Genomic DNA, 288,358 nt, shown 5'->3' on the forward strand with positions numbered 1-288,358 from the left:
TAGTAGTAATATGATGGCACTAGTCCAATATAGCGGCCAACCAAACCCGTTTGACAACCTGTTTGATCGGTTTCGTGCGTGTGCGCATGAGCGTTCAGGTGTGCTGGGGGTATGCGAGTTCATGTGTGGAAACACACAGGGCTCAGAGAGGTAATATGAGTTCATGTGTTTTTAACTGGGTTTTAATTTAATCAAACCATGGGTTTTTAATTCAACTACTTTTATTGCTTTGGCGTGTCTCAACATTTAGTTATGCAGACATATGTGTTCTTAAAAGCAATTCTTTGTTTTAGCGTGGAGTGGTGGAAGCCGTTTTGGTTCACAGTGTGCATTAACATGCAGGAATGCTTCTTATTTACATCTAGTCAAAAGTGTTGGTAATAGTGTTTTAATCACACTCATTTTGTGATTCTGACAATGTCTCAGCTTGCAGTGATGGAAGCATTTTATTTTAAAAACGGCACAAAATGGCAATTTCTTCTGAATGGGCAATTTCAGCCTGTTCACAAGCGTTCCGTTTAATCAAACCACTAGTTTTAGTTTAACTAGTTTTTTTACGCATCTACTGGGGTTTCTTTCACGGGTTGATGCGATCATTTTATTTAAAAATCGGGATTTCGGGATGTTGAACTAGATGGAGACAGAGCCAGCTAGTTGTTTTTAGTGGCCGGTATTGGCTCTTTTTGTAATTCTACAAGAAGGTAAAAGCCCCGCAGATGTACCAGTCGAGCAGGGTCTCGCCTATTTTCTGAAGTAGCCAGCAACAGCGGACCCTTAGGCCTATCTTGGCCAGTTACACCGGAGCTCAGCAACAGCCTGCCCCACCCTCATTGTTTTAAACTTGCACAGCAAGGTGCCCTGCAGGTGTATCGCCCCCCATCGACATCTCATCTATTGTTTTTGGAAGCACCCGGTCCTATATGAAGCGTGCACCAATGCTAAGTGCATGAAGTATACCTTTACACCTATAGCTGAAAAGAGTCTGCATCCATAATTTGTGGATCAATTGATTTGTTTTATAATGTGGCACTTTTTTTCCCCCCACAAACTGCAGATGATGAAATCCTCTTTATTTGAGAAAGTGTCCCTAAGGTATTGCTGCTCACTGAGTTCCCTAGCTACTTCTTTACTATGTCAGTAAACTTTTTGAACAAGGCAGGTATCACAGATTTAAAGGCACATCTTAATTGAAGCAAAGGCAAAAAATTGGAATGAATTTTATGTGGCTGTTCATATTAAATCCATCAAAGAGTGAAAATCCAAAAAGCTGCTGCAATCCTTTGTATTAATGATCTCTTTCTGTGTGTGTGTGTGTGTGTGTGTGTGTGTGTGTGTGTGTGTGTGTGTGTGTGTGTGTGTGTGTGTGTGTGAGAGAGAGAGCGTGCGTGCTCGCAGAACGAAAGTCAAGGCAGGGTGGGTTTTTTTTATGCATTTCCAATCAGCTTTTTTGTTTTGTTTTGTTTTATTTACAAGAAGTGTACACTGTTCCAAAAAAATAGTAGTGTCAAAGTATCTTACTGTATATTTTACAGTTTTGTACTGTCTTTCTAGAATATCTTCAATTTACATAAGTAGACTGTGATTTTACATGTCAAAGGTAAAATAACATAACATCACTGTAAATATAGTAAAACACAATTTACTTGTTTTTTAAACATATTTTTTGTACATATGCATATTTAGATTGTAAAAATACATTCAGAAATGTATCATAATTTCACAAATATTTGTCTGTTATGTGAGAGAATGATCTGTTAAATTCAAATGTAATACTATGGAAAAATATATAAAATGATTGAAAATTAATGAGAATAATCAATAATTAAAGGAGTATTTGAATTATAATTTTGCTGAAAATTTCATGTCATCTAGGTCTGATTCAATAATTCAGAGGTAACAAGTGAAAATATCATTGATAGGAATAAAAACTAAAAAAAATTGCACGGCCACGCTGTGCTAATTATATATTTCAAAAAATAAATGTAGAGGTAGGAATTGCAATTAATATAAATCTCAAAGTATTCACAACATTCCTGAACAGAAATAGGCCTCTGCACCTGGGGTGAGGGTGTGGCCATGAAAACAATGTGACATTGTTTTCATGGCCACTCCCTCTGCATATTTCTTAAGAAATGAAGCGTCTTTACTGGGATATTTATTGTCAAACTATGCGATTTTCCAAATGTGTGTGGAATAAAATGTTGTGACCAAGAATCATTCAGGATTAACAACACAAACTGTTTTGATAGCAGAAACAGTCTGTCTTATAGTTCCCATACTTTACCGCTAGTTTTACAAACACATTCTTCTTCATGTCTGTTTACATGGTTTTTGTGAAACTGATTTTCAATAGTACAACCAATGTCTAACTTTTCTTTGCTCCCCAGTATGAATGCAAGAATTTTGCAGGCTTTATTGAAACAATTTAACACTCAATGCCATAAACAGAGTTGATCCATGTCTCTATGGACACTGTTTCATACATCAACAGCTCTGAAAATCACTTTTAAAGTAATGTAGAACATGATCTCTCTCACTCTGTGTCTCTAAACCCAGCAAACTGACAATCACCTCTAAACAAGGGGTTAGTTTATTGGTTTTTTGTTTGTTTAGTTTTGTTTTTCTATCAGGCGCAACCACCAAACTAAGTTTGTAGTCTCACCTACTAATATAATAATAATAATAGATTTTATTATAGCACAATATTCAGTTACTACTTTGACTTTCTTACTTTGAGCACATTTCTGAGCCCATACATTATCAGACTTTTACTTGAGTATTTCTGACGTTAGCAGCTATACTTCTACTTAAGTAAAAAATGCCTGCACTATCAATATATAAAGATGTCTGTAATTCTTGAACAGTTCATGCAAAAATGATAAATTAAACCTGCACCACAGCTAACGCTTTTTAATAACCAATAACAGGTGTATTTCTTAGATCTAGTGATACAGTCAAAACACTCTGCTTGTATAATGCCATATTCTCTCCCAGCGTACCCTTGTCTCACTACAGGGTGATTCCAAAAGCACAACTCAATAAACAGAGACTCTAAAACCAGAACAGAAAGATAATGTTGGAAGATCAAAGATTAAGGTTTGTGTTTTTATAGCACGAAGTAAACTGTCCCCCATAGTCTTCTAGGGCTTGTTGTGCGTACCTTAGAGGTCAGATTATACATTAGTCATACTTCCAAAACCATTTTGAATTCCATTTATAACTGACATGTCAAGCTGTTATCAGACATCTTATGCTCACCAGGAGCATGTATCCCCAACTTCAAAACCTTAAGGGGTCAAATTCACAAACCCAACATGGGCTCATTCAACACAGAGGCCAGAAGTGAATGTCGGCCTTTACTGACACACTGTAAATACAGGGAGTGCAGAGTTATTAGGCAAATGAGTATTTTGTCCACATCATCCTCTTCATGCATGTTGTCTTACTCTAAGCTGTATAGGCTCAAAAGCCCACTACCAATTAAGCATATTAGATGATGTGCATCTCTGTAATGAGAAGGGGTGTGGTCTAATGACATCAACACCCTATATCAGGTGTGCATAATTATTAGGCAACTTCCTTTCCGCTGGCAAAATGGGTCAAAAGAAGGACTTGACAGGCTCAGAAAAGTCAAAAATAGTGAGATATCTTGCAGAGGGATGCAGCAGTCTCAAAATTGCAAAGCTTCTGAAGCGTGATCATCGAACAATCAAGCGTTTCATTCAAAATAGTCAACAGGGTCGCAAGAAGCGTGTGGAAAAACCAAGGCGCAAAATAACTGCCCATGAACTGAGAAAAGTCAAGCGTGCAGCTGTCAAGATGCCACGACCACCACTGAACAAGACACACAAGCTGAAACGTCAAGACTGGGCCAAGAAATATCTCAAGACTGATTTTTCTAAGGTTTTATGGACTGATGAAATGAGAGTGAGTCTTGATGGGCCAGATGGATGGGCCCGTGGCTGGATTGGTAAAGGGCAGAGAGCTCCAGTCCGACTCAGACGCCAGCAAGGTGGAGGTGGAGTACTGGTTTGGGCTGGTATCATCAAAGATGAGCTTGTGGGGCCTTTTCGGGTTGAGGATGGAGTCAAGCTCAACTCCCAGTCCTACTGCCAGTTTCTGGAAGACACCTTCTTCAAGCAGTGGTACAGGAAGAAGTCTGCATCCTTCAAGAAAAACATGATTTCCATGCAGGACAATGCTCCATCACACGCGTCCAAGTACTCCACAGCGTGGCTGGCAAGAAAGCGTATAAAAGAAGAAAAACTAATGACATGGCCTCCTTGTTCACCTGATCTGAACCCCATTGAGAACCTGTGGTCCATCATCAAATGTGAGATTTACAAGGAGGGAAAACAGTACACCTCTCTGAACAGTGTCTGGGAGGCTGTGGTTGCTGCTGCACGCAATGTTGATGGTGAACAGATCAAAACACTGACAGAATCCATGGATGGCAGGCTTTTGAGTGTCCTTGCAAAGAAAGGTGGCTATATTGGTCGCTGATTTGTTTTTGTTTTGTTTTTGAATGTCAGAAATGTATATTTGTGAATGTGGAGATGTTATATTGGTCTCACTGGTAAAAATAAATAATTGAAATGGGTATATATTTGTTTTTTGTTAAGTTGCCTAATAATTATGCACAGTAATAGTCACCTGCACACACAGATATCCCCCTAAAATAGCTAAAACTAAAAACAAACTAAAAACTACTTCCAAAAACATTCAGCTTTGATATTAATGAGTTTTTTGGGTTCATTGAGAACATGGTTGTTGTTCAATAATAAAATTATTCCTCAAAAATACAACTTGCCTAATAATTCTGCACTCCCTGTAAGTTCAATACAGGGCAACGCGGCTAACAGCCTTGGAAACGCTTTACATAAAATTCAACTTTTTAGAAAACCCTTTACAAGAATAAATGTGATGATCTGTTTTAGCTGAATCAAATGTATTTGTTTGTTTACTTGAAATAAAACTTATTTTGGAAACCCTGTACATTAAGTAAAAAGTATTGTGTTGTAAGTTCTGGCTTTAATATTTCCAGCTGATAAGGAGACATATTGCATTTCAAACGCTTAATACAAAAGACTTTTAAACGTCCACTTTGTCTGTAATGACAGTATCAAGCTACAAAGCATTGTTTTTACTAAAATTCAACATTTTCAGATGAAAATTTTACTGCTTTTAAAAAAAAATTATTTTACTGTAACAACCCCCCGAATGCCGTTTTAGGATGATGTTCTTGGAGATTCCAATTATATAGATATATGCTTTTGGAGTGAGGGTGTCTAATACACAAGTTGTCACGCCATCGTGCGGACTTTGACGTCGTCCATTTTGATGTTGTGGGCAATCAGCAGACGTTGAATGGAAGGAATGAAACGAGGGGTGAGGAGACTCTCTTGCACGAACTGACATCGGTAAGGAAAGTCTTTGACGCCATCGCCGAGGCATACCACAATCTGGTGGGGTTGGACGAGGTGAAAATCGGGCAGCTACGGTTGGTCACAGAGTGTTACAAAGGAGGCTGCTAATGTTTTCTCTGAAACACTGATTCTTTCCAAAAAACAAAAAACGTATTGTACCGTATCTTTCAAACAGCTACCCTGCTTATTTTTTCAAACATGCATCCAGATTTTTCTTTTTTAAAACATGTAACCTGCATTTTACCACGTTTTTAAAAGCATGTATCCTTTTTCAAACATGTATCCTGATATGGCCACCCTTCCAAGGCCCTGAGAAATTACCCAAATCACTATGGGTTAAAGATGAGGACTTACCCTATGAACCCACGTAAATGGTGTTGAATTGTGAAGTTACAATTCTTTTCTGTAAAAAAGAAAAAAGCATTTTTATTTTGTATATAAATAAATGTTGATGTTGTGCGACGGGATTGTGTGCTTCAATTTTACTTATAATGTGCCAAATCGCTACAACATCAACATTTATTTTAAAAAACAAAAACAAAACAAAAAACATTTTGTGTTAAAAAAACAAAACAAAACTAGCTGGCTCTGTCTCCATCTAGTTCAACATCCCGAAATCCCGATTTTTAAATAAAATGATCGCATCAACCCGTGAAAGAAACCCCAGTAGATGCGTAAAAAAACTAGTTAAACTAAAACTAGTGGTATGATTAAACGAAACGCTTGTGAAAAGGCTGAAATTGCCCATTCAGAAGAAATTGACATTTTGTGCCGTTTTTAAAATAAAATGCTTCCATCACTGCAAGCTGAGACCGGTCAAACAGGTTGTCAAACGGGTTTGGTTGGCCGCCATATTGGAATAGTGCCATCGTATTACTACTGCTGCTGTAGTCAGTAGACAAGTATGGATAGTAGGAAAGAACTAGAAAAAAAAAAAGAAAACTGAAAAGAAAAAATAAAGACGCTATTCCAGTGGGAGAGATTATCAACTGACTAAAGAGAAAATCTCTTTAGTCAGTTTCCTCCTCATTATAGCTTTATGAACTTTTATGTGTCTCATCTAATTTAAACTGTATTAAGGCTAAAAATCTAAAAGACCAAAATGCATTTTGACAGCGACAGACAGAATGTCATCAAACTGATGCTGCTGTGTCATTAATCACATGATGTTATTGTTATTCTACAGGCATAAGTGTCTGTAGTAGGTAGTTTATGATCATTTCAAGTGCATAATTATGCTTAACAAAATAGCAACCAAGGAGAACAATAACATGAAAAGTATGTTGAAAAAGATGACAAACATATGGGGATGATTAAAAAAATGTTTGCAATATGAGAAGCTGACTCCAAGTTTCCCTGGTTCTTGTGTGGTCCATAACCTTAGCCCTCTTTCGTCCACCTATTCACCTTTTCACACTCATCAAACCTACCCAGGTACTATACACAACGACAATTCATTTATGAGGGTTTTTTTTAAAGCTTTTGTTTTGGAGGAAGGAAGGTTCAGGGTTTAAGTAGTCATCATCATGGGCTCATCCGATTAGAATGAGAATAAGCAGTCAATCATTAGGGATGGGTATTGATAAGATTTTCACGATTCTGATTCCATTTTCGATTCTGTTTAACGATTCGATTCTTTATCGATTCTTTTTTTTTTTAAAAGGAGAACACTAAGTTTGATTAGCTTAGAACTTTGTTTTATATCTTCTCTTTGAACAAGATAGAAATTTAGGAGTAACATGGCCTTACAAACCCAACAGTGAGATCTTAAGAGATCCAGAGCCTACGGCTCTTCAATGGGGTGTCACAGGGTCCCCAGGAAAAAAAAAATTGTAAATGTAAAATAATAAAATAAATATTCTTCTGTAACAATAACAAAGTGTAACATAAATTATTCAGCAGCAATTACACAAGAAGATCCAGTAATGTCCCTGCCTACAATTAAACACATTCACTTACCAAAAATCGGGGGCATCTGCTGTGGCAAATGGGTTCAAGCCTTTTACCACAAACTTAGTCACTGCTCGTGACATTCGTCTATCCTGGCCTGAAAGGAGACGCTACCGGTAGACTGCAGCGAGAACTGCCAGCATCTGAGCCAGCCAGACTCTGTCTGTCTCTCTCATCATGGTCACCTAAATGCACAGTAATGTCAGGTTTTGTAATAAGGCAGATGGCGCTAACATAATATGCACTGTTGTTGGTTATTTACCTGCCGCATTAACGGGAGAGGACGTGCAAACGTTACCGCTGCTGCTGGGTTGAGATTCATGAGTCCGGAGCAGAATTAAAAACACGACATTCATTTAAGGTCATCGTGTGTTTTTTGCATATCCGTAGTGTTTCCTCCCTTAAATGAAATATCTACTTTGCAAGTTGCCCTGTTGTCATCCGTTCTCGTAAAGTATAACCAAACTTTTGAGCGTTTGAGCCGCTTAGGTACCATGTTTCCTGCCAGGTAAATGACGCTCCTCAACGTGGTGACGTCATTCGGGGCGACTGGAATCGATAAGGGAATCGTTTGCAAAAATGGCAAACAATTCCAAGGAATTGAAACAGTGGGAACCGGTTCTCAACAAGAACCGGGTTTCGATACCCATCCCTATCAATCATTTACAGGTTTTGTCGTTTTATTGAATAATGGGTAAATGAAGGAAAGACACACATGGACTGCTATCTCTAAAAAGGACATAAAGTATGATTTAAGTAACTCGAAATGATACATGAACTCAGGAGACTCAAAGAGATACTCACCTCAGCTGCCACCTCATGTGGGAGTGAGGAAAGAGTGAGGGGTAGGTGAGTGCAGTCCTTATATAACGAGTGACAGGTGAGTGCAATTAAGGCCAAGCACCACACCCAATCAAAGGTGAGGAAAAGAAACAAGGTGCATCTGGTGGTGAAGTGAATATGCTGAAAGGTGAGCCTTTACAACAGCCGCCCCCATATTTCTACTGAGAAATATGTTCAAAGGATTAGAGATGCTCTTTTTCACAAAGCGGGGACAGAGGAATCAGACATGCTACAGGTCTAATATAGGTTCAGGGGGTCGACCTAGAGGTCGACAATGCAGGCCAGACAGTTCAGGGGGCCGACCATGTAGCCAGCGGTGGCAGCAAAGCAGGTCTAAATGCCAACCGCGTGGGATGCAGCATCAGGCCCAGAACTGCAGACCTTCAGGCAGTTTTGCAGGTGCTGGGGGCAATGTACGGGGATTGGCAGAGGCAGGACCAGGTGATGCAGGAGCAGGCAGCGCCCTGACCACTGGCGGAATGGCAGCCACAGGCGGTGGAACTGGTGATATTGGCACTGCCGGTGACGACGTAGGTGCTGCTGATGGTAGAGTATGAGGTGGCTGAATGAATTCAGAGTCATCAGCGGACACAAGGATGTGCTGGAACGGTTCTCCTGAACCTGAACTGGAAGATGTGAACAAACATTGGGCATGCGTGGAACTGCTCTGGTGTTGGAAGTCTGTGATTGGACCTTGGAGTGTCCATCCTAAGCGGGTTTTGACTGCTGCAGGAGATCCAAATGGTCCATGTCTAACTGTTGCAATAGGCGTAATAAGGTGGGTATGATCAGAGCAGTAGTGGAACTGTTTTGTTAATAAAGGGTAATGGAATACCTTGGAGATGCTTGTATCTCCGTTGGAGAGATGATACGGGGTAGGTGTGGTCTGAAAGTGTTAAGTGACTTGTAGCGAAGGCATTATTGTGTAAGTTTTCTCTGGATGTGCGATGGGAGAAATCTGGAAACTTAAAGAAGAACCTTGAATAGTTTCAAGTTCTTGATGGACAGTTCTGAGTGATAATTTCTAGTCAGTTCTAGGTCTGATTCCTCTCACATAGGATCTGTAAATGTCTTTCCATGCAGGTGGCACATGCTTTCCTCAGATCACACTTCGCAGCCTGATGAGTTCTAGCACAACGCCAACACTGTTTGTTTCTCTTTATCCAGTTTATTTTCTCCTCCTTTGTCTTGTTAATGAACTCAGGGCACTTGCTAATGTGGTGTTCAGGTGAGCAGCAATATGCACATCTTGCCTTAGTCATTATGATGGGTTGTGCTGCGTGTTGTTGAAATCTCCCAATTCTTTGAATCTTTGGGCTGAAGGAGGGACAATACTCGGTGTATAAATGCTCAATCAACAATCATTTATTTCCATACAATTCAACAGTCAGAGCATTACAACGTCCGGACGGGAGAGATGCTACCAGAGGGTCAGGCACATGTCTCAAAATGGTGACGGGTTGCTCAGCTTTTTATAGTCTCTAGTGGCCCCCAGCTAGTCGTAAAAGCCAAAACATCACATTTTTTCTCTGTTACAGCGCCTAAGTTATGACCTCGGCAGTTGTTTCTCTGCTTTCTGTAAGGTGGGGGTGTGGAATGTGGTCTATCTATCTCCCCTGTCTTTAGACACAGAGTCTCCTGCTTACAACCTTCTCTTCATGATTCAACAATTAAGCATGTCAAGAAAACAGTGTAACACATTCCCAGCAGATCAAGGATACAGAGTGATGCACATTTATCTAATGAACTAATATGTGAATATGTTCTGTTAACTCAAAAGTATAATGAGAACTAAACTACATACAGCTCACACACTCTATATTAAAGGGTATAATGTGATCTACAGCAGTATTCTAATTCAACTACTTTGATTACATATATAAGGTAACATATAATAACAGAATAATCTAATAATTCCCCCTTTTGATCTCTGAAAGAGATCACTTACAACATGCACTCCAGGGTCGCAAGGTCCAAGTTTTCTTGATCCTGAGGCCCTCTGTCCCCCTTTAACGGGTGGACCATATGTGGGATGACCTCTGTGTTCACGCAGTTCAGATGCAAGCAAAGTTAGATTTACAACCATAACAGCAGTTACAGATGACTCTCCCATCACTCCCCAATTCTCCCACAGCTTTATTTTGGTGCTCCAGTTTTCCACTCCCATTTTAATGCCCCCTTATACCTTTCAAATGTACTTAGACTAGAACCTCTGTCTAAGGAGCTTTTAACCTTTATTTTTATTGCTGCAGCTACCAGTGTCTTCCAGTTGGGTGATTCTCAGCTTCTTTCTTCGACCTCCGGGGTTAGACCACCCTTTAGTCATTGCACAGTTCTGGGGATTATTCTGCCCCGATTTCAAACAAAGATCTGTGTATTTTGGGGTCACCGGCGTGTCCCCCTTTTTGCCAAGAGCCTCTTGAACCTCGTTGGTCTGGTGTTCCTGGTTTTCGCCAACCCCTTCATGGTTATTGCTGTGTTTGTGGGATCCATCTTCTCCAGGAGCCCAAACGTCATGACACTTGACCCCAGTTGCTGTCTCGGCAGTCCCTACATCTGTCTCTGCTGTGAAGGGTCCTCACATCTCCGGGTCCCCGTCTGATGTCTGTTCCTTTCTCTGCAAGAGACAGAAAACCAAAACACCTCTCTCCCTAGCCTTGATAATCTAATATTGTTATCCATTGTTCTTCTAATGATTCAAATTTGGTTTAAAATATTATGTTCAGGACTTATTCTAATCATAATCTATGTGTGTGTAAAAGAAATCAAAAATTAGTGAACCCTTTCTAAGTCTAACACATTATAAGCTTAAGTTAACTACATAGCTAATTTATTAAACACAAAAATAAACTCATAGAAATTTTCATATCACCATTGTTTGATGTTCAAACTCAACTTCCACTTCCCCCTTTTTTGACACACTCCCATGTGTCGATTCACCGGAGCTAGACACTTAAAAGAGAAGGTTGGTGACATCATATCTCAGAAAGTATCAGAAATTCTTCTCTCGAGTACCGTTGCTCCAGCCTTGTCATCCCTGAGGATCTTCGATCCCGAAAATGTCCCTTCTCCTCATGTAATAAAGTCTGTCATCCTTCCATGCCCTGGTAACTGGTCCATCCAGAGCTGTAACATTTTGAAATGTACATACAACAAGCCAAACCACACCTTGGTCACACCAACCCTCTTCCGCCCCGAAGATGTCCAATGCCATCCTAGTATGGACTGTCAAAAGTGGCTTTAAAGCTGACTATCCTGACAATCCATTTTATAACGTTTCCTGGTCAGATTTGCCAATCTCTGCACCAGGGTTTTAAACTTTTCGCCATTTCCATTAGTTGTTATTTTTATTTAGTTTCGACTCCAGATTTTCAATTTTTACCAGTTGTAATTAGTTTTTACCAATTCTTTGCTAGTTTAGTGTAGTTTTTATTTTCTGAAAATCCTTAGTTTCAATTTAGTTTATTTGTGTTTTGCAAAAATTAAGTGTAACAAAATCCCAGTTCCATCATATCAGTCATGCTCTTCTGGTTATCCTTGGGTGTTGAGACTAATAACTATTAACTCTTGCCGCACCGAGTGGTCCTAATTTTGGTTCAAGTGAATTGATAACCTTTTGAAGGCGATTGTTTCACACCTTTATTTAGATGTCCCAGTCCTGTTGTCTCGGGATACATCACGCTGCCTTATCTGGGGTTAGCTGTTTTCTGGGGATGCGGGTTGAGTGGGTGAGCTCTTCAAGGAGGGGGAGTGTGCTCCCCCTGATGAGGTCTTCTAGGTAAGCTAGGTTAACCTTCTTGTGTGGGCTTTTCAAGTGCACTTTAAGGTTAGTGGGACTTTTAGTTTTATAAATGTCCCTCATGACCCCCTGATGACCCAGTATTTCATTTTTGCACACTGTAGTACACATTTTAGTTTTTGCTTGTAGCTCGCATACTCTACTTGCCACTCCTCTAATTCCTGATGTTTCTTAGAGAGGGCAACAGTACCTTTAAAATTATATCACATGTGTGGGGGTGTGGCCTTGCCAATTGTTTTGCCCACCTTTTCAAAATGGCTGGCGTGCCCACAAGCACATTTCATGGAAAAAGAAAGGTAAGCTTGATATTTACATTTAAAATGTTTTGTTAAACTCAGATTTTTATTTTATTCTTTTTGCAAGTACCCCTCCTCGGTGGCGAGAAACTGTTGGTGTGGTCAAGTGGGTGCTCTAGAAACAAACGCTCAGGACAGAACAGTTATCAGTCATGTACTTCCTACAAATTTTGCATATGTTTTATTTCATATTGATCCTCTGAGTGTAATGGTACATTTTAATTTGAATTTATCCAAACTAAACACAATATTTTCTTTATTTACTTTGCTCTTGTTCTTTTTCAGTACCACATCCTATCAAATGTCCCTGTCGATTATATTCTACATTTAATAACTTACTATTTCAAGTGAGAACCTAAATCACGTGGACCAATGTTTATTATTGCATATCTCTATTCTGAATGTGGCAAGCCATTCATAGGTATTGTTAAATTTTGGCGATTTTCCTCTATAAAATTTAATTGACTTTTTTACAGTGGCCTGCTGTGGTTAATAGTAACATATTCCAGTCATGAGTGATATCAATAGTTATCTCCACTGTAGCATTTGGCATTCCCAATAATATAACATGATACCTTAATCAAAACACAGCTAATATAGCACAGTTTTCTTAATGCAAACATCAGTAACTCAAAATCAGCAACCACAGTGTTAAGTCTGCAGTTCATACTTATGTGAAGCTAGAGTCTCCTCCTCCAGTCTCTCTTATCCTCCTGCTCCTGAAAAAACAAAACAAAACAAAGCGAAGCATCCACCCTTCTCTTGTCGGCTGGGTGAATTGTTTATTGGCATTTACTAATCCTAAAGTGGGTGCAGTCATTGTCTCAGTATCAAGTCAGTCAAAGCTTTTAGTCGTCAGTCCATCACAGTCCATTCACATGCATACCTCCACACACATTCATACCAGATGTTGCTGATAATGGAGTCTCACGCGCAACCTATTCGAGCATCCATCACCAGCAAGATGACGTCATCATTTTAAAGGAAAACAATTCCTTGTTGTTTTTTGGGCCGGATTGACTCGGTGCAATCCTTTTAGACTCAGAACTTCTCAGTGTTCCCTATAAGTGAATTTCTCCCAAGCCAATTACAATCATGGAGAAGCACACTTTGCAACTGTTTTTGTAAGAATATTTCATAGCGCTTTAAATTTCAATCTTTCAGGCCTGGTTTAAAGAGCTGATTGTTAAATCATAAACTCACAAAATATCAACATATCACCACCGGTGGATCACACCTCTCAGATTTTCTTATCTCAGTGCACTGTAACAAAACGAAAACAGACATAACCAACAAAACACTAATAACAATAACATAAACTAGGGCCCGTTGCAGACATGTCCAAGCATAAAACTATCCTCTCTCGCTTACGAGAAAGAACACAAGCCAAAGCTCACTGATAAAATCAAGCTAGCGCTAAACAAAACCAAACAATCAACCCGAAATTCACAGGAAAATTTTGCTTCCTGCCGGGACAATATTGTGTGGGAATGAGAACCTCAGGTGCCGTAACACCTTTTGTTCCTCCTTGAATTAAAACTCAATCACAGAAAATGCCGTACTCCAACCTAAACTTACACTATTAATTCATCATTTTCACTCTGTGCCACTGTTCCTCATCAGGGCTGTGTGAAGCACAGCAAAGAATTCAGTCAAGGCCTTGAGCCATAAACAGACATCACGCACAGACATTGTTTTCATAACCAAACTTTTTTAGACCTTATTCCTAAAATCTACATAAATGCCCTCTGGCTGACATATAACACATTCTAAGTATTTAATGGTAATCAATGGCTCCTCATAAAAATTATGCATTGGGATGTTTGTGTGCAGCATTTTGCATATCAGCATAAGCAAAGCATTCTTCATTGCATCAGCGTGTGTGTGTGTGTGTGTATGTGGATCACTTCTCAGTGAATCAGCATTCCAATGTGTGTGTGTGTGTATGTGTGTGTGTGTCATTTCTCACTCACTCAACGAGTGCACGTGTTCATGTGTGTATTTCACTTCATTCTGAATCTGTGTGTTTGGAGACGTGTGTGTGTGTGTGTGTGTGTGTGTGTGTGTGTGTGTGTGTGTGTGTGTGTGTGTGTGTGTGTGTGTGTTTGTGTGTGTTTCTCTTCATTCTGAGTCAGTGCATGTAGATGTGTGTGTTTGTGTGGGTGTTTGTGTGGGTGTTTGTGTTCATCACTTTCCTGTTCTGGTGTTCTGGGTAAACCACGGCCTGAAGCATGCCCTGGGGTCCTGCCCCCCTCCTTTTCAGTTCGTTTGCGACCATTGCTGCTGCTGCTGCTCAAAATTCAGTCCGTCCTGGTTCTGACCCCAATTGGGGCAGTCCTTTCTCCAGTGTCGATGTTCACCGCAGGTGAAACCTGCATCTTCTTCTGTGTTTTTGTCCATTCTGAGGTGCCTTCTGACCTCAGTTACTCCTCTTGTCTCGGTCACGCCCTTTTTCGCCACCCGATCATCCGTGTTGGTCCATCACTGTCCTGCACAGTGTAAATGCAGAGTTATCAAGGTCAGCATTCTTTCGCTCGGCCTTACTTTTCATTCGGGCTTGGCGGGCGTCTCGTCACAGCTCTGTCAGCTGACGCAGTCTGGGAATTTTCCCCCGTGTAGTGAAACGGGCCTTAGGTTTAGTGCTCTCCGTCTCGGCTGCATGAGATCACATTCCTGCAGGTCTGTTGACATTCTCAGGTCGTTGTTGTGGGTCCAGCTGTTGCAGCATTTGGTCAGTGTCACGTATGGGGGAGAGCAGGAGTCCAGTCAGCCTCGGCTTTCAGGGCCGGCAAAGCAGCCTGTAATTAAATATGTATAGAAAAAACAAAAACAAAACAAAACAAAAACAAACAAAAAACAAAAACAAATGAACAGGAAAATGATGTTGTGTTGGCTGTGTTATTCCGAGGGGAGACAATGGGGCCAGGCCCTGTGTCAGCCTTCTCTCCCCCTTTTTTTTTTTTTTTTTTGTCTCCCGATATAATCAACTCCTAACCCACCAAGTTGACAGGACAACACCGGTATATGTTAAAATTCTTAAGATCATGTTTAAAAGCCCAAAAAAGGAACTTTCTTTCATTCAGTAATCACTTTTATTAATCAATCAACAGAAAACATGTCACAATTTGAATCTTTTTACCACTAAATTTGTTGCGTCTTGCCTGGTTGGTTAGACCAGTGTTCCTTTTTTTTTTTTTTTAGTTAAATTGTTGTCCTGCAACCCAGAGGGTTTCTTTGTCAGTAATGTATAGACTTCATCATTTAAGTATGTTAATTTTTCTTTAACCTTGCTGGAAAATCTTCACGTGTTCATGAGTGTAAGCTGTTTCTTCATTGCGTGTATGTGCATTTGTATAAAAGCAGGTTAATTTTATCTTTTCTCAAACTAGGCGTTACCTTAAAAGGAGCCTTTCTCTCAGATTTCTCTGCTTGTGTGTTTTTGTTTCACCTTTTTGTTGTGATGCTCCGGACGCCTTCCCAACCTCCACAAGTCCGTTGGCCCCAATTTTATGTGTTAAAACTTCTCTTAATTTCTCCTCTAATTCTCTCCTCGCTGCTGTCTTTTTCACAGCTGCTGATTCGTGCTGGGTGTGGTTCCCATTACCTATAATTTTGCTTCGGCCGCTGTGCTTGTGGGGGCAGTTGGTCCAGGTCCGCAGCTTCCTGTATTAACACACTAAGAGATTTATTTAATTTCATTTTCATCACATGTTAAACAGATAAGCAGGCAACCCGCCTACCTTGACAGCATAAACTGTACGCCAGTCTCCCAACACATTCCTCTCTGTACTCCTCCATAATTCTCCACTGCACACCTCTTACTATCTCTCCTTTTTATTTTTATTACACCACAGAGTAATACACCCAATTATGCCCGTCTATCTCTATGTGGCTCCAAATTCCCTCTTTATTTTAATTTCACACTCGTCAGGGGACAGGCACACAACAATTTCAACCACTGAAACAAGGAATTCAACCTTTTTATATTTCTTTACTAATCTAGACTCAACCTTTGTTCGCAAAATGTGTCTTGTTCTAGTCCGGAATAAATGTGAACCCGTGATTACACGGCCGTTCCAGTGTTATTTCCGTAGCTATGCGGGGGCCCTCACCTCCCCAAGTCACCACCTCGGCACCCGGACGCCGCCGGTCCTGGCCGCGCGTCCACGAACAGGAGGGTCGCCACTCCATAGGCAAAATGTTCCACAGGTACACTAGGCATCAACCTTTGATCCTAAAATGTGTCTTTGCTCTAGTGTCCTCCTAATCAAACACATCAACCGTCACTGTCACTGTGTTCAGACTTCACACACAGAAACACACTCAGCGCGCGCCTCACACACAGCCAGAGCGCGCCTCACACACAGCCAGAGCGCGCCTTACACACACAGCGCGTTACACCATCAGTGAGACACACAGAGAGCGTTCCTCATCAGTGGAAGATTACACAGAAACTTCTGAGCTCAACTGTTAGATCTTCTTAAAGCACACTGCACCATAGACCAAAATACCCCTTTCTCTGCGCTTATGACCGCCACAACGGGGCAAAGTCGCATCATAAAAGTGATGCTTGCATCCCCGAAGTTATACCTGACATCATAAACCAGGTGTTGCTATGTACTTAAAATTTTACTTTGTATTATGACCGCAGCCCTTAAAACTCGACTGACGCCACAAACCACCGTCAAAACCTCTATCCAATGTACTAAAACTAGCACCAACCACTACTGCACTTCACGGCCGCACCACCGGAACACGCCGTATCATAAACCAAACCTACGGACGTGTTTCGCTCTCGCGTTGCCAGCGTTCAACTGCACCGTGAAGCCAGCATCTGCTTTTCCTTAAATCAACTTCTATTTCATAGCCGGCAAAAGCCAGGACGTCACTGACACCATAAACAAAATAAACAAACCTCGACTTCAGTGTACTGGACTAATAGCCGCGTCTTCAGAATAAATTCTAATGTATTATTGCTACAGAAGCCAGTATTAGACAAAATTAAATGTGGAAGTTAAAGTGGCTGCAACTAGTCCAACGTAGTATGTTATTAGTATCTCGGTAGAAGCAGTTTACTGCAACTAGTCCAACGTAGTATGTTATTAGTATCTCGGTAGAAGCAGTTTATTTAACACACTGGAATTCAGCCTCAACTTATGTTGTTAGTATCTTGCGCCAAAAACCAGACACCGACAAATTTACTGTGAAAATACATGTGACTCAGTGAACAGATTAATTTGGAAAGCCCAATATGCACATTTGGTATTTATAATACAACAGGCTGTGCTTACCTTTTTATTTTTGGACCGGTCCTCTGTTCACCTCGCCTCACGATCTCACCAAAGGTCAAATCTGCACCTCCTCAGCACACCAAAGATCCGGGTCACGGCACCAAGTTGTTGAAATCTCCCAATTCTTTGAATCTTTGGGCTGAAGGAGGGACAATACTCGGTGTATAAATGCTCAATCAACAATCATTTATTTCCATACAATTCAACAGTCAGAGCATTACAACGTCCGGACGGGAGAGATGCTACCAGAGGGTCAGGCACATGTCTCAAAATGGTGACGGGTTGCTCAGCTTTTTATAGTCTCTAGTGGCCCCCAGCTAGTCGTAAAAGCCAAAACATCACATTTTTTCTCTGTTACAGCGCCTAAGTTATGACCTCGGCAGTTGTTTCTCTGCTTTCTGTAAGGTGGGGGTGTGGAATGTGGTCTATCTATCTCCCCTGTCTTTAGACACAGAGTCTCCTGCTTACAACCTTCTCTTCATGATTCAACAATTAAGCATGTCAAGAAAACAGTGTAACACATTCCCAGCAGATCAAGGATACAGAGTGATGCACATTTATCTAATGAACTAATATGTGAATATGTTCTGTTAACTCAAAAGTATAATGAGAACTAAACTACATACAGCTCACACACTCTATATTAAAGGGTATAATGTGATCTACAGCAGTATTCTAATTCAACTACTTTGATTACATATATAAGGTAACATATAATAACAGAATAATCTAATAGTGTACAGGATCGGATGCATTTGAACCATGTAACATTGTTGTGAGTGGAGAGGTGTACTTATGGGCAGGTCGTGGCTGGTTAAAGGATGAAACAGGACTGTCCTTTCTTGGTTGACACTTGCATTCCATTTGCAACCAGGATGAGAACAAAGGTAAGTCATACATCATATCTCCTTGTTCCCTGTAAATGTGCCGTTTGAGGCGACTGGAATGCTCTGCGGGCAACTTTTCAAGTAGGCGATCGACATGGGAGCCACAATTTAGTTCTGTCTGTCCATGATCACCCATAGTGCTAAGTAAACCAACTAAAGCTTGCACACGAAGAGCAAAGTTATCCAGAGTCCGACCATCACCTGCTCTGATAGGAGGAAGCTCCAGTATATTCCGTAGCTCTTTCAATGCTAGCTGTCTTGGTTGCCCATAACGCTCATCAAGAGCTTTGATGGCTTGAGTGTATGGGTCAGGAGCATAGGAAAAGGAAATAGCTAACCGTTTAGCTTGGTCTACTTTCAGATGATCGAGAAGGACATGATATTTAAAGTGCTCCGTCTCATGAGGGCCAAGCAGGTTAGTAAGGGCCATTCGTAACAGCCTATACTGGATTTCATCTTCTCTGGTAAGGTCTGGGAAAGACGGACCCTCAAGCTTATACACATGTGTTCTAGTGCTAACAGGGTGACTAGAACTAGCAGTAATGGGTACCGAAGGTTTTTGTGCATGCAAACCATCAGATGTAGCTGGTTGCTGCTTTACAGGAGGGTGCTGCCTTGGTTCTGGAATTCAAACAAGAGGTTGAGCGGGGTCTTCATCTAGATGAACAGCAGGTTGAACACAGGAAATCTGGTGCGGACCTTGCAGTGGTGTGACCAGTAAATTAAAAGGAGTCTCATCTGGTGTAGGAAAAACTGGTCTAGGCAAACCACTTGAAGGAACTGCAGCATCTAATATTGTTGAATTAGGGACAGGAGGGCTAGCAGCCAGAACTGCACCAGAGTGACGGCTAACCTGTGGGGGCTGAGAGTGTGATTGACATGTTGCTGGATCAATCACTGGGAACTGCTCATGTTGCTGATGTGTTTGGGGAATGGCTTATAAACCGCATACAGAGGATTTGCTTTCATCAGATGAGACAGTGTGAATTGAAGATCTGGAGGAACTGCGAGAATGGGGAGGAGATAACTGAATCATGATTTGCCTAATCTCCCTCATTGTCATCAGGAGTTCCCTCATCACCTCATCTTGATTGGTGGGTAAAGGAGCAGGGGATGTCTCTGGTAGACTTCCTGACTCCCCGTCAGGATCCTGTAGCCCATGTGTGTCTGTGTCACTATGCTGGCATTCTGTTTGACTCTCTGTATCACATCTAGCACTTCTACTTCCAGGATACTGAACGTCATACTGCTGCAGGTGGGCAGGAGGTCGCCTTTCACGACCGGAACGTCTCAAATCTACATGACGCTAACGCTACTCCGGCTCGGAGGACCATGTTTTGGAGGAAGGAAGGTTCAGGGTTTAAGTAGTCATCATCATGGGCTCATCCGATTAGAATGAGAATAAGCAGTCAATCATTTACAGGTTTTGTCGTTTTATTGAATAATGGGTAAAGGAAGGAAAGACACACACGGACTGCTATCTCTAAAAAGGACAAAGTATGATTTAAGTAACTCGAAACAATACATGAACCTCAGCTGCCGCCCCATGTGGGAGTGAGAAAAGAGTGAGGGGTAGGTGAGTGCAGTCCTTCTATAACGAGTGACAGGTGAGTGCAATTAAGGCCAAGCACCACACCCAATCAAAGGCGAGGAAAAAAAACAAGGTGCATCTGGTGAAGTGAATATGCTGAAAGGTGAGCCTTTACAACAGCTTTGTTTAATTTGTTTTTTTAATTTGTGTTCATACAGGTTTTGATCCGGGCTGCACCTTCAAAGTTGAACTGAGATCACAGCATGCTTTCTTTGTTCGATTACAAAAGTTATGTTGTGTAAGAGCTGCACCTAGAGCTTATTATAGCTTCAGTATACCCACTTTTTTTTTTTTTTTTTTTTTACATCTGTGTTTAGGTACACAGTCAATATTTACTTACTGGATATCACACACACTGATCAATCAAGAGAAGCATGCTGTACAAATTTGATTGATCATGAGCCAGCTTTACAAAATAAAACTGAGGATTAAAAAGGCAATATCTACTGCAGAATAAATTGATCGCCTTTTTGTTTTTTTTAAAGAAAAATGATAAACTGAACACAAACAAAACCTTTCTATCGGGTTTTTTTAATTATTAGAAAAATTTCCTAAGATATTGTCCTCACCTTAGAATAAGAGAACTTGCATCACCTGAGCCTTTTTTAGCAGGAGATAAGATTACAATATGAAATAAATTATTACAGCAGACATTTTCATGTTCAGAAAATAGTTCATGTCTTAACTGAAGACTTTTCTAATGTCGGTTGCTTCATCTTTATATTGACTAAACAACTAAAGCTTCATCCACAAAGGAAACGATTCCCAGTGAGTCGAAATCAGTGACATTCGGTAGTGATTACAGACGGAAATATTATTTACAACACAAAGTGAGCAGAGGCAAGGCAACTTTCCTCAGATCAGCAATTTAGTCGCCTACAAATGAGAGAGCAGGATACCAGTGATTGACTTATGGTAAGGTAGTAAATACATTAGAGCTTTACCTAGTCAAATAGAGCCTGCTAGCAATCATTTATCACCTTAACAGCTCTCCCTTTGTCAATATCTTTTAACACAACGACAATGTCTAAAAGAATTTCCAAAAGGAACTTGGAAATTTTCCATATCTACATCACTGCACAGTAACACTGTCAGGATGATTTATTTTTAGATGCTGATGGAACTCAAAGTATATGGTGATGTTTTACAACAATATATTTTATAGTTTATCAGCTCCTTCCCAAAATTTAAGTATCTTAATCATTTATTGAAATATTGATCAAATAAGTGAAAACTGTGGTGACATCTTTCACTATCATTAGTTTCTCATATTTCATTTAAGGTGTAAAAAAAGGCAGGGACAATGTCATGAACATATACACTGTAAACCCGAATCAGTTGACTGAACTTAAAACATTTGTGGAAACTGATTATCTCAAAAGTTTTAAGTACACAAACTCATCTTTTATAAGTATGGGGTACTCAAAATTTGTATTTATTGTTAACTTAAAAATTTTAAATTATATTTTTATTTTATTAATTGAGCTTTACTTAAAAACTATATACTTTAATTTTAATATTTTTGTGTTTTTTGTAGTTTACTATTTTGATCGAACACAATGCAATTATATTACAAACTAAACTCAAATTATATGATTATTAATTAAAAGATATTTATTTTTAAATGTTTGAGTGTAGACTAGTAAAAAAAATTAGAGAAATTCATTTACTTTACATTTTGTTTATTTAACATTTTTTATGGAAATGTAAAAACATCACTTAGTATTTTTATATAACCAATAACATGGACATTGGCACCATAAAGTGAGCATTATAAATTCAATGTAGAACATGTATCTTTTTATAAAATCACAAAGGACAACATCAGTCCTAATTGCATCTTACTCAAAATACATAAATTCAAAATAAAAAGTCAAATACTAATCACTTTTGTTTGAAAAAGAAATGAAAAACAATTTTATAAAATGGGTACAAATAAAGATGATCATCTTCCAAATAACCAAAGCAAAATTAGGTAAACTGATGGATTTAAATCCACCTAAAGTCTGTAGTAAACTTAAAGTGCTTAAAACAAAGTGCTCAGTAACAGAGTGCATGTCCTAACAAACATTGCCTTATATTCCTTCTAGAACTACTCTTTCAGCAACAAATCATTTTTAAGAGCATGTAGGCAGGGTTTCAGAGGTTTGCCGTCATCAAGCCCCATGAAGAATTTTTGGACAAAGGTAAATGTGTGAACGAGCTTCCTGGGGTAGTCCAAATGCAGAGCATAGATCAAGCCAAACAATAAGGCAAATGCATCTGCAAATCTGGGAATATCACGCATCACCAAGTCGCCTTCCACCACAACGGCCATGCTTGAGGAAGTAAAATGGACAGAACTGGTCTGGGAAGCGCCGTCGGTAACCACTGTGAGAAGGGCAACTGGAGTGTCAATGAGGGTCGACTCATCCAATGTGTCCGCCTGGAATAGACAGTATCAATAAGTAAGGTTGGTTTGAGAGAATGTGACAAGCAAGACCTGTAATCTAGCAAAAAATTCAGCAGTGTAGTGGGTTACTTTGTAACGGATTAGGGTACTCTACTTTTTTTGAAAAATGTACATTAACGCATTAGCTTCTTGCATTACATAATTAGTATGTTTGTTTTTTTTCTAAAAAAAAAAAAAAAAAAAAAAGAAGTCATTTTTTATTTTATGACTTTATCTCAAAAAGAAACTAAATCTTGACTTCAGCCTTGTTTTTGGGGCCACCTGCAGCGTAGCCGAAGTGCTGTGATACGCCTGTGCCCTGCTCCTGACCCTGTGTGTGTGTATGAGGGTTTTCTAAAGAGAGGGTATTTTGCTTGTACAATTTGGTAGCTGCTAGTATTAAATTCCATCCATCCATCTTCATCCGCTTTATCCGAGGCCGGGTCGTGGGGGCAGCAGCCTAAGCAAAGAGGCCCAGACCTCCCTCTCCCCAGCCACCTCCTCCAGCTTATCCGGGGGAATACCAAGGCGTTCCCAGGCCAGCCGAGAGATATAATCTCTCCAGCGTGTCCTGGGTCTGCCCCGGGGCCTCCTCCCGGTGGGACATGCCTGGAACACCTCACCCAGGAGGCGCCCAGGGGGCATACTTAACAGATGCCCGAACCACCTCAGCTGGCTCCTTTCGATGTGGAGCAGCAGCTGCTCTACTCTGAGCCCCTCCCGGATGGCCGAACTTCTCACCCTATCTCTAAGGGAGAGGCCAGCCACCCTTCGGAGGAAGCTCATTTCTGCCGCTTGTATCCGCGATCTCGTTCTTTCGGTCACTACCCACAGCTCGTGGCCATAGGTGAGGGTAGGGACGTAGATCGACCGGTAAATTGAGAGCTTCGCTTTTACACTCAGCTCCCTCTTCACCACGACGGACCGGTGCAGCGTCCGCATTACTGCAGCTGCAGCCCCAATCCGTCTGTCGATCTCCGGCTCCCTTCTCCCATCACTCGCGAACAAGACCCCGAGATACTTGAACTCCTCCACTTGGGGCAGGAACTCATCCCCGACCCGGAGTGGGCACTCCACCCTAAAGGGTGGGTATTAAATTGGATTTAAAAAAATCCATGGTGTTTTATCTCACTGGCAGAATTTAAGTGATGCAAAAATACACTTACATTACATGTCTTGAAGAATTCTGGGTCCTCCTCCCGCAGGTATACAGGAAGGGCACGAAGCACTGCAGTGCGTTTCACGCTGATATCAGGCGCCTCCTAAAAAGGGAAAAGAAAAGTTCATTGAACACAAAGTTTTCAGGTGTCATTCTTTGGGGAGAATACATGTTTATGAAACTGCATGGCATGTGACTCTACATAATTTTGGAGACATTTCTTTTAAGACACAACCTTTCTGTCTCTTATGACAAAGAGTCTGTATCTTACTCATTTGACAAAAATCCTACACAGTATTTTAAAGTAACATACCAGATCAGAGCTGTAATCTGTATAAAACACAAATGTTCAAAGCAAGGAAAAATTGAGTTTTTATCGGTGAAACTTTTAATTTGTGTTAATTTTATCATTATCAATATTCACCTGAAGATCATAATGATTCAGGATGGTTCGCAGAGCCTCTGATATCTTGCCAGTCCGTGCAGCCTTCTGTCTGTATAGAGCCATAAGTCGTGGTGTGTGTCTGTCAGGTTCCGCAGGTTGATGTTTGTGACTCGGTGGAACTCCGCACAAATCTAAAATAAAACAGGACAAAAACATCCAACATGAAGCCAAATTACTGACCAAATTTACATCTTATCATTAAAGAGGAATTGCCCAACTTCTGTCTAACCTTGTTTTATAGATGTCCTATGAAGTTTTTTTTTCTTTTTTTTTTTTTTAATTGGACCCGAACCACAAGCACAAGTGTATCACAAAGCTGACATATATTTTTGTTTGTTATCTATTATTTATTTATGTGTTATTTATTTATTATCTGAATCTGAAGAGATCTGCTGAACTTGCATTGTTTCATGTTAAACTGAAGAAGAAAAAAAAAATCAAAGCACAGATACCTGAGAGTCAAATCGCAGAGCAGGCCATTTCTCTAAGAAGTTCTTTACCATTGGGTTGTCTTGAACTATTTCATGGCGACGAAGTGCAAAGGTAGTCTGCATCAGTTTTTCAATCATTACTTTGTTGGGCTCAGTCTTCTCAACCTCATTTTTTATCTGGACTCTCATATCCTCCAAACTGACCTGATCTTCTCCTCTTGGAAAGTTTGGGAGGTAGTTCACCTCAGCTCTTCTGGCTCTTTTTATGTTTGAGTGGGGATGCTCTCCTTCAGGGTTGTTAACACTCCTCCTGCCAGCGTTGACAGACACCTCCACACATCCAGATCTGGCTAGCTTGGTGCGATAATTTCCCATCTTGAATTTTAAACTGGTCTTCCAACCATAACTTCCATTCCTACTTCCAGGCTCTTTAAGACATGGATGAGTGGTAACAAGAGCTTCTGCTGCCAAACCGACATCTCCATCACTCGGATAGGCTTTGAAGGTGTGCATCGCTGAAGCCATGGTCTCCAAGATGTTGTGCTTTTGGGCTCGAGTCAACTTCAGATGTTTTCCAGACATCTCAAAGGCTCTATTTCCCTCCTCAAGGAGATGTTCAACTTCGTAAGAAAAGGTAGGTACTGGGAAAGTGTCAGGCCAACACTTCAGACGCTGAGCTAAAGGCACATGAGGAAGGATGTCTGTATCAGAACTTGCACAAGAACTGACATCACTTTCAGATCTCACTACTTTTAGTGTGCCCTTCTCCGGCAACTCTTGAATATCCAGTAGGCAGGTAAGTTGCCCATCAAAGTCGGGGTCTTCGTATTGTAAGGTAAACTCAAAGTCCAGCCTTGGGTTGAGCTTCTCACGGAGTATGGTGATTAGTTCTTCCACCGACTCAGGCCGCTTAGTTAGAGAAACCTTCACAACAACATCTGTGGTGAGGTGAACTCTCAGCAGGAACTTTTGGGATACTGCCATCATCCTATGAATAAAACAAGGAATGGAGATGATTTTTAAAAAACGAATCATCTCATATATAAAAACACTGTACATCATACCATTAACCTTATTATGGTCAGTGATAATTATATACTCAGCCATCATTACAGCTTTCAAAAATTTCAAAAGTACACTGTACATTTCATGACAAAATAAACACTTAGCATGGCAAAAAAAACTTACAATTACTGCTGTTTACTTTGAGTGCAGTCTTGAATTCTATGGCCGATCATCCAACAGTCCAAAATATAGGTAAGAATTTCAGATGTTACAAAGTCACAGGCCATCATTCCATTTAGTCATGGTAAACAGTAACCCTCTTTTAGTTTTAAGTTTTTACCATATAATCAACATTGTCTCACCATGTATAAATTCTGTTAAGTTGAAAAAAAAAAAAAAAGAAGCACAGAATACATATGAATTTACACTGCAGTCATTTTAAAAAACCAAGCCAAACTGCGGGATAAATCTTTGCAAAGACACATTGTTATGCAATAGTACATACTAAATCAGTGAGATACTCGTAATATTACACAGAACTTCTACTTACAAACTACTTCTTTTACAGCCTGCTGCTTAATGGTATTTTCTTTATTTTACCTCACACACAGCTTCTGCATTGTGAAACTGCAATGATAATGAAAGGTATCTTGTGCTTTTCATCTGAAGTTTATATATCCAATTAGAACTTGGTAATTAAGTTTGGATTTACTTTGATTTCATAAACAAGTAAAAAACAAAACAAAACAAAACACTAGTACATTTTTTACATTTATCTGACAAAACAGTCTATTACCCATGTATATCACAAAAATGAATATATGTACAACATATGCAAATTACATAATGCAAATACACTTTCAGTGTAGAAGTATAAAACGTTTTGGTGTCAAAAGTAGTTTTCCTTCCACATAGTATGCAGAAAGGGGCAAGTTGTCATTAAACTCAGACATAGAGTGGATAGCTATACAACTTGGGTAGAGTCCATATGACCTTACATGTTCAATGTAGTTTGACTTGTGATCTTTGCAAAGAAATGCAACATCATTGTTAACAAGGAGAATTTTTTCGATCTTGCTAAACTGTGGCAGTCCCCCATCCTCCCCCACAGACAAAAACATTCCAGGACTGTAAGTTGTACCATCAACAATGAACTTTGATGTGCTGTAAATTATTCTGCTGTCGGTTTTATTCTTTATGTATTCTTGTGCAACTTCAGGAAGATCTGAAACCGTGACAGAAGTGACATGTGACGACTGCTGATGTGGCTGAAAAAATGTTGGTGCACTGAGGTGGTAGGCCACCATGTGTTGGTGCCGTGTTGCTAATGTTTGCAACACATTCTTAAAGTTTTGTGTGTCATGTATTACCCGCTTGAAAAACCGATGCTTACCCTCAAACCTCATTGTCCATAAATGGACAAGTGGTCCAAAAGCACGTATAAGAGCTGGGTAGTGCTCTACATAATGATGTTTTGGAAGCAGTCTGAATTCAGGAAAAATGTCCTGCAGCACTTTTCTATGTTCATCTATCTTTGACTGCAAATACTGTATGGTCTCTTCATCAAATCTTGGGCACAGCATTAGCTCAACAACCTCTTTCAAATCCATTAACACTGTCCAAGAAGCATCTTCCTCAGGAACTACATTACCAATCATGAATGGCAGTAGTCTCAGCAGTGTGCTATTCTCATGGCCATTGCCACCAATGGTTCTCTTTGTAGAGAAGTTCTTTGGGATGGGCTTTGGTTTGTCAATTTTGTCTGAATGCTGGTAAGGAAAAGACAAGATTTTCCTATTCAAATGCTCAAGAGTAAAATATTTCCGCCGAATCATCTCCTGAATACACATGGCCAACTCCACAGGTACAATGCCTTCAAAAAGGTCATGCAGGACATCAGGCGGGAAGCCTGTAGTTGTATGAAAATACTGCAAACTTTCAGTCAGGATGCATTTCCGTTGCACACCTTCCTGACTATGACCATCCCCATGTAGGACTTCCTGCATATTATGATCATAACTGGCTTTTGTTCTGAGGCTAAACTTGCCATCTCCAACATCATGAGACTGAATTAGGTCTCGTGTTGCATTGCAGAACCTGCAAATAAATCCTGTTCTGAAAGACTGGCTAAACCCAGCCAATGAGTGGGCTGCCAGATTGTCAGATACAACGCACAAGACAGTCCCTTGAACAGATTTACCAAGGCACTCAATAAATACACCATCTTGCTCAAGAGTTTTTAGATCTTGTAGCAAAGGACCAAATGCTCTTTGATAGCCACACCTTTGGAGATCAGGTACCTTACATAGTGCTGCTAGCTGAATGACATGTAGACCTGAACGGTATTTACTTGGCAAATCAGCAAACACCCAGTATACTGCACACAGTTTGTGTATTTTCCTTGAAGTGCCCAATGGATTAGCAATTTCAAGGTCATCAATGTACAGTATCAGTGGCAGTGAAAGCTCTGATGAAGATAGTAACTCGTTTTCTTGGAAATACGACCCATCTTTATGGCTTGTGTAAAGACCCTGATGTGAGATATTTGTTTCCATAATTCTGTTCAGAATGTCTGTATGTTGGAACATTTTTTGGATCATCTCAAGTATAGGGACATGAATTGCTGTACAACCAGGCTCTAAGAAATACTGAACAGGCATTACCACAGGGTAGTTTTTTTCTATAAACCTTTTTCTACGTTTATTTGAACAAAGGTCCTCCCCTTTTGCTGTGGCACAAGCAAAAATATTTGCATCATTTACAGCATTAAGCAAATCATTAAGGATAGTATCGGAAGGAGTAATCTGATGCCTTTGTAAAACATCGTGCAGAGTTACTTTAATGAGGGGCTTTGACAAAGAAAATATTTGTGTCAGAGTATCAACTATTTCCTGAGAAGCCATTTCAGAAACATGAAGGATACTTTCCATCTTCAGGAACAGTGAAGACAAATTCTTGTGTAGCTGGGCTCTTAATTGCCTGGTATCACAAACACTGTCCACTTCAGGAAAAGCCAATGCTTCCAAATGCTCCTCATTAACATCCTCAAGGGCAAGCTCACCAGTGCTTTCCACTGGGCTGCTGTTTTCTGTTGACACAAGGTCATCGCAAATGTCCAGACTACCTGTGTGTGCTTTACTTTTGTGTGTATTAAAGGATGAATACACATTTGTGAGGTAACTACAGTTTTTATAAGGGCAAGCAACATTCTCATGGTTTTTTAGGTGTTTTCGTAAATGACTGAATAATGCAGTCTCTGAGAAAGGCTGCTTTAATTTGCACAAGGGACATGTAAAAAACACAAGAGCTTCTTGTGCACCTTGACTTGCACCAGTTTTCGATGGCTCATTGTGAATCCGTGACAAATGGATTTTCAATGCATTAAATGATTTGAATGTACAAATGCAAGACTCATAGAGACAAGGCAAGGGACTAACCTTAGAATAAATGCTGTGGTTCAAATGGTAATGCTTAAATAACTGTGCCCGGGTGTCTGAGGTGACTGCACACAATTTGCACTTCCAATCCATTGGCTTATTTGAAAAACTTCAGTGAACATCAGTATTACAGTTCTTAAAGGAAAAAACAGATTACACAATTTCAAAGTAATTACAATTAATGCTCAAACTTTCAATCACTGCATGGTGACTGTAAAAGGCCAAACGTTGTCCAACATTCTCAATCTAAAGATAAATGTAGAAAAAAAATGAGCTCAGTTTTTAATTTCAACTACTTGTAACTAGAGGGCACATCCTTAGTGTTTCCCCTTTCAAGAACAATTTTAAAGTGCAAATCACACCTGCTTAGATGATCTATTACTTTACCATGCAAATAATTCTATTTCTATATTTATATAATTGCCAGTTTCTTGACAAACATTCAAGGAGATCTACCGTTTTTTGCAACGTGAGCCTTATGGAATGCAAAATGTTTGTTTACTCACTCACACAACTTAGGTGCCATTTTGAGTCCTTTGAGAGATATTTAGATCAATTCCTGACCAGCCTATATCCATATAATGAAAGTTGTTGGGGCACTAGACACTGCAGCTTTTACATAAAGCATAACCTGCCACAAAACGCCATTATTTTCCCACTGTTTTGTTATGAATTCCAAGCACTTGGTAGCATCTTGGTTGTGCTTTGTTGTCATCATCCGGGGACTTTTACAAATGTTTAGTCACACTAGTTGGAGCTCAACTAGATAGTGTTGAAACCAACACATAATGACTGCACGCCATTGTAGTTGTAGTGAAAGCAAAACTTTCAGTCCGTGCTCTACGACGGCAGTTGGGTAGACAGAACTTGCTACTCCAAATGTCAACACGGTTTGCGTGTTTCTGGTTTACAAAATTTCCTATAATTTCGTACACAACCATTGCAGAACACAGTGAATGTTCAGCCAAGACTAAAATGACCATGGTGTCCAGATATGACATCACAGCTTTGGACATCTTTTTAGCCAGGAGTTAACTGTAAAGGTCAGCTTTAAACATACCCGAATCTTAATTATATACGCTCACAAACACCACCTACTGCCAACAGGGCATAACATACAACTCCCTTCAGTTACATCACACATCCAGATTATGAAACTTTCAGTCAAAATTTGGGTTTCTAAACATTTTTAATTTTGAAATACCCCAATCAACGTATCTAGACGTTTTTTGGGGGACATTTTATATGCATTTCAGCAACTACTGAAATCTGCACTTTAAGGTACTTAATGAATGGTTTCTTTTAAAAATTAAAAATGATTGAGTATTTTCACATCACATGAAAATATAAAATTTTAATACAAATTTGGCCCTACAAAAAAATGGAAACTCAGTAATCAATATAATGGAGACTCTCTAAACATGAGCGAATATCACAGTAAAATTGTTGATTGGGATTTACACATTCGATGTATCCTCAGTAATTTTGTACAATTATACAAAATTATTTTATAAGAACTCAACAACTGAAGAAACAACTTACTTATGTGACTAAATATGAAGTGTTATAACTTACCACAAAAGTTGAACTGTGCCACCGACCCTTGGTAGATCTGCACATGATAAAAAGATGCATTATAAATAATAACACAGCTATTAATAATTATACTGGCGGGGTACATTAAAGATGTTAATGTCACAAAATAAAATAGACTGGTTGAAAAAAGTACAAGGTAATGGTAATGGGGGGAGCCATGAAAATATATCTTTTCAACATGATTCAGTGTGACAAAGCAGGGGCATGATTTAAAAAAAAAAACAAAAAAAAACAAAACAGGTCTTTTAACCTACAAATGTTTTAATGGCCATGAAGAAAGGACTCTTCAATAGATCTTTCAACTCACCTGTGTTTACTGTCTCCACCTGAAATTACTTGCAGTCCGAAGTTTTTTTCTTCGGTCTTCAGCCTTGGAATAAAAAAAATAAAAATACTGAAAACCTTATCAGCACACTAAATATACAACACCTTGCTATATTTCAATCTGGGTATTACTTTTAATTGTTTAAGATAGAAGTTGCCACTGCTAGCTAAGTCACTTTTGAATGATGCTAATGAGAAGAAGAAAAAAAACTCGGCCGAACAATGAGGCTGCTGTTGTAAAAACCCCAACGTTCTTGCGTTGGCAGCGGGTCGTTAAAATATCACTAAGACACTTTCTTTATGTGCAATTCTTATTAAAACTGTGTTTTAATCGGTTAAAACTGTAAAACTGACGATATCATCGGTTTGAAAAAGAGCGCGAACAACAGCGAACAACAATTCCCTACCTGGGTCTGTGCTGTTTAACACAACAGCGCATTCAAAAACAAGTTAATGCCTGCAACATATTAATATACTTGCTTTTTTACGGAAAAAATAACCATAACGAAGGTTCCGTTTTACTTACAAGTTTCTCCAAATGTGCTCTCCGGTCGCTCGAGAAGGGCAGCCATATTGAACAGAATTTTCTGTCAATGTCGTTCAGGTTAGAGAGAAAACGTCATGACGTACAAATGCGGAGCTCGAAAAAAAAAATTTACTCAAAAATCATAATTAAAAAAGCAGTATTTACTCTTAACTTCTAAGCCATGTACAATTATAACTGTTTGAATCGTTAAGAGAACAGAAAAGTTTTAAGTTGTTTCAACTTTGTGACGCATTTCAATTGTTGTATCCACAAACTATATAAGTCAGGTGGACTGTTGGGGTTTACAGTGTACTTATACGCTAATATACTAAAATGTGCCCATCTCTGTGGCCAATTCTCCTCATATTCCTTAAAAATTCTGATTCGTCTTGATTGCAGAACACTAAACCAGCTCTTGAGCCTCTTGAGGATGCTCAAGGGTGCATGGAAATCTACTAAAAGAAAGAATTTTTGTTTTTGTGAAACGTGTTTTGGAAGTTTGGGTTATCGGGCCCCTTGTTATTGGAAATTCAGTCACTGTACAACCACAAGTTTTGTTCATGGCACAGTTTTTACAGTTCAACAGTAGAAACGGTGTAATTCTTTGTGTAATTCTTTTCAGCACAACCTCAAATGTCTACTAACTGGGCTGTTCAGCCCTAAACAACAGAACTAGTTCATAGGTAACAACAAGACATGTTACCCCAGGGCAATGAACTCTGCTAAGGCCGCCCTCTCTCACTGATTCTGTTTAAAACTTTTCATAAAAAGAATTTCTAGGTGCAGCCAAAGGGTGTGACTTTTGTTGATCTCTAGATCAGGACTGTCAGGACTGTTTGGGTTTTCTTTGACAGCTACGTTCTGTTGTTCCAGGCGGCAGCGTTACGGTTGCCATGGTTACAGGGCGACGCTCTCTCTCTCTCTCTGAGACTGTGTTTCCTGGGTGAGAGAGCGCCTTTTCGTTGTTGTTGTGCTAAGCTAACAGGCAGAATGCTACAAGCATATCTCTAAAGAATGTAGCATCATGGGCAGTGTAGTCCGTGTTGCAGGGAGAATGGACTGCCATACACGTTATGGGTCTGTGAGCGCGAGGAGCGAGAAAAAGGGGAGTGGAAAGGTACGAGTTGTCATCGAGGAAAAACGGGAGCTGGAAGCATGTAAATATAATAATAACCACTGCAGCCAAGAAGAGTGCCTGACGAGCCCAGTTGTAAGCTATTAGGACTCGACTGTACACAGTGTTCGTGTTTTCCTCCAAAAACTAAGTTCCGTTGGAGCAGCCTTTCAACGCCTCTCTCTGTCTCTCACAAGAAAAGTTGACCCACACAACAAAGTAAAGCTATTTTTCGGCTACAAGCCGACAGGGACCCCGCCGTATTAGTCAGAGGTCCCTTTACTACAGTTCGGAGTCGCGGACCTTCAGTAATAGTAATAAATCACACAGCAATAGTACATTCACGTAGTTGTAAAAAGCATGATAATATATTAAGTAATCCAAAGTATTCAGAATACGTTACTGTCATTGAGTAACGTAACGGAATACGTTACAGAATACATTTTGGGGCATGCATTCTGTATTCTGTAATGGAATACATTTTAAAAGTAACCTTCCCAACACTGGTTGTGACAGAGCCCCTTAATATCAGTGACATTACAAACATTACAAACTACTGCATTACATGTTAACTGATGTTGTTATTGTTGTGTGTGCCTTCAATCAAGAGTTCAGAAAAGCTTATTGAATGGTTACAAGGTAAACAAAGGTCCTATAAGTGAGGCAAAATATCGTTTTCGTTGTTTTGTCTTTTCATCAGTTTGTAATGATCTTAAGAGCCTAATTATCCTCAGGAAACGAAGAAGAAAAACAAAAAGAGTAATAATGACCAAAAAAAGGACAATTAGCAAGAAGAAATGAAAAGGTGCCAAAAGCAGTATATTTACAGCTGTAAAGAGGGGTGATAAGAAAACTACATACAAGGTGAGAAGTTGACTCAAGTTTTGCTGGGATCCACAACTTTGGCTATACCTTTTATGGACCACGTATCATCACTCCTGAGAAACACAAATAGAGTACTATTAATTCAACTGTGAAGTAGTAGGAAAGGGACTCCATTAATGTGTCTGAGCTGAGATCACAGGGACCAGAAGTTATATTACAAAGTTATGAATGTTGATTTGCAACATTTTTGCTTCACTTGTTCCCTATTAAGATGTAATAGTTATGACACATTGTAGTTATGTGGGTCTTGTTTTCGTGAACTTAGATTCCAGTAAAAATGTCAGAAATCTTTCCTTTGTTCAGGTCTGTTTCCTTTTGGGTGTTTTGCATACCACATGTTGCCACACCAGATCTTGTGGATTCACAATCACTATTCTATACTGTGTAACAATTTTAAAAAAAAGAAAAAACTAAAAAAAGAACAATTAGGAATCATTCAATTACATGAAACACCTGTTGATATTCCGAAAGTACTTGTATGTGTTTTATAACATATTTAAATAAATAACATCAAACTTTTAAGATTGCAGTTTGGTGTATTTCCCTTTGACGCTATTAAAGTTTTCTTGCCTAAACTGTTCACCGATGTCATATGGTGGTCTGATGCTGGTAGGCACCGAGTGTATGAGCTCCTACATAGCAGCTGACGTGCCCAAATTATGAAAACACTAACTATGACAAGCAATAAAATATTTAATTTATCCAGATCCCATGTGTTTCTGCTTCTTAATCATTATCTGGTTTGATTAGATTCATATAAATATCTTGAAAAACACGAGGATGACTGGCTGTTGACTGGCTCTAGATAAGGCTCTACTATGCCCATTTTCTGATTGGGTGAGCAGCCTACAGACTGTGTACAAAGTCTCCCACTGCTAACTCTTCACATGATCAGAAGATAAAGTCAGTGGATCAGGTGAGTAATCACAAAGTACGAGCATTGCGAAAAAAATACGCACACACACACACGGTGTGATATTTATAATATTGTGATTCTAACACCTTTAACATAACAGTAAATGCCAGCATGTTTTGGTTATGCATTGGTGTTATTGCTGGTAGAGAACTTGCACTGTCAGTCAATGACAACCTTTCAGTTTGCTCCACATTATAGTTTTGAATTGTTATTTCTCACAGTCCTACATGCATAACAACATGAAACAAATACATTCCTTATCTAACAAGCATACATTTTTCTTCTATGAACCAGAGACATTCAGTGAAAACCTACATTTTAATTGATTATTTTAAATTTGCAAACTTTGGAACAAATGAGTGTTCTAAATATTAGTGACTATAAGTTTGTCTAACACTTCTGTCATCTTCCACATTAAATACCATCTAACCTTGTTGGCTTTTCACCTCCAAATAATCAGATAGTATTCGTCAGGCTTTTGTTTTTGCATTTTTTGCTTTTTCTTAGTTTGTTGTTTTTTTTTGGTCTTTGTCGGCCTAGAGACCGGTCAGTGAACCCCTAGCAACCAATTACAACGATCAGTTATAAAAATGTTCAGCAGAAGAATGAAAAGAGATGAAACAATTGAATAATGGATGTAACTTTAATTTATACAGAAGCTTTATAGTTTTTTAATTACCAAAAGTAGCTTGTTTCACTGATTATTGTAAGTAAATAAACATTGTTCTGTTAATCAAATAATATCTTAAATGAATACCTTAACATGCTGATATAGTACCAAATGAATATTTTAGATGTAACTTATCATTTAAGTGAAAAATGTACTAAAATTGTGACAAAATTCTCTGGCCCTAAAGAATTCAAAGGATTAAAAGGCCACAGAGTAATACAGGTAAACTGAGTAGTTTATATAAAATATTCAGGAAGGAAAACTCTAATGAACATCTGTATTAGAACTCAGTTACACAATTCACAGTTATGATCTGTGTAGGTCATCTTGGAAGTGTTGATTCCTTCTTCATTCAGCAGCTTTTTAGCATAAGCCACAATTACGCAGGGCAAGGTGGGCGACCGTGAGAAAATCCAGGCGTAGTTGAAATGGAATCTCTTAAAGATGTCTGTGCAGGAGTACACTACAGAATAGGTGGTGTAGTCAGTCGACACAACCCAGTATGGAGAGTAGGGAAGAACTGGAAACCAAAAAAAAAAAAAAAAAAAAAAAAAAAATCAAAGATACTCAGACAAAAATGAACAAAACAATACAATTTTCCATTTAAAGTTGACAGGCTGTAAAGAGAGATTTCTTCAATATATATTGTACATTTCTATGTAGCCATATTTGCTCCTCTCTTTGGGCAACAGACTATAATACTTTGATTACATGACAACATTTTCAGAAAGATTTCATGTCAAATTTTTACTTATATAAGTGGCAGTATAATCTACATGATGATGATTTGGGCATTCATTAGGCTACAGTAAGAATAGTGATCACGTGTTTGGTGTCACGGTTTTTTAACGTAAATACTACTGTTAGCATGCTAACATACGAGCAGTGTTAGATTATTTATTCAACACCTTGTCCTAAAAAGTGCAAAAGTAAGCTTGTTATAGCCTAAACCAAGCAACAATTTCCAAAAGAAAAATTAAGCCAATACAGACATGCCATACAACTTTTAAGAGCCTGATCATCCTTATGAGAATAAAAGGCAAGCGAAAAAAAGAAAAGCAAAAACAGATAAAGAAAAACACTGTTATAAAAGAAGTTGATAAGATGGGTACTTACAAGATGTGAACTGGACTCCAAGCTTGGCTGGTTCTTTTGGTTCCATGACTTTGGCTGTCCCCTCTACAACCCACCTACCGCCATTCCTGAGACATACAAACATGTGCACAACATTATATATTAAAAGACTAATTATTTCCCAGAATTTTAAGTCTACCACACAGACAACACAGTGGTACGAGTCTCCTGATCTAATCTGCCACACCGGCAGACAGACAGAATAAGTTAAAGATAAATTTTGCCCTGCTGAATCAGCATATGGCCCAATCCTTCATCACTTACCGTACTTTTAACACCTGAGAGGTCAGTACTCGCACAGTCCCATCTTCCCTCATAGAATAGTTTGCCCGGATGCACTCTCCTATTGCAAAGTAAGCAGGCAGCTTCTCAATCTCGTACCACTCTCCCAGGTACTGTAAACAAAGACAAGCCATTAGTTCAAACTCTTTATATACCGAGTATACATAGACAGTAAACCAAAAATATTATGCTATTTGTGCTCACCGGTTCAAGGATGAAGTCAGATTGCACCTTTGGAGTAGGGCAGGGACCCCAGTGAAAAGTCTGAGCCGAGATCACAGGGACCAGCAGGAGGAGAAAGTAGACAGGAGACATGCTTCCTTCAGGAGATCGGGGAAGATTACTAGACGTTATGCTGCACTGGTGTGCCTAAAGCTCATCGTTTGTGTCCACTTTGTTATTAACAAGGTGGGGCTCATGTGCACGTCAGTACTGATTAGGCAACCCTTGTGGCACACCAATGAAACAAAAAAAAAAAAAAAAAAAAAAAAAAAAAAAAAAGGTCACTCAACAAGTTTTCAGACAAAACACAACATCCTCGATTCTGACATGAAATAAGGGGAATCACTTTTTTTTTTTTTTTTTAAGAGAAATGACAAACCCTTGTTGCTTGTGTATAGTGTAAGGGTTACAAAACACCCCACATTATTCTCAGACTTATTTTATGATGCGAGTTGCTGAATAATGTTTTTATGCCTGTAGTCGTTTAAGTAATGACTTGAAGGTAATGTGCAATGTTAGGAATCTCTTCATCTCTCTGTGTGGGCTTTCAATCTTTGCAGAAAAATCACACAATGCTACACCTGTTCTTCTGGTTTCACACGAAACCTTTCAAGGTTCTCCTTATGTTCAGCATTATGTAAATAACAAAGCTCAAAATATTTAAATCGGAATTTCAGGTTAGAAGGAAAGAAAAACTGAATTGGTAGCTGCTCTACTAAGCCTACCTCCCACTCTCAACACACCATTCTCAAGTTTAGGATTAAGCCTATAGAGCTCACTACTCTTCTTCACCTTTTCACCCCTCTGCAACCTACTGATCTCATCTGAATATCTCCTCCTTTGACAAAAACAAAGAACTGCATTCTCTGCCTTGTTAAGTTCTTTTACCGAGAGAAATCCTTTAGCAGCATGGTCCTTGACAGTTTGCAACTCTCTTTTAAGATTTTCCTCAAGATTTTCTTTAGTCACGCTAGACGCAAAGCTCTCTTTCAGCCGTTTCCTCTTTTTACTAAGTTCCTGCAGCAAATCTTTGAATCTAAGAATCCATGCAACCATCTTTTTCAGACGAGTCCACGAAGAAAAATAATTAACTTCATCGCACCATCTTTGTATTCATTTGCATCAACAGCATTAACTAAAACGGCCATTTTAATCTCTGGATCATTTGAAGAGATCTTTCCAAAAATCAAGGTTCACTGGCCAATTAATTTCTGGTTGAGCAAGAAACTTTGGCCCTGACAACCAGGAATCATCCATTTTTACCTGATTGCACCTAAAAGGTAAACCAATGGTGTAATGACCATCAACCAACTTAACAGAATCCATCACTGACTTCATAAACTGCTGATCTTCTCTAGACAAAGCAAACTGCTCATCCTGAATACATTCTGGAAAATCAGCCTTCATTTGACGTTCCCACAGCTCATCCAATCTTGCCACGGAAATCCTATTGACACTCACATCAAAAATGTCCGTCTTACAATCCTCTCTGAGAGGACCATTCACCGTCCAACCCAGCATAGTTTTTACTGCACAGGGACCTCCATCCTGACTTCTAACAACATCCCATGGCTCTAAAGCCTTGGGCACATTAGTCCCGATCAACAGGTCTACCCCGGAATTTATCTCCAGTATCTTAATATGGCGCAAATGTGGCCATCTATCGAGATCTTCCTGTCGGGGAATATTACATTGATGAACAGGCATGCTTTTCTGAGTAAATAAGTCAGGCAAGTCACAGTAGTGATCTAAATCCAAACCAGCTACTTCCAAATCTGAAACAACATAACTACTGACCATTTTCTCCTGACCCATTGTCCGCAAAAGAATGCCAGTTTTCCTTCCTGAAAGATTCAGCCTATTCATGAGCCCTTCAGTACAAAATGAAGCTGAGCTCCCAGGATCTAGGAAAGCATAGGTTATCAGTGACTGATTACCTTTCTTGGCCTTCACTCTAACTGGTATTATGGACAGAGCACTATTTTGCTCACCGGCCCCAGTAACACCACTGCTTTGCACAGCACATGAAGGACCTTCATCTGGTGGTTCTCACCCTCCTATAGTTTGCACTGAAACACTTTCCCTCTGCTTGGAGTGGATATGTAAGAGTGTGGGGTGTTTCTGTTTACAGACTTTACACAAGAGACGTTTCCTACAGTCCTTGCTTCTGTGCCCAATGCGCAGACAACCAAAACACACACCATTCTCTTTCAAAAAAGATAATCTTTCACAGTGCAACTTTCTTTCAAATGAAGGACACAAATCCAACATATGCCCTGCTCCACAAAACAAGCAAACCTTGGTCACAACTGAACCACTCTCTCGCCTCAATACTGGCTCAATCTTCCACCTTGGCCACAGTAGTAGCAAAACTACTCCGCTTAGCCTTAGGGTAAAACTGAGACTTACCATTCCTAGCCTCTTTTCTGATGGCTGTCAGAGGATCCTGTATATCTCCAAACAATGGGTCACTTGTGATCTTAACTTGCCTTTCAACAAACTCAACATCGCAAAAAACCACTTTACGTTGAAACCTCTCCTGCAGATCGCAGACAACATTCCTCCACTTATCCCTGAGCTTATAAGGTAACTTTTTGTATACCTGCTTGCATATTAGCAGAGACATCCAACTCATGCAAGGACTCAACGTCTCCCATTGCATTACAACATTGCCTTAATAAAAACCCATATTCCTGCAAAGCCTTCACATCATCAGATTTTATAGGTGGCCATTTACTGACCCTTTCAATGTAGGCAGCAGCAATTTTCAGCGAATTGCCAAAGTTCTCCTGGAGCAAAGATTTAGCTTTAGCATATCCATACTCAGCAGGGATATACTGACAGCTTCTGACCATTTCTCTTGGATGGCCTCTAGTATATTGCTCGAGAACATATAAACAATCCTTAGCACTGTGAGCTTGACTCTCCACCATGTGCTCAAAAGCTCTCATAAATGTTTGATATTGCAAAGGAGCACCATCAAATAACTGAATGTCACGCCTTGGTAGCAAAAACAGAGACTGCTGCTCAGCCAATAAACTTGTAATTTCATTTTGTTTCTTCAAAACTGACTAGATGATCATGACCCCCACCAACTTGCATTGTATGTGTAAGAGGTTTTGATTGTGCGTGAGACTGCGACATCATCTGAGTAGTTGAAACTGCACCTGGAAATACTTGATATAACTTCGCCTCTGACTGTTCCAACAAAACGACCTTAGGCTGAGAAATATTCTTAACCTTGGGCCTCACATCCAATACATGTGCTTGATGATCACTTTCATCAACACCCTGATATGGTCGCTCTGGTAACACAGTATTGAACGTCGGAGCATTAGGATTTAAAATGCCTAAACGCCCCTGCTCTCGTTCTAAATACGAATTCATTCCATCAGATTTACCATTAACAGCACTTGAGACTCGGGACATTTCAGAAGCTTTTAAAACATTCACCTTTGCTGCTGAGGCTGCTATTTCAGTTTCTAAGTCAAGCAGCTCCTTTCTTTTCTTAAGCTGTATTTGTTCTTCCAAAGCATGCTTTTCTTTCAACAACCTCTGTCGAACAAGAAGGGCAGCCATGTCAGCTTCTGCCATTATGAGTGCTGACAAGGCAGATGAAACCATTGAGCCACTGAGTGATGATTTACTTTTCCTACAACTTCTGCTTGCAACATTAGAGATGCTATCACTTTGATTAACATCATCTATCGCAGCACCTTTACCAACATTCCCGGCGTGCCTAGAAACACCAGAACCATTTCCAGCAGGTAATACATCAGAAGACTCAACACCAGGTGGATTTAAATGTGGCAAATCAAGCTCAGACACCTGATTTCTACTCTGCAGGTTTCCCTTTGCATCATGAAGCCATTTCTTTATCTCTTCCATAAACTCAGTATTATGTGCTCGCACACTTCTAAACCAAGCAGTTTGTTTTTCTTGCTCTTATTGAGGAAGCAAAGGAAGCAAGGTTTCATGCAGACGAGTTGCCTCATTAAGCAACACAGACAAATTCTCTGAGCCTGAACAGTGGAAACATTATCTTCAGATTGCTTTAATTCTTTAATAACCTTTATGACCTTTTTAATTTTATTAATCTTAGTGGGATGTTCTGTTTGAAGTCTTTCAATCTGATTCTCCAAAGCCTTAGCAGTCGGTTTCGGCTATCTTTTTTTCCATCCACATCACCACATTGTATTAATTGGTGTGTCTCCATTTTTTTCACAACATTACAAAATCCAAACGCTGAACTGCACCTATGCCACACAGCCTCATTCCAACACATCAACTTGATGACATTCCCTTCAATAAACCTTGGACACACACAACAGGAGAAATATCCCCCTCTGCCTATTAAACCTAACTCACTCAACCTAGTCTTCCGTACATACTAGCGGTGGGTATTTATGTACCTCCATACCGTCAGCTGTGAGGAAGACAAACTGTCTTAAACACAAACTGCGGCGGTACTCCCAAGCCAATGGCTTCAGCTGCCTGATGCACAATAACTAGAAAGCAAATCAGTACAACGCCTTGTGCAGCTGTACTGCTAAAACCTAACAGGGGAATATGACTCCTGACAGAAATCTATTTTGTGTAGCCAAAGGCTTAATCTAAAAGCTGCGTGGACAAAGGCAACAGCAAACTATCATCAAACTTTCTGCCCAAACTACACTTTTCCCTTCAGATTTTGACAATGGTAACTGTACATCTATGTCGACTCTTAACAGCTGCTTTTGCCAACCTATCTGCGCTTTCATTACCCAAGATACCCACATGAGCCGGAGTCCACATTATTACTACATGTTTATCTTGGTCAGACAGTCTATGATGAGCAAAAAGAATGTCATACAGAATTTGCTGATGGGTAGTTGTGTAACCCTGTTCAATACTTAATAATGTGGAAAATGAATCACTGCATATCAGTACTTTTGAGACCCTGCTGTCCTCCACCCATTCTAGAGCCAGCAGTATGGCAAACAATTCAACTGCATATACACCCAGACGGGGTGATGTTCTTTTCGCAATCTTGATATTCAACACCGGAATTACCACTGCTACACCAGTTGCTTCTGTCTTAGGATCTTTTGACCCATCTGTATACACCTGTAAAAAGTCACTGTATTTGCTGTCCAATCTGTTATAGAATTTTTGACAAATATCTGTGGTCACTTTCCGCTTTCCAGTGTCCGTTAAAGAGCTGTCCACGACAAGACACTTCAGTGTCCATATGGGACGTAAAGGCCACAACACTGTCTGATTAAAGACTTTGTCAGACACTTTAAAAGTTCTTGCACCATCATCTCCAACCCACCCAAAACTATTTTTAAAAACCTTCCCTCTTTCCCAACAAGCCCCTAACGCTTTAACAGGATGGGTTTCGGCATGACCTTTCAAATTTATCCAATAATTAACCAACAGCTGTTGCCTTCTAATACACAGCGGCATTTCTCCTGATTCCACTTGTAGAGCACATATTGGCGTTGTTTTAACTGCCCCTAAGCAGAGTCTCAGTGCTCGAGCTTGAATTACATCCAGCTTCTTCAAGGAAGTCTTAGCCGCTGATCCATATACCACACACCCATAATCCAATCTTGATCGAATCAACGCGAGATAAATACTCTTAAGTGCAGCAAAATTAGCACCCCATGACAGTCCCGCTAAACACCTCAAAATATTAAGAACCTTTTTACTATTCCCCACAACGTGCTCTACGTGATGTTTCCAAGTCAATCTCTTGTCAAAAACCACACCCAAAAACCAAAACAATCCACCCTTTCTAACTCTTTCCCATACAAGTACAACAATTCATTACCCCCAATTCTCTTATTTGTGAAAAACATTACTTTAGTTTTCTCAACAGAAAATTTAAAACCCCAGTCTACACCCCACTTTTCCACTTTACCTATCCCCTCTTGAAGTTTCCAGACGAGATGGTCAACATTCTTCCCCCTCACTACATCAAAGACAGCAACCACCACCTCTTTATTAACTTGCGCTTTCCTGATATCATCTTCCAGACATAAGACAGGATCTACTGTCCATACCTTATTAAAGAATATTAGCAATATATTTAATGCTGCATCACTTAGATTTAGGTTTCTTCCTGTTAAAAGGGAGTTTTTCCTTCCCACTGTCACCAAAGTGCTTGCTCATAGGGGGTCATATGATTGTTGGGTTTTTCTCTGTATCTATGAAGCGCCTTGAGGCGACTTTTGTTGTGATTTGGCGCTATATAAATAAAATTGAATTGAATTAGATGTTTCAGCATAACATAAGATAACCTTTATTAGTCCCACACGTGGGAAATTTGTTTTGTCACAGCAGGAAGTGGACACTTGATCTCATTCTTCCCTGGAGCACTGTTCCTAGTTCTGCCCAAAGCTCTTTTCAGTTCCCCAATAGAGAAGGGACAACCCATTACATCCGCAGTACTGTCCTTCCTCCCTAAAGCGTCAAGATATCTTTCTTTAGTTCTCTCACGTCCTCGTTTACTTTCCTCTGATAAATTTCTCCCACTATGTACATCAACAAAAGTACTTGCCAACAAATCAGCTTTTTCCCCATCAGTAACAGCTACTCGACTATTCTTTTCAAGAATTGATAACTCCAGCCTCTTCTGTCACCCCCCATTTTCCTGATCATCCCCCACACTTCCCCCAATTGAGTATTACTACCAAGCGTACTACAGAAGCCTCTCCAGTAAGTTCTCTTAGTTCTTCTTATTGTACTTCTGACTCTTGCTTGTGCTCTTTTGTAATCAATTAAGTGTTGAAAATTATGAGACCGTTTGACCAACTTAAAGGCTCCATTTCGTTCTCCAACTACTAACTGATATTCATCATTCCACCATGAGACGTCTCTCCTTCTAGCTTTCCCTGTTGTCTTTGGAATAGCCTCCCCAGCAGCACTTAAAATACATTGACTGATTTTACGAGTCATAATTTCGACACTCAAATGACTTTGAACTTGTAAAAGCTTCCTCTCACAAACCCTACTAAACTTCCCCCAATTCACCTTCCCAAACACCCACTTCCCCCCCCCCTAACATTTCAGGTACCTGTATGAGACCAAACCTTATCTTACTCACAACCAGATAATGATCACTACCAAACGACTTATTGTTTACTCGCCATTCACATAATGGCGCCAAAGAACTAGAAGCAAAAGTCAAGTCTAAAACAGATTCCTTACCAGAGCTAACATCAATTCGTGTCTTCCTCCCATCATTCAAACAGACAAGATTTTTACTGTCCAGAAATTCCTCTAACACTCCCCCATTGTAGTCAGTTTTGTCACTCCCCCATAACAAATGGTGTGCATTAAAATCCCCACACCATATAATATTTCCTTTCATGTCCAATTCCTCCAGCTTATTTAACGCTAACTTTTTACAAGGATTATAAAAATTTACAACCATAATCACCTTCCCTCCCATCCAAACCTGTATCACTACATACTCCAAAACCCCTTCCCGGTCTCCTATCTTGTACGGAATACCTTCCTTAATCAACGTAAGACACCCACCACCAGACCCTTCTTCCCTATCACATCTAACAGCAACAAACCAATACACTCTAAAATCCAAAAAAGGCTTCAAGTATGTTTCCTGAATACAAATTAGGTCAAGTTTTTCCGCCTGTGCGTAAATAAACTGCTTAAAATCTTGACCATTTGACAAGAAACTCCTGGCATTCCACTGTAAGAGTAATATGGTTATAAGAACTAACCACCACATTATCCCTCTTGACTTGCCTGACTAAGTAGTTCACCTCTTATATCCTCCCACCTGATATTCTTCATGTCTAAACTATGACATGCCGCCTGTAAGAGCCAAAGTCAATGTTTATGTTTTTCCTTTTTGTTTTGGTGGCACAGGTGTATAGCTTTACCTGCGTCTCAGGTGATGTATGTGGGTGTGGTCACAGTCTATTTACCTGATGTCGGTGTTTGCAGCAGGTGTGTTGGGTGAGTGGTTTGTGGGCAAACTTTTCTGTTGACCGTCATTTTTTGGCACACCAGTTAATCCATGCGCTATTTGTAAATTGATTGAAAGCGCAAATGTTTGTTTGTGTTTTGTTCTTAAAATAAATGCGCAAAGTACAAGTACGACTCATTATGGATTATTGGAGGCGCGTCACAGGGACACAACCAACTCAGCCGGCTTTATTTACGGCTTTATTTACGGATGAAAGTTGCAACACCGCCTTCACAATAATCTGGATCCTCTGTCTTGGACTTCACATCTGAAGTTGCATTTATTACCCCCGCAATAAATGTCACCATCTTCTTCCTCTCTTCTTCTATTTTCCTTTCAACCATTGCCATAACCTTCACCATTACGTGTTTCTCCTCCATCCCGTGTTTCCCAATGCCTCTGCATATGACACTCTCTGCAGTACCCTGGTTTTTTTGAATGACTGTCTGCTGCCTCAACACTTCACATCCCCAAAAAGCAACACTGTGCTCCTCTCCACAAGTACAGCATTTAGGTTTTACTCCCACACCACACTTCCCACATTCATGATCACCAGAACATCAAGCACATCTCCTCTTCCCTCTACACACTTTGGAAACATGTCCAAATTCTTGGCAATTGAAACACCTCATTGGTTTAGGCACAAACTCCCGCACACTGAACCTTATTAATCCAAAGAAGACCTCTTTTGGCACCTCTTTCGTGTCAAATTCCACCACCACAGTTTCTGTTTCTACTTTCTCAGGACCGCTCGTCATTCTCCTTGCTCCTTTAACTTCCCCATTTCTCAGTGTTAAATTCTCCATCAGTTCTTTCATATTTACATTCAACGGCACACCCACAATAACTCCTTTATTTCCACTAGTGCTCCTTTCCCCTACTCTTGCAGTATTCTTCACTTTGGCTTTGCACACCCCCACAAGTTTCCTAGATCTTTCCACCTGCACTTCCATGTTACAACCCACCAGTAAATTGCCATCCCTGAGTATCTTAGCATACTTGATTTCCCCAACTTGTGCCTTAAGTGCTCTTGTCAGCTTAAGTGGATCTATTTTCTTCACACCCTCTGCCTCAAACCTGACAATGACATTCATACTCTGAGTCGTTCCTTCTTCATTACCTTCACTGTCAGTCCCTTCCTTACTACCCTCAGTTCTCTTTTTCCTCTTCCTTTCACCAGCTCTGCGCCTCTTCCCCCCCTTTCCCACTTTTTCCCACTCATTCTCATCACCCTGGACAATCTCTTCCTCTTCACTACCATCCATACTATTCCACTCACTCCTCCCGCTCTCCATCGGTGCCAACCCTGGTCTATGAGAAGAAGTCTGCAGGAGACCGTTACCAGACCTGTACAGGCCTTCGGCCGACTCTCCTACTTACCTCACTCACACACCAAACCACCAAAAGACGAATCACAAAACACGCCAGTTAACTTAGTGGACAGATGCGTCCTTGATCCCCACGGACTTCCTCCTTCACTCTGCAAACCGACCGACCTCCTTCCTAGCTAGCCGCCTCGTTTATGTGGTCTCCCCACACCCGTGCACCAATACAGTGAGTCCATTTAAACCAACCCACTTAGTCAGAAAGGAACAACTCATATGGCTCCTACACAGTTTATGAAAGACTCCACACAGCTGGGGGGCACAGGTCTTGAGGACGAGGGGACTCACTCCGTCTGGTCCAGCAGACTTGCCTGAGTTGAGTCTCCTCATTTGCATCTCAACCTGGTATTGAGTGAAGGTGATGGGTGGGGGAGGGGTGTCAGGAATCTCACAGGAGGCAACAGCGCCATGTGAAGAGAGAGGCTGGCACAGCAGTGTGGCTCTGGATTCCAGGCTGACTACAGGTGAGGTTAGGGTTGCCAACCGTCCCTTAAAAAACGGAATCGTCCTGTATTTCAAAACAAAAGTACACGTCCCGTATTGAGCTAATAAAGGACGCACTTTGTCCCGTAATACAGTGAGAATCAAAAGTAGTCTATAACTTTTAATGGAATTAACGCTTTGTTTGAAAACATAATTCCCAGCCCCTCTCCTGCTTTGTGACCAATGAGCTGACAGCACACTTATGACAATTCGAGTATGACAATTCAGATTACCGCTCATCTCATTGGTCGAGGAAAGGTCGCTTGCGGAGAAAATACCGGAAGACAACAGATGACCACAACAAGAAGCATGGCCAACAGGGAAACAAACGCCGACACTGCGGTGCAAGTCTCGGACGACAGTACACCTAAAGCTGGACATACACTGTGCGATTTTTTTAGTCGCGCAATACAGCTCCTGCTCAAACTGCACGATTTACTCGCAGGGGTTAGAAGTTGGTAGGTCATGATGCAGGTCTCACACTATACCGCCCGATGCTCTGATGCGACCTGAGAGCTCACCCTGTGCGTCCATAAAATTAAGGTTATAACAGAAAATCTGTCGCTCGCTCTCTCTGTCTGTCTTTCACTCACACAAACACACCACCACCATCAACTTTGCTAAACTGCTAATGAAAAACATTGATCATGCAGCTGTGATTGAGCAGCAGTGTAAATCCAACTATTTTCACGGTTGTTGTGGTCGTGATAATTTTGTGATGCCACATCGAAAAGGCTCGGATGAGCTTTCCAAAGTTCTACAAGTTGTGCCTCCATCGCTTGTGTCCAGATCACACGCTGCACAGCCGTGCTGCTCCATCTTTTTCACCGACGTTTACGTGTTTGCGCGTGAGCAGTGTGAGCGGCTGTGGTGGTGTAATACCTCAACTGAAGCCAATTGTACTAAATGTGCACTGTTACAAGAATGTTTTTCTTTCTATTATTTTAAGTTAAGCAGGACAGAGTTCTTTTAAAGAAAGATTTACTTATATTCTCAAAAGTTAAGCATGACAGGCTTCTGTTTAAGAAAGACCCGTTTTATTGTGTTAATGTTGTCATTTTGAGCTAAAAATAAATGGCTAAATGATCACTTGTTTGATATGTGTTCATATCACAAAGAATAGAATATGCATCTACTTAAATCAACTTCAAGTCAAATGGTTAAAAAATAATAATTTCACACACAAAAAAAAAGAGCTAGAAAATTCACCACACTGGGAAGGGTGAAGACAACTGGGTTGCCCGGCCCTGGCCACGAGGTGTCCCTTATTTATTTTTCAGGGAGTTGGCAACCCTAGGTGAGGTTGTGGGGGTGGGAGCAAACACTGTGGTGTCGAATCTATTGAAAAACAGATTCAACTCGTTAGCTCTTTTCTCACCTCCCTCAGCTCCCCTGCTGTTGGTTGGCCTGAATCCAGTGATGGTCTTCATGGTGACCATGGTGGTGGTCTTCCTCACCTCCTGTCACAGCTGGGCAGCAGTCGTGTGGTGAATTGAGAAAAGGATCCAAAATGCAGGCACTGGCTGGGGTGCGAGTGAGTGTTTATTCACAGAGGTGATACGGTGACAAAAACAGGAAGAGCAGAGCTGAGAGCAAACAAACCTAAACTGGGGAAAACTAAAGAACTAAACTTGAACCAAACACGCACAGGAGGAGGAACAAAATGCACAAAGAAAGATGGCGGAGAGACGCAGAATGAACACCGGGTTACACAGAGTAATGCAGACGGACATGGCGTTAAACAGACGACACAACAGAGAGCACAGGAAAACACAGGGCTTAAATACACGGGGAGTAATCAGGGAATGGGCCACAGGAGGGAGACACAGCTGGGAGCAATAAGGCTAACGAGACAGGGGAGAGGTAAAACTGAACACACTGACATGAGACATGAACTTTCAGAATAAAACAGGAAACTAACAGACACAGAGAACCAGACAGGACACTGAACTTGACAGGCAGACTCATGAGCAGACACAATAACACCATGGGCAGACAGAGAGAACACAGGCAGGCATGGACAAAAACACTAACACATAGCAAACCTAAACAAAAGACAAAACAGAATAACCGAGAACAAAGAATAATATAAAGAAACACAAAACACCGAGTCCTCAGACTCAGGACCATGACACCTCCTCTTTATTGGCCCCTCTGAAAGCCCTCTTGTTGTTGTTGAGGGGGGCTTTGATGTCCTTAGTCACCCACGGCTTGTTATTTGGGTAACAATGAACAGTCTGAGCTGGAACAATGGAGTCGGTGCAGAAAGTTATGTAGTCTGTAATACACTCAGTAAGCCCACTGATGTCCTCAGCGTGAGGCTCACAGAGTGTTTCCCAGTTGGTCACCTCGAAACAGCCCTGTAGTTCCGCTAAGGCCTCCTCTGACCATCTCCTAACGCTCCTCGTGGTCACAGGTTCCCTCCTCACAATTGGCACATAGCAGGGGTGAGATGAATCAGGTTATGATCTGACCTACCAAGTGGGGGGAGGGAGGAGGAGCTGAGAACCAGGGGAGAATTTTTTCTCCCCTGGTTGGACAGTCCACATATTGTCTGAATGTTGGTAGTGTATTGTCCAGTGATACATGGTTGAAGTCGCCCGAGATTACAATAAAGGCACTCGGATATCTAATAGAGGTCTGAGCTGAGTGAGTGAGCTCTTTGGTCAAACCTTTCATAAACAGTCTATGGAAAAATACAAGAGAGAATTCACATTACATCACTAACTGTGATGCACGGATCACATGCCAGCATTTTTTTGCAGGAATGTCTCATGACAATGACGTAAGCGAGTGTGATGTTCGTGACAACAGCTGTGTGCAGATCAACAATGGATCATATATCAAGTGCAAGAGACAGTATGAGCGTGCAGCGTTTAAAGCGTGGAAGTACTGACCTTACTTTGAGTTTGATTCCATAAAAAGTGACAAAAATATTAGCATCCGTTGTGCGTGGAAAGAAAACTTCCTTTTACAGCGAAAAAAAAACCCCTAAACAAGCACCGAGTGCGCAACGACGTAATGTGAAATTCACAGAGAAACTCGCGGATTCTTCCACTGACCGCTGCGGCACACCTGCACCAGGGCAAACCTCCGCCTACCCCACTCCTGCTTTCCAGGTGAAAATAGAGCAACAGGACCGCTAGTCTTTGATTTTATTTATTTTCTGCTGTGTTTTACTTGCATCTATTTGAAAGACTGAGTGTAAACACACAAAATATTTTATTTTATGAGCTGGAATGTGCAGAAAATAGGTTTAAATGTTAAACAAATTTCTTCCAGTCAGAGAATGTTGCATATAATTACATTACATTAACACTAGCATCCCCAGGCTTCTACCTTTCTACCTATAAAACCCGAGAGCAGTCAAATGGTGGAAGTGGCTTCTACCTTTCTACCTATAAAACCCGAGAGCAGTCAAATGCTGGAGTCATTCATATGTATATTAGGTCGTTACCTAGGAATTCTGGAGGGAGGGGAGTGGGGGTGAGTGATTGAGGGGGGGGGGGGGGGGAGCTGCTAAAAGCTGTGAACTTCCTTTTGTGTTTCATCTTGATGCATTCTCAATCATCCAGGGAAATAAATCTCCAAAAGTCACCAACTTGGAGTGTTTCAGTTTGAAAGAAAATTCATCGCCCTGAAGAATCGTCTCCTCTCCAAGGAAAGAAAATTCATCGCCCTGAAGAATCGTCTCCTCTCCAAGGAAAGAAAATTCATCGCCCTGAAGAATCGTCTCCTCTCCAAGGAAAGAAAATGCAGAGAAGACTCACCACTCAGCAAGCCTTGGAAATGATCCTGACGGAGGTCGACCCTTGTGACTCGGATGGAGAAGACCTAGCAGTTCAGCCGGATTCGGACTCAGAGCTGTCTGATCAGTCTTCCGGTTAGTTTCATTTCATGTTATTTCCTTTTTCATTTCAAACAAGTAAGTGGATGTAGTTAGTAAGTAAGATATTTCAGACATTATTCTGATACAGAGGAGGAGATACTGGAATTATAATTAGTATCTATGCATGCATTTGTGATTTTCCCATTTTCCCATTTTGCTCACAATTTGAATTTGTTCACACTGCAGATGAGGAGACTGCTTCTCCACCGAAAAAGAGACCTTGTTTGGGGACTGAGACAGCGAAAGATGGCACAGTGTGGCGTGAAGAACATGTGGGGACCTGTCTCCCTTTCACCCCAATAGAAGCGTACGCTGCAGATGGAGAGCCAACGGCTAAGGCCAGGAGAAGTATCTCGACTCGCCTTCAGAGCTTCCTGTGCTTCGTCACTCTTGACATGCTTCGTAGCATTCAAGAATGGACTATTCAACATGCACGGGAAACGGAGGATGTTCATTGGTTCATGGACCTCCCTGAACTAATGGCATTTATTGCAATTGTGATCTTGCGGGGGGTTTGCAGGCTTCCATCGGTAAATGACTGCTGGTCAGCAAACCTGGGAAACCCACAGATAATTGGAACTATGGCACGAAACCGCTTCCAAAACATCATGCAACACCTACGCTTTGATGACAAGTCCACCCGCTGTGATCGAGCAAAGACTGACAAGTTCGCTGCAATTTCCAGTGTGTGGGGATCATTTGTCACCAACTGCATCACGTGCTACAACCCTGGTCTGCATATCACCATTGATGAACAGCTTTTCCCATCAAAGACTCGTTGCTGTTTCCTGCAGTATATTGCAAGTAAGCCGGACAAGTTTGGGATCAAGTTTTGGGTGGCTTGCGACCTAAAATCCAAGTACATTTGCAATGTCTTCCCATATCTTGGCAAGGACCCCAGTCGTCCCACCGGGGAGAGACTTTCTGAAAATGTAGTAATGAGGCTGATGGAACCATTCCTAGACAAGGGCAGAAATGTTACCACGGACAATTTTTTCACATCGCTTTCACTTGCGCAAAAACTTCTTGGACGGAAAACCACCATCCTCGGCACAGTCAACAAGATTCGCAGGGAAATTCCTCAATCCACTAGACAGACAGATCGCAATGAATTCACCACTCAGGTATGTTGCAGGTCTTTTGTGGTTCTATGTTTATGTGTTTCATTGTGTGTAAAAGGGCTATGAAAATAACAATTTATCTTATTTCTTAGGTGTTTTCAACCTCTGCTGCCACGCTGATGGCGTATGCGGCCAAACGGAAGAAGACAGTCTATATTCTTAGCAGCATGCACAGCGTGGTTCAGACTGATAACACCACCAAAAGAAAGCCAAACACTGTCACCCTTTACAACAAAACAAAGTGTGGCGTGGATGTGATGGACCAGATGGTTCGGGAGTACACTGTCCGCAAAGGAACACGGCGCTGGCCAGTCGCCGTGTTTTATAACATGATTGACATGGCAGCACTGAATGCACATGTGCTGTATCAAGCATGCACCGGGACGAAGGAAAGACGGGTGGACTTCCTGGTGGCGCTTGCAACAGAGTTGGCTCACTCTCATGTAGCTGCGAAGAAGGCAAGAAAAGATCAGTTGCTTCGGGCAGAACCCTCCACACCGAGCCCTGGAAAAAGGGCCACGTGTCAGGTCAAACACAGATGCAAAAAAAATCAGGCCACTGTGCGATGTGTTCACTGCTACAGGTACACATGTGGTAAATGCAGACGACAGATACCGTGGCAGTGCCAGGATTGTGAGTGATTGCTGACAATGTTGAATTATTTGTAAATATGTGTACAAATGGTTGGTTTTTTGTACTGTTTTTATCAATAAATGTCAGCAACAAAGGACATACACCCATGTGTGTTGATTTCTCCCCAAGATGGCAAACTGAAACACTCCAAGTTGGTGACTTTTGGAGATTTATTTCCCTGGATGATTGAGAATGCATCAAGATGAAACACAAAAGGAAGTTCACAGCTTTTAGCAGCTCCCCCCCCCCTCAATCACTCAAACCCCCACTCCCCTCCCTCCAGAATTCCTAGGTAACGACCTAATATACATATGAATGACTCCAGCATTTGACTGACTGCTCTCCGGCTTTTAAAGGTAGAAACGCAAAATGATGACTCCGCGGGGGTCTAAGGTAGAAAACCAAAATGACTGCTCTCCGGGGGTCTAAGTTACATTTACATTAATGCATAAAGTTAAAAGATTAAACCAATAAAACAAGTTTTAAAAAGAGACTTTTCCACTTGATTACATTTTGTATGATGGATTATGTAGAAAAAGTAGAATTGGGCGGAAAGATCTATCGCTTTATCACCTATTCAGGATGTAAATCGTGTTTTTAAAAAGTAACTAAGTAATTAATTACTTTTGAAAATAAGTAATCAGTAAAGTAACGGGATTACTTTTTGGGGGAAGTAATAAGTAATTAGCTACTGATTACTTTTTTCAAGTAACTTGACCAACACTGCCCATGAGTCACTGAGTCATGTGAAAACTTCATCTTGCGATTCAGTCACTTGTATCTTTGGCAGTGATGCCTTGAGTAATTATTTTCCATTTGATTTTATCAGTTGCTTGTGCAGAGTTTGAGCCCACTCAAATCATCATCCCTCCATCGCCAGTTTGCTTTGCAGTTTGTATAGGGTGTTTGTGCTGATATCTTGTATTTGGTTTTCTCCAAATGTGGAGCTGTGTGTTTGTTTTGGGTTTCTTCTTAGGTTTTGTTTGTTTGTTTGTTTTTTCAATTTTATTTAAGCGTATGTGTGTGTATTATTGTATCTGTTCATGTAAGAAAAACTAACAAATATGTGAGGGGAACAGATTGTATTGTCATTGTAAACTAATGTACACTTGTCTATTAATTAATAGACCTCTCTGCATTGAATCATATCTGTTATTAACCTGTCTTTTATCCTGTCTTCCTTCTCTCACCCCAACCGGTCGCAGCAGATGGCCGCCCCTCCCTGAGCCTGGTTCTGCCGGAGGTTTCTTCCTGTTAAAAGGGAGTTTTTCCTTCCCACTGTCGCCAAAGTGCTTGCTCATAGGGGGTCATATGATTGTTGGGTTTTTCTCTGTATCTATGAAGCGCCTTGAGGCAACTTTTGTTGTGATTTGGCGCTATATAAATAAAATTGAATTGAAATTGAATTGAACTTGTCTCTCAATAAAAATATTAAAAAAAATAAATAAAAAATGTGGACCTGTGGGTTTAGGACCAAACATCTTCATTACGGTCTTGTGTGTCCAAACGACATTGTTCAGGAGTCTTGAGCTTTGTTCAGATCCAACTTTGCAAGCCTAAGCCATGCTGCCATGTTGTTTTTAAAGAGAAGAGGCTTTCTCCTAGCACCCATTCCCAAAAAGTCCTATTAGTTCAGTATCTTTTTTTTCCTGTCATGAACATTAACATTTAACATATGAGGGCTGTGTGCAGGCAAGATAGGGCCCAAAGTGCCGACTCTCAGAGACTTTATTGCTGAATACCATAACTAAACTGAAAACTAAACAGACAGGCTGGCCGACAAAACACACAGCACAGCGGGTAAAGACTGAGAACTAAAATACACAGGATGGAAAACGAGGAGATAGGAAACAGGTGGAAACACAGCTGGGACTACCGGTAATCAGACAAAAAACGAGATGAGGAAAACCAAAACTAGACACACTGCAGATAGGGCAGAGCATTCAAAATAAAACAGACGTGTGGAACACAGGAAGGGGCACAGAAACAGGACAGGAAACCAAAAACTCAAAACACAACCATCCTAAGAAAACAAAAGTACAAGACTCAAAACACCAGGTCACCGACCCAGGACCGTAACGCTAAATGAGGCCTGTAGAATTTGACGAGTAGCTCTTGGGTTTTTTGCAGTTTCTCTGAGCAATGCACAGTCTGGCTTTGGAGTGAATTTGCTGCAATGTCAACTCCTGAGAAGACCCTGTAAGAGTACAGAAAGTCACAGTAGGAGTACACTTAGTTTCTCACCTTCTTTGTCACTGCACAGTGTTGATGTTGTCACCCACTCATCAGTGAATTCTGATTAATTTCATCAGTATTTAAAGTTGCACATAGAATCATTTATTGCATCACTGTGAGACAGGACTGCATGTTCAATAGATTATTTCCAGTTCAAATGGGAAAAAAAAACAGCTCTAATTTAAGTAGAACAGATCCACAGTTTCTTTTTCCCTCCATCACCAAGAACAGCTTGATTTGCTCATTGTTGTAAATAATAAAAGATGCACTATAGATAGAATATAAAAAGGATGTTGCTATTTTCGTTGACTAATTACTATGCAAACCAATCACTTTTTTACAGATTTAGTATTTAATTCTTTGCAAGAATATGTACTATATAAATGTTTTAATTATCAAATGAATTTTATCTCAAAATATTACTTTAATCCATTCACTTTGTAATCAAATGACAAAATTAAAATGATGAAAACAATGATGAAATAAAAAGAAACAACAATGTAACAGATGTACTATGATTTCATGGCTGGTAGGATAAATAATTAGTTCTACAAACAGAAAAACCCTTTAATGAATGAACCTCTCTGTCAGTTCCTAAATATTTCCACAGCTCTGATATGTGGGCGTCATCTTGGAAATATCGATTCCTTTATCAGTCAGCAACTGCTTGGCGTAATGCACCGTCTCTGGAGGCAGGGAGGGTGACCGTGCGAGAATCCAGGCGTAGTAAACGTGGAATATGCGCAGAATGTCTGTGCAGGAGTACACAATGGTGTAGTTGGTGTAGTTTGTCTCCAGCACCCAGTATGGGCCATAGGGTGTAACTGGTAACAGAAAGCACAGCCACAGAAAGATAAAATACAGACAATAGCAAACTTTTATATGGGTGAGTTTGCAAATGATTTAGATTTGTAAAGCAGAATTGATGCAACATGATATACATTACTCCAAATACAAAGCCATAAAAAGTAAAATGACAAAGCCACTATATATGAGGTCTAATGATCCATACAGCTGCAGTGAGATCTTGGTCCACATTGCCCCTTTGCTGCATTTAGATGTCAAACAGAGCATACAGTGACACCTTTGGTCATCTCAGGATCATGTCTCCAATTTGAATTTGTTATCCTGCTGACTTGTTGACTAATGATCTCCAGCTTGCACTAAAGTGGTGTGTGTCCTAGTGTGAAGTGTTATGGATGACACTTAGCACCTTGGCTACAAATTGCAGATCTGCGCTATCATCCGATCCAAAAGGTGACTGAGTTTCTTAGTTTTTTGTTTTTGTTTTTTTTTTTAAACATGAATTTGCCAGCTAAACCTGAAGTTGTGAAATGGTATACCACTACATTTGATTACTCCTTCCATCTTTAATATTCAGTTTTTGGCGTGACATTGCCATCTCTTGGTTGCTGGCATTCTCAAAGCCCTAAATAAGGGGCACCAAATTGTTTCTGAGAGGTCACTGGCACTGAAACTACTTCCAGCTGTTCCCTTATTCACAAAGGGCTCCCACAGCAGCTGGTTCCACATGTCTCATTTGGCAGGTTTTTACACCAGTTGTTCATCCTGACACACCCCCAAACCCTCCTAGAATTAAACCACAAATCTTTTGCTTGCAAGGTGAATATTTAAGCTACTACACTAAAGAACCACAATCTATCTCTACCAACGCTACAGAGAATGATTTTATGGTCATTTTTAATGCGGTCCAATAAAAATGCCATAAGTTATGTACTTTTTTTGCCCTTTAATGATGATAGAGTACTTTATGATTTAAATGGGATGATAACAAAATACTTACAATATGAGAAGGAAACTCCAAGCTTAGCTGGTTCTTGTCGGTCTGGAACCACAGCTGTCCCTTCTAAAAACTCCCTTTTACCACCCCTGAGACACACAGATACTGTATGAGTTTATCAAGCAAATTACTTGTTACCACAATCAATTACAGCAAATTAGACAAAATCTCTTTCCTTTGTGCAAACTTCTGTTCAGCACGAGCAAGCACCCTGTGTCATTACAGCAAACGCCACATGAGGTGTGCCGCCACCGAGCCTTCAGTCAACAGTTCAGGGTCAAGATGTTAATCGTGTCACTCAGGTTTGTTTTCATTCTCCTCGTACAATACATAAGAAGAAAGGTGCCTAATGTACACGTTAAATCCACACCCTGAACTGCACCTTGCAGGGGAGAAAAAAATACCCGTCATTGTTGCCAATATTGAGGTTTGTTTGGTGAAAGGTTTTTTTGTCTTTGTTTGTTTTTTCAGTGATGTACATATTGATACAGCAAATACACAGGTGCAATAATAAAACATCGATTCACTGATCCACACCACCAGGATATACAGCAATGACATCGGAATGTCGTTCGGGCTGGAGAAGTGTAGTGGCTGGACTGGTCGTCCGTGCAAAAACATAATGAAAATCAATTGCTATGTTATCACCTGTTACAATTAAAGTGGTGTTTTCCTTTAGCAAACCACAAGTTGCTTACTACTTACAAAACCTGAGAGTTCAAGACTCGGATGGTCCCATCTTTCCTTATGGAATAATTCGCTTCAATGCACTGTCCTCTGGCAAAAGAAGCAGGCAGCTTCTCAATCTCATACCACTTATCCAGGTACTGTAAATAAAGATGAACAATCATTTCTGTACAGCTCTTTGCTTACTTTGTATGTATGTATACAGAATACTGTTTGTGCTCACCAGCTGAAGGCTGAAGTTAGACTGCACCTTCGGAGTAGGGCAGGCACCAAAGCGAAAAGTCTGAGCCGAGATTGTGGGGACCAGCAGGAGGAGAAGGTAGACAGCAGACATGGTTCCTTTAGGATATGATAAGGTATGTTACACAAGAGTTGCACCTACAGCTCATCCATTTTGTCCACTGGCAGTTTAATACAGCAGGCTGTACAGTGCAGTATTTGCAGGAAATACCGAAATCCATTTTTTAAATGGTAAATTAATTTATTAAGGGGAAAAAATGTTCAGATCTATCTGGCTCTATGTTAAAAAGTAATTTTCTCCCTGTTTTCTTGTTATTTAGAACCACTCACATACTCTCACTGAGTATGCCAATTGCTGTACTACTGGCCTGCTGTTGAATCAGTTAATGTTCATTAAAGTATATCTGGAAAGCACTCTCTGGGCCCCACTCTCTGATCGGAGTCCTTGTCCTCAGGGAGTTATCACACCAGCATCCCAGAGATAACTCTCTAACACTAACCTAAGAACGGATTGTGTCACCCTTGGCAGCAAGAACTGCATATCAAGTGTTTGTGATAACTGGCAATGAGTCTCTCATACACTTTGGAAGGATTTTGGCCCACTCTTCTTTGCAGAATTTTTTATATTCAGCCACGCTGGAGAGTTTTGAGCGCAAACAGCCCTGTTTAGGGTCATGCCAAAGCATCTCAGTCAGATTTTAAGTAGCCCATTCCAAAACCTTCATTTATTTATTTCTTTATATTTTTGAGCCATTCAGAGGTGGACTTGCTGGTTTGTTTCAGATCATTGTCTTAAGTATAACCCAAGTGTTTTTGAGCGTCAGGGCACAAACTGATGGTCAGACATTATCCTTCGGGATTTTCTGCTAGAGAGCAGAATTGGGTTAGAATGTTAGTATGATCTTCTTTTTATAAAAAGCTTTGTTAGTTTTAGATCTGACATAACAAGGCACAAGACTTCCAAAAAGTTCATTTTTTTGTCTTGTCAGTGGACAGAATATTTTCCTAAAAGTTTTGGGAATCATGATGGGTTTTTTTGGGGGGGTAAATGTGTTCTTTTTTGTTCAGCAGTAATTTTTGCCTTGGAAGTCTCTCATGGATGCTATTTTTGTCCAGACTTTTTTTTTGTAACTGTATCAGCAACATTGACCTTATCTGAGGCAAGTGAGGCCTGGAGTTCTTTAGATGTTGTCCTGGGTTCTTTTGTGAGCTCCTGGGTGAGTCAGTGATCTTGGACTAATTTAACCTGGGAAGATTCACCAGTGTTCCAAGTTTTCCTCATTTGTGGATAATGGTCTCAATGTAGCATTGTAACCCTTTGCAGACTGATGATGGCATGTCAATGACTTTGTTTCTCATCTTCCGTTGAGTTGCTCTAGATCGAGCCATGACGTGTTGCTTTTCGAGATCTTTTAACTGATTCTATTCAAGTAATTTCTTGATTCAACTGCTCTGGCAGTAATCATGTCTGGATAATGCATTTTGTATTTAATCAAGTTATCTTTAGTTAATAATAAACTTTACTTTCTGTGAAACATTTAAGTGTGACAAATGTGCAAAGTTAAGAAATCAGAAAGGGGCCAGATACTTTTTTCACAGCACTGTATGTTCACAAGAGTACTGATTGAATAACACTGCAAACAGCCGGGCCCCAGGTTTATAAGATATAAAGCAACAGACGAAGAGATATATGTGAACACTTGACCAAAACTATTGACCCTAGATTATAAAACCTTTGTGTACACAGCTAGCTAACAGGTGGTACAATCTACATCTATTATTGAAAACTCTCATGATGTAAACAGCTGCACTAGCTGACATGTTTTAAAGCATATTCTTATGATAATTATTCTTATTGGTAATTGGTTTTGGCTTAAATGGCTGACATCTACTACCAATAATTTTATCCTACAAAGGGAGCTTATGCAGGTGAGCACAGTGTCTTGTGATTTACGGGATGAATCAGTTTGAAAATTCTGAACCCATGTTGTCGAAATCACTGTGATTTTACTTTCCACAATAATTAGCTAACACGACATAACACACTTTTCAGCTTTCATTTATTTTGAAACTGTGTTGTTGTTGTTTTTTAGATCTGGAATGTAAAAATGTTTGTCTGTTTAAATGTGCTGTGGGCTGTAAATTACACCATCATGAAGATCACCACAAAAGGGTTCAGCAATTTTTCACAGTGTATGATTGAGGTTTATTTATTTATTTATTTATTTAACAGAATTTAGTGGGCTACATATTGAACTTCTCAATATTCCCCTGAGCTGACTTCTTCCCAATGTGGAGGAGTGGCAGCTTCACTCCACTCAATCTAGGCCAAAGAGCCTAATAATCTCTCAAGTGTAATGAAAATTTCAACCACATGGAGGCAGTATTCTACTAGTATGTGTGCTTGATTTTTACAAGAACTGGGTTTGCTTAAATAAAGCAGGAATGTGTCATGTAAGAGTCAGGGTTGAATGTTACCCTGACTTAATGTGGTTTAAAAACAGAAAGTAGTATTAGTGAGAGTCCAGCCAATGTCAGGTTCAGGGTATTGTTTTAACACAAAACAGCATGGCTGTTTTTAGTAGTTTAAAAGCTTTCAAAGTTAAGTAAATGTTTTAAACATGATTGTTTTGTAAAAAGAATTTAACTTTCAATGGTAGACACCATGTATACACAATACTTGCTTTTTTGTAATTGTTTGCATTGTTTTACTTTATTTTACTTGAGAAAATCTCTGCTGCTCGGTGTTTTAGTTTCGGACAGCAAACAGGTTGTTTGTCGCACCTGTTACACCTGTTCTTCTGGTGTCACGTAACAAATTCCTGTGGGACTCAGGTGCTGGTTCTTCTCAGTGCTATGTAACAAGAATGCAAATATTTGAAATATATCCAAAGACGGGATTCCATAATATTATTAAAGAAAAATCACAATAAACTCTCATCTAAGACAACGGACGGTTAAACCAACGAGAAGAAAAGAAGATCAAACCGTAGAAAATAATCTTTTGTTTTGTTATCTAAAAATTGAATAAATAAAACAAAACAAAACCAAAAAAAAAACCTTGCCAAATAAACGCATGCCATCTTCCACTTTCAGATAGGTGCTCTTTTCGTTTCGTTTATTAAAGTAAATAACTCTGTCTTACCTGAGCGGTGCACAGGCGTCAGGTCAGGTGGAGGCTTGCATAAAGTGAATGTCTCCAGCTCTACGGAAAAACACGGGCTCGCCTTTACGTTACGTCACGCGAAGCAGAGCTTTATGTGCGCTTTATGTGGAAGGACCGTGACAATTGTGCATCTTGGTTCATGGTTATTGCAGCTTTTGATGATTTGGTGCAATGACAGGGCAAGGCTCAGTCTTTTGCGAAACATACAATCAATAATAATAAAGCAAAATATGCTAATCGCCTTGCTGTGTCAGTGTAGTAAAGGATCCATTCAGACCCCACAGGGTTGATGTTGTCAGCTCTGATTCGCTTCTTCCTCATAATGGAGTTTACTTTTATGTATTTTGAATTGTTCAACACGCTTATGTATGCTGATTACGGAAGTGTGAGGCTGATTGGTATGTCACCCAGAAACAGGAAGTATAGAGTTGCCATGGATACCATGAGTACTGCCGTACTGTGATGGGAAACGACATTTAATAAGCCATTATTTATTTATTTATTTATAACACATATCAAGAAATGAGCGAGATTTGTGTCATTTGTATCTGCGTCCTAAACTCCAGCCTTCTAATTCTAGGTTTAAAAAAAGAAGAAAGGAAAAAAAAACAATCGCGAGGCATTAGAGTAAATATAGTGAATGAAAATGTCCTTCATAATGAAAACAAACTCCATCTCACTCTAGTAAAAAATTAGTAAAATAAAAAAAGAAATTCTTCAGGAGCAGTTTAATCCTCTAAACCAGTTTTCATGCTGTATTTGTTAATATAACTTTATTCTGATTTTAACCACAACTAGCAAAGTAAGACAGGGTAACGACACCCATTCAAACCTTTACTCTGATCAGCTCTGATCATTACAAAAGCAGAGAGCTAAGTAGTATCTGTCATATTCTGGGTTATGTTAGTGCCTACATTGAGCCGTGGGGTATTGTGGATTTACGCCATATGATATGCTTTTGCGGCAGGGCTGTCTAGTAGTTTATTCCTAGCTGTCGTACCCGTTGTTGTGTTGTTCTAAGTGATGGATGCTGAGCTGCTGATAAGGAAAGCTACCGAGTGGTCATTCTACAGTATCCTTTGCGTTTTCATTTATTCATTTAGCTCTTCTGGTGTTTTACTTGTTGAAATTCATGCTCCGCGAACAGCTTCACTTTCCAAATTAGTTCTTCCCAACTAATAATGGAAGAGAAAACAAAAGATGGGCCAGAAAAGAAAGTAGTTCTTTTCAGAAGAAAAAATAGAAAAATCAAAAAAATTAAAATTCATCAGATCCTTTTGGTTTACTGTGCAACTTATCCTACAATTTCATTCTGTTTTATTCTGTAGGATTAGGTCATATAAAAGAGTTGAGAATAAAAATATAAAAATATACATTCCTATTTTTAAAAGATACAATCTTTAATATGATAATTCATGTTGCTAATTATTTAACTAAATTTCAGCATACGTCTCAGGTTTTCTGCATTTTTAAGAAAAGTTACTGTAGTTAATGAAAGCAATCTGTCAGCATGGCTCTTTGACATTTAATATTTTGAATCAATTTATAAAACTACAGGAAAAAGTTGGTGGAAAAACAGGAACTTTTCTCTTTACTAAATTACTTTTGTTTAGTATGAGTGGCCAATGATGAGGTCTTCATCAGTAGGAAAAGTTGTAAAACCCTCCTTCCCGTTTTCCAAAGCCTTTCTTTCTGTGGGCTGCTTCTGGACCCCGAGCCTCTGGTTTGCCACCCTAATTATGACTTTTGTTATAAAACAGGAAAATCTACAAACTTTGGCTGTAAATTACAAGAGCAGTAAGTTTTTTGTGTCAGTTATTTGTAATTTGTTTATTTCTGCAACTATTTATGCTTCATATTGTTTGCAGCACATGACCTGATCTCAGATTTCTATTTAAACTTCTTGGAATGAGGCAGAATTTTATATCTTGAAGGCATCAAAATTAAGAAACATTTGTCTACGATCCCTGTCAGTTTCACCCCATCTGTTTAAAGCAGGAAAGTAAGCCAAGAGATCATTGTATATTCCTGAGCTTTGAAGCTGGTGTTGCATTACAACAGCTGTCATGATTGTTGTGATTTAAATCAGGCTGTTGTAATATTTCAACGTGATGCAAGCATACAAATCTGAAGAGCAACACAATGCTTTGATAAAAACATATGCGATTTATTGTAATAAATATATTTGTTTGGACAAAAAAAAAATCTGGTCTATTATTCTTCCCAGATGTTTTCTGAGAATAACAACAATGACGCCAAAGAGACGAGGGTCTAAATAAAGGTTATTTATTTCCAGTGTTTGTTGAGGGGAGGACGTGGTGTTGCGCCCATGTTTTTCTGTAAACACGGGCGAGATGTTCACTCTTCAGCAAACATTGTCTCATGCAGTTTCAAACATATTTTTTATTTTTTTTTCTCCCAGCTTTTTAAAGCACCCGTTCAATTTTTACTGCAAAACCCGGGGGGGGGGGGGGTGGAAAACTGAAATAAAACTATAATGAAACATTACCGCGATAAAAATCCGATGTTGCTCCGATGCTGCTGTGAGTTTAACTAAAAACAGGATAAAATCTGGAATGCCTGTGAGGTTAAAAGAAAAAAAACAACCCTCCTTGTGTTTCCAACCATCCATAAAAACAGTTTAAAAACAAAACAAATAAAAGAGGCACTTTTTTTTTCGTATGTAAAAACTCACTTTTTGGACTATACCTTCACAAAACTACTGTACCAAGCATTACATACTGTAGTATCAGCTTTTATTACTGTTTTCTCAGTCTTTTATTTCATAAAACTATAATAATCCCCCAGTTCCTCAAGCTAATATCTGGCTGTTGTGAGTGTGCTGTGAAAATACAAAATAAAACGACAAGAAACATAAAAAGAAAAAAATTAACTTCCCACAGCACTCAGCTCAGAAAGCAGCCCTCAGTTACTTCCACGTACTTCAAGTACAGCCGAGAAAAACACAGACATGCCGTTTTGAAAAAGACATTATTGTCACAAGCAACTCATGTTAGTCCAAAAAGTGTAATACATTCTTCATACCGCTCCAAAGAGGAAGAACTGAGTCATGATTCCTTATTAAAAAAAACTCTTGCACCTGCTTTCCTCAGTAATACTCGAGTTGACCCTTATATTTGTCATCGTGTCCTATTAAAGTCAGATTCTTGCACTCGTTGGGTTCGATCTTACAGGAGAAAAGTCTGTGTTAGACATCTCTTCAGTCGAATTCCAGTAACAATCATAATAAGTATGTACAGTAGATACATAAAGTATACTTTGTAGAAAAAATATTGTGCAGTAACCTCAGCTAAAATACCCACATTCATACACGTACACATTCATCCCGGTTTTGTTTTTTGTTTTCCATTTCACAGATACTGGTAGAACCGTGAGCGGACAACTTGCGCTCCAGAGAGTTTGTGTGGGTGAGCGTCGTCCCCTAAGGAGCCTTTGTTTTTGCTTTGCAGCCCTCTGCCGTTAATGTGCTCCCCGGCTGGAGGCTGAGCCCCAGGGGAATCCGAAGGCGGTGGAGGTGGAGGTCTTTCGGGAGGTCTTTCTTCATGCACTTCTGCGTGATCATCCTCAGGCACCGCTTTGGGCGCAACCTCGACGCTTGGCTCGGAGCCTCTGCTTTGCTCCCTCGCAATCCAGTCTCGAATGGATAAGTCCTGAGAGGAGCATCTAGGCCTCAGGGGGTCTAGAGCTGAGAGTTCAGCCGCCTGGTCCACCCCACCCTGCTCCCGCCAGTCGTTGATGATTGCCAGCTCTGCGAAGTCTCTCTGCCCGCCCATGGTGTGCCTCCGTCGGATGTTCTTTTTCTTACTGCGACCGTCGGGAGATCGGTTCTTCTGAGTAAACATGTCATCAGCGGACGTTCGTAGCCTAAACTTGAGCCTCTCTGTGATCTTAAGGTGCCAGGCTGGTTCGGATCGCTCTGACTCACTGCGCGAAGAAGAGCTGAGGCTGCTCGTGGATCGGCCCTTTTTCATCACCTCCAGGACTCGAGACAACCGGCTGGAAGACTCCGCCCTGCCCTCGCTTCGCTCCCCGCTGCCAGCAGCCCCTTCGACTGATGATTCACTGTCTGTTTTCTGTTTCAGGGACCACCTTCTTGAGAGGGTATCGCACTCGATCATGCGGTGTGTTGGGAAGAGCCGCCGTGCTTCCAGTTTTGGTGAGGTGCCCCCTTCGATAGCACTGCCCCCTTTGGCCTCTGCCTTTTCTTGACTTTGCGCTGGGCAGGGTGTGGACTGGCTGCTGCCGCCGCCTGGAGCAAAAACTGGAAAGTCGCTCTCGCTGTCTGTCTCCATCGGTCGTCCCTCGCTGATGAGCTCACTGCGCTCATCATCTGCCTCCTCGCCACCCTGCAGCTCTGGACTCAGCACGCTTGATTCCGCTCCAGTCAGGAACGTGATAGAGGAGGTGGTGGAGTAGTCAGAGGTGATAGAGCTCACCTCTGCGCCAGCGGACGCCCCCGCACCTGCTCCCAGAGCGGCTCCTGCTGGCAGGTCAGGGGACACTCCCGCAATCCACTTTTTCGGTCTGGATCGTGGCACTGATGCTCCAGAGCTCATGGTCCCAAGGTCTGAGGTGTTTTCATCAAGCTGGGACGGAGGGTCTGACAATGAGGATTTTCCCTGAGGAGCTGTTTGGTAGCTGATGTTGGGAGAGTTGGAAATCTTTGGGGAAGGTAAAGGTGAAGGCGAGGAGCGTCTGGGGGTAATCTTCTCCCTCAGGAATAAAGAGTTTCGGTGCTCTCTCTTAGCTTTAGGTGTGAGCTCCACTGTCCTCCCGTTCTCCTTCCTCTCTTCTGTCCGTGCTTGCTGCTTCGTGCTGGGTTTGGTGTTAGGGCTGGGACGAGTTTCGCCCTGTGCCTCGGTCTGCTGGTTTGGCTTCTGGCCAAGGATTTCCTTCTTGAGGAATACAGAATCCAGATCATCGTCTGAGCTGCTAGGCTGCGGCTTCTCCCTTGACTTCTTTCTTTTGCGGCTGGCTACAGCAAAGATGGAGGAGACCAGGAGGTCTCTGCTGCACTGATCCTTCCCTGAGGAACCCTGCACAGAGGAGAGGGGAACAGAAAGAGAGAGCACAAGAAGAACAAAATGAGCACTGCTGAATCTAAGAAACACAAAAGACGACACAGAAACTTTTAACCCCAACCCCTTTCCTCAAGTCTGTACTCCACCTGTTCCCATGAAGCACCAGACAAACAAGTAGACAGAAAGAGGGACATTAGCAGCATCATAAACAGGGAGCACAGTACTGATTCATGCTGGCTTTAAAGCAGAAGCAGAAGCAGCAGCACAGCATGAACTGAAGCGCGGCTGAAGCTGAAGAGAACAGCAGTGCAATGATGGAAAGCATCTGCCTTTTTTTCCCTCCTACATCCTAACAAGCTGTTGAACACTCCCAAGTTCCTCAGCCACAAGTTTTTAATCCAGGGTGTCCCCGAGAAGGACTTCATGAAAGACTTGATGCACAGCAGCCTTTATAGCTCCAACTCACTGACCATCTAACCATGGAAATTGTTTCGTTTTCACTGTGGATGCGAGGGTCAAATAATGTGTGGTCACAGCACTGAGAATACACAATGGGCCTCAATCACTTGTATGTCCAGACAAATATTCTGAATTACCATCAGATTCATAGTGAACTTTTTTGTTATTCACCAGGACAAAGATTTTCCCAGAAACTACTGAGAAATCAATGAAGTTGCTGTAAAACGGAACACTTGCAAAATGCAAAAAAGGAAGACTTTGGTGAATGAAAGCCGGAAGCGGCACACCTCCTCCTCGGGTAAACTGAGAGAGCTGGGCTGCAATAACAGATGTGGAGCCCTTTGAACCACAACTAGAAGAAAATGAAAGAAGCAGGTGGAGGACAGGGACCACGTGATCTTTTAATTTTTGTGAATGAGGCCCAGTGTGTAGCAACAGATGAGTGAAAACTGTTCACAGTGAGGTCTGTGGGTGTTTTGAAGTACAAAATCCCTGCACCCTGTGACAGCAATCGTGCATGTTTTCAAACGCCAAACAAATTTTGTGGTCAGTCATTTGTTTAAGTTTTGTGTTTACAATCTTTCTTTCTGATCCTCTGGTATTTAACACCGAATTATCTTTTTAACGTTCCTTATTTTTTGACAGGCTGTCTTTGAGCCATAAAACAAAGTCCAGCATCACATCTGTCTCTTAATGAGAACATTGCAGATGTTGCTGTTTAACTTCTTATATGTATTCTAGTAGTGTTGTGAGTACCACAAATTAGTCTTTTTCACTGTTCAGGAATAAGGCAGAAAATCAGAACAAGTAAACAAGATGCTGCTATAAATTAAATTAGGTGAAAATGCCTTCAGCAGTAAGTTTATATCATCTGTTCTCTTCCTACCTCCTCTCATCTCACACCATCAGACACTGGAGACACACACTCACCTTTGATTTAGCCGAGTCACTAGTTGGGGAATCTGTAGGTAAAAGAGAAAAAGAGAGACACGTTAGATGATTTAACAACACAGGTGAGCACACAGAGGGGGTTAAACGTGTGGAAATGAGTGTGACAGGAAACAAAGGAGGAGAAAGAACCATGTTGATGAGAAGAAGCATGATGAAAAACACGAGACCGATGAGAGGTGAGAGCAAACACAAGCGGACAACAGGCCATGCTGCACACGGGGACAGATGAGCTCAGCGTTACACTCAGGTCCACGTCTGTATGTGTGACATGTGACATGACATGTGACATGACATTGTTTCCTAATTAAGTGTAGACCAGAGGGTGTCAGAAAACCCACAGAAGATGCTGACGGCTATTTCCATCAAAGCTCATCTTGGTGATTCTGAGTGCAACTTTTGCAACGAACAGCAGCGGGGCAGATGACGTGCCATGCAACACGAGGATGGTGATCGATTTGTTATCCAGGAATGAAACCGTGGTCCTGTGGTAGCATTTTCTGATAGAAAAAAAAATTGGTAGTGGCCACACATGAGGATTTCTCCTGATACTTTCAACAATTTCTTGGGCTGCACTGTAAGAATTATGAACAAATGCTTCTGTTGTAATTGTCACTGCAAGTGTCAACCTCTCACGTGTCTTAATCTCTGTGGTTTGTGCTACTTTTCAGATCATCCAACTAGGTTTTAAAAAGTTTCTTTAGGTTAAGAAACACTTGAGTTTACTATCATTTTCAAAGCCATGAAGAGGTGAAACTGTCCAAAAAGCATGTAATTTGTTACTGTAGATGACCCAGTTCATATCATTCACATGCTAGAATATCAGCTAACTAACTAGAAACCCTATAAAACTGGTACAAACAAAGTAGAAATCGAACGTGGATGAAATCATTTTTTAAAAGGACGAAAACTCGAAGGAAAAAGACAGACTTTTTCTGCATCAAGTAAGCAATACACACTAGGAAGAGGCCACCTCCAAAATAAAACTCCAAAATAAAAAATCCTTTCTGAGCATTAATGTTGATTGCCTCCTGATGACACAGTAACTGCTAGCTAGCTACAACCCATAGACTGTATATAAAAAATGCAAGAGCCACCAAAAAGGCTTCTATTACCTGTACTTTTAAAATAGCAAGCACAGACTGAAATTGCTTCTTTAAAAAGTCAGTGTTCAGCTGATGTTCATACAGTAAATTATGATTTCATGTAGCGTAAAATGGACAATAGAGTCTGGCTTCATTTTGACTGACTGGTCACTATTTTATGAATGGGCAGTATTTTCAGTTCCTCAGTGAGATCCAAACCTCTCGTCATGTCAAGTTTAAGGTGAAAGTCTAAATTCCCAGTTCATGTTTTACACAGAACCTTAAAAGTCAACAGAAGCGGTTGCTTCCATCTTTTACATACAGTCTATGATAAAACCACAGTATATAGAGATTTTGGAGACACGTCGTCATAGCTTCTTTTTTCTGACTAAGATTCGTTTGCCAGAAAGGAAATAAACACATAATAAACAAAGTTGCAAATAATTTGAATGATCTGAATATTCTTTTTCTGATTTTCCAGATATTGCAATAATGTTGTCATGAAGCTTTTTAGCACAAATATTTGTACAGTGACAATCTAATGATGTGACAGCCCTTTTCCTAGCCATGTTTTTTTGTAACTGTCAACCTTATTTTAAAAAAAGCCTAAAATTAAACTTCAGTATTAAAATAACAAATATGGTTTAAGCTTCTAACTGGAGATCAATGTCACCGATCCATTTCTGTCAAAACAGGTTAATACCAAATTTGCCAATGAAGCAGTGTGAGATGATATGAGGTCTCAGACACATTGACACAGTGATGACAAAAAACATCTATGGAAGAAACCAAATAAAGAAAAAAAGAAATGAAGGTGACGGGGGGGTCACAGAGGGGCTAGCTATATGAGAAGAGAGGACACTACATGAGAATGAGTGTGTCAGCAAGGAAAACCTATAATCAGTCCTCACCTGCTCTGCAATCTGTCACTCATAGCATCCCTTAGCTAAAATTTGTGTTTGTGTGACATAGCCAAGCCCCCCTATACACCCCTTACAATACAGATGGAGGCACAATATGCAGGTGCACACTGACCAGTGACGTAGAAACCGTACCATGCTATCTCTCCTGTTGGCAAGCTTGCGAGACAGTGAGGAGAGACAGCGGAGAGCCTTTCAGACAGTAGCACCGGCCTGTGTTAGGTATACTCTGATAGAAAACCGGACACCGTACAGTACCGTGTTGCCGCTTCGCTTCCCCTTTTCATCAAGCTTTCTTTGATTAACTTTTTTGTTTGTTTGTTTGTTTTGTTTTCTTCTCTCTCTTTGGCATTTCTTAATAGAGCTGCGGGTTCCTGCAGACTAGGCAGCTACACTGCGGGCAACAATCCTCCTTCTTCCTACAGTTCCAGCTGTCCATCACAGACATTATAGAGTCCATCAGTGACATCATGGTGTGATAGACTCCTCCCACTTGGCCTGTGTCAAGATCAGTATGTGTGAATGCTGGGAAAGCCGTTAGGACACCCGACAGAGCCTCACTAGAGACAGAGGAATCAGAGGTCGCCTTTTACTGTAAAAACATCTAGTTCTGACGTGCCAAAGAACATGCCGTATTAGTGCAACAGTAGGCAGGAAAAAGAGGGGGAAATGGGGGTACCAAAAAGGGCAGAAGGTTGTTTAAAAAGAACTGCTTAAAAGGCTAGCATATACCGAAAAGGAGGAATAGATTTTAAAGCAAATGAAGGAGGGAGGCAATTTTTTGCATCCTTTTGGGGATGCAAATAAATTGCCCACTGAATCCCACACAGGGATTTGGACCGGCCTGTTCTCATATCGGGGCTGTCAGATAATGCAGTTTTGTCAAAGCTGCTGGCGTGTCTCAGCAGAAGGTGTCCTTTCGCAGTAGCGTGCATAACACGCCGGGTTATAGAATCAACGAATGGATCTTTAAAGAGGTGTAAACTTAACCAAGGAATAAATATTAAGACAATCCATGATTTTTCCCTGTGCACAAAACTTGGAATAAATTGGAATAAAGATGTTTTTTTACCAGGTGAGCTACGTGGGGTTTCATTTACAGAAGTTAAGTTCTTGAAATGGTCAGAATTAAGATGAAAATTCAGACTTTTGTTATGTAATATGTGGCCCCCAAAAGCCCAGTTTGAGGTAATAAAAAGTCTTCTAAGCTCAAAACAGGATGCGAACCACAGTGGCATCAACCACAATAATCGTGCTGTTAAGCTTGTAATTTCTGACACTGCCACCCTTACCGATGTCCTAATTCCTAACACCTAATAAGTTTACAGAACTGCAAAAGCAGGGCCAAAAGACACCTGACAAAAGGGCATTATGTAACGTCCCAGAATGAGAATTCATTGTTTGGACTCAGTGTTAGCCATTCTTCCTAATGGCAACAGCCAAAGGAGCAAAAGGGGAAGCTTGGCCTGGGGAAGAAGCAGCATCATCAACATTTGTTTCTAATCTTAAACACAACCGGTCCCTCCCAGCTTTGACCACAGTGCTCAGCGGTGAAAGGGTAGAGAAAGGTTAACCCACCACAGAGTTGGCCTGCCAAAATGCAGCGTGTTACCTGATACTTCACCCTGCGATGTGCCCGTACGGCCGATGTTGGTGAGCAGGTGATCGATGTTGGGGAGGGGCTGAGACTCCACTGCACTCTCCTCCTGGGACACAGTCTGAAAGGAGGAAGGAGAAGTTAATGATTTGATTTGGGTATCTTTCATCATAAAAGGTAAAACAGTTTTTTGCTGGTTTGTTAATTTTCTTCATTCAACGTCCAATCAAAAAGCAGGTCAACTTCATAGCAATGTTCAGTGAATGCAGCTCGGTGTTGGGCACCTCATTCTTCCATTAACTTTGCTGTTGTAACTGTGAACTATCCTTTGAAAGAACACATACTTAACTTCTTGGGTGCTGCATAAGTTAGTTGAAACCAATTTTCAAACATGTACTCTGAACAACATCAGGAGTCTAAAGCTGTCCTTTCTCACATGTAGCACACAGCACATGGGAAATACTCAGAAACACCACAAGGGACAGTGGTGTTGCTACTAGAGTGTTTTAGTTGGGGTAGGAAGCATTGCTGCAGTTGTACTGTTACTTCTTTCACACTGATGAGGTTCCACATTTCAACCAATAGGAGAACGAAGCATTACAAAGATGAAAGTGTTTCTTTTAGGAAAATCATGGTGGGCAGATTCTGCAGGATGCAACTGAAAATCACATCCAGTAGCCACAGAATGGCACCAGCAATTTGTTGGTGGTGGAAGAAAAAAAAAAACACTAAAATTTTGTCCTACCACTTTTTGCTTTTCTATTTGATTTAGCAGCACCCACAAACCCTCCTTTCCCTTGCAGTCTGCCTCTTTTCTTCGCCTTTGGAAAACCTCTAAGCAATAAATACCGTGGCTGAGCCACGTCCATCTGGTTTTATGTTACTTCCCTCCTTCCTAACAGAGCTGGGTAGTAACACCAATCATGTTTTTGAACCGCAATGTTTTTGTTTTCACTGAGTAAAAACTGATCAATGCTTTCGAACTGATTCAGTGTTTTTTCTCTTTGCCATCTACATTTTTTTTGCCAACTCCCTTCACCAAAACTGCCTTTTTTGTTTTAGTATTTAGAGAAGAAAACAATGTTATTGTAGTAACGTCTGTACCCACCACTGGCTCTCCATTTCCATCTTCAGTGAAGAACCAATCGTACTGCAAGACACGAAATAAACGTGAGAAAATAAAAATTTGTGTGCATGTTTGAATCAGTGACCCAACACTGAAACTCACATTTTGAATGAGGGTCTCCACTATCTTGTACTGGTCGGGCATGTGCGTCACCATATGGGTCATGTTGTCCTCGGTGGTGCGCACCAGAGTTGGGCCGAACACGATGGCCAGGTTCCTCGGTTCCATCTGACATTTTTTTTTAAAAAAGTTGTTTTTTTCTTTTTTTTGTTTGTCTCCAAACTGAGTAACTCAGAACAGAGGGGTCTACATAATTGTATAATAAGACTATAAATTACACTACAGACAAGAACAAAAATATGTAAACAACAAAAGCAACAATGACAACAACAACAAATACCTTATTTTTCTCAGAGTTGTCAGCCACAGTTTTCAGGTGAGCTGAGAGGAACTTGAGGGTCTCGTAATGATGAGCCGGTAACTCGTGAAGCTGTAAGGAAAAGAGAAATTACACAAAACACAAATTGAATGTCTGACATCTTAGTTTCTTGCATTTTGTGTAATTTTAATGAGGTTAAATGTTACAAAACGACTTCTACTCACCAGTCTCTTCAGCACTTTGAGTCTCTCCACTGGGTCCTCTATCCTGTTGGCCTCTATAAAATCTGAGTACCTCTCTGCAGGACGAAAAAAGAAGAAGTAAAAATACTTTTACAGATGACAGTTCTCCTTTTTAACCACTAGATGGCAAGAAGAATCAACTTACCATTGGTGAACAGGGGCTCGGGGAGTTTCCGAAAGAAGGACTTGAGTAAACTACTGATCACATTGAGGTCCCTCCATTTCTGTACAAAAACACAATTAATTTAGCAAAAGGCTCATTTGGGAAAACAAGTATGATGGTTTTCTACAGCTTCCACTGCTGCTGCATAATGTTTGTGATCCAGAAATACAAGCTTACCCAGCTTCTGCAATAAATAGATATTACATTTTAAAGATTTACCCATCACTGGCCAGAGTACAAAGATGTAGAAAAGAGACCTGTCAGTCTGCAGCTTTTAAAAATACTTCAGGCCATTAGGGAAACGCACTTCAAGGAGAGTTTAATTAAAGCAGCAGCAGATCAATGAAAGGACACTCACATCGTCTTGGATGTCGATATCATTCATGCCCTTGTTATTGAGCTCCTCCTGCATGTTGGAGATCGCAGCATTGTTTCCAGGAACTCTGTAAATGCCCGTGTACTCCAGCCCCCTCTCTTCCACCAGCTTACAGCAAACCTCCACAATCAGAGGCACAAACTGGAACACAGAGGAATGAGGACCGTGTTTTAAAAGGCCCATTCCAGAGCAGAACATTGGGTTTGTGCACTGAATAAAACCAGCCCGAACCTTGTTGGTCTGTGCAGGAGGACAGTCGTCCAGTCTCACTCCAAACGTGACTCCAGGAGATGGCTTCTTCTCAAAAGGTTTCCTCATCAGTCCTGGGATGCCCTTTCGCCATGTCCCTTTATCCTTGGGAGGGCTGGTGTCATCTGCACACACAGGACAACACACAGGATACTGTGAATAGTAGCTTCTAATTACAACATGTCTGAGAAAGATAAGTTAAGGATATGTAGTAAAATCCAATAACTCCTTTTATATGATTGATGTTTAGCTACTGTGTGTAAATCCTGAGCACTTCTGCTTTTATTCTTATCTGGATCCAAATGCTGTCAAATACAGGATTTATTAAGCACAGAATGGATTCGACTGTCAGGATTATTGTGATGCTCCAGATATGAATACAGAACTATACTGACTGTTTTCTTGCAGTCTTCTTGCCACTCTAATACGTTTTGTACTGCTAAGCTGAGCAGTTTCTGGCACAAGGTGCAACAATCTTCAAGTTTATTACCTTTAACAGGCACGAATCAAGCTCTACGGGTGTTGTACTTGAGGCACAGCTCATTGAACGTGTACTTACTTGCATTAAAGTAACATTAACTGTAAAACAATGAGTTATTACTTCCAGAAGTGATACCCTCCATCGTCATCATCAAAACACCTTCAACGCACTGTGCAGTTTGCTCTGTGAGCATTTATGATTCATTTCCTTTAACCATTTGTACCCCTTTAAAAACAGCCTGTAAGAGTTTAACTACAGAGCATTGTATTAACCATATAGTCACGCTGCCTGATCTAAATATGTAAAGGCTGCATAAAGCAGAGGCACCATGTACTCAAAATGAAAACCAGTGATCAAACTGCCAGCCTTCTGATTTGTAGATGACCTGCTCTGCCTCCTGAGCCACAGCCACCCCAGTAAATGTTTATATACTACTTTTACATAACAAATGAAGGAAGCATTAGTAATTAATTTTATTATTTATCAGATATAAAATGTTCTTCCTTTTCATACCTTTGTGCATGTTCTTCCTCTCCTGCTCAGCTTTGGGTGAGTGTGGGCTTGTTGCTTTGGTCTCTCCTTTCCCTCCCAGCAGCGTCTGCCTTAGCGACTGGCGTGAAGTTCTGGGAGACGGCTCCGTCTTGCTGCCAGTCGGGCTGCATGAGACATGGACACGAAACTTTCAGAGCTTTCCCATGAGCTATGAGACACCTCCCTTCCCCGCTCACCTGCTTTCATGTCACCCTTACCTCATCAAGGTGTTGTACTCTTTGATCTTCCTGCTGATGAGGTCGTGGCTAGTAAAGTCGGCATTCTAAAAAAAGGGAAGACGGAAAAAACGACAGGGCGTGATATGAGACGTGATAACAAATGTTTACGGGAATCTGGTGCAATTGTGCCCTTCAGCCCGGCCTTACAGACTATGACAGATCGTTATATAACCTGCAGCTCTCAGGTGTCACAGGGAGGACTGTTAGAACAAAACATTTGGCTGGTTAGGTCCTCAAAAGAGTTTATATTTCAAATACGGGAAGATGCACCTACTTTGTTCTTCATTTCATCTCCAAAATGTCACAAAACATTCCAAAAAGTTTCATCCAACCAAAACTCAAAGAGATTCAGTTTATTCAGTTTTAGTCACATAAATGTTACCCAGAAGTCCAGAAAAAGAAATGAACACAACGAGTCCTGCTGACAGAACTCTGCAGATGAACACACAAATTCAGCTATTTTATTGTCCCTGTGCAACTGAAATGTAACTGTGTCATCCTTAACTGGCGCATTTATTTTGAAATCCCGCATATTTAAAACAAATAATTAGAACTAGAATAAGCACCATAATAAACACCATGGAGTCACAAGCTAGCGTACTCCTAGTCCTGATCCCAAGCTCGGATAAATGGGAGGATTGCGTCACGAAGAGCAACCAGAATAAAATCTGTGCCAAATCAAATATGCGGCTCTATCCACTGAGGCGACCCCCTGGGAAATAAGGGAGCAGCCGACAGTACCAAGAATCACATGAATGTTTACAATCGAAAGAACGCGGAAAGAGCACAATTGAGGAAACAAGTAAATACAAATTTGAAGAAAAACTAACTGGTGTGGGGAGTTTTGATGAAACGCCATGCAGAAATTCTGCATTTATGTAGCAAAGATCGTCGCTGCCTCAGTGGCTTTTAGAAAGCCCCTAATTATTAGAAAATATCAATAACTGAGCGGAAAATTAGAGCAGCACTGTATGTGAGAGAAGAGGGTGGCTTATGGATCGCTAATTTGATATTTTCCATTAATATTTTAATTCGATAACTTGAGTAAAAATATTCCAACAGCTCATCTGTTTAAGAAGAAAGTTGTAAATCTTTGTTTAGATTAGAGCTGTACAACACATGTTCTCGCTGAATCTGGAAGCTGTTTTCTGTGCTAAACATTATGAATTTTGTCCGTCTTTTACAGGAATCAAATTCCCGTTTATCTGCTTTTTAAACCCCAGTGTACTCGCATATGTCAGCCTGTAACCCATGCACTGTACTTCATAAAGTTTCAACAAATAAACAGATGCTAATCACACAGCTATGGGTTGAGGAAAATGTCTAAACTTGCCTTGCAAGAAGGTTACATGCTTTAAAAGCTTTGCTCAATCAAAGGAGATGAAAGCTAATGCGCATGAAAGCCCCCGAGGACACTCTTAGTGAGAACTACTGAGCTGCAAGCTGCCAAATATATCAGTAAAAATCGTAAAATTAAAAATGCCAAACCGCTTATTCAACCCGTGACGAACATGATAATATTGGTATCTGTTTTTATGACTTTATCACATCTGAAAACAAAATTTTTCAAATTCTTTCAGTGTTTTTTTTTTTCTCCCGAGGAGACGAGCAGAGTCACAGCACTTGGACTCAAACAACTTAACTTTAACTTAATTTGCCTGCTTATGAAAGTTTGGGTCTTGTGACTGCTTTTTGTATAATGACTGTCCCAACAGTTTGAACCCAAGACTCGCACCTCGTCATCCAGGTTGCTGTTCTCCTGTATGACTCTGATCCAGGCCAGCATGTCTTCCCGGTCCTCAGCCTGGAACAGGTACTCGCAGTCCGACGTGGTCAGCCTCAGGACGTTCTTCCGCTTCGTGTCGCTGTAGGAGATGTCAATCAGGCAGGACTTGATGCTGATCGGCAGCGGCTCATCCACTGCTTGGCAGTTGGCGTGTGCTTGGCCCTCCTTTTTGTCTTTGTATAGGCAGAGGTAGTTTCCTCTCAACACGGCGTACATCTGTTTCCACGGCCGCATGCCGCCTCCGACACGCTACATAAAACACGTCATGAAGAAGAGAATAGTTTACAAAGCAAAACAGCAGGAATTCAACCAATCTTAAAAGCACTACTATTGCTTTATAATCACGGTGTTGTGGACAATATGAGACAAGAAAATCTAAACTGCTCAAGCAAGTAAAACAAACAGCAGAGGAAATATAGATAAGATATCATCAAGAAGGAGCTGTTATGGTTAATAACCCAAATTTCGAGCAGGTCAATGGATATAAAAGTGTGTGAGGCATGATTTCTGTGGCACTGTGTGGGTTTTAAACAGAGACGGTGCACACCTTGGCCTTTTCTGTATGAAGCTGCTTAAAATGCAGCAATCCCTCCTTGGTGGCGTCACAGAAGACGTCTGATGAGGAATCTCTCCTTGACCCTGAATCATCCGATGACCTGTCCACAGCCTGAAACGGAGACGAAACCAATGCAAACGCATGAAAGCCCGAAAGGTTTTCAAGTGCAAGACGAGGCGAAAGTGCACCAGTGATATACAGTAAATTAAAAACTCCTTTTAAATGAATCATTTACAAAAGCAGCATGACGCAACTCCCACGGCTCTCCCAGTTTCCACAATATATTCACATTACGGTGAGAGACGTTTATAATGTGGGTGTGAAACAAAGGTTGCATAAATATCTGAGCAGGAAACGCTGATAAAACAAAGAGCCGACAGTGAGCTCATAAAAAAAAAAACTTACCTTCATAAGACTTTTCAGACCAGGTATCAAGGACCGCCTAGACAGAAATGGAAAAAAATGTGAGGGCAGCAGAAAGTATGAGATGTGTGTGAGAATAAGCGTTTAAAACTACATCAAATAATAAAACCTGCTTCAGTGGGATTGGTTCAAACAAAATGTGCTCGTTCTCTTTGGTTTTGGAGTAAAACAGAACCAAAACAACCTCTGACTTTACTGCTTAGGAAAGACAACACCCTCTCTTTCTTGAGAGTGTAAAAGCAAAATTGATCAGTCACAGGAGTAAGGTACCCATAAATCCATCCACTGCCAATAAGCTTTCCAGAAATGTGACCTAACAAGTGATCAGTAAATTGTTAAAACTCTGCACACAGCTGATGGACCCGCATCGGAGTTAAACCCAGAGGTATGTTTCGCTTTTTGTGCAGCGCCATGTTTTTACTACTAAACTGTAAATAATCTACTAAAACCTGCCTTTGTTTGTCCTGTTTTTTTTAAATACAAGACTGATAGTGGCTGTTTTCACAAGTTTTTACATGCACTGTTGTGAGAGCATCTTACCCTTTGCCTTCTTCCCGGTAGTTATCGAGGCCTTCATCGTACGACTTGGAGCGCTCAGTTTTAGAACCAGAATCTGACTCAATAATTGTGAGACGGAGAGAATCTATTAAAAGAGGGTCACATAATTATTTGAAACTGTCCCTTTCTGCGCCAAATTCAGCAGCTGACTAACCCTTTGATATGGAAAACACACCTTGGTCATGTGACAGCTGGCGGCGAATGAGAGGGGACGGAGAAGGGGGGCTGGCTGGGATGGTGGTGATGATGGGAGTTCCAGATATCACGGCTGAGGCGGGGATGTGCGCACTCTCCAGGTCGATGCTCGGACTGGACGGTTCATCTGAGGACAGAAAAGAGGAAACTGAGTTCAGCAAGGCAAGAAAATCATAAAACACTCCCCTGAACATGAAGTATAATAGTCTGAATATATCCGCTAAAAGCTTAAACATACTTAAAAAAGGATCACATGAACACTCAGGCTGGTTTTAAAACATTTCTTAAACAAACTGTAGTAAAATTACAACATGTTAACTAGGTTTTTACCCAAATATTCAACTTTTCATATATTTGACTATTTCACTGGGTGGATCCCTCGGGTTGGTTGCTTGGCTACAGAGTGTCTAACATAAGGACCAGGCTGGCTTTGGAAAACGTAAAATGCGAGCATAAATGTTGGACTTTTAATTGCATTTCTAAGTTTCACAGCTTTTTCTACTAATAAAGATCTCCCCCATTTAAATTCATGCTACACCAAAATAATTAAGTTACAGATTTCTGTAGTTTTACACATTTAATTCTTAAAATGTAAGCTCAAAGAGTGCTGCTGACAGGAGGCTTTTATACAGGTAGCACAACACCTGATCCAGAACTGTAATTAGGATTGGCTTTAAACAACGTGAAAAACTGTGTGCATGTAACCAAAGTAAATGTGCAAACGTATCGTAGCAGTCGTAACCAGATTCCTACTAGCGCCCTGTGCATGGGGCTTGTATTGTAGGCAGCCTGGTAGCTCACCTGGTAGAGCAGATGGTCAGAACCTGCATGCAAAACGGTCACTGGCCAGTTTTGCATAGAGTCAAACTTGCAAAGAAGTCATTAGTAATTCTAGTTTTTCACTGAAGTCCATCTCTTATAAATTATGCAAAGATTCAGTGAAAGTTGTATTTAAATTAGGAACTTCATCATAGATTTTCACTAAGTTTATAATAAGATTTTAAAAGATTTTTTAAAATCACTATTATATTAGGGTAAGAAGTAAAGAAGAACATTTGTGAAACTAATATGAATAAAAGTCAATAATTTATACAGCATAAGAAAAAACATCAAAGACAAAAATCATCATGAAGTTAATAAACTACTGTGACTCAATCAGGCTTGTCACAAATGGCAGGCACATCTATGAGTACAGACACAGGCCACTTATTGTTATGAAGCAGCCTGAGCCCGAGGCTCAGAGAAGACAGACATGGTGATGATTCAGGAAGACCTGACAACAAATCAATGATTACATTAAGTCCTCAAAAGTTCACAATTCAGTTTCAAACTGTTCAACTCAAAAACATGAGGCTCTTCCAGTGTATGACAGAGGTTGCACAACCACAGGAAAGTGAATACCATTAATGGTACACGGCCATAAAGTGTACAGATAAGCTGACGCTGTCACTTAAAGGGAAGAGAGCTGTGACAAACCAACAATTCCAACCATGGCATAATCATGATCCAAATATGTATTTTCCTAACACAGTTAATCTGCTGGAGATGCTAATCATACCACATCTTTGAAATGTATTCAACTTAACTCAATAGGAGCCATAATACTGCAAATTAGAGCAACATTAACCAAGGTCTACGTCATGTCTGCTGTCTCAACTTGAATAAACATTGCAGCAAACCGCAATAAAAAGCAGCGATAAGACGTACGGAGAGAAGACTACATGATGCAGACAGAGACTCAGTCAGTCAGTCAGCTGATAAGCACTTCAGTCCAGATAAGCTGCTACAACCCCTTTCCTTTAAATACACAGATGCAGTACAGTCAGCTTGCATTATATCATCACAGGCGAGACTGTGTCATAATGAGTGATATGCAATATCTGCAAAGCGGCAAACCCTAAAAACAAATTAGGAGACCGGTACAGCGAACAAGTAGTTGCAGAAATGAATCTTATCAGCGAATATGGTGATGAAGAAAGTAGGGCGAGACCACACCGCGGATATTGTTACTGAAAGCTCTCTTTATAATAGTGCAGAGCACAAGTAAATGGTTCAACCAGAGACTTCAAACTTGTCAGGTCATTGTGGCACACCTGAAGGAAAGAATACCTTTTTCAAATTCTTACAAATTCATCTCCAGAAACGTAACTGTCGCTGTTATTTAACTTGAAAAGTGCCCTGACTACAAAAGACAAATAGCTAAAAAGAACAACAGCGAAAAGATCTAAAAGACACAATTTCCTTGCAAACTGTTTACTTTCAGTGGTGCCATTTAACGTGAAACATGTGCTCATTGTAGGGTACAGATTCCTGCTCTCTTTCCTCAAACCGCAAAGACATCTCCCATGACACTGCAAACCTCATTTCTGCAAGCAAGCCAGATGCCCATTTGCTTTAATCACTTGTTTATATACCTCTAACTCTGTTTCTGGGAAGATGGTGGCAGCCAGCGAGTTTTAACACGTACAATTACAATTTATTTATTTCACTTTCATACATCAAGACTGATTTGGCTTTAAGCAGGAGAACATGCACCTATCCACATCTAGACAACATGTTTGGTGTCTTTTTGTTTCTGGTCAATATAGTAAATACAAGTGTACGTCGTTTCTGTGGGTACAATAAAGTTCTCATAAAACATCTCTACAGATATGACTTTCATATGGTTTTATTTGTGTTCCGTGTGGAAAATAACAGCATAAACTCATTAACCTTCCAGATCTGTTCCAATATATTTACCAAAATCGTTAGAATATAGGCACACTACATAAAAGCAAATGGTGACTCCAATTCAGTCAGAACCACTGTAGTGAAAAAGCCTGTTACTGTATTTCAGTCTGCAGTAATTCATATTATGCTTCAATCACAACTGAAGTACAAATAAGCCTCTACTGCCTTGTGACTAGGAAAAATCGGTGGTTGCCTGGTAACTGCATCGAATTTTTCTGCTGTCACACACCGATGGCAAGCGATTGGGTCACCACTAATGACTGCAAAGCAATTGGACAGGTTGCCTGATGGGAGGCAACCTGTCTCCAAATAATTGCAGCACAGCTTGGACCGACTGCAATCACTCATAGACAGACTGTCACAGGCTTACTAATAGCTAATTTATTGATGCAGACAGATTGCCAACACAGCAATCAATTTACAGCAAAATACATTTCTGTTTAATGTAAATTTCTCTGCATGCACACAATTTTGGATTTTCACCAATTTCTCACAGCTAATCACTAATTATCACAAATAGATTGCACGTTAATGCCAACTTGACCCCAAATTGACTGACAGCTGACTGACTCCACCTTATTGCCGTTTAATTGCCATTGTTGATGCACCAAAGTTGCTTGGAAGACAACAGCTGACTTCCAAGCAACTAGCTCAAAGTCAACAAGATGCCATGTTCATTGCACATGCTGTGGTCTCCAAACATTAGGCAGTATTGCTCTTTTCTGGGGGGGTCCCTACCTTCCCGTGGTAGGTAGCACTGTTGTTATCAAGTAACAGGACTGCAAACTGAGCTCAACTTTTTGACTTGTCAGCAATAAAGCTAGTATTTTAAATGAGGCTCATTTCTTCCTCTGAATCTTGGAAATATGTTGTAGTTCTGATTTTCAAAATAAATGCTTGGACTTCAAAGTACAGAATTCACAAACACAAAGTGGATCTAACAAGTAAATACACTGGAGTCTGGGACAAGTCTGCTGTTGCTTGGAGTAATTTAAAGTGAGAGGAAATGGGATAAATAAACAAACTACCCTCCAACTTTCATAGCAAGATAGAATGAATTTACACACTGCCATCAGTTTCTGTAGATTTAAACAGAGGGGATCCAACTAACCTAGATCTTGTCCAAAGTTATTACATGTGGATTTTTTATGTTTTGGCACTCATCCATGAGGGACTCTGGGAAAATCAATGCAAGAAGAAAGAGTCCAGCATGCAGGCTCCAGATGCTTCACATCAAGTAAATAACACGTAAATAGTAAATTAATGAGCTTCAAAGTTACTTGTTGGTTGATTTTGTTATCTTTGGGTAAAAACCACGCTAAACCTCTTTCCATCCTCTATTCTCAGCTAAACTAACTCCATGCTGTTGCTTAATATACAGCAGACTGCCATGAGAGTATAAGCAATATCACACTGCCGTCTCATAACATGATAAAAAAACAACCCCAGATTGTTCTGATTTAAGGCACATTACTGCTATAGCACCAAGATCTCCATCTAATCTTGATCGAAATGCTGTGAACGAGACCATGAGATGTGAGGGCTGCCTCTGTGAAGTGCTGCTGGAAGAGGATGTGATTAATCCCTGCAGGTTCTAGGACACCAGACAGACACAAGAGCTGCTCTCATTGGATGGTAATGAGTCATCAATGAAGACACAACTGAGGATGCAAGGTCGAGTTCAAGCTTGTCAGCCTCTAGAGTTGTACGAGATTTGGAAAGACAGAAGATGCTTCAAACATTACTCAATAATGTCATTCTATAAACACCTCAACGTGTAAATGCAGCTCTCAGCTTCAGTTCATGAGGAAAAACAGAAAAAAAAGAATCATCAGAAACATGAGCAGACGTGACATATCGCATGTTTTTCTAGTAGTGTATGTTACATTCTGTTCCCTGCAAAAGAAATACATGAAATAAAATAAACTTTTGGCAGGCAGATAATGTACAGCAGTTGTTCCACTTATTGTTTGGAAGCTTACAATGAAATGTAATTGAAGCAGATTGCTGCAGGAATGCTCTCATTTCTCCGCTATGTCATAGTCCATTAGGACGATACGCTTAGGTTTCTTTCTCTGTGCAACACTGGTGGAAATATGAGATGTTTCAGGGAGTGTGTGTGCGTTTATTGACTTGGAAAGCAGCTCTGTGAGTGCGTACGTGTGCATAGTGTGCACCCTGTGTACTTTTTCTGTGCTGCCCTTTCGGATGCCGAAGGATTGTCTGAATATGTCATGCTTACTGGCAGTACCGTGTCACGTTGTCCCAAGTTCAAAATGCTGAACACAAACATTGCTTAACAGCAGCAAAACTTTTTAAAAATTTAAATTTCTACACTGAACAGTGTCCTTTAAAAGGCAGTTTACCACCAAAACACAGGTTAACTGGATTCATTCTTATTCACACTGAGCAAACCTTGCAGGGAATTCCCCCACCTGATTATGCAATAGTATAGCCATGATGACATTTAGACACAATGTATTTCATTGTAGCAGCAAAAGTGGGGCAACAACGGACAAGCTTAAAGTTGATTTTTAATGCATTTTTCTGATGAAATGCTACAGAAACAGGAAGTTCAGACTAATTTTTTATTATAATTATTTGGCTTCCATGGTTTTTGGTTATGGTGATTTTTATTTCCTTTAAACAGGAAGATACTGAAGGCGTGTCTGCATTTTTGTCCTCAGGCAACCAACAGTGGAGAATATCACTCTCACCACCTTAAACTGTGGATTTTGAGATGGGAGTGTCATGTGGAAGGAAAATATGTTTCTCACTTTTCATTTGATATCACTTTAAACTTGGGTTTCTAACTGCTAAATATGGAAATTACATGTGAATTAATTATGAATTAATTACTCTTTTTTTAACATTTAATAAATTACAAACATAACCAAAACATGCATGAGAAGGTATCACTGGGTATTATAGATTTTTAAAAAGATTTTATAAAAACCCAAGGAACCCCTGAAATATAGCTATGAGCAAACCAGAGTGTGAACTCAACAGCCCATTACTGCATGATCATTTCACCTACAGAGAATTAAATATGTCATATGTCTTCATCTATTGATCTATAAGAGTGTGTTAAACTACTGATTGTATTTTTACTGTGAAGTTCTGCCTGTCCTGCAAGATTAATGCCCATTGTCATGCATGGCTAACAGTAGCATTCAACTTTTCGATACAAAGCCTTTTATCTAGACTCAGTATTTACACATATATTATTTCAACACTGAAGCATGTCAGTATTTATTTTATGTAAAACCTCTTTTTATTTAAAAATGAACTTGATCATTTATGACAATTAATTTTAGTCACTTAAGTCAAAAGAAGACAGTTCTTCGCATCCCCAGTTATTTATATTTGGTGGCATGGCTCTAGTCTTTCACCTTTCCATCTTTCCTTGATGCATTCATATGTTGAAAACCTAAGACGGGAGAGTAGCAGCAAGGTCCTCGTATAAAAAGGAGCAGGCATCAATGACCACAGACATTATTTAAGTTAGACACAGCATAAATTGAAGAGGTGGGCAGCAAAGCGGCTTGCAGATGAACAGCAGCGGTAAAGCAGCTTATATAGCTTATATAGCTCACCCTATGTAAAATCAGCCAAATCATTAGCTGATGTGAACTCACACTAAGATCATTTGATCTGTCTATACTAATACTATGCTAAACTCTATGCGTAGTGCCAACAGGTGCCAACAACCATCCTCAAATTAACTGCAGTCTGAATTTTCTGCTTCCAAGTTCTGAATGGGGAAATACAGTTTTACCTAATAAGTAGACATGAAAGCAAGATTGTGCCTGATGATTTGATGGCAGCTTTCTGATAGTTGAAGCTTAAAATGAATTCCAGCAGTACTTTAACAAAACAGACTGTTCTTGTGTCAAATTTGTTGCTATAGAAAGAACATATAAAGATAAGGAGGTCTTACCTATGAAGGGGATTGAATCCAGAGAGTCATCCAAGTTGTTGGATCCGGACTTTTGCCGTGTGTCTCCCAGCCTTCTCAGATGCATCTCCCTGTAGCTGTCACTAGACGTCCAGCACATCGCTGCATCTGCAGAGCCTGCTTTCACTAAGTGTGGTGACTTATGAGTCACTCCTCTCTGGTTGTCGTTAACAGCTATTACATAGGACGGAGGGCGAACATGAGCAGTTCCAGAGTTTTTGTCCCTTCTGAGGACCACAACGGTAGCATCAGGTCCTTCAACACCTTCTGCAAGACTGCCGTTAGTCCATACAAGAGAATTAGTGGAACTAGAGGTTTCTTTGACCTTTGGCTTTTGGGTGACAGCTCCATTACTGGTAGAAGCACTGCCAGCACTTTGTAGTTGTCTCTGCGTGGGCAGTTTAGACGAAGGACCAGAGCAAGAGGAGGATCTGGCTGCTAGCCCCGCCTCTGACCTGCTCTCTATTTTCAGACTGTCAGCCCTGGACCTGAGCTGCAGGTGCAGAGGGGAGGAGTAGCCCATATGGTTGCCCATGATGTTAGCTCTTTGGTCTTTTAGAGGGTCCATGGGTTTAGTGGAAGGTATAGCAGGTGAGGCGTCTGAAATGGCATTTTTGACAGGCAGACGTGACGGCCTCATTATGATGCCATCTGTCCTCGATGGTAGTGCAGAATCTGTTGTACCTTTAGTAAACACAGGAGCTGCTAGAGGCGAGTTGGAAAATCCCTGTCCTTCTTCCTCTTGTCCAGTGAGACTCCTGTTTAGATGAGGTAAAGCCCTCAACTCAGATCCCTGCCTGCTAGCCCTGGCTTCCTCTCCCTGACCCAGCTGAAGCCTGTCCTCCACTCCCAACCTGTCTCCAGAGAGACGCCCACCTAGCTCTCCGGGATGCTGACCCAGGTAATCACAAGACCGAGCACGAGGTTTGGTGACTCCTGTTGGGGTTGAGAAAGGCAGAGCATCCTGTGAAGCGCTACGAGGCCAGTTCCTAGTTGTTATCGTCCTCTCTGCCCCGCCTCCTAGCCTCTCCTGGGAGGCGCTGCGTAAAGGAGCTGTCACTGCAGCACCTTGACTACCTGTATCCACCCCACGGTCACTGGATGCACTCCTGCGTCTAACCTGGGATTCCAGTGCCCCTCTCTGACTGGCAACGGGAGGAGATGTTGTTCGTTGCTGGGTGTAGACAGAACTAGAACTGGAAGCTGCACGCAAGGTGTCCAAGCGTTCCTGGATGGTGCGGCAGCCATAACTGTGCAGTCTTTTGGCATCAATATAGTCCTTATAGGTGGTGTAGTTTTTCCAGTCAATGTTCTGGTGAGGGGAGGTGGAGGGAGCTGTGGGAGAGGGTGAGTAGTGGTTGGCGCTGGGTGAGATGGCAGTGGAGAACGTGTCCTGCGAGGCCCGTCCAGGTGGAGATAAGGTGTCAGGATAGATTCCAGGTCTAGAAGTTGAGGAAGGGGGGTAGACTGGCATTTCTGTGGTGCGTGAGGAGGGGTACTGTAACTGAGCGCTCCCAGGGACTGAGGGAATAAGGGGTCTTGGTCGGGCCGAGCCAGAATCTGTTGTAGGACCATACCGGTTTTCCTCAGTCCTGTGGCTGGGTCCAGCCCGGGCCACCCGAGACCCCCTCTCGATCTGATCAGGGGGCACTGTCCTCACATTGTCATTACAGACACACACCACTGTCTGAGACTTTGACGTCTGCTGGGGAGGAGAAGGAGGAACAGGAATTTCCACCCGATAGCTCTTCTCTGTGGCGCCCCCTCGCCTCCCTGGTCCTTGAACTGGCCCTCTGGGAGTCTCAGTGACAGTGACAGGCTCTGATGACTGAGCCATGCCTGCAGCCTTGACTTCTATCCGTGGGTAACATATGGGAGGGGGCTCAGGGATATTCTGGGCATTTCCGCTGTATGCCTCATTTCCTTTGAGGTATGCATCCTGGGAATACGCCTGCAAGAGATTATAAGAAATTATATCACTTTGGTTGCAGAGAGGTTTAAGAGCTAAACCAATCCCATCACATCCACAGAGATCAACCTAACCAGAGAACAGATATTTTAAACTCTCTTAAAGGACAAGCATGGAGTGGGAAGTGCTGTAGAGTTGACACAACAACACTTGACACAAATATAACTGGTGCAGACGCATTTCCAAAAATATCCAAGAATACAAAGAGTGGGATATCCATTTTTGCCCTGTCATCTCATTTCTCAAGCAGTATTGCTAAAGATGCATTTACAACCACATCTCATATTACACCTCCACTGCCATTTCAGCCACAATAGCATGTTCCTATAGAAATACTACATCTGCAGTACAAAAACATTGTAGCTCAAGTTACAAAACTGGAGAAGGGCTCGTAATCCACAAGTGTCATTTATTGACAGGAGTCTTTGTATGAGCTGACAAGATTATCAGAAAGTCAAACACTGCTGCATACCCACAGCAAACTGGACGTGACAGATGGGACAACTGGATTGATCCCGTCTATACCACTAAATGAATAGCACGCCATTTCTTCAAATCAAACACAGCTCTGCTCAAAGTTTCTCAATTCTTTTTCTAGGAGACGGCAAACAAATGTTGCAGCCTAAACTCCTCTGTAAAAAAAGAAACAAGTGGGAAAAGGAGGCTGCCAGAGAGGGCAATAAGTAGAGAAAGAAAGCTGGAAAATCCAGAATAAACCCTCAGAGTCTGAGTGAGGATTAATCTGGCAGGGGCTTACCCACCTTTGGTACCGAAGAGTGTGCCCTGAGGCATGAGGAGAGGGTGAACGGGGGTCTCCTCTGTCTGCCGTTGGCAGCTAACGTTACTTCTGTCAGCATGGCTTCACAATTCTACAGTCACTGAAGCCACCGAGGTACTTTCCGTGATAAAAAGTTAAAGAAAAACACTTTGTTTTGCCACAGATGGCGTCAGGAAAAAACTCCTGGCTGCATACTGAACAGACTGTATTTCCACATCCTTTCAGCACAGACGTTCTTGAGAAAATGAAAGGGAGAGAGTTGTGGCGTTGGACTTTAATCGATTGCACTCTACCTGAGGTGTCAGATTACAGCTGCATTAACAGTAACAGCACTACCTCAGCTGCCGGGTGCCTCCCTCTGAAACTACGTTCAATCCAAGAGAAGTCAATTTCCTCACCGTGGAAAGCACAGAGGGAAATTTAGAAGGTCTGTTGACAGACGATTTCAGGGCATTTGTTTATCCTTTAAACACATCTTTCCCGTCTTTCCCTTAACCTACTTATTAGGGTAAGAGAAAAACACCCTGCTCTACCTGTCCTACCACTGCAAACACAATCTCAAGACAAGGGGAGATCTTTCATAAGAGGTGAAGGAAAGTGGAAGATGAGAAGATTAGTATGATTTCCCTTCTTACCAAAGCAGTGATATCCCTGGAAAACTGCAGTCCACAGGTTAGATAAATGGAAGCAGAGAGAGAAAAAAGGAAATAAAGAGAGTAAACAGGTAAGAATAAAGAGATAAAGAGGTACCAACGATAGACTTCGGCAAAAGCTAAAAATACATCTCGCTGTAGGAAGGCTGAACAGAGGCATCACGGTCAGTCAAAGTGGAAAAATAAGAATTGAAAAGAGCGCAGCTGCCCATTTGGTGTTCGTCTTAGACCTGAATACCTTCCTGAGCCTCGTTGTTTGTCCCCATTATTTCGTCCCCTCACCTTCCTCCGCCTCCACCACACAGCACAGTCGCTGTCAGAACACACTGGCAAATATATTCTGCTGGCTTTTTCTCCTTCTACATACTCTGCATTTCTTCCCTTTGCTCTGTCACTCTCACCTGCTCACTGTGGTAACGCCCCTCCCTTGCCCTTCCTCGCCGGCTCCTGGAGCATTTCGTCGCCCTTGTGTGTTACACTCTCTCCACACTTGCCTCTTTCCTCGTCTTCCCTCTGATCTGTCAGATGCTGCACTGTCAGATTTTTTTTTTTTTTTTTTTTTTGCTCTTTTGGGTGAGCACCCTTACTTGCCTGATCTGCACCAGCTTCCGCCTTGTAAACAGAGCACTGAGGGGAGTCAGCTGACTGCAGCTGCACTCCCTCCGGTTAGGACTCAGTATCTCCCAAAACATATTTACTGGTACTTGTGTTGCCGCTTCAAGCTCCTTTTATCTTATGGAAACAATATTAGATCGAGTCTTCTCAATCTTGTCAATATGAGCTCCACATGAATACCAGAAATTTCATATATTTCCGTTTTATGGGATAGAATCTAATGCACAAGATCAAATATTAAATATGGAATGAGAACTATGAGCTTGTTTATTCACATTTCACTTTTATGTGGGGGCTCATTCTAGATTTTAAATAGGTCAGATTGTTGTGAACTGTACATTAAAATGGTGAAATTAACTCTGATTGTTGTTTTCCTCCATGAGGAGAAACAGCTAATTGCTTCCTTTGAATCCCTTGTGAGCTCTGATTCATTCCAAAAGGCCAAAAGCAACTTTCTGTGGCTTTTTGGTGAGCTGAGGCCAAACTAACAAGCTATGTGAGGAATTTAGCAACACGGTGGGATCTGACTCAGCTCTCTGCTTCAACGGTGATTTTCCCAAGCAGAGGTGAGAAACGTGTGGCGACTGGTTTGACACGGCTTTGCAATGTTATCGTCTGAGGTGCTCTGGACCCTGACTGATGCCGTATGCTGGTTGTTTGCGTCACTGAGCTCCTCAGGCTGATCGGTATAAACTCGCGGAGCTGCGGCACGAAACCCGGCTAGGCGGCGTTCCTATTTGCTGGTTTTACTCCTGGCTTTTTGAAAACTAGCCCACCCACATGGGACAATCAATACAAGCTTTAAGTATAAGAACAACCCTTAAGAAACATTGCATAGAGTGGGTGGTTAAACATTGACTCAACACTGGAATGATTACTAGAGTTCCTCCACAGTGGATTAATCATGTGACTACAAACTGCAGCCTGTAAATCCCTGCTAGTCTTGACTAGCTAGCCATAATCAGACGTTAACGACACATTTTTCTCATCATAAGATGTTTTCTCCTGATGCTCAAATTGATGTAAATATTTGTTTTATTTAAAAACGTAAATAAAATAATAAATTATGGTGTAATTGTCATTAATACTGTACTGTGGCGCCATATGACATCTGAGGTCATCATACTTGGTAAACCCTAACACAACCCTAACCCTTTCATTTGGAGAAAGGTAAAACAGACTCTTTTAGATAAAAATGTGAATAGTTTTTGACGTGTGCCAGTCAGAATGATTATTTTAGTTGTTTATTGATTGCAAAGACTAGCAGAATATTTTAATGAAAACAAAACTTGTGTATTCTGTTTGCCTGGGTTATGCATGATTTGCATCTATGCTGAATCCATGTAGAGGCCACCAAGTAACCTATGCAAGTGGCCAGTGCTGTTGCCAGCATTGTGCCACCAACACACTAGTTGGTTCTGGAGTTTCTCTATTTGAATGGATCCATTGTATTCCAGTCAAGGTGAAAAATGAAGATAAACCGATGATGGTACTGAACAGGCCAATCACAGTCTTTACAGGCTGCACTGATGCAGCGCAGTTAGTTTCTAAGAGTCACGGCGTCGGGTTTCAGAAGGGTTTGTGGTCACAGCGTACCTCCGGCATAGATTTAACTCAGAAGCTTAGATCCCACTTTAGAGTCACAGACCTCAGAGGGTTAGGCAAAACAGCATAATTTGCAGCCAGTAACACAAGTTGTCTGCTTTGGAGTCTGGACACCAAACTGACAATTTAAAGCAACTGTTTGGCTACATGGCAAGCATCTGTGGAGCTGCTGCAAGAAAAATCTGACAAGTAAAGTTTTCTCTGGCTCCAGCTGCACAGTGGAGAGCCACAGAAAATGAATCTAAAAGCAAACTTCAAAAATGATCTTGTCTGTAGCCAGCATTTTGAAAGGGATGATGAATGTGACTATTGTTGGATAAAAAAATTCCTTACTGAGTCATATTTGTTCATTGAGCCGGGAAACCAGGTGCAACCAAGGTAATGCTTTTGTATATTGCTACACAGGTTAGCTGACTATACGTTACTGTATATACCCGACTGTTTGACACAATCACAAGCAAAACAGTGACAGCGAACAAAGTAAAATACTGTAAAGTATCTCATTGAGTCTGGTTTGTTTGACACATCCAGAGCATTTTTCTTCAGCAGAACAAAGGTGATTATTTAATGTAATTTCAAAAGATTAACAGGTTAAGTTTTAGTATGCCTGCACACATACTGCACGATGGATGGAATGAAGAGACAGACATTTTAATGTCAACATAAGTGAAAATTAATTATAGCCATTCATAACCTAATCCTAGAGTCTTAAAAGCTGCTCTCCAGTTTTACAACTGGGGATTATCTCTTTAGATGTTTGTGCACTTGTGGTATTTACAGATAAACAAATGCTTACCAGCTGCAAAATGTCCTCATCCTTTGGCATCACACAGAGTTCCAGCAAGGCATCACTGATGGATGATAAACATAAGAGAGAGAGAAAGACAGAGAGAGAAACAGTTATAACATAGACCTCAAGGACGTGTGAACATTTCTCGTAAGAAATGGCCAGGTGACATATTAAAGGAAAAAAAAAACTTGACTCTTAACCACTGCAGTGACAGGGTTGGGTGTCTTTGTTATGCCATTGGGGGCATTTCAATGGCAAACTTTGGATTGTAATGTGATTGGTATCTTCTAGAATGAGAACCTGGGCCAGGCCACACCAGCAGGACATACATTAAAGGGCTGAATGACTAAAGTTTCAAAGCAAATGTTAAATGAGATCTCAACCCAACTGAACATCTCTGGGAGATGTTGGACTCATCAGATTAAGGTCTCGCCATGTCTGCATTAGAGATGGACCGATCCGATATTACGTATCGGTATCGGTCCGATACTGACCTAAATTACTGGATCGGATATCGGAGAAAAATAAAAAATTTAATCCGATCCATTAAATATCATGAAAGCACCTCACAAAACTTGCAACACGCCGTAACTCACCTCAGAACGTTAGCATGTCGGAGCAGTATGCATCAGGTGATAGAGCGGCTGTGGCATGCGGGACCTGTTGGTGGTCTGGATAGCATGTGGAGCTTCGCTAGCAACCCGGCATTTCATCTCCGACAAAGTTATCCCCGAGAGAAGTAAAGCAAGTGTGTAAGTCCATCTCTGAATGTTTGTAAAGCATTCCTGCGTTAAGCTTAACAAACGATATATGGAGCGACTGCTTCTTCTGGCTGCTACTTCAATCATGAAACTGCTTAACGATCAGCTGATCGGCTTTTCTGTCGCGAGTCCGTGTCTCTGGTTTGTTTTTGGCCCACTTTGCACCAGAAAGAGGAAACCATCGGCTGAACAACAGCAGCACGTTTAAGCTTGATAAGCTGTTGTTAGAATTTATTTATTATTACTTTCTACTCGAGGATCTTTTTCTAGTAGCTGACGGCTGGTAACTGTGCAGGGGCGGATCTAGCAAAGTTTAGCCAGGGGGGCCGATAGGGCATGAACAGGGAAAAGGGGGCACAAAGACATACTTTTCTTTCTTATTCTCATTTAAAATGTCTAGCTTTTAATAAATAATTATCCGAATCTTACACCCAAAGTTTTAATTTGATGTAAAATGAATAGAAGTCCATTACTGTATATAGTGACTATTAAGTCTAATATACCCTAGTAAGCTATAGTACTTTTTCCTTTGGGAAGGTACCATCTGTGCAGTCTGCAATTTTGTTGAAGAAAGATGTTGAATCTATTTAATATTTCTTGAAAAATAATTGATTTCTGTGCATTTTTTTTCACACTGCATCAAATTAAGGTTGATTACGTCAATTAAGCATCATGAGGTGGAGTGTGAGGGGTGGTTCCCTATTTTTTATTTATTTATTTTTGTTGTTGCTGGGAGTTGGAACCCTATTAGTTAGGTTGCTTAATATTTATGCTAAGTACTCTTTAAAATACCAGAATAGGGAGGATGGTGTAGGTTTAAGTTTATTAGATTGATCAGTATTGCTGAACTATGAAATATTTTTTTTTTGCATACAGGTATAACAGAATAGCTTTAGTGTAGTTGTTGTTTTAAACTTGAGTATGAACTTATACAAAATGCAGCAAGATATTTAAAAAAAAAAACAGTTTTGTTGATTAAAAAACATTATATCGGATTCATATCGGTATTGGCAGATATCCAAATTTATGATATCGGTATCGGTATCGGACATAAAAAAGTGGTATCGTGCCATCTCTAGTCTGCATGTGCTGATGCGTGGATGACTCAGGTCTGCTGTAGCTGTGCACAGTCACCAGAAGGAAGAGTCAAAAATATGAGGGCTACTCTTATTTGTGTTGTTATTTCTGAAGCAGGGATGTTAAACTCATTTCACTTTATGAGCCAAATACACCCCACTTTGATCTTAAGTTTATGTTAATTCAAATAAAATGTCTGGATTGGAGTCTTTTCTGGGCCACGGGCCTTATGTTTCACATTCCCGTTCTTCTTTTTTCTGGTTCACCTCCCGAGCTTGTTTGTACAACATTGTCCTTTTTTGTTTTTTCAAAGCACCACACTGAAAGTCCCTTTGACTAACAGAAAGTGTGCGTAAACGTCAAAGCATCTGCCGGGAAGCACTCATGGGCTTAGCTGGAAAGTGTCTCAAAGTGTGTGAGGCTGTTAAGCTGGGCACTGGGATTGGTCTATTAAGAATGACGTGAAACCGAATGTTAAAAACAACATGTGCTGCTATTTAGATTGTTTTTTCCACATTTCTTCCTCTCCCTGGTGAAGCCTGCTATCATTCTCTTTCCTGTTCCATTTCAAACATTCACCATTCTTGGGAGGACTGCATGCAAGTGTTTCTCCAAAGCATCTGCATATTACAGTCTTTCTCTCTCTAAGTGCAACCAAAAAGTCATGCAAGCAAACACAAATGCAGGGCCTCATATTCTGCATGAGGCAGCACTCTCCAAAATCATAACGGTGTTGCCACAGAGTAACAGAAACTGGCATTTTCCCAACTGTAGTTTGTTTACTTTGGTCTGAATCAGCTGATAAATTTGTAAAACTCTAGATGTTTCCCATTTTTTGGTTTCTTTTAATAACACTAACAATAAAAACTACGTGAGAATGTTGAGTCCGCTTATTGGCCACATGTGTCGGAGATGGGAGAAACAAAAATCAATCAATATGGAAGCGTACCTTGTTGCTTGTCTAAGCGAGCTCTTTAAATTTATGGCCAGTTGCCAAGGTTATCATACTCAGCATACTCGGGGCGATTACCTGGAGGACTACGTAACCCTGCGCTGACGGATGCTCCACGCCAGTCCGTTAATCACCTCTCTGTGGTAACTAGACTCCCGCGAAAGCGTTGCGCTAATGTTTTATTGGAACTGCGTTAAACCTGCCTTCTTGTGTTTAAGATTTCGATCCGGCATCCAGTGTCTGCCACCTGCCTGTCCTCCTGCTCGATTGGATCACCCGGTGCTTCATCTGGCCTCGTCACTAACTCCACGAATTCCCTTTTCACGGACCTTCCCACTTCCCTCCCGAGCCCCACGGTCCCACTCCGAGTGTAAGCCCGCTACTCTAACCTTGTCTTGTTGTGCTCCCCAGCTTCCCGGCTCACTAGTAATCTTCTCCCCTTTCTGTTGCAGCCTCCCACGGTCCCGATTCCGGCTTCCCCGTGTCATTTGTTTCCCCGGGTTTTTTAGTTCCTTATTTGCTCCTCTGGTTTTCCCGGGCCGCCTTTTGTTATTTACAGTAAAGTGTCCTTTCCTGCTAACACTTGAGTCTGCTTCTGGATCCTTTTGTGCACACGCACCTCGGTGCATGACGACAGGAAACATTTCACTTAGACTAGGTGGGCCAGACTGGGGTCAGATCACGTTTTCATCATAAATGGAGATCATGAAAAAGACTGTTTTTTGGTCCACAACACAGTGCCCCAATCAAAGTGCACCAAAGAGGATAAAAGAGTCAGACTTTGATTTATGCTAGTATTCTTTTGTCACGTCTCTGTACATCTTTTCACAGCTAAATGTAACACGTGGATGTGAAAGCATGTGGGCTTTCTCTGAGAAGGAAACTCTCTGCTAAAAAGGAACATGTTTCCCAACATCTCTAACTCCTTTCCCATCAATAAGCCACAAACATTTATGAAAGGATTAGATCTTGTGAGTCATTCAGGCTTTTTGTTTTCCCTCAAAATGAATCATTAACTGAAACGTGCAATCTTACCTGTTCTGGATCAAGGCTATGACTTGAGAGTATGTCTTCCCAATGATGCTCTCTCCATTCACCTTCACTATCCGATCCCCTGGGCAGAAAAGAAAAAGAATAGATGAAAGAGCAGCACGTGTTTGTGCTCTGAAAAATGATCTGAAATCACAGTCAACGTGATTATTGACTGAAGAAACCACGATGGAGTGACTCCTTCCAGCACAAACACACATTTGTGTTCAGATCAAAGGAGAATCGTAATACCAGCGCATGTTTATGTATGTAAAAACCCCATGTTAGGACCTATCTCCAAGTTTTCTGAAGATGGCCATCATACAGGAAGAGAGGGGAGGTGAGTTTAGGAGTGAAACTAAATAATTGTGGGAAAATACCACTTGCTTGTCCCAGGAGGAGAGCGAACAGATAAAGGCAGGCAGCTTTAGACGGCTTGTCTGGACCGCTTTACATTTCCTGTAAAACAACGTGCTAACCTGGCAGTAATTCTGGCAGCAGTAAGCCATCACCTAAATTCCAGGGAAACTGTAAAGAGCAGGAGCTGATCCATGCTTTCACCAAAAAGGGGATATTTTTATGTTCGCTGATTAAAATTAGAACTGATTCCTGTTTTGATAAGACAAGAAAAAAAGTGGGAGATGTACAAAGACAAATTTAAGGAGAGGTCAGAATAACAGCGTGCATATTACACTTTGCTCAACCCCCCACGAAGGAGCCATCTGTTATTTTGTAACCTCATATCTGTTTTGCCTGGCAGTTTACAAGGAAGTGAGTTACCTACAGTACAGACGTGAAGAAATCTTGGCATAGAAAAGCACTTTGAGGTCAGATATGAGACAGGCAGAGTTAATCAGATCTGCCGGTTATTACACTGTGTGTGTGTTAATGTGACTGTGTGTGTGTGTGTGTGTGTTTTTGTGTGTACCTGTACAGAGTCCAGCTCCGTGGGCGGGACCTCCCTCCTTCACTTGCTTGACGAAAATCGTGTCCATTGGCTCCAGACGATTCCTCTGTCTCCCTGGCAACCAGAGAGTGAGAGAGAGAGTGAGCACACATGCAGAATGGCGATTGGTCACACAGTTAGGAAAAGCAGCAGCAGTGGAGTCATAACTAGGCCAAATTGCATTGGGAGAATTTAACAGCTTCAATATTCTGCTGATGATGCTGATTATTGCATATTTCCCCTTTGAAGCCCTGAAATGATGTAAATGCACACAGTTTGTAGCAAAAACACGAAGTCCAAGGAAAGTATAGAAAAAGGAGAGTCTATAAATTTTAGACTGTTGATAGATGATGACTTGCAGAGTTTTTTTTCCTGTCTCAAAGAGTTATTTTTTGAAGGTGATTGTGTACATGAGTATGACTGCTACACATACACTTTATGGATAAATATACTGGGCCACCTGTACTGGGAGCTGCTAAGCTTGGGAAACTGATACTACAAAGGTTCTGGCAAACCGTTTTTGTGCTGATGTCAATGCCAGAGGAGGTTTGGAGCGCTACAGTTCAATTTATTTAGCAGCTTTTACACACTTTTAACACTCTGCGATTCCCGCTCTGCAACTTTATGCGGTCTGCCACTTCATGGCTGAGTTGCTGTGGTTCCTAAACACTTCCCCTTTGCAATAATACCACTTACAGTTGATGAATGAAAAGCTAGCGCAGAATACATTTCAAGAACTGACTTGTTGCAATGGTGGCATCCTGTTACAGCGCCACGCTCAAATTCAATGAGCTCTTTGGAGAAACCCATTCTTTCATGAATGTTTGTAAAGGCAGACTACATGACTGGGTGCTCGCTGCTATGGGACTGAAAATTCAAAAGTTTAAGATGTATACCCCAATATGTTCATATTGAGTATAGTTAGGGCAAAGGATAGTCTGTGCATTCTCCTGTTATTTGTGAGAATACCTACTTAGTAAAGATAACTTTACTCAGGAAAAACAGCTTACAAAAATAGAAAAAGAATCCAATGAATAAAGTTGGAAGGTTCAGTAGTGATAAAAATCACTTCCATCAGAACTAAATATTTGGAAAAATTTTCAGCCATTTTCATTTTTCCTCTTGTCCAAAGGAAACACCTGGGTTTTCAGTCAGTTTAAAGCAGCAGAGATTTATTTTGCTCTTTCTTTACTTTAAAAGTCGAAATGCAACAAAATAAGTGCTGTTAATATATAATCAAGTTGCCTGCTGTCACCAGATGTTGTATTTTGGGTGTTTTTCACTATCTTACTAAACATGCTGCAGCTAACAGTTAGTCAGCTGTTTGGTGAATGAGAAAAACCTTTCATTGTCATATGCACTGTCACAGAGGGTTTCAATTGTCCTTAAAGTCCAAGGTCAGATCTTTTGTTGTTTTTCTTATCAGTAATTCAAAAAACAAAAGGAAATGCATTGAATTAAATTAAAACAATGACAAACATATTACAAGCTAGGATTAAATAGCTAAAATGTTTGATATCTGCTCAGAAAATAGCCAAACAGGTTAATTTTATTACATTAGCTAACACTGAATGACGCCTTATTTTCAGTTCTGATCAGTGTTGCATTTTCAAACTTAACACACCGACTTCTTTAGCAGAGCTACACAGAAAAATATATTATTTCACATCTCAAAATGTCATCATCATAACATCCAAACACTGTGCATCAGTTCACATCCTTTCACTGGCTAAGGACAGCGAGGGGAGGTCACAGGATGCTGACATGGCTGCACGCGAACAAGCCACAAAGGAGGTCACTTTCATATGGCAGAGGGAAAGCTACCACAGCATGCCATGTGACGTACAGTGAGGCAGGCTAGTGGAGAAAACGTAGCTGATTAAGGATCAATACTATCATATTTCAAACATATTCAGACAGCATCTATCTAAAGGTATAGCCAGCAGTTATCCTTGTGTGTAATGAAGATAATAACTGTCTTTAACTGAGCCCATTAAGCCACAATCTCAGTTAACATCGGCTGCCTTTGAGAGCCCACGGGCTTTGCGGAAGTGCAACATCAGAGCATCCCCACTGTTCTTCCCTCAGGGAACACTGACGACCGTGCCCTGCTTTGAGTTCACACATGCATTTACTAGCCAGAGGTTACTCTGACAGTCGGTGTGTTTTAGAGCTCTGAACAGCTGGACCGGAGCAGATGTTGCTAAAGAAAAACTTCAAAGATGAGGAAACATTCACTGAGTTTACACATGTTGGTCTGGGATCCAACTTGTAACACTGTGTCCCTTTTTTCCTAAAATCATGACTACATCCAGACTGCATGCATTTAATGTCGAATTCCTCCTGGGAGGAACCACAGAAATGTTTCCAGAAGAGCCCGTTGTAATGCAAGTGTGTCACCTTAGTCGTCCTCTTTCCCTGCAAGCCAGCATGTTCAATGTTTATACCACTGCCTCCCTCCTGTGGCTGAATGTGTTACTGCAGGAAATTAACATCCATTATACTGGAGGTTTATAATATTTACTAAAAGGAACAGCATCTGCTGATAAATGTTGTCCCTTGTATGTTCTGATTTATTTAATCCTCACAATGACAATACCATTATCTCAACCATGTTAGTTCAGGAAGCTATAATGTCACAGATTTCATATGCAAGCTTTAGGTATACAAAAGTCAGTTTATTACTCTGATGTCAACATTAAATGCACTTCAGAGTTTGACTGAGAGCAGCTGCACGGTTGTTTCTGATCCAGCAGAAGGCAGCAGAGGCTGTAAAATGACTCATCACCCAGGTATAGCGTAAAACTGTTAAGAGCAGCTTTTCACTCTTCATGCTGATATGATGTCATTGAATTACCCGGTGACTAAACAGTTACCAAAACCTTTGCATGCTGACATTGTGGCTCTTCAGCACTCCAAAACAAGCGATGAAAGCTGCACTGATGCATTAGGGCGTGATGTTACAGGCACATTTAAGGACGTGACTGACCCATGCCGTAGCTACAGATGTCAACAAATACTCTCCCCTCCCTCCCCCCTCTCAGTGTGTGTACTAAGCAGGTTCCCCCTCTGCTATTAGCCAACCTCAGCAGGCTCCAGCTCTGCAGCAGAAATTGGATTGTGGAAGTTTCCATGCGCTGCAGCTGGATGAACGGGATTAAATATGGAAAGCTTTGGATAGATTTAATGCTCCCAACTGTCTTAAAGCAGAAACTATTATGTGGATTAATGAAATACATCAGTCCGCCTCAAAATGATTTCAGCTCATCTGAAACACAGATGGACAGCTGAATAACCGCAGTGATTTTTGGCGGGAAAATCTTTCACAAATAACACTTATGAACCAGCTTGCGTCACCCTTTTACGTCACAGTAAAAAGGCATATGACTAAAGCAAACTGTGGCAAAGAAAGCATGTGCAACCTGTAAGGTGCCAGCATAGGTATATACACTATAATGTCAAAGGTACTGAGCCACCTACACTCTACCACCTACCCATGATCTGTTCTACTATGGACACCCATGCCAAGAAGCTCCTGGCGTTCAGTTTTGTGCTGCCGGTAATGTCAGAGGAGTTACTGAGTCAGCAGAGCATTGGCAGTTTTTACACACTAGGCCTTTGCACTTGGTGACCTCGCTCTTTAACTTTACCTGGCCTGGCACTTCATAGCTGAGTTGCTGTGGTTTCTTAATACTTCCAGATTGCAATAATACCACTAACAGCTGATTGTGAAATATCTAAGAGGGAAAAACACACACTAACATACTTGATGCAACATTACCCACTGGTTCACAAAGGTTTGTAAAGGCAGACTGCTTTCATTTTATGCACCAAATGGACTGAAAACATTTAATATGTGTGGCCCAGTACATATAGAGTATATAAACCACAGACTGTATATAAAAGATGGGATTAGAAGCCATATCATCACCTATTAATTTCTATAATCCTAGATATAATCCTACATAGGTGGTTGGATTAAACTATAATTGAGTGAGATATCAAATCAGTCTGAATCCTAAAGCAGCCACGCTTTAAGATACTATATAACTGAAATGGTTGACCTGCTAAAAAGAAAAATACTACTTATAGACAAAAGATCTATAACAGGCAATAAACATGTTTATTTTATCTTTAAAAATGAGAATTTTACAGTTGACTCCGTGGTGGAGCCAGCCTCAAGCAGCCATTAGACGAAATGCCTTTAAAAATGACTTCAGGTATTCTGTTTATCCATGTAAAGGCAAGGGAAAACATCGAATGGGATGAGCTCATTTGCTTGAAAAAAGGTCCTTAAATGACTAATCCATTACTAACATATTATTATTTTGACTTGTTTAGAGAAGCAATTCTTTCAGATGTACTTTTGGTTCCACAAATGTAAAACTGAAACGCAATGTTGACACATCTTAATCCATTCAAACCCGAGACAGCTTCTTATCAAGGCCTTTTGGCACTGTTCAAATAGTCTCCAAATACCAAATACCATGCATTTTTGTTCATTTCCTCCATAACTGAAACAAAGTCAGAGAGAAGAGGAAACCAGACATACGTGCATAGACATGCGTTCAGTCTGTTTTTTCTGTTGTTTTCAGTTTGAATCAGTTTTATCAGGTAATTCACTTGACTTTTTGAACCTAGATTTAAATGCTTAATGGATGCTGCAAATTAGCTCCAGCTAGATGCTTTGTATTCATTACGTCTGTATTACGGCTTGCACATATGCAGCAGTATTTATCTGTATTTCTTCCTTTGTATTTATGTTCCAATCTAGAATTTTACAGTCAAAGGCTTCAGCACTACTTCCTGACTTCAACAAGCTTGTGTCTGGCTCAGGTCCCTGGCTGCACAGCTGGGCCTGGTTGCGTGGGCCAGCTCCCCGCCCCCCCGTTGTTTTGGGTTAGATAATGTTATTCTACAGAGGGCTGGGCCCGCTGCCCACTCCCTGGATTAACCCTGGCGTAATGCCTCTCTGTCCATCTCGCTGTTCTCTACCACTTGTGTCACTCGTGCATTTGTAAGCATTTCAAATACTAATAAGAAGGTCTGTGCTGGAGTTTAGATGGTTATCTATGACAGGTCCGCTCCATTGGGGAAATATCAAAATGGGAGGTGCCTGACCCTGACACAAGGCAGTCCCCCCATAGTGCAGGAAGGTCAAAGCACAAGTACACTGCACATAAATCCATAAACTCTAACTTCCTCGAAAAGCAGAGCTTGTTTTAAGGCCAAACATGCGCTCAAAGAAACTGAATTGCTTCAAGGCAGAAGATCATGAAAATAAATACTGTAATTCTGCCCTTCCTTCTTCAGTTTCCATAAAGAAACAACGTACACAGTTCACACAAGCCAGTCCAAAGACAACTCTACTGTGAAAGCCTAAACTCTGCTGAAACACCTGTGTACCCGAGCCCCGACCTCTCTGAAACACTGAACAAACCCACATCCTTACAAACTGCATCAACAATGATGCGGCGACTTGTAGCTGCCGACATCAGACGGGCCAGTCTTATTTCACTAAACACTGGTTTTTGTTAACAGCCACACAGCTTTCTGACAGTAACATAAACACACGCTGGAGCAGGGCATGTCAATACATCTTGAAACCCCTGTCATCACCATTCGAGTTAACTCAGGAGTGAGTCAGCTGTGTTTGTGGCACCTCTACACAGGCCAGAGTGTTGCTGTATTTTTGAGGCCAGTGGTGAAAACTGTTAAGGTTTCGAATGTTGACTGAAGTTGTGGCTTGTCAGGAGCAAACAAGCTGTGATTGGTCAGCTTCTAATTCCAGTTACACAGAGTTAGAGTTGTTGTCATCAATGATGATGTCTCAAGATCAATTTCTACTTCTGCCTTTAATCCATGTAAATGCAAGTGTCTGACGCTGTTGCAAGTATTTATACTTGTATCCATACGCCTGAACTTTTATGCAATTTTGCCAAGACACTAGTTGGCGAAGGGAGTTTCTCTCTGTAAATCTAAAACGGAAAGTTTTCACATAAATATTAATCAAAACCTAAAATGTAGACATCTCAAAAGGGACCTACTGTATTTACTATATAAAAGTAATAACATTCTCTTCTGTTCATTTCACTGGAAATCTAATTTGTAATAAAGAAACTGCACCTCTTCAACATATGAATAATGAAGACTGACCACATGCTATTGGTTGAGCAAGAAAAACAGCATTTATGCGCCCTGAAGTACCATGTTTTCATCAAACAGATTCTAAAATACCTCAAATACAAATTCCTGGTAAATTTGGCCACCACATACAATGCTACTATTATTCACAATCCAAGTAATGATATCATCAACACAATATGTAGTAAGAAATGTAACCTAATATGTATGTGTAACACCCAGCAGGGCTGGATTCCTGCAGTTCCGGGATCATTAGAATATAAGTTACTTCCAGGACTCCAGCATTCCTAACCTGGGACACACGCCGAGGTAGAAACACATGCCTAACAGTACTGTGTGCATATGTCCACTCATCACATCAGATTTACACACAAACATGTCTGGTGTTTTTTCTCACCAGGGCAGGAAGGTGGTGGAGTACTTTCCATCACTTTTTTTCTAAGAATCACACATACCACAATCCACTGAGGGGAAAGCGGATATGTATTGACATTACACTGACATGCACAGCAAAAAGAAAAAAATCAGTATTTTGTTTTCTTTCTGTGAAACAAGCCAAACTATCCACCAGGGGAGTTCAAGTTCAAGTGAGGGAACAAGTGACAAACATCTGGAGGCACATGGGGTAATTTTAGTCTAAAATGTTGTCTCGGGTCTCTTGGAAAATGAGCTAAACCTGTCCCCTTAACACTGATTTTCCACTTGCAACTCAACAACAGTAACCAGGCCTGTCGAGCTTCTAATTACTTCACACATGTTGAAGCTGCATTCATGGGTCTGTACTGTGAATTATTGCTTTCGTTGCCTTTTCGTAACCAAAATACCAAATCAAATATCGAAGGAGTGGCAAAGCCCAAGAAATGTGCTATTCGCGTTGGCTGTTAATTGTTCTTTTTACATGAACGTGCAATTTTGTAGGTGGATTACGGTGTAATCTATGCTTGAGTCATTCAGTTTAATAATACTTTTTGTCCATTTAGGTGTAGTTAATTTTATCTTACCATCACAGCTTTATAATAACTGAAGCTGTTTTGAAATTCATCCACTTAGAATGAATTTCAAAACAGCTTCAGCTTTGAAATTCCTGCTCAGTGTCGTGCTCCTTTCAAACACATGCCAAGCAAACTGATCACACCGTGCACATTTTGTACAAAGGGCAGGTGTTACTCATGGAGCACCGTGACATCAAAACTACTGATTTACTTGTCATGTGGGTTGAAATGTGACATTTTCATATACTTTATTACCTCTTGAGGTGAGTTTGGCTGTAGTTACCAGTGTGAAATAGTTAGTAGTTTGTAAAATTCAGCTTTTAAAGTATCTTATTTAATTCTGTTTGTGAGGCAACCAATGTACTGATGTTTTTAAGGGGGTTTGTTTTGTTTTTGTATTTCCCTTTTCTGTGGATTTTTTTTTTCATTTGACTCAGAGCCATCTGGTCAGATGATTTTGCCTGGGTTGTTTAATGTTTGCATCACTTTTTACGCACAACGATGTAAGTAATGGGGGGATTTATATTTTTGCATTAAATCTAATCTTTCCTACATCACAACTTATGCCATAACCTATTGTGAATGTAGCATAATCTCATGTCACTTCAGCCTACAACAACTGTGATTGGCCAGTCTAGTTGCACTGGTGCATTTCCGGCTAGCTCTCCTTCTGCTGCCACTTTTCAAGCTGACTGAAAGAGAGAAGATCAACCTGATGAGCCAAACCTCATTGGCAACTTAAGTTGCAATGGCAAAGTTGCAGAGGAATGCTCGACATACCGCGCGCAAAGCTAAGGGTCTCCCACAAGCAAGGACCTTAGCCACGTGCGTACGCAATGTAGCAGGCTTTACATAGCTTCACCCAGAAGTCCTAAATAGGCTTAAGCAGCCATCAAGTGCATATTTAAGAGTTGTTTTTACAAAATACTGACTTTAGAACCAGTCAAACAAGAACATTTATAACTTCCCTCACTCACTATATCTGCAACCGACAATTGTTGTTTCAGGAAAAGTGATGTTTGCCAGGTAGAAGTGATTAGCCTGTAGACCAATTGCTCTGTGTGTTCTCTGTTGCAACAGAAAGCTAGACAGTCACAGCAAAGATCTATTTACAGTAGTATGTTGAATCGTTGCAGAGCTGACATAATGCAGTAAGTGATGTTCGTTGTTTGCATTTATAATTGAGCACTGGTGGGTCTGCATTGCTCTATCATCACAAGTGAAACCAGGCTGTTTATATTGGACCTGGACCTGATAAATCAGTTGGGGGAGTTGGCGTTGGGGGTGGGGTGATACTTCAGTACATGTATTTTCACAGCTAAGAAAACAACCAAACAGCATAAGTCCACACAGGCAGACTAATGGTTATTGCATTAGCACTGTGAACTAGCTAGATACAATTACAAAGCTTTGCATTTCAGTTTACAGAGGCTCTCCATGGGAGTCTTCAATAACATATTATGATGGATAAAAAATAAATTTGTGGCTGGCCAACAAACAACATTTTTAAGAATAAAGACTTACATTTAAATTTGTATTAAAAAAATAGAAACATTTCTGAAAGGTAAAAACAAATTCTTGAGACAAAAAGGCAAATTACAAGAAAATCTTGTTTTTAGAACCTTTTTTCCTATTAGATTTCCCAGCTTTTATACTCAAAATATCTAATATGTTCAACCATCGATCCAATCTCTTCTGGTTATCCAGTTCAGGGTTGTGAGGGGCTGGAGCCCTACCCTGGTGCAAGAGGTGAGGTACACCCTGGACAGCTCACCAGCCTGTCACAGGGCTAACACACACAGACAGGCAACCATTCATGTTCGACAATTAAGAATCATCCTGATAATTAATGTCACATTTTCAGTTTGAGTGGGTGTATGAGCTAAATAATACCGATAATATGTTAGATTTACCATTACTCATACATGCCTGTGGAGTCGGTGCAGAAAAACACTGATTGAGAGCTCAATGGGGTGAAAGAAGGACATGACAGGAAAACTATTTGTAAGAAACTAGAGTTGCAGAGGAAAGAAGTCACTATGGGAATTGAGAAAACAGAGAAAGAAAGGGAAAGACAGAGGGGGAGAAAGGGAAAGAGCAATCAAAAGAAAGGCAGTATGAGAAGCAAAAAGGGGGAGAAAAGATTAAACTTTGGATGTAGCTTTGTTAAAAAAGGTGGGGCATCAAAAAGCCCACTGGAGAATACAGGGGAATTCTGTTTGCTTGTGCTGCATTACATTCCCTCTGCAGAATTTATGGGAACAATCTGAAATTTGACTTTTAAAATAAAGCTGCAGAGAAAATAAAGCTGCAGAGAAAAGAGTTTCACATTGAATGAAAAACAAATATTTGAACAGATGGAGAAATTTTTGTGTTGCTTCTCTCGCTGCGTAGTTTCATAAGCATTGCACACTACGCCTCATTCAGATTTCACCCTTCAACAGCTCGCTAAAACACACAACTGAAGAGAAAAGACATACAGGAAAGGGAGAGACAGGCAGAAGAGGGAGGGAAGAAGAGAGGAAGTGAGATAGAGAGGACGATTTGGGATAACAGCCGCTTGGTATGTACACAACCGCTGTGAAGGGAAATAAACACATCCACATTTGAGACAGGCACAGTAAGGAATATCCATGTTGTTTTTATGTCTCTGTACGTCAGGGTTTACGTATCTCTAAATCTACATCAGCGTATGTTTCTGCTTTCTAGAAGTTTGAAGTGTTTCCAGCGGCAACACCCAGCTAGTCGACATGCGGTCAGCTCCCCCCCTCCCTCCTCCACTAAACACCAATAGACTCATCACACGCCCTGGCCCGGAATCAAGCAAATAAACTCCAGTGCAGCGCGATGGGGAGGCCGCAGTGAACCTCGCAGACCTGACTCGAGCTGAATGCAACTTTTTTTCATTCTATCTTTTTTTTTTTTTTCTCGAAACATTAAAACAACCAAGCACATGGGACGGATTATCTGTCTGGGTTTCACATGGTTTTTCGATGATGCTATGAGTGTTTTTGAGCGTATGTCGTTTGCTATGATAGTGATCAGTGGTTGTCACATAGCAACATCCACAATTTGAACACATCAGTGAGTAATAATTCCAAAGCCGAATGTTTAGAAGCATGTTTTTCCATAAAAAGTGACAAAAACATTAGTGTCCATTGTGCGTGGGAAGAAAACTTCTTTTTACAGGGAAAAAAAACCCCTAAACAAGCACCGAGTGCGCTACCACGTAATGGGAAATTCACAGAGAAACTCGCGGATTCTTCAACTGACCGCAGCACACCTGCACCAGGGTAAACCTCCGCCTACCCCAGTCCTGCTTTACAGGTGAAAATAGAGCAAAAGGACCGCTGAGTCTTTGACTTTATTTATTTTCTGCTGTGTTTTACTTGCATCTATTTGAAAGACTGAATGTAAACACAAAAAATATTTTATTTTATGTGCTGGAATGTGCAGAAAATAGGTTTAAATGTTAAACTAATTTATTCAAGTCAGAGAATGTTGCATATAATTACATTTTTGCTTGATGCATAAAGTTAAAAGATTAAAACTGATAAAACAAGTTTTTAAAAAAAGATACTTTTCCATTTGATTACATTTTGTATGATGGATTGTGCAGAAAAAGTAGAATTGGGCTGAAAGATCTATCGCTTTATCACCTATTCAGGTTGTAAATCGTGTTTTTAAAAAGTAACTAAGTAACTAAGTAATTAATTACTTTTGAAAATAAGTAATCAGTAAAGTAACAGGATTACTTTTTTGGGGAAGTAATCAGTAATTAGTTACTTGACCAACACTGCACCTAAGCTTTTCACAGAGGGAGAGATAGGGACCAACGAATTATTGATAGTGAGAGAGAAATCGTTAATTCTGGATAGCAATCGTTTAGTGCCGACCAGGAGAAGTTCTGATTTATTGCTGTTGAGTTTAAGGAAGTTGGAGGAGAACCAGGAATTGAGTTCAGCTAAGCAGAGGGTGAGGGAGGGTGGAGGAAGAGTAGAATCGGGTTTGGTAGAGAGGTAAAGCTGGGTGTCATCGGCATAGCAGTGGAACTGAATGTTATATTTACAAAAAATGTGTCCGAGTGGAAGAAGGTAAATCATGAAAAGGAGGGGCCCGAGGACAGATCCCTGGGGCACCCCAGTAGATAAAGGAGAAGGCTGAGAAGTGAAGGGTTTTAATTGAATGAACTGAGTGCGGTCAGACAGGTATGATTTAAACCAGGCTAATGGAGTATGAGAGAGACCAAGAGAAGCTAATCTGCTAAGAAGAATGGGATGAGATATGGTGTCAAAGGCTGCACTCAAGGAGAATAAGGATGGAGAGGAGACCAGAATCAGCTGCCATAAGAAGATCGTTTGTTATTTTTATAAGAGCAGTTTTAATCCCACAAGCCTACAGACTGGTTGGTGACAACCTGGTCGCTAGGGAAAAATGTATAATCTGGATGCTTCCTGGACCCTGTTGAAAACATTGCTGTGAGTGCTGCGAGAAATGATCAAGTGTGCCATGGAAGAGTATCTGGTTCCACCTGATTCGTATTCTAAGCGATTGGCGAGAGTAACGGGCAAAACAATTATATTGCCTTCCACTAGAGGGCAGTACAACTACCTGCTCTAATTAAATGGGTTGTCAACTGCCAGTAACACAGAAGAAGAGGAAGAAGAAATTACATAATAGTCATGCTTTTATGAGATGACACAGCGCATAATAGCAACAGATAAATATTTGAAATGAAAAAGTAGTCAATCTGGCCTGGGCCCTGGAGAAAATTCCCACCCAGATGAAGGCCCTAGCATGAGTAGTGGTCAGAAAAAAGCTCAAAAAGGTACCGCTGTCTGGTGCGTGGGTAAAATTATCAATATGCTTTTTGTGACATTTTTGTTTGGTAATTTTTCTAATGTGAAATATGTGCCGTGGCTCCAAAAGGTTGGGAACCACTGCATTAACCAGTTTCTAGGCCTATGTGACTGGGACGTAAAAGGACATTTAGTTGCAGATGGAGTACATCTGTGGGACAAGAGACTAACTGGGGGCTAACTGTTCATTATAAAACTCAATTGGAGATGGTTTACCAGACCAGTTCTTTACAAAGACTGAGAAATGCAAGAAATCAAATTTATCAGTACAGTATTTAGCGTCATAGCAAAGTCTGTGGCATTTTAAATATTTTTTTATCCAAACAGTAATATTCAATTGTAGACTAATAAGACCTTACATTTTGAGACTCCACAGACATCCTGATGGGGAGACTGTTATTAGCAAAAAAACTAGACTAGTGTAGACGTTCAACATTACAGCTTATTACGAAACTAACTAAAGTTAGAATTTAACATAATTTTTAAAGCCTAGTTTTTGCTAAATGACTTTTTTTTTCCACCCACGTGTAAAATTTAAACAAGCTTCTGATACAAACAGTCCCAACAACTCTGCATTTGAGAGGAAGTCGTTACAATAAATTTGAGTCCTGTTGTCCACACCAGTATAGTGTTCAGCGTCTTGCCTCAACATAGAGTATCTGGTGACACACATAACCAACCCTATAATTAACTGCCGGTCTCCTCCACCATTTGAACACAGTCAGCTTTTATCATTCAAATATCTAGCTCCATGTCGAGAAGCAATTTCTCAGTCAGCTTAAAAGCGTTTTACCTTTGCTTCTTTCATCTTATTCAGCTTCTTACTGGCTCTAAAACAGGACCATCAAAGGCTGCTCTGTCTGTCACGATAGCGAGAAGTGTTTAAACACGTCAACAAGAAATCAAATCCACAAACAAACACAAGCATGCGGCAGCTTCAAAAAACACTTTCAGATTGGTGCATTACAATGATTGCTGTTCATCAAATCAATGTCAGACCTCGGATAGAAACACATAATAGGCAATTTCTACTACTATTCCTACAACTGGTAATAATAGTAATAATAATAATAATAATAAGAAATTGCCTTTAAGTATGTAACTACAGTCTAAGAACCCACAACATCAATATTTTATAAGTCATTATGTGCTTATTGTAGAGGCCTCACAGGGAGGTCCCTGATGTCCCTGATATCATACATCTAGGACCCTTCAGCATCATCAACACTGCCCTCTGAGACACAAAAAGGAATTTAGTATGAGGAGCTAAGAGGCTTCCTGCTCAGCAGGAGAGAGGCTCTCAAGACCAGAATCATTATTCTTCATCTAGTGAGTTTTAACAGGAATTGCTCTAATGCACTTGAGCTAAATTCACACAAAGAAATTAAAGTTCATAAACTATAATACTGCCATGCAAAGAATGTGCAGACACTTACTCCCTAAGGGGTTTCCTTTTGCCAAAGCGAAGACCCCACGTGCGTGTTAAATACTTGGAGGCCTGCTTTAAATGAGGATGGATAAGCATGTAGTGGTTAAACTGGGTAGGGAGGGGGTAGCATGAGGAATGTGACACCACGAGCAAAGAGAGATGATGAAGGTCGCTTGCAGGAATCTCACAATTTCCCACTGAGAGGCATTTAAGAGTCATATTTATAAAAAGCCTAACCCTGGATTTTTCACTTTCTCTTTCCGCTCATGCCTTAATGGTTTACTGAAACACGTCTGGCAAGGCTTTAGGGTCACTGCAAGCTAAACAAACATCTAATTGTGGTTATCTTCTCAAATTTCCATGTTTACTTCAGTTTAAAAATACACAACTTTGTTTTTAAAAGGAAATCTTAGATGAGTAAATACAGAAGACTAAATAAACTGATATCTTAGAAAAACACAGATATGTGCAGCAATAAAAATGCTTTGGATTATTTCTTTAAGAGTGCGCTGTAGCTGTCCTGTCTGTGTGTAACAATAGGAGTCCATGTAAACAAGCATTGTGTTTCTATATACAGACAAGGCCTGCTTAGGAAGGCTTTTGATGAAGAGCAGCAGAGCGACCCTCCTGCATTCATGCTGGGCTGCAGACGTGAGCAGCATACTGAGGGACTGGAATGACAAGCCGGATGCTCCAAGGAATGCTGAGGCCTTGCCAAGCCAACGGCACATGCAGCTCTGACTGCCCCTCTAAAGAGTGAGGGCTTGAAATGCAAAAGTGCAGCACAAAGCCACCCTACTGCCACACAGCGTGCAGGAAAGACACCTTCGCCTTTAACGTGTTGTTTTTCTAAATGTTTTACAACCACTCCTGGGTGAAAACTGTGCTTTTATAAGGCACTCAATGAGATTCAACTCCTAGTGTTAATGTGATGCTCTAACAAAGACTTGAAAATGCATTAATTCTATCCACGCAAAGCAAGAACACATTAGAGTAATGGACTGTCAATCCTAATTAGATAATCATTCAAGGGGGCTTGTGATGGAGAGCTGCAAGGAAATGGTTTGTGTGCATCTCCCTCATGCAACACCTGAGGTCCAGCTCACAGTGCACATCTAATGCATGCAGAATTTGATAATATACTCTCTGACTTACCTCTGCTGCCATTTTCTTCATCCTGGTAGAGGAAAGAAAAAAGAGAAAATAAGCATCAGCATTTTCCTCTGTTGATTATTTCTTAATATTCTTTTATATTGGCATATATCTCCACTGCATTTCATTCGGAGAAGCCAAGAAAGACTCTGTAAACACAAATGCAGATCATTTCTCATGTCAATCATCAATACCCATCCTATGCTAAATATTAGCCTATATCTAATATGCTAATATGCTTTCGTGAGAATTCAGCTTATAAATACAGTTTTGTGTAATGAAGCACAGAGCTGAATACCACCATACGATGGTGCCTTTTTGTTTTTGTTCTGTGATGCTAAAATGGAAATGTGTACACAGACATCATGTGGGTTGTGGGGAACGCAAGTGTAGCATCAAACTGTGGTTGTTGGACTTATAGCAGGTGCTCGGAAAACTTCAACGTATCACCACACCCCATGTTTACTCACAAACGTTTCCAAAAATGAAAGTAACAAAAATGAACTACTTGTGAAGCACAAAAACGCTGGCAAATCTTACTATGATAGACTCAAGAGCTGAGAAACCAAAGTAAGCGTGCAGGTACGTCTTACGCTGTGTGCACGGTCGAAGCATTTCCTTTTCTGAAGTTTTAGGTGAGGGACTACAGTGATTGCCAATGAAAGTGAAGATTACAACAACAATCTCTTAAACAGTTTAGACTAAAGGAAACACATTTCATAGCCATGCTTGTGTTTTTCCACTTATTTAACACATAAAACTGTTATTTCCTTCAGAGCCCACACACTTCTGCTTTAATCCACCTCCGCTCTGTGACACACATGTTCTGCATGTACCCTCTAAGTCACCCTGCTCTCCCAAGGCTTTGCTTAAGACGGCCTGACCCTCTTCAAACTAACTCCAATATCCTCACATTGCGATTAGTCAAGAACTCGAATCCAAGACTCTAAAAGTAATTACAATGAGAAGAAGTGATGGATGTACAGGCATGAGCTCCTTTTTAACTGTCCTCTTGTCGGCTAAGGTTATGTAATAGAAGAGCTCGTTATGGTCAAATGTAATGTTTCATTCTGAATGCTTTTTCACTGAGCTAAAAGGAAGAGAAATCTTGCGAAACAGCTTGTAATTCTTTACACCAACATAACTAAAAGAACAGAGAGAAAAGTGCTAATTGCCAAGTGTGGGAGACGACATTAGTGCCTCGAGTTTTCTTTCTAATGGCAGCTCCATATTGAAAATGTTACAGCAAGATCACAGAAAAAACAAGTAGACCCAGACTGGACTTGAAAGTGCCCGAAACAACACTGTGATACCCAAGAAGACCTCTGGGAGAATCTGTCTATCTCTCTGGTTTCATAAAAGTCTGAAAATCCTAACTGTCGTGCCACAGTTTCTCTTTCAACATGCAGAACCGAAGCCAAAAGCTATAAACAGAACATGCTATGCTGACTTTGTAGGAAATCCTTCTGTGCAAAAACAAGAGGTTGTCAAAATAGACTTCAGAGGAAAGTAAACGCAACTTATCCAGAATTATCACTTACAAAAACTAATAAGAGGCATGCTATGATAAGCTTTGAGTGAACTGACTCAAAACATCGGCACATTTTCCCATTAAAGGAGACCTATGTGTGCAGCCAGAGCCCTTTACCCCATGTTAGTCTGTGCCCATTCAGAGCCGGAAGCACTGCAACGACTGGATTAATACCAAAGGGCAGATTGGTCCTGATGTTATCTAGAGGATGGCTGGCAGAGTTCCTAGGTGGGATCAAAGAAGTGAGGCATGGCTAAAACCCCTGCTGTTGAACATAACTAACACTACACAGGAATATTAACATTAGAGTTTAACTAAAACACAGTGAGGTTGGTGTCTGTGATGGCGGAGCTTCCAGTTTTCCATAACGCTCTTACAAAAGCAGATGCCGAACTGCAAACTAATTCCAAGCAGCTCTTTGACTTTTGTCCACACTTTAAAAGTGGCAAAAGTTTGTATGAAAGATATGTGCTTTATTTTTAGCATGCCATTTCTGGACACTGTTTTTCACATTTTTATTTTAGACACTGTCGTTACATTTATAAATCCAATAAATCTTTTCCTCTTAACACAGTTGGAACACTTTTATGGCTTGGATAAAGAAAATAATCAACAACTTTCAGGAGAATAACAAAAATGTTACATTTTTATTAATTTGATTATTTTTTAAAAAAGAACAAGATTAGCCCTCTGAGGTTTAAGTCATCGTATTTGGCACCTCTAACTTTAACCCTTAATCTATATTTTGGAGAAGGCCAGAGCAGACGTTTTGGAGGGAAAATATGACATTTTTTATCTGTGCCAGTTAAAAAAAGACTTGGGAGAATCTTTTAATATGACCTGAGTTGGGCTTCATGGAGTTTTTAATAGTATCCAGGTCCTGTGGCTGCAAAACAAGCTTAAATCATCACCTCTCCACCTCTGTGCTTGACAGTTGGTATGGGGCATTTGTGTTAATATGTTGTCGTTGGTTTTCCCCAAACGCGGAGCTCTGTCTCCACATTGTTCAAGAGGTCTTGTGGTCTCCTCAGAAGCAAATTTGCAAACCTAAGCTGTGCCATGTTCTCTTTAGAGAGAAGAGGTTTTCTTCTGGCCACTTCCAAACAATCCATACTTGTTCAGTGTGCTGTCCAAAGTGAGCCCTACAGAGTCTGACATGCAGCTTTAGGGTTTTTTGTAGTTTCTCTGAGCATTGGGGTGAATATGTCGGGACGTCCAATCTTGGGAAAATTTGCTAACTGTATTAAATGTTGAATTTCTATCCTACATCTGTAGGTTTCTCTCTATAGAATGATGGACTTCAAATTGTATGGAAATGGCCTCATAAGCCTTCCCAGGTTGGTGAGCAGCAAAGGTTTATTCTTTAAAATTAGTTTTTAAGATGTCTTTCTCTCTCAGCACTGTGTTTACACACCTGAATACTCCTGGCAGCTACTTATTGCACCTTCCACATAAAACTGCATTTTGGCTTGGCAGGGTGTGATACATCCTGTAGTGTTGTTCTTCTGATGTTGTAATACCATAAATTTAAGATTAGCTGGGAATCGCATATTTTTTTCTTATCTACTAATATGTAAAACTTTTGAATTTAAAGAGAATGTGCTATCATTTGCATATATGACTGTGTTAAAACAAACCCAGCTGCTTTTTCTTGGCAGTTAAAAGAACTGGGATTATGTATTTTTCTAGTCTCACGCAAATTTGATGATCACTAATCAGTGTGGCTACCATAAAGCTATTTAACGTAAAAGAAAGATAAAAAAAGACTAATAAAAGGATGAAAACACTGAAGTTGAAGTTCCTCCAAGTATAAAACTTTAAAAATGTCTTTAATATCAATATTGTCCAATAAAATGTGGATGCAGTATAACAGAAGCTAAAACAAAGTCTAAAAGATCTCCTGAATGTTTATATATGAAACCAAGTTTAACATGCCTCAAAAATACCAAAGGCCTGATATCAGATCCCCAAGTTTGATCAACCAATAACCTTTTATGGAGGCATCTTTATTTTAAATTAAGTGAGATCCTTCTTCGGTTGGTTGTATTGGGAGTTTTTTTTTTAATATATTAATGTCACCAGAGAGGTCAGAGATATTCATTGACCTTTAGTGAGTTGTGGACGGCAGACTCAGGCGGGTAGACGATAAAGTGTCGCAGTGTGAAGCCGAAGCCCTGGGATGTCCGGCGCAGGCGAAGCGTCTTGGGCCCCGGCCAGGAAAAAGGCTCGTCGTCCACTCCGGGAGAAGCGGCGGCTGACGCCTCGCTCTGATCCCGCCCATCCTTCTGCTTGGCCTGAAAAGAGGAAAAACAAACAGGAACTTGAGTGTTTATCTTCAGAACAGAAAGTGCAGGTGGAAGCCGGACATAAATACTAGAAAGGAGGTCTTTAAAACATTAGCTTGACGTTTTACAAACTAATTTTCTAGTGTTAGGTTAATGATATGGTTTCACTTTCTTCTTAAAATAGGAATTTGCTCGGTAGCTGACGTCAGCACCACTGGTTTCGCTTTTTTCCGAGGTCGTTAATGAGCTGTTTACTTATTCCAGCCAATCACTACAAAGGTGGCTTAAAGGAAGAGGAACTAAAACAGCTTATTTCAAACAGTTAATGAGCTGAGGGGATGCACCACTAATAGAAAACTAGACTAGTAGAGTGCAAAAATAAAAACAGGCACGAATTAGGATAATAGGTTCCCGTTAAATGTCTAAGATTGTAAGTATAGCTTGACTGAGAATTTGTTTTTAACATGAAAACTAAACAAAAAAAATTGCATAATTGATCATAACCTCACCCCTAAAAATGAGTGGAAATCCCTGCTGCAGATGTTGTTCTGCATTATCAGATATGAAATCTGCTATTTCAGAGTCAGAACAAACTAAGAGCCACATAAAAGAGCACTCACTCCGCTAACAACACCCCTGATAATTGTGTAAAGCAAAGTGGTTTTTGGTCAAACAAAGAGAAGTGTGTTTTTACTTTTAAAAAAAACTGCCCATGGCTATGCACAGATCTTATTCATCAACTTGATGTAAAAACACGAGAAATCCCTTGTTGGCGATTCTTCACAGGTATCACAGAGGAGCAGGTTGTTCCAGCTGAATAACACCGGGTCATTTTGTGGTTTCAGAAACAGGAAGATAGAGTCAACAAGAGGGTTCACTGTTAGTTCAGTGTGTTTTCATGTTAAGTAATACTTCATAAATAACTGCCACCTGAAAAAAGAGCTGTTGAATATCTTTCTTTGTTCCTCTCATCACAAACACTTTGGAAGATTAACACCATCGCAGTGGATGATTAACATTCAGTAAATCTGTAATATAACATCTGTGGGAAGTCAAACAGCTACATATTTTTATGATTACTTCCACCAAAGCACCTGAAGCTCGTAAGGGGATTATTTTGGTTTTGTTTTATGGACTTTTCTAAACTTTGACTTCCCTGACATTTTGCACTCCAGCTCAAAATGTCTCAAATATAAAATTATCAATACGATCTGCCAAAATGGTGAGAAATTCATTAAACTCTGTGAAAGCTGTTGATTAAGACCTCATTTCGGGCACATGTTTTTGTTTAAAACAGTTGAAATTCTGACTAAAAACAGTAAAAAGATTTTGTTCTTGGGTTGTGGTTAATGTCAGAGATCACAGTATCTGTCAAAATAATCAGGACTGTCATTTAAGCCTTTTTCTGCTTCCTCAACCTCCACACAGCCATACAGTACATATGGCTTCAGTTATTGCACATTCGGGGCTTTGCAGGGCTATTTGACATACTTGCGTGATGACAGACTTATCTTCTACATACCAACTGTGACTAGCACAAGATAAAAAAAACCCCCAAAACAACCTTTTTAAATGCTGGCAGCTCTCATGTTGCGTAACATTACAGTTATGCCTACGTAACACAACACATGTGGCACATGAGCTGCAAAACTCTCACTTTAATCGTTGTATAAGGGGGGGAAAAAAGAAAGTGTAGCCGAGATGATAACACAGTGCGTCACTGACTGCACACCATGCTCATTTTCTGAAGATGAAAATTAAAACTGTATGTGCAGAAAGGCTGTGTGGTTGTTCATATCTGGGCTTATAGATCTAGGGTTGCATGTTGATGAAATGTGATCGGTTTGTGAGCCAATACATTTTTCAAGAGCATTATGTGGAAAAAAAGGAGATATGCATGTATATAGATGAACATAACATACAGCAAAGTCCTAAAAACTATTAAACATTATTAGCTTTAATAGTGCATTATTAGTTAGTATCATTGTTATTATTAGTTAATTACTCAATAATTAGTAATCTGTTGCGATTCCTTAACCATTCCTAAACTTTTGGACTATTAAGTGAAACTAAGTTTTTGGAGCACTGAGAATATTACTGGGTAAATTTGAGTAGTATTTACTTGTTTTCCAATTTCGACTCAATTGAAACCAAAGTAGCGACTAAGTATATCACACGGTGTTTGGCTGAATCGATACTGTGTTCATAATGAATAGCCACATTACAGGAAGGAAATAAGGCTTAATTATCTTACTGCCATCTGTTCATGCTGCAACATTGCTGGAACTTCTAATGTTATTTCTAATCTACAAGAGAAGTCTATCTGATATAAAATCATTTCGTCTGATGCAAGAGTTTTTGTAAGAATTCTTGGATGCACAGCTGTAGAAAAACTTTATTTACATGCCCACATAGCAAAATAACCATTGAGGACTGAAGAAGATTTGGTGGCAGAAAGTACCACAACATACTGGAGGGGTGAAGTAATTTATTTCTCATCTAATACGAGCCGCAGACTGGATTTAGGTGTTAGACTGATTGAAGACTGCCTCCATCAAAAAAAAAAAACAAAGGAGATGGAGGTCCATCATTCTCCTCATCCTTCCACTGAAAGAGATGCAGACACCCGGAGTGGGTGCAACTCTGTTGCTCTGTCTTCTCATGATGAGACAGGACACAGGGAAAGAGCTGAACACCATGAGCGATCAGCCTTTCATCTTTCAAATTTTCCCACAATACCATTAATAAAGTACTGATGGAGGAGGAAATAGCCGCACTTTTGAGTAAAAGAGTACAAATGAGCTTCTCTTCCAATGCTTGGTGTGTTAAAATCAACTACGAAGCATTAAATCACAAGTAATGATCTTTTGCTTAGTCCAAAGTAAATTTTCAAACTATTTTTGTAACCTTTACAACAGTACTAACATTGCACCTTGTTCAAGCAATAGGAAATATTTTATCGTCTCAATCACAGCGACTCAGTATGACGGCATAAGCGATCTTTCCTGGTGCTGTCTGAGCAGCGAGACTCCTGTCACATCCATCACCAAAGTAACGATGGAGCTGAACCACTGCACCACAGGGCGTGCGTTAGCGGTTACTGCTAACACTACCATAGTCGTTCCAGGATGCGGGAGCCTGCCAAGAGTTTCAGCCTCAACCCAGATCTCTCCACAGGCTCTTCTCCTACCAAAATACGGCTTAGGTATGGATCCAAAACAAAGACATTGTTTCTCTGGTTCCTCTTTCCTCTCTCCTGCCTGTCTGCCTGGGAGCAGCACATGTAGAAACCTCCAGAGAGTGGGATGGGTGTGGGCCTAATGGTATGACTGGTGAAATCACCACCAATATCCAGTGGTGTGGAGCTGGATGTAAGCCACAGTCCATAATGTAACCAGAGGAGAAGAGGGAAAAGAGCTGACGCAGTGCAACTCAGCTGTTTGTTTTGATTTCGTGTTTAAAATTTAAATTCGCATTATGCAATAGTTGAGCTATTAGGCTTAAATGCCTATGGCAAAGCTTTATTTTTCTTACTACTGAATTATAGAAAAAAGAGAAGCAGGATAGAAGGGAAACTATTACTGTCTAGATATTTGAAATGTATAATGCTATAAATCTTTTCTAAACAAGCTCACAATTACCTGATAAATACTAATCAATTATGCATGCAATCTGTTCATCAAAACACTCACCATTATGTGCACGCTGAGGGCTTGCTGCAGGCTCTGGTACCATATGGCAACACAGACATCAAAGTACATTTCCAAACCTGTTCCCGCTTCTTTATGTATATGCAGTTTGACCAAATCTAAATGGCATTACTTGTGGACTCAGTTTTCTTTCCTTTTCTTAAAAAAAGTGTGTGAGTCACACTCTGCAGCTTTCATACTGTCTTCGTTTTCTTTCCAAACTTCTCTCCCCACAGGCTCTAACATTAGTAATCCTTATTCACTCTATCATAGGAAAATATGCCTTTAATTCCCTAATTTGGCAGCGCAACGGTTGACTTCATTTCACTAAGGTTTAGCCCACTCCACAGAAAATAAAGAATGGCTGCTGTCATGGTTATATTTAAGAAAATAATCGTGAAAATATGAGGTGCAGATGGAACCAAAAACAATATTGTCCCCTGACAATGTCATTCTGAATCTACCCTAGGGACCAATAACAATAAACGAAACCTAACCCAAACACACAGAGACACACTCACATTACCAGAGATATCGGTCAGTGAAACAGGACTACCCTGCTGTTGGGGAGCAGGATGACGCACACAAAATTCCTCAGACAGTACAACAAAGTGTAGCTGCCCCTAACCTCTCCTCCCCGCTCAGATGCTTCCTATGTAAACCTATATGCCTCTGCCAGATATGCCTTAAACACATTTTTTAGGGAGTTTGGTTATCCCCCAGCGCCTCAAAACTCGAGCACAGCTCCACTCTTCACAATCTCAAATTGCCAAGATGCTCTCCAGGATGCTCTCATGCACATGTACACCCACTCCTTACCCGAGATCGGACGCAGTTCTTCCTGGAGGCTTCTCGAAGCCGAGCCCAGGACACGTTGCGGTTGGGACTGGTGAGCCCCAGTTCCACTTCGCCCCAGTAGGCTCTGGCCAAAAGCTGGAACCAAAGACAGTATGGCTCTGACAAGCAGCCATCCACACCCGCTAGTCGAGCCCAAGGGCATCCTCCGGAAGATGGGGAAGGAGAGAGAGAACAACAACCCTGGGATTTCACATCCACATCCCGTAGATCAGGGTGATCCTTCAGGTGAGCTGGCTTACAGCCTGGAGGGAGCCCGTTCCTCTGGGCCAGCATGGCATAGCCAAGACCGAATAGATGAAAACTGCCTTCAAAAAATGCCCCTGTTTGTGTGTCTTTTCTTCTGGATATTCTACTTCAAGTTTCTGGCAAAGCTCATTTTGCTCTCTTCCTCGGTCTGTTCTGGTCTCAGTCTGGGGAAACAAGGCTGTTCCTATAAGCGTCCAAGAGATACATGATGTTTCCAGTCAGCCGAGAGGAGAGCACAGCGGCTGAGCGCACTGCAGAGAGCCCAGGCCGACTAACTGACGCACCCACCCACTTACCACACAAAACTCTCCTTGAAGTATGCACACACACACAGACACACACACACTTTCAGGCAGCCTGAAGTGAATTCTCCTCCTTTCCAGTCCCCTTCATCTCTCTCTCTCTCACTCTTCTCTCCCACAGCAAACCCCCTTAAAACTTTTAGTTGTGCGCTTGCCAACTCGCGCATGCACCAACACGTGCCGAGGGCAATCAATAAATCATAAGAACAAATAAAAGGAGAAAACAAAAGGCGCACACAAGTCAAAGGAAAGAAAAAATGTTCTCAAATTTAAAGTTTCTGAAAGTTTTTCAAGTTATCTGACAGGAAAAATGAACAACTTCATCTTTGGAAGGAGGCAAGTGGGCCTAAGGCAGATAAGGAAATATATATAGTCCAGAGAAATCTATAACCCACAAAAATGTACTAATAATAATCCACCCACCTTTACATGCCTGCAGCTCATCTGGCAACTACAAAGAGCTGATGCCTGGGTGGCACACACGGTGGTCGGAGAGAATACCAGAAGTTGCACAAACACACGGTGACTGCTGCATATTTCCCCTTTATTTATTTGCTTATTTAACAGAAACCATACAGTTAAGCAGAGCTACAAAGCGAACGTTAATCTGCAGCATGTCCCTGTTAGGCTTCTGGCCACATTTTGCCTACAATCTGGCTGAGTTAGCAGCTGTTGTCCAAAGCCAAAAGACAGATGCCGGAATAAAGTTAATAGAGTTTAAGATTTTCAGGGATTGTTCATACACAGCCAAGACTAAGAAAAAAACCTGTCTGAACCACAGTGTTTACTGCAGTCTTAAGCCTAAGCCTTAGGCTCAGTGTTTACTAGTACAAGTGCTGACCATCTTTAATAAGAGCATCCACTGTTACAACAGGAAATAATAGGAGGTGATGTGTGAAAGTATAACAGGTGTCTTTAGAAAACCTTTTTAATGTGGTGTTTCTGTTGCTACTATTCCATGAATAAAGAAACAGAACCTGAGGAAACAGAGTGAGCAAGTGTCATTTCTAAAATTCCCTTTTATCTGACTTCTCCGACTGCTGAAATAATCAGATGAACTTTAGAATTAATTTATATACTGAACAAAAAGCATGGATCTCTTTCCCATCTGTTATTATATAGCTTTCAACTCATTCCAGGAAATGGGCAGCAAGAGGTTTGTGGGATTCTTAGATCACTTTACAGCGTTAGCATTGTAGCTGCTTCCTCCTGAAAAGTGTGGGGAAAGACAGCAGGGGAATTAGATGCACTCAGATTAGACTGGAATTCAACCAGGGACTGTCGGGTAGTCTCGTAATCCATTATTACTTCACGTGACGTCTTGGAAGTAGCAAGTCATTGAGAACATCTGTGAGGCACCTTTAGCACAATAAATAAAGGCGTGCAGACAAAACAAATCCCACAAAAACACAATTTGAGGTCTTACATGTCACAGAAGGTTATCTACCTTCACCTGTGACGTCTTCTGCATGCACACTCTGGTATTTTAAACTCTGTCTGCAGACACGAGGGGACACAACTGGTACAAGAACCACTAACTGCATTTGAGCTTTTCAACATTAGTTGCGTTCCATAAAACCCCCAAATAACCTTGAGCATGACAGCGATACCCCGCCTCTTTGCCCAGAACAATTTGTTCTCAATTAGACCCTCAAACTCTGCAACCCTACAGCCAACGCCTTCATACGTCCCCAAGGGAACACCTCTCAAATCCTTCCACCTCTCAAGCTCCACAGAGGCTCAGCAACTGCCTTTTATTTTAGGAGCAGTGAGATGTCTGGGATGACCTCAGCTCTCATACCTTTTAGTAAATCTCTCCGGAAGAGAGCACGGCCCAAACATCAACTTAATATTTAATCACATTTTTCATCCAAGCACTCTCTGGAGCATTTGTGCCGCTTTAACAGCAACTTCAGGATTCCGATGTTCAATGGGTGCGCTTTACACAAAGTGGTGCCATCTTTAATAGCCCGGCGTGTCTCCAGAGTGAGGCATTATGACTGGACAAATTAGCAGTTCACTTCTAGCAACAGCTAATGCATATCAGTGAACAGCCGGCGTGGTGTGTAAAGTCGTTTAGAATGAGAGAGAAAATGTAAATACAGGCCTATTTTGATTCTGAGGAATATTTGCCATCCGAGACAGCAGCGACCATGAAAACAACATCAGGAACCCAGTCGTGGAATGTTCCTTCTCCGCGTTTGGTTATGAGCATCTTGTTACCACATTCACTCGGCTCGATATAGCATGTGGTATGCTGTATGGAAAAGACGGCAGAAATAGAAGTCGCCAAACACAGGCAGCTGAGACACTTGACTTGAGGAAGCCAAAACAAGGATTAAGTCTCACAAGAATGGTTATGTACAAGATGCATACAGTGTGTTACACACATGGGGGGTAAGTCATGAGGTACCGCTTGTGTCTCAAGGCAAACAAGACTTCTTACCTCTATTAATGCATTTAAGGATGTTATAGGGTTTCAAACCACATCATATGTATCGGAATTCCTGTAAATCTAAAACACATGATAAGAAAAATGAATTTGTGTTGGCTGGGAATTACGCTTGGTGCCAAGCAAACAGAAAGAACCAGACACGCCACACAGAAATATTATGCCGTTACCCCGGCAATATACCTGACCACAACAATGCCATCCACTGGAAACGGGTGTTCTCAGTGTGATTTCATGGTTTGTGTGTGTCCGTGATCAAGAGGAACAGCAACTAGTGCTGATTTGAGGCTTGACGCTGGCTGTCCGTCTCATTTCTCCTGATGTCTTTTAATGTTACCACACACAGAAGGTGATGATTTGCCACAAACTGGACCTAAAGGGGTCATGTGTTACAGCCGTGCATGATTCACAGTTAAAAGAATAATTCTTATCTCTCCTTTACTAGGCTTTGGTGCAGCCCCTGCATTCCTCCACTGAAATAATCCATTTTAGCTGTCTAAATAACTACATAATTGTTCTCTTTGTGTGTTTTTGTGCAGTTATGGTAACAGATTCTCTTTTCCAGCCTCAGGAAGTTACTTTATTTTTTTCAACTTTTGCAGAGTTTAGCAGTTGAGTTGAAATCGGTGAATGTGAGTGTAAAAAGTAGGATGTCATGTTTAAGGATATTATTAAGTATACATGGCAACTTTCATACATCTTAATAATTACAACAGTGTCCTTTTACATGCTTTCTTTCCCATCCTGTTCATTTTGATCAGCACTTGCTTTGCTTTTTTTTGTTTTCTTTTTGTTTTGGATGTTAGTTTGTTTTTTGCAAACAATTTCTACATGGATGGTCCAAAAATTAATTAATTGATTAATTGTCTTGGTGCTGGTTTAGCTCATTGCGTGGAGTAGGCAACCACATGCCATACGACTGAGAGTGGCCAGCCCAGGTTCGAATCAGACCTACGGCCCTTTACCGCATCTCTGCCCTCACCTTTCTATCCTTTCTAAACTGTGTCTATCAAATAAAGCTGAAATAAAATCAACTTCATCTTTCTAGCACTTTTTTGCGTCTTGAGCTATGAAAACTGTTTGTTTATCATTTCCTTTGACTTTCTTTGATGTTAAAAATCATCATTTTCTTCACATTGGACTTAAAAGGGATCTGATATGCAAATTTCTAGCTAAATGTTTTTATTGAACTCAGTTCAAGTAGCTTTACATGATTTATAGTTACAGTTATAAATACTTACCGTGAACCTCAGTGCAAGCTGTTTTAGTTCCTCTCCCTTTTATCAAACTTTTGTTTGACTGTCTCCCACTTGCAAACAAAACGTCTTAACGGTAGGTGGGTGGGGTTTCTAAGGTCACGCCCAGAGCTGTGTGACTGACTCGACCACAGAGAATATCTGCCTTTATTGTCTTCATGCAGAGCCAAGAGTATAATAAACGGCCTCCTCAAAATGAGTGTTTACTGTCTCACAGGGATTATTTGCACATACACCTAACTCAGCATTTGAAATTTTGGTTATCTTCAATATGAGCGTGCAGCATTATAATCAAATATTTGACAGAAAATAAGGAAGACCATAATAGGTACAACTTTTTATATGGATATAAAAGTTTGACACAGGAGTAGTAAAAACTTTAAAAAGTACTGAGTTGTGGATTTGGCTTTGGGTTTTTTTTTATTATTATTAGGGGAAATTGGATTGTAGGCTGAAATATTCACAGCTTCTGGGATAATTCAGGGCATATTAGTGAATTACCATAATTGCTGCAAGGACTGTGTCTACAGAGACATTTCATGGCAACATTCATCGGGCGGCCAACCAAAGAAAAAATCTATTCAGAAAAAAAAAACTAATTCAGTGTTTTCCATGTTTGTGTAGTTGTAACTTAACTGTATAAAATACACTAAGCTCAAACCTTTGCAGTCTAATACTACAACAAAAAAAAAACCATTAATGCTACAAGGCCTTAAAGACTCAAGTCTTTCTCAGGCTTTTGTGTAGCACACAGCCTATGTTTTTGTTAGTTTATAAAGAAAGTGAAATAAAATAAATGTCATTAACTTTAAATAAAAAACACTAAATAAACTTCATAAAATGTCATGAAATCTGAAAAACTGTCAACCTTATCGTGTCTTTCAGACAGCCAAAAAACCAAAAGTATTCAGTTTATTAAACAGAGAAGAGCTGCAACAGGTTAATGGGGCGCTGCCCATGTTCAAACACATAATAAAACAGCTCTTTAACACCAACCACGAAAATACTTTGAAGAAATTTATGAGACAACACAAATGTGTAAATTGTCCAATGCTGTCAACCCAAGAAAAGCAGTACCAACAACTCGAGCCTGGACCAGCTGAGAGAAACAACCTGAGGCCAGTCACGGATGGTTGTGAAATTCTATCAGTGGGTGTGGAGGGTGGCACTGTGAAAAACTGACCATCAGACAGAGGGTTTACTGATTGTTGCTGGTCACTGCCCTTGTTGTTGCCTAAACCCAACACACTGCAGTTTGGACTTGCAGAGTTGTTGCCCATTCATGAACTCCATGCATCCATCCATTACACAGAAAAAAAGACTAGTTCTGGTCATATTTTTAACCAGTCTGGTGTTGTTGCTTAATCTAAAACCCGTTCTGAAACAAAACAAAAGGCTAGTCCTAAAATTGGTACCATGAAACTAATGAGTAAGTATATTTTGTCCATTTTGGTTATCCACCCATGAAAACTGCTATGACTTCTATAGAGTTTGAAATGTTTGGTTCAAAGATCTTTCCACAGTCATATCCTCTAAAAATAAATAAATAAATAATAACTCTGCATTGTTGTGGCACACTTGTGACATGTTAGTGTCAGAGTTCACTCTGGATTGTATTTTGACAGATTTTGACAGCTGTAGTCGTCTATAGCTTTGCATGTTTGCAGAGTACCATCTAATCTAATCATCTAATGCCATCTTGGGCTGGTTCTCAAAAAGCACCAAAACTGGATCTAGTGCTGGTGTTGTGTTGCTGAGAAGACTGGCACAAGATGTTACGACTAAAGCAAGAGCTTTGCTGTTATTTTGACAACTGTGAGCGGCGTTAAGCCCAGTCTCTGCTACATAATGCTCAGCTCTACACATTCCTGAAATGCTGCGGTGTTCTAAAAGGACAAAAACTGGCTCACCATTGGCAGTGGCACCATACTGGTGAAAATTAGGTACTGGAGTCTCCCCTGCTGATAATTCTACAAATGGCCTTGTGGTGTCACACAACATCACTTGTAAGGCCAAAGACAACTTAAAGACTGCAGCTGTGGTGAAATAAAGGCATAGATGAAGAAACAACCAAGCGTTTTAGGGACTAGTGTGGGATTTTTAAAGACCACTTATGAGTCTTTAAGATGAAATCACATTAGTGACATGCTTATACACTAGACCAGACCAGATCAAGTCCAGTTTGGATTTCTGGATTTGGATAGCCTAAAACAAGCTGGAGCTCGTCCTGTTCTTTTACTTGTAAAGGAATAAGCTAGCTCTTACAACAGAAATATCCTCAAAATCTAACAGCCAAAGTTGTGTTTCGTCAGTTGTTAAACTCATATCAGATGTTTATATTTCTAAGGGACACAACACAATGGAAACGAATTGCTGCTTCATTTTAATCCACTCAAATCTTGGAGTCTCGGATTTATTAGATGATTATCTGCAGCTCTTATTTGTATAACAAAGGAGAAAAGGCCTGTGGTCTGTGCGCAGCTGACAGGATCTCTGGATGGGGATTAAAGACACAAGGCACCGACCAGGCTCCAAAAACTACAATAAGTAATTTTGAAGTCTCCAATTAGTGTGTGTATGTGTGCGTGTTACCCATTATGTATCTGTGGCTGTGAATGTGTGTGTTTTTGTGTCTGTGTGTGGTGCAGAGAGCCAGAAAAAAAGAGAAAGTCTTGCAGGAGGATTAGGCTCGATTCAGGGGTAGCTTTTCAAGACTCCTGGCAGGTGTAAGATCTAATCTGGACATGCTGCATCTGGGATCCGCGCGGTATGGCTTACTGTAACAAAGGACTGGCTAATGAGGGACAGGGGACAGACTGCACCCACACTGTTGCACACCCATAAAGCCCTTCTTCATAATGCTCTCAGAGGGGTACAGAAGGGGTATGAACCCTGCAAGTTACTACTGTGGGGAAGTAACAGGCTGCTGAGCTGATCAGGCAGATATCCAAGCAGACTGAGCTTGTTTTAAGCTCAGTTAAGTACCCAAATCTGAGTGTATGAGGCCATGATTGTTTATAAGGGGTTATAATATAATTTTAGTGCACTCTATCTGCCAGGGAGGACAGAGTTTGGGTGTACATGCACAACCAGCCTCTTTCTCCTGGAGGGAAGGGATAGTAAATAAAGACAAAGCAAGAAAGTCAGGGAAGCTGTTGCAGTTAGAAATAGTATAAACAGTGTCTTTAAAGCAGTAAAAATCAGAAATACTTTAGTGAGTTAAATAAGAACATACAATAGGAGAAGCTTGCACAAAAACATAAATAAGCGTCTTTTTATTGCTTAAGTTTGTGTTCACATACATCAATAGATGCATCTTGTTAATCTTTGTTTCCTTGTTTGCCATGGTAACGCCTCACTTCTACCTACTTCCTATCAAAAAACATTACGTGTGAATTTGAGCTTACTGACATGATAAATACCTGGCAATTCATGTCCATGACTGCTAAAAAGCTGATACATTTGCAATCGATTTTCAAAAGTCAAAAGCCTCAAGCTAAAAAATCCTCTACCAACACAACAGCGGACTTTTCTCCTGCATGCTTTGGTCATGAGGAGGATGTTAGCACAAGCTTTCTTTCTTTTCATGTTAAAAAGCATCCAACTCAAACATAAGCCATGATGCAACATCTCAAAATCTACCAGTCCAAGTCCCTGTGAGTCATGCCCACGACATATTTATGAACCAGTGCATTGCTTCTCTTCCACTGGCAAAAACAATTATCAAAATCCACAGTTTGCTATGGAGACCATCTGTGTGGAGCAGAGAAGAAATTGCATGACAGCCTCAAACTTCCAGGAAAGAAAAAAAAAAACCAGGGGATTTCCTTCAGGTCGGCTGCAGTGAGAAGTATGTGTTGGACACTCACGGAAAAACTAACAGTTGAAGACAAAAGCCTGGGTCCAGGAGGAGGAGGAGGAGGGTGGCAGGGGTGTGGGTGGGGGGGTTTGCATAAGCTTGGTGTATTAGCAAGCTCCCCTGTGAAGGAGCCCTGCCTGATCTGGACAATTGTCCCCAGGCACCTTCAGACAAATGCTTCTGCCAATCAAGCATTCAGTAGTCTGCACATTCACTCCTCAGCAGCTGCTCTCACACAGAAAGAAAAGCAGCAAATATGTTTCTGATGACAGCCCGACCCACACCTCTCGAATGAAAAAGAAAAATCGCTGCCGATGTTTAATTATTACATCTCTCCTTCTCACTCAGGCAGTTTCCCTCAGGGAGAAACCATATGGTTCAGAAGAGGTGAGATGACAAAGAGGCCCAGATCATCTCGGAGCGTTAATGAAGACACAGCAATGCTCCTGTCGGACTGACAGAGATGTGCGATAAACCTTTGTTTGAAGTCCACCTCACTGGGTCAACATGCATCATCTTACCCGCCGCCGCTACTATGCAAACAAAGCAGGTCTGACATGGCCCTGCTTAACTCTCAGACATCTCAGACTTATGTCCCTATTTTTGGCTCTTCTGAATTCCATGTTTGTAAATGATTATGTAACCTCAAGCGTGTAAGACACAATCAAGCTATATACTTTTTATTTTTTAGGAAAATCAGGGCAATCAGGATATGTGTTTCAGTCATGTCACTTGGTTGCATTAAAAGCTATAAAGCAATAAAGACAAGCAGATGGGTAGACCACTGGGTGTTTTCCACTGGGTTTGTGGAGCTCACCAGTTAAAGGGACTGGAACGAGAAGGTTGACTGGTTATAACTTAATAATTTATCAGACAGGCACACAGTAATCACTACAAGCTTCACACAAAATGCAGAAGGACACACATATCTACCAATTAGACACAGCTGAAACAGACAATGTGTGCCTCAAGCTCTCTTCTGAGCCTCTTAGCTCCAGCTGAAAGTCATACACAACACCGCAATAATAAGATCCCAGAAAGTAACAATCTACAGATTCTGACAACCCTGTTTTTGTGTTGCATTATCATAAAGATTTTAAGGCTGACTACCTGCAAAGAATAAAAGAGTGGGTTTCTCAACTCTTGACACTATACTATTGCTTTTTTCAGTCTAGGACTATCCAGATTTACAGAATACGAGTTGAGCACCAAGGTGATGATCTTAACGAGTTGGGATAATAACAAAAAAGCGTTAAAATGATCAGACAGATCAGCTGTTTCAAGCAACATGGGACCCGTTGGCTAGCCTCTGTGGACACTGGTCAATTTTTCAAGACTTCCTGTGTAGCCAAAAACTATTAATGGGCTAATAAAGAGCTAAACCATCATAAGTTTTCATTTGTGCAAAGAAAATCTACTCAAATCCAAGTGTTGAACAGAACTCATACTACTTGAGGACTTCAGACAGAAAGCAAAAAGCTTCCAGTTGCAGATGAATGTGCAGAATTTGTTTGCAGTGATAAATAATCATGCAGAGTCGCTAAACATTCGCAAGTTGCAGCTGTTCAAATTGCTTGCAAAAAATCCATAACATGCAGCTGACATTTGCTTCTAAAGAACTAAAAAGTGAATTGTGAGAAGACTGGATGTTTATTCACAGTCAACCCAGTTTGTCCTGTTATTCCTTAACAACGACCGTTCTGTCACTGATTTTGGGACAGATGGTCCTCAAACCACGTGATTCTCAAAATTCCTTAAAATAAATAAATAAATACCTACACAAAATTATTGGTGACTTTAAACTCTCTTCCAATGTCACCTGGGATTTCTACTAACCCCCCGTGACCCACTGGAGGGCAAAGAGGATATAGATTATGGATGGATAATGCAGAATAATGCACCACTTCACACATATCTGCTTTGTTCCATTTCCAGTACAACTGCAACCAGTACTGATGAACCTGACATGAAGAAATCTCATTGAAGCAATATATTTTTAACCATGTAGCATGGCAATGGTGTGAATGACTCTACAGCAGTAGCAGATGCTACCAGGGATTAACTGTGGGAGCAGTTTGATGTGACTGGGTCAGATTTAACACATCATACACAGGATTTGTGATTAAATGTGGTTCTATAGGGTCTGTTTAGGCTTCAGAAACCAAAAAAACCCGATGAAAATGAAACAGGATTCACTGTACATAAGATACCACTATTCATCCAGAATGCCATAAACCACCCACATGTGGAAACTGAGCGCAGACATCATCAATCAGTCACTGGCACGTGCGGACAAACACCTGAGTCAGAAATGTGGGAATATGGTACATAGGCTAAGCTGTCCACCCTGAATGTAAACTCTGGCTTTGGAGCTGTCTGAAAGGCTCCTTTGAGAAGTTGTATTACTCCTATTTGCCACCGTGCGCTTCATAAAGAGAGCATATAGCAACGGTGTAAGCTGATCTTGGAATTCCAATAGCTGAGGTTTGAGGCTACACTGCTGGAGGGAGGATAGGAGTGGAGGGTCCACTCATTCCAGACGCATGCCTGATGGATGCATAATGATGGTGTAATGGGTGACAACACATGGAGAACAGCGCCCAGCCAGGCAGACACACTTGGCTCAGCATAAAGAAACTTCATTTAATAAAATGTTGATTCATTAAAGCAAAGATAATGTAGTGCAGGCTGTCACTGTGGTTTAACTGGTGCAGCAGGAGTTCAAGCGGCGTATAATGACACATAAACCATGTAGGATTAACAGGGGCTGATGACGGCCTGTGAGAATGGGAGCAGAATGTCCGACTTAGCACCTTTTTAAAACTACTTTAATAATTAAATGAGGGATTATTGGGATTTCAAAACCCTGTTTCACATGTGTGTTTGTCATTACTATAGGAAATGAAATAATGACTATCAACCTATAGTCACTGGCTACTTTATTAGGTATAACAATTCAAATGTTAACTGTCAAATGGCATTGGTTTGTTGGTGTCAGACAGGCTGGTCTGAGTATTTCAGAAACTGCTGAACTACCTGGATTTTCCCACAAAATCATCATTTTCACAATGGTGTGAAAAAAGAGCACCTTTGGGATATGGTGGACCAGGAGATTGGCATCATGAATGTGGAGCTGACAAATCTTCAGCAACTGTTTGAAGCTATCATATGTACAAACCAAAATCTCTCAGGAATCCTTCCAGCACCATGTTGAACTTATACAAAGAAGAACTGAGGCAATTCAAGAGGCAAACGAGGATCCAAGCTGGAATTAGAAAGGTATGCCTAACAAAGTGTGAATGTATTTAGCTAATATTATCAATTTTATGGCACAATGAAGAGCTGAAATACTTCAGAATGGATGCACATTGAAGATTTGTTTTGTTATCGTGGCAGAATTTGAGAGATTAAGCAATGTAAAAAAAATAATGTGCAGCACTAACCAACCAAATTACCATTTTAATCACTATTCATATGAGCCCAGAATTGATTGGAACTGATTGGTGCATACCTAATTCAGACCATCCTTACTAAGTAACATCAAGTAACATCAAATCCTCACATCCAAAGACACTAGAGCCAGAGAATATTTTACTTTTTTATTTGTTAAAATCACTACAACAAATACTGGTAACTGAAAAGTTGCCAAATAGTTTTTCTTGTTGATTGGCTAATTGATAAATTTGATATTCTTTTCAGCTCTAATCACATGCTTTACATTTAATCTACAACTCATCTGTTATTTAATTTAGAGCAAATCATATCATGTGATGCCATCAAAACAACACTTAACTGCTACAGGAAGACGATTAGTGAATGATTGGAGAAGACAACCATTAATAAAAAGACAAGGCAGAATGAAGCGCGCGATCACCTGTCACTGCACCAGTCAGTAAATACCCAGCCTGTCATATCTTGCATCCAGCCCCGGCTATTCTAGTCGACTGGTGAAATATTCAAAGCTGCCATTCAAAATTCATAAGCTACTGGAGAGATGCTATCAAGCTCTAAAAATACCCTTTACTACATAACAGAATATGAAATATTCATCTTGATATGAACACTTTCAGCTTGTCTGGCAATGTCTCATGTTTACTTCTGTCACGTGCAGCACATTGCTGAAAGCAGCAGTAAATATTCTCTTGATTGCAATTATTACTGCTGAGAGTCATCTACTTTAGAGAGGACTGACACACAGCTCTGCAGAACAGGAGTGAGCCTGCTTTCAGGATTGTATCACTACTTTTCAGGCTTTTGGCTTCCTAATATGAATTTTTCATGTTTTCTTTGAAATGTAACCAACTATGACATGTTTAACATGTAGTTACAAATACAATTTCAATTCACTTGCTAAAGGAGGATCGTCAAAGTGGCCTGCTAAAGGTTTGATCCAGCCCACTGGATGGGTTTGTAAAATGTGAAAATTAGTCATTAATTCCAATTTTATAAAATAAAATGCCTCACTGTTCCTGCTGCGAGGACTGTATAGCCCGAGGCTCCATTGCAGGAAGTCTGCAGGTTCAGATGGGTGCAAAATGACTCTCAGGTAGCAGCAACCAGTAGAGCAATGAAGAGCCAAAACTGTCAGCCAACTGACAGCAGAAACCATTGGTGATTGGAGACTAAGACAGCTTTCCATAGGTTCACCTACATGGCGCTAGACAGACCACATTGACTAAAGGTTGAATTTCCATAATTTTGGCTTCAGCTGAGACGGTGAGTTCGGGCTGTTAGGGTGGGGTGAAAGCATACCTCTGTAAAGTAAAGGTGTGTGCTTGAATTATAACACCAGGCAAAATGAGAACTTTATAACAGAAATTAGTTCATTTTATCTCAATTATCGTGTTTTCATAATCACTGGAAACCAAAATCACACTTGAGATTTAAATAATATTAATACCCAGCCCTGATGCCCTGTAATTTTAGTAATTTAACATTGAATTCATTACATAATAATGAAAATAACAGCTGAGGGCCTTCTTTTCACTAATAGATGAGTCCTGGTAACAAAACATTTATGGGTATTTGGCTAATGCTAACGCCAACATATAAAAGATAATCTGTAATGCATTTCTGCATTTAGTGGACTGTAACAGATCTGGTATGTGACAGATCTGGTACTGGTTATGACAAGAGGCACTCTGCACTCGAGCCAACACTGATGAGGGCTGTGGGACACGCCCTTTAAAACACACACACACAGTGCTGGTCTGACCAAGAGCTGTAAATTACACCACTATTAAGACCCAGGAAGCGAGGGACTGTGTGATGGAGAATAGTGAGACAGAATATGAGAGAAACAGAGAGGAAGAGTTAAAGAAAATGAGCACTCTGAGTGTGGAAGCCCAGAGTGTGTGAGAAAGGAATGATGGTCCTTGGAAAACACCATGGTGCTTTCCCTGCATACACATGGCCTGACTTGGAGAACATACAGTACTGCAGATCTCCCCTCCTCCTTCATCCACTTCCTTTCATCCCTCATTTTTCTGCCAACGGGCGTGTCCTCTAAACTCCCCCTCTTCTCCCGACGCCCTTTGCTGCACTTCATCAGACCGCCGAGTTTAGCCGCAGAAGCTTCATCAGTTTAAACGTTGACATGCATGCCCAGCAAGTCACTCAGTGACATCATGTTGCATTCAATCAAAATGACCGCTCTGCAAAACCACAGTTGTTGCATAGTAACAGTCCGACACAGCACATGAGCCTGTGCCATTATGAAGATGTGATGTAATATGTAAAAATAAAACAAAAAAACAAACAAACAGGATCTCTGGGACAGAATTAAACTGTCTAATTTCAGCTTTATGAGAAAACATATATGTATTAATAGCTGATTGGGTTCGGGTATTACTTCTCAGCTCGCTGGGTGGCATATGATCCGGGTCTGATTTATGATGGATCAACATTAAAGCAACAAATATTCCAGATTCAATTATATAATCAAATATTAAAACAAATTCAGTATTTGATGGTGAAAATGAATAATCGACTGTGGGAAAAAGCAGCAGCACCAGCAGCTTTTTGTCTCCTTAATGGCACAAGACGTAAAGCTGCATCAGGACCAGAAACATTGTTAGACAAAGCGCTGCTGGGGTTAATTGATCACTTTGTATTTGCATTACCACATATGTTGTTGCAAATTAGGAACAGCCACATGGCAATGGTTTATGTTTGATGTGTTGGTCACAGGTTGTGTGAACCCAAAGAGCATTGCATGCCAGCAGTTGTGAAGTCTATGAATTTGACAGGCTGGATAAACTGCCTCCTGCTAGGAGGGAGAAAGCAGGAGAGAACAGACTGAATTAACCTAGTGTCATTTGGAAATATAAATGGAGTGATATGAGCTGAACAACTGGAAGTGAATGAGCAGCATTAAGTCATAACATCTGTCTGGTTCTTTTGTTTTTTACTGCACTCTTTTAGGCCAGTCTGTCAGATAAGTGGAAGGAAGTGGGCGGATGGATGAATGGATGTAGTAGTTTTGTATCTCCTAGGGATTTATGCCAGTGTTTTGAAAGATCAAATGTGATTTTGTCTGATTTTGCCATGACTTTAATCACAGGTGGAAGTCAGGACTTACTTCTCGCTGTGTCGTTCCAGAAAAGATCGGAATGAGGATGTGACGGAAGCGGCAGTGAAAAACAGAGGGAACAGTTCAGAAACTGGATGTTCCAAGTTAGTGTCTTCGGAAGAAAAAGGAGGGCCAGGAGACATCAGTGAGATAAGGCCATGAATTCAGGGTGAAATAAGGGATTGCAGATAAACTAAGAGCCCCAAGAGATGATGGACTCAACTGAAAAATGGTCTGGACCGTGCATAGCTGTTGCTAACGTCAGCCAGCACTGCCGCTCAGGGTGGAGTTCATGAGGGTTCGTGTGACCTGCTGCAGAAAGAGAGACAGACATTGGATTTGTACGGGGCGGGGCAGGTGTGGCCGAACAGTAATGTCCTGTATTAGCTGTGGAGACAAGAATGTTGTCTTTCAGCTGAGCGCTGACGTCACCTGGAGGAGAACAGTTCCCTGACTGATGCTGTTTGATGTCCGTCTGGGTTTTAACAAGCGCATTTGAATTATTGACCAACATCTAGCATCCGTTCGAGTCTAAAGGCTGCCTCGTTTCATTCAAAGAAGGACCATCACACAAATACTGAATCAAAGCATTCTTTTAATGCAGAGTATTTACACAAACAGCATCCATGTATTCAGCTGACATCACAGGCTCTCTGCAGCTACACAGGTCCCTGCTTTTCTTAGACCTGTTCCATTCTGCTCTCTGTGAGTCTATCCAACAAAACCCAGTTATGTAATAAGGACCTAAGCCAGCTGAGCTGAAGAAAAGACTATTTAGCTTTCCACCTCCCTCCCTACAGCACGGAGCAGCTCAAGCCATTATTCACTGGAATGTTTTCCTCCCATGTTTGTCCAGAAGGACAAAAGCTCTGAAGCCACACAGTCGACAAATCAGCACCACGTATGTTTGTGTGACTGTACTTTTTAAATCTGGAGTAAATGAGACCACTCTGACTGATGAGTAACCTTTTACAGGAACCACTTAAACAATAGCTTTTCTTAGACATGTTTAAACACTTTTAATCTGTAATGCCTTGCGCATCAAACATGTCCAGAGTCTATAATAATGAGTTATGTGGGCAAATCCCCCAAGAACTTGGAAGGGTTTTTTTGTTAGTTTGTTCTTTATATCAAAATTAATATCATAGTTTCAACAAAAATTGGGTTATTTTAATGTCAAGGATGTAGAGGATCAGAATAGGAATGACACTAGGAAACAATAAGAGATCTTTCTAATAAACTCAGAAAACATGCCAGTACTTGGTTTTCTGAAGCACTGCAGGTACTGTAAGCAGTGTACATACGTAGGATACAATTCTTCCGGAACCGATAAAGGCAGCAGACACCTACAAGTGTTAAGTCTTACCTGCTGAAGAAGAAGAAACAGAAGATTGCCAGCAAAATGGAAAGTTGGTGACTAGTGCAGTAAAAATTTGGTGTGGAAGTACTTTACATCCTTCTCCATGTTACCATTTTGCTTAAGAACAACTAGCATTGGCTCACAGACAGTAGAAAACACGGAGGTGGCTACTTTGATGTCATCTATTTCTTACTGAAGTCCCATTTTGAAGCCTTAAGATAAGAACTTCTGTAATCCCCATCACCATTTTAATTCAAATTTACCTAAAATGAGTGAGTGGGCTTATCATGAAAGTGTTTACGGAGGTAAAGACAGAAAGTCGTTTTCCCGCAGACTTCTAAAGGACCCGGAACAATTTTTGCAACCACAGCTATCGCCATCTGGTGGCCTCCATGTGAAATGCAGGTTAAAGACACTTTTTTTTTTCTGACCCAGATGAAAATGTTTTATACTATTCGTGCACAAGATAAAATGTTTGCAAATAAAAGGTTATGCTCATGCAACGACCTTTTTAATAACATTATGTAGACTACTTGGCAACCATCCTACGATTTCAGTCAATGTTAACATTTCAAATAAACTGTCTAATGCCACTATGTTGGGGATTTAAAATTTAAGCATATGTGATACTAATTTTGTTTTGGTAGCAAAATGAATATCAAGCATGATGCAATTCTAATTTTACTTTTAATGGCGTCAACGCTTTAGCGCGGTTGGCTCGTTGCAGCCCCACGCACGGGGCGATCCACGTTAACTCGCTAACAGAGATTTGCCACGTTAATGCAGTTATGGCGTTAACATAATTTTAATGAGATTAACGCTGACAGCACTACTTTTAATTGAATTTGGAATTATTTAAACTTATTCAACTGAACTGAATAAGTCAGTTTTTGGTACATTATCTCATTTCTACGTGCACTTTGATACAAGGCTTATCTTCTAACCGTGACTCCTTCTCTGCTAAAATAATGAATGTAGCCGTTTATGAAATAAAGGAACAACGCTGCACATTTTCTATAACAATTTGGACAAATCACACTTATCAAACAACTCAAGGTCCTGAAGAAGCTTTGTAAAATCCCTTCAACATGGCCATGTAGAGGAGCCTGGATCACAAAAGGTTTCAGGATGTTCTCTTAGCAAATTGTGGTTTGTAGCCTGTTAAGCTTGTTGCAGTTTTCTTTTGGCATAAAATGAGATGTCAGTTTTATACTCACTTTACTAAACTTTAGAGGAAAACATCCGGCTGCTCTGACAGTTGTGCTCCGAGTCCTCATCTGTTGGCTCATACTCAGATTATCTAAAGGATCTGAAGTGTGACTGCTAACTGAGGAAGAAAGTGTGGATCGACAGTAATTGTTAACATATGTGCCAGCTGCCATGCACAGTCGTAGAACTTTAAATTGAAATTTTCTGTCTCACTGTCACAAATTTCCTTACTCCCCACTTGGGGCTGTCCACACGACCTAAGCATTAATATACAATCTAAACATGAATTAAAATAAATCACTGCTTGTTACTCTGCTGCATTTTTTAGCTTTCAACTAAAGCTTATAATAGCGAACACTGCTGCCTAGTTATTTTAAAACTGGCATTTTGGTTAATTTATTTGTGAGCATCATTATTTCAGCTGCGTTCTTCTTGTGTCAACATTCTTAGCATTTACAACCAGTTCAGGGAGAGTCTCCTTTGTGCTTATTAACGATCTCCCCTCAAAGAAAATTCGGTTTGCAGCAACCATAAAATATTCAACCAAACATAGCATGCATAAATAATGTTTACAAATATATACAAATGAGCAAAAACCATTCCTGGAAAAAAGGACTAGCAGGCTAGCAGAATTAGTGGAAGGAAAACAAAACTCAAGAATATAAAAGAGGGGCCCAACAATACAAACAATTGCATGTCCACATGAATAAAAGGTGTCAAAAACTGTGACTCAGCAGCATCTATTGTTTATACTGGGATAAGGCACATGTGTGAGCTTATGTGCTACTGTAAAAGGGAAAGAGAAAGGGCTGTTGGTGCTACTGCATGTCCAGATTGAAGGCCAGATGGCTTCACAAGCAAACCACTCTGACTGCCACTTGCTTGTGCCACCACCATGGGAGGAGGGAGAGGGTTTGTGTGTATGTGTGTGTATGGGTGTGTTTGTATGTACAAGAAGAAGTCAGTGATGGTGGTTAAGTGATTAAGTATTAAATCTGTTTCTAATCTGCTGGCGGGTGATTTCTACAGGAGACAGAGAGGACTTTTGTGCAGCTTTCACACATATTAAAACTAAAGAGAAAACAGTGCCGAAAACACTGACATACACAAACACACTGAGCTTTCACTGGCATGTAAAATGGTGTAAGGTTTCAAGGTTAAGGCTAAAGGTCAAGGGTTATAGGAGAGCAGCACACAAGACACTTAGTCTTAGTGGAGACGCCAAGAGACAAAGGCACCGAGTCAAGCGAGGTGGGAAGGCTTCAGACAGTCTTTGTTTATTTCACAAACCTACAGTGTTTTGATACTTAAACAACAATTTAAACAGGTCATTGTTGTGGTAGTCTCCTGTCTGGAGGTTATTTTTTACATTAATGCAAATGCAAAAAAAGCTTACTGGAAGCTTAATCCATCTAAACTGACATGAGAAAAAAAATCTAAGGTTAATCTTTGGAGGAAAAAAAAGAGGGAAAAGCAGAGAAAGTAGTTCAAAACGTAGCAATGGTACCCTTAACCTGTTTATAGTAGGAAACTGCCACGTAGTGATACTAAGAGGGCTGTGGATTGCTGTAAAAGCAAAAAGCTACAATTAAATAGCTCTCAAGGAAGAAGTGCAAAGACAAAAAAAAGGCAAAGCAGCAGGGGTTCAGCTAAATCCAGACCTCATTAATTTAGCACCTTGGACATCTAAATTGGCATGGACCAATCAAGCAGGTAAGAGTGAGACAAGACTGGCAGCAATACAGCCACAGATAACTTTAAGTAACAGTATTAGCCGTCAAAGAATACCTAACATCTACTCTGTACGCACAACAACTCCTAATCCATTTAGGAGAGCCAAGATCAGCTGCTAAACAGAGTAAACCTCGCCCAGTCAATCCCATTGACAGGAATGTTCCACCAATCACATCAGGAATAGTGGCAGGAGACACTTTATAGCCCTGCGTTGCTGCCTCAGGACTTTACTGCAATAAACTGGAAGCAAAAGCTGAAGCAGCCATTCTCCAATCAAGGGGCCAGAGAGTGAACAAGTACTGCATTACTTTATGACACAAGGTTAGATGTTCTTTTGCACCATCATAATTATTATGTTTAAATAAGGTAAGAAAACAATTATGTTCATGGTTGGAAGTGGGATGTTTTGGGGGTTTTTTAACATTCTGCATTTCTGCGTAAATGGACTTCCCTGTTTGCATCTGCCCTAATTATACAATAGCCACACGGCTTTGTCACTTGCCGGGAAAATACCACTTTTAACTCCCAAAGCCTCGTTTGCAGACAATAGCTAATGATCAAAACATCACCTTTACTCAAGCTTAAAATAAAATGTTGAATGACTGCTTTAATCACACATGGACGATTCACGCATATTTGTATAGTGACCCGACTACATAAAAAGGTCTATTTTAGGCCAGGAAAATAAAAACATTGCATGCTCTGTCCCTCAAAAAACATAACAAAGACTAATCCTAATCCCTCAGACATTTTTTAAACCACTGAAGGCGTGTGAAAATTGGGAAATATCAGTGACAAAGTTGGTAAGTTGGCAAAAATTACATAAAGTGAAGGGTAACAATCACTGCTACTGAGCTCAGTGTCACACCACATTTTGTAAATTGAACCCACATTCTCTGTATGAGGTTATGAACTGCTCTGCTTGGGGTGAGCTTTGAGGAACAACCTGTGTGTGTGACCATCCCAGACGTTTCCTGTAGCGCGGATGTGTTGTGACCTTCAGCCAGAGTGCACGTCTTCAGCCCGATAGGCCTGCACGAGTATCAGCCCAACAGGCCTGAGCTGAGAATGAGACAACAACAGTCCCCGTAATGTGACACCTCAACATCAAGGGAGAGAGGAAATGGGAGATTAGTACTACAGTATCCAGGTAACAGTCATAAACAGTGCCAAAGCACAACTGAACTCAGAGCGAATCAAAGCCCTGGACCGCATAATGATACGCAGACAAAGACCAGCTTTTGTGGTAGTTAACCAACTGAATGGATAAAATTACTCACTGTGTTTGCGTGCTTGCTGTATGTCGTTATGGCTCGTCTGCTAGGCGGAAAGTGAATATTACACCTGCCAGTAGAATCGTTCATTCAGCCACTTTTTGGCTACTGATCTGCACTTTGCTTCACAAAATTTCCTTAGCCAACTTCTTCCTTTGATATTCATTCAATTGAAGACTCAAGATTCTTTATTTGTCACGTGCATGGTTATACAGGTATAACACGCAGTGAAATGTGACCTGATACGCTCCTCGACTGTGCAAAGAAAAAAAGAGACAGACAGACAGAACTTTATTTGATATTGAGCAAAAGAAGGACGCGAAGCATCCACAAGACCACATTTCTACACGGATTCCTGGACTAAAGAGACTCAAGCCACATTCTGCACATACTCTGTCTTCAAAATCAAGATATTCTGCACTCATTGAACTCAGCAACTACATTTCAATGTACACCTACATCATTGCTGAGGCTATAAAAGCAAATCCTGTGATGATGTTCTCCAAAGGCACACAGTGCTCCTTTCAAAACACTCGGAACATGCAGTCTGATGATGGAAAATGTTTGCTTTTAAACCGCTGGAAAAGTGTGAGCCTTAGAAATACATGAGCTGAAGACCGTAGGGCCAGTGTAGTGCGTGCTGTCCAACACAGGTCTCTGAGGAGGGTGACGCAATACAGGACGGGAGGGGATGTTGAGGAGAGAGGAGAGGGGGCTGAAGTATGTTGACTATTACGAGCTGAAACCCCCCCCCTCCTCCTGCTTCTCCACCACGTCCGCGGCAGTCCCACCCAACGCTGAGGCCCATCTGGAGTGCCTCGTGACCTGGCTGATTAAAAGCAGTTGGGGCCTTCAGTGAGATACGGCCAGTGGAATGTGGAGACTGTAGAAAAGGCCCAGAGTAAGTGTGTCTAAGAGGTGTGTAAATTCATAAAAATGTGTATGGGATATTCAATGTGCTCTCTGTGTGTCTATGCATCCATTAGAGCATTTGAATCCTCTATGCTGTTGCATGCTGGGGGAGCAGGCTGAGGGTCGCAGATGCCAACAGACTTAATAAACTGATCCGTAAGGCCAGCAATGTTGTGGGGATGGAGCTGGACTCCCTCAAGGTGGTGTCGGAGAGGCGGATGCTGTCCAAGATAAAGACAATGTTGGATAACACCTCCCACCCACTCCATGACATGTTGGTCAGTCACAGGAGCTCGTTCAGTGAGAGACTGAGATTACCGAAAAGCACCACTGAACGACACAGGAAATCATTCCTGCCTGTGGCCATCTCCCTGAACAACGCATCCACTTAACACACTGTTTGCTGCTACAACTACACATGTTTCTTTTCCAAATATTTATTTATAAGTGACTTATGTATGTATGTATGTATATATATGTATATATTGTACTATTCTTAGTTAGCGTATTGTCTGTCTTGTCTTAATGTTGGTTTAAAATGGAGCACTGTAACAAAAAATAATTTCCCCCAGGGATCAATAAAGTATTCTGATTCTGATTCTGATTCTGAATCACACATCTGTGAGCAGCCTTGCGTCCATTAGTGCCAGTCAACAGCAATCAATCAAATCTGAGACGAAGGGGCCCTGAGCTCAGCTGATGGATGGATGCCCCTCTGGGACTGATTGGCTGGCTGAATGGGAGCATCTCTGCACCAGAATCACAGCTCTGTGCCTTACTGTTCCTTGACCCTGTTAGCCTACACATAATGGCTCCTGCACATCCAGTGTTTAGGATTATGCCCATTGACCTCCATCAACAGCAACTAAAAGTCTCCTTCCACATAGACTGAAGTGTTTTTCCTGCCTCTGCCTTCACTTTTTCTACCTAACCATCTGCTCCTCATCCACCCCAGACCTGCCAACCTGGCTTTCTACACCCTTCAAGCCACGAGCATTTACTAGCAGCACCCGTTGAGCAGCATCACCCTAGTCGAAATGGAAACCAGGCCGAGAGTCTCATGGCAGCCGCTAGAGCATGATATAAGAGCCCACGGTTGAGCTTTACTGCTCTCGTCCCAATAGGGGCTCCTCCATGCGGTTAATGTCAAGCTTAACATGTGTTTTACGGCTTAATTGAATAATGAAGCGATGAGAGAGGAGGAAAAACCACACGACCGAGATCTGCACCAAAAGGCTGCCAGAGGAGGATTGTGCGGTGAGAGACGAATACTTTGGTTTAAAAGCGGTGTTTTCATAACCGCTGTGGCTGTACGACTTGTCAGCGACACTTTCATTATCTCACTAAAAGTGAATCCTGCACAGAGCACCAAACCTGACCACCCCACAGCCCTCTGTCACAGGCCATCCATCAAAGTGATCACAAAAGCAACTGTTTTAAGTCTGCCATTATGATATTTAATTGAATCCATGCTTTCTAATTTAGTTTGCCTAATATAAGTCAATTCAAGCCAGGTTTTTCGCTAATGGGTTTTTTTTACCGTCCATCTGGCTGCCTGTTTTCTTCCCGTAACTGTTTGGATTTTTTTCCATCCTATCTGTACACAGTGTCTCCACACAATTATCAGTGAATAATGAAACAATGAAGCTGCAGGTGTTTCTTTACTTTTCTGGAAACTGGAAAACAGAAAAACAAAGCATGTTTCACTCTAATGAAAACATTCCTCATCAGTGTTTCACATAGATTAAAATTTCATTTATGGTAGCAGGCTGAAGCCCAGTCATGCATTTTTAAATTAAATATTAAATACTGAATAAAGCATATATCATAACAACATAAAACAGAGCTATTCTTCCTGTTAAAAGGGAGTTTTTCCTTCCCACTGTTGCCAAAGCGCTTTATCATAGGGGGTCATCATAGGGGGTTTTCTCTCTTTTCTTTATATTATTGTACGGTCTTTACCTTCCAATATAAAGCACCTAGAGGAAACTGGTATTGTGATTTCATGCTATATAAATAAAATTGGAAAATGTTTAATTAATCAGCTGACTCTGTGGTAAAAAATAATAATACTACTAATAATAATAAACCATTAAAAAATAATGGTTTGGGCAAGTTGGAGTTATTTTCCCTGTTTGTTGTGATCAGTGTTGTGGTCATTACATTAAATAATGTATTATGCACATTACACAGAACGATTTTCTTAAAAGTAATGCAAAAGTTATGTTACTTTCATGTTTCTCCATAAAATGACACAAAAAGCATCGTCTCACAATTACCATTTAACAATATAAACATCTAGGCTACAGTTCCACAAATCAACATAAATCCCTATGCTAATGAGGACATGCATATGATCTTTGTCCTGGTACTTTGGTAAGAACCCAAAGACAACAGCAAAAAGCAAAAATGAAAACCAGCACAGAGAGACTTTAAAGCAATCGCCACAATGATTCGACTTTAGAAACATGAATAGGTGGAAATGGAGGCTGCAGCCTGATTGTTCATCAGTTTGTTACCTGTTGAAGTTCAGGGTCTGGCTGCTGAGTGAGAAGCAAAAGCATGCCAGCGTAAACAAGAGGGGTCTGCTTAATGTATAACATAAACAACAAAAAAGGAAAAGAAAAATGTGATGTGAAATGCAAAATCCTATTTGATTTTTGCATGCTATGGTTAAAGAGACTCCAGAGCAAACTGAGGATCGCTCTCACCAGCTGCACTCCATGACACTGGAGTAGGAGTTCATGCAACCAGGATCAAGATACTCTAAGAAAATGACTGTTACTACCAACATCAAGGAACCCAGTAAAACAGCAACCAGGTCAGGCTGCTAGCAGGTGCTACCTGGTTAACATTTAGGAGCAACTGAAATGTGGGTCACTCTTTTGGACCAAATGGAAAATTTATTTAAAATGCTAAAATTTACCCATCTATCCATTTTCTACCACTTACCTGGTCCAGGTTACAGGGGGGAGCAGTCTAAGCAGAAAAGCCCAGGTCTCCCTCTCCATGGCCGCCTCCACCTCCTCAGAGGAGACATAGAGGCATTCCCAAGCCAACAGAGACATAAAATGCCTCACTCAGGTCCAGGGTTTTCCAGGACGCATCCTAATCAGATGCCTGAACCACCTAAACTGGCTCATGTTGATGTCGAGGAGTAGCAGCTGTATTCTGAGTCTCTTCAACCTAACTCTGAGGGAGACTTACACTGTGCTTAAAAGAAAGCTTATTTCTGCATCTTCTACCCACAAACTCATCCTTCTAGTGACTACCAGAGCTCGTAGCCACAGGTGAGGATAGCAACGCAGATTAACCAGTAAATTAACAGTTTGCCTTTTGCACTCAGCTCTCTCCCCACCCCAACAAAAAGGCACACAACTTACACTGCACCAATCCACTTGTCAGTTTCCCTTCACTTCTGAACAAGACACTGAGATGCTTACATTTTTTTCAATTCAATTCAATTTCGATTCAATTTTATTTATATAGGGCCAAATCACAACAAAGTGACTTGCAAAATCTATTTAGGCAGCCATTAATATACCTCAAAAGCCTGGCTAAGTAAACTGTATGGGTGGGAAAACCCTACCTCGTATACAATGTACAGTATTCATGTACATATAATAGTCTTTCAACCTGTCATGAAAGACAAGACAACAGTGATGACAATGAGAATACACAGTAACCTGACAGGACAGGAAGTGCTGACTAAGTTGCAGCCTTGTCAGTTTTTACCTCAGCTGACCCTGAACAAATAATAAAACATGTCGCAGCAGCATCTAGTTTGATTTACAGGCTGCAGACACATATCTGGAGTTCCTGGGTTTCCGTGCATTTCAACAAATCACTCTGTCAAGGAACCTGCACCGACTGCAGCCAAACACTGCTGCTGCACGTTTACAGTCTGCACGTAAATCCCTAAAATTGAACAATTTCAATGAGAAATAATGTCACACAACAGCGGAATTAAATCACTATTAGGTCAAACACATGCAGGATCATCTGCAGCAACAAAACAACACACAGAGAAGCCATTTGGCAGATGGATCAGGGACTGTGAAGGAGCAGAAGTAAACGCAGCAGGTCTCCGGGCCATGATGGCCACACCCGGGCCCAGCTGGAAATGATAAAGCCTCGTGCTCCTCATCTCTTTCACTCCATCTCTGGTCCTGTATTGTTGCCCCTTCTCGCTGCTCCTGACAGCAACTTTAGATCTCAGTCTCTAATTTTGTGTCTCTTTCCCTTTGCACTTCCATTCCTTTTGTCTGCTCGCATCGGATGGTTTTCCAATCATCTGTGGGCCCCATATTACAGAGCGGGAGTGTCCACTGCATTCTCCATCACCACAGTAAACACATAGTCAACCAGTGAGCCACCCTCTCTGGCATGCACAGGCCTCTTTTAAAAAAAAAAAGAAAAGAAAAGAAAACACAGAGCGAGAAACAGATGGATGTCGTTTGCGCGATGAAGACAAACAATGGCAGTGAAATAGATTTCAGACTGCCAAAAAATAGCAAATTTAGCCCCATCTTCCTCTTGTGACCTCCCCTATGACACTGTCAAATTGGTTTTGGTTGCAATTCATCACTGCTGATTAATAAATCAGGGATCAGCCAATCTCTGTCATGCTATCAAAGGACCATAGGTGTGGAAGTGCTCTGAATGCTAATGCAGTATCATCTCATCAGCATGAGAACAAAGCTGTGCTCACAGGCTGAGTGATAGGGGACAGAGGGCATCATTATCACTGTAAAGCCTGCACTGTTTGTGCTGCCTGCCAATCACGTGCTCTGGCTTTGGACCGGCAGCCAATTACCGCTTCGTTTACTGCGATGCCTCAGGGTTGTGTGAGGAAAACACAAAAATATGCTGGGCTCACCATTTTATGGAAGAGGAGAGAAGGAGGACGTGGTTGGGGTTTTGATGCTTTAAATTACATACTGAGAGGGGAAAAAATCATCTCAACTTATTCATTTATCCATCTCAGCTAAATCAGCCACTGAGGAACAAGGGTTTCATGGAGAGGGTGACCGACACACACCAGTGATCTATAGCTTCTCTGTCAGATGGATTATCACTCCTCCTCTGCCCGTCTTGTATGACGTAACTGCTCTTAGTGGGCTGCCTGAGTTTAAATATACAGTGTGCATTTACAGAAAACAAACCCACACAAATAAAAATCAGTATAATCAGCATTTCTTCTCCATCATATGGGTGATATTAATAACATCACCTCAACAGATCCTGAGGGGCGGTCAAAAAGGCCAGTGTGCAGTGTGTAAACAAAACAACACCTTCTCACAATCACACGATCGCACATACATGCATGCTCACACAGCTCCACCCACTGGCGACGCTCCTCCCAGCCCTGTCTGCATTGCACCAGAGAGAGCTGCATCTTGTCCAAGCAGGTTTTTCACCCAAGCCAAGGAGTCTTAGTAGCATCCAGACACGTCCTATTCGCATCCTGCACTCTGCCTCTAGGAGACTGTTGCTCTTGATTAAACTCAAAAGAAGAAAGGGGTCTACGCTTTCAAGGATGAGGCGTTTGCTGGTTTTGCTGATTTTTTTCAGCTCCACAGAGACCCGTAGAAACAGCATCCCTGTTTGTTTTTACGGCAGCACTAAGTACATATGTCGGCAGGATTATGCGTCTGTGTGGTTGCGTGCGGAGGGGGAGTGAGTGAGGGGGTTATTGTGGCAGTAAGGGGTGAATCAGCATTCTGTTCACGCCGCTTTTCACTACAGCTGCTGAGGACTCAAAACCAAATTTGCGGCAGTTTGATGCAGCAGGAGTAACACCAAAGGATGCAAATGTTTCCTTTCTAGGTATCAGACGTGACCTAATTTTGTGCGAGAACAAAAAAAGTATAAGTCGATTCATGATATTCTGTTACTTTAGGAATGATTTGATGTTGCTAGGCTGTTTAGCTGTGTTTTGTGCTCAAATGAGCACAATTGTGTGCCTCCAGCGAGCACTGCTTGTAACAAAACCCTGTTAAAATGCTTCTACTGTCATCTCCAAGGTTCATGCACCCATAGATAAACTATCTTCACACACAGGGTTTTGTTACAAGCAGTGCCCTTTGCATGTAAACATTAACCAAGTGGCTCCATAGTATAGTGGTTTACACATTTGCCTAACAAGCAAAAGATCCTCGCTTCAGTTCTGGGAGGAGACACGTATCCCTTTGGGGTTGTTTCAGGAAGGGCATCCTCTCCTAAATCACACACCCAGAGCTACCTGCTATGGCAACCCCTTGTGAATAAGGAAACAGCCAAAAGTGGCTTATATTTCTAGTATGTAAACATTAACCTGTCTCAGTGGGAGGCATTGCCTAATGGTTTCATGCCTCAGTACGCCCAATGTGGTCCAAAACTATAAGTGAGCAGTTTGGTGTTGGAGGTAATCTTCGAAGAATAGCTGAATAGTTTTCAGTGAAAATCAATTTTTTTACTGGAAGTGTCCACTACCACTTGTTGAGCAGCACTTACTGTTGATTAATTATTTATATAAGCAATAGTTTGAAATATTACCCTTTTAGCCCTAACCTTTTCAAAGCACAAAACTGTCAGTTTCAGCTTGCTCACCTTTATCAAACAGAAAAAGCAACATGTTTTACCACTTCAAGTCAACATCTTTCACAGCTCAATGAGCTCAGCGGACTATTGAAACCCCAGCAGAGACTCCTATGGTGGCATGTGGACTGCACTAGGCTAAACACATCACTTTAATACACGATGTTGTCTTCCACAGTGTCTTTTATCCTATCTTCCATCCACAAGATGATTGCCCCTCCATGAGCCGGGATATGCTGGATGTTTCTTCCTATAAAAGGGAGTTTTTCCTTCTCACTGTCTCCAAGTACTTACTCATAGGTGGTCATCTGATTGCTGGGGTTTTCTCTCTACTTTTGTACTGTCTTTAACTTACAGTTAGCTAGTATAAAGCGCCTTGAGGTGACTGTTGCTGTGATATTGTGCTATAAAAAAATAAAATTGAAATTAATTGAATTGACATTTATATCAGTTTAATAAGACAAAAACAAAGCATTTTTCTGTTGTACAGTTCTGCCTGAGTGCTGCTACAGCCTACTACCAGAATCTTTTCCTTTTCTAGCTCCTTTCATAAACATTAAGTCAGTTAGAGCCATGAAAAATGTTCTCTGCTGGGGATGAGTATGAAAATCCACTCTTACAAAATTATGTGTAGCAGTAATGTCAACAACCCTCCCGTCCTCTCTTTTAGTGTTATTATGAATACCAAGTACAGTCAGTCCACCACAGAAGGGCACATTCAAACCAAAAACCTTTGGTTGAACAACATGTTTCCTTCAAATGTGTTGCAATGCTGTGCAGCAGGATTTGAGGATTTGTTTTTTTCTTCTTTCGTGGGAGTGTCAGAAGTGTTACCCAATCGGCAGCGACGTATATACACGCACATATATATAAACCCACAGATATTAACCTAGAAGTAAAGGGGATTTGCTCCCAGTAGTGCCTTGTTTGCATAACTTAAGTGCTGTTTAATTTAATAAAATGTTTTCCTATTTTTTTTTTCTTGAGACTGAATGCAGCCCAGGTGCTGGAAACCCTAGATACCCCATGATGGAGGTTTTAATTCTTTAAATTACTTACTAAGAGGGAAAAAAAAATCTCAAGTTATTCATCAATCCATCTTAGCTAAATGAGCCACTGAGGAACAAGGGTTTCATGGAGAGGGTGACCGACACACACCAGTGATTTATGGATTCTCTGTCAATCAAACCTATCACTTCCAAAAAACAGAAATTATATAAAAATCATCAAATACTGAAAATGTCAATATTTTCACATTATTTTCTTCTTCTAGTGTTGATGACAGAATGCTAGAAAGTCTCAGAAAACAAGTGATTAGATGTATCCTCCACCTTATGATCTAAGTTCAAGGAATCAAATCCTTATGAATGACTGATTTTATGCCTGAGACAAGCACATGATCAGACTATATCATCATGAGTGTTCGGACATTTCAGGCTGAAAAAACGTAGTTGAACAGATAAACAAGTTTCTCTCTCTTTTTTTTTTTTTTACTGACATGCTCAAATTGTCAAGCATAATAGTTCAACATAATTTGAGAGTAAAACCTCAAGCATCAAACCAAATGAACAGACAATTATGCGCTTCTTCATTAACAAACATAAAGATTTCCCCGAGGAAAATGCATGCCACAGAGGCACATGTGCTAGCATGGGGCTGATTAAAGTTCTGAAGTCTGCTCGGAACTGATTTGAAAGTTTTATGACTCCCCTTCCCTCCCTTTTTCCCGCCTCATCTCACTGCCCCTCGGCTGCTTTCATATGCTAATAGCCGGGCAATTGTGCGGGCCAACAGCCTGGAATTCCTCTCCACAAAGGAGAAATGGAGATGGAAGGAGAAAGGAGAGAAAGGGACAGACGGACAGAGAGAAAGACCAGCCGACAGTGGGCCGACACACATCAGACGCTGAAAAGGGGTTTACTGCAAGACCACACGAAGCCAAAAAAAAGGTTTTCTACTCAAGTGTATGCCAGTTTAATTATGTTTAGAGCTATTAACTAATCTGCAGCTTCCTGCTGCCATTAATTAATTAAAACCTCAGCCCCAAGAAGTAGTCAAAGTGCATTAACCTACCCAACACCTTGAAATAAACCATCGCATTTAACTTATTATTAATATACACAAGGATCTGCTGTTTAGGAAAATCATTTTACTAATACTACTAAAATACCAATAAAAATACTAATAAAGCTTCATGGAGCGCTTGGAAAGCCCTTCCTCTGGTTTTGGGTGTGGTCCATCAATATGGGGATGTCAGAGATGGCTTCCAACACACCAACAAAAAAAGCCATCCCCCCACGTGTACAGCTCAGAGCCAGAGGCATCCAAACAAAGACAGTGCGGATATACACAGCGCCCTTACATCCAGTCACCTCACCAACCCCTTAGAGAAAAGAGAGCAGGTGGGCCAATTAGAGTCCCCAGGGTCCCCCCACCCCCAATGCAAGCAAGGCCCTGTATAATTGCTTTCCTCATCGATGAATTATTAATTCTAGTTGCTCTTTGAGGTCTTTTGACAGCGTAAGGTCGTGACAGTGTGCCCCCATGACACATACACTCTCATGTTTAACCCCCTAGTGCCATGTCAGAAGTACTCCTCAGACCAAAGTGAGGTGAAACATCCAACCAGCCAAGGTGGAACTGATGCTACCTACGACTGGTAGTTGCTTTAGTTTGTATGCATATTAAAAGAGACTTAAACCTAAAGACAAGAGTAACAGTTTTTACTCATAACAAGTTTTTAAAATAGTGAAACTGAAAAAACCTAAAAAAAAAAAATAACACTATGCTGTTTGATGAAGTTTTTTTTGTTTTGTTTTTTTATCAACATCAACACATCTGCATGATGCTAATAATCTACCAGTCTGTTAGCCACTATTAGCATAACACAAGCTACAGTAAATCTTTGATTTAACTATTGGAGGTGAGGCTGCTCAGAACAAAAGAAAATTATAATGAAGGGTTTCTTTCTGTTGCCTAATTGGCCTTTGGGGTATAATTATGCATGCAAAGATGACTGAAAAATTAAACCCTGCTTAAAAAAATCTGGAAATGATTTTATTACAGTGCTGCATGAAACATATTTGTTGGGCATCAGATTTTTTCTAGTAGTATAAAAAAAACCATAATCTCAAAACAACATATATGACCTTGACCTAGAGTCCAATCTGGATGAGGACCCATCGGATGATTGTTGCATGCAAGTTTGACCAAATCCTTCCCAATACTGTAGGAGGAGTAGCAATGCATGTGAACTGTGGACAGATGGACAGTGGGACACTCCCAGGATACAAATGGGAGTTTGGCCAAAACCAGGATGTGTTTTTTACTGTGAATCTTGCATCTTGCGAGCCACAGAAGGTCTACAGCAGCAGTGATTATGTTCATCTTCAAAAACACTGATACAACTTTTTAATCTTCTAACAGCTCTGATAACCAAACACTCTCTTTCCTTCATCTTGGCTCAAGTGAATCTCAACAGGGCGGGCTTCACGAAGGAGAGTAATCAATCTTGTTTCCATGATAGTTGGACCCCAGGAAGCCAATTGTAATGTGAAAATAAAATGTGATTAATTGGCCTAGTCCTAGTTGGAGTTAAGGTGCATTGTTTGGTGAAAAAAATTGGCATTCGTAGAATAAAACGGCAAACAACCATAGTTCTGCTGGAGAAATTCTATTTCTAAATGTCCATCACAAAGGTTACAGCACTTGTACAAAGGTCCAAGTAATGGCCTCTCAGGAGGTTTTCATATACATAACACTCCAGTAATAAGTAATATATGGAAACAAAAAGAACCAAAAGTAGGCTATATTACCAGCTACTCTCACTGTCACACAGCTGGTCAACTGTTGGTTTCAGAGGGTTACAGATGTCGCTCCCGTATCCAATGCAGTATAGAGGGGAGGTTGAAGGAGTTTCCAAAATTAGGAGTAGATCCAACAGCTTTAACTTAACCCCATCTGGTGCCTGAAAAACTTTCTTTTACTTCTTTATTTAGACATGCGACTGATAAAACACAATGTTTAAACAACATGACATTAATTTCAAGTGTTATCTGATGTATAAGTGTTTAATTCAAACCTGTTAAGAATAAAGCAATCCCCCAACCAAATAATAACTTTGAGATAGTCTTTGATTATTTGTTTAACTTGAATATTAATAGTGCCGGGGCCTCACAGTTATTTGGTGGCAGTGTTGTTGATTCCCTGGCCTCTCTCTCGTAGTTTCACACCAGGTGTGAGCCTGTAAATATTTTATGGAGCCTCGGTGCTGTGCTACTGGCACACAAAGGCTGTTTTCAGCGCCCTGGACAGCAGCGGCTCTCTGGAAACAGAGGCCTATCAGTTCGGCTTGGGACGCAAACAATTTTCAGCGCAGCTAAAATTAAATTAGGGGAAGGGGCAAGCCAGAGAGCAGAGCTGCCACATTGCTCAACACGGCAAGACTTCTTTAGTCCTCACATCAGGCATTCCATGGCAAAATGAAAAAAGGGAGAGGGGAAAAATGCATGAAACAATGAGCTGTCTGTGTGGGTATCCAGTGAAAAAGCCTAAGAGGCATGTCAGAGATATGAAGGGTTTGTTATGGTGCCAAGTTGACTTCTCTGCATGTAAAGACAGATGGATCCAAACTAGATAACACAGAAAACAGCATTGTATGGACGAGACATCCATATTCATATACTTGGATGTCCTGGCGCTTACATCATTCTCTCAACATAGGACGACTTCACCCTTTACTAGACATCCCACCCCCATTAAAGAGTAAAAGTACAACTTCCTCTAGATTTCAGCAGCCAGGCTTTGATTCTAAGCTAACCCGATAAGTTTATTCTTCACTTTTGAACACCAATCAAGAGTATTTTTTGCATTTACAAATGAGCCCGAATCAATGTTGGGCGATATGTTGAAGCCGGCCACCGCCCAACGGTAACTGCCGATAGAGCTAGCAGCACACAGACGCAGCTAAACACCTGGCATGTGCTCTCAGATAGCTTGTAAGCTCAGTCTGCATGATAACGTTGCCAAAAATTTGGAAAATGCCTGTTTCATTTGCTGCTTCAAGCTAAATTTTTAAAAAAGTTGTTCAGCATTTTTTTCAGTCTTTTTCTATAATTTTAAGGTTATTTTGCTTTCTCCAATAGCTATATAACAGTGATATTCACATTATCCCAACACCTTTGCTTTAAAATATGTCCAGCATTATCTTTCCACCTGAATTTATAGAATCAACAAAAATTTAATTTAAAAAAAAAATGCAAACCAATGCAAGAAAACAACCATCATCATAGTAATTGATGCAAAAGATGTACCACTGCTCCCAACTGGGTCAGTATTTCTCTTATCGCTCTTATCGTATTCAATCTAGTTTCTCCTCCACAGTCCTTCCAATAAGTTGTGCTGGACAGAGAATACTTCTTATTAAATCACTTCGTAAGACTGATTTTATAAAACCAAGTTTAGCGTCGAGCCACCTGAGGCTACACGAGGCACTCTGTCTGCAAGAACAGGGACACTCAGAGGTCAGCATGCCAAGCACTCCACAGTCTCTAATTCCACACTGCACTTCTGAATGAATGCTGGCTATTAATACCCGAAATGTCAGGGATGCCTTTGCTGGAGAACTCCAGAGAGAAACAGGGGCTAGGGAGGAAGGCGAGTTCGTAAAGAAGAGTAAGGAGAGGTGACTGATATCTACAGGTCAAAGTAATGCTGCTGCATGACTGCTGCAATGGGAATGACTCGCGTAAGGGAACTATGTTAGTCTGATAGCTAAAAACAGCCTTACAGCAAGATGGCTCTAAATATTGTTATAATACCAAAGAAAAAAGAAAAGAGAAGACTGACCTGATTGCTCCAGGCGCAGTACAGATCACAGATCAACCTCCAGTTGTTGTTAATCATACAGTCGAGAACTTTAAGATGAGCCATTATCACTGAAGAAACATGAGCCGCCCAGACACCTGCCCCTCAGCTGTGTGTACCATACCCCGCTGTGCCCAGCGGCACCCTGCTGGCACCGTCGCTACTTCTTCTCCACCCCGGAGAGGCGAGTGCGAGGAGCCGAGAGAGAAGCATCAGCAGAAGGGTACGTCCACGTGCCCATCTGCAAGCCCAGCAGGTACCCTGTCAGCTGTGGCCATCGCCCCAGACACGCTTAATGAACAATATGTTAATGATTCAGGCTGCACAGAAACTCGGGGGATTATCTTTGCATTTAAAAGAAAGAAAAAAGAGAGAGGAGTAGGAGAAAAGAGTTAACAGCATGCTGACCGGCGGCGGCGACGCCTAAAAGACAACGCAGAAGGATGCGCCTCTCCTTGCTATGCGCCTCTGCGTTTTGCTAGGCTCTTTTTGATGTTCTCTGTCTCTCTTCCAGGCTGGCTGTGCCTCCCGGTGCTCGTCTCTGCAGTGGTACCAGGCACAGGCAGCTTGAGATTGAGAGCGGCACAGGATCACTCTTAATCTACATGCATCAGGCCACAATGCAGGACAACCAAATGACTACCCTCCTCTCTTCCTCTGCCTCCTTAAAAGTCTCTGTCTTTGACTTGATCCATATCTTCCTCTGCAGTCTCATACTGAAGCTCAATTAAATGCTTGTAATACCTAAACGGGGCACAAGATATTCTGCAAGAAGGTATAGTAGGGAGGCGCTATGCAGGCGCTCTGCCTCAATCTGAAAACCTGAGTGATGCTGCACTTTGCCGGCAATGCGGGACGCTGTGCAGCCTGAGTTATTTATTTCATTACTCTGCAAAAAACTCTTCAGACTCCCTGACAAAAGGCTGGAGGAGTGCCGCAGCCCCCACCCTCACAGAGCAAAGTCCCACCTTGCACTCTTAAGTAAATGAGCGTCCAGTTTAAGACTTCCTCTCGCTGTGGGATATCAAAGAAATAAAGCTTTTAAAAGAAAGAAAAAGTATGCAGTGAATCATTTTAACATGTGAGAAGACAGAATCTGCAAACTACTGGATGCCAGTAAACAGCTGCCTGGGACTACTTATGTTTCTTCCACTCCTTTGATGCTCTATGACGTCCAGATGCTTGTGACTGTGACAGCCTGCTTCATCAGGGAGATGCATTAAATCCACTTCAAATGAGAAACGCCATAACTACAAAGCAGCCTGAGGTGGGATTTAAAATATTCATACATTTTTAATAAAAGCTTCTGTTTTTCTCCTTCTCTAAAGATTGCAAAGCCTAAGCAGGAATTATAATTAAACGTGTGCAAAATTCAGAATATGTAATCCATAAAATTATCGTGCCCTCATCTGAAAACGTTCAACTTTTGAGTGACATCTGCACACACAAGGGGACAACAGTGAACTGGCACCAACAGCAGCAGCAGTACTCCTTTCATATTTTTAAAAGAAGAGTGAGACAGCTTAAGTAATCATGCAGACATGAGACTGTGTCAGGTCAGGAGGCTACAAACACAGTCTGGCCCAAAAGGTCAGCCAAGTCCCCACACTCGACCGGAGACCAGACATGGCTACCCAAAACTCAGTGCTCACCAGCTCGGGAGATGAACACTCACTGGCTCTTCTCTGCTTTTTCCTCTGGGCTATAGTGCTATTTACCCACCTAGATTGCTCTGATATGAGTTTCCCTTTTTTAGGGATATCATCTATAGAGATGTCTACTAAACTTAAAGGGGTGTCCACTGTGGGAGTTTGTGGTGAGCAATTTCATATAGGAACTATTTTCATTCTATCAAACTACAAAATCAACCTGTAACAAAGTGCAGACACAATAAGTACCTGAAACTGCAGTTCCTCACCTGGCCACTTGAGGCTTGCTTCAGTCACTATGGTCTCACATGTTAAAATGCTCAACGTTACACCAAAGCATGCTTATTATAGCCTAGTATGAAAAACTGTTTAGATCTATATGGATAACAACTATGCAACATGTGAATTTACTTATAATAATCCATGTGGATTTTAAGCCCAGCTTTAAGCATTTATAAAGTGTGGCCAGTGTGTGCAAACACAGTGTCCTAGGTCTCAGTACACTGTTTTTATTGTAATTATGTGACAAACATTACAGCTTATTGAGTCAAAAAATTTTTGCTTCAGTTCCCGTGAATTTCTTAGTCTGTTACTTACCATTAATGACCTATATCTGTGTCTATACACTGCACCCGTACTATTTATAAATGTACATTTTTAACCAGTTGCAGTGACTCTAGTAGTTAACTTAGTACCTCACCCTCTCACCATAATATGGTCACTTTCAGAACAAAAAGATAATATGTAAATAAGGATGAAGTCACAGTGGGTATCTCTATCTTTTATAGGCAGTCGATGGCATATAGCTGTGAGGAGAGGCTGACATTCATGGGAGTGACAAGATGTAAATGTAGATGTTTGGTGTGAAGTCTGCAGACTGGAATTAAAACATGCATATTTGATTTTACTGTGAAATTGCTTCTTTAAACTTACAGCTAACTTTACCTCCAGAGTGGAGGCACCAAATATGTCTGGTTAGCTTAAAAAAAATAACCACATGGGTGGAGGGGGCTTCTGTCAAGATGCTCAGCAAGACAAGCCAAAATATCACATAGAATAAGTCAAAACATGATGTCAGTCAAACCGTCCAGCTGTCTGCAGACTTCCTGGCGAGATTAAGGACGTCAAAGCCGATGTTTTGACATCTTACATTTAAAACAAAACACAACAAAATGCTTAAGAAGTCAGGGGGATTAATACAAGCAAATCTTCGACCAATATCTTCAACGAGGACTCACTGTTCCCACAATATCTAAATCTAGGCCAGGCAATTCTAATAAAGTGCGTCATTCCTTGGCGATGTTTCAAAAAAGTGAAATTACCTCTTAAAAGGCATCAAAATGTTTCTGAAAAATATTCTGAAAGCAGTTTGTGAGAGAGGACTTTGCATCAGTTCAGTTTTCCTTATAATAGCAGAATTTGTTTTAGATTTCTGGAAATTAAAGACCTCACGTTAGTCCAAATTATCTCATGCTGGAATAATTTAAAGCATAAAATGCTGAATTACTGACACACAACTGTCTAAATAACATCTAGACAGTAAACCGCTGTGACATAATGCAGCACCATGTGGCTCCAAAACTCCCCCCGTCACACGCCAGGAATAGTCCGGTAAAGAGCAAAAGCATGTGCCCTCCCCCCACGATGAAGCCAATATAATCCAATCAATTGTGAGTTATGGATCTCGTGGCGCTCTCACGCAGGCAGTGCCACACGACCTCGCATTCAAAACAACACACAGCGCATGTGTGTTCCACAGATATCCACGTTACCTCAGTTCACTGACGGAAAATAGATGAGGCCATCAGGAAGAGAATGCCATGAAAGTCACAAAAGGACACGAGGCTTATTGAGACAGCAGATGGATGAGGTGGGTTATTAACATCAGTGGAGAAGAGTTAATACACATCAAAATTAGCATTTTTATTCAGTCCAAATCCATCCAGATAGCTAATTTTTATAACTGCTAAACAGAAAATGCAGGTAAAGAAATCCCAAGGAGGTGGAGCAGGCGATCTGCTAAGAGGAAAGTACGTGGAAGTGCCTTTAGTCAAGAAACTAAACCCTCCCACGGTCCCACCCCAAAAAATCATTGCGCTATGTATCATTAATTTGTGTATGTGAGTGATATTTAAAAACTGTACTTTATGTGTTCAAACTCAAACCTCAGACGGCAGCATGCTAGCTCAGGTTTAGTTCTGCTTGGACCAAGATGACAGTAAGAAAGTCGTTATTGAACAAGAAGGCTACGACAAATTAAGCCATTTGGTAACCTTAGTTTCAAGAAGCCAAACAAGAAAAAACAGCTGCAAATCAATTTGTTTTGTTAAGCTCTTTCAAAAGTTATTGAGTTATTGTGTTAAATAAACATGACGTCAATGGTGACCAGAATAATCTGATTATGACTTGTGCTGTGAGACATTAATAAGTCTAGAAAAGCACTGCCTAAATGCAGCCGATTTTACCCTGTGTAATGACTTCAGACTGCTTGTTCTTTCAACCTAACGTTTTAAGACTAATTTAGAAACACATTTGCTATTGTTTGTTTGTATAATGTGCAAAATGGTTTCATTGATTATTATTACATTTTTGTCAAAACAAATAGCTGATCAATCAGCAACACTTTCCAGTTCCACCAGGGGAACTTGAGGCGTTCTCAGGTCAAATGATATATATATATATATATATATATATAAATAAAATCTCTTCAGTAGGTTCTGGGTCTACCCCAGGGTCTCCTCCCAGTTGGGCGTGCCTGGAAAACTTCCAAAAGGAGGTGCCCAGGAGGCATCCAAACCAGATGCCTTAACCACCTTACTATCTCCTTTCAACATGAAGGAGCAGGGGCTCCGCTCTGAGACTTCTATCTGACCTCCCCACCCTGTCTCTAAGGCAGAGGCTAGCCAAACTTCCGACCTTTGTATTTGCAACTTTATGCTTTCGGTCATCACTCAGCTCTCACAAACATAAGTGACGACTGGAACATAGACTCTCTGCTCTGGTAAAATCGAAAAAGACACGTTCCGCTCAATCCTCTCTTGACTAAAACTGTCTGGTACAATGCTTTTATTATTGATGACATTACACCAATCCGCCAGCCCAGCTCGTGCTCCACCTTTTCATCAGTCATGACTAAGGCATCCCCAGCAGCCAAAAGGTCATTCCCAGCTCCTTCTCCTGGGGATGCCACAACCCACTGGGACCACTTTTTTCCACCAAAGACCCATGGTCTAAAAGGTTCCCGTGTGGCCTAGCTCTGATTAAAATTATATTTAAGGCTTCAACAAACAAAAAACATCCCATATTCCCCAACTGTAAATTAGAGTATTAAATCGCAGAGGTTTTCTAGCATTAACTGTTAGCTTGTCATTTAGTAACTGTGGTCAAGAGTTCCTACCAGCAGCATGCATCCCGACAGTCTGGCAGGCCTGAACACCTGCAACAATAACTCGAAAGAACTATAAAGAAACTTTAAACAAACATAGAAAACAACAGGCAAATATTATGACTTCATACTTATTTGCCTGTTCAGTTGACATGCTTCCATGTCTCTCCTCTCACCCACCATGTGCATGCAGAGCAGCACTTGCACAGCTCACCTATTTGTCTTGTGTCACTCAGTTAGCATTATAGCAGACCGAGAGCGCTCCAGTATGTGCAACATTAAATATACTCACGCTGACCTCACCAGTTCCACTTATTTTTCTGTGAACAACTGCCAGACTGTGATCAAGAAGCTGTGTTCAGTTTGGTGTTGTACACTTTAAAGGCCATATTAAATAAACCTCCAACAGCTTCCAGTGGCTTTGCTGCCATCCATTCATGAAATCATTCCTTCATCAGAGTGCCCTTGTTCACTTCCACTGCTGATGCTAACAGGAAATAATGTGGTTTCCTGCCAAGACCTCAGAACCCAGACTAACACCACAGGTTACGATATGTATTCTGATAACAGCCTGTTACATAAGGTCCTTTCAAAAACAAACACTGCTAATGCGCTGAACTGAAGAAGTTTCTCAGATGAGAGGTGAAACATCTTCAAGAAACTTTAAGCTCATTAGATTACCATGACCTGGATGACTGAGAACCTACGCAGACACTGCTAATGAATAACAGCTATACAGTATATGCTTCACTTCCAAAATAAATAATAAATGTAAGAAAAGGTCATATGAAATGTTTGCTCTTTTTCAATGTATGTGTTCCACATATTCATTATCTACCAGCAGCCACAGCGCAGTGCAGTACATAATCTGTGGTTCATGAAGCGTGCAGGGTGTAGAATATGACAGGATGAAGGAGGAGGAGTGTGAATACCGCCTTAAGAAATGTGCTATGCAGATCAACTGAGCACACATCTGAGCAGTGTATGTCATGCCTCGGAGCCAAAGAGAGCCAGATAGGGGGCAAGTGTTGATGGAGGTGCCTTGGGCATGTGTAATGGATAGTGTATCATGCTCACTGAGCATTAGACTGGTTCTGTTCTGCCTGTCTGCCTACATGTGCAACCCCCCCACTACCACCACCACCCAAACTCCTACCACCCCCTACCCCCTGCCCTCCCTTAATCTTACGTAGGGGCGGGGGCATCCAGGCAGAAGAGGCTGCGACACTGAGCCAATTGGCAACAACAACAAAAAAATAAATAAATAAATAAACAAAAGATGAGGAAAGGGGGGTATTTTTTTTTCCACTGGATAAACTCTCATCTTCCCGCTTCCTGCTCCCACCCATTTGTTTCCCCCCTACACATCCATCAATCATCTGTCTGTGCTTCTAACTAATGGAAAAATAGCGTCCAGCGTGACTGCGGCCTGTGTGGCCGAGCGGAGAAGCCTTACCGAGCGTTAATGTCACCCCCTCCACAAGAGGAAAAGATACGGGTGCGGTCCAACACACATATGCACACATATCCCGGGTGACCTTGATTTGAGTGCAGCATGCATGCAGATTTCCTTTTTTGTCTTTTCCAGGAAAAAAAAAATAGCTGGGAAGCTTGATTCCGATAAGAGATGCCAAAATATACACACATGCACTCCACTTTCAGTTTGATCACCAGAGCGAGGGAGAAGTGGCGTTCTCAAATGGGAAAACCCTTCAAAGACCGTACTCCTGGTTATTCCCATTACACCTTCTGTGTGTGTGTGTGTGTGTGTGTGTGTGTGTGTGTGTGTGTGTGTGTGTGTGTGTGTGTGTGTGTGTGTGTGTGCGCGCGTGCACGTGTGTGCTAAATCAGAAGCCAGGTCATGTCCAAGTCAATGCCTTGTTTGCAGAACATAAAAGCGGCCTGATCTACTGCAACGAGACACATTTGTTTTTCAGATGTATGCAAATCGACATCCCTTTGTCACTGCTTTGACTGATAAAACATCATGGCCCAAACACGGTTAGATCCTTTGGAGACTTTGCACTCCATAGCTAGATATTTCATTTTCATGAAATCATATTAGGGTTGGGAGGTGACACTGAAGACGTGTCCAGCTGGGTATCTGTTTGGAAAAAAAAAACCTGACTCTTTCTGTAATTTCCACAGAAACTGACCAGTGTCGCATTCCCTGAACCCTAAAATGATACTTGTGCTGACCAACATTCACGTGTTTGCTGCTTTTAACTGCATTCGGGAGAAAAAAGGCAGCGATTCCAGTACAGTGACTCCATTTTTCCCCTCTCAGCATTCGTCTTTCCACGGGTTAAATATAGCATCGTAGAAAACACGCGGGAATAGAGGACGGGTGAAAGACAAGCATGTGGACGGGTGAGGAAGAAGAAAAAAAGCGCAGGGGTTTACAGAATTAGTAAGGGCTATATTTAGTCCAAGAAAGAGAGCATCACCGCTGCTTAGAGCACCATCACTGGTCTCCTCCTCCTCAACAAGGGATGCAATCAATGGAGAGCTGGAGAGTTTCATACATGTTTCCAATCCTTTACAAACAATTTCTCATTCTCCTTTAGTTTGGAAACCCAAATTCTTTCTTCACCGAAAGTAACAATGAAACTGAAATTTAAGGGCTTTGGAGAGAGAAAGGTTTTTCCCAGTAGTAGTCATCGTGTGGACCAAAAAAGCCATTTTAGCCTTTCTTCCCGTTTTTGCCTCATGTGTCCCAGAAAACCAAGGCCATCCATGACTAATCGTCTAGAGCACAACCCCTTCGTTCTTAGTTTGAAAGTTCGGTTGTTGATAACCAGACAGCAACCTCTGAGTCCGAATAAAAGTCAGCACAGTAGTGCCAAAAACTTGTTATGGTGGACGATTGAGGTTGGGAGCAAAAGTAAGTCAATGCCCAGAGACGCTCATGTGCTGACTGTGAGGCTCACCCTCTACAGATGGATACAGATGGTCTTTGAACAGTAGTCCCTGTTCTGCTCTAGAGATCCACCACAAACTGGAGGGTCTAACCAGAACCCACAGCAGGTGGAGAACTGCTTCATTTGTCTGTCCACAGGGCATAGTGGCATTGTAAAGCGCTTTGGGTGCCTTGAAAAGCGCAATATAAATCCAATCCATTATTATTATTATTATTATTATTATAACAGAAGCACCTAATATGGTATTATTTAATAATGCATGCACACATGAGCTGCAACCAAGAGCTAACCTGCTTATATTCTTTTTGGTTTGATGTGTTTTGTTCTTGAAACAAAAGGTTATTTAGGACACACACTCTGACTTCATAGTAAAAAAAAACAACATTCACAGATAGTGTAGTCTTTTGCTTTTCAATATATTTTTACTGGAACTTTGAGATGTAAACAACTCAGGGCCTCAGCTGCCTTATAGCTGCCCTGCTAGCCTGAACGTGACAGTAGGTCGACTAAAGAAAAGAACACAAATAAGACGGATAGACAGTGTGGGGTGTTTTTCTCCTAATGACCCGGGCAGCTGTGTCTAAATTATCACAGAGTTGCTGCCATTGCTTTGGCAGTAGCAGGATGGGGTTTGGTGGGGGCAGGTTTAGAGAACCCACCCCCTGAATTCTCCCTCATTAACAAGCCAAGATGATGGAGGTGGGGGTGGGAAGCTGGAGAAGGAAGAGCGGGAGCACTCTCACTAGACCCCTGGGAGGAGACAGCAGTTCATAAGCAGCCAAGCTTTAAAATTGGGCGTTTGTCTGCGGCAGGCATCAGGTGGATAAAAACACCTGCCTCGCTCATATGTCAGGCCCCGGGCTGCAAATATTCAGGTTAAACACAGGCACTGACTCATGGGTGAGTCATGGGTGAGTCACGGCTTCAGCAGCGAAGCAGAGGTGTGATGGAGAGTCAGATTTCAATTGTATCAACCTGCAGATTCAGTGGGCTGTCCCTGAGCATGTTACGAGTATCAGCTGTGGTTCTCAGCTGATTAAAAGCTCTAAGTATCGGACTTCCAGTGAAAAAGGAAGCTGGGAGCTTGCTGGGATATGGTGATTGGAGTTTTCCGCAGTGTGGGAGAGTTAAGTGATGTTGTGGCAAGCATTTATTAGATTGCAGAAACAGGCAAGTGGAAAACTTCACCGCTGAGACACAAGGAAAAGGTTTTGCCTCATGGCAGTTTGTTTTTACAGACAACATATAAACTATGTTTGCTGACAATCCAGCCTGATGGCCTCATTAAGATTCACTTTAAACCAAAAGCATTAGCAGGCACCTCCTTTTTAACCCCATCAACCACTGCAAAAACAGTCCAGCTCTGCTAGGATGCTGAGTTACTCCATTCCCAAAAATGTATGTCCTCCATCCACAGCTAGTACTGACACAGTAAGAGGATTAGAGTCACACACACACACACAAACAGAGAGAGAGAGAGAGCACTGTTGCCATTTTCTGATGATGGATTAATCCAAAACATGCCACCAGTCCAATGCTGTTATGACATGCTTCAAGCCTAGCTGGTCCGAGATGATGATTATGATGATGTAACCGCTGAAGCTCTGGCGCACAAGAGGAAAAGGATGAGCTCCACAATGTGCCATTTATCAGAGTTTGGCATGCAGACACACAAAGGACCCAGTAAGATTAGTGCCGCAAGTATAAAACTCTCTTTGTGCACTTAAACAGTTGCAAGAGTGAAGAAAAAAAGATGAACCCTGTCAACCCGAACACTGAAAGATGTGTGAGCGTAGCGCACAGCACTCCCTTGTTTGCCCTCTTCTGAAATTTTGCCCCAGGTTTTGTGCAAGTGATGATACCTCTATATGACAGCGCTGATGATGTTAGGTACTTTGGAGGTTTTAGGTGATGAGTTCTGACAAGTGAGTCCACATGCAAGCACCTTGCACAACAGCACAGAACTCACATTGTGTCAAAAACAGATGGTCCATATGGAAGGGGGAAAAAAATGCCCTTAATGAACTTTGATGCACTCAATAAACAGTTATATGTTCAACTGCCACCATCCTGCAGCTAGTCCTACCTTGCCACATGGAGTTATGGCTCTGTGTTTACGCTCCTCATTGTCCTGGGGTGAATCACTCCAACGTGCTGCCATCATTTCATTCCAAGCCGCAGAGGGGGAAGAAGTCCTTTAGAGCCCACATTTAGGACGAGAGGAGGGGGGATTAAACCAAAGAAAGAAAGATAGAAAGAAAGAAAAAAGAAAAGAAAAAATGGGTGGGGGAAGATCCTAATCCACACCGTCTTCCTTCTTCATGTCCATCAATGGCTCAAACCTACGTACAAATAATTAAAAAAAAAAAAGTTAAACTAAGTCAAGCTTTTGCAGACTTTTGCAAGCCTTTAGAAAATTACTACAGCCACTGAACGCCACATCCTTGCATCATTATTGATAGAAAACAACACGTCTCTAATAGACTTTATACCGCCTTAAATTCTTACAGAATTAGAAATATGACAGTGATATCGTAGCACACAGATACCAAAGTGGGAAATCAGTCAGCACCTGTCTAAAATCTAGCTCTAGTTCAATTGAGGGAGAGCTAAAAGTGAGCGGTGGCAGGTGCATAGGGGGAGTGGGTTTGTTTTCTTTAAACGAATGCTTTTAATTAAAGACACACCTGAAATAATAATCTGCACAAATATATGCGCGTTAAATTAAAGCGTTATTCGTGACTCCATGGGGAGGAAAGTGCACATCAAGCCCCACGTATGCCACTGCGGTGTAAAGGCAATACATCAGCCACCGTGTATAATACTATACGCTGCTCACTCTCTCTCACACATGACACAAAGGCTGCAGAAAAAGCAACATTTTTGTTATTTTTCGGCTACTTTAAACAACAAAATCGTCCCCTGTGGCTATGAATACGGTTCCCTGTTGCCAAATACTAACCAGGCGGACGACAGGTTGTTGCCATAAATGCGAACATTGAAAAAAAGAGAAAAAGAAGAAACCCATACCTATTACAAATTCAGAAAATAACGCCCAAAAATATCCAAAAAAAACACACAGTCCATATTTCTGTTGAGAGTAGACAAGCCTCCGTCGAGCCAAAGATGGGTTAAAAAGGCTGTCAAGAGATTACAAAGCGGGATATTCAGTCTCCTTACAGAGCTGCACTGACTGAGCGCTCAGGCTCACTACCTGTTAGGAAAAACACACTGGAAAAAATACGGAAAACGCCCTTCAGTGTACATTTCTCCGTCAGGGAGACCCGACGAAAATTAAACCTCATTCATTTCCACTCATTTGCGTGTTTCACTTCGATGTTAAATTTCTCCAAATAGAGACAAAAAAGTAACGTGTACTCCTATGTGGTCCCGGTTGGCGGCGCGACAATCTGTACATAGATTGACGAATCTCCGGACCAGCACAAAGCTCCGCCCCTCGGCCTTGCCTTCCCGCTGGTGGAAACCCAATCAGGTGATCAGTTTAAATTTGGAATTTTAAAGCGGGCCAATGGAAAGCATTGTTACATAACAATTTCAGTAAAAGGTAGAAGCTGGTTCATTCTGGTTACTGGATGAAAACTATTATTTGCTACATTGTTACTATAGTATTTTATGTTACACTAAGTTTGTATTCCGGTGTGTACGGTATTTCTTACCCCAGTCTATGAACAAAATATATTTTTTACCCATATATTTTTTTTCTAATTAAATTTCCAGTTAATCTTTATTAAAGCATAACATGTTGTACAAGGAGTACTATACATACTCCTTATAAATCTTCTGATGTAGTTTTTCTGATAACACTTTTTCATTTAAACTCAAAATAAATTTGAGAACAGAAGCTTTACTCTTTGTTTGAACAGGCTTGTTACTATGTTACCACTTTTATATTCAAATACAGCTTCATGTTTTTACATGACTGAGATTGTCTTTTTAAATTCAGTAATGGAAAATTTAAATAAATGAATGAATCAATAAATAAAAGAGGGGCTTCTCAAGTGGTTTCCTAATCTTAAGTACTTTAGCACTTTATTTTTGCTTTAGTGCTTTATACGTATTGTCAATCTGCTTATCTGAAAATTACCGAAGTACTGAACTCCTTACCCTCCCACCCCTTTTTAAATCATCTTCCAATACTGATGACTAATGATCGGCATTCGTGACAATGACAGGGACAACTATACACTCACAGAATAAACAGCTAGTCATTTGCTAATCAGCACTTACTGTGTCAATAAGCCATTTAAGCCTTTTAAAGACAGCAAATGAAATCACAAGAACATCATTGTAAATACTGAGGGGGGAAAAAGGCTTGAGGGCTACACATATGCCGAGCTTCTAACATATTTGCCTTTCCATTATCAACTGTAACAGCAGTGTCCTTAACTTTATTACGGTGACATGTAGGGCATGGCAGCCACATGGGGCTCCGCAGAGCATGAAAAAACAGGGATGCCCAGCTGATCCGGACAAAGACAAAGACTGACAGTGTTCTGTTTGCAGGCTACTCCAGCAGCACAATAGAAGATAGGACAATAGGACTCTTTTCACCCATACTGTGGTGAGGTTTCCCCGGTTTCAGAGAGCATCTCTATTGTCTAAAGAGCCGGTGCACCCTCATTCAGACAATGGGGAACTTTAAAATGATTCAAGTGAGACTCTTGCATTATGTGATGGTAAACATGAGGTTCATATTCATTTAATTTGTTTACTGAACCCGTGCCACATTATTCAATGCAGTTGACATCAAGTGTTATTCTGCATCAGAGACAAAACTCAGTTGGAGGTGGAGTATTTTCCCACACAAACAACCCACAATCTGCTTCTCTATGAATCACACGTGTGCATAAAAATTCTCCAGAAAACTATAAAATAAAAAATAAAACGTTTTACTGGTTTCTGTTTACGTGGGGCTTTCCCTCCACTTCAGTTACTTCAACACTGCAGACTCTGACGTGCACAACACATTGAGTGCACGCAGTTCTGTTTTTATGAATGGTGAGGACAGAGGATTTTAGATCAATGAACAAAGCTCATTGAGAGCTTGTAGAAAGTCTGCAGGCTGCTGTATTCGAGTGGGTGAAACCTCTTTCATATCTCACTGAAGCAGATAAATCTCCCCTGCATTTTTCCAGGGTTTCAAACTTTGTTTAAAATACTTTCACTGCTGATTCCATCACGCCAAACGCTGCAGAGTCAGACTGACTCAGACATTCAGCAGAGAAGAGATTACCAGCTCTCTCGTGGCAGCAAAATGCTTGGCTGGATTAGTACATCACATGAAGCCCAAGTTCAAAGCCCAGCAGCGTTAGGATTAGGACAGGTGGAAACGCCTTTCCAGCACAGCATGCTGAGTGTATGTAAAATAGGTTCTCAACAACCCATGAGGCATAAACAATCTTTGGGCAAGGTTTACATTCATCAGACATGGCATATATAACTTCATTAAGGATTTTTTTAAGCTGTAGCAGAGTTTGAGAGTTTAAGAGGATGAGGATCACTCCCTACTCCAGGTTGTGTAAGTGGATCTGGCACACAGTTTGATGACTGGACGAAAGTCAGCGGCAGTCAATCTATCAAGCACACTGGACAGCCAGTCACTGAGTGGAATACAGAAGCGGAGAGGATGTTCTTTCTATTTGTGTACTGAGACACGTCAGTAAAAGTGAAGCAGTATTTTATTAAGATCCAAATTCTGTTAATTAATATTATGCATATATATAATAAATGGGTAGAGTAAAAAGTCCAGTACATAATAATTTATTTTAAAGCTGAATCTGCAAGCATAAAGAAATAACAAGGTTTTTGTGTTAATTAGTGAAATTTAAAGTTTCAAACATATTTTTCTAATCAAGCTCTCAGAAACAAAAGGTTGTGCAATGATTGTATTTCACAAAATTTCTGTTCTTTTTTTGTTTTTTTGTTAAGCCAAAGCTGATGTGTGATAAAATGAAGACAGTGTGGCAGAGCCAAAAACTGCAATTCATCTAATGGCCACTTGACGTTGGTTTCAAAAGTGAGTCGGGCTCCATTGACTCCTGTGTTAAAATACCCAACTTTACAGCAGAAATAAACACCTTTAAAGCCTGTAATTTTAGCCGTAATTACAATTTTCTGCTCATCCGTGTTCTGCCACTTATCCAGGTCCACAGGGTAGCTATCTAAAGTGGATCTATTGCTCATTAGGGAGGTTGTGTGTTTGCAATCTGCTGGCAGTCCAGGTACAGCCCATCTACCCGAGGAGAGCTTTGTTGTTGATGGAGGCAGTGTACAGCGAATGTGGAAAAAACACTCTTGAGGGTCAAGTTATGTGTCTGGTGTCGCTCGCTTCCCTATTCTGGCCTACTTGGCAATGTGCACTTGGGTTTTTGGAGGACTACATGTGAGCATATGTTGGGTAGTGGGTGGAAATGGTGGGTGGAAACCCCTCTCCTTGCTGTCTGATTTCATAAACAACAAATTGGTTGTGGGGTACAGGACCACAAATTACGCTTTAGCAGAGATACCCTACCCAGCTAAGTCTGCCAAAACACAAGACACACCATCCACAATAAGAAACATGTTAGGTGTGTGATCACAACTGTACAGGGTTTTTTTTATGACTTAGCTGCTTAAATGTACATAATGCTTACTGCTGTGCATTATTGGCTACATATTATTATTATTATTATTATATAAAATGCTTTTTTGTGTGTTTAAATGTGCTAAAAATGGTACAGAGAAGCTTGTACTCTGGTTTTCGTGAGTTAAATTCTGGTATCTTATTTATTTGTCATCAAAATTAGCATATGTTTGTGTTCTTCCATTCACTATGCAGAGCTAGTCTAACAGACTGCTGGCTGTGTATTTAACAGACATGAAATGTCAACCTCTCCTCTAATGGTAGAAGAGCCAAATAATTGCCATCAGGAAAAAAATATGCCTCATCTGCTGTGCTGGTGAGATGTAAATCTATCCAGCTGGCTGTTTCTAACTACAGGCTTTATATGTCAGATGCAGGGATGTGTGGCCATTCAAATGCACAATTCCCATTTTGTTCCTTTTGTACTGATCGCAGTTTACCTGTAGCCTACTTTCTGCGGTCATCCCCAACCTCTGTTCCCTCGACGAAGCGCTACAAAGCTGCAGCATGTGAACCCTACAAGGCTTTTTGTCCCTTCCTCCTTTCACCAAACTCTGCATGGAGGTGAAGGACAATGGCCTGCGAGTTCCCAGGGCAGCGCAGGAGGGCATTAGCGCTGGGATAAGTTAACAACTACCTCCAAGTGCTGATGTCTTATGATAAGGATACACAGCAGTACAATGGGGGTATTTGTAGCTCAGACTGCACAGAGCTCAAAACCAGACAGCTGTGTGATTTATTTGTAAGTTTTTCCTATTTCTTATCTCACACCTCTGCAAGATTCACAAACAAGAGCTGAAATCTGACTAAATCCAGGGTTCCCCTAAATATAATAGCTAAGGTGCTGTGAAACCTGAGAGTGTTTTCTAATGCAGGAGCTGAGTGCTCCAAACCTCCCAGAACTCCTTTGTTTGCACTCATTCATATTATCCAAATAGCAACTCATTTAACAGGTCATTTAATGCGGAGAGGCCTTGTAGCTGGAGACGCATCATTACCTTTGGCTTGGAAACATGTTTTTAAAATGTGAGAAAAACACACATTTGATTTTTGAATTACTACAGAGAGACGATGAGAAAAAAATGAATTTCCTTTTAATATATTCTTTCAAGCCAAGAATCACTTCACATCTTGGTGGCCTCTACATGAAACAGCGAACGCAGTCACAAGTTATCGGCATTAAGTGATGAAGACACCGACTAAGAGTAAACATAAACACACTAATTATTTCATCTTCTTTTAGCTGAGATGCGATTTCAAGAAATCTTTTTAGATCTTTCGAAGGATACCTCCGTGTATACATGCATTCCTGTTATGTGATGTGACGGCTGTTTGCAGTTTCAGGTGATTGAGAATCAAGAGCGCTTAGCCACATGATAACACTCCCCGAGTGCTTGCTATGCAGTGAAGCGTGCTCTGGTCTGTCTGTCGATACGCACAATTGACTCCTTTAGACTTAAACCTCACTATGAGTGTGTGTGTGTGTTTGTTTGTAGAGAAGGTTCCTCTAGACTGCAGATATTTTAATGTGGCAAGTGTAGAGCAAGCCTTTTTTCCGGAAATCAGGAGCTCAGACAGTAAACATACATACATAATATAAATATGCAGTGATTCTTTGCGTCTCAATCACACTAAAGTAAAAGGCCTCATGAGTAGGAAAAATTGATGGTTACCCGATTTTATTTTTGATGTCAGACGTCAGACATCGATTACAAGTACTCGCGTTGCCCAGATGTTGAGCTTGTTGGTCGTTCAACTTCTGGGCAACCAGTTTCAATCAGAAGGTGATTACAGAGTTCGCCTGGTGAGAGACAAAGTGTCTCCATTGATTATGGTATGACTCAGACTGACTGCAATCATTCTCAGACAGAGTGGCAAAAGTTTGCAAATAATTGTTGTCTCGTTTTTAAATGCAGGTGGATTCCCAACACAACAATTTGAGTCTCTTTTCAGTAAGGGACTCGACTCATCTGGTTGCCAAATGTTTATAATTTGGTTAAATTCCTTTATGAAAGCAAGGCTGCTTTGCACTTCAACTATGACTGGCTGAGGACTATTTTTTATGACTTGTTATTCTTTAGTTTTGAACTTTTGCTTTCAATTCAGGTTTGTCTCAGTTCGTTTCCTGAGTGTGTATGCTCCTTTTAGTTTAGTTTTTTTTTTTTTGACCAAGCTACTAAACACTAAAGCTAAGGGCATTTCCTGTATATATATATATATATATATATATATATATATATATATATATATATATATATATATATATATATATATATATATATTTTTATTTTTTTTTTAAATTAAAATTTACTTTATTTAAAATGAGAGTGTGGCTTCCCATGATGCACTGTGTGTTTCTCTTTGACTTAGTATGAGTTTATACACCACTCCTCATTTATTATTGTAGTTATTCATTAGTTATAATTCATTTTAGGTCCTGTTTGCCTTCTCTCATGCCCAACCGGTCAAGGGAGATGGCAAAGCCTCTCTGAGCCTGCTTCTGTTGGAGGTTTCTTCCTGTTAAAAGGTATTTTTTTCTTCCCACTGTTGCCAAGCGTTTGCTCATAGGGGGTCATCAATAATTGTTGGGGTTTTCTCTCTATCATTGTAAGACCTTTACCTTACAATATCAAGCACCTTGAGGTGACTTTGGTTGTGATAAGGCGCTATACAAATCAAAATGAATTGAATGGTTTTAGTATTTTAGCACAAATATTCCACATGTTATGGTACTGTAATCTTTATGTGGTTAGGTAAAATTTCTCATTGGTGTTGGCCACATACAGTTTCCCGCTAATGTGTTTTGGCTTGAGAGTAATGTAAATGTCAGATATGACTTGAATACAAATACACATATTTATTTATAGATTAAGAAAACAAAAATTCATTTTTCTTTTAGCTAAAGAATTTTTGTTTTAAAAGTCACTCAAGTAACGTAACACTGAAATTACAATTTTGTAGTTTCCAGCTTTCACGGCACTTTTGTCAAGGCCACGTGGACTCCCATGGGCCAAGAAATTATTTTTCCTAATTAGTCAGGCTTGTGCATCTTTGCCTTACGCTCAAAGGTATTGCAACTTTTAGCAAGTGAAAGTAAAAACATCTACTGTCAAACGCTACACATACATCATCCTATATAGAGAAGGTCAAACTTACACAGGAAAAAAACCCCCCACTGACAGAAACAAGCAGATACAGTGTGGTGTGGAGATGCAGTACCCACTGTATGCTGTGGGCGTCATCCGGGTACGAGGATGCCAACGTCCATAAGCTCTCTCCATCTGTCACCAGCGTCCTGTCCTGGTGGGCGGCTTGTCTTTCTTTTATTTAACACTTTCTTTGTTGCAGTGTGAATCTCATCAACATGCAAATAAAGAATGAGGCAATAACTGAATTAAATGCCTTTTAATTCACACATAAAAACATTTCACAGTGTCCATCCAGCACTGAATTGTAATGAAGACCAACCCCCCCTCCCAAATTGTTACAGCAACGGGAGAGAAATATGTGCTGCTGTAAAACTGAGTATAACTAATGGCTTCATGTCTTCTCATATCTTGTACTTCATCTTTCCTGTTCTGCTGAGGACACAGATATGCTGAAATGACAAGGGGTGATAAAAAAACAAAACAATTAGCTTTGCGATCATTTTTACAAACTTTAAATTCCATTTGCAGCATGAAACCATAAAAACCAGCAAATTTGAAAAGAGAAGAAAGTGATCTCCAAAGATATGACTCATTCATTAATCTAGCTTCGGGTGTCCTGGGGATTCAACTCATATTTCTTCTGTGGGATGAGGACAGATAAGAGGGTAAGCTTTAACTCTGTCTGATTATCAGAGCCTAACCTCTACATTCCACAGGTCACACGCCTTCAAACTTTCATAACGAATACCACCCCCCTCAAACATGGACAAGAGCCACACACACAACCATACAGTACAAACAGTGCATGCTGCACATACTGTACGTGACTATGGGAGTCAAGCTTAGTGTTTCACATGAGTAAGAGGTAAATTCGAGGTCACGTTTCACAGATAAAAACAGCAGGGTCCATATAGATTTGAACTTATCGCTTTCAGAAAGACTTGAATTAAACTGAATTCATATCAAAAAGAAAGTGAGAATATTTACAGAGGAACAACAGCCTAAAGAAAAAAACTAATCTAAATAATCCATATGTTTTACTATATTTCCACTAAAAGTAAACAGAAATAAACCGATAGAAAAGGATTGCGCAAATGCTTGTGTAGTAATTTAAAGAAAGCAAGGAAAATACAGAGTAATTATAAATTGTGGGTCATGTGCTGAGCTTCAGCAGAAAGAATAATGATATAAAAGCACAGGAAGAGGTAATCCTTCTCAAATTAAAACATGGAACAAAAATAAAATGCATGTACATTATTATTTGAGTTCTGACCAGTGCTTATTTATTTAGCTTATTTCACTACCTTAACGCATTGTTACCTACACAGGGTTTAATATTTTTTACCTTCTGTGTTAAGCACATTGCGCTTACAGTAAGTAACCATGTGTCCTGCTCTTAGTGGTGTAATGCCATTTGGAGGTTGGAGTTTCTAGGAATTTGAACCAAGTGGATGGGGGCTTGGAAATAAGTAGTTTATCATAGGTATAGACTAATTCAACATTAAGGGTTATCTTCTGCTGTTTTTAAGACTGGGTTGTAGTTTGGTGACTATTAAAAATGTGCATTTAACAATGTGCAAAAGATAGATGATATTTGTAAAGTGTGAATAGTGTGTGGATTTGGATATTGAAGAGGAAGGCTTTGCAGGTATAGCGCTCAGTTTATTTTATGCTTGAATTAGCAGGTTGAAGCAGGATAAATGATAATGGAAAACAAAGGAGGGCAGAGAAGCTATCCTTGCCTAGAACCCCTGCGTAAAGTGAAGCACTGTGATATTAGTTCATTGGTAATAACTGCTGCCATTGGTGCTGTGCAGTCCACTCTATTCTCCAGAGGAACTTTTACATAGCTTAAAATAAAACAGCAGTCTTCTTAATCCTAACATTTAGAAGCAGTGGATAAATCTGTGTTTTTTGTTCAACTTAAAGCACTTTAGAACAATTTTTCAGATTAATATTTGTGCTACAGTTTGAATCTTGACTCAACAACAACGTACGCTCACTGTACACTGTATTTGGTACCTCTTGCTAGTACTGGGTTGGACCTCTTTTGTCTTTAGAAGTGCCTTGATTCTTCATGACACAGATTCAACAAGTTCCTGGAAACATTCCTCAGAGATTTGGGGCCGTACTGGCATGATAGCATTACACAGTTGCTGCAGAACTAGACAGCTGCACTTCTATGTGGACGCCATTGCGTTCCACCAAATCCAAAACTTGGATTGAGATCTGGTGACTGTGGAGGCTACTTGAGTACAGTGAGGTCACTGTCATGTTCAAGAAACAAGTTTGATGTGATTTAAACTCTATATTATGGTGATTTTATCCTGCTGAAAGGAGTCATCACAAGGTGGGTACACTGTGTCAGAAAAGAGCTGTGGGCCAAAGTGTGCCAAGAAAAAATGTTCATGTTCGAAGTCACCTAAGAACACTTTCCTCCCCATTTGGTTTGAACGGGTTGTCTTGACCATGGCTTCATGGCTAAACGCACTAAGTTGCTGCCATGTGATTGGCGAATTAGATATTTGTTTTAACAAGCAGTTGAACTAATGTACCTCACAAGTTGGCTAATGAGCGCTGTTTGAGATCATTTTGGGGGGTTAGTACATCAAGTCTGTTGGTTACATCTTCATACAACCCAGTAAACTCACCATTTATGGTTTATCAGGAACTGGAAAAAATAGACACAATACTTCATTCATTTTTATCTTACATGTAAAAAAATCTATCATCCATATCATTCAGTGACTCCTGTCCTGGGTGACACAGACCTCCTTGTGAACACAGACAGAAACCACCTGCTCTGAGCTACTTTGCCTACATGTAAAATCTCCTCGTGGCGGGGAGCATACCTGTTGGGTGAGTTTAGGTTTCAGGCAAAAGAAATGTCGTCTTTGATTTACTATGTTTACTCTCCCCTCCTGTCTCTTTCATCCCTTTCTCTCAGCTCTTTGGAGTGTCAGACTTACATTCAGGTCACGGAAGTATTCATTGTAGTCAAGGGCATAGCCAACAACAAACCGGTTGGGAATTTCAAATCCAACATCTGACAATGCAAACACAGACACGAATGTTAAGTATCCTGATTTGTTTAACATTAAACAAAAATTCCATGTTAGTCTTTTGACTAAACCAGGAGTGAGTGGCTGTGATATCGCACATAACAGCTAGAAATACACATTTTGATGCCTTTATTTGAACTAATTATGAGGTGTAACAAATAAATTTCAGCTCAAATTAAAGATGACTGATAGGTGTTGATGAAGCAGTCTCACCTGAATCATCACATCTGATTAAGCGAACAAGAGAAACAAGTGACACATGTTAGGAGGAAAATCTAACACCCAGAGCTTAAACTCAAAGAAAGAAAATTTAAATGAAAAGAGAAAACTAGGTATGTGACTTTTTTAATGTAGCAGACTTTTAAATTTGTGCTAATACTTCTGAGTACCCTGCTGTAAGCTGCTGTAAACTTTTATTTTTAAATACCAGTATCTAGAGCTGAAAAGTTAAGCTAAAGATGATGTGAGAAAATCTGCAACACCTCCACTAGCCACAGGAGGCCAGTTCACAGTTCAAAGCTTGGTTCAAAAAATTGTTTTTTCATTTGATTTGGACATAAAAGGACTGTCTTTGATGCTTTTTGTGTTTCCAGTGCTTCTATTTTAGTGTGTTAGTGTGTGTGTGAGAATGTTAGACACAGCGCTTAGGTATAGGAAAAAGTGCTTATATGAATATGCATGTGAATGAGGCATGTAGTAAAGATCTGTGCATAAGCGAATTACTGCAAATCCTAATGAACAACATTAGCAACATTGTAAAGAAGAGTGGGTTCAAATTCCTCCACAACAAAGTGAAAGACTGATAAAATCCCACATAAAATGATGACTTGCTAAAGATTGTTTTACAAGCTAAAAAATCATGGAGTGTACTTAGTTTTAACCTACTGTTCCTGCATTTTGGCTTAGTTTTTCTATTACACATAAAGACGTGGCGTAGATCATGTATGATTGTTCATATGAGGTTGTATTTAGGTCATTTCAGAACCTGCTAAAGACTAGATCATTTTGATTATGTCCTGATATGCAAGGCTTTAGAGTTCAACAAGAGTATACTTTCTTTTTCCCATGACTGCAGCCAGTAGTTAATATTTGTAACCTAAAGCTATATCTTGTTTGTTTAATTTGTTCAAAAACTGACTTCCTGAACTCCAGGAGGTCACTTACTTGTGTCATGTGGCAAGGCACCTTGAACACACACTTCTTTTGTATTTTGGGATTAATTATGGGAGGACTATCAGGTCAGGACACTTCCCTAATAACGAACAATTTGCTAAATTATCTCAACTTTGAAAAAAGTGAAAGAATAAGAATAAATGAAAAAGACTGGCAAGTAGGGTACGGTGTGGGTGCTACGAAGGTTAAAACAAAGAGCATAGTTACAGTCTGTCAGACTTTCAGCCATGTTAGGGAGCCTCTTCACAAGCAGCCTGAAATACAAAATAATAACGTTAATTACCCTCAAATGTTAAATGATGTATGCAATATCAAAAAGTTGACTTTTTCAGTTTAATTTCAAGACATTTATTGGTCCAAAAACCATGGTGATAAGACAAAGACTTGAATATTTTTAAAAATGTACATTTTTGGAGTGTTTTCACAATCCAGAGGAAATAAACTTTCAACATGAACCATGTGTGAGAGATGTTTATCATGTTTCTGTGATCTCGGGAATGCATAGGAACAGCCCACAGACACGAGATAGCAGTGACTGTGGACAAGTGATATCTTCTTGTGCTTGTCACACGCTTGACATTTCCTTTACAGGGGAAAACACAGACTGGCTCACCCTGCGACCTTGACCATCTTGGGTTCAAAGGTCTCCACATGCTTCAGAAGGGCCTTCATGGTCTTTCCTGTGTCAACTATGGCCTGAGGGGAGGGAAGAGCAAAGGAAGAGAGGAAGAGATTTGGAGGAAAGAACGTGGGATATATGAGAGTAAAAAAAAGATCAAGATACAGTACTATGCAAAAGTCTTGAGCCACAACTGATTTCTTTATATTTTGCTTGCCAGGAGGAGGCAGATTTTTTTGTACTTTTAAAGTTTTTCAGGCTTTATGAAGGTCTTTTAAACTTTGCCTTTGGACATTGGCTGGTTTTCATGTGTTCAGTCCTTGCACACGTCCATCAGAGGAATTCTGAGACAATTTATGAGCAGCCTGTCACAAAAACACTTTTCACTATGAAAAATGCCAAAGATAATGCAATTGAGGTGTTTCCCAAAGAACTCTTAGGAGGACACCAACCTGATAAGTGGACAAAAGAAGAAGAAGCAGGTCTCATAAAGCTACATATAGCAGATGGACAGAATCTGAAAGTCATGTCATTAAGAATTAGGAAGAAAATCCAGCAAAGACTTGACACAAGACCTTAGAGATCCATGTGACCCTTCTGTTGATCCATGCGTTTGTTAAAACCTCGTCAGAAATGGTCACGGTCGAATGGGGAACACTAGCAATATTATAGAAGCAGTGTGGGGTCTTTGAATAGCTTCCTGAAGCCTGGAGAAATATTCCTGAAGACTACTTAAAGAAATGAAAAGAAAGCTTGCTCAAGAAAGTTCAGACTGTGTTGAAGAATGAAAAAAGCAAAAAACAAATATTGACTTTCAAGCTTGTTAGAACTGTACAAAGACTGTTTTTGTGTTATATACTGTATTTTTATTTATGCTTAGACAAATCTCAATAAATTTCTGCACCTATTTCCCATTTTCCCAGAAATATAAAAAGGAATGAGGGGTAGCTCAAGACTTTTGCACAGATATTGATCAACTGAAATAGGTAAATGCATTGATGAGCGATTAATGAATACATGAGTGGCATCTGAGAGAGGATTTCCAGTTACTTAAAACTTTTCTGTTACATTCATTTAAGAGCTAAGACATCGTATAACTGAGAAAGATTACATTGAGCTTGAGCAGCTGTTCGTTGTTTTGCATCTGAAGCTATCAGAGCATGCTTTTTTTTCATGTTCTTATGTGTGTCTGAATCTAGTCCAGAAACCTTCACAACTGGAACATGATCCCAAAGAGGAACAGAATGAGTTTTTTCCCCCTACGTTGACATAAACAACAACAACAACAACAACAACAACAACAACAACAACAACAACAACAACAACGACTTTTCAAAAGTAAATGATGTCTCAAAGGGGGCAGAAATGGTTCTAATTGAAGGGATTTATCCGACAAAAATAGAAAAACATACACACACACTCACCTCAACAATGAGCACACTCTTGGTAACATGTGAAAAACAAGGAGAGAAAAAGATTAGAGAACGGTCACCTTTGAATTTTAATACTGTTCAAGCAAAGCAAAAATAAAGGCGGTGTTGTGTCTTTGAATTTCTTAGAGATGGTATCTATAGCAGCGATGTTGGCAGTATTTTTAGCGCCTGAACAAAAACACAGACGACTCATTCTCTTCTCCTCAGTAATGAACATCTGTGTCTACAGTGAGCAAAAGTCACTTCGGAGCTGCACACTTTCACTGCTGCACACTTTCAAATGAATTCTTGTTTCCTTGGCTGGGTGTATGGGACTCTTTGTGAGAGCGGTGGAGAGTATCTATGGTTTTGGGGAGAGTGATCGCAGAGAATGCGGGCGCCTGGCCAGTGTTCCCAGTCTACACCTGAACACTCTTGCATAATGCTTAATAGGAACAAGTAAAGAACACAAGAACTACAGCACAACATACCTGTCTTACTGCCTGCTGCAAACTATGGAGCCAGTTGGGCAACAAATATGCACTGGCAATTATTTCACTGTGTATGGCATCATTGGCTGGGATTTTATGATTCTCCTAGGATCTGTAAATGAGATGTTTTGACTTGTTTTTGTAATTACATTTTTGGGAACCTTGGGAATCACTTGTAATGTTTACCAAGTTAAAGCTGGTAAACATTACAACGTTTTTCTTTTTTTCTGGGGGGGACAAAACATGTCAGAAACCTGCTAATTGAGATTTTTGCTTTTATTTCAGTGAGGCATGCATTCAGTACATGGCCAGTTGGAACAAACAAGGCTTTCAGGTCATCCAACTTTTAACGTTTTGTGATTCAAGTGATCTAAGAGGGAACTAGTTGTCTGCACCTCCTCAAGTCTCTGTTTTCAGGCTTTTGAAAATCCATCCCAGTTGTGTCAAACATACGGCCCGTGGACCAGGACTGGCCGTGCAAAGACTCCAATTTTGCCCACTGGATGGCTTTAGAAAATGTGAAAGAGGGCATACACTTTTGAACTTTTAAGGTATTTTTATATTTTTTTGTTTTGAAAAACTGAGATATGCTGTTGAAATTGTGCCATTTCTTATATTAAGATATCTCAGGGATTAAATGTGTGACAGAAACAGGTATTTCACTTGTCCGATCCACTTAAGATCAAACTGAGCTGTATGTGACTCACGATAAAAAAATTAGTTTGACATCCCCGATTTAACCTGAAGGAGGAGAGCTATATTTTCCTGATTTAGACCCACTGCAATTTTACCTTTCTTAGTTTATTCTTTAAATATTGTAACACCTTTTAATTACCATTAGAAGGAATAAGTGTTAATTTATCACTGAAATAGTGACCCGGCGATGGCGCCAGAGGAAAATTCAGAAACTTAATTGGCTGTGGGTCATCCTGTGCACCAAACTTTGTGCAGATGCCCCCTGTGATGCGAATCAAAGTAGTAGTAGTATCATTAATATGGTCATCTCAGGCACAGCTCTGTGTTCATGTCACCTCACAGATCAACATAACATTTACATCACTGAGCTGACATTATGCTGGCATCATCACAAAGAAACTCATACTCGAATTGGAACTGAGCCTCAGAAATATTTCGCCGAGGAAATGATGATGACTGATGATTAGTTTTGTTGATAATGTATGAGACTTGTGGGAGGCTTGTGTGTAACATTTCCGTCCAGAGGAAGAATTATGACAAGAGCACCAACATTTTTTTTCCCCAAATGATTCATGCTTTCTGTGTAAGGTGCCTGTCAGATTTTCTGTTTTTATTCCCTCTGACCTTCTTAACCGAAGTGAAAATATATTGTAGCTAAAGCACATTTTGACAGCTAACTTTAAAGAATTCAACATCAGTGGTTTTTTTTTACTCCAGGGTAATTCCTCACAATGCCACAGACTGTCCTTACAGGCTCCTCAGTCCTCCCTGCCAGGGATTAGCAGGGACAAACAGTCAATAAATCTGCCTTCTTCATTTGCCTGAAATCTCTGATTCATGGCCAGCCTGGAGACTGTAGGACGATATGGTGAGCAAGCCTCAAAAGTCAGAGCATAACGGTGTGGTCTTGTCTAAGACTAAGTCTAACAAATGTAACTGTGTGACTTTGATCACTTGGGAAAAAATTCTACCTAAAGACAGATTAACTGACAGCTCCCTCTTGAGGCTAGGGTAGTTTCTTTTAAAACAGCATGTAAAAATATCCTTATCCCATGTCATTATCCTGACTTTGCTTAATTACAAACACACACCTTTCCACGCAGAAAAGACAGATCTCGGCATCCTATGATGTGCAGGTCCTCTGTTGATTGGTCATTCTGGTGAGAAGATGAAAAGAGGGCAGTTAATTTTTATTTTGCAACCCAGCAATTGTAATTTTTGCCCTTTTTGTTACTCCATGGTTCCTGTTAATTACAATAAATTGCCTTTAACTGTGATTTACAGTCAGGGATATTTGCAGCAACCTCAATTAACTGCATTGGTTTTCAAAATTTGTTTTTGCTCAAGCCACACCAAAATTTCAAGGCACACCCATTCTCATAATTGGAGAAAATGGCCTCTAAGTCATCTGGAATATCAGCAGTTCTTCATTTGCTGCTATTGTCAGATGAAGGAACTTGCAGGAATACAGATCCTTACATCTGCAATAAACTCCACTTGTATATAACTTGCATCAATCTTGTTATCGGATACTTTTTTGGTGTCTGAATGCGTGAATGAGTGTATCTTAATAACTCCTTTCAGCAAATGATACACTTGGGCAGAAGGCTGTCAACCCCAGTCCAGGTGAAGCGTAGCTTTTGCAGTAGTGTCTTTTGACAGTTTCTTTTGCGGGGTTTTCTCCACACATGATAGTGATTATTTGACTTCAATAACCAGGGCCTCTAATCAGGGAATTTCATGTGTTCTAATATAGCACATCTAAATTACATTTGTTACTTTTTGTACAGTGACAACACAAATGCTTAGTTGACACAAAATCTAAGGCACACTATTTGGGAACCACTGTGTTAAAAAAGCAAACAGATCCTGACAGGCTTGAAAAAGGGTCAGAAAATATAATAATTTAGTAAAAGTAATGGATAAGCAGTAGAGAATATCCATTGAAAAGAAATACACATTAATGATAAAATTATATGGTATATTAAAGTGATTAAATGATTGTAAAATCTCACTAAATATTTTGCTAACAGTTATAATTATTAGCTAACAGCTAACACTAGATAAAAAATTATCTAAACATTCACACAGATATTTGAAATGCAGTAATTTCTTAAAACTATGAATAAAAAGCTTTTTTTCTAAATAGACTAGCAGCTATATGTTAACTAATGGTATGAATCAACAGCTAACTGCTAGCTAATGGTATGAATCAACAGCTAACTGCTAGCTAATGCTACAAACAAAATTGTTAGGATAGAAAATAATGAATGCTTGATCAGTAAGCTTAATGAAATGTATCACTATTATATGACGCACCTGCAAAAACAGGGGCGTAAGAACACTAAAAAAATACCGTTCTTGCTAATATAATAGGAACGCTATGGGTGGTTTCAAAAATTTTAATTGTAATCCAAGATCGGTTGAACTCGAACTGGCTGAACTTGGATTTAAACATGAAGGTGTTTTTACTTCATCAGACAGGCCACCATGGGAACATCAGAAAAGAAGATATAGTGATACAGGGATATATATATATATATATATATATATATATATATATATATATATATGTATATAGTTACCACTGTGTGGTACATAACTGCACATAGGGAGACATATTTCACAAAGTCTTTGAGATAAAATGTCCTGAACATAAACAAAGATATGAACTCTGAGGAAGCATGGTATTTAAAGCTTTTAAGAATGAAAGCTTTGAAGTTAGACTTGGGCTGCTATAGATGCATCACTCGGATAAGAGCAGCAGTGACGTGGACAAAATCCTGGCCTGGGGCAGGTCACATGTCTCCATCATGATCTGCGAGATTGACTAATGACATTATCACTCAAACACACAGTCCTACAGTGCAGTAACAGCAACCGCTACCCCAAGCCATGTTGTTGACATCAAAATACAATGATCAGGAATCAGATGAACTTTAATATAAGATTATACTTTTGTATGGTCTCTTAACTTGTCATCATATCTTTTCAGATTTAAGGTTGATTTCTGCCAGTTTTGTACTTTTGTCTTAATTTTCTGTAGCCTTCACAGAGTTAAATAAAGCTCTAGTAAGTTGAACTTATTTTGGTATTATTTAAATAACTCATTCAACCTTGCCCTAAGAAAAATAAAAACCTTATTTTCTTAATATCGTGGAACATCACAGCATCACTAGGCTGTCCTCGCTGCTTTAACCTCCACGAAAGCCAGTGAATCCTCCCCCGTGCTCAAAAGGGACTAAAAAAATGTGACCACATGTAGAGAAAAACAAATCACATCCTTTCAGATGTGCTGCTTGCCAAAACACACCACAATAAAACAAGTGACTTTGCCGACAGTTGATATAATTGTTACCACTGCTGCGTCGTTCCACAGTTTATGCATTCCAGGTGTTGGACTCCATCATGACATGAGCAGTTTTTCTTGGCAGCAACAGCTGCACCAATTAGCAGACTGCTATTTTCATGACCTGAGCTATGCAGTCACTCCACAATGAGTCGTCCTTGAGTTGCCCTGTGTGAATGTTTCACATTAAACATGAACAACAGTGACATCTGGTGGCTATGGCTAAAGTCTGCGTTGAAAGCAGGGCTTCCGCAAAAATTGTGGTCATTATCGTTTAAGATTTTGTTTTACTTTTATTTATTTAAGGTTAAAATAACAAAAAAGCACAGTAAAAATGCATGTTCCACTTCCTGATAGGAGATTGGAATCCTCACATTGCTTGCTTCGTCTGTTTACACAACATATTCAGTCAATTGACTGATATAAAACTGCAAAGGAAGTCCTCCCAGGTGGAAAGCTAGAACCAAGAATATTTCACTAATATTTGAGCTGGAGTGTATAAGAAGGAAAAAAATGGGACGATGTGATTAAAGCATGTAATATGTTGTAATGTTTTGACATTTGCCATGTGTTCATTAGTTTGTAAATCCTCAGTTTACCTACTGCCATGTTGTTTTTCAGCCAGAAGTGATCACATCTGGATGAAATGATGGAGTTCCAAGTTATCAGCCCACAGTGGCAAGCTTGGTTAACAAGGTGCATCCATAAACTTTATGGGTTCATTGCACAGACAGAGATGTCTTGTAATTTGTGATAGCAGCATATGGCTAAACTACTACACCTTTACTCATTTACAGACTTTTTGCCATGTGATTTGGCAGATAGTTACTCCAATAGGCACCTACACCTCAATTAAAATTAAGAGGTCCAGTTCTGAGACTTGATGGAGAGCTCAAAGCTACGTGAAACATTCCTAACTTAAAGCATTAATTAAATGTAAAAATCTAACAGCGTACCTGTCACACCATAGGGTGGAGATGCTGGGCAAAATGCCCTTTGAGGCAATTTATGAAAGTTTTTTCATAGATTGCTGCACTACCCACCAGGTAGCTCTTCAGACGGATGAACTCTACTCGGGTCTCCAGGTACTTGTTGGAGTTCCGGCCGAGAATCTTGATGAACTCCACCAGATCTGCACAGAATTTGTAGCCTCCCTTCAGAACACACAGGACCATTATGTTGTCATCCCGAAAGTCATCCATGATGTAGTGGGCCAGGCGTTCGGTCCTGCAAGAGCAAATCAAATCATACTACAAATGAGAACACTCAGAGATCGCAGCCCCCTCCTAAGGGCAACAGCCCTTTGATGTTTCATGCCTTTTAGTTTGATGTTTTATGCTGTCAGCATTGTTAATATAGAAATCTAGGATAGCATATAATGTTTTCGTGTCATTGTAAAGCAACATAATGTTGTATTGGGAAAATAATAAGCTCAAACAAAGATTGTCCTCCTTTGACCTGTGATGTTGAACGCTACATTCTGAAATAGTGTATTTTATTTTCTTTACTCGTATGCCTCATTAGGGGCGATTGTGGCTCAAGAGTTGGGAGTTCGCCAAGGTTCGAGCCCCGGGTTGAACAGTCTCGGTCGTTGTGTCCTTGAGCAAGACACTACACCCGTTGCCTACTGGTGGTGGTCAGAGGGCTGGGTGGCGCCAGGGTCCGGCAGCCTCGCCTCTGTCAGTGCGCCCCAGGGTGGCTGTGGCTACAATGTAGCTTGCCATCACCAGTGAGTGAATGGGTGGATGACTGGTTGTGTAAAGTGCTTTGGGGTCCTTGGGGACTAGAAAAGTGCTATACAAATACAGGCCATTTACCATACGATTGGAGCAGAAGTGGCTGAAATCTTTTGTTGTCAATAAGCTGTAAAAATGTGACATTTTAACATATATTCACGCAGCGTGTGATTTTACGAAATTTTATGACATCATTGTGATGTTGTAGGCCTTTCTTACCTATTCATGATTACCCCATGTGGAATGTAAATACTCTCGATGTCATCATGGTAGTGCTCAGGATAGGTGAACAGGTCCAGACTGTAGCCTGGCCAATCATCTTTTATCTAGGACAGGCAAATTATTGTCAGGACCGATTATTGGCAGTATAAACATATGCTGGGAAGATACAACAATACATACATACATACATATGCTACAATCATTATAGTGTGATGATGTTTGTTTTAATCAATTATTTATATTTATTTAAGTTACGTTACTATAAAATTGCTTTGCTTTTTCATTTTAGTTTCATTTAGTTGACTTGTGTGTCTTGATAAACAAAAAAATTTGGAAGTTATATATTTTTTTAAATCTCTGAATTAAAAAAAAACAACTAAAATTGAAAGCAGACAGTCGTCTTTACTGCTTTGTTTATTACAAAACCACAAAAGATATTAAGTAGCAAAAACGGGAATAATAGCCTCTAATAGCCGTAAAAGTAACTACCAAACAATACTTTAGCACTATAGATGTTTAAACGTGGTGTTAAACATACCACAATTCTTTTTTTTATCTCTGCATTGTCCATCTGTAGCAGTGCTGACATTGTGGCACAACTTATAGGTGAATCCACGTGAAAGTGACCTTAAGTGAAAACACAAAAACAGCTTACTTCCTTCTGAACAAGACAAAAGTGGTAACACGTAGAGAAACATTTCTTCAAATACGACCTTCACTAACATCCAGAGCAACATCTCTAATCTGTTGTTAACAAATCATCACTTACTGTTACTGTTGCCTTCTTTTCAGCGCCCACTCACAAAGCAGAGAGGGAAAATAGGAAGGCGAGGCATCCAGACGAGTCCCAGCCAGCCTCATGGGCTGTGCGATCACGCTTGAGTCATTTGTGCAAAAGGAAAGCGTTGTTTTGGTTGTGGAGATTTACATGGATAATCAGCTTCATGTGATGCTGTGCTGGCTCGTGGCCGCATCGCAGGCCACTGCAGACAGGGGAAGGGGGAAAGAAATCTAACAACAAATGATTGGTTCAGTACGTAAGCAGTAAATTTTATTCAGTTTTCTGAGGGATTATACTTTTTAAGGAACACAATAAGAAATTATTTGTCATTTAATAAATGCTTAAATTTTAGCTCTGGATTTATGTATTCACAGAAGGAGAAAAGAAGAGCTAGACTTGAAAATCCACTTGAATGAAGGGCTGCTCAGTGACAGTAAAAATTGTAATTGCAATTACTTTGGTCGATATTGAGATCACAACAATGTAATGTGATTACTTTGGGGAAATAGTGGGTAATTCATCAGAAAAAACAAAATGAGAAATGTGACCTGAAGTAAACACAGCCACAGCCTTGTGGGGGAGTGAATTTGGGATTTCATGGAGGACACTTGTAAATGAGAACTAAGGGGCTGAGATCACGTTGTTCTGATACTTATTGAAAGCCAAAATCCATTCGTTTTCTTAACTCCTTATCCAATTTAGTGTTGTGAAAAGGCTGGACCTGCTGTTATAAAGTTAAATTTGGGGTGCACCTTGAACAGCTTGCCAATCCATCAAAAGGCTAACAGCAAGAGACAGATCACCATTCAAATGAAGGCCAAATTTCATTTAACAAGCATGTCATTGGACTGTGGGAGGAAGCTGGAGAACCAAAGAAAACCCACACAGAAAGGCACCAAGTGACTGATAGATTTAAACTCGAGACCTCCTTGCTATGAAAAAACTGTTCTAGCCACTCCACTGCTGTGCTGCCCAACTGAAATAAAAACTTCAGTTAACAGCACGGTCCTGCACAAGTGTCAAACAAATCAGAAAGTCTGAGGAAAATTTTAGTACATGACTTTCCAAGTTTTTTGACGTCACATCGGGCTCAAAAACATGACAGACAAAAGCAAACATTTAGATTTATTGTAAAATGTTTTTCCATTTATTTTGCAAATTCATGTGCCACTTTGACTTACATTTAACTTGTATTAAAGTGTCACGTTGCAACTGTCGACTGTCCTAATTTAACTGGAACTGTGAGTAATGGAAATAACGTGAAAGAAAAGTTGTGAATAGAGTCTGATGGTTTTGGATATTAGCTATTTATACTGGGCGACAAGTGAAAATTTATAAAGTAATGACAACATCAGAGAAACACCGTTCAACCATGATATGAGTGTTGACATTGCATTGTTTTCCCCAAAGAGGACACTCTGCAAGTTCCCTCTTGGCAGCTACACAACAAATGCCAGAAAAAGATGTTTATCTTACATGTGACTGACAGAAAAAAATGTATTGGCTGATATATCAGAATTTTAAATGCCCAAAATAGTGAATTTAGTATTGCTCTTAAAAATCCTGCATCATTTGGGCTTTAGTCATGAAACAACCTTCAAACTCAAAAGGCCAAACGTTGGAAGGGACATGAGCGCAGGAGGGAACAGTCATAGTTTCAGTATCTTAAGGGTTGATCTTCTGCCAGAACTCATCCTCAAAACTCAGTTTAAACTGAGATCATGCTGGAAAACAACAACAACCTTGTAATCTACTTTCCCCTGATAGCTTTAAAAGAGCAAGAGGGTTAAAGGAAGTCGGTGTTGAGCTTGTAACCTGATTTATGTTTTGAGCTTTTCTTCCTCTGTTAAAATCTCACAGAAACTAAATAGCAGGGTTCGTCATCATCAGCCAAAACTTTCTCTCATGTTATGACACAGCACAACAAATTTATGTTTTTGGACTACACATGGAAGTGGCCCAAGTCATAAATTCATGTGAGTGTTGTTTGTCTGAAAAAAAATCTTGTATTTTGTATTAGCTTTGTAAAAAAATGAACTGACACTGCAAAAAATATACAGTAAATCAACCAGTTTATTTTCCTCATGAATGGGGCAAATAACAACATTCACTACACTGCATCTCATCTCTGCTGAGTTTAATCATCGTTAGGTATGTAGATGATTTTGAACCTCTCGAATAAGTCGATGTCGTCCTCCAGCTGCTTCATTTGCCTTTCGAGGCAGTCCTTGGTGGCCCTCTGTGACATAGTGTCGATGATGAGGGGAAGGGCCTGGTACTCGTGATGTAGCTTATCCCAGGTCTCCTTCAGGCGCTGGACAGAAGATTTGGGGAAGGAAACGCATCAATGTCACAAGACAGACTATCTGTATTCAAGGCTTTTCTGAGTAAACAGGCATCAGTCAGAGATGTTACAGAGGGTAATTATCTAAGAAATCCTGCTGAGTAAGGAAGGAAAACTGATATTTTGCAGCCAGATTTGGCTTTGGTGTATTGTTGTTTATTTTTGCATGTGCAGCAGTTAAGGAGGAGAAATCTCTTGAACTAAAAAACAGTATACACGAGTATGAGAGTTCTAATTAATTTGATGTTACATGCACTTTATACAAGTTTAGTTGTGAACATTTTTATAATTAAACTCAGAAAATGTTGCTGGAATGATCTCAGAGATCTCAGTTTTTGTGCCTCATACCCCGCACAGGGACAGACACTGTGTCGTGTTAATGGCTAAACATTAACATTGTTCTGTGCCATATGAATCACTGGATACCATATCACCTACTCACACGAGGCAAAGCTTAAACACAAAATAATGATGCCCACATTGAGAAATCAAGGATCTAAAGTTAAATATCGATGGTCCCGCTAGTCTTCTGACTTCCTACTGCAAGTCCTTATATAGAAAAATCAAGTTTAAATGAAAAACTGTACTCTGACAAAGAACCCTCAACATTTACTTTAACTGAGAACAATCTAACTGTCATCCTACAGCTTCACTGTGTTAATGCATGTGAATAACTGAAGTTCAAAACCCTGTATAACTCAAGTTAAATCCACTAAATTGTAAGATCCAGCATGGTTCCCCTGCATTTATTTACCTTCAGGATGGCTTGTCTCTCCTCCTCTGTCATGTGTTTCATGGCCCTCTGCTCCCGCTCTGCTTTTACAAAGTTTTCATACTCCTCTCGAGCCCTCCTCTCTGCTTCGCTGCGCTGCTGGAGGTACGCTGGTACTCTACCAAAGTCCTTCATGCAGGGTGTGTTTTATGAGCAAATATAAACATGATATTATTCTAGCATGCCTTATGTTGATATTTAAAAGACTGCAAGCAGCAACTGTAGGAAAATACCTTTCGTGTGATGAACTTTGGGACAAGCCCTGAGTTTTCCAGCACCTGTTTGTGCCCCTTGCTGGTGTCTACGCATGCAGGCTGTGGTTTCATTGGCACCAGTTCAGGTGTTTCCTTTAAAAAGTCCCTCTTGGTGTGAATTCCCATCAGTGGTTTGTCATTCCTTCTGGGGACTGGAGGTTTCCTCTCAGTGAAAGAGCAGGTTTTATGAACATCTTTGGAGCTCTGTGTCTCTGAAAGATGCAATGCCAAGAAGCTCATATTCACCATCTCAAGGCAAACCCACACGCTAATAAAACGGTGTGACAGATGAACTCACGTTCAGGCAGTTTGGGCTCTTTCGAATGCTTCTTGAGGAAATTCTCTGGAGATGGCAACTCCACTCTGGCAGGTCCCATCGTCCTTATCGGCTCCTTCACCAGTTTTCTCTCCAACATAACTGCAGGCCTGAATTTTGATACATACCTTAAAAAAAGAAAAAGCAACACATTAGTTGAAGCAATCACTACAAAAACTTAAAAACAAAATTATTATTATTTTAATTAAAAACAAATGAAAACTATGCTTTAAAATAAAAGAAAACTGAATTGATATACTGTACTCACAAAATGTAATATTATAAATCACTATTTTTAGTCTTTTCTGCTGTTATTTTTAAGTCAAACTCGTCAACAAAATAGGTAGTGATGAGTTTTTTTAGTTTTTCATTTTAATTTACATAACAAACTGAAAGAACATTAAATCAACTACATTATTACACAATACTGGATTTCCCCCCCTATACTATTTTTAAAATACCGTCCAAAAGCTGCGTATCTGTTTTACGACCTAATCTAAATTTACAGTAGTGTAGAACATCTGACTAGTGGGGGTTTACCATACCTGTTCGAAGCGAACAGTTCACTGCGCATGCACGCAGGAAAAATGTCTAACAGGACTGGGTTCCCACCAAGCTACTTGCATGTAATGTCTCCTCAGTTACACACAGTAAAAGCTTACAAGGAATCATGAATCCAGAGTCTTTACTAAAACATCAAACAAGTATAAAATCTCTCTAATTAACTCTTTACATACGTAAAAGGAAAAAAGAAACCTTTAACAGACACCAAAACGTTTCAATAAAAATGAGCAAACATACTCTAAAAACAATCTCCATAAAACTAAAAGCAAACATTTAAAAACGCAAATAAAAACAAAGCTATAGGAATGTTTTTCTTTTCTCTTTATTTTAATAAAAAATTCTCTGTAAAACTACAATTTACTACTTACGCCAAGTTTATTAGTTATTTCTGGAAAACAAAACAAGCAAACAAACAAACAAAAACCCAAAAGACTTTGTAAAACTTTAATGTCAAACTGATGTCGTGATTTTGTTTTGTTTACCCCAAATAACACTTTAAAGCTAACTGCGTACTTTGAGCTAAGTTGAAGCAATTTACCTGGGCGCTTTTTCCTTCTTTTTGTCTTCCACTGGAAGGAGATTGAAGGCACTTTCTGGAGGATGGACATCTTCAGACATCATGAATAAAGAGGCGATTAACGAAAGAGTGCTGTAGCTTCTTTTGAAGGCTAATAGCCTTAAATTGTCCAAATTTGTTTGACACCGGCTAGTTGCTAGGAAACAAGAACAGCAGATGTTGCGTTCATGAGCGGTCGGAAAGTGTCTCATTTAGGGTTATATCTTGTTATTTTTGAAAGTTGCAAATGTAAAATGTTTCACGTTATCCATTAAATTGCATAAAATATTCTTCTCCTCTTGCTTTAAGATTACTAGGGCTATATGCTATTTTCGCGTGAAGTTTGTTCGGCGTTTAGAGGGGGGATTTTCGAGGCAGACTTGAAAGCAGTAAAGAGTTCAGCTTTGCCTTCAGATTTTCTCTTTGTTTTGTGGATTTTTCTAGATGTTTGCTACAACTTCCAAGCTGTTTGGTTACAGTTTAAAACGTCGCTGAATTTATATGTAGTTAAGCATTTTTTCTTTTCTTTTTTTGCTTCCAGTGATAAATATAATTTTGTCCCTCTAGGCTCACCATAGTTATTTATGGCGACTGTTGTGGAGACTGTTGCAGCAAAGAGTTCATTTCCTTGTGTAAACTAACAAGATCACAGAATTACGTAATTTACAAAGTCATTTATTAACAGGTGGAGCTTATGGAAAGTCGTTATTTGCGTAAGTGTATTGCTCATTCAATTTCATTTACGGTCATCTGCGAGTGTCCTGAATAAGCCGAGAAGTTATCCCAGCCTTTTACGATATTTTATCAAAGCTTATAAGCTTGGTAATTACAACTGCAGCTGTCTTTAAATTCCTCGGCTAACTCTCTAAACTTCGAAAGCAGAAATCTAAGCATGCTACTGATATCTGTAATTATACCTTAACGGTCCATTTAAATGAAACAAACTGACCTACGTTAAAAAAACAAATAAATACTTTTTATGCTGCTGTTGAACACTATTGAACTGTACGAATTATGAAAAAAAAGTTCTTGCAATGAATTCGAGTTTTCTAGTTTGTCCCCCGCAGACTGCATATGGGGTAAAGCACATGTTTGCGTGTGAAGGTTAAAACTCACATCAGGCATCTGAAGGACAGATGCACTTTATCTTGTTTTATACAAGCTTACCAACTTGTATAAAATCAAAGCGGAGGTTTGTTTTTATGATGTTATCTGATATTTTGTTAACCCCACCTCCCAGTAATCAGATACTGATATCTTCAGCAGATATTATCTTTTCTTCTGCCTGATAATCATCTCGCTGCTGAAGGAAAAAAATGTCCATCCCGGTTTTCCCTCCAAGGCACGAGCGATAAGCAGAGTTCTGTCCTTTCCTTCTAAGATTCCTAATTATTTAAAGTAACACTCAGGTATGCCATTCAGCGTGTTAGTACGAGCTCGGGAGCAGCTTGGGAGAACAAGAAAACACAGACTGCTTCAGGTTGTCTTCCCAAATCGACTCAAAGGTTTATTTAGTACATAACAGCTTATATAGAGGAAAAAAAGGTTCGTGTGTCAGCAAGTTCTCAGTTCAAACCGGTACAGACCAAATAAGGAAACGTCTTCCTGCCTTGTGAGCAAAGAAGTATCCTGTGTGTAGTTTATCAGTTCAGCTACAATTTATGATCATCCCAGCAAAATACACTCCTAGACATAGAATACAGAGTTCTTTCATTAATGAATTCTGAAACAAACCACCTGGCCTTTAACGAGCCTTTTTCTAAGAGATAAAGAAAAAGGGAGGATGGGAGTAAGGAAGTGGTCTCGTCTCTGTGGTATTTTCGACCTTGGGGTACCAGCCTGTGAGTCTTACACATTAATTCTTGGGTCACAGAGAAAGAGAAAAACAACTATTAAATGGGCCTTATTGAGTAACTCTTTTCTGTATAATATCACAATAAAACAATATCCTGTAAATGCTACCATGGTATCAAAATATCACAACAGCTGCCATTGTAAATTAGAGCCTCTCGCTGTGTACAATGAGGGAGAAGGCATAGAAATGCTGTGCCTAAAGTGGGACAGTTTTCACCACATTTGGACATCAGTGCATGTGACTAAAAAGGGGGAGGTGTGCCTGTCAATGCACTTAAATGTACTTGCAATGTAACTGCATATATGCTTGGTAGGTCTATTATTACCCATCTTATGTAATCAGAAAAATTTCTGTTTACATTTACAGCTTTGGTATGGCTTTTTAGGGCCAATGTAAAAGCAATAAGAGTTATTGTCTAAATGGAAGAGATAATGATTTTAGAACGGTGTCTTCTTATCCTTAAGATGTTCGGGTGTGTGACAAGATTATATAATACTTTTCAAGGTCTGTCAAAAAGCTAACATGCTGACTTGTAAATTTAGGTGTACTATAATCTTAGAATACCATTGTTCTAAAAAAAAGAAAGAAAGAAAACTGAAATATGTTCTTTTTCACAGGGGTAAGGGCAGTTGTCATTTGATTGCGGAATGGGTTTACTGAATACAAGCCAGCTTCCAATAAGAGCTGCCAAATGGTGCCTGAGTTCACTGTCTACACAAAAATCATGGCTTTCCGCCAGATCCACCTGCCTGGGAGACAAGAACATCCTGCTCATGGGTCCTCCGGGAGCAGGAAAAACTACGGTGGGGAAGATAGTGGCCCACAAACTGGGACTCCCTGTCATAGATGTTGATGATGATGTCTTGGAGACGGCATGGAAGATGCCTGTTGCTGCTAAGTTGGCAGCAGTTGGCGGAAGGTGTTTCTTGGAGGAAGAAGGTCGAGCTTTGTGTAACTTCTCTGCCTCTGGGTGTGTTGTTTCCCTGACGGGCTCTAATCCTCTTCATGCTGAAGCAATGCAGCATGTCAAACAGAGCGGGCTGGTCTTCTACCTGGATGTGGACAGTGAGGACATCTTACAGAGACTCACCAGCATGAAGGTGAACAGGATAGTGGGCCAGGAGGAAGGGGTATCCATGAGGGACATTTTGCTTTACAGGAAACAGTTTTATGAGAAATGGCTGGATGTGAGGGTGCTGTGTGGAACAGGAGACACAGTGGAGGAGGTAGCAGAGAAGGTGCTGAAAGCTGTGGAGAGATACCAGAAAAGTGATGAAGAAACATTCATTTCAACCCGATGTGATAGCGCAGGATTGTCCAAGCAGAAAATATACTTTAGTGATGTGGTTGTGGAGGGTCTGGCTCCAGATGGAGGACTTTATGTTCCCAAAAATGGCTTCCCAAAGATAGGCACACGCGAATGGCAGAGGTTAGTTGAGATGTCGTACCCAGAGCGAGCGTTAGTTTTACTTGAAAAGTGCATCCACCCTCTGGACATCTCTGCTTTGGATCTCAGAACAATGATATTCAAGGCGTATGGGTCAAACTTTGGCAGCAAGGCTGTCGCACCTGTAAAACACCTCGCCCACAATCAGTACATTCAGGAGCTTTTTCACGGCCCCACCGCCTCCTTCAAGGACCTCGCTTTGCAGCTGATGCCTCAGCTCTTTGCCTACTGCCTCCCACCCATGTGCAACTACCTCATCCTGGTAGCCACATCTGGAGACACTGGCAGTGCAGTGCTCAGTGGCTTCAGCAGGCTGAGCGGCACTGACAGACACCGCACCGGCGTCCTGGTGTTCTTCCCGGAGGGAGGAGTGAGTGAGATTCAGAAGCTCCAGATGATGAGCTACAGGGAGGGCAATGCCAGGGGTGTCAGCGTCCTGTCAGACTTTGACTTCTGCCAGAGAAATATCAAGAGGATGTTTGGGGAGGCGGGGCTGACAGGGCATCTCGCTGTAGAGTACGGCACAGTCCTCAGCACCGGCAACTCCATCAACTGGGCACGCCTGTTGCCACAGGTAGGTTGCTGATCACCGAGTGTCGCTGCAAGAAGACATTGATTTTTATAAATATAAGCATTTAATTATAACATTACATCTTAATAAGCTTTTTCGTAGCCAACATTGTGATTGCTTTGGTTGCCAGCAGACTTCCATGGTTACCAAAAATGGTTGTTTCAGAGCTGCAGCCAACGTGTTTTAAAAAACTGATTTTGAAGGTGAGTGGTGTCCATTTCTGGTTTGTGCTGCAAGGAAGTGGAACTAAACTTCAAACTATGACCCCAGTATGCAGTCTTTCTTTAAAATGCAGAAACAGGAATACAGCGTTATTGTAAAGTGAAATTTTATTGTGTTTCCCATTCTGTTGTTGTGAAAACACCAAAAGTTTGATCCAGGTGTTTTGCTGTTCTTCAGGAATTCACTTACTTGCTAAAAGTCTGTGATTTTTAGTCAGTCACAAGGGCAGTATTATTTTGGCAACACTAAGCAAAGTTTTACTAACATTTTCTCCTCTTTCAGGTGGTCTATCATTCATCAGCCTATCTGGATCTGTGCAGGGATGGTGTCATCAAATTCGGCGATCCCGTTGATGTTTGCATCCCTACTGGCAACTTTGGCAATGCCATGTCAGCTGTGTACGCCAAACAAATGGGCATCCCGATAAGAAAAGTTATCTGTGCATCCAACCACAACCGTGTCATCACTGACTTTATCAAGACAGGCCAGTACGATCTTCGGGGACGGTCTCTGATGCTCTCCCACTCCCCCGCTATAGATATCCTGAAGTCCTCCAACCTCGAGAGGTTTATCTACCACGTCTCCGACGGAAACAGCCATCTTGTCAAGGACCTGTTCACACGCTTAGACAGACAGCAGCACTTTCAGGTTCCCGAGCCTCTTCTTGGCACGATTCAGCAGGAAGTGCTGTCTGGCTGGTGCTCTGAGGATGACTGCTTGGCCGCCATCCAGAGAGTTCACACACAGACGGGCTACGTCATGGACACACACACGGCTGTGGCTAAATTCGTCGCTGATAGGCTGCAGGATGGCTCGTGTCCTGTAGTGTTTTGTTCCACGGCTCACTATGGGAAATTTGCTCCCGCTGTGTTCAAAGCTTTACAAATCCCAAATATTCCAGAGGATCCCGCTGAGCAGCTCAAGAAGCTGGAACTTATTGCATCCAGACCAGAAATGCACAGAGAGATGATAAAATGCCTGAAAGAAAGTGCCAAGAGGAAACACAGCATTTGTGAAGCAGAGTACAGTGTGCTGGTAGACCAGGTGGAGAGCATGATACAGGACTCCTTCTTAAAAGTTATGTAAAATGATCCCAGCTTTTGTTGATGTCCAGCTTCAAGTAATTAGCCAGAAATTACAAAAGTACTCTTTTTCTTTGTCCTCTTTGTTTCATCCACTTGATTTTTACTGCAAACAGAACACATTACCAGGGGTGCACATAAGTGGTCCGCAGGTTCGCATTCGCTGTCAAAATAAAAAACGCGCACAAGATAAGAAGTTGCAACGCGCATTTGTGTACATAAGATTTTCTGGAGGAGGACAGACATGTGTTTCGAACTCTTAAAAATGTTGAAGAAGCTCCTTTAACCAGTTACTTTGGTGTTCCTCCACCTCCAAAGAAATATCAGGAGTCCAAACCGCAAAAGAAGCGCGTATACTCGGAAAAGTGGTTGCAGAAGGTGAGCTGGCTTCTTTTTTTTTTTTTTTTTTTTTTTTTTTTTAAAACGGTATAAATATAGATTTATTTTATTTTATTTTATTTTATTTTTTTAAATGACATCAGAAACAGCAGTATGCGACATTACGTGATGGCAGAGCTTCAGTTCATCCTTTGTCATTTTTTTTTTTTTTTTTTTTTTTTTAATAAATAGGACAGGGGGAATGAATGAGAGAAAGAGGGGGAGAGAAAGAAAGAAAACCAAAGGGGAGAAGAGACGGTGAGAAGGGGGGGGAAGAGAGAGAAAAAAAAAAAAGAACTCCTGGGTCACCTGTATGGAGAAAAAAAAAAAAAAAACAAACAAAAAAAACAAACAGAGGAGACAGCAAACAACAAAGAGTAACATAATAATAGAGAAAACAAAGCACCATCACAATAAACTAGCTAGTCATAGATATCAATATTTACTAAATAATAAACGATATTGTGCAGCACGCAAGATAGACAGCGCACAGTGTGCTTTGAGGCAGCAGCCAAGAAAGCTTTAGTCCGCGTCTGTGAATACCCATGTGTGCATACCTGTGTGGATCAGCATGCTTGCATTCCAAAGGTTTCTCCATGTAATGATCTGCTAGGGAGTGTGGGGGGGCCACAGCCCCGTCCTCCAGGGTGTGAAGCGGGTATGGAGGAGATCTCCTCCAGGTGAGCTGGCTTCAAACAAATGATGAACGCACAGAGATGTGGTGCAGAATGTGCTGTGAAAATCCCTCTCTAGCGGACAAAAACAGTGCCTTTTATATGTACGCAAACGCGCGTTGCAACTTCTTATCTGGTGCACGTCTTTTATTTTGACAGCAAATGTGCACCACTTATGTGCACCCCTGCACATTACAAAAGAAAAAACCTAAAATCTTGATTAACATGTCAATAAAGGGAAACAAATGAGCGAGCAACCTCGTGAAAATGCATTTAAAGACAAATTAAAAAGGTAAATCTGTCTGAGCCCCCAGGATTGAGAAAAATGAACATATTTTACACAAATTATACTCTAATAGAGCTTTAAACAGCTTTATTACTCATTTATTGATTATGCAACATTTGTTCTCATGAAAGTCTGGATTCCAAGCTCACTAGATGGGGATGTCTACCCCTTGGCTACTGCTGCGTTCATCAACAGTATATGGATGTAGATGCAGGGGGAAGGTCAAATACCAGTAAAATATGGTGTAAAAATCAATATTGTTACTTTAATCACACATTTCTGCAGTAATAAAATCTGACTGTTAAATCATTTTTTAATTATAAAGTGATGTTTTATTCACCTCATCTTTTCTTAGTAATTTGCGTTTTTTCCAGTATTGACCATGTAAACCTGGAGGAGTTTAATAGTTGCTCGATAAGCTAGAAAATGCTTTTTTTGTCATAAAAACCAGACTTCTGACATATAGAGCACCGTGTAAAAGTCTTAATCCATCACTTGATTCTTAAATTTGTTAATTCCAAGGAGCTAGACTTTTTTGCAGTTGTTTCAAAAGTGGTCTTGAGCAATAGTCCTCCAACCTTTCTGAAGGGCTTTCTAAGATCTTTGGTAATTGACTGCTTTTTCACCCATTTTCAGTCCAGTCCTTGAACATGACCCTTTTCAGAATGTCTACAGGCATCTGTAAAACATGATGGTGGCTCTGTCATGGTTTGGAGTTAGCATTTCAGTCAAAGGTGGCGATCTTGTCAAAACTGATTTGTCAAATTTTCTCAGATTTTGATCCACCATGGATCTGAATAGTGTCTAATTATCAACGGCTTAATTTATCAGCATGACAATGGTCCCAAACACACTGCCAGTGCAGTAAAAACATACCTGGACAGAAGAAAGAACAATGGAGCGCCATCGATCATTAACTGGTGTCCTCAGGGCCCAATCATCTTGACTGAGAACAGAAACAAAAGGCATGAAGAGCTGTGAATGTCCTTGTGAACTATTCATGAAGGCCACTAAAGTTTCCTATTTCCTTAACAAAATATCACCAAACTACAAGTGGTCAAAGACTTTTTTACTGTATGGTATCGTCGTGGATTTTGATGATAAGAATGCAGCACGTGAACTTGTTAAGGTGGTGGTTATAAAGGAATGAAACAATTTACAGTTATTCTTCCCAGATGCCTCTCACATGAGAAAGAATAGAAACAGGTCTGTGGGTAATTTCTCCATCCTCAGCTGTCACCATCAGGCGTTCAGAAATGAGTCTAGTCATTTAAATCCAGGTGCTGCCTCAGCAGCTGTGGCAAGAGGAAGGGGGAAGATACGTTTCATAGATCTGCAGGATTGCTTATGGCTGCAGTTGTTAAAATAGATGGAAAGTCAGGCCGGATTTGACAAAGCACTTTGCTAGCATGCCCTCTGATCTGGATCACTATCTCTCTTTGCAGGAAGTGAGAAGAAGTATTTTCTGTAATAGTAACTGGCAATCTGGTTAACACTTTAATATCACAGTCACAGTGTGTAGTACCTATTAGGTCTTCTAGAGCTATGGTTTATCAGCTCATTTGATTGCCTTTTCATTATCCATTAACTGTAGTTGCTATTGTTTGTATTTTTTTAGCACAGTCATGTTTATGACTGTCTTGTACTTCCTACACTCATACTTTGAGAGTGTATAAAAAAGGGGCAAAACACACAAATTTAAAGCCCCTGACTGTATTCCCCATTCAAATTTGTATCAAACATCATACATCAATAAAACCTTCATTTTTATTTATTCTTTTGTTATTTAAGGGAATGTCGTAATTCATTATTAGAACCTTTAGTCTTGCATTGGTGTTCCTAACTTGATCCCACTGTTTTTCAATCAGAAAAGTCTAACCGAGTCAGTATTGTTTCTTAACAATCACTTTGTCATTGCTTACATTGTGTGTGTGTGTGTGTGTGTGTGTGTGTGTGTGTGTGTGTGTGTGTGTGTGTGTGTGTGTGTGTGTGTGTGTGTGTGTGTTTGTTCTTCCACACTTACAGGATGACTGATCGCTTTTCTATGCATGAATATATTACAGAACACACTGCACTGATTCTGTGCGTCACCTATGTGTCTGCGGTTTGTATCGCTCTGAACATTGGCCTTATAAAGCTGCTTGGCAGGTGAATGTAAAGAATGGGTGGGAAGGAGTCTGGAACCACATGAGTGTGGTGTGCAGGTGTGTGACTGTTAGTGTGTGTGAGTGGTGGAGGGAACGAGACAGCCAGCTGTCGCTCAGCACCTAGTGACCCACGGCTGGGTGAGCAAGGAGAATTGCAGGTAGCAGCCTGTTCCCATCTCTTTAATGTGAACCACTGGCATAATGGAAACTCCTCTTTAACAGTGAAGGGAAATAGAAAAGAGAAGAAGAAATGAATGCATCGCAGGAGTTTAGAAAGAAAATCCAGTGGACCATGTTGAGATTGTGCTTCTGCTTCTAGCTGCTTGCTTTTATAAAGATTCTTTATATAACCTATAAAACAACAGCACTGCCAGGTAATTTATTAACCTGTGGTGTTTATGAAGAAGTGTTGCACGACTGCAGTCAGCTGTAGTCGGTTTGGGAACTGGGATTTTTCCCCGCCAAAAAAAAAGAATACATACTAAACTAAACACAACTAAAAATGATAGAATACGATTGGTGAAGCACTGGAGCTACTAAAAAAAACAAAAAACAAAACACTTCAAGGAGGATCTCAGCAGGGCCAGGCCAGACCGATCAGCAGTGGTGTTGTCCTTTTGCCTTCAGAGCTGCCTGAATTCTTAATGGCACAGACTCAATGAGGTGTTAAAAACCTTCCTCAGACATTTGTTCCCTTTTGACGTGATCAGTATCACACAGTCGCTGCTAATTTGTCGGCTCCACATCTACGATTCAAATCTTCCTTTCCCAGACATCCCAAAGGTGCTCTGTTGGATTGCTATCTGATGACTGTTGAGGTCATCTGAGTAGAGTGAACTCATTCTTATGTTTAAGGAACCAGTCTGAGATGATTTAAACTTTGTGACACAGTGATCAGAAGACGTGTACACTGTGGCCATAAAAGGATGGACATGGTCAGCAATAATATTCAGCTAATTTAATTGAATTTAATTTAATTCAAGTAAGATGGTGCAAATTGTAGGCTCAGTTTCCTGTTCTTAGGTGACAGAAGTGATACTCTGTGTGGTCTTCTGCATCAAGGATCAACATGTTGTGCATTCAGAGATGCTCTTCTGCATACCTTTGCTGTAACAAGTGTTTATTTCAGTTACTGTTGCCTTACTGTCAGCTGTAAGCTATCTGGTCACTCTCTCCTGACCTACTGCATCAACAAGGTATTTTTACCACCCACTGAGTGTTTTCTCTTTTTATGACCATTCCCTGTAAACCATAGAAAGCATTGCGTGTAAAAATTCCAGTAGATCAGCAGTTCCTAAAATATTCAGACCAGCCCATCTGGATTCAGCTACCATGCCAGGTTCAAAGCCAGTTAAGAGATCCTTCTTCCTCATTCTGATGCTTGGTTTGAAATTTAGCATGTTCTCTTGAGGCCATGTAATTGGCTGATATGATATTTACAATAGCAATTCTAATGAAGTGGCTGGCAATGTGGCACAGTCAAATTAAAACTGCAAGCCTTTCCATGGTTGAGTTTAATGTGTGTAAAAATATAGAATGTTTCCCCTGTCTTTTCAAATTTTACACTCATTTGTTGTATAAATGAACTGCAGCTTCAAACATCCCCACAGAAAGTCATTAGCATTGGTTCAGTGTCATTTTACTGTCCCTTGATGCTTTGAATAAATGCTATTTCAGAGTCTTCTCCACTCTGCCAAGAATAAAACCCACAGGGGGAACAGTTAATCCTTGTCCATCTTGGCACATTAAAAAAAAGGAAAGCATTGGCATATAATTCTGGCACTAAATATTGGTACTGAAGCAAAGGTAAAAACACTCGCCCACCATTGCAAAGATCTGAGTTAAATTCTTGGCAGCTGGTTGCGTGCTTTGGTGAGAGTGTTTGGGTGGAAAGCCATTAATAATAAAGTTTAATATAAACATTGTATGGGTTTAGGAGGTTTGGGTTTTCATCTTCGTCATTTGATTTTCGTTAATGATACGATTATGATATTACAAAGGTCGTCATGACTGGTTTAGAAATGTTTTTTCTTTGAAGGGTGCCTGTGCTCTCCCTTAGAGGTAGGGTGAGGAGCTCAGAGTAGAACCATTGCTTGTCAACATCAAATGAAGCCAGGTTTTCCTGGTTTTCTGCAACACATTCACTAACACAGGAGGGAGAGAAAAGCTAATGAAAGTGTCAACTTTTACTCATCCATCTGAAGATGGTAGCTTTTGGAGTGGAACAACTCATTTGCATGCTGATGCAAACTGAGAGCTAAAGAACAAACACCAGTGTTTGTGTCTATTGTTTACAGTCTTTAATAGCCTTAAAGACAAAAGGCAAGTTGAAGAAAAGATTTGATTTAACTGATGTCTCCAGCAGTCTTCTGCCAACTGTCTGCTAGAATCACCAAGAGAATGAGAAATTGATGACCCCATGAAGGACCTCTGCAAGATGAGATATGAGCTGTGGCTCGAAGGCAGGGCTCTGACTGACAGCTGAATGACAGGGGTTAAATGATATCAATGGAGACAAGCTTGGAAGTGTAAAACTAATCCTCCTGGATTTTCACACCTTGTGTGTGTTGCTAAATTCCAAACACATTTTTATAACTGACCTTCAGTTGTCCCTTGAAACATTATGGGGGAAATTATAGTTCAGTGGTGGTAGCACGTTGGCAGTCCACGGCATTTTGTGCCCAGCTAGGAACTGCCTGTCTACCTGCTGAACATCTGTTGTCAGATGAAGGCAGCATCTATAACACCGTTTATGGTGCAACTATTGAATTTAAGTGCTGTTGTTGGTCCATCATGGAAAAGAGCAAGGTTAGAAGACACAAAGAGCTGGAAGGAAACTGACTGGAACACTGCCTGCACGTTGTTCGCAGAACATTTTTGATCATCAATTGTTTAAATTTTCCCATTCCTGGTGAACTTCATTGTCAATTCCTTAACTGTTTCCTGTTGACTGATGCCCAGTGCCATCCACGTCGAGTGAGGTGCATTTGGACTGCATGGAAGCATGTTTGCATTGGTTGAGAATCACTCTCTGTAGGCAAATACATAACAAAATCCACAACACTGCAGTACAGTAAATTTAGTGTGAAGCTTAGGTTACAATCAGGTGTGGTTAGCTGGAAATCCAATGACCGAATAGTCATTCCTGTCATAGTTCTATGATGTTGACTTTAAGGACACTGCCTGGGGTGCACGTGCAGTTGAATTATAAATATATTATAATGAATTACAATCAATTAAAAATTGTCAGAGGACGAGTCTCTGTGGTCACAAAAACTCCATGTGAACCAAAATGTGTCACTACAAACCACGTGATAATGTTTAGTCTGGTCACTGGCCAGATGTGTTTGGGTTGGGAGCAACAAATGTAAGTACATGACAAAGGTACTGTGTGAGAAAAGTGTGAATTTATGTTAATTTCACAGCTAATTGCAAGCCTTCATACACCTATAGTACATTTTGAGATACAAAATGTATTGTAGAAGTGTACTATAGACCAGAGTACCACAAACCAGAGTGTTTGTGGTAATTCTGGGGATTTCCAGCATCTGGACAGTTTGACATAGAAGTCGATGTTCCCTAAGGTCAGTGGGTACAAATGGTCATAACAGGAGATTTAGGTTGCATCATAGCAGCAGCAATGGAAGGTTCAAGTAGTTCACAGGGAGTTGACTTTAATCAATCAATCAGTGAAATCAATCAAGGCTTTATTCACCTCTTCCCATCGTTTCAATCCCAGCGGGCAGCCTTGTGGGGGTTTGAACAGCCGGTTTCGCTTTCTTAATTCTTCGATAAGTCAGGGCCAAGCCAGCTCTGATTCGCCAGAACCCTGTTACCATGGTTCCGAATAGGTAGATATCTTCAGCACTCAGGCTCACCCAAGGCCAAACTTCTCGTTGAGAAAGGGGTGTCAATTGCATTTAGGGACCAGTTGATCAAATCCATAATTCCTCTTTTAGGTTTTAGAGAACGGACTGTGAGAGAATGTTCCAGGGATAAGTAATACAAAAAACACGAGACTAGACAAGGACATAAGAGGCTAAGCAGGGAAGCTAAGGGAGAGGAGGAGAGGAGCTACATGCTACAGCTTGGTGACAGAAATGCTTTGACCACTCATTTTAAATTTCAAAATGTCAAAAGAGTCTTCACAGAAAGGGATACTTTGATATGACTAACTAATTTAAGAAGTAATCAAATATTTTTATGAGCTTGTTTGTCTTCAGCATTGAGTCTTCTTAAGTAATTTTAGTGACATGACACAACTACAAAGTAATTTAGTTATAAAGTCACATAGTTATAACACAGTTTTACAGGTATAGTTGCAACATAATGTCATAAAATCGGATTTTTCACCGCCCTGGTTATTTTCATTAAGTCAGAGCAAGGTCAGCATTTGGTAATCCTTGTCTAGGTTCACTAATTAGCTTGTTTCCTTTTATCATTCTAAAGGCTTGCCTTATCGTTTTACTGTCACAGAATAAAAACTGAACACTGAATAATTTGCATGTCATCTTGTTTTTCCTGGAATAAGGGTAGCTCTTCCCAGAAGCAATAAGTATTAGGATTAAGCTTATCTTGACACCCTTTATAAGTGTGCAGTCACAACAGATCCGTGTCACTGCCCTGCAACACTAAGGATGGATTCTAGACGCACTGACTGCCTGACAAAGCCTCTGTCACGGCTTTTTGAAAATCTTGGATCAAAAGTAGGATCCTATCCATTATATTTTTTCATTGTTCCTGTGTTACTCTCAGCAGCACTCAGCGGGGGTTTCATTTTTCTCGAGGGAAGACAGGACAATAGTCTTGAGCGCCAGTTTACGCCAACTAAAGGACCCTCAAAGGCAACCAGAGCCTTTGTGAAAGAAAACTTTCCCTACAATTACTCCATGTTTTCTGAAGACAGACAGTATGACAAGGGCAGCTTTGCATCCCTCATTGCTATGGCCAGGAACAGCCGTAATCTACTGGACACACTTGTTTTAGAGGACATCATCTCACTTAACAATAAGATCCTTGATATCACTGTGGACAATGGAAGACTGGGCTTCAATGAACTGTGTGCCAGAGCCAACGGAGAGTGTGTTTCAAACCTCATCCTGGAAATCCTCAGCTACAGTCTAACCAATCAGACCAGCATCACCTATCCAGTCCACATGCACAAAGCTACTCCACTCTTTCTAGGTGCAGTGCTGGGTGGTGTTATTACAGATGATAGCGACTCAGTCAGAAATGCTGAAGCTGTCAAACTTTTCTACTACTTAGATGATCGGGAAAGCACAGCTGAAGCCTCAAAATTATGGCTGAGAGAATTTAAAAAGCTCCTATCAGACAACACAGACAGCGAACACATTTATGTGAGTATCACATCATTACTCATGTTTTTATTATTCATTTTCTTTTTTAAACTTTAAAGTTGAAGCAAGTAACATAACCTCTCTGAATGCTTAAACGCAAACAGAGATTCTTGGGTGTATTTATTCGATGTGCATTTACGATGAACTATTTTTCACATGACTGATGAAATGCTTTGCAAAAGCCACAAATACTTTTAACAATGCCATCAAATGATGCTTTTTGTGTTTGGTAATGAGTATTATTATTTTTTTAATAAATCTTTCATAAATTTTGAAAAATAAAAAAGTTTTGTGCAGACTTGTGCTTCTAGCCCAAACTCTTCCAGTCACATGGTTGCAAAAATTGGGGCAAAAACAATGACCTCAATCACAAAACTAAAGCAACATAAAATGATCACAGAAAGATACATTTGACCACAGACCGACTACAGAAAGATTTTCTTCATTGGAATGTGCCACCAAAAGCTTTTTGACAAAAAAGAAGCATTGGAAGCATTGTGCGGTTTAATGTTCTACTTGAGTTAAAGACAATTTGGATGAAGGTCAAGTACGTGCCATCAGCAGTGGAAAACTACCAGCCACACTGAGTGGTTGTTTCTTTTTTTATTGTCCTTTTTTATGTTGTTTGTTCTCTTTACCAACAGCATGGAAAAACTCCATAAAAATACCAAAGTCATGCAAAAACACCCCCACAAAATGTCACGTTACAGTGTTTTTAATTCATAATGCCATTATCAGTGATGGTTTAACAGCTTATTGTAATGTAATTCTAGTTTTAAGCCTCATTTTATTTAGTTAAACAAAATATGATTTAGGAATAACTACTTTACTTTTATGTTGTTTGACACTGACATTCTCTCACTTTATGCACAAACTAGTTCATGTCTTCCCCCTGTATTTTTTTGGAAAATAACTTTTTAAATCTTCAGTGGGCCAAGTGGAGTCCTCTCTTAGAGGAAGCTCTTTTCTGCCGCTTGTATCTGCGATCTCGTTCTTTCGGGCACTACCCACAGCTCGTGACAATAGGTGAGGGTAGGGACGTAGATTGATTGGTAAATTGAGAGCATTGCTTTTACTTTGGGTTCTCTTTCTTCACCACGACAGACCGGTACAGCGTCACTGCAGCCGGAGCACCAATCCATCTGTCAATCTCCCGCTTCCTTCTCCTGTCACTCATGAACAAGACCCTGAGATATTTAAACTCCTCCACTTGGGGCAGGATCTCATCCTTGACCCGGAGTGGGCACGCCACCTGAGGACTATCGCCTCAGATTTGGAGGTGTTTATTGTCATTCCCACCGTTTCACACTTGGCCACGAACCATTCCAGTGTGATCTGAAGGCCATCACCCGATAAAGCCAACAGAACCACATCATCTGCGAAAAGCAGAGATGAGATTCTCAGACCACCCAAGTGAAAGCCTCCCACCACTTGGATAGGCCTAGAAATTCTGTCCATAAAATTTACTAACAGAATCAGTGACAAAGGGCAGCCCTGGCAGAGTCCATCATGCACTGGAAACGAGTCTGACTTATTGTCGGCTATGCGGACCAAGCTCTTGATCTCATGATGAAAGGAAACTACAAAAATGGAATAATCACAAACTGAGCCATTAAGAAAGTATTCCTGAATAATAAAGTCATTTATAACCTGAAAATGGTTGTAATGTGAACTATGCACACATTTCTTTTAGTTGGCAGATGTGTTCCAACATTAAACATGCTCATTACAAGGTCTGAAGATTTCCTTGTTGAACTAACATTGTATGATTTGAAGAACAAAAAACATTTCTGCAGGGTTTCTTGTAAAAGTACTGTACTGCTATCACATAGTGCATTATATTCATGAGAAGATAGACTGTTTGGATTGAATTTCCTAGTTTTTGGAAGTAAACTGTAGAAAAGTCTAAGTGGAGGAACAGGCAAGCATTACAGGCCAGAGGAAAAATCTAAATATTTGACTTTTATGGGTGAACTGCCCTTTTAAATCCAAACTGTTGAGTAACACTGATGTAACAGCTGCCAGGACTTCCATGTGCAATCATTTTTTGTGACTTAAACGCTCAAGCTGACTTCCTTCTGCTGTGCTCTTTTGTAGGTGTCTTACTACACCTCGAAATCCAAGCAGGATGAGATTGACAGCCACACCACAGATGGCTTCCCCCTATTCCTCATCGCTTATGCCTGTGCTGTCACCGTCTCTGTGATATCCTGCCTGAGGTAAGAAGTGATCAGCAACCGTCACGCAGTAAGTGGCAAAATCCAGGATGCAGAGCGCTTGTCTGACCCAGGTCAGGTTACATGTAGTGCAGTACAATTAACTTTTTTTTTTTGTTTTGAGCTATTTTCATGTAGATTAAGAAGTTTGAATTCATAGTTACAGTTCTAGTAAAAAGAAATAGACCTTCTTTAAATTCTAAGGACAATAAAACTAATCTGGTACTTAACAGTTATGGAAATACAGCCTGAGGTGAAGAATAACCAGGATCTATATCAATGTATAACAGTGTCTTTATTAATTTAACAAACAAAAAGCTGAAGTTGAATCTGAAGCAATGTGTGGAAACCTAACTACACCCCCATGATTCAGAAGCTTGTAAAACCACCTTTAGCCTTAATAATCTGAAGTAATGTGAGCAATTGTTTTACAGCGTTGCTTCAGCTCATTGAAATCTATGCACAGCTCTCTTAAAGTCCCACCATTTCAGTCAGGTTGAGGCCTGGATCTGGATGTCTCATGATCTAGTTTCAGTTTTAGCTGTTAGATGGCCTCACGTTTGACTCTAGAATAACTCCTCCTATAGAGGAGTTAATGACTGATTCAATTACTACAAGGTGCCCAGCTCCTGTTGCTGTAAAACATGTGCAAATTATCACCCCTCCTATTAAACACTGATAAGACTCACATGCTTAGTTGTTGAAAATCAAGCTACAGCCAGAAGCTTAGTCAAAGAGAGAAGCTGCTGGCCTAGTTTTGTCTTGAGGTAAAGAGCAATAATGTCTCACTTAAATCTTTTGTACTTGGAAAAGTTTTTATTGCACTTTGATTTATAATCCAACTGAAGAAACACAATCTCAATTACCGAGCTTTAGAGCTTCAGAGTTACACATCGGAGGCATTTTTTTTTTACCTTTATCAGAGCCAAACATTGTTTCCATTTTTCATATTTAAAGCAGCTGATGCCTCTATCTTCAAACTGTTTGAAGACATAAGAACGTATGGTGAACAGTGCTTTTAAAAACAGTTCATGTCACATGAAATGTCCTCTATTTTCTGAGACTGACACCCTCCCCACTTTTAAGATTAGGTTATAATTTATCTTTTTGACAACACGTACAGTATAGGCAGGACTTGATCAGGTGTCCCTGAATCCTCCTTTAGTCACACTGCTAGTTCTAGGCTCCCATGATGCATCCAAATATTTAATCTTTACTCAATCACTCTGTGTTTATACACAACACTGCATTTAATCATTGGTAATATTACTCTGACTCGCTTCCGCAGTTCTTCCCCATCTGGTAACAGCAGATGGCCTCCCCTCCCTCAACCTGGTTCTGTCAGAGGTTTCTTCCTGTTAAAAGGGAGTTTTTTCTTCCCACTGTCACCAAGTGGCTTCTCAAAGGGATTTTCTCTGTATTATTGTAGAGTCTTTAAAAGTTTCTTGACTTATTATCACTAACAACTTCAATTAATCAACAACACGCTGTGCACTTAATCAGTAAAATTCTTACTTACTTTTCAATTTACATAAAAATATTATTAGAACATGGTCTTACATGTTAGGTTAACATACAACTGCCCATGTTTACCAAATGATTACTTTCTGAAGATACAATTTAAAAAACATTTATGAAATCTTCCATATTTTTCTTAAAAAAAAACTACATTTCTATATTTAGCTTAAATGTAGATTTTTTATAATCTTATTCCACAGATTTTTAAGGCGGCACGTATCTTTTTTTCCTGGATATTTAACCAGGTAATAATTAACAACAGGGAATATAACATATAACTTGAGTAACAGGGAAAGATAATAATTAACAATCAGGTCAGTATATTTACCTTCTGTTTCTCTTTTTATGACGGGACATTTTCAGAGCGTGTGATAGCTATTGTTTATCAGGTTTATGGCTCAGATTGTGTCAGGTGTTGCCACCTCTGTATTAACTATGAACAACAGGCTTTTTTTACAAGCTTCACTTTACAAATTGTAAGAACATCCACAATAAAAGGTCATATTTAGGAAGTTGTTTTGTTATAAAACATCCAACAATGATCCTTTACAGGCTGCCCAGAAAAACTGGACCTTGCCCTCAGTTCACTGTTATCTTTATCATCTGTATGGATTTAAATACAATTTATTCCTCCTTGGCAGGCTGGACAATGTGAGGAACAAGGTGTGGGTGGCTGTCTTCGGTATCCTCTCCGCTGTGCTGGCAGTTCTGTCTGGCTTTGGCCTGCTGCTTTACATCGGAGTGCCGTTTGTTATCACCGTCGCAAACGCCGTTTTCCTTTTACTTGGTGAGAAAAATTCACTCTTGGCTTCTTTCCTTCCACACTTTAGTTTTAGCTTTTAGCTGGAGGTGCAAAACCAGCCAAGTAATTAAAAGTGTAATAAAAGTAATAAAGGTGACAACATAAAAAAAGTTTCAGTGGTGTTTTATAAGGTGGTGACTTTATTCATTTATAAGCATGTGAGTCATGTGAGTACCGTAAAACTATCATGAACTGTTATCACTTTTTTTCCAGGAATTGGTCTGAACAACATGTTTATAATGGTGTCTGACTGGCGGCACACACATGTGAATGACCCGGTCCCAAAGAGGATGGCTCACACTTACAAAGAAGCCATCATGCCCATCACCATCACCGCTGTGACCGATGTTCTCAAGTTCTTCATAGGTGTCAAGTCTTACTTCCCATCCATGCAGGCCTTCTGCTTGTACACCAGCACCTCAATCATATTCTGTTACATCTACACCATCACCTTCTTTGGAGCCTTCTTGGCTTTAAATGGGCGGCGGGAAGGCAGCAACAGGCACTGGCTGACCTGCAAGCGAATCCCATCAGACAGACCTAAAAATCGCTCTGAGCTATACAGCATCTGCTGCGTGGGAGGTGACTTTGATAAGAGCACTGGAGCAGAGAAGATGCAACCAGTCAGCTATTTCTTTAAGGATTACTACGGCCCATTTTTGATCAAACCCTGGGTCAAGGGAATGGTGATCTTCTTCTTTGTGGCATATTTAGCTGTAAGCATTTATGGATGCCTCCATGTACAGCAGGGGTTTGAGCTTCACGACCTGGCAGCTGATGACTCCCTTGTTAACACATTCAACAGGAAGGATCGGCATTATTTCTATGATTATGGCCCATCTGTGATGGTTATTATCAGTGAGCCTTTTCCATACTGGGATGAAACCAAGCGGCACGAACTCCAGGCATGCGTGGAGGACTTTAAAGGGCTCCGCATTGTAGATAAAGGCATTTTTTCATCCTGGCTGGACTCTTATTTGTTGTATGGGCAGGCAAATAATTTAACCCTTAATGATAAAGATGCCTTCCTCAAAAATCTCCCTCATTTTTTTGAATTATTCCCTTTCTACCAGCAAGATGTGAACATCACCGGAGATGTCATCCACGCCTCCCGAGTTTTCGTACAGATGGTTGATATTGACAGTGGCAGCATGGAACTTTATGCACTTAAAGCACTTCGGTCCACCTCAGCTGATTGCAGAGCAGCTTCTTTATTAGTCTATAACCAGAAATTCATCTTCTTTGACCAGTATGATGTTGTAGTGAGCAGCATGATCAAAAATGTTGGTGTGATCGCAGCTGTGATGTTCATCGTCTCTCTCCTGCTCATTCCTAAGCCTATCTGCTCATTTCTGGTGACTTGTTCGATTGGTTCAGTGACTGTAGGCGTGACCGGCTTCATGGCGCTCTGGGACATCAGCCTGGATTCCATATCCATGATCATTTTCACCGTCTGCATTGGCTTCACTGTCGATTTCTCCGCTCACGTGTCTTACGCCTTCGTCTCCAGCAAAAAGACGGATCCTAACGCAAAGGCTGTGGATGCTCTCACACATCTGGGGTTCCCCGTCCTCCAAGGTGGCTTGTCCACCATTTTCGGGGTGTCAGTGTTGTCTGTATCAAAGTTTAACACCTTTAGAACATTTTTTAAGATTTTTTTTCTTGTCATGTTTATCGGGATGGTTCACGGCCTTGTTTTCATCCCAGTAATCCTGACAATATTCACACGCAGGTCAGAAAAGGAAGAGAGCAAAGAGAACACTGTGAAAGTCACCAAACTATAACCAAAAGTGGCTACAGTAAGGACTTTTAGTCAGATTCAATTTTAGATGAAATTAGAACAGCTGCTTTGAAAGTAAGTGATTTCAGTATAAGTTAGATTTATTTAAATAACAACCTTACAAGTGAAAATAATTTAGACTTTATGATGTAAGATATTCATTTATGAATGTGTTGTATTGTCTAAATTAGAACTCCAAAATCTGAGACAGTGCCCCTCCCAGTTTATTTATTCTTGTTTTAGACACATTGCCAGTGGCTAAAACAACCTTGTTTGATCTTGTTTGAGATGCTCCACTGATTTATTGACAAATGTAAACAATAAAATCAAGTATGAACACTTAAACTAAAGTCTTATTGACACTGGATCTCAGCTACAGTGAATATTTTTCAGTGCATTATATGTTTTGTCTGCATTGCATTGTGGGATCCTTATGCTGTTACAGTGTCCCATGCATGCACATTCCAGGAAACAGTATGCATCTCACTACTGTTGGGTGCATGATAAATGGTGAACAGACTGGTTCTAATATAATGCTTTTCTTCGCACTTTTATGTCTACTTGAGCGCTTAAAGCGCTTAATACAACATACCGCATTCATCCATTCACACACCCATTCACGCAAGCATGTTATTCTGTGTCCAAGTGCCTTCTGTCTAACATTCACACACATTCACACTCCTGTGTATGCACTGGGTACAGCTCGAGGTTCAGTATCTGGGGCAGCAGCGACTGAACCACCAACCTTCCAATTAGTACACAAACTGCTCTACCTGAGCCAGAGCCACCCCCCTGCATAATAAGGTCTTGAACTATTAAAACAAAATCTCACAATGTGCACCGTAAAAAAAAAGAAAAAAAATTTAACAAAAAAATCCTTAAAAAATATTCTGGGAGCTAGAAATGAAAATGTGATCTTCAAGTTGACGCAATATAGACTCAAAATCTTCAAAATACTGAAATAGTTCAGCTGATGCCATTTTGTAAAGGCAGAAAATTCAGAAAAACCTCAACTCTAAACATGAGGTTCATTCATTCTATATACTCAAGTGTTTCATTCTATATTTTCAAATTTCATTATATATATATATATATATATATATATATATATATATATATATATATATATATATATATATATATATATATATATATATATAATCTTTCAGGGTTTTCACGTAAATATAAGTGTAATTTCTGAACATCCCTAAAACGCATATGGTGCAAACTCACCTTTTCACTAGCCCTTGACACCAACAAGTCATAATGAATCTGCCGAGAGAAAGAATAACAAATGTGGGAACAGGGGACACTTAAGTAGGTAAATAGATAAATCTGTCTAAATCCAAAGAGGCATACTGCTTAATGCTAATTATTTTGTACAGGTAGCTGAAAAGCTAAAACGGCTAACATCACCTCAGCCATTAGCATTGCTAGCAAGTCCGCTCTCCTCTTAATATCATGAGAGGGAAGAGTTGGTTCAATAGTTTCTATTGTTATTACTTTACTAAACTTTTACCAATTTTGGTAATATGAAATACATCAACTGTGAAATTAGTGTAATGATAGCTTTTGACACAATACTTGCAGATTTTATACACTCATAAAAAAACATTGATACAATTTCTCCACCAGTTTTGTGGTGATAACCTCTGTAATTTCACAACATGTCTGTTAATGAATAAACAAACCAATGTTAAATTACAGTAAAATTCCTTTTTCCTCTGTCATTCTTTGTGTTATTTTACACTAATTTCATCACATTTTTGATATGTTTGTACAGCATAAAGCTAGTTTTCAGTAGTTATATCTTTTAAATAAAGAAAGCATCTTAGCATATTATGTTTATATTTTTTCTGTGTAAAAGTAAATAAAATGTTTCTGTTATTTTACGTTAGAAACGTCAATATAGAGACTATTTTATTTTTGTAATTTTACTAATTGATAAACCAAACTAGTTTTATGTTTTTTTTTTAAAATACGTTTGCTGCATTTAGTGAGAAGATGTAATTTAAAAAAAATCTTGAGACAAAAACTTTGCATTGTTTATGGTTTGTTTAAAATTGAGGAAGGCAAAAGTAACCCACAAAGACACTTATTTGGGATGTAAAGGAATAGAAGAGTTGCACGATGGATCAAATGCAGCCAGCAAATCAAACTGTATTATGATATCATGTCAGTATGGACCAAAGTCTCCAAGGAATGTTTCCAGCACCTTGAATATATGCCATGACGAATTAAGGCAGGCGAGCGTGTGATGTTGTCTAAAACCTACCAGTTAAGGAAATCCTGATAGTTATCTTAATGCCATTATTTGCATTAAGATAATCAGAGAGATAAGATGACTTTTATCTGGATAAATCGCTGCAAAAGTTAAATGAATGTTTATGAATTACTAACGTGAATGTCTATTTTTCTACTCTTTTTATCGCTGCCTGGTTAGACAATAAAGAGTGGCATTTATATTGTGCTTTTTCCCTCTTATTAACCACTCAAAGGGCTTTATACTACAAGCCCCTTTCACCCACTCATTCATACAGGCCTTTATTTATCACACTCACACATCGATAGATACATCACGGACAATCTGGGGTTTAGTTTCTTGCTTCAGGAAACTTCACCATGCAGACTGGAGGAGCTGATTAGTGGATGACTCTAACTCCTGAGCCACCGCTGCCAGTATGTGGCTTTGAATAGTGCCCTGAATTACCATTAAATAGATTTCAGAAGCAATCGGGACTCAAAAAAAATTGCAAAGCTGCCACAATTGCCCCCCCCCCCCCACCCTTTACTTCATTTACATGCCATTCAAATGTCACATTATTTCAAACTGTCCATAATTAAGCTGCACTACAATTTCTCAGTTTCAGGAAGTGGTGTTGGTGGCATATTCATCATAATGGCCTCCAACTGGCAGCGCATTAAAAGCAAGAACCCATACAGATGGCTCACACCTCAAAAGGAAGCGTTATGTCCACCAAAGCTACCACCACCATCCTTGTGATCATGACTGATGTTTAGAATTTTTCTATTGTTTCAGTTGCATTCATTTGTAGCATTTTGCACAGAACTATAAACCGCTGGAGACCAAACAGAAAGGAAATAACTTAATTATAGATATGCTTCATGCTTGTTGCTGCAGATAGGTTAACATTTAGTGTGCATATAAACTTTAAATATTAGAATGTAAATTGTGAGTATTCTTATTTGAAGACTTTCCAAAGAATAAAACAACACACTGAATTGGGACAGATAAACTGAATAAAGAGGTTCTTACTGCTTTTTCCACTCTAGGGTAAAGAGTGAATGCTAATCAGATTGCTTAGGAGCAAGTGTTTTGTGTACAGCGGTGCTGCAACGGTAGCTGCCGGTGTCTTGTTGTCGGCTCTTTACTTGCAGATATGGAGAGTTTAACAAAGGAAGAGAAGTAAGGAGCCTTGGATTCAGCTTTACTCTAAGTAGAACTTAACCCCCCCTCCCCAAAAAAGAAAAGTCTTCTGGTTTTAACTTTCTGCATCTTTCATGGCTGCTGCACAGCTCTGTCACCCTCCGTCATGCCTGTCTTCCCTCGCCCTGCTTCCTAGGCGAGATGCCTCTGGACTGCACAGCATGACATGAGATGGCCCTACACCCAGGATGAAGGCAGAGCTGGAGAGAGTGTGGGTGTATGTGAGAGCATCAACTGATAAGAAGAGGGATTGGAGATAACATAAAAAAACTCATCATGTTCCTCTTTTTCCTGTGTAGTAAAATCCCACATCTGTTAGTGCACTTTTACATGTCTAACACTAGTTTTTATTAGAATTTATAGAAAAAAAACAATATGTTGCAAAAAAAGATAACTTATTCTCTCATAAAATACAGCACCTAATTATATATTTTGAGATGTAACTGGGGTGTTACATGCTAAAGCACTACTACTGTATGATGCTTATTTGCACTTGAACCTCTGGTGAAAATTTTGTACCATAATGTTAATCAAAGCTCTTAAAAAGTGGGTAAAATTAGAGGCAGGGGGACACATTAATTTATATATTACATATATTTGTTATTTATTCAAATGTGAACGGGTATTTGCATAGCACTTCTTTAATTTTAACCAAAGCTTCAAAGGTTTTCTGATCTCACATTTGATTTTACTGCATGCCAATGTGAATGATAGGTGTGTCTACATGCCTTATTAATGTGTGCATTCAGTGATGTCTTGAGTATGCATACCATGCAAGGCTTTGGACATGCATGTTAGGTTCGCAGGGAGACTGAAGATCTCATGAAAGTTCAACTCCAGAATCTTTTTGCTGTTACCTTCTGCACCACTGTGTCACAGAAATAAAGACAGAAATACTGCAGAAAATATTAAATGCTTTTCATTCAACTTACATAACCAAAATGTGTATTTTTTCTAATTTCTTTCTGTTTTTACATTTTTTTTGTTTGTTTTACATTTTAGGTCAGGAAAAGACTGAGAGGAACAGACTGAGGAACACACAAAGGAAATTGTCCAAATATAGAGTTTTTAGAGCTTGGGGACATTTTATTGCCCCCCAAAAGTTAAACACAGTTATCTTGTGGTCAGTTTTTGTACCTACAATTCAGTCGTATCTCCTAAACTCATCAAATGTAGGTAAACACAAAATTATTGCTTTAAAAGTGCGGTAAGGATAGATTCACTGTGTGTGTGTGTTTGTGTGTGTCTGTGCGTGCCTGTCTAAATATTAACAATGAGTGACACAGACTGGCTTTTTATGTAAATTAAACCCAAACATACCAGCTGTATTTTAGAGGAACCAGTTGGAATCTTAGAACAAAAGAGTGACAAAATGTTGGAAAAGTCAGAACTTTTCTACCTGCTCTTACTTCCCTGCACAACAGTGCAGTTTTGGACCAAAAGGCGTGATAAAGAGGGCATGGATTTTTTTTAGACCATAAACAAAGTTCAGAAACAAAGTAAATCCAAAAACTGAAGATCACACAGTTGGAAACCTAACAGCTGAGCATGACGGATGCATGTTGTGCCCCATACTGAAGGGAAGACAGGACTATTTATACACAGAGGGCTCCTTGGAAAGATTACTGCAGGCATATAAACAACAATGAAACCAATCAGAAAACACACAATCATATATTAGATGAAAACAACTCAAAAAAGAAAGTCTTAAGCCAACACAGGCATCATCACAAGGTTTAAGTGAGCAGCACGTTGTTGTTGTGGTTAAACTGAGATTGGAGGCTTGGCTTTAATTTCTATTGTAGAAAAACCTTTAGCCAAAACATGAGAACCTCTCATCCAAATGACTTCAGATTTGGTGGTGCACTTATTCATCTATCCAACAATACACCAGCATATTTTTAAATGTGAAGGTCAGGTGAATTGTTGTGGAAGCAGGTGAAAATCAGAGAAACGCAGATAAATTCTTAGTCAGAAGCATTTCAGCTTTCAGATTTGAAGATAGCAGAAATTTAGAAAGAAAATATGAATCCAGTCTGCACCTTGCTCCAAAAGTTTACAATCATGAATCAAATCGTATTTAATAAAGCTTTCCCCTCACTGATGATAGAAAAAAAATCTTAGTCTCCGAAAATTGATCTAAAATTAAGTGCTTGATTGTGATAAATCGGCTGAGGGTGACTTTGTCTGTTTCAGCGTCGGACAGCTCCTTCAGTGCTTCATCGGTTTCAGCGCCGGACAGCTCCTTCACCGCTCCACCAAACACCGCTCCGAGATTGACAGAAGAAGCGGCCACACGCGGATCAATGGCGCTCCTGGAGCCCCTATGAGACGACGAAGACGACGGGCTTTGAAAGCGCACGGATCCTGATGTTGCTTCTTCGTGGCTTTTATAGGCCTGCTTAATGCTTGCTGTGGTCGGAAGAGGGCGGAGTGCGTTTGCCATCCAAGTGAGAAGCTCCTCGACTCGGTGCCTCCTAAAAAAAGCATATAAATATAATAATAACCGCCCCTTACCCCTCCCTCCTCCTCGTTTTGATTCAGTCTGTGTAGCCTACACGCAGAAGGAGAACGTCCGCGGCACAGCAAAGCCAACACAGTCTTGTCTACAGTGTGTGAAAGAGAGGGAGAGAGAGAGGTGGGGGGAAACAGCTGCAAGCGGATACTCAACATCAACAAGCTGTATGAGGCATCTGTGAGGAAGGAGAAGGCATTTGACGAGGGAAGGGGTTCCTGGCGGGTTTCCCTCTTTTTGTGATTTCAAGAACAGAGGCGTGGAGCTCAGAAGAATATCCTACAAGTGGTGAAGCGATGGTTTAGCGGGGCAATTTGATAGGTTCTCTGTGTTTTTTCTACAGCACACTCGCCCGACGACACTGTTAATTCCGAGCAGCAATCCCCCAAACATCTGTGGTCGCTCTCTTGAGGGAGATGGCTGTTTTCCGGCTGTCGCTGCTGCTGCAAGTTGGATTTGTGATCGGATCAAACCATAAATACGCGGAATGGTCAGGGCACGGGGAGGATAACGGGGCACGGGAGGCGATTCACGGCGCTCAGACGCACCGCTGGCAGCTGGCGCATCTCCGTGCGCCTCATCACGCTGCCGGGGAGACGGCGGAGCTGCCGCAGAAGACAGACGAGCTTCTACCCAGGGTCGTCACGGCTTTTTTACACACCGGGGACTCGACCACCTTAAAGCATGCCAACTGCTCGCGAAAGTACGAGCTCACCTCTCTGCGGGGAAGGTCACACGCTACCCCGCATTACTCCATGAGCAGCGTGCTGGATACGGTGCTGCACGCCACAAACTTCCTCAACATGATCCTGCAAGCCAACAGGTCCAGGGAGCACAACCTCCGGCGAGACATTGAGTGGTACCAAGCGTTAGTCAGGAGTATACTGGAGGGAGACGCCAAGATTCACCGGGCGGTTGTTACTTTTAGCGGGGATTCATCCTTCCCGGGGCCCTCGGTGCTTCTTCAAGCCACCAGGGCCGGCGGTGAAATAGTACTCCAAGACCTCTCCAGCATGGCCCACCGACATCTGCACAACCGCACGGCAGAGACAGAGTGGTACCACGAAATAAAAGACAGGAAGAACCCCAATTTCCATAAAAGAGCGCTGAGCCAAGATTTCAGATCGGTGGACAATTCAGTGAAAAGAGGAGAGAGTTTTATTCCGGACAAGACGCACGTCAGATGGTCTGCGCCCTACTTGGAGTGTGAGAATGGGAATTTTGTTCCCCGTTGGCTTTTGACCTTATCTGCTGCCTTCTATGGCCTGAAATCCAACCTGGCTCCTGAATTCAGGTAAGCACAGAGGGTCCAAACCTGCGCTATGATGTGGAGGAACACAATATATATGCAACACAAAGTCTAAAAGTGATTCATATCTATCTATCTATCTATCTATCTATCTATCTATCTATCTATCTATCTATCTATCTATCTATCTATCTATCTATCTATCTATCTATCTATAATTCATATATATATATATATATATATATATATATATATATATATATATATATATATATATATATATGTATATATATATATATATATATATATATATATATATATATATATATATATATATAACCACATTTCCAAAGCCTAACACAAATGTGCAGCGCCTTCACTTTTTCAGCAGAACAATATATTTATGTAACAATGACTTTTTTTGTCAACCTAAAGGTGTGCTCAGGTGAGCTTACCCTCCACTACATCTCCAAACCTGGATAAAGCTTTATAAGGTGATCATACCTGCCTTACAGCTTCCCACTAGCCTCCTCTTGTTACATGAGGGTGGGGGGTGGGGGGGGTTTCTTCTCTCCTCCAGTCTGACAAGACGACGGGATGCTAAAAATAACCCAGGGTGTTACTGGATGTAACAGCGGTGGAAACCTCTGGCTGCAGGCCCTAATTCATTTTTCAAACTCACAGGGGATGCACTCAGGAAATGCCTTGTGCCCTTTCTTTTACCTTCTTCAAGAGAGGAGGCTGTTAAATTTGCAATGAGTTCCGTAAGAAAAACAAGCTCAGCAGCAGCAGATGAGGATATTTGGTTGAATTTCTCCAAACCATAAAACCTCCTCGGCTGCAGCTCGATGCTATAATGAGCCATGTTTTATTCCAGCAATAGTGACATGCACTGAAAGAGTCAAGTGTTAAAGCTCCATAGGATCCCGACTAACATCTCCTCAATGAATATTTAATCCAGATCACTAGTTGTGTTTGTACTGCCTTCAATGAATCTTTCATTGATACACTCTAGTTGCTCACAGGCTGGCACGGATTGCAAATGAGCAAAAACCTTCAGTGATTATACTGTAATAGGCTATCAGCTACCTGGTGTTATCCCACACTAAATCCTCTCAGAGCAGCTTCACAGCAAAGCTCAGACTCCCACTAAAGCAACCTGAAGTCAAACCTGTCTGACACACCAACTCTAGTTTATTAGTGAAACCAGACTTTTTGTTTGGAGATTTTTTGTCCCCAAAGGATCTGAGTTACAGACATTTTTATTAAACCAGTTCAGCTGAAGCCTTCTCCATAACCCACTGCAGGCGATGTATAGGTATTTGTATTGTGTGAAATCCCTGAAAAGCTGTCTGTAAAGAACAGTAAAGAAACAGGAGAGTACAATCTATACCATAATTTACAGTTAAGTGTTTTACCAATCAGAATTTTTACATTTTAGTGCTTTTCTTGGTTCTTGGAGCATTAAAATCTTCTAAATATCTCCTCATACTCTTAAAGTAGACATGAAACACTACATGTATAAAGGCTAATTTACACGCCATTTGTTAACTACACCCTAACTGATGATTAAAAATCAGAGTGTCGGACTTCAGCTTGTCTGTCTGGTGCACCAGACTCAAACAGGCTCTCCCCCACACAGTCCTCATTTAGAAAATGCTCTAAAAACCCTAAAATTATGGCCAGTAGCTGGATTTTCCCATTTCAGTGCAGCTAGCAAAACAGCGAAGAACCACTTAATGCTAAAGAGACTGAAAGTGAACAGTATATCGTATTTGTTTTTATTATTTTAATTATTATTGTTATTTATTTATTTTTTACAAAACCCCATTGCTACAGTCAGTTGCAGTCCAAAAGTGGCCTCCTTAGGCTGCTTTTTAGTTTTTGTGTCCTTATTTTCCACTGAGGTATCAGACTTGTTTCAGACATTAATATAAGTTAAATATAAATATTCAATTAAAAAGTAAAGTCTCCCTAAAAAAAAAGAGTAAAAATAAGAAAAACTAAGGAGCTTTAAATATTCCAAAGTTAAAGCACATAGGTTTGTGCTATTAAAGAACGGATTTAGTCTATTGGTTAATTCCACAGTTTTCAACTGCAGCGCTGTTTGTTGGTCTTAAACCAATGATGGACTTCATGCCACTCCAGACTGCCCTCATGTTGGTCTGCTGGATTTTCCACTCCAGTTTTCTCCTGTAGTTGTCCATGCCTTCTTGATGGATTTCTTTAGGATACTTTAAGCTTCTCTCTCCTCCATACTGCCAGCTCTGAAGGTCCTCGTTTTCTTTTTAAGGAGTGCTTTGATGTCCTTTGTTACACATGATTTGTTGTTGTTCCTTTGGAATTATGGAGTCGGTGCAGAAATTTATGTAGACTGATCAATTTTACGCTCCCATCAATGTCCTCTCACTACGACTCACAGAGGACTGGCCAACCATTCCCCTCAGAGCGGCCTGGCAGGGCCACAAAAGCATCCTATGACCATATACTCACCATCCGTGGGGTCAGAGGCTGCTTCTTGACTAGAGGGACACAGTAGAGGGTTAGGTAAATCAGGTTGCAATCTGAGCTACCAAGCAGGATGAAGTGGGAGGAATAGTATTAGTCCTTAACATTTGCATAAGATCTGTTGTTCTTTCATCTCTCCTCTCCTGCTCTGAACATAAATATGTGAGAATATTCACCTCTCATCCGAGAAGCTTCTCGGATGAGAGGTGAAACGTCTTCAAGTAACTTAAAGAAGTCCAGACGCTTTTCTTTGCAAGCTCCTTTGACTACGATGACCTGGATGACTGGGAACCTTCACAGACATGAGAATAGTCTTCTCTCAAAAATGCATGTTGCTTTTCTGATTGATACCAAGCCATATTAAATCAAGCCACATAAGCAGTTTTAATCAATTGTGTACTTTCAGCTGCATTCAGTGAGGTTCAGATGAATTTTGCAGACCCAGGCTAGTGGTTTCAACCTTTATGATTAGTCCGGTTCATTGGCTTCTTGCAGTGGCTTTGTATACACTGTGTAAAAGTGTTGAACTACCCCATTACTAATGAAGTCAATACTCACCAAATCTCATCTTTTTGCCATGAGAGGATCTCAAAGATTGCATCAAATGTGTGCTGATTCAACCTGAAATATAACAGGACACATGGAGATGAGATGAATAGTCCTAGGAGAAATATTGCAGTAGAACTTTTGAACCTCTCACTACCCTTTCTGTCTGGTTTCCTTCTCTCTCTCCTGTTGACCCAAATGTTAGAAAGAAATTAAAATTGTTAAGAAAGGACATGCTGTTCTCATTAATCACTGGCATGGTCTTGAAAAACTTGACAGTCAGCTTGGTTCATGTGTACCACTTGGCTTTGAAATACATATTTTGCACAGTCAAGCTCAGTGTTGGTCAAGTTACTTGAAAAAAGTAATCAGCAACTAATTACTGATTACTTCCCCAAAAAGTAATCCCGTTACTTTACTGATTACTTATTTTCAAAAGTAATTAATTACTTAGTTACTTAGTTACTTTTTAAAAACACGATTTACAACATGAATAGGTGATAAATAGATCTTTCAGCCCAATTCTACTTTTTCTGCATAATCCATCATACAAAATGTAATCAAATGGAAAAGTCTTTTTTTAAAACTTGTTTTATTAGTTTTAATCTTTTAACTTTATGCATCAAGCAAAAATTTAATTATATGCAACATTCACTGACTGGAAGAAATTAGTTTAACATTTAAACCTATTTTCTGCACATTCCAGCACAAAAAATAAAATATTTTTTTGTGTTTACACTCAGTCTTTCAAATAAATGCAAGTAAAACACAGAAGAAAATAAATAAAATCAAAGACTAGCGGTCCTTTTGCTCTATTTTCACCTGTACAGCAGGAGTGGGGTAGGCGGAGGTTTACCCTGGTCAGTTGAAGAATCTGCGAGTTTCTCTGTGAATTTCACATTACTCGGTGCTTGCTCGGAAGTTTAGGGGTTTTCTTCCCACGCAGTGAACAACGGACGCCAATGTTTTTGTCACTTTTTACAGAATCAAACTCAAAGTAAGGTCAGTACTTCCACGCTTTAAACGCTGCACGCTCATACTCTCTCCCGCACTCCATATATTATCCATTGTTGATCTGCACACAGCTGTTGCCACGATGTCACACTCGCTTACGTCATTATCATGAGACACTCTCGCAAGAAAATCACGGTTTTAGTAACGCAGTAACGCAGCGTGCTTACGGGAAAGTAACAGTAATCTAATTACCCTCTTTGCAATAGTAATCCCTTACTTTACTCGTTACTCAAAAAAGTAATCGGATTACAGTAACGCGTTACAAGTAACGCGAGATGAACGCGTTACTGCCCATCTCTGGTCAAGCTCTTCTTTTTTTCCACATTGTCGTGCCCTTTTTCCAGGTTTGTATCTTTCCTCTGACGCTTGTATCAGAGTAGCAGGCGGCTCACCCTGCATCCTCCCAGCGCCTCAGCAGCCTGCCAGATAAGAAACAGGAGAGGAAGGGAAGTGCTGGCTAATATAGCTGCCTCAGACATCAGTTCTCCTCCGCTTCCCCTCCAGATGAATACACAATCAATACAACAATGAATTAATAATGAAAGATGTAGAACAACAACCCTGCACGGGCTGTCTTTATTTCCAGCCTCAGTCACTTCCTCTTTAGGGTGATGATGTTGCAAGCAGCAAGGTGACTCGTTTGGACTTTTTCGTGGCTCTGGCATATGGAAATTAACACAAACCGAGACTACCCCCCCCCCCCCCCACGTTGCCCCTTTTGCTTGTTGAACGTGCAGGTGCTAAACAACTTATGTGACTTGTCGAAGCAGAAGTGTGCGGACGTTCGTTTGCGTCTTCGTCTCTTTCCTTTCCAGTCTGTCTCTTCAGCTGCGCTCAAGGCACAGGGGAGACAGCTTAGCCCGCACAGAGAGGATTGGCTGTTTCCAAGTGTGCAGTGTGTATCTGTGTGTGTGAGCGTGTGAATGCCATTGGTGGAGGTTCAGACATTCTTCAGGATGACACTTTGTAGTCCTAATTGGCAGATCACTCTAACTTCAGATAGAAACTCATGACAGCAGAGGCACAAATAAAGAAAAAAGTGTTAGAACAAACAAAAGAAAGTAAGGGAAGGAAAGTGAGGCAGGCGCATTACTTCAAGCTCACCTTTCACAACACAGACCTTAATTGCTTTGAGGCTGGAGCTCAGGCAGTTTCACCGGCAGCAGCAGGAATAAGCAAGATTAAATGAAGCTTAAAAGCAAAACTAAATGGTGAAAAGTATGCATTTTCAGCTTATCTCTCAAAAAGGCCAAATAAGTTCTAACTATGTGCAGGATCCTCTACGTTTTTGCTTTGCCTCTCATTTTACTATTAATGCAGCTCTGTCTGGACAGCCCGAGTGCTTTGTGATACCCAGCATGTAACAGAGTGGGAGGCCTGGAGCTCCAGGAGGAGCCAGCAGCATCTGCTTCCATGGACTCCATCCAGAAACAAATAGGAAGAAAATCCCACAATTCCCGAGGCTAAATGCAATAATGTTTGATGCTAAACTGAGATGAAAGGTGGTAGGAGTAAAAAAAAAAGTGCATCCAAGAGGTAAATTAGATTTTCAGCTAAGCATACCAGCAAGGAGAAAACTAAACTGTACACACAGAAGGAAGCTTTTAAACCCGATGAGCAAAAACGAGTCCGACCTTGTAGATTTTCCATTGAGTGCGACCTGGAGGAAGCAGGGGTTAAATATCCCCGAGGCGCTGCTTCTCTTACTGCTGACGTCAGTGGGACTCCGCTGCTCAGTAAGGTGGCCTGTCAAAGCCTTCAGCCAGTAAATGTCAACATTAAGGAAAATCGAGCTACTCAGGTATTAAAGAGTGCTGTTTGGTAGGATTTGTTTTTTGCTAATAACTATGTAAGGTTATCTTTAATGACCTGGTCTAACAGAGTAAGGACTGAGTGCTGTGCTGCGTTTGGAGAATTTATAAAGATTTGGACTGTTGTTAGATTCCATAAATTGACAAAAATACAGGAAGATATTACAGAAGATAACTTATAATAAACATGACAATTACAATGACAACATAACCCTCAGCGAAGACGACAAATAGAAGGAAATTCAGCTTTAGGATAGGTGATATGTAATACACAGAAGTGCTGCAGCTGGTCCTTTGGTGTATCTCTCCAATATTGCCATGGAAGAATCGCTCCAGTTTCATCTTGTCTGTCAGGAAAATGTTCATGTTTGTACAATTTGGTACATATTTTTACATAGAAAAGAAAGGTACCCAGAACTGAGTAGTTCATTCAGTAAATCTGTTCTGTAGCTCAAATGCTTTATGATCATTTATCATCATTTATTCATAATCGCTAACATACCTCCGTCTTACTTTGGTTTGTTCATTGGAAGAAGGGTTTTAAAGGGGCAGTCCACTGCAAAATTCATCAAACTATTCCTGCATTGGTTATGAATCTAGATTGCTTTGGTGTGATTTGCACAGTTATGGAGATATAGGAGAATTACATGGCATTGGTGGTAGTCGATTAACCAACAATACATTTAGAAAAACTCAGCAGCAATGTCTCTTTCCAAAAATTATGACTTGGTTAGTTAAAAAAAGGTGAATGTGGACACTAGAAAAAATAGTTCCTATATTCAGCCTGCAATATATTTATAAAGTATCCGGTCGTGATTTATGGAAAGAGACGCTGCAGCTGTATTTTGTTGTTGTTGCTTTGAGCACCACAAGGCAAGAGTCATTTACTTCCATTATATTCAAGAGAAGGTAGACATCTCTACAGCAAATATATTTCCAAAACTGGGAACTCACACCAAAACAATCTAGATGGATAAACAGCGCTACAAGCCAGAGGGAGAAAAAAATACACAGAAATTGGATTTTGGGGTGAACTTTTCCTTTAATGACACGAGCGTACCGACTATAAGAGAAAGTGCCAGCACTCTGAAGAAGAAGCAGTCTTTATTCACTTTCTGTCACAGCCACTTCCCCGCAGGCGCTGTCTTTTTTGATGACCAGAGACAGGACTCAATAAAATAACCCAGGTTGCACTGAAATAATGGTAGACAAGCAGCATCGTGCCCGGCGGCTCGACTCACATTTTCTACGTGTCCTGTTAGCTTAATGCATTTCCATCACGTAAGGGACATTTTTCCTTGAGAAAGCTGCACGGGTTCCTGCATTGTGATGGTTCCACGGCATAATGCACAAATTGTGCCCTCCTAAAAGGACAGCACCGTGTTCTTGTCGAGACCCGGAGTAGGAGATATGTGCATGCAAGTTCATGCAGGCTTGCAACTCCTTTGGCTACACTGCTAAAGGATGACTTTTAAGCTTTTGTGTTTTCATCTCTTTTGCATTAACTTTGGTTTAAGGGAATGTTTTGCTTCAGTTCCAGACAGTATGTGAATACTTCCATCGTTCAAAGTTGCACTTTGTTACATGTAGCACAGGTCTGCTCAAGATGTGTTTTGTAAAAATACTCAAAATATTTACCTACATTAGGTGAGGGTGCCACGTGGATAGAGCATGCAGAAGGCAGTGTACAGCATGCCCACCGATTAAGTCATTGGACTTTAACCTCCACAGAATAATCAAACACTGATTTTTTTTATTTTTTTTGCTAGGGAACTGGGAGGTTAAATATCACTTAATTTACAAGAACCAGTTTCAGCTTCATAAGATAAGATAAGATAGAACTTTATTAATCCCTCGGGTGGGTTCCTCTGGGAAATTCGATTTCCAAAAAGCACAGCACCGACAGAAGTTCAGAGTTACAGAATATTATATATATATATATATACACACACACACACATACACACACATATATAAATACAGAGACAAATATAAATAAAATATACGAAGGGGATAAATATAATAAATAGTAATAAAAATAAAAATACAAGTGAATTGCACATTTCAAGTATTGAGGTCTATTGCACCATTGACTATTTACAAAAAGTATTGCACAAGGTATTGTACAGTGAGGTGAAGAGGCACTACAGTTTAGTTGTTCCCCCCTCCTTTGTCCTCCTGTTTCCCCTCCCTCTCCCCTCCAGAGAGGAGTTAAACAGTTTGATGGTGTGTGGGACAAAGGCGTTTTTAAGTCTGTTAGTTCTTGTCTTGGGGAGAAGCAACCTGTCACTGAACAGACTCTTCTGGTTGTTAATGGCCATGTGCAGAGGATGCCCAGCATTGTTCATAATGTCATAACAAGCATCCGACAATGCGTATAGATGTGATGTACAGTATTTATTAACCATTACCAGTGCTTTATCAATAAACCTTGCAACTGTACAATAACTGTCCAGATAACTGTCTATAAAGCAGTTTTAAAACAATCAGTAAACTTTTAAACTATTGATCACTAGCTTCTTAGCTAAGAAGCTCTTAGCTTCTTAGCTTCTTAGCTAGTGATCTAAATAGTGAAGGGATAGTGTCTACACATCTGAAACAAGGTGCTTTATGAATTTATGGTACCTTCCAATTGGCTTGTATTTACCATGAGAAGGGTAGATATTGGAACCCCAATTCTTGTGTCTTGAGTTTGACCTTGAATTTTTTGGCAACAGTTAGCTGTGCTAAGCTATCAAATCATGGATAAGCCTCTCTACAGAGGCATTAGGCAGCGAAGAGCGTAAATGAGATCTTCTAGAACGTGAATAGAAAGTGAATAACGTTCTGCAACTTCAACTCACTACGGGCAAATAACTGCTGATGATGAGAAGTGGGCAGTACCTAAGATAAACTTTTCACAACTTTAAGGTGAGTAACTGAAGCAAATGCCAGTGCGAGAGAACAATAATGTTCATTGACATATTACTTGGTAGAACAAATGTGAGAGGATCACATAGGCAACCACAGCCTGGAATGGCACCATCAACTTCAAAGCAGCGTGTGATAAGGAAATCGTTTCTAGTGTGTACACAGCTTAATGGGTCATTTTAGCATTTTAGTAAGTGGTTGATAGGCAACGTGATGACATCATACCCATGTGCCAAATGTAATTGCTCAGCTTCTGATTGTGGAGGAGCTTGTAGTAAACATTTGAAATTTTAACCCTGCACAATGAAAAGAAGAGACTTAAATATATTAAATATGTTTTTTTTATTCTTTACCAGTGTTGGGTAAGTTACTTTAAAAAAGTAACTTAGTTACATTACTAGTTACTTCTCTCAAAAGTAACTCAGTTACTTCAAGTTACTCGTTACTTTCAAAGTAACTAGTTACTAGGGAAAGTAACTTTGGTTTTACTCAGAATTCTCTTGTTAATGTGTTTCTTTCATAACTTTGCCAGTCTTCTAGCTTGCTTACTTGCCACAAGTGCACTGTGCCACCTACCAATAGAAAGGAAAAGATAATGTTCATATTTCCACGAGAGAAATTCCACGCCTGGACCGTCATTGACTGCTGCCATGATTCTAGCCTACGTCACAGAGTCATGTGCGCCTTTTACATCCAACACAAAAACTGCAGTCGTGGTGCTTTCGATTGTACTCAGAACTCAGAAATTCTGCCTTCTGAATAGGAAGATGTAGGCAACACCAGACTGCAGATGAGCTGCATACAGGGCTGGACTGGGACAGAAAATTGGCCCGGGCATTTTGACTAGAGACTGGCCCACCATTATAGGAAAAATCATAAAGCCTTTGAATGAAAATAAACACTGTTGTGACAGTGATGTACACTGTTTTGATGGTATATATGCATCAATCTATCAATTGTTTGTTGTAAGATTCAGATAATTATTTTTTAAAAGCTAGACATTTTAAATAAGAATAAGAAAGAAAAGTATTTCTTTGTGCCCCCCATTCCCTGTTAATGCCCTACATGCCCCCCTGGAAACACTTTGCTAGACCCGCCCCTGCACAGTTACCAGCTGTCAGCTACCTAAAAAAGGATCCTGGGGTTATTTGTCTCTCAGAAACAGTTCATAACTTCCCTTCAACTCATTCATGTCACCTAAAAGGTAAACCTGTTTCTCCATCACCTGTTCAGCTCTGATGATCCAGTAAGGACATCTCCTGGTTTCATCTTCATGTTTCCCTCTCACCAGATAACCAAACCATATCATGACCAGCAGCTTTACAGCTGTGGCTCCAGCAAACATCAGCTGATACTAGAAATTAATATTAAATAAATTCTAACAACAGCTGATCAAGCTTAAAAGTGCTGCTGTTGTTTAGCGCGACATCCGCTGGTTTCCTCTTTCTGGCGCAAAGTGAGCGATAAACAAACAAGAGAGCCGATCAGCTGATCATTGATCAGTTTCATGATTGAAGTAGAAACGGGAGAGGGAGGGAGAGAATGAAAGAAGAAGAGGCAGCTGTGCAGCAAAGACACAGAATAACTCCAGCTTTGTGTCTTTTTCATTGTAGCTAATTTACGGGACAAACTGTTCCTTTTCACCTCAATAAGAAACACGTAATATTTTCTCTGAATACCAGGCGGGACGGTTGGCAACTCTAATAACTTATGAACAAAATAAAGTTCAACATCATTAACTTCATAGCACCACCCAGCTGTATAGAAACTCCGTCATGCTAGCTAGCACGCAGTACGGAAAAAGTCAGAATAACGAAAATAAACTCCACCTAAACTTGGTTCATATCTGACCCAGAGAGACTGCAGGTCATAACTTCTTACCTGAAGTTCAGTTCACACTTGGACCGGTGGCCGCCTCGGGTCTCTTTTCCTTCTGCGTCCCTTTTCCTTCATCCACCTGCTGGCCTCCACCACTTGCTAATGTTACTGAATCTGTGGAAGCTCCGCGATAGCCACCACACGAAGTAACGAGTAACGACCCTATCTAAATCCCAGTAACGACTAACGCGTTCCTGATTTTGGCATAATAACTAGTTACCGTGCTCGTTACCACAATAATAACGTAGTTACTGTAACGCGTTACTTAATAACGCGTTAGTCCCAACACTGTTCTTTACACACTTAGTTAAAAAATGTTAGCTAGCAGTTAAAAATGTTCAAACAAAGAAATTTTAGTATTTGAAAGAATAGGAGTGAAAAAATAAGAGGATGTTGGAAACTGAGAAATTAGCTGTAACTGTAAACTGAAGACTTAAGCAGGGGTGTCGAACTCCAGGCCTCGAGGGCGGGTGTCCTGCAGTTTTTGGATCTCACCCTGGGTCAGCACACCTGAATCAAATGATTAGTTCATTACCAGGACTCTTGAGAACTTCAAGACATGTTGAGGAGGTAATTTAGTCATTTAAATCAGCTGTGTTGTATCAAGGTTACATCTAAAACCTGCAGGACACCGGCCCTCGAGGCCTGGAGTTCGACACCTGTGATTTTAGGTATCGCAGTGCTTATATGCAATGAACACTTACACCAGACAGCTGTTAAGTATAAGTAACATTTCACATTTGGTAGTCTATCAATTTCCCATTGTTTTAACATAACTAAACATTTTTTTAAAGTAGGTTTGTTTTAGGTCTGTGTAAGGCCCTAAACTAGCTAAAGTTGTTATATATTGCAGCATCCTGTCCTGTGACTAAACAGGCTAATCAGTTTCAGAGTCTATTTTCTGCTTTGAGACCTATAGCTCAAAGCGTATGAAATTCAGTGTTCACTGATGAATACATCTAAGACTGACTTGTAACAAAGAGGACACAAGCAGGCCTTCAAAGCAAGCATCTTTTGATGAATATCCTTTTGTGAATATAAGCTATTATGCAGATATATCTACAGTCAGCTTCTTAATGTTTGTGCAGCTAACATTAGCTCAGAAAGAGTCAGTCAGAAAGACTCCTGCTGGTGGGATGCTCCTCTCTTTGCTGGCCTGGCCTTTAGACCCACAAAGAATGGAGGATGAAAGGAGAAAGCACTCTGTTTCCTTGGGCACCTCTATCTCTTGCTCTCTGTGATAATCCTGTCTTTATGCCCGAGGGCCTTGATGGCCACCATGATGGCTCTGCCACATGCTCCTCGCTGCTGCTCTCAATTACGACCCAGTCTTTGTGCGGCACATACCCAGTCAACACCACCGTTTCCAACATTTTCTTCTTTCTTTTTTCCCCCCAAAAGCCATTTTATACACCATATGTCCTCTTTGACTGGGAAGCTAAAGGTTGCCTGGGGAGTTGGGAGCAGAAGGGGAAAAAAAGAGAAGCCGACTGCAGACTATTTTCCTCTTTGTGCAGACTCACTTTTCAAATGCAAAACCTAAGCAAATGTTATTACTTCAGTTGCCACTGAAACTAACGGTTTCATGACTCCTCCATCACTAACAAATCGGCGTATTCTTGTGCGTCTGCTGTGTTTCAGTGCGACATTTCCAATCCTTATTATATAACAGAGAATTGCATGTAATTTCTCACACGAAACAACCAGCAGTGCAGGAGAAAGCAGCGAGGTCAGTTTGCCCCAAGGCAGGACCAGAGCAGCAGTTATTAATAACAGAGGTACAGGCAAAGAGAGCATTGCACTCACCTGGTGTCCACTGGGAACCGGGAATAGTAAACCGCCTCTTATACACCTGGAGAACATGCCAGAGCAGCAGTATTTGTGTATGCGTGTACATTATTATTTTTTATTGCTATTTTGATAACATGAATATATTTTTTTATTTTGTTTTTTTGGGACAAACAACTAGTCTATTCATGCACAGGGAAACACCAGTGCAACACATCCCCAAGTTTTAGCTGCTTGTTTTGACCCTGGAGCTTTTACTTACTATGCTTTTTTTTTTTTTTTTTTTTTAAATGACATCAGAAACAGCAGTATGCGACATTACGTGATGGCAGAGCTTCAGTTCATCCTTTGTCATTTTTTTTTTTTTTTTTTTTTTTTTAATAAATAGGACAGGGGGAATGAATGAGAGAGAGAGGGGGAGAGAAAGAAAGAAAACCAAAGGGGAGAAGAGACGGTGAGAAGGGGGGGGAAGAGAGAGAAAAAAAAAAACTCCTGGGTCACCTGTATGGAGAAAAAAAAAACAAAAAAAAAAACAAACAAAAACAAACAGAGGAGACAGCAAACAACAAAGAGCAACATAATAATAGAGAAAACAAAGCACCATCACAATAAACTAGCTAGTCATAGATATCAGTATTTACTAAGTAATAAACGATATTGTGCAGCACGCAAGATAGACAGCGCACAGTGTGCTTTGAGGCAGCAGCCAAGAAAGCTTTAGTCCGCGTCTGTGAATACCCATGTGTGCATACCTGTGTGGATCAGCATGCTTGCATTCCAAAGGTTTCTCCATGTAATGATCTGCTAGGGAGTGTGGGGGGGGCCACAGCCCCGTCCTCCAGGGTGTGAAGCGGGTATGGAGGAGATCAAAACTCCAGACATCCAGAGGCCCCCAGAACACAAGAGACCATGGAAGACCAACAGAGGGGCAGCCGCGCCACTGTCCCAGTAAGAGCTGAGGAGAGTCCCAGATGAGGGCTCGCCCAGCAGCCGCGGAGCAGAAGTCAGGGGGAGTTGCAGTGACGCGCCCGTGAGCTCCGCCGGCCCCCAGCTGCGCCTGAGTGACCGAGCCCTAGGCCGAGAGGCCGGGGGCACCCCACCTCCAAAGGGGCCCGAGCGAGCCCCAGGCCCCAGGCCCCGACAGGCGGCCGCCAAGGAGTGAGCCGGTGTGCACCCGGACGCCCACCCCCAGACACAAAGAACCACCAACACACCGACACCTGAGGGAGTCCGCCACCGGCAGGGGAAGTGGTGGTGGGTGGAGATAGGCCTCCAAACCTTGGAGGGCCTGAGGTGTCCCCAGAGAGGTGGCGTCTGATACCCAACCTGACATATAGACACAGACATACAGGCACACACAGACACAAACATCCATTCCCACCCTCATGCTCTCATATGCACTCACTCCACACTCAACCAACGTGGAGACAGACATAAAGAGACGCTGTACACACAATCACACTCCCCAAGCGTACTCTACAAACCGGGTCTAGGTACCCTTGCCCCTGGAGGGGGGAATTGCACCCAGACCCAGGTGGTGTTACCCTTTTCCCTGCGGTGGGGAGAGGCAGACCACCCCGACTCCGCAGCAGCAGGGAGGCCCCACACCCCAGACCGCAGTCGGACGGCCAACTCCTCCTACTAGCCCTCCCGCTCCAGCAGGCCGCAGAGAATGGGGGTGGGAGAAGACTCCAAACCTCCCTCCACCCGCTCATTGTAGTGTTGATGCATATGTGTTCTAAGGTGCAATTAAAACCCAGGAGGGCATGGAGCTACCTGCCAAGGAGCAGCAGGTAAGCGCATAGTCCCTCCTGCTAACCCTCAATGACTAAGTGTATTTAAAATTGAGAGGTGGGCAACGACGTCAGGGGTGAGGTATACACCCTGATGGTGATTTGGACTCCGTGATTGTGCCCACCCCCAAGATCCTATATGTATGTGTAATGAGAGTGTGAATAATGTGAATGTCTAAGTTGTGGGATAAAATTGAGGCAGAGGCAGCCAGAAGGGGACAGGGGGGGGGGGGGGGGGGGTAGCCTCCTCTGCACCCTGGTGACATACCCCCATTCCAAGGCCCTGCATGTGTGGGTGGTTGTGGAGGAGCGGGAAGAGGGAGGCAGCTGGAGATGGGGAGGGAAGGAAGGGAGGGGCAGGTAACCCCTCCCTGGGGCCAGCTCCCCCGCTGACCCCAGTAGGCACTCCCACCCTCCGCGACCCGCCAGGGAAGGGGGGCCCAGGCCCATCAGACCGGGGCCCAGTGCAGTAGCGCCCCCCGGCTCCACAGAGCCCTGGACAGTCCACCCAACCCCACCACAGAGAAAACTGCACCCACCCCACCAACCACACATCTTCCAGACTACATAAGACGGTAAACGCCCAGGCTGAGATCTTCCTCCACCTCTCCTGTATCTCCCCCTCCTGCAGAGAGTTCCTGAGAGAAGAAAGCTCCTGCAAGATGTGACCATCCCCCCCACCAGTTGAAGAGCCCCCCAGGCGGCTCGATGCACCGGCGGCACCCTGCTCCAGGGCCGGGCCCCCATGCACCCACCCGCCCACAACCCCGGCAACACACCAACCAGGACCCGAGCCCCCGAGGCCCGGCCCGGGCCCCAGCCCAGAGACGGAGCGCCCCCAAAACCTCACGCCCATCCCGGACCCACCCAGGGGCAGCCAGGTTGCCAGGTCAGTAACCCACGTCCGTCAGCACAGACCCTCCCCTAGCCCCGCTGCACGCAGCCGCGAGGAAACAGTCACCTGAGAGCCAACAGAGCCCTCAACCGGACGTGACCGCTACCCCGGGTTGAGCCCCCCAAGGAAGATGCCTCCGGGGAACCCCCCGACGCCCTAAGCCTGTCCCTACCCCCTCACCAATCACAACAGTGAAGGCGGGACCAAACTATGACCCCCCACCCCCACTAGGTGATGGAGCTGATAAAAGGGGCCCAGAGCAATTGATCTAATGTGGTGGCAGAGGCTGTGTCAAGACTAATGTAATCTAATAGATAATTTCTATATTGGTTAGAATTAAGATTATTTTTATTTTTCCAGTTCATGAGGGTCTAGCAAAGTGTTTCCAGGGGGGCATGTAGGGCATGGATTACCAGATGGACAAAGACTGCTGTAGGCCTGCTGAGCCTCCACAATGTTTCATACTGTGTGTCAGTTGCGGTAATTTGATTTGTTTGGAATCCTGGCATTAAATGAAACCATCAAGGCTCGAAGATGGCCTTGGCATTATCACTTGTCATGTTTACCAATGACAGTTTACGTGGCCAAATAAATAGATAACAAATAGATAATTCCCTAAATAAATTTGATTTATCTACATGATGGACTTTAGTTTGACTTAGTTTAGCTTACCCCACTAACTACAAGGATATGCACCTGTCTTACTTTATGACAGGTGGGGTGACCTTCTGTCCCCGAGTACCCTGAATCTGTTTAGTGGAAGAAAATGGAGGGAGGGATAGTTAATTTCTTATTTAGCATAGTAAGTTCATTTCTCAATATTAGGCTAAAAAAGATTTGGTTGTTGTGATACAATATTAGATACCATGTTCTAAGGATGGTTTTATTAATGTGTAGTAATATTCCCTCCTGTTTATTTTTGATATTTCTTTGATTTTTTTTTTCATTTCATGTTGTATTGTTTCAAATAAGTGTGTGTGTGTGTGTGTGTGTGTGTGTGTGTGTGTGTGTGTGTGTGTGTGTGTGTGTGTGTGTGTGTGTGTGTGTGTGCTGAAGAACTCTTGTGTTCGAGGACTCAGATGCAGGAAACTGGGACACAATGGGAATCTTTCATCCAAAACGGGCAGCGCTCTCACAGTGAAGAAGTCAGTGAAGCGACTATTTCCAGCCAGGGACTTACAAAAGTCCAGAAACAAGCAAAGGTCATACATGAGGAAGAGATTTAACATGAGAAAGGGGGAACTGAAGGGTAGCTAATGTTGTACATACTGGGTTTCTATCCACTCAAAGTCAGCCAACCAAAAATTAAGAATTGCCTGGCTCTGTTTGAATTGTCCAGTTTTTCACTCATATGGCGTTTGGACTAACTAGGGAACAAGTGCAGACAGCTGATGATACATTTGCTCCAGATATCTGTCACCAAAACAATAGCAGAACATCTGCATCATACTTGGGGCCAGGGATAACTCAGGATTGCTATGTCTGAATGATTGCACAGTGCAATTGAAACTTATCTCCCCACAGCATTTAAATAAAAATGATAAGAACTGCATCGGCACACAAAAGCATAATAGAACCTGCGTGGTACGTGTGATGATTTTGTAGTGCACTACAGTGGAAGTTTACAGATGAGATTTTGAGCACCACTATAAAATGGTGTGGGCATGATATAGGGCACTATATGGTGAACAGGTGGACAGTTTAAACACACAGATGGAAATAATAAGACTGTAAGCCGGTTACAGTCCTGTGATAAAGCTGCTAGTTCTGCCTGTCTTTTCTTCTGCTATGACATTCAGAAATATCCACAGTTTTTTTTAACGCTTATGGATCAGTAAATTTTGCCTTTCCTTTGGTACCTGCTGCTTCTCCCACTTTCAGTTTGTCACAGGTGCAGTTTTTTTTTATTGCTTTCTGTCATTAGTTTTTTGTCTTTTTGTTAAATTACATAAACCATGAACTCTGTCTTTTATTCTCCCCAAAAAGTGATATGTCAACATTGACGGCATCTTCTGCCACCTGCTGTTTTGTGTATTGTTTAGTTACAGCAAGACATGGTTCAACCAAGGTGTTACTATGGAAACCACACTTTTGCCTGGTCTCAAAACTGAGCAGTATGGGACAAGGTGTTTGTATGAGTTCCAGCTCATGTGAGCACAGAGTATGCTAACTGCCATCTAGGACTAGGTTGCTAATGTATGAAGCCATAACTAATTTTACATTAGTCATCAATCTAAACTACATAGAGATCTGTAACCTTTATAATATATCGTATTATTTAATTAGTTTAGTCTGTTACTCTTACTGTGTTGGAGCAACTGTAACCCACATATTTTCCTTAAGGATTATTCAAGTATTCTGATTCTGATCATTAGTGGTTGGTGCAACTCTACTGTATGATATGATGGAAACCACAGAATCGTACCAAATATCTAATCAACAACTCTTTTACATACAGGTTTGTCATCAGTCAAAATGCCTTATTATTAACGTTAAATTACAAAAACAAGTTGAATAAGATGTGAAGAGGGTTGTTCATTTAAAAACAGGCTGCAGATAACAGTGTTCTCCAGACCATGACACTTTAACAAAGTGGCACCAGGGGCGAAATGCATTAACAAATCATTGGGCACTAATTAAAGCCTTAATAGCCAATGATCAGCTGAAACTTTCATCATCTACACCCTGAAACAGATCTCAGTCATGAATCACCAATCAGCCACAACACTAAAATAGATGAGGTGAATAGCTTTGCTAGCATAGCTCCTGCCAGTTAAAATTTAAAGCCAAATTCTGACGTGTAGACAGCTGAGGTTTAGAGCATACCCAAAAGGTCTTGTGGGGTATCTTTGCTATAAAGTGATTATAGCTTAGGAGGTAGAGCAGGTCATACACTAACTGAAAGGTTTGTGGCTCGACCCCGAGCTGCTCCAGTCTGCATGTTAGATAGAAGAAGAAAAAACAACACCGTAGAAAACAGTGCTTGTATGAATGGGTGAATATGGATAGGATTGGATAAGGTTTGTAGAGTAGAAAACCCCTATATAAGAACCAGTCCATTTACCAAGTGGAACCAGACACAGCATTGGTGTTGCGCTGATACACATCAGAAATAAGCTTGTAAAATAAGATAATGACATTTTAAAATGTTAAAGATACAAAAATGAACTACATGTGCACTCTACAGCAAATGATAAATAAATCAGTGTTTATATGAAATCAGATATAATTTGTTGTTATGTGTTTTTATGCATGCACAATATATATCAAAACAAAGACGCAATGGCGGAAACTACGGTTGTCACAATTCATCTGGCTAAGCTTGGTTCCCAACGTTTATGTAGATTTTACTGACTAATATTAACTCCTTAAGCATTGACGCAGACTGCGTGCATTTTCCTGATGGAAGAGGCGTACTGCCGCACTTCAAATATTCTTCAGGAATGGTTAGAGGACCATGACAAAGATTTGAAGAGGTTAACTTCTCAGACCACCACACCATACAACTTTCAGGGCTTAAAAACATCTACTGTGAAGGTTAGGTGCCTGATACTACAGAAGAAATTCAGAAGTGTTGTTGGTGATTTCATTGATGGTGTCATAGTTATTTTGGCAGAATTAGGGGGATTTCTATTAGGCAAGTTGTCTTAATTGTCCCTCTGTTGTCCTGCTGGGAGACTTCAATGCTCACGTGGGTAACGACAGCGAGACCCGGAGGGGCGTGATTGGGAGGAACGGCCTCCCTGATCTGAACCCGAGCGGTGCTTTGTTATTGGACTTCTGTGCTAATCACAGTTTGGCCATAACGAACACCCTGTTCGAACATAAGAGTGTCCATAAGTGCACGTGGCACCAGGACGCTCTAGGCCATAGGTCGATGATCGATTTTGTAATCGCATCACCAGACCTGCGACCATATGTTCTGGACACTCGGGTAAAGAGAGGGGCTGAGCTGTCAACTGATCACCACCTGGTGGTGAGTTGGATCAGGTGGCGGGGGAGGACGCTGGACAGACCTGGTGCACCTAAACGCGTAGTGAGGGTGTGCTGGGAACGTCTAGCAGAGGCCCCAGTCCGCGAGATCTTCAACGCACACCTCCGGCAGAGCTTCAACAGCATTCCGAGGGAGACTGGGGACATTGAGTCCGAATGGACCATGTTCAGCGTCTCCATTGCCGAAGCTGCTGCATTGAGCTGCGGCCGCAAGGTGGTTGGCGCCTGCTGTGGTGGTAATCCCCGAACCAAATGGTGGACACCAGAGGTGAAGGGAGCCACCAGGCTGAAGAAGGAGTCCTATCGGGCTTGGTTAGCCTGTGGGACTCCGGAGGCAGCCGACAGGTATCGACAGGCCAAGCGGAATGCAGCTCGGGCAGTGGCTGAAGCAAAAACTCGGGTGTGGGAGGAGTTCGGAGAGGCCATGGAAAAAGACTTTCGGACTGCCTCGAAGAGATTCTGGCAAACCGTCAGGCGTCTCAGGAGGGGAAAGCGGTGCTCTACCTGCACTGTGTATAGTGCTGGCGGAGCGCTGCTGACGTCGACTGAGAAAATTGTCAGGCGGTGGAAGGAATACTTCGAGGACCTCCTTAATCCCATTGACACGTCTTCCGAGGAGGAAGCAGAGTCTGGGGATGAGGGGAATGACCCGCCAATTTCCGGGAGCGAGGTCACTGAGGCAGTTAAACAACTCCTTGGTGGCAGAGCCCCTGGTGTTGATGAGGTCCGCCCCGAGTTCCTGAAGGCTCTGGACGTTGTAGGGCTGTCCTGGTTGACACGCCTCTGCAATGTTGCGTGGAGATCAGGGGCAGTACCTGTGGACTGGCAGACCGGGGTGGTGGTCCCCATCTTTAAGAAGGGGGACCGGAGGGTGTGTTCCAACTACAGGGGGATCACACTCCTCAGCCTCCCTGGGAAAGTCTATGCCAGGGTGCTGGAAAGGAGAGTTCGTCCACTAGTTGAACCTCGGATACAGGAGGAACAATGCGGTTTTTGTCCTGGTCGCGGAACACTGGACCACCTCTTTATCCTCTCGAGGATACTTGAGGGTGCATGGGAGTTTGCCCAACCAGTCTACATGTGTTTTGTGGACTTGGAGAAGGCATTCGACCGTGTCCCTCGGGGTGTCCTGTGGGAGGTGTTGCGGGAGTATGGGGTGTCTGGCCCATTGCTACGGGCCATTCGATCCCTATACAACCGCTGTAAGAGCTTGGTTCGCATTGCTGGCAATAAGTCGGACTCGTTCCCATTCCTGGTGGGTGATGGGCTCCGCCAGGGCTGCCCTTTGTCTCCGGTTCTGTTCATAATTTTTATGGACAGGATTTCTAGGCGCAGCCAAGTGGCGGAGGGCTTTCGCTTTGGTGGCCTCAGAATCTCATCTCTGATTTTTGCGGATGATGTGGTTCTGTTGGCTTCATCGGGTGATGGCCTCCAGCTCGCACTGGAACGGTTCGCAGCCGAGTGTGAAGCAGCGGGAATGAGGATCAGCACCTCCAAATCTGAGGCCATGGTTCTCAGCCGGAAAAGGGTGGAGTGCCCACTCCGGTCGGGGATGAGTTCCTGCCCCAAGTGGAGGAGTTCAAGTATCTCGGGGTCTTGTTCGCGAGTGATGGGAGAAGGGAGCCGGAGATCGACAGACGGATTGGGGCTGCAGCTGCAGGAATGCAGACGCTGCACTGGTCCGTCGTGGTGCAGAGGGAGCCGAGTGTAAAAGCGAAGCTCTCAATTTACCGGTCAATCTACGTCCCTACCCTCACCTATGGCCACGAGCTGTGGGTAGTGACCGAAAGAACGAGATCGCGGATACAAGCGGCAGAAATCAGCTTCCTCCGAAGGGTGGCTGGCCTCTCCCTTAGAGATAGGGTGAGAAGTTCGGCCATCCGGGAGGGGCGCAGAGTAGAGCCGCTGCTGCTCCACATCGAAAGGAGCCAGCTGAGGTGGTTCGGCCATCTGACAAGGATGCCCTCTGGGCGCCTCCTGGGTGAGGTGTTCCAGGCATGTCCCACCGGGAGGAGGCCCCGGGGCAGACCCAGGACACGCTGGAGAGATTATATCTCTCGGCTGGCCTGGGAACGCCTTGGTGTTCCCCCGGATAAGCTGGAGGAGGTGGCTGGGGAGAGGGAGGTCTGGGCCTCTTTGCTTAGGCTGCTGCCCCCGCGACCCGGCCTCGGATAAAGCGGATGAAGATGGATGGATGGATGGAAGTTGTCTTAATTCTCTGATGAACTCTGGGCTTGACTGTGGCTCAGGAGGAAGATTGAGGCATTTACTAATCAGAAAGTTAGTGGTTGAACATTGGCTCCTCTAATGTGGATGTTCTTGATCTTGCAAATGAGCCAAGTTTTGGCTGATTGTGCACCACTCAATTTTTGTAACCTCTGACGTTTTGCTGTAGGTAAAGTAAAGCTGGAGTTCATGGTGTGATGATGTCACCTTTAGTGTACAAAGCCCGTAGTATAATGTTATAATAATGGCCCGCCGGTATAACGGGACCCTGTTTAGGCAATATACTAAATACTAAAAGTGGTTTGGCATAAAAAAGAGACTTGAGCATGAATGTGTATTAATAGACAAATGAGGCTTGCATTAAGAATGTCACGGTTCGGGTCAGTGGCCGTGTGAGGCTCCTCGGGCCCCCCAACCGACGTGGCATGAGGCTGGACGGGCTCCTCGGGCCCCCCAGCCGACGTGGCATGAGGCTGGACGGGCTCCTCGGGCCCCCCAGCCGACGTGGCATGAGGCTGGACGGGCTCCTCGGGCCCCCCAGCCGGTGACACAGGAGGCCGGACGGGCTCCTCGGGCCCCCCAGCCGGCGAAACAGGAGGCTGGACGGGCTCCTCGGGCCCCCCAGCGAAAACAGCCACAGAACCAGTGGGCACCGGGGCCCCTGGCACACAAAAAACAAAACCAGCAGGCTCGCGGGCCTCTGGCACACGTGAAACAAAACCAGTAGGCACAGGGGCCTCTGGCACACATGAAACAAGACCAGTAGGCACATGGGCCTCTGGCACACATGAAACAAAACCAGTAGGCACATGGGCCTCTGGCACACATAAGGAGGGCCGCAGCTGCGCAGAGCACTGACCCTGCTCAGGCAGTGACAGCCCGGTGCAGTTCACAGCTGGCATCTCGGCCTCCAGGGGTCCAGAGTAAGCTGAGGGCTGTAACCCAGCCTCTGGGGAAGCCCCGGAGCGAGTAACGGTCACTAATGTTGCCAGCTTTTGAGGAACAGGTCCGTTGTGAAACATTTCTTCTCCCTGCTCAGAAACAGCGGTGGAAAAACAGTGTGAAAATTGTGACAGCCATTAACTGAACTATGGGTTGTAGCGATGCTAGCGGTGGTGATGGCTGAGTGGCTAACCGGAGCGGCGGCAGAACAGGTAATTGTGCCCTTAGCGAGGCTAACGGTTGAGCTACAGACTGGGAAGCTTGTGGCTGGACACAGAACTGAGCCGGAGAATGGCGATAAAGTCCTGGCTCAGAAGGAGCGGCAGAGACACAGTCCGTCAGTTTTGCAGAGGGTTTGTAGACGCCCACTTGGGAAGGATCTGTTACCACGAAGGTAGGTAAGCAACCCATACTGTCTCCCATCCCGCTCTGAATAGCCCCAGAAAACAAAGTCCCGGAATCTGGGGAAGCCAAAGCGTCCCGCTCACTCACCGTATCGGGCTGTTCGAAAGTGAATGCAGACGGGGGGTGAAGTCCAAGATCCAAAAGGAGAAACTCCCGCTCCCACGGACAAAGCGAGCCTAGAAGCCATGGGAGACCGGTCACAAGACGCTGTAGCCGCCTCTCTATAGCGCGCTGGGACTTGCCACCCGGGTTTTCCAGCCACAGGTCGATGAGCTCCTGTGTGGCATCGATGAGATTCTCCCGTAGCTCCTTAGACGGATTAAGCGCTGCTGGGTCCATCTTGTGGTCGCGTCGTACTGTCACGGTTCGGGTCAGTGGCCGTGTGAGGAGTGGAAAGGAGGACTCAAATGCAGTACTTATTTAGACGTGAGGGCGATTTATTAACAATACCAAACATAAAGTGGAGATGGCAAAACAGAACTAAGGATGAACTAAACTGGGAGAAACTACACCAAGGAGTAGCAAACCTGAACATGAAGGGAGAACAGCAGGGAGAGCACGCAGGGGATTTCACAGAGTATGAACACAGACGACGCGACGAGGAACAGAGGAAAACACACACTATAAGTACACAGAGAGACACTGGGAAATCACACACAGGTGGGGGACACAGCTGGACTTGATTAACCTGACGAGACAGGGGAACACTAACACCAGGGACCAATAGAGGGAGCACAAACCCAGAACCCAGTATCTAAAATCCCAAAACACAAACCATCCCAAAACAGCCACGAATAATAATGAAAGTAATAACAATAAAGAACACAAACACAAAGTCACTGAGTCATGGCCGCAGGACCATGACAAAGAAACCACTTTGACACTTTTGTAGCACTTTTCTACATCATTCGAGCAATTGATCAAACCATCCCATCGTTTCAGGAGAAAGGCAAAACAGACTTTTTTGGAAAAAAAAATGTTGTATATGATGTTGTGTCAGTATAAAAAAGATACAAATTACATATTTTAATTGCCTAAGGTCAGATTACGGGTTAGGGTTAGTATTTCGATGACAATGAGAACTTAGACTTAGGTGATTAATGCGGTGGTATATGATGTATATCCATACTAGTTCAGGGTCAGGGTCAATAGTTTAACCCTCCTGCCTTCTTGGGACCTTTTTGTGCCACTGCTATGTGTTAAATGGCTGCCATTTCCACTGTGTTCAGTGGAATATAACCAAACTTGCCACAGGATAGTTTTTACCTGTCAATGTTAATATTCCAGTGTGAATTCCTTAAATCAGCCTAAAATGGCTGAGCAGCAGAAATCCCCACACCCATCACCCTGGGGACCATTTTCTGCCCATTGACTTCCATTATAAACGCTATTTTTCAACCCCAAATTATCATCATATGATTTTATTTTTTCTTCTTTTCTTGGATGTCAATGAAGACTCAGGGCCTTGAAGTTTTAATTTTTAAATTGCAAAAAAAATGCAAAAAAAATAATGGCAGGTCAAAATGTATGTTGGTGCCAATCTTTGGTCCATCTAAAGGCCTACTTATAATGACAATCACATATTACTTCAACTGGTTTTTTGTGGAAATATTTAGTTTCGTTTTTTGGTTTTTGGGGCTTATAACACAGGGCGCTCATGTAATAACACTGGGATTTGAAGGGTTAAAACAACGAAGATATAATTAAAACTTTACATGAATATTTCAGGGAGAAGTAGTTTTACAAGGTTGGCTAATTTAAAGTGGAATAAAATATGGATATATGGTCTTTTTATGGTGTGGCTGAGAATGGTCCCTAGGGTGATGGGTGTGAGTTTTTTAAAGGATGGCAGGAGGGTTAAAATCTAATTTTCCTTTAAACGCAAAACACAAATCCTGGAAACTGGGAGAACAAAGTTTCCTGTTAATCCTATAACAAAATAAACCCAGTGTGAATGTCAGTGTTCAAACGGGCATCAAAGGAGTTAAAGGTCAGTGCAAAGTCGGCCGCTGATTTATTTGCAGGGAAGCAGCTGCAGGTTTTGCCTGATTAAATAGATAACAGCGCTGATTCGCCCGCTCACTTCAGAGCAGGGTTTGTGTTTATATTCATCTTGATCAAATAACAAAGTGTATATTTGGTGATTTTGTTCGAAAGCTACACGGCAACACTCGGGTTTTTTTCCTCTTGTGTCGGCTGGCATTTATGTAAAATGTTGTGTGTGAGAAACTTGAAGGCTCTGAATGCTGGATCAGAGAAATACCTTTTTTCATATGTGCACATTATCTTGGTGTCATGACACTCGTCCTACTGAGCTATAACTCTCCAGAGCATGTCTTCCATAAAGTTTAAAGTCGGTATAGATTTTCTAACAACACTTGCCTTGGGCTGTGCTCCATTTTTAAGTCTACCAAGAGAGAAAGCCTGTAAGTGGGCTGAGGTCGCTGAGAGACAGTTTAGAGTTTCTTGTGGATTTGAAGTATTTTGTCAAGCTTGTTTAGTTTTTTTTCCTTGTATAGTTACGCATATAGTATACAGCATTATGTAACTGTCTGTTGGCTTGTCCTGTGAGCTGCACTTGTGAAAGGGACATATGCCACACCAGTGAAAAGATTTGTCAGAATCAAAGGGGCTGACCTTCAAAATCACATACAGTGACCTTCTCTTCACAGAGCTTCAGAAAGCTAAGTAAGTCTAAATCCTCAACAGCTCCATTAGAAGGTCCTGCCTGGCTCAGCTGGTCGAAACGGAACAAAGAGTCCAGCCTCTTGCAGAGTGTCTCGTTGTGATGTAGTGCACGGCTAATTGCATCTCTGTCAGACTGATTTCTTTCTTAGGAAGAAGAGATGAGACATGAGGCAGACAAATGTCTGTTTTTGCTTTATAACATGTTAGAACCTATTAAAATTTCAGTTAAGATTCCAAGTACAGGTTTGTGCAATTACATGTTGAGGATTTTAAGGTAGTGTAACTCAGCGGTCCCCAACCCACGGGCCACGGACCGGTACCGGCTCAGTGGCCGCGAGAGTTAATCCTCGCGTGTGAAATTTATGGTTTTCAGGGTTTTTATCGTTTTTTAGCGTTATTCTTTAGAATCCTTATCGTTAACTCAGTTTCCCTGGGTCTTTTCCCATGTGTTATGAATAAATCTTCCTTTTTTTTGGTACCGGTACTGGTTTTATTTTGTTGCATCTATCCGCAACACCTTAAAAGCCGGTCCATGAAAATATTGTCAAACATAAACTGGTCCGTGGCGCTAAAAAGGTCGGGGACCGCTGGTGTAACTTTACTGTACTTTTAAGTGAAATTTGTAGATCAGACAATAACATACAGCTCATAATGTACTTGCTTTATCTACCTTCCTCAGTTCAACTCTTTTAATTTGAAAAGCTTCTATTTAGAAAACCATCCAAAAAAATCCCGTCTGACACAAATCAATCAATCACTCAATCAATAAATCAACAAAAGGGTAAATGACTTTCTTCAACAGCGGGTTTTAGTTGGCTTTACTACACTTTGTTTACTCCGTGGTCTTTTTGTTGTTTTCGGGTTTTGATTTCCTTGCAAATATAATTGAGTTTAGACTTGAGGTTTTATTGTTGTTCCAAATGTTTCAAGTTTTGATTTTTGTGTTTGTTGAATGTTTCGGTTCTTGTTTTGATTTCTTTATTCTAGCAGATTACAAGCTTTATTTTTTGTGTCCATTTTTGAGTATTTGCTTCCTGTTGTTTCTTGTGTTTTTTTGTAATGCCAAGTTTCAGTTTTACATCCTGTGTTTTGGTTCATTTCATTGTTTCTTTTAGTAGTTCCCTCAGTGATTCTTTGTTTTCTTTCTGTTACTTTCTGATTTATTTGAAGATTGAGTTTTCTGTCATGTCCTTTGTTAGTTATACCACGTGTGTTCTACTGTCCAATCAAACCTGTGTGTATAAATAGTCCCGTCGTCACAGGGAAGCGTCTGTTGTGCTTCCTTTTTTGCACTTGATCTTTTTTCATGTGTGTTGGTTTTCACATTTATGTCGTGAACTTTTTCTGCCTGAACTAATGGCCTTGTTTTGCATTCAAACCTCCACACTCAACTTTTCTGATATACAATATGCTTAAGAAAGAATGATACAATTTCAAAGTGCTTCAATTCCACAGCTGTTCACCATAACAATCAAATCGCGAAATGTTAGAAAATCATGTAAAGCTCTAGTTGAGTCCAAGAATAAAAACATGGAGGTAGAAATGACCCTAATAGATCTCTTTTAATGTCCTTCCATCTTGCAGGGGAGTGGTTCGAGTGGACATTAATCTACAGGATGTTGATATCGACCAGTGCTCCACTGATGGCTGGTTTGCTGGAACCCATCGATGCAACCTGACCACTATGGAGGTGAGTGTGCCAAGCATAGGGGCTAGATTGATTTGCTCAGTTAAACTGAACTGTAATCCACACCTACTGTGTCACATCTACACAAGGCTCCAAATGGAAAACCAGTAAATCTGTATGTCTTGTGACAAATGTGGGGATCCGATTCACCTTAAATGATACTGCTAACAATATAACCACTAAACTGAAGTGTACAGTGGATACAAAGCATCACTTGATGTTTATCTATGCGAATATATCCCACAGCGTGCCAAGGCTGCAGGGAAGATTTATGTTTTTGTCACACATGAAGCTTTGTCAAAGGCAGCTGCAGCTCGTCTCAGCTATTACCTCTGTCAAGGTTGCGTTGTCATGAAATATGATGTGTTTGTCTGACACTGAATGCACAGCTTTGCGTGAAACTAGGTAGACAGAGATGAGCCAAGTCATTTTGTAGTCATTAGCCAACTGATAAAGTACACAGACCCTATTGGTTCAAATCTTGAGGGTTTCCTTCCAGGGTCAAGAAATATATTTAACTCTAAGTATAGGTGCCTGGAATTGAGACGGAGGGTTATACTCATGTTCAGCATTGGCAGAGTAGCTCTGGTCATTTTTAAAATGAAAAACGTCTTGTCTCAAGGCCTACTTGGAAAAGATGATAAAATTCTCAGTACTGTTATTTTTAAGAGAATGTCAGACATTCACATTCACCATTTTGAAAACTATTATCATTAAACACTGAAGTTAGGTTTTGGGTCAGATAGTCATATTACTTGGCTTGTTTTGGACAACTTTTTGATCTTTAGTTTCTAATTTCACCACGTTCTTCAAGTTAGCTTGATTAGCTCTGCATCAGTGTGAGCACGTTTATAAAAGCACAACGTCGTGTTTAGAGAAAACCAAACATCTTATGCTAGTCAAGCGTGGTGGTGGAGGGATGGGCTGGTTTTGCAGACATGTGAACTGGGCACTTATTCTGGAGTTAAATATGAGACCATCCGTCCAACAGCTGAAAGTGGGTCATGCAACAGAACATTGATTACCTATTTAAACTTAGGTTATTGCTGGTAAAAATGGTTCAATAACCTAGTGGATGACCAGTTTAAAATGAGAAAAGTATGAAAATAAAAGTGCAAAAGTAAAGATTTAAAGTTTCACTAATTAAATAATTAATAATGCCATGTTATGTGCAGGTCATTACATTTTTATTCCTGCTGTTAATTGCAGCCCTTTATTTACCTGTCCTGCTGTCTACCTAGCAGGTAGTGTCCTGTGCGTTTCAGCCTCATCCTTAAGACTGATAGATTTTGAAGAGGTGCCGTAGATCAGGCTGCTTCATAATGCATGTGATGTAATGGATTGCAGTGAGCCTCTTTGAATAATTAATCACTCTCTTTGTCTGAGCACTTGCACCTCTCTGTGGACAGTCAATGGCAGAGACATTTGACATAGTGCCTCTGTGTCGGGTGACTGCGAGGAGAGAAATGCTTGGTTAATGGCATGGATTTTAGCCGGGTTTGCGGAATAATGTGTGCTCACACCGCGGGAGCATGTCAGGAGCGTGCTTGCTCAGAGCCGAATGATGAAAGCTGTTGTGGTTGTGGCACACTACAGGATGTGTCCCGTGTTGCTTGACAGCTTTATCGTGCGGAGGTGCTCATTATTGTCATGCCTGCTAGATAAACTATGTGGACAGGGAGAGCAACTGTATATGTGGACGTACGCTGACCAAGAGCAAGAGCAGCTGCAGCCACCACATTATTAGTCTTTGATGTGGAATGCAGGGGTTGTAATTCATATGTTTTGCAAGAAACTAAAAAGCAAAATCTTTGTGTCTGTTAGAGCCTCTTTCTGGTCTTAAAGTGCATGAACAGGCAATTTGGGGCTGATAGAGGAGGCATAGAAAGCATGACTGAAGTGTAATCAAGTGTTTTAGGATTTTTTGTGTGGTAATGCTGTAAAAAACACTAAAAGGGTTCCCCTGTATTTGCAAATAGGCATTCATTTAGTTTTATTGACTGTTTTTTAAGCTGTATAGGTATTCCCTCTTTATGTGCAGCAATTTGATGTGTAATGGGTTTCTTTGGGACCATTTTAAGATCCATGTAAGGCGTACTTTCTTTGTTTTATTGGAAACAAAGCACTTTGTTATGATGGTGTTGGGGTTGTTTATTTATGTGCAGCATTCACATTTCTTTTCCACCCTCAGATGCTCTTTATAGCAGCATTTACAGCAAACCCGTCACTACTACTTAGTGTCCTTTATGCATGCATCTCGCCATCATTATTTGCATAACAACTACAACTTCCATGCGTCGCGCATCCGCTGTTTTTCATTTGCATCTTAGGAGCTGCTTAAGTGGCACCATTCCAGCAACTGAATTTGATAAAATGCAGTCGCTTCCAGCCGCCCTGCCGGATTTCCAGGCCTCTCTTTCCTCTCAAGCTGCTGTTTGTCCAGCCGAGCGTACAGGCAGCCCAAACTCAGATGGAGGCAGATGACATGGATGACTGATCCAACAGGCGCGCACACTAAGGCAAAGCACAATGAAGCTCAGATTATTGACAGGAAAAATACAACAACCCCAACAGCATCCAAAGCCTGTGGTTATTTGAGGGCAATGCTGTCTTAAAATCTGTCAATATTTGTCTTTGATTCTTTAGTTTGTATTTTTGATTTCTTATGTTATATTTGAAATATGTTAAGTTCTTGTATTGTTATTATTAGTTTTGTTGTGTTTAGTCTTGTTTGTGTTTCACCTATGTCTCCTTGTTTATGAGTCTTTTTCTGTTTGTCATGTGTTATCTCCTTGTCTATATAGGTTCCCCCTGTGTCTCTCTCCTCTGTGTCCCTTTCCCTCTCTCTGTCTCTTGTGTCAGGCTTGCAACTTGCATCCCAGTTCATGTGTCTCCATGCTTCCTGTTTTATTTTGAAAGTATTGTGTTTACATGTTCAGTGTGTTTAGTTTTGCTTCCCCCGTGGCATCTTGCTCATTTGTGTCAGCTGTGTCTCCCCAGGTGTTTCCACTTCCCTCATTGCCCTTCTGTGTATTTAAGTCCTCTGTCTTCCTCTGTTCAGTGTTGGTGTGTCTGTTTTCGTTTCTTCATGTCATGTCTTCAGGAATCTCATGATTCTGTTTAGGTTATGTTCATGTTTGTCTCATAGTTTCTCATATTTACCTGCTCAGAATCATGATCATGTCTTATTGTCATAGTTGTCATAGTTTAGTTTTTCCCAGTCTAGGTTTTAGTTTTAGTTTTCGTCCCGGTTTGCTCTGCATTGATTTGTATTCACGTTTTTTGGCCAAATAAACAGCTCACGTTTTGTTACACCTTAGTTTTTGTCTCTTCCGTGTCTGCTTTTGGGTCCATGCCACAAACGCACTGGCCTGCCCAACGGGACAACTTCATTTTCATTTCACCATTTCTTACAGATTTCTAAACTGTGTGTGAAATCATTAAACAATACCATTTTGTTGGAAAAAATATTATTTGACAAATGAATATCAAGATGTCACCAGCTGCTGTGCAAGCTGAAGTTGAACTGTGTATGACATAATCTCTGGGGAAGCAACTGAGTGATATGAAAGACTCACAAAATAGCAACCTGCTCAACCTGTTAATACACAGGATTCCTACATAGAGATTGTGAAAAAGGCTGAAGTCACACCTTCTCTGTATTTTCCTAGAAAAAGACCCCTTGCTGCTGATTTTCAATCCAGTTTTGGGTTCGACCATTATTCCCGTTTCCCTTCCATAAGAATGGCTTCTTGACAGCTACTCTTCCATTAGGATAATCTCATTTAGGTTAAATGGATCAACTAAAAAGGTCAGATGCATCTCTCAGGTCCTTTGTCAGGTCTGTTAACCCTTTAAAACCGGTCGGAGTGGGCACGCTCCGTTTTGCGTAACTATTTTTAAATCCCTATAGAACTGCAACCACGTAAGCTAGCACAATAATTTTTTTGCATATGAAACCAGAGGAGTTGTACTTACATGTTATGCCATCAGCTTGCCCTAGGTCACGGTTTCTTATTCGGTTATATTCCAGAAACACGCTTTGCCGATCCGATCAGCTGTTCATAACACTTCCTACGTTGGAACAGACGTCAGAGCGAACTATGTCTGCCATTACTTGCCCGAAACCGGGAGTGACGTCATTTTCGCAGAAAATGTAGTTTACCTTCGGGGCCTTATAAGCCTATGCTGGTGTTTTTTAAAGTCATGTTTGACTTTATGCTTTCCTGAATAGTTTCAGGGATGCTTAGGACTAAAATTGCACTGCTGGAAATAGTTTATTTTGATGCACATGCTGTTTTTTTGTAAATTTGCATTATAATATTTTTTCTTCGTTTTTCCTGCAGTATATAAAAATTGGTGTATCTCAAAATAAAACTATGAAGACAATCAAAATGAATTTCCTGTGGTGGGAAACTATTTTGTGCAACTTTTTTGTATTTACAGTTTTGAGGGATAAACCTCTTAAATTTCTCTAACTAGAAATATATGTAAAAAAAACCCCACAAAAACAATTTTCAATTTGTTTGTAGTTTATTGCACTTTTTTGCAATTTATGTAGTTATTATGCACTTAATGCATACATATTATTTAAGTTTGGGCTATAACGGTTGTATTGATGTATAGCAACTTGAAATGGTCCCAAAAATGGCACTACAGCATGTAAATCGTTCGTGGCGATCGTGGCTCAAGAGTTGGGAGTTCGCCTTGTAATCGGAAGGTTGCCGGTTCGAGCCCCGGCTTGGACAGTCTCGGTCGTTGTGTCCTTGGGCAAGACACTTCACCCGTTGCCTACTGGTGGTGGTCAGAGGGCCCGGTGGCGCCAGTGTCCGGCAGCCTCGCCTCTGTCAGTGCGCCCCAGGGTGGCTGTGGCTACAATGTAGCTTGCCATCACCAGTGTGTGAATGTGTGCGTGAATGGGTGGATGACTGGATATGTAAAGCGCTTTGGGGTCCTTAGGGACTAGTAAAGCGCTATATAAATACAGGCCATTTACCAAAAATATAATATAAGCTCTGGCGGACTTGGTTCTATGGTAGGTCTTAAAGGGTTAAGTCATGACTTTCAGATACCGTTCTTCTGCTGTAGACAGAATTTTTTTTTAAGCCTGCCACTTCTTATTTTGTCATCTCTTTTGGCCAATTTCCTCAAAATTTTTAAAGACACATTGCACACCATGCTGAACTATACCAGGTTCAGTGCTAATAGCCTTTTGGAAATCACCTCATTGGTGCAAATATGCTGCACTATGCCTTTTCAAGCTATGCTATCTTGGGCATTTTGTAATAGTGCCAACTAAAGAAGGATGGATGGCTTTTGCACCGTACAGTACATTACTATACACACATTGCCTCAGGAAATATCAGTACTCAAGCACTTAAAACCATAATGCGAAATATAGACATAAAAGAGGAAAGGAAACAGTATTCGAAATAATGAAGTATTAATATTTTAATATTTCATTTTATTTATCATAAAAATACATCTTTGTATTTATTTATCATTGATCGGTGATATTTTAATCACGTGCAATGATGCATTTACTGGTGCAGGAAAATAGCACAAGTGATGTTTCCCTATATTGCCAATGAGCTCAGGGTTTTCTATGCAGAAGATTATATGCTAGGCATTACACATACATCACCATCAGTTTGCAGAAGCAGGCTTGTCACTGTACTGCTGTCAAAAAGTAGTATAGCAATCAATTTAATTATAGACTGCATTTATTTAGCTAGGAGCAAACACTGCAGTTCCTTTGATTAGAGATGCAAGTCTGACTTAAACCAATCACGATGAAACTACACGAATGAACAGAGACGAGCGCGAAGCCCACGGATGATCAACCCCAATCTTACCTTCATTTCCTGTGGAAAAAGTGTACACACTCTTGTTGGGGTTCTCGTCTCTCCTCCTCTCATCTCTCACTAATGGCACTTCCATTAGTGCGTTTCAATGTTCTCCAAAAGTCTAGGACTTTGCTGCCCTGGGGTCAGCTTTCATAAGAGAATGTGGCTGTGGATGATGATGAATGTTTCAATCAATTAGCTTATTGCTGGGAACAAGTGGTGGGGCCCAGGGGGATCGTAGCCTGTGAAAGCCAGTGACACATTACCTGAATGATTACGCCACCCGCCGTAACAAGAAACCCTGACTCTGTTCTGTGCCGTTTCTTTTTGAGGGATGCTGAGTAAGATGAGTAACCTCTCACTCAGTTTTATTAACTGGAAATAGTAAAAAAAAGAAAGAAGAAAAACCTAAAATACAAACACACACAAAAACTCCACAAAAAGCACTCCAAGGGCATAAACCTCCACCAAGGCCTTTCAGTCTCTGGGCAGTATTTCATTTTAAAGGAATAGTATTGCATTTTGTACATATTTGTTTGTTGTTGTTGTTCTTTTTAAATGCATTTTAACCTCCTAGGACCTGGCATCCACATTTGTGGACATCACGTTTTGGGATGTCTAGACCAAATACCTAATTTTGCTCTACGAGGGCCTGATATCCATTTACGAGGACATTATACTGCCACTGTTCTAACAAAATTTAAAATGAATGTCCTCATATGTGGCTCTCATTTTTCTCAGAAACAAACATTAGGTAAAAAAAAAAAAAATCTGGTTATTCTTTGTTTTTACATTCATCAGGTCCCAATCAGCCCAAATAGCCATCAAAGAGTTCTGGTCTTAGGAGGTTAAATTTGCACTTGTTTCGACTAAAATATAAAATGCAGAGTTTTGTTATTTGCTTTGTTGAAACAGATTTCAGCACACCTGATTTACTTTTATAATGAAGTATTTATTTTATTGTTTTGTAAAATGTATTTAAACATTATTATTAACATTATAAATAGTTCTATATAGCACTCTGACTTTCAGATCAATCTATCAACCTTGAAGGAGAGGTCAGAGGTCAAATGTGACATGATATTGAAAATCTTTATATGGTATTTTCTATATGTTAACAATACACACCATACTTTCAAGGGTCATCCAGTCTACAAGGGTTTTTGTCAATTTTCAAGCAATAAGTCACCAAGTTCATCTTGAAGACTGCGGTGGATGTAAGCCAAATTGTATTGGATTGTTACCATGACTCTGCTCTACACCACTACAAGGTTTTACCAGAATTTATTTAGTTCTTGAGCATGACATGCAAACACTACCAAAAACATAACCTCCTTGGCAAAGGTAATGACAGCAACTCAAACTTTATATTGGTGTATTATAATATTTTTGTATCTGAGTTTCATTATTTTTAATTTAAAATTAAAGCTGTGAAGTATATATTACTTAATTACATTTATTTTTTTTATATGAGAAAAAAGGAAATAAACTAAACTAAATTAGTCAGCCAGTTTAAAAGGCTAACTCTGCTTTTTCCTATCTTAACTTTTTTTGTTAAAGATATCTCACTCCAGACACTGAAGTAGAAATTCAAGTTGCTGTATGTGCTTGTTTTGACAAGAAATTTAAATGGAACAGGATTTTCAACAAAACTTTTTATTATATCAAATAAATAAATAAATAAAAAAGCTTTCCATTTGGACGCGCTGCATCAACCATCCTGTTCAAAACATACATAGCACATCCATGAAAGCACTCAGAAAACCAAACCGCTGCCTCGGTGACGTTTCAGGGTGACGTTTCAGGGTGACGTTTCATGGCGTTTTATGCACTCAGCAGCATGTGCGGTTTATTTTTGCCTCACTGTGGTGCTCTGTCTGCTGTTGAAAAGCTGAAATGGTTATTTGTGCTCTGTCTGTTGAATCACTGTTTCATCTTGACCTTGGATCACAAGGTTGTCCTGGCCCAGCCTGTTATCATCTCAATCACATGCTGATTCCTCCGCCGTGCACCCAGCACTGCTGAATTAATAACGGCATCAGTGTTAAACAACTGCTGCTCCGTCTTATCTCACCTTCTGTCCCTCCCCCTGTCCTACACATATGTTGTCCTCACATTAGGACATTACAGTGGCTTCCATTTATTTCCTGGGGGCTCATCCACTATGACCGCGTTGTCTCTCTCAATCTCCCAAACTTACCACAATATAAATTAAAAACTAACCAACATGTTTTAGTCCAACAATGAATAATTAACCATGCAAAGACCAGATTTAATTGGTTTCTTCCACAACATTTTTTTCCTAGTATAGCCCAAAATAAATATTTAACGTCATGGCTACAATACACCAGTGGTTCCCACTTGCAGCTGATAGTTGGTTTGGATCGATGCCCAATCACATTCTCACCATAAACAAACTGTACTGGAGTTTTTTGAGGAGGAGGCTTGTGTCTGGTTCCAAGGAAGAGGAAAACAGACCAGAGTCTGATTCAGATGGACTAAACAGAGCAGGGATGAAAACACCCTGAGTCATCACCCTAACCTTAACCTTAATAGGAAAGTTTAAAAGTAGTTTTTGAGTTTTGTCCGTTTGAATGATAATTTTCTGTGTCCTTGTTGTCAAGACTTTGGAGGGAGAACAATTGTCCCATTTGTGCTCATCATTCTTGCAAATAGTGCCAGATCACATCGCTGGCACAAGTTGCACTTTTTTTGCAACCTCGTGTGTATTGATGACACACGTTTAAGACAGTGTTGGTTTTTCCTGCGATTTTAATGATCTCAGTACACAATCAAAGATGATTCATAGATTATACAGAGGAAGATGTTGCAAGAGTTTCAAAGACTAAGCTTTCTAAAAAAAAAAAAACAAACCTTGTACTTGCTTCTGGTTCTGTTTTTTAGTAATACCAACGCTGATGTGGAGTTTTTGTTTAGGCGGTGAAACCTATCATTTACGAGAATAGTGCAGCTAGTGCTGGTAAAAATGGTACATAACTGTGGCGACATCACTGTTTGCGTGTGAAGCGACTGATGTGGCGAGCATAAATGGGCCATTAGACTCGGAAGGTTTTTGGCCCTGCAGTGGTTTTACAAGCATACTATATTTGTTCTCTTCAGCATGAACAGATTTCTATCCTAACATTACGATTAATGCAAACACATCCTGCAGTCCCAACAAGCTTGAAAGGAAAACAGCTGATTGGCCCCAACAGTACAACACAAGCCATCCATGTCACGCATTGTTTCCCTGATTTACATCTCATTGGCTAGCAATCTTTCCTTGCAGCCGGACTATAACTTACCAAGATCAGGCAAGAAAAAGGCTGCATATTGTACTGGCAGCTATGATAACGTGCCCTTTATTTGCATGGCAGTGGATGCAAAAGAACATGCAAATCTACTGGGAGAGTTTACTTGAAAACATGAGATACAGTCCCTTAATTTGGCTCATCTATTCATTTAACGTTTAAAAATGACATATGACGGGTTAAACTGATGGGGCTCATTTTAAAACACTGACATTCATTAGTCAGTGTGTCACAAATAAGATTGATTTGAGTTGTATTTGCATGCAAATGTTTTAGACCTCATTCTGTCCCATAATGACTTGTCTTTTGTGCTTGCAATCATTCGAATATGCAAAATTGCCATTTTTTTCTCCCTAAAATTCACCGTAATTGAAAAACTAGTGTTGCTACTTTTCTCCTGCTAAAATGCCTGTTCAGCCCAACACTGAGAGCAATTAAACATGCAATTAAATCTTAGTTTATATTCAATTTGTGTAATTTAATAGTTTTGTTGCTCATTTAAGCCTGACAAGGGGCTTGGGAGCACAGAAAAAAACATGTACTTTAAGTGTTTTTTGGCGGGTTAAGTACATTATTGCTGGTCATAACTGGTAATATATCCAAATATTCCATTTATCCATTTTTTTGACACTCCAAAAATATATAAAGACATGGATATTTAATGCTGTGCAAAGAATTGGTGTATTTTTGTGGTCAGTAAAGGCGCTTTACATGGCCTACTTTTGAGTTACATCCAAACATGTCCTTTTTTTCTCCACTGGATCTTCATATTTCACTCGACATGGCGTACACTCAGGAAAATCCCAGAGTCCCCTGTGGGAACGTGATCCACATTAGCTGAGCAACATTTATCTGCTTGTTTCTCTGACAGCTTTCCCATCCAAGTGTTCCCTCTGCACTCATTCAGCAAAAACGCTTCCCTCTTCATCTGCAGGCCTCCCGTGTATTGTAAGATTAAAAAAAAAAAAGCAGTTGTTTTAGCACCTTGGGAATTCCCCTGGTGTTAGAGACTCGGCATCGTTGTGGGGCAGAGATTCCCTCAAGACGCACATGTCAGGAATGGTGTCACACCGGGCCATGGTCCTTTCAACCTGTGCATTCTCGGTGAAGAGGAGCAAGTTTTAATTAATTACATTCCTTTCTTGTTGTTGCTGTTGAAAGAGTATGTTGGACGCGATTTACAGGGTAATTGATAATTATCTACAGTGATCTCAGCAAAAGCTGTGATTATGCTTCAGAGTTGATAAGATAGAAAGGAAGTCTGGAAATCCTTTTGTGCTGGTGAGGTATGCATCATTGTAAGGAGGAAGAACTTTAAAAGGTAAAAGATAATTCAACTCTCTTTCCACTGTTAAAAGAAAGATTAAGGAGTTTCTTAAGGATGAACAGCGATTTAGATCCATCTGCAGCTCTGCAGATGGAGTGTTACATAGTTTTGTGCTGGAAAAGTAGTTTCATGAGACTGATAGCTGTATTTGAAATTGTACTGACCTATTGTCACATTGAAAAAGTGCAATGTAAATTGTGCACTGTTGTCAAAATGGGTAACATAGACTTTAGATTTTAAATACATGCTTAATGTTGTATAAAGGGCATTTCAAGCCAAATTACAATTTTCTCCCAAATACCCAAACAGCAAAACCTAAAACTATGACTCAAACTCCTGCCTGACGTTTAGGGGTTGGTGTGCCACCGAATCCAGACTGTTTTAGGAACATGTATATGCTGCTTTTCAGGGGGTAGAAACAAGCCACTGATATAACTGTTCAGTTATAGGACTTTTCAGTTTCTGTGATTTCCTTATTCTCCCTGTGCTTGTGTGTCTATAGGTTTTCTCCAAGTACTCCGTCTCCCTACCACAAACCAAAGACATGCATGTTTGGGTTTGTTGGGGTAGGCTCTAACCTGGGACCCTGAATTGGATAACTGCTCAACTGTTCTTCCTAACTATTCACCTCAAGAAGTATTTGCGTGGATGTTTTCTCCTTTGGTTTCCAAGAACTCTTTCACTACACAGTATCATGTGCCTCCAAGATGTTGAAGGCCCTTCCTCCTAACCCCTGTTAGGTCACCACCTTGTTTTGGTCAAGGAGCTTGCATCAGTGATCCTTAGAGTTATACCAGGTAGGATCACCCATACTGGCAAAGTTGAAGGGTATAGGCCAAGCAAAAGACTGTTGGAGGGTGGGCATAAGGTTAGCACCCATATTCTGTAAAAAGAATTCCTTTGCTACATAAACTTTAACAGAAGGATCTAACATAACTAATATAGTCACAAACATGAGTACTGGGTCTCAGAACAAACAGACTCACTCAAATGATTCATAATTCCTCAGATATTTACAAAGCTCCTTCTGGAAGCACTTTTTAAAAAATATATATTACACTGTATATTGAAAAACACACATTTTTACATTAAAATACTTGAAGCAAGGCTGCAATTTCTTTACTGTAAAAATTTCAGTGACTATATTGTAATTTATTCAAGTTTTTTTTATTTGTTTTAGAGGACAACACAATAAAAAGCATACAGTATTATATCTAACGTTAACATTCACATTCCTTGAATGACCATGATTTAGTTGACTGAGAATCTACACAGAGAGCAATAATGTCATTTCTATAGTGTGTATGTAGCGATTCTCTATTTTTACAATATTTATATAGTAATACTGTAATTTCTACTGTCTGTTTACATACATATACAGTTTATTTTAAGAAATAATATCGTTTATGGGGGGAAAATCTACTTTTTTCCCCACATATATGTGGAGGGAAAGTAAAGTTTTTCCCCATATGTAGTTTTTCCTCTTTTTTTTTTTAAACTGCAAATTTTAAATGGTGAAGTTTCTGTTTTCAGTATTCAGTTTGGAAAAGCATGCAACATTAAAAATAACCCATATCCTCAATATTGAGGATTCTGTTTGTTTTTCTGATATCCTGTTAACTCAGGATAAATAAAACCGCTGATGAACAAAATTAATCTCCCCACTGGACACAAATAAGATGCTCTGTGGGCCACAGTGTTTTCGCTTCAGTGGTGTTCAAGATGACAACATCAAGGTAGAGAGCTGTTGGCCATAATGCACAGTGAGGAGAGATCACAAGATACTTCTGGTGTTAACTGTGGCTCCCTGCCCCCAGCAGTGCAGGCCTCTTTAAATGCTGTCGCACTAATTGGCTATGTGAATAATCCTGGAACTCTGAATTTACGTGGAAACACTTTGAAGGGTTGAATACATTTGCCCCCGGGCAAAGTCTTGCATCCGCTCTACCCAGCCGTAGCAGCACGGCGTCAGCTGACGCAGAAAGCAAACAGTCGGCCCAGAGAGGATAAGAGATGGGTTGAAAGTAAAGGTAAAACATTTGTCTAGGGACCCATGAGATTGGATGTAAAATGAGTGCAGCTGTGTGGCTACAAACAAAAAAATTGGGAAAAGAACAGTGAGGGTGCACGGGCAAAAAGATAAGGTAGTAGCAGTGACAATGACTTGGCAGCAGGCTTCTTTTCACCCACGTCTTTTACTCCTGAAAGATCCTAATATATCGATGAAATGTAATTCCTCATCTAGGTCTGCCAAAGGGTGCCTGAGGATTCTCACTGCTTTTATTCACATTCCTTCAGTTGCTGCCTGTCAGCCATGTATTAAGAGAATATCGGAAAAATCACAACACAGAAAAATTACATTTCACTCAATTATAATAGTTCAAATGAAGGCCTGATGAACTAGAGATGCTCAGCTAACAAGCTAAGGCAGGTACAGAACAGCCTCTGAAATATATCAATGAACAAAAGCAGCAGACATCCCAGGCATTCATGACCTCTGTCCCTGTGCCCACTGACGATGCTTACAGTTCTTTTTTCAGTGCTTATGTGTGTGTTCATGTGGTGGACGGTCTGCTGCAAGTTGCAAGAATCACTTGCATTGTACAGTGTGGATAAATTTGCCTGGCTAGTTTGTTTTGACACATACATAAGCTGCAAATGTGATTATGAAAGCAATATCCATGCAGTGTCTGTTGTGTGCACTAAGAAGCTCTATGTGTTTACTCGTCTCATTCTGATGGCAGTGTTAAGCTCCCCGTAGGCCAGACTGTTTATCTTGCTGGTGTTTAGGCTTTGGTCTTTGGACTGTACCCAAAGCGAGGCCTTGCTGTCAGTGCAGCTCCGCTCCGGTTAAACTCCTGCTAGTTGACCTCGTTTAAAGGCCTGGCTGCCTGTCTAGCTGTCCCTCTGAGCAGGGAGCCACAGTCATCCAGCAGTCTGCAGTGTCACTGCCTCTGTGTTTGCTGGTGAGTCTGCACAAGCCTTAAATTTCATAGCCATAACCAGTGCCAAGATGCATTGCCCCATCTTTGCCCTAAAAGCTAAAAAAGAAGAAGAAGAAGAAAAAAGTACAATACTAGCCCGAAGCAAAAATAAAAATTGACGTCAGACACTCTCTTCTTTTGACCTCTGTGTTATTCTCTCTCACAAAAAATAGACAGCTACAAAATCTGTGAACTATATTCTTGCTACTCTAATTTAATTTATCTTCTCATCATTAAAGTGGACTGTTTATGCTCATTTCTAGCTCTATAAGTAACTTTGCATGATCTTTAGCGATCAAAATAATCCTTATTTATCTTAAAATGGGCCACGTTGCTGCTCTTCACTTCATCTGCTGCTTGAAAACAAGCCATCTCATATAGCTTTCTCCTCTCTTGATGCCAAAATGTTTGTGCAGGTTCTCAGTCATCCAGGTTATGGTAATCTAAGGAGCTTGGAAAGAAAGCGACTGGACTTCTTTAAGTTTCATGACAAGGTTTCTCCTCTCATCCAAGAGTTTCAGCTCTAAAGCCAAATGGTGGCGAGTCCCAGGTATTAAACCCTACTTAGGGCTGTCCCTTAAAAGGGTTGTTGACCCACTATTGATTATGTGCTTCATCACATAAGCCAAAAATAACCCATGACTTTTTTTCAAACCTTTAGAACTGAAGAAGCTTCTCAGATGAGAAATGTCTTCACGAAACTCAAAGAAGTCCAACCTCCTTAGACCCCTTCAAGCCAACTTTCTTCTAACTAGCTGCCCCATGCAAACAGAAGGTTTAAAGAGCAAGTGGGAAGCGACCCACACAAGAGACTGGATGGGAAGTCACTTGCATGCATTTTTTTTCAGAGCTCTCACTGAAGGGTGAGAAATGCAACAGGATGCCTGAGTGTTCAGCACACCGCGTACAACTTCCTTCAAAATAAAAACAAACATGCATCGTCTAATTTCCCTCGTGCCTGCATACACATCTCGAGCTGATAATTTACTGCCTGCTCTGCACACACATGCAAACAGGATAAATTGCCCTCCTCCTCGTCCTTCTCCGCCTAACCTGCTTTCTGTGCATTCTATAGTTCAGTGTGCAATGATTGGATAAAAAAATTTTCCTCTGGGTTTTTGCTGAACTGCAGGATCATTACAAATATCTACAGAGGCTAATTAGTGCTTGATTAGGTGCTATGCTGGACTGGAAGAGCGTGGGCTATTTCAAAATGAGGAAGAGTCCTTGGCAGGCTCTAATTAGCTAACAAAATTAAGGTAGTTCTGGTTTCCCATTCAGGTAGAAGACTCCTGGCCTCTGCATCAATTAGAGAAGATAAACTTGATTTTAGATTTGTTTTTTGCTTTTTTTACTTTCATGCTTTATGCCGTACAGAGGTGAGGGAGGAAGACTTTGCCTGGACAAAATAGATGTTGAAAGTGTACACAATATTATACTGTTATAATTACTCTAGTTACTTAATAGTTACAGCTAACCCTATCTCTTCTCAGACCTATCCTCTTCTTATTTGGTACCTACTAAATAGTAAAAAAAAAACAAGTTTACAATGGATTTGTCAAGATTTGGATGTGCAGACGATGTAAGTGCTCTAACGTTTGTCACCGTCAGTGAAGTCCACACTGTGTGACAGTGTTAAAAATGCAACTTTACAGAATAAAAATCAACCAAACGTCATTATTAAGCGATAATGAAAAGTGTCAGCTAACCACAGTTCAAAGAATACAAGGAACAATGAAAACATGAAGACAAAGCAGAGAACTTAACAAACACCACACAGAAGACTGGACTGTATATACACAGAGGGCTGATTAGGGAAGTGGTGAACAAGGCACAGCTGAATATAATAAAGACAATCAACTAACAGGAAGTAAAGCCAAAAACAAGATAAAAGAGTGAACTACTTAACAGAATAAAGCAGGAAATGAATAACAACCATAAGTGGTGGCTGTAGCTCACCAGCCTTCCGATCATCGGAAGGTTGGTGGTTCGATTCCTGGCTTCCTCTAGTCTGCATGCCAAATATCCTTGGGCAAGATACTAACCCCAAATTGTATGAATGTGTATGAATGTTAGCTATAAAGCACTTAGAAAAATGTGCTTGTGCGAATGGGTGTGAATGGGTGAATGCACAAATTGTGTAAAGCGCTTTGAGTGCTCAGATGAGTAGAAAAGCGCTATATAAGAACCAGTCCATTTGTCATTTACCATAACTTCAACAGGGAGATGCTGTAGCATCAATGAGTATTCAAGGGGGGATACTCAGAGAACTAAACACAGACATGATAACAAACTCAAAGTAACCCAAAGATAAAACAAAAAACGAACAGTAGAAGAGTAAAAGCTTAAAGCTTCTTTTAGTATAACCTTAAATGCAAGAGATGGATCTGCAGATTCTTGACATCCTCCTGGTCTCAGGACCACCACTCTATGATCTTACAATTATTCAGACTCTGTGAACACTGACTGGTGGTCAAAATACAAGATTACTTTGAGCAACAAAAAGAGAGAAACCAAACAGACTAAACAACTAATCATCAACACACGTCCAAACATCCTAGAGCAACTCAAAACCCTGAAATAAAATTATGTTGATTGATTTTGGTATTGCAGAAATGTAAATAAGTCAGAAAAATTGTGTTACCAAAGAAAAATCTAGTATCAACAAACGATACTGTATGATTTCTTTTTTTGTGCCAATAATTTAAAAAGGTTTTGGACCATAAGGATTTGTTTATGCCAAATAGAGGCCATGGGTATGGAAAATGATGGTTCTAATGTTATAAATCCACTGACAGTAATAGCCACAATAATGATAATAACTTACTTGTAAAAACCATTTTAAAACCTGAAGTGGCCTGATCTGAAATGAATACAATTGAAGTGGTGTTGTTATCTGACCCTGCTTTGCCCAAATGAATTAGTCTCGAGTTCAATAATGCTCTCTATTCACTGTTAATGCACAGGTCAAAGGTGAGATACAATGTGAGGCCTTTCAGGGTCATTAAAAAAAGATCAACATGGATTCAGGTGCAGCTGTGCACTGCTATGAATCTGAAACATGGCGGCAAAAAGATAAATTTTAGAAATAAACTGTAACTATCTTTGACAAAAGACCCCTACCACAGAGCAGACACTTAGATTCTATTGATTTTAATACACTAAGTTACCACGGAAACATCCACCAGTGCGTAAACCTCTGCTTTTCTGGTTCCTCCGGTTTTGGGCTCTCCTCCACATTTTTGGATCCTGGCTGCAGGAATTTGATCCCATGAGTCACAAAAGCATTAGAGAGGCTGGGTGTCGGTTGATAAGGACGTATCAGGACAGAGGTTCTGACACAAAATCTTATTTATTTATTTATTTATTGCATGAGAGCATTATTGTCGTGCTGAAACAGGAAAGGACAGAAACTGCTGGAGGCGTTCTTTTGTCTAAAACATCATCCCACATAAAGCCACATAAGAAATCAGAAGCGATGCTGTTTATCCAAACTATTGAAAATAGTCCTTAATAAGAAACAAACCACAAATTCTCTGTGTCCAAGTCAAGAGTAATATTCCAAGGTATATTATTCAAGTTAAATAAAGCTTGAGCTGAGCTTAAATGGATTTCTGTTTGGTGCTTTTTCAGGTCAAATTTGAATTAAAATTATCACAAAAAAATCAGACATTAATGATTAAAATGTGGTCTGTTAGAGGCAGCGCAGAGATAGGGAGTCTGAGTGTGGATGTGAAGCATGCCGCCAGTTGTGTGTACGTACCTGTTGAAGGCAGGCCATGTTGGTCTGAGAGCACAGTGCACTCTAACACAAAGGCACCAAGTCACCATGACAATTAGCGTGTCAGAGTGTGCGTGACTGACAGCTGCCACAGCTGGGAGGTAAACAACAATGAGCAACGCTGATGAATAAACCTGGAGTGTCTGAGGCACTCACTACAATACAAGCGCTGCACGTCTCTTATACACGCGACTGTCGTAAAGAATAAATCTATTTACTTACATCTTATTCTGGGATAATTTCAGAAATAGAAATTTGATTATTTACATGGCTGGAATTTGCAATACTGTCTTTATATTTCGTGCTTCCTGGTCTGAAGCTCCGCGTTTAGCAGGGAAATATAAATTAAAATGAGAAGAAGCAACAGAAGAAAAATCAGAACAATTGCAATAGGGTTCCTGCAGCTTCCCTGCCTGGACCATAATTAATAGAAGATGTCATGCATATAGAAGTAGGTCACTGCCTGTGTGTGCTTCCTTTGAAATACCATAACACTGTGTTGTTTTATAAGCAGAGAAGATTTAGCCTACATAACAGAATGCAGAATAGACAATGGCAGTGATATATTTATATTTGAAAGCCTCCTTTTATTGATTTATCTGCAAATACTTTCCTCCAGCAATCAGTTGTTTAGTCAGTTACATCATAAAACGTTCTACATCACAAAAAAACCCTTGAAACTCGAAAACATTTCAAACACATTTGATGAGATGCATGTACATAATGCTTGGTATTTTAACTAGATGATCTTCAATTTGACTAATTGTTCCAAGACTTAAATTTCAAATATACTGCGTTGATCTTAGACAATATTCTGTCAGTGATAGGCTCAGGTAATTGTTTCTTGCTAAAAGTCATATTCTTGGTAACTTAGAATTGTGCACATCTCCATAAAACATTTTGAAAGATGTGTTCATTTTCACTCATTTTCAGTTTTACTCATAAGGATGACTTTACTCTATGTGAGCGTCCACCATTGTAACAGTGTATATAAGGGAAAGAATTATAGCCCCATGTTAATATTTTACAATATTCATCATTATTTGCAAACCTAAAGTGTTTACTGCATCTTGCTGCACAGCTGCTTTGCTGGTACCAGATTGAACCCCTCCAGTCTTGATTCTTCATTGGATAGATTCAACAAGGTGCTGGAAACATTCCTCAGAGATTTAGGTCAATATTGAGATCAAAGCTTCACACAGTAGCTGCAGATTTTTTGGCTGCACATGATAATGCGAATCTCCTGTTCCACCACATCCCAAAAATCCTCTACTGGATTCAGATCTGGTGACCGTGAAGGCCATTTGAGTACAGTGTGACATGTGTGGCATGGTCATCAGCTCATCAGAGAGTCCAGTTTTGGGCTTAGGTTGTGCAGAGAGTGACACCCAGTGTGGTCTTCTGCTGCTTGTGGTCCATCTGCTTCAGCTTTAAATGGGTTATGTATTCAGAGATGCTCTTCTGCAAACCTTGGTTTGCAACGAGTGGTTATTTCAGCTTGATGAAGTCTAGCTATTCTACTCTGACCTTGACTGATAACACATTTTAGCTCAGAGACCTGCTGCTCACTGGATATTTTCTCTTTAAACCCTGAAGTTGGTTGTGTTGGAAAATCCTGGCAAATAAGCAGTTTCTGAAATGCTGTTTAAAAGTCATTTAAATTACCTTTCTGCTGCATCCTGATGCTCAGTTTGACATTCAGTAAGACATCCTAACTATGTCTACATGCCTAATTGCACTGACTTGCTGCCGTGCTATTGGCTGATTAGATATTTGGATTAACGAGCAGAGGAACAGTTGTACCTATTGTCAATATGGTTCATAAAACAATGTAAAAGATACAATTACTGTTTTATGACTAATTTTCTAAGAACATTATCTTGTTTTTTTAAGATGAAAGATTTCTTGTGGCTTTGCATTTTACAGTCCTTTGAAATGTACCAGTCTTCTGCCTGAGATCACATGTGATTGATGGCAGGTAGCTCAGAGGTGGACTGCTTCTCCCTTCAACAAACTCCACATCTGAGCCCCTGCATCAGTCACCACAGCAGGCAGGAATGGGATGTACTGCCAGGGCTATTCCTGGCTCCCCCTGTCACACACACTAAAAATATGCATGCTGGCACACACACACACACACACACACACACACACACACACACACACACACACACACACACACACACACACACACACACACACACACACACACACACACACACCTGTCTCTGACAGTTTCTCCTAGTGTCTCCATCAGGTGGGAATATTAACAGTGGCAGGCAGTAGCTGTAGCACGATGAACCTGTCCTGAGGTAGTGACTTTTGGAGAATCAGTGGGGAAATCAGTTACCAGACTTTTTGTTGTTCCACAGTCCTCATTTAAAGCAAGAGCAGGTGGATTCAGATGAAAGATGGACAACTTGCCAATATGGCGAATCATCTGCTTTACAGATTCAATTCTGTGATTTTTTTGGTCTCTAGACAGTGCGGAGCTAAAACTATCCAGTGAAATCCAAACAGCTTCCTAAGCACCTTATTTATGCGCTCATTCATTTTACTCATCAATGTCCAATCTGAGTCTCTGGTTTTGAGTGACTTGGCAGTTTGCAGTTACCTCTGGCTGTCATTTCAAGCCAATAATAAGCAAAGAAAAATCAGGTCCATAAGCTGCATAAGCCTCGATTTTATTAAGTACAAAACAAGGTATCAGTAAAATGCAGTTTTACAAAAGAAAGTAATCAAATTCTGCATCTGTAAGACTTTTATAATAATGAACTATATTCTTCTCCCTCATTGTTCTCTAGAGTATCTGTGCTCTTGTTTGCATATGTTATTACAAGTTAACAAGTTTGTAAGATAATGGAGTGGCATATTAAGATAATTACTCATTTACCATTTACTATTTGGAGTCACTTCTCTGAGTCAGACCTGATGTACTTAACTCCAAAACTGATTCATAAGCTCCTGCAGCACTCTTTACGTGAAACACAACAAGTCACTAACTCTGTTCATACACTCTTTGGAGCTGCACAGATGGACCTCTAGAACTTCTCACTAAACAACCACACTGAGCTAAAGATGCTAAAATGCTGTGCAGGTTGGGTGATAATTCTGTGTGATCTTCACTGTAACTAAATTTTACAAAATATACCTGCCTTTCACTATAAAATAATTTATTTCTAGTGAGGTTTAAAATATCCTTTAGTCAACAGTATAACAACAAACCCACAGACTGTAAATAAAGGATGGCTAAGGAGTCGCACCTCTATTGTAGCTGACCAGCTGGGGGCAACTCCTCTGGCTACATAAAGACTGATGGTCACGTTTTCTATAGCCACACTAAACACTTTGCTAATGAACATTTGGTCTATTTTCTTTGTGGTCACTAGTTTCAAATCTTACTAAATATAACATGATGTTTATTGGGTAACTAACGTTGCTCTTCAGAGAGAACCAGATGACAGCAGCAGGGAATGCTTTCGGGCATGGCTACTTTCTGAATGAGAAGTTGCTACAGTATGAGCATGCAGTGTCAAACTGTAGTTTGACAGTCAGCTCTAGCTTCATATGTCTGTTTTCAAAACAGAGTGTTTAATACTTAGTTTAAGGCTTCCAGATGGAGCTTCACAAACCAGTGAATCATATCACTGTGGCTACACCCTTCAATACACAGTCTGTGCATAAACAAAAATTAACAGAAGCTACTGTAAAACTTATTTTAAAGAAAAACTCTGGGCATTTTTATTCCCCATGAACATGACTGGTGGAAGAGCGCTTAAAAAAGCATGATGGGGGAATATATTCAAAGCATGTGACACTAATAGCATAAAATATATAACAAAATGTCAGCAGTTCTGTTAGTGTTCGGTTGTCTCTAGTGTTATTTTCTACTTTCTGCGTTCCCCTTTATCTGTCGTGATGCCTTGTGGTTAATTAGTTATCTTTTGGTTACTTCCTGTTTTACTTTGAAGGTTTGGTTCCTCAGCTCTTTTATTTCCTGCTTTTGTTCTTTTCCCTCCTTTCTGATTGTCTGCTTTTGCTTATGTTTCATTTTTGTTTCAAACAGTCAAATGTGCCCAGAAAGGTTCCTAACTGTTTGGCAGCCATAATAAACCTTCAACAAGTCGCTATGTTAAGCCCACAGCTGAACTATGAACATTAGGCTCCTGTGAATAACTCTGCTTCTTATCAAAACAGATTGTTGTCATCTTTGAAGATTCAGGTTGTCATTGTATTTTTAGTCTTTGGGATTGCCTTTAATTGTTTTCCTCATCCAAGCACGTCTTCCTTTTCCTTTAAAATTCCAGCTGTTGGGATAAATTGACGTTTTTCACTGGTGGTTCTTGTTTATATGGCCTGGCTCAAACAACAAAGTGAGATCACGCAGGGTGTGCATTTTCTGTTGATGCTGCAACACAGATGAGATTTGTCGCCATGTTGTTAAGGATTCTAAAATATAAATATACTATAATATACTAAAATATAATGCTATGTGCATATAACTTTATACATTTCTTGACATTTTCCAGGTAAATGGATTTGGGTAAAGGAAGTGGGAGGACATTTTATAAATACTAGACAGCACCCAGTGATTCTGTTTTGTTTTCTCTTTCGGACCGTGTGTTTTTCTAGCTGATAAAGACATGCTCTCTAATGATTTTTACCTGCATTTGGGTTGTCTCTCCGCCAATACTTGACAGATACGTGACATAGAGGGTATGTCTTGAAATAAGCATCTACTTCGTTACGAGCCGTGTGGGTATTATATAGTGTTTGAGTACAGTGGTGAGGAAAATCAGATTCACGGGTGTCAGATTGAGGGTCTTTCTAGGGTCTCACCACTAAAACGACAAGTCGTCTTCGACAGATTAGTGAAGAGTCACTTCATATACTTTGGCCTCTTCAGTGGAATTTACTTGAGGAAGTTGTCCACTGAATAGTAACCTGGTAATTACCTTGGGCTTTTGAGTCCTGGCTGGCCTCTCAAGGCTTCGACTGAGGAGCGCACACTCTCGGACTGAAAAATGCATTCAGCCCTCACCAAGGACCTTGAGAGACAGTCAGAAATAGCAGCCTCTCAAGACATGCCGAGTCCAGTCCGCTGTGAAGAGCATCACAGTGACTGGTGCTTCATTTTGACGTTGCCACCGGCCTTTCCTCTAGATCTCTCAGTCAGGTCACAAACACTTCATAGCGTGTCAAGTGTCAGCTAAAGTACCGTTGCTATTCTGGGCCTCTTGTCGTTTCTTTGGATTCATAAGTCATTATCGTCTTGGTTTAGAAAAACATGTTCACGTTGTGTGGAGAAAAAAATAAAAAAAACAGTAAAGGAGTTTTTGAAGGAGAGCAAGAATGAGAGGGGAAAATGTGTTTGTACTGGGGAGATGATGAAATCTCATTCCCACAAGAAATAGAATTAATGGCGATTCTCTAATCAGGCAAATAAGTCTGTTCTTAATTTAGCTATTAATTATGTCTTGTAATTTGGCAAACAGCACACAAAGTCTGCCAAGGGTGCCCCCTGACGCCCCTCGTGTTTTTCTCTGCTCTTCTCAGTCTACTTCCTATCACACGTTCAATCAAATGGAAGAGGCTTTACTAATTTAATATGGAGAGACGAGGAGGCACAGTTAGACAGAAAGAGGAATCTCACAACTTAAATAATTAGACCCGTGTCCCTCCCGCAAGGCACTTGATCTCAGTCTGTTTGCTGAATGTGGTTTGCGGGCTTTACTTTTTGCTTTGGTATTGACATATTTTAATAGTTTTCACGTCTGTGTCTGCATTACAAGATGTCACGATTAAACGCTGTTGATTGTAAAACTTATTCTAGCTTAAACTGCACTCATTTTTGTCTCTGGTCTTCTCTTCTCAGTGTTTGCCGATCCGTGGTCACGGATTTGTCTTGGACAAGTACAAGTGCCACTGCAGGAAAGGTTTCTATCATCCCAACAGAGTAGCTGTCAATGGTTTTACAAGTAAGTAATGGCAAATCAGTCACTGTAAGATGATTGTTCCTTTGTATGCAGACTTTATTCATGTGGCTGCGTTTAAGTGTTGCTAAACATGCTAACAATGAACAACCCTACGACTTAAAGCAGGGAAATCACAGGTGGAAGTGCGTACATTATAGCCAGTATGTGCCCAATTATACCCTGGCTTTAATTCACCTTTGTTAAATATATTAGTTACTTCTGTGCATATCAAAATGTTTGATGGCATTTAATATTTTCTGGAAATTGTCTGGAAATTTTCTTACTGACTAAACGCCACAGCAGTCCATGAAACGTGGCTGAAAGATCTGACAAATGTGAGTAAACTGAAGGATTGGTAAGTTGTGTTTATCGTACTTTTTGATTTGCAACGTCCACAGTTAAAACCTTTGTCCTGGAATGAGGTGAAGAGAAGAGCTGAGTGCAGAATGTAGAGTTTGGTGGAATAACAATGAAAAAGAAGTGCCTTAATTGGCAAAAATCTGAAAAAAACAATGTCCACTGCAGTCACTGGACTAAACAGGGCGTATCCAGACACTAAGAACCAGTAAAACATGGGGGGGAAACTGACGTCTTGATGAAGGTGAAGGGAGGATTATATGTAGACACACAGGACTGATTGCACAATGAGAGGCAGGTGAGAGCGGGTAATTAGCGGAACAGGAAGTAAAAAGCACAGGAGACACAAAGGTAAAAATTATTATTTAGCATCAGATTTTTCAAGCAGTTGGGCAGCAAATGTTTGGAAATTTTAAAATGTTTCCACATAATCATCCTTTTTTCTCTCACTAAAATAGAGCAGATGAATTAACAATAAGTTCATTTTATTAATTCTGACTCTGCTAAAAGCTGCACTTTATGACGAAGACCGTCAGCTATTTGCGATAACCGTATCCGCCCTGTCTGAAAATTGAAGTAGCCCCAGTACCTGGGGAGGCTAATCTGGTTCGAGAAGGGAAATATCTTTTTAATGGTAGCGACTTTCTCCAGTTTATTCTGTCTGCTGTGAGTTAATTAAAAAAGGCTTTTGCAGACACAGAACCCCAGTGGTTTTCACCTGCCCTCCATCACTTTCTGTGCCATACTTTCATTTCAATCCACTTTCCCTCCTGCCTCATCCCACTCAAACCTCATACAGCGTGTTCTCGTGCGTCTGTTTCAATTTTACCCCCATTCTCATCCATTTCCCTCCCCCTTACCTTCCTTCACTCAGATTTTTCCACCATCTTATTGCATCCATTTTTTACTCTAAAACGTCACACTTCGTGCACAGAGAGCTAAATATATGTTCTGTCTGATTTAGCCAATTTGTGTTGTTTGCTGTGCTGCGAAGGCACACAAACTTGCATGTGCAAGTGTTCAAATCTGCATGAAAGCTCAGTGTGTGTGCATCTTTGTTAACCCAGCAATAGAGAGGAAAAGCAAGCCTGTTAGCGAGGCGTTGTGCTGCAGTTTGGCCCACCATGGGGCCAATAACAAGCCTGTTAATCCACAAGGGGACATCACTGACACTCCTGCAGAGGAAGCCTGTGCAACTCTCTTCCCTTTCTCTCACAGTGATCTTACATTGTGTATCTTGCATATAAATATGGGAGAGAGGTTACTGTAGCTGCGTTTCCTTTGACTGTCACTCAAACGTAGCAGCAACAAACCACTGAGAATGAGCTAAAGGAAATGACTCAATGCTACCGAGATAAGTACTCCTTTTGAAGGGATCAATGATGTGCCGAGTCATAGCTTTGAAAAATAGGCCAGTTTCTTTTTAAAGGCAAAATCCCTGCAAATCTCTGAGACAATGCCTGCTTCCAATAAAGCCTCTATAAAAGCTCTATAAGTCCAAAATGTGTTATCTATCCAACCACATGGGCATCTCTCAGGGGATTTCTATACAAGCCAATAACAAGTCCACTTCCTCCTTGTTGTCCCCCTGGGTTTGTTTAGTTTTTTGTTTTTTTTTACCTTACTTTACCCTGAGAGAGAGTTTTTTTCTTAAGTTTGCGTAAGTTTTTGCTACTTCCCAATGTGACCAATGTATTTGAGCAAATAAAAAACAGCTACTTTTGAAGTGGTTATAGTTAGTTTATACTGCGCTTCATTCAAAAACATTTCACAGCTTCTCTGGTCCTGGTAGGATAAACCAAAAAAGTTTTTAAAAAAAAGTCTTTGTGTGTGTTTTTATTAGGGAGCTGAAGTCATCAGCCTTGTATGATATGCCTGTGACTGAACAGGGTTGAGCAGTGTTGACTTTCCATGTTCACACACAGAGATCCATTTCCCTTTTGTTGACACAGTGTCGATGGCTTCTTGTAAGGTCAGAGACGAAGAAGAGTATATATACAGTCGGGATTCACTCTGCCACTGACGCACTTCATCTGGACAGATCTGGAGGAAAATTCAATAACAAGGAAAATTTAAATGACAGTTGCTGTACCATCTGTTCCTATCTTCTTCAAAATATGATGTCGAATGTCAAATTATTGAGTAAAAAAACAAAAAAAAAAAACACATATACAAATCAAAAAGATTTACAGGTCAAGGGTAGTTGTGTAAAACCTAATTCAGTGAAAGTAGATGTTACAGTCTTTTATCTTTATATTTACCTATAACAAAGCGATCAAACCATTCAACCAATATTTTAACTACACTATTGATTATTGTTTCAAATTCATTCATTCAACTTTAGCAAAAAATTTCAACCAACTGGCAAACTGATTTTCTAGTTCTGTTTCTAGCTAACTAACTCTGTCAGATTGTGTTACCATATTAATAAATGTACTTTTTTATATTCTGATTTATTTTATAGCGTATGGGTATTCTATTTGTTATGTGTTTTCTATTAAATAATTTCTATTAAAGGCATTTGTTTATGCACAGCTCTCTTAAGGCCATGGCATTACCTTGATTTCTTTTCCAGCTGTTCTGTTGTGGATTTGCTCATCATTGTCATGTTGCATGAACAAATTTGGACAAAGCTTTGTAGTTCTTGGGTTTTTGGAGTTTCTCTGAGCATTGCACAGTCTGATCTAGGGGTGAATTTTCTTGAATGTCCACTCCTGGTAAGAGATGGCAACTGTCTTGAATGTTTTTCACTTGTGAATAATCTTTCTTAGTGTACAATGATGGCCTTCTTTACTTTTATAGAGCTGCTCAGACTTGTTTACGATGATCTGCATCTGATTAGCAGAAATGCTATTTACCCTCTTGATTCCTATGGATGGAGGAAGGGTGTACATAGTTTTTTCACACATTCATTTTTTTGTTAAATATTCTGTAACATTGTGTAATATGTTGCCCTGTTGTTTATCTGAGGTTATATTTAACCAGTTTTTGAACCTCTTAAGGACCAGATGATCTCTTTTTATGTCCTGATACGTAAAAACTTAAAACTTGAGTGCGTACTTTCTTTTTCACACGACAGTTTATCATCTAGCTCATTTATTTTAAGTTAACAACTTATCAGTCCCACCATTAATTCTAGCATTTTTCAACTGTTGATCTTTCTTTTGTTTTGCTTTATAAACTAAGAGTACAACGTTTACTTCATTATATTTCATAATTCATTTCTATTGTTAGCCAACTGAATAAGCTAAACTTATTTGTCATTTTATCCATTAAATATTTATCCGTGACTTTTAGCTGTTGGAATTGCATTTAATATTTCAGAAATGTATTTATTCAGCGCATTGTGCTCTTGAATTCAGATATTTTTTAGTATTTTTAATTTTTATTAAATGCACTAATTTATGTGCTACTTTAGCCTAAATGAACTTCAGTTGCAGAAAATTGTTGGCGGGGTTATTGTGTCAGTATTTCGGGCCGTTTATTTATTTTTTATTATTATTAAAAATGTAGCTATAATTGTCCTGGAACACACAAAAAATATGAAATCAGCCTGTGAGAGTTTTTATTTAGTGTTTGTTTCTTTGAGTATTTAAGATTTTGGGACTTCTTCTTTTCAATGTTTTCTTTGACAGGAATGGGGAGGAAGGGAAAACCTGCAGATAGCAGTCCCAACACAGAGGAGGGATCTTCCAGTGACTGCCTGCCTTGCCAGCAGGGTTGTGCCTACTGTAAAGATGACACCCCCTGTGTGGTACAAGAGGATGGCGCTCTTCGCATGGCTGTGGTCTCTTTCCAGTGCCTCTGCATGCTGATCGTCTTCATTAGCATGGTCCTTATATACCACTTTCGTAGGAATAAGGTAGGTGTTATAATAAAACAATGATTTTCCAGATACGTCATCTTGAATTGGTATTAAAGGGCATCTTCTTCTTTAATATAATCATATTTATGTGTTTTAAACCAAGAATGTAGTCATTAATGCCATGAAGAGCTAAAGTTTTGTGACTCAACAGTGGATAAGAGAGATCTACACTAATTTAATTCACAATTGCAACATCACATCAACATGTTTGATGTTTTATAGGCCATATGGTCATCAAAGCCCGCTCGAACTAATAAACAGTAGTTCCAAATGTGGGTGGTCACAATAAAGCTTTGAAATGATTTCAAATGAATCGAACACTTCAGATCAAGTCAAAATCACCACCTTGGATCACGACCAAAGTTTGCAAACACAAAAGCACATTTACTTTGATTCATACATCAGACCACTCACCATTCAATCTGTTTAATCTTTTACTTATGATGCGTGGTTTATATGTATATTTGAATGATGACACCTGGTTGAAATCCCCTGCTTAATTTAGTAACTTCACTAAGTTTTACATTATTTACATGACCTTGAGACCATGCACCTTTAAAAAGAAGAGTATGAATGTAAGATGTGATGCAAAGTAAAGATTGAGATTTAGCTCATGCAAGAGTGCTGCCTGTGGTACGGTGGGGTCCTATAATCAGTCACAGAAAGTGAATGATCAGCAAACGTGGAGAATACTGTATTTTACTCGTTTCTTATTCGAGCATGGCATGAGTTTGCGAATTAGTCACGTTTATTTTTGTTTTTGTGTTTGTCTGGTTTTTCTTTGCCTGAATGAGCTTTTTCATTTGACAAGCCCCATACCTACTTTCAGCTGCTCCCTTTAGGGGTCGCCACAGTGGATCATCCTCCTCCTAGTTTCATCTCATTGTATCTACTGTATCGCCTTTCTAGATCTCAATTTCTATCTAAAAAGTGAAAAAAAAAAGAAAACAGGCTGGATGTGCTGGTAGTGGAGGAATTTAGAGACTTAGTCAGGTTTGAGATTTTAAATGGACTTAAAGGCTTAAAAAACTATTCTGTTAAGTTTAGAAAAAGATTGTGGTTTGGGTTCAAATACAACGGTTGTCCTTTTTTTTTTGCCTGGGTGAGGATACCTATACAAATTTTGTGGTTGATCAAAAGAGCTCATTCATTTTTTCATGTTATTGTGATGTAACCGTAACCTCTGACTCTAACCCTCTCTAAGTCTATACTTTCCGTACATGAAGTAGTACATACTACTTACACGAATTACAAATTCAGTCTAATTCGTAGCATCTCTTTGGTGATTCTTTTGTTTCTTGGATCTACGTAACTATTTTTTTAAAAGTGGGATTTGGCTTTTCAACTCAATTCAATTCAATTTTATTTATCCAGCGCCAAATCACAACAACAGTCGCCTCAAGGCGCTTCATGTTGTAAGGTAGACCCTACAATAATGCATACAGAGAAAACTCAACAATCATATGACTCCCTATGGGCAAGCACTTTGGCGACAGTGGGGAGGAAAAACTCCCTTGTAACAGGAAGAAACCACCGGCAGAACCAGGATCAGCGAGGGTCGGCCAACTGCCGCGACCAGTTGGGGTGAGAGAAGGACGACAGGATAAAAGACATGCTGTGGAAGAGAGACAGAGATCGATCCTCCAGGAATCAGTCCTGGAGTTTTCAAGTACCAGAATTAGACTAGCGTCAGAATGCTGTGGAGGGCATTGAGTTACATTTGTTAGTTATCAGCAAGACTATATTTTAGTCATTTACTAAGCAGCACTTTGATGACACAGATTCCTCATCAGTCTAGCAACTCAATTTGTTGATGGTGTCTGAGCATCACTGCTCTAATATGCCGGAAAATGAAACATGCATTAGAAACAGAGTGTTTTATATATTAATACTAATATTCAAAAGCTTTGCGACTCAAAACACAGAACTACCTCAACACACACTCAGGATGCTACACTTGCTGGGATCTGCAAACCGTAGCAGACAAACAGGAGATTCAGTTTCATTTCACTACAGGAGCCAACTCAGGTGTGAGACCCTACAATGTTAGAGAGAAAACCTCAACAGCCAGACAACCCAATCAAGTAACCCTTCTGCGACAGTGGGAAGAAAAAACTCCCACAAAAAGCAGAAGGAGACGGGGTGTGTATTGTGTACTTTTCCAGGATAAGAAAAAGTGAGATACCATATGGGGAAAACTGCGACTGCTCCCACTGTTCAGTGTTACCTGAATACACCGTACAATGTCTCGTGTTTTGGAACAAAAAAATAAATATATATTCATGTCAAGACACAAAACTTGATTTTGTATGGTTAATATTTCAAACATTTTTTCTTTAGTTTAACATCTACCTAATTAAATCTCTGAACTTTTCAGCCTCCCATTGCTCCCGTTGTTTCTGTCAGTTAAGTGTCTTAATTACTAGCTTTGAATTGAGCATCAAACATCTGAGGTTTAGCCTGAAGATGCTCCACATTCCTGACAAAGGAACTTCTAGCTGCTCTGTCTTCCACACCCGAGGACTCTGCCATTACAACGGCTAGAGTTCATCAAAGGATCATCCCCATTATTAAAGCAGATGGATGTTTCAGGTACTCCAGGGCTTTGTCATAATTTAAAGGCTACTTATATAATTCCAATTAATGTCATTAAACTAAGTTTAAGATTTTGTTTCAAAGTTCTTTGCAGACTTTTCAATTACATTCATGCAATTTAATTAAATAAGTTTATCTGGTGCACCAAGAGAGCCCTTTTGCTTTCTTTTGCATGTATCTTTAAATGGGTGGCACAGCTGTCCTCTGCTCTCTGAAAGCCCCCCTCAAGCGCCTTGTCAATTAGAGGACGATATGTTGCTAAATATCTTACACAAGAGGTGCACACAAAGCGCCTGCAAATGGTGGATGCTTCTATAAAAAGTGCTTAAGGGAGGAGCTTTTGCTTTGCTCTTCTCCTCTTTCAAGTAACAAGGAACAAACCTCCATCCTCTTTAAATCAGCCTTGAGTATTTTGACATGCTGTGTGATACATTTTTAATGTGAATAAAAACTTTTTGGCTTACAGAATCGCCTAAATGATACCCTGTTTCTGTTATATCTTTTAAAAAGTGGGCAGTTCTGTACATGTTATTTGGTTTATTTCTGTTTACGGTACACACACATCACAATTAAAGCTGTCCATTTATGTTTTTATATTAAAAACTGAAAAACTTTCTTCTGCAATCTGTTTGTAATGTAATTGAAGTTGGTCATAGTGACAAACCACCCATCACTACAATTGCTCTTTATGTAGCATTTGAGTCTCTTTGACATCACTGTTTTGGTGTTATGGCCATTGCATGGCTTTGAAATGTGGTTGTTTGGTGGATTTTTCTTCAGTGAAAAGGCCCCAATAAAACCTCAGTAATAGTTAGTTAAGGCTTTGGTCCTTCCTGGAGGATCGGCCAACGACAATTTTCCACCAGCACAGTCTCTCCTGAGCTGCCTTATCCTTTAATGGTTGGTTTAATGGCTTAATATTGCTCTGTCCACTGCTACAAGTTGATTTTGCTATTGCTATATTTTCTCGTCACCAGACTGAGAGTATTTGGCACAGGTACTGAAAGAATCAGGACTTGGCTGCTGTTGTGGTTCTCTGCATCTCTGCTTTATACAGATTTCAAGTTAAATAATCATAGCTTGATGTGTTGACTGATCTCCCTGGGGCTACAACAACACCACTAGTCCCACCACCCTGTACTAGTAAAAGATGAACAACTTGAGCTTGTGAATGTCTTTGATACCAGTTGGCTAAACATATTATTCCTATTTTGTGCTCAGATTTCTTATATATTAAATGGTCGATAAATCAGAAGTTTAATAATTGTTGTGTGTTTGTGTTTCCACAGAGTATCAGAGCATCAGGTCTTGTCCTGCTGGAGGCCATCCTGTGCGGGGCTCTGCTTCTCTACTTTCCAGTAAGCCTGAGACTCTTGTGAGCTTGTGCATGTGTCGCCGTGCAGCCTTGGATCTCTTCATGCAATCATTTTTTGAAGTGTTAGCTGATAATCTACATGCCATGCTCCTTTGAGCTGAAAATAAAAATGTTCTCCTTGACTGAAGGCTGGCATTCAGCTCGACCTTCACTTCACACCGTCGCTCATTCATCTAAAGCAAAATCACATATCTGAGAACAAAGTTTCATATCTGCAGCAGCGGCACAAAGTGGGATTGTTTGCCTTGTCAGACAGTGCAAACCCCAGTTCATAAATCATACTGTTCAGGTGCTTTTTTGGTGGCAGCTGAATGGAGCTGTGATAAGCAGGGATTTCACAGCCGAAGTGTGTATGTGATAAAATGGGACTGGCAGAGACTAACATCCCAGGGCTTGTTGGTGACCCCCTGCTAACTGTACACAGAGCTGGCCAATGAACCCAGCAGCCTGTCAACACTACCATCTGTTGACCAGCCACTCACGCTGCTTCATACGCATTGTGTTAATTTAAAACCAGCACACAGAATTTATTTTTACTGTAACCTTTTTAAGACTTTATTATTTATATTTATTCTTAACACAAACTACCATCATTTGATCCAGTTTCTTTAGTTCTGAACTAAACTTATCATTAATAGTGTCTTGAATTCAAGATTTATTTTTATTTTTAAATTCATTATTTAGTACTTGAGCTTCTGCTACGTCAGCCACACCCAACCCCTGCTGCACTCTCCCTTTAACCGATTCATTGATCTATTAATCCATCAATCTAGAGATCAATTCTTTCTTTCTTTTTTCTTTGCTTCACACATACATTTAATCGCTTTGCTTTAAAGACACAAGGAATCAAATAATTGAGTAGATACTTTCAAAGAAGACCTACTGTGTTCTTCTCCACCTCCATATTTCTAATCTTGGAATCTGCTGCAGCGTCATTGCATAATTAACAGTTAACAATTAACATTAAAATTTGTTGTATCTTTAGTATATACAGTCCTGCAGTTCATTCTCTGTCTGAACAAAACCAGGCTCCTGTCTCTTTAATCCTCACCTCCTGAAAGTATCTTCTAATTGGCAGCCCCTCGCCTGGCTTCTCCAAACAAAACTAAGCCACGCCTTCACGTCTCAGAAATGCCCATATAAGGAAATGAGCTAATCCCAGAGCGATATAGGAATAAAATAAAACAAAACTGACCATTTAGAGCAAGGGTGGCTTGATATTTTTCCTCATGCGACCTCACTGATTTTGATAAAGTAAAAAAAAAACAAAACACTGCACTGTGCGCCCAATCAAAAGAATGATAAGTAAACAGCTGAAATATGTTCATTTATATATTATAATATATACCTGCATCAGTGAATGAATATAACATAAAAATTCACAGATACAAACCGAACAGATACATGGTCATATTCATGAATATGAATTAAATTGTTTAGCTGTATCACTGACGGAAAAAAACAACTAAATAAGTAAAATTTAGTATATACATATTTAACATTTATTTGGGCCGGCTTCCTAAATATATTACTAGACAGCAAGTATTTAAATATATATTATTATTATGTTATTATTAGATATAGATTTACTTCCATTTGAGACACTGATGGGATCAATATACAATTGGGCAATCCCCACACTTGTATTTTAGCACTGGTGAACTCATCAGTTTTCTACTGTGGCAGGATCTAACTCCACAGTCTCGGACTGCAGCTGCTGGTATTCCATGATCTGGTCTGACACTCCAGAACGTGCAGCTGGCTGAAAACTGTTTTATGCTGGTAGTTTACTGAGGCTTCAGATGTTCACTTCAGATATGTCTAAGCTGAAATAACAATGTTGGTCCCCTCAGTCCAATTGGATTACCAATGCTGGTGTCAATACTGATTCGCCCATACCTACAGTACTGTCCAAAAGTCTTCTCTTCTTTATGTTTTGTTTCCAAGGAGTCACTTTTTTTTTCTTCATTTTTAAAGTAGTCTAGAGCAGTAATTTTTCAGGCTTTCCAGAGGCCTTTAAAGGGCTTTTTTGGACATTGTCTGATTTTTTGATTTTCAGTGTGTGTACCTGGTATGGTTTTGCTTTTTTCAAACATTTGAGTATTTCCAAGTAATTAGAAGCTCAGTGGAGAGACAACTGATTCTGTTACAAAGTATATTTTGTATGATTTATTTAAGAAATATGTGTCACCCACAAACACAGACATAAACACTGTGTTGAAATTGTGGCTTTTATTGGTTTTTGATTGGAGGGGTTTTTAGTTTTAGGACTCAGAGTCAGATTCAGATGGTCTCTAACCCCCGTTGCATATTTTAAGCACGTTGATTTTAGACGTTTTTGGCTCACTGGAATTCTCTTGACCTGATTGTTTGAAATGGTGTCCATTTTTAAAATGAACAACTTAGACTGTAAAAGGGTATCAATGTGACAGCAACTAAGGGATATAAATAAACATAATGATCCTATTTTAAGATTTAAAGCTTCTTCAGTGTGTTAATGGGCTTTGGAAATGGATTTCTTATAATTCAGGGAGAAATTGAAGTAGAAAATAAGAAACATATTGGATTGTCACTTGTGGTATAAGTTTTGAATAGTGCTAAATAAGAATAAATGTAATTCCACCCATGTAAAATATCCACTGAAGCTGTAAGCTGTGCGACAGATTAAGGCTCTTTCTTTATTTTACTTACCAAAAAAATTATGTCTAACAGTGTTATGCAATCTATACCAGTGAAAATCAATTCAGGTTTATCAGTGACACTGTTCAGCCAGCTTCTGCAGTACCTCATTATTTTTTGCAGATGAACACCCACATGCCATTGATTTACATGAAACCACCATTATGTCTTTCTCCCAGGAGCACGGGGCATTGGCTAATTGTAATTTAGTCGCAATCACGTGGAGATATATGCTTAGCGAAGCAATGCAAAGTAAATGTAATTAAAGCCAACTGATGTAGAGCCGAATAATCAATGCAATTTGCTGTGACAAGATCCTGGAAAGTAATAATGTTTGAAATCTGCGAGTGAAAGCAAGCCCGGGAGTCAGGTTATTGGTTAGTGAATGAATGAATAGCAGATGATATTCTTGCATCCAGCTGGAGTAGTGATGGCAGCGGAAGCTAAAAATAGATGGCTTGTAAAGAGGCTGTACAAAGGAATTTGACTTTGTAGCTCACTCTGTAAATCCTACCTCATTTAGAGATTACAATACTTTGAAATGTTCTTGTGGAATAAATGCAGGAGGATTCAGTTTGATCGTCCGCCATCAGCCTGAACACGACAGAACTTGTTTTGATAATATATGATATATTGGCCCGATTGTGTGTGTGTGTTCGTGCAAGGGGAAAGACATCTTTCTGCATTTTACTCTGCAGCATGCTAGATTGATCTCCACCCTGATGCATTTCCATGTCTCCCCTGTGAATCCCACATGAGCCATGGCTGCGAGGGCGAGGCACATCACTCCCAATCTAAATATAGATTCAGAAATATTCCACCGTTGCTGCCGCTGCTCCTATTTTAAATATTTCCACTGTTATTAAGCAGCAGGAGAGCTACATCTCTTTCTGCTCCTGTGGCATTCAGCTTTGTGAAGTAATGCGATTTTCCCCCCCTTTTTTCTCTCCTGGGTGTGTCACATGCAATAACTTCAGTTTTCCCCCCCACTCCCTCCTGCTTTGAGATGAAAGGGGAGGAGGGAGGGACAGACAGTGCAGAGGGAAAGAGGCAAAACTATGGCAGTGCCAAAACTGACTATTTCTGTCTGGCTGCGGAGATGGAGAGATGGACACGCATTTGTGAATCACAATGTGATCCTTGGATGAGCTTGCCAGTTTGCGTCTTTGTGGCTTCTTATTGACGCTGTTGGTGAGGCTTCGATTGGAGCAAAGTGACTGTTTGGATCGGCGCGTTTTCCTTTCAGGTGGAGCCAGGAACACATTCAGATAGGAAACTTGACTTGTAAGGGAGATAGACATGGAAATACAGAAAGCTGCTTTACTGAACATGACTTTACTTATTTTAGTTTTCTACAGCTTCCAGAAGAGAGAGACTCTTCCACATTTGCCTCACTTGTGCTCCATTTACTCATGTTTTCTGTGTGTCACTTTAATCCGTGTTGATGTTCTTTCACTTGTTGTTATTTTCTATCTACCTTCTAGCTTCTGTTGCTCTTAGCAATGCACCTCAGTACTTGTGATGTCAAATATTCAGTACTTGCCTACTCTTTTCCTGGCTTATGTTTGTAGTATGTTTAATTACCTAATAACTTAAAGGACGTCAAATTAACAGTTTTGGAGATTTTAGACATTATTTTTGGCCCGTTATTTTCCTATGATCGAATTCATGGGAAATTTACTTTTAGGACTGGGGATGCTGAAAAAGTGGGCAATCCCTACTGAGCTCTATAGATGTGAAAAATTAAGGCCAAGGGACACTAAAGCTCATATAATAGCTACTACTGATTCAAAGAAACAAACATATCTTCATGATCAAATTCAGGTTATTTACTTGGGTTGAATTAAATCTACTTCCTTTAATTCTTCCACATCTCTGTAGTCAGTTATGGAAAAAATGCACATGCATATGCACACACATTAGAAATCACCTTTGCCAAAAATAAGGTTTCCCCTGCAGAAATCACATCCTTGATTCCTTTACCCACTCAATGCAAGGAAACCCAAGTCACCCATTGGTGGAAAAAAATAACAAAGCACTGCAGATAACCAGTAACATCCATGTAAATGCATCATATGAGGCTTCCCAGCCCTTCTTGTGTGCACTCCACTGCAGTCTGCCCCAGAGACAGCCCTCGTTGTTGCTCTCTTCCTCCCACACCCCCTGCGCTGCTGCTCATGCATTCATAAATGTTAACACATATGTAAAAGTGGTAATAAAGCGATAATATCAAATTTACTATTTTTGATTTTGGTCAGTTCACTTCCCAGAGATCATGTCTTAATTAGATTTTCCTCTTTTTTTCCCTTCTAAATAACCAGGCAGCTGATGAGTTTCTGTTGTTTTCTATTCTGTGTTTACCACTTTACTTTAATTTTACTGCCCACCAGTATTTCATATTTATTTATATTGCCAAAAGTCCATAAGTACATCCAATTCTTAATCTATAGGAGTTAATATGATGTCAGCCCATCTTTGCAGCTATAACAGCTTCAACTCTTCCAGGAAGGCTTTCCACAAGGTTTACGAGTGGGTTTATGGCAATTTTGGACTTATCCTAAAAGTATATTTGTGAGGCCAGAGACTGATGTTTGACGAGAAGGCCTGCCTCGCAGTCTCCATTCTAGTTCATCCCAAAAGTGTTCTTCAGGTGCAGGCCAGACGAGTTGTTCCACACCAAAGTCGCTCATATAGGTCTTTATGGACCTGGCTTTGTGCACTGACAGTCATGTTGGAACAGGAAGGGGATGACTTATCTGCAAACACTACCAAACTAAAACTACAAGTTTCACTAACTAGCAGGAGTGAAACTGCCATGCTGGTTGAGAATGTATATCTTCAGAATGAAAGTTGTGCCTTATCTCTGCAACCAACATATTTCAAAAGGTGCAACATTTACTTTAGCAAAGACAAAGGGTCTTTGTTTAGTGTTTGCACTGCACTTCTGCACTTTTCAGTTTCAATACTACTCAGTTAGTATTTGCAGACAAGTTGGCATCTCGAATGCAAACTATAGACAACTTTAGCGATCTGCTAGAGAACCAATCAAATCCAAGAAGGGTTTTTGGTGTAGCACTGTATACCTTCTTGCAACCAATTTCATCTAGTGACAGTCAACAACAACTTGTCAAGCCGTTGTAGGGAAAACACTTTTTTTTTCAACAACTTGTGGTTGCTGACTGGTCTCCTGACCTATGTGACTGGGGTGTTACTTAAAAAAAATCTGCCAAATCCTCACTGTGAAAGTTCCAAACGCTTTTCACAATCCAGTTGTAAAAGAGTGTCTCAAGAGTTTCACTTCTTGACTAAATAAATATTAAAAGAAAAAAGAAAAAGAAAAATGTGTTTAACCATAATAGAAGAGATTATAGTCCTCTACCTTCTGCTCAGTCGTTTGGTTGGGGGCAAAGTAGAGAATCTATAGAGTCCCCATGTTTTCCACCACTGGTCTTTTGGGTATTACTCCCTTTTCCCCATCCCTGTCTTTCCACCTGTCCAATCTCGGCATTGTCTTTGTGCCAAGGAGGGCCAAGGTGCTGCCTCATTCCAACTTAGGGGTTTTGCCATGCATGGCAGGACGAAGCCATGCCTTCACAGCGCATCAGGGGGCTAATGAGAAACAGTATGGCCAGAGGATAATGGATCCTGACCTGACAGGCCATGAAACACAGTCTGCCACCCGTTAGTCTGCCTTTCTCTGCTCTGCCTGCCATCCAAGCTGCTCTGACACTTTCAATCTGACTTGAGTGGATCTGGAGAGTTGTTTTGTGCATGTGCAGCCTTCCCTTCATACTCTACTTCCTTTCCTCCTTCTGAAAAATCCAGAGTCTCCCAGAGCATACAGAGACTAAGCTGAGGATGCGTTGCTGTAGCTCAAGTGCTCCTACTTGCTTGAGCAGAGAGACAAGAACTATGAGAGAGAGGGGAAAAAAAGAGAGTTGTATGACATGCAGGCAGGCTATTTCCTCTGATATGTCTCATTGTGTCCTAGCAAGATGGGAATATCTCTCTCTGAGGTTGTAACTGGTGATGAGAAGGGAAGGGAATGTGGGAGGTGGGTGCAAGTCAGCTCCAGTCTTGACTGAGCAGAGGCTGAGCTGGATGTAATTTACACTCAGCCCACCTCAGGGAGCGGCGGGAGGAGAAGAAACCATTACCTCCCTCCAGAAAGCTGCCCTTCCCATGTGGCAGTGTCAGCTTTCATATAAAAATGGATCCATTGCTATTACAACACTCCACCTCTCTTCTGCTTCCACCTCCCACCGCAGCTCCCTCCCACTCTCTCATACTGAAGGTGTTTCGTAGATTAGAAATAGAAGGGTCGGGGAATGAGCAGGAGATGATGACCGGACAAAGTGGGGCATGGGCGGACCGCATGGCTGTCACCATTTCATGTCAAAACATTAAAAGTAGCGTGAGAGCTTTGTTGTGACAGAATGATTCCCGAGGCTGCACAATCCCATTCTCTACTCAGATGGAGACAGACACACTAAATGGCTGAAAGTCATTTTTCTCCCTTTTAGCTGGTAGCAGTTTCCAAAGAAACTGTGATAACAAAAGGCTGAAATTCGGCACTGTCTGTTCTTTTGACTGGAACTGGCTAATCTTTTTAGCGCTTGGTGTTAGTCGTTTTTGAACCTAAATTGTGATGTGTTTATACTCCATAATTGACAGATGACTAATATATGATGTTGTATTTCTGCACTTTCATTTCGGTAAGTGCTCCATTAGGATGATGTTGCTCTTATACCCGTCATCGCTGGCAACCCTGAAAATAATTCAAACTGTAATTTTGTATTACGCAAAGTTTGTTGCAGGCTATTTTTTAAAATCTGTTAATAAATAGTAAGACCTTTACAGTATGAAGCTATCTAACAATGATTCAGCAAACACTGCTGTGACTACAGTAAAACTGCTCAAAAACTAACATTAACCTCTTAGGACCTGGCGTCCACATCACATTTTGGGTTATTTAGACCAAAATACTCAATGTTACTCTACAAGGGCCTGATATCCACTTACGAGGACATTATACTGCTACTGTTCTATCGAAATTTTAAACAAATATCCTCATATGTGGAAACAAAAATTACATTCATCAGGTCCCAATCGGCCCATTTATCAAAGAGAAATTAAAAATGCATGCCGTGGAAGAGTTTGGGTTTTAGGAGGTTAATCTTCATGTGAGATTAACATCAGCTGATGGGTTGGCTCTTATCTCTTGATACCTTTACACACAGTCATGTATAGTGTTTTAATTAACCTGCTTCAGCTATGCAAAGTTGCTGTGCTCTGCAAGCTGGTTTGCAACATACCATGTTCCCAGCGCATATTTCATTCTGCATCCGATGGCGTCTGTTGTGATTGATATCTGCTCAAGTTTGTGCTGAGGTATTTCCTGGAGAGACAGGAGGTCTGGGAATGGAGCCATAGCTCTAATACAAATATCTGAATTTTATTTAATGTAATAACTATGGAGAACGACAAGTTATATATCTGCTTTAGTCGTAGTCCTCACAGGTCTCACTCGGGCAAAATGTCTATCCATTCATCCTTTTTCTTAAATGCTCATCCAATTCAGGTTCGTATGCAGACTGTGGAGCACCATAAAGAGGTCACCAGTCTATCACAGGTTAAATGACAAACAGGAATTAACAGGAAAACACAACAAAAACTAAATTTAAATAGCACACTCCATAAATACTAAACTAGAACTGAAGTAAGGACCCACTCAGCTTAATAATAACAATTAGAAATCTAGAGTTTAAGAATATGAAACACAAACTAGGAGCACTTAAACGTGAAACAACCCTCAACAAAGCCCACGAGTGCCACAGACCATAACAGTAACAGACAGAATATTGTGCGGTCTGAGCCCAGCACATATGGAAGCTTTTTTCCACTACTGGAATTTAATAGTTTTTTCCATCTGTAAGTGAAAATGTCAGGTTAGTATGTTGAAATTTTGACTTACAGTTATAACTAATGAGATACTAACTCAAAATTTTGAGTTATATCACTTTTTTGGGCAGCTTCAGTTGCCTCAAGGTGCTTTATATTGTAATGTAATATAAAGCACCTCTCTACAATACTACAGAGAAAACGCCAACAATCAGATGGCCCCTTATGAGCAAGCGCTTTAGCGACAGTGGGAAGGAAAAACTTCCTTTAAACAGGAAGAAACCACTGGCAGAACCAGGCTCAAGGAGGGGCGGCCATCTGCCGTGAGCAGTTGGGGGTGAAGGGAGGAAGAAAGGACAAAAGACATTCATTCAGGAAAAATGGTGATCATTTAGTTGGTTGACTGTGTGACTTACTGTGAGGTACAGAGCACCTTAGTGTCTTTTAGCTCATTGCCCTATAACCTGAAAACTTCCTCTAAATGCTTCATAAGAACTCAGCTCACTAATAATTTTGTCTCTGCATTTAAGCAGCCATTATTTTGTGAAGACAGAGGATTTTAAAAACATAAGAAAACAGACCACAGTTAATTTTTGCTCTCTGCTCTTTAGTGAAAGCAGTATACTGATTTAATGGCACAAAGGGAGAGGTCTGTCGTCCCCTGCGATCAATATCCTGTGGCATCCTGACCTTCACAAGAAGGTGGATCTATCCCTAAAGCTTTCACCTTTTGCACCAAACACCCTGCACCTATGCATTTGCATTTTTATTGTCTGCACATAACAACTTAATTACACACTGCTGCTTCTCGGAGTGCTTCTTCTAACTGCATTAGTCTGATAAAAGAATCCACCCACTCCCTTTTTTAAGTGTTATTTGCTGAATATCTCTTTTTTGCCCTGCAGCGAGAGCTAATTATCCAAAGCGTCCTAGCACTAAATGATTTTTGTTACACTCTGTGGCGCATCTAGTTTGGGTGTCATATTTTTGTTGTGGGTGTACAGCCATTCTTACATGAAGCCTTCGGGGAATGAAAAGTGCTAAAGTTTGTGTTAAAAGTTTGCTATGACAGGTTCTGTTTACATTTACAGGATAAAACTGACTTCTTCAGTTAAGGTCACATTAAGGTCTAAATATCCAAAAGCAAAACCCGAGTACCACAAAACCTATTGTACAGTAACCTGTACAAATGGTAGTAATGACATATTACATAATAATGTTGTTTTTGTCTCATTTTAACAAGACTTCTCAAGTAGTTTCTAACCTGCAGATTCATTTTCTCCTATTGCGTTTTTTCTACTCAAAATAACAAGACATTCTTCCCGTTTAACCCCAAATTATAGCCCCTTTTGCAAAAGTTAACCTCACACGTGAGTTCAAATCCTTTGTTAAATTCTTTGGATTTTATTGAAGAACAAATATCACACAGACTATCTGCAGCTTTTAAACGGTGACACATAACAAAACTTCAAAGAATGTTAAAGTAGCCAACATCACAATAGCTCCCTGGAAAGCTGATGCTCACACCACAGCTGGCCGGCTTGCGTCACAGTCCTATCAACAGGGACACTTTCTGGTGGGTAACCAACCCAGTGAATCTCAGTGTGGAAGCCAGCTGGTGGGTGCTGAAATGAGAGATGATTAGGAATGAGAGATAACCGCAAATTAAGTGACTGAGTGTTGATTGAATCACTAAGTGGGTGAGTGAGTGAATCTTGCTTGTGTCATGTTTGTCTGCACTTTCAGTCTCCCGTTGCTCCTTACTGTTCAACATAGATCTTCTTAGTTCAACATAGATATAATATATAATAATATATCATATATTTCGTCCCATGCCTGTTTCTATTGTCAGTTCTTATCATTTTTCTATTTAATCATTATAATTTTCTAAATTGGCTTTTAGGAGAAATGTGCTAAATGTCATACCATCAACATTTAAGTGGAAAAGAAAGAATAAAATATAGATATCCTCAACTGCACCAAAAGGTAATCCAAATAAACACAGTGCATTGACCATAAGGTTGCTCTCTTCCAATTCATTTCAAAAGCAGACCCATAACCTCGTCCACCGTAAGTGAAAAACTCAAAAAACTGTTTTAGTAGTTGTTGTGAATCATCTGCCTTGCCCTTACTAAGGCTACGTCCAAACATACACAGGTATTTTGGAAAACTGAGATTTTTTCCCTTTTCGTTTAAAAAAAAATCCCAAATCCCATTTCTGAAAAAATATCTCTAAGATCTCTAAGATTATCAGCAACAGTATTTTGTCTATATCCGCCATTGTAGAAATTCATCTCAGGTAAACAATAACGTGACGAAGGACAGCGTCAAAAAAGGCGCACAGCTTTGACGTTGCGTGACTAAATCTCAGTTTTCCTCGTCCACGTGTAAACGCATAAACTGAGTTTTTCGAAAATCTCCAACCTGGCAGGAGTTTTTAAAAATCTCCATTTTCAGTAATCCAAAACGCCGTTTACGTGTGGACAAAAGGCCCAAACGGATAGAAAAAGCTGTGTTTTCAAAAATACCGTGTAGGTAAGACTTTTCAACTTCTCAGACTTTTTTTTTTAAATCTGATTTACTTGTTCAGTTTAGATTAAGTAATTATTCTGGGTAATATTAACACTCATCTTTATGAAGAATATGACAGCCTCAACACTGCAATAAAATTGCAATAACTTGTCCTGACATATAGCATAGAAACTTAACATTTAACATTAATCCCTAAAAACTCTCTTTTGTCTGAGTATTTTAATAACATTCAGATTTACAATGTTTTATATTACAAAACACTAGCAAATAAATTTCAATACAGTAGATGCCTTTGTTTCTGGAAATGCTATAACTGAACTATGGAAGCGATTCCTCCATGGTTGTTTTCTTTCATGTCATGTACCAGCAGAGTGGGAATCAGCTACTTAAACTTTACTCCGACAGAAGTTGATTATTTTGTTAATAGTTGTACATCCTCACTTAGTGCAATGCTGGATATGTAGCTAGTACTGTGGCTCATCTGAAAAGGAAAATGTCAAAGAGATGCTTGACCCACTGGTACAAAATGCACAGAAAAGTAAACCTGTTGAACTGCTCAGTAATTCAACTATTCAATCAGCCATTCCAGTGGCAGCAGCTCAGTGCATTAGCTGTTGACACTACCATTGTTTTTGTTTTTTTTGTTTTTTTGTTATTGTTTTTTTTTACATACTACTTATGTGACCAAACTAGTAAGCAAGCATATGTGTATGTCCCATAATATCCAACTGCTCCTAGTTATTATTAATTGGTTAACAGGATAATAACACATAACAAGAATATTTGTTGTTTAAAAAAGGTAGCAGCAAATTATTTTAGATTTTTGTAATTTAAGTCAAAATTCAGTGACATAGAAGATTCCAGAACTCTTAAAAATATTCAGTTGTGCATTTTTACAACTTCAAATATTTATATTTGCATATGAAAGCTCATCTCAGGTATATGTCTGTATAACACTTTGTGTTGTGTTGTAGCTTCCACATGATAAGACTTTGTTTTAGAGAGCAGGTGCAGAACCAGGTTGTGATAAGTCAGGTGTCTGCAGAGCCTGGAGACCAGGCCAGCAGATAAAACTTCATCATCTAGGCCAGGGGTCGGCAACCTGTGGCATGCGGCTCTTTAGTCCTTATAGTGCGGCTCCGTGTGGTTTGGGAAAATAAATTAGAAGTATTTAGCTGAAGTGTATTTTATTTATGTTAGTTCTCTTTTTTAACTTGTAGTTCTAAATTGGAAGATTATTGTGATATTGAAATATAAAAATACAAATATATTCTATTATTTTTTCATCGCTCAAAATAAGCATCACACTTGCGGAAGCCGGTGTACCCGCCGTGCATTTATCGAGACTTTCAACCCCAGGTAGGCCAATTATGGACCTTCGGATCCACATTATGTCAGCAGCTATTCTCCACCGTGAACTATGTTAAAAACAAACACCGCTCACGCCTCACAGATGACAGCTTACAGTCCTGCGTAAAGATAAAAGCCCCGATTTGCAGACGCTGTGCACAGAGGTTCAGGAGCAGAAGTCCCATTGTAAACATATCACGGCAGACCCGACGATGTTTCCATGAACATGCTTTTCAGAATCTCTTTGTTGACCCCTTTTCACACACAGTTGCTGTACGCATACAGCCGGCTGTAGCTTTGCAGCTCACAGCCCGACACACACCAACAACAGCATAGATAGCACAGACGTTAAGGCGGCGAGGCGTGATTGCGGGTGCCGCTCAGGTGCGTCCGCCTCCCCTGCAGCGGCTCTGTAGACCACGCCCCACCACACACATTAACCAGGTAAAATACATATTTAGGCAGAATTTTGCAAATATCTATTTTTCATCTTTTAGCAGCATAGTGCTTTTTTCCAATTATTTTTTAAAAGTCAGGTCAAGGCTCCAAAAGCCCAAAGGCAATATAAGGGTGGCGGCTCACAACAGTTTTTGTTTGCTACATGGATCATTTTAGTTCAGCTGGGTGTCTTTCCTTTGGTTATATTTCTTTAAGAGTTCAAAATGTGTTAATTACATAAATAAAATGTAACTTTCTTTGTAGCACTTCATGGATTTCATAAGCAACACACCTTAGTTGTTCACAAAAAGCATAAAGGTAAAAAACAATATATACAGTGTTATCTTCATTTTAGATGTCAAAAAGTATTTGCGGCTCCCAGTGTTTTCGTTTGCGTGGAAACCGGGTCCAAATGGCTCTTTGGGTGTGAAAGGTTGCTGACCCTTGATCTAGGCGTTTATCCAGCTGGGACATATTCACCTACCTGCCTGAAAGCAAAACAAAACAAAAACTACGTTATCTAAATGTCTTCACTACTAGTTGCAAAATCTGTTGCATGCAAACTGACAGAAGAACTAGCACTTTTTAAAATCTCAAATAGCAATAGGATGAGATTCAAGAAATGAAAAAAGTAAAACTGGAAAGTGGACTGCTCAGCTCAGCTGAAGCCTTTGCTATGTTGTAAGCAAACGACAAGGCAAATGGGGCTGAGATAGAGGCTTGATATTAGTTCATAATTGTCTCCTTGATATTGATGTCCATTAGATAGGTATACTGTACCTCACTTGCATGCATATACACCATACACACACACACATATTCACCAATAACATTTGATCCTTTTCCTTCCCCTCCCCACAACGCTGAATCCAGTATTCCCAGCACTTAACATCGATTATTAATGGAAGGTTTCAAAAGAGAAGGAGGGCAGAAACTGATCTTACTCTTTATACCCACTAACATTAAGAGAAACCTGTCTGAGGATCGGGGCCAGTAACTTCCCAGAAACCTTACTGATGGGAAGTACTGTGCCAGCATAAATTGATTGTGTAATTTCTGCAGATCATCATGAAACCTGAGGGTCATGGTAATGTCTGACAATAGCGACTTATTTTTGCCTTTTGGTCTGAGAATTTTTGAAGACACGTGTGGACAAGTGACCACCTCTGAGGCTGAAAAATGAAGCCAAGTGAGAAGCATCAAAAAGTGCAGTTCCTTAAATGGCCACATGAGGGTGGCTCCAAAAGGAAGTCCTCAAAATGTT

General features: G+C 40.6%; 9 protein-coding genes and 1 long non-coding RNA gene across 19 annotated transcripts in view; 3 read left to right on the top strand and 7 right to left on the bottom strand.

The window, feature by feature from the left end:
- Positions 1-12,216: 12,216 nt before the first annotated feature.
- On the bottom strand, positions 12,217-18,329 carry LOC308386435. Its single transcript, XR_013969800.1, has 2 exons — positions 17,606-18,329; positions 12,217-15,112 (listed from the first exon to the last, which is right to left on the bottom strand). It is a non-coding gene; the product is annotated as an uncharacterized lncRNA (long non-coding RNA).
- Positions 18,330-22,114: 3,785 nt separating this feature from the next.
- Positions 22,115-31,640, bottom strand: LOC308386248 (uncharacterized protein). 2 transcript variants are annotated; one of them, XM_080865666.1, is made up of 4 exons: positions 31,438-31,489; positions 24,098-24,197; positions 23,681-23,776; positions 22,115-22,508 (listed from the first exon to the last, which is right to left on the bottom strand). In XM_080865666.1, exons 2-4 carry the CDS (start codon positions 24,179-24,181, stop codon positions 22,176-22,178), a joined length of 513 nt encoding a protein of 170 aa, XP_080721792.1. In that variant the 5' UTR covers positions 24,182-24,197; positions 31,438-31,489; the 3' UTR covers positions 22,115-22,175. The 2 variants fall into 2 exon arrangements, with proteins under 2 accessions (XP_080721792.1, XP_080721791.1); XM_080865665.1 differs by lacking the exons at positions 22,115-22,508; positions 23,681-23,776; positions 24,098-24,197 and adding exons at positions 24,382-25,537; positions 25,738-25,773 and having other exon boundaries at positions 31,438-31,640.
- A 2,808-nt stretch (positions 31,641-34,448) lies between these two features.
- Positions 34,449-36,830, bottom strand: LOC308385773 (apolipoprotein D-like). The gene is made up of 4 exons (XM_080864898.1): positions 36,643-36,830; positions 36,421-36,551; positions 36,139-36,224; positions 34,449-35,542 (listed from the first exon to the last, which is right to left on the bottom strand). Exons 1-4 carry the CDS (start codon positions 36,751-36,753, stop codon positions 35,310-35,312), a joined length of 561 nt encoding a protein of 186 aa, XP_080721024.1. The 5' UTR covers positions 36,754-36,830; the 3' UTR covers positions 34,449-35,309.
- Positions 36,831-54,463: 17,633 nt separating this feature from the next.
- LOC308385774 (apolipoprotein D-like) lies at positions 54,464-60,412 on the bottom strand. 2 transcript variants are annotated; one of them, XM_080864900.1, is made up of 6 exons: positions 60,258-60,341; positions 59,897-59,966; positions 57,096-57,211; positions 56,891-57,012; positions 56,189-56,274; positions 54,464-55,208 (listed from the first exon to the last, which is right to left on the bottom strand). In XM_080864900.1, the coding sequence occupies exons 3-6, from the start codon at positions 57,204-57,206 to the stop codon at positions 54,979-54,981; spliced, it is 549 nt and encodes a 182-aa protein (XP_080721026.1). In that variant the 5' UTR covers positions 57,207-57,211; positions 59,897-59,966; positions 60,258-60,341; the 3' UTR covers positions 54,464-54,978. The 2 variants fall into 2 exon arrangements, with proteins under 2 accessions (XP_080721026.1, XP_080721025.1); XM_080864899.1 differs by lacking the exon at positions 59,897-59,966 and having other exon boundaries at positions 60,258-60,412.
- A 2,136-nt stretch (positions 60,413-62,548) lies between these two features.
- On the bottom strand, positions 62,549-163,415 carry arhgap21a (Rho GTPase activating protein 21a). 8 transcript variants are annotated; one of them, XM_080864904.1, is made up of 26 exons: positions 163,040-163,415; positions 162,096-162,351; positions 113,709-113,897; positions 110,076-110,097; positions 95,479-95,571; positions 94,557-94,635; positions 90,738-90,792; positions 87,704-87,727; positions 84,304-86,272; positions 77,614-77,760; positions 77,421-77,523; positions 76,863-76,899; positions 76,449-76,568; positions 75,851-76,150; positions 74,095-74,159; positions 73,859-74,001; positions 72,847-72,989; positions 72,598-72,756; positions 72,222-72,300; positions 72,059-72,132; positions 71,856-71,945; positions 71,558-71,683; positions 71,438-71,479; positions 70,345-70,450; positions 66,710-66,741; positions 62,549-65,335 (listed from the first exon to the last, which is right to left on the bottom strand). In XM_080864904.1, exons 2-26 carry the CDS (start codon positions 162,171-162,173, stop codon positions 63,650-63,652), a joined length of 5,961 nt encoding a protein of 1,986 aa, XP_080721030.1. In that variant the 5' UTR covers positions 162,174-162,351; positions 163,040-163,415; the 3' UTR covers positions 62,549-63,649. The 8 variants fall into 8 exon arrangements, with proteins under 8 accessions (XP_080721030.1, XP_080721031.1, XP_080721029.1 ...); XM_080864905.1 differs by lacking the exon at positions 87,704-87,727; XM_080864903.1 differs by lacking the exons at positions 162,096-162,351; positions 163,040-163,415 and adding an exon at positions 118,397-118,900 and having other exon boundaries at positions 77,421-77,493.
- Positions 163,416-170,085: 6,670 nt separating this feature from the next.
- On the bottom strand, positions 170,086-183,462 carry prtfdc1a (phosphoribosyl transferase domain containing 1a). The gene is made up of 10 exons (XM_080864406.1): positions 183,331-183,462; positions 183,100-183,188; positions 182,559-182,665; positions 181,647-181,830; positions 178,346-178,411; positions 176,080-176,097; positions 174,650-174,732; positions 174,244-174,290; positions 172,771-172,847; positions 170,086-170,250 (listed from the first exon to the last, which is right to left on the bottom strand). The coding sequence occupies exons 2-10, from the start codon at positions 183,148-183,150 to the stop codon at positions 170,203-170,205; spliced, it is 681 nt and encodes a 226-aa protein (XP_080720532.1). The 5' UTR covers positions 183,151-183,188; positions 183,331-183,462; the 3' UTR covers positions 170,086-170,202.
- Positions 183,463-185,324: 1,862 nt separating this feature from the next.
- LOC308385471 (enkurin-like) lies at positions 185,325-188,330 on the bottom strand. Its single transcript, XM_080864405.1, has 5 exons — positions 188,131-188,330; positions 187,011-187,156; positions 186,692-186,924; positions 186,441-186,587; positions 185,325-185,656 (listed from the first exon to the last, which is right to left on the bottom strand). The coding sequence occupies exons 1-5, from the start codon at positions 188,211-188,213 to the stop codon at positions 185,480-185,482; spliced, it is 786 nt and encodes a 261-aa protein (XP_080720531.1). The 5' UTR covers positions 188,214-188,330; the 3' UTR covers positions 185,325-185,479.
- Positions 188,331-188,467: 137 nt separating this feature from the next.
- On the top strand, positions 188,468-196,421 carry thnsl1 (threonine synthase like 1). The gene is made up of 3 exons (XM_080864404.1): positions 188,468-188,861; positions 190,621-192,024; positions 192,526-196,421. Exons 2-3 carry the CDS (start codon positions 190,651-190,653, stop codon positions 193,327-193,329), a joined length of 2,178 nt encoding a protein of 725 aa, XP_080720530.1. The 5' UTR covers positions 188,468-188,861; positions 190,621-190,650; the 3' UTR covers positions 193,330-196,421.
- A 5,026-nt stretch (positions 196,422-201,447) lies between these two features.
- On the top strand, positions 201,448-209,361 carry LOC308386407 (patched domain-containing protein 3-like; the record flags this gene model as incomplete). Its single annotated transcript, XM_080865912.1, has 4 exons — positions 201,448-202,167; positions 204,265-204,386; positions 206,543-206,688; positions 206,917-209,361. 4 exons carry the CDS (start codon positions 201,448-201,450, stop codon positions 208,485-208,487), a joined length of 2,559 nt encoding a protein of 852 aa, XP_080722038.1. The 3' UTR covers positions 208,488-209,361.
- A 5,154-nt stretch (positions 209,362-214,515) lies between these two features.
- gpr158a (G protein-coupled receptor 158a) overlaps positions 214,516-288,358 on the top strand; it is a 96,776-nt gene continuing 22,933 nt past the window's right edge. Inside the window, exons 1-5 of the mRNA XM_080865152.1 lie at positions 214,516-215,740; positions 242,676-242,781; positions 265,903-266,005; positions 269,995-270,221; positions 274,109-274,177. Of these exons, the coding sequence (XP_080721278.1) occupies positions 214,863-215,740; positions 242,676-242,781; positions 265,903-266,005; positions 269,995-270,221; positions 274,109-274,177 (1,383 nt within the window). The 5' untranslated portion in view covers positions 214,516-214,862. The remainder of the gene's footprint in view (positions 215,741-242,675; positions 242,782-265,902; positions 266,006-269,994; positions 270,222-274,108; positions 274,178-288,358) is intronic.

The sequence above is a fragment of the Rhamphochromis sp. 'chilingali' genome, assembly GCF_963969265.1.
Source record: "Rhamphochromis sp. 'chilingali' genome assembly, chromosome: 18".
Lineage (NCBI taxonomy): Eukaryota > Metazoa > Chordata > Actinopteri > Cichliformes > Cichlidae > Rhamphochromis > Rhamphochromis sp. 'chilingali'.

Bases quoted from the DNA above. Each gene is read 5' to 3' on its own strand.
- arhgap21a (XM_080864901.1), bottom strand. From the start codon at position 118,708: ATGCTGGCCCAGAGGAACGGGCTCCCTCCAGGCTGTAAGCCAGCTCAC. The intron at 71,480-71,557 runs GTGAGTTTCAGT...CGTGTCTTGCAG, and splicing joins TGGAGACCCTCATTCAAAAT to TACGATTGGTTCTTCACTGA. The intron at 66,742-70,344 runs GTAACACGCTGC...TTTTACCTACAG, and splicing joins ATCGCAGGGTGAAGTATCAG to ATTCCCCAACTAGTGACTCG.
- LOC308385471 (XM_080864405.1), bottom strand. From the start codon at position 188,213: ATGATGTCTGAAGATGTCCATCCTCCAGAAAGTGCCTTCAATCTCCTT. The intron at 186,925-187,010 runs GTGAGTTCATCT...TGCATCTTTCAG, and splicing joins AGAGCCCAAACTGCCTGAAC to AGACACAGAGCTCCAAAGAT. The intron at 185,657-186,440 runs GTAAATAAATGC...TCTTCTGTCCAG, and splicing joins AGAGACAAGCCATCCTGAAG to CGCCTGAAGGAGACCTGGGA.
- prtfdc1a (XM_080864406.1), bottom strand. From the start codon at position 183,150: ATGTCAGCACTGCTACAGATGGACAATGCAGAGATAAAAAAAAGAATT. The intron at 182,666-183,099 runs GTATGTTTAACA...TGCCTGTCCTAG, and splicing joins AGATAAAAAAAAGAATTGTG to ATAAAAGATGATTGGCCAGG. The intron at 181,831-182,558 runs GTAAGAAAGGCC...TTGCTCTTGCAG, and splicing joins CATGGGGTAATCATGAATAG to GACCGAACGCCTGGCCCACT.
- LOC308385773 (XM_080864898.1), bottom strand. From the start codon at position 36,753: ATGTCTCCTGTCTACTTTCTCCTCCTGCTGGTCCCTGTGATCTCGGCT. The intron at 36,552-36,642 runs GTGAGCACAAAT...CTTTGTTTACAG, and splicing joins CTGACTTCATCCTTGAACCG to TACCTGGGAGAGTGGTACGA. The intron at 35,543-36,138 runs GTAAGTACCCAT...TTTGGTTTCCAG, and splicing joins TGGAGTCCAGTTCACATCTT to TTCTTCCCTACTCTCCATAC.
- thnsl1 (XM_080864404.1), top strand. From the start codon at position 190,651: ATGGGTTTACTGAATACAAGCCAGCTTCCAATAAGAGCTGCCAAATGG. The intron at 192,025-192,525 runs GTAGGTTGCTGA...CTCCTCTTTCAG, and splicing joins GGGCACGCCTGTTGCCACAG to GTGGTCTATCATTCATCAGC.
- LOC308386248 (XM_080865665.1), bottom strand. From the start codon at position 25,536: ATGATGGCAGTATCCCAAAAGTTCCTGCTGAGAGTTCACCTCACCACA.
- LOC308385774 (XM_080864899.1), bottom strand. From the start codon at position 57,206: ATGTCTGCTGTCTACCTTCTCCTCCTGCTGGTCCCCACAATCTCGGCT. The intron at 57,013-57,095 runs GTGAGCACAAAC...CTTTATTTACAG, and splicing joins CTAACTTCAGCCTTCAGCTG to TACCTGGATAAGTGGTATGA. The intron at 55,209-56,188 runs GTAAGTATTTTG...TTCTGTTACCAG, and splicing joins TGGAGTTTCCTTCTCATATT to TTACACCCTATGGCCCATAC.